The sequence below is a fragment of the Hetaerina americana genome, unplaced genomic scaffold (genome assembly GCF_022747635.1).
Source record: "Hetaerina americana unplaced genomic scaffold, ioHetAmer1.1.p SCAF_6, whole genome shotgun sequence".
Classification (NCBI taxonomy): domain Eukaryota; kingdom Metazoa; phylum Arthropoda; class Insecta; order Odonata; family Calopterygidae; genus Hetaerina; species Hetaerina americana.
In genome coordinates, this window is record NW_027287205.1 from 10,069,153 (window position 1) to 10,357,510 (window position 288,358).

Consider the following 288,358-nt stretch of genomic DNA (forward strand, 5'->3'; position numbering starts at 1 on the left):
TCGCAGGCGTTATTCAATTTTTTCGCCGGCATCGTATAACCTTCCAGCCCGACCCCTCGAGCGCGGCGTGTGTGTGCCCTCATCCCCTTCCGTTAAACGCCTCCCTTCCAGCGGACTCCCCGATTCGAGAGACTTCCCCCGACTGGACTGCCGCCCCTGTCCCTTCCACGCCATTCCCTCCCCCATCCCCCTCCTGCACCCGGCCGTGCCCCTGGCCCGTGTCCCACCACCTGCTGTTCCCATTGTTGCCGCTTCGGCCATTACATTTTCCCAACAGGGGAATGTTATTTAATTCTCCCTTCGCGTCGAAATGGATGTCGGCAGTGGCATTAGATGTTAACATCCGCCTTCTTCCTTCCATGAGACGAGTCTGAGAGTCCGTTTGACCGTAATATCCCGCACCATGCGATAGGTGCTATACTAACTTAATTCAATCGAAATTTCATGTCCCAATTGGCAGGAGTGTTGATGTAATTATCCTACATTTTTATGAGGCATAAGTGAATAATTCAAAAAGAAAGGTTCTTTTTCCACAAAAAATGTTCAATCTGAGTATATCATGGACTTCATTTACCTAAATATGGACGAAAAAAAAGAACACTCCCATTTTTCTCTCCGTTGAGGGGGCGCGAGTTTCTTTCCCACGTCATTACTCTGTTTACTTCACCACGTAATTACTCATTACCACCTCCTCCTCTCCTCATACTCCTCTATCTTCCTCTGTTAACCAATCCTGGAAACCATAGCCAGGTTGTCTGCACTCGTTGGCAAACCTTCAATGCTCTAGTAAGACGTTCATATTTGTTCCCTTCTTCATTACGTTTTCCTCAGGAAATGTCCGTAGTTATCGTCACACCGAAGTGTTTTACCGATTCTACGTTTGTTATGCTGGTTCCGTGTATGGTGTAATGGTTTAGGGTGACATATGCTTAAAAAGTATCGAAACACCTTTAATCAAATTTGATTCTAGCTTCCATGTCTAGCTCTACTTTTGGATTTCATGAAGGTCATTAGATAAAGTTATCAAATCTTCATGACTGGATATTTCCCTTTATATCCATAAATTGTCAGTTCAAATTTTACTGGAAGCCTGAAACCCGAAATTATTAACATAAAAAAGGAACAAAAGCGGGCCGTTAACCCTTCCTTATGAGACACCCAAGCATCTTATTCTCTTGTATAGCATGCATCAAAAATCTTAAATCAGACGATAGAAGCAGTAAAGAAAATAAGAAAAACATAACAGGCTTTGACTCACAAATTACAAAAATAACAGAACAAATAAACACTTGCCTTCAAATGACAGATAACCCACTTGCTGGACAAGTCAAATAAAAAATAGACGAAGTACATGTCGAGAAACGGATCAACATAATAATACTTAACTTTCGTAGCATTAATAACAAAAGAGCCGAAGTCGATCCTGTATTCCAAAATCTAGATCCGGACATAGTTTTGGGAACGGAGAGCTGGCTTACGGAGGATGTTAATGGCGGTCAAGTTTTCCCTTTAGGTTACAGTATTTAAAGACGAGACGGGATAACAGAACAGAAGGAGGAGTATTCATTGCCATTTAAAAAACTCTTTGAAAGCCGTGCGCAAAAATTTGATGACCAAATTGAGAGCGTTTGGTGAATAAGAGCGAGAAATAACCAGAATAAAATACAGGCCACCCAATTCTGCTTCAGTTGCGACAGAGGCTTTAAATAACCGAATAACTCATTTTATCCGCCAGAACACGAAAAGCGACAATATAGTTGGGGTGATTTCAATCTTCCTTCAATAGACTGGGACAAATACTGCATCATTATCGCTGCAAGAAACCGCGATTCATGCGAGGCTACCTTTCAAATGATCACCGCCAATACAATGAGCCAAATAATAAGAATAACAAACAGGGGCAACAATATTCTAGATCTTTGCTTGATAAACCTTCCCGAAATTGTCACACATTCATATGTAACGGAAGTTATTAGTGACCACAAGGCAAATGTAATAGAATTATGTTTCAGTAAACAAAATCGGTATACCAAGACGAAAGGTGTGCCTATTTGGGAAAAGTAACTTGAAAGATTTTGTCGCGTGTCTTAGAAAAAACCAACAATCACACATTACGAAAACGCTCAACGCTGGAACTGAGGCTTCGTGGAAGCATTTATTGAACTTAATTAGACATGGTATAGAGACATAGCATATAGCCACAAAAGAGAAAAACGGTAGTAATGATCCACGATGGAATAGCGAGGTGAGAAGAGTTTTGAGGCAACAAAAAAAAATGCACTTAAAATACAAAAAAAAACTTTGAAAAACGGCCAAGGGACGACTTCTAAAAAAAATGAAAACAATATTTAACACATCATAGAGAAACAAAGAAATCAATGCAAAGCGCCTTAATAAATTTTAAAAGAAAAATTCTGTGCGATTACTTGGAGGATGACCCTAAAGCAGTCTAGTCTTACCTTAGGGAAATGCAGGGAAAGTGGGAGTCCCTCGAAAGCATCCATGGTAATATACGTACAGACAGGACCCAAAAACTGAATATTTTAAAGAAGTTTTATCAAAGCGTGTACACTAATGATAGAGAGACACGCAGTGAAGGCCACGTCACACCTATCGCAAAGATAGATGGCATTAGAATTACGCGCGAAGGAATCACGAAATAACTCCTACACATAAAAGGTAACAAATTACTCGGACCAGAGGATATTCCCGCAATGGTACTGAAAGAGCTAGCGACCGAAATTGCGCCTTTTTTAATACAAATTTAAAAAGTGGATTTCAGAAGGTGTTGTTCCCCTGGACTGGAAGATAGCCAACATCTTATCTATTTTTAAAAGCATAAATAAATAAGACCCCTGTAATTACCAACCAATATCGTTAACCTCCCTCTCCTGTAATATCTTGGAACACATTATTGTCAGCTACGTCATGACATTCCTTGACACCCAAAACCTTTTATCAGACAACATGGATTCAAAAAGGAGAGATTATTTGAAACGCTGTCGGGACCTTTTGTACTCGACGTTCAGGGGAAAGAAAAAAACGAGTAGATGCGATATTCTTGGATTTCAAAATGGCCTTGGATAAAGTCCCAAACGCTAAATTGATTCACAATCTGAAACAGTAAGGGATAAACGACAAAGTAATAAATTGGATTAGGGACATACTTACTGACCACAAACAAAGGGTAATGATGGATAGCTCAAACTCTAATTATGCACAAGTAACATCCTGCGTCCCACAGGGTAGCGTCACAGGACCATTGCTATTTCTTATATGTATTATTGGTATCAACAGTAAAATAAAAATCAGCATAAGACTCTTGTCCGACAGTACTGTAAACTACAGGGGAAAACCAATGACGCAGATTGTGAATCACTACAAACAGCTATATTAAAAACTAAAACAGAGCCATATTAAACAACATTTAAAAATGGTGTGAAGAATGAGGGCTTGAAGTAAATACGAAAAAATAAGAAAAAATATGTACCATCATGGATTTCTTATGCATTAGAAAATACAACCAAACTTTACCAACTTTCACACTCAGAGGTGCTCGGATGAGCGTCTTGGATGAAGTAAAGGACTTAGAAATCACCATTGCGTCGGGTATTTCTTGGGGAAAATACACACGCACGACTCGTGGAGATTCCTAGAGGGAGGCCTAACATTGAGTATTCGGCGAACTCTGGAATCCATTCCAAACATTCATTACAGAATTGAATAGGGTATAGAGAAAAGCCATTGCGTTTGTGAATAACTCTTACCTAAGGACACAAAACGTCAAACATTTAATTCAGAATCTGGGGTAGGATCCTTTATATATGCGAAGACTCAGAGCTATATTAAACTTATTTCTAATTTATAAATCGTGTGGATTTGCATTCGACTTTGGATATATAAATAGGCCCCCTGAATACATTCGCAGGGCTGACAATTGCTACAAAATTAGAGAGTTGGATAGTCGAACCGATAGTATTTGTTTTTCCCGCGCATTATTCGCGACAACAATAAAAGGTGGAACAAATAAGAAAATAATAGGGACACGCCGTCTAAAATAAGGGTATACAAGCTTTAAATCCCAGAAAATACTTTCTAGCGTCCCTCGCCGTGTGCCCTTGTAATCGGTGAGATGTAGGTGAACGTATTTAAAGTCTATTTTATTTGTGAATTGTCCGTCCGGAATACCTAGAGTACTAACCGATAATTAGTGTCTAAATTGCATGCGTGCTTGCCCTCTTTTGACTTATATTCTGGTCCTCTTTGTAAAGGCATAGGAATGCCTGCTAATCATGTAATACCGGTGAGGGTAGAAAAAGAAACTTTGGACTTCCACATGAAAATACAATACTACTAAATAAATTAAAGTATTAAATCTTTATGTAGAATTGCAAAGTTTCTTTTTCTACCGTCACCATGAAGGAAATCTAGAAAGTTAGGCCTGGCACTGTAATATAATACTGGTAATATAGGTAGGCATGTTGCTTGATTGGTGTTGGGTCGCCTCCTTTCCACGCGGTTTTTGGTGGATCGCGGGGTGCCAGGTGCATGAGGAAATAGAGCGATTATATGTCAAATGGCTGGTGATTTACCGCCCCATGCCACACGTCCTTGGGACAGTTTGCTGGTTATTATGTAGACGTAGATAAGGAATGGGGCGATATAAAAACCGTTTGAAAATAAAATGAATTGAAATAGTGACAAGTTAAGTGTTTTATCAATGAGTTTGTTACGAGAGAAACTCATGTAAGATATTTGAAAAAAGAGGGAGTGACATGCCCTAAAACTGATGCATTCAAAACAATGGGTACCTTTAACCTTTAAACGATATTGAGGTTTTCCAGGATATGGTAACATTTTTCCACCTGTCGGGAGGAAATACCATGGTCATTGCCAATCATGCATATGGAAATCTGGTGTTCACCGTTCCATTGCTCGAACTTTTGGTGCTGGGAGAATGGTTCAGTTTTTCTCTCGTCTTGCGTAATGTGTATGTTTACTGAAGGGTTGATCGCTTGTTTGTTGAAGGAGCGTCGCCTCGCTGGGACGTCAATCGCACGGTCTCCCACGTCGCATTTGCGGGAGCTGGACTCATACGGGGCGGAAGGGAAAGAGAGGGCGAAGGCGGTTAACGCACCCAGTCCTAGAGCGTGGGCGAGGCGGGAGGCATGGACGGGGAGGGTTTCTGCGTGGCCACGGCCAGGCCGTGGGGCTACGCCTAAGCGACATGAGTCGCTCATTTGGAGCCTTTCCAATCGAGCGAACCTGAAAAAAACAAAACTAATATTTCGCCTCGGTTTATAGCTAAATGCGATGCCAAACACGTCCACACTTACCAGCATCTGGGATCCTTATTAGGTAGGTTTAATGAAAGAGTCCGAATTTTTGCAGGGCAAGGCAGCGAGATTTGTTAAAGGAGTTAATGATTAGGACAGTAGTGTGACAAAATTGTGGAAAAATGTCGGGTTGGATCCACTCCAGAATCGAAAATTATTTTTAGATCGAATATCTTGAGTAATTTTGAGACCAATTATTTTTCCTAAGACGTCCAACACATTTAATGAAGGGATTAGGATGGAACGGTGGCTAGCGAACTGACTTCTCACCTCGAGGGCCCAGGTTCGAATCCTGGAGACGGCAGATTCTCTTTAGTGGTATCGCGATCCCAATTAGTGGTGCTTTGCGGAGAGCTCTTTGAGTAAGCTTTGAGAGCACTTTTAAGAGTAGGCTTATGCAAATGCCGGTTTTCTCCACACCCTTCCTCCTTTCCCATCCATTTCTAATGGCGCAAATGAACTCAGCTATTGGTTGCCTCCCTTAAAACTACAACAACCAATAGCTGTATTTCAGGTTATGGCTAAGCTATCTAAGGGGTCTAAAGTTCCCGAGTCTGTCAATGGTGGACTTTAACACTTATGCAAAATGCATTAAACGAGTATAGAGTACATTTGATGGTTCAAATGACATAAAATCTTTCCTACCAGCATCGTCCATGTATTCCAGTGTACACCTCCGACCACCCCCAAAAGACACATGCATGACGAGGTGGTGATAACAATCAGACGAGGCAGAGACGAGTCTCGAGCATTGGAATTCTCCTGGAGGGGCGTCGGGTGTGGTGTTCGGCTGTGGTGTGCGGGGTGTGGGTCGGAGAAGAGAAAGGAAGCGGGCATGCCGCACGACGACCCAGGGTGGCGCGTGGCGGTGACGCGCCGTGGTGGGCCCGGGGTACAAATCAAGTTACCCGCCTCCCACAGACCATCCCGTCGACCTCCCCCCTCTCCCCCATACCCTAAGCCCTCCTCAACCCCACAGTCAGCAACGATATCCATCCGTCACGACCCCTTCGCCGTCATCTGCCCTCATAACCTTTCCGGCTGCACTAAATATGCCAGCACCGCGCTTGCCGTCTGCCTTTCCATTTGTTCTCCGACGTGGAACTTCCGACTTATGCCCGGAGATCGAAAGGGTACTGATGCACGGCGCGGCGGAGGGATCGGTCAAAGGGGGCATAGGTCAAATCGGTCAGGCCGGAGGGACCCTGCTCGTAAAAGATCTCCCTCAATCCTCCAGGGATTACTCTGCAAACAAACCCAGCTGAGGGACATATCTAAATATTTACCCCGCATGAATACTAGGCCGATTTCTAATTAGATTCACGGGTCATGCGACCCCTTTCCTGCCGTGTCGTTGGCTGTATCCCATGGATACTATCAGCACATTCATTTCTCACTCAGTTCTTGATCTGACCAAAAACTTTACTTTCTTCCAATTTCCCACTTTAAGAAAAGTTGTCAATTACACGAGGCATGATTCAAAAAAGATTGCAAAACAAGACAAAAGATCTAGATGATCGAAAAGAGTGGGTGAGCTTTTTTAAAAAAGAATGATAATATGACGTAGCTGTGGCAAGCCTAGTAGTAGTAGTTTTTATGGGAGGCGAAAGGCCATTTACGAAATTAGGGATGGATGGGAAAGGAGGAAGGGTGGAGAGAAACCCGGCGACGGCATTAGCCTACTCTTGTCGATAGGCGCCAAAGGGGTCCGCAGTTTAACGTCCAATCCGACGGACGGTGTACTCACTCAAAGTGCCCTCCACAAAGCACCTCAAGTAGTGCTCGGGATACCTCAGAAAAATATTTGTTGTCTCCAGGATTTGAACCCGGGCCATCTCGGTGGGAAGTGTTGTCTACTTTGGTCACTGCGCCATCCCGAGTCTCCGCAAGCTTAGTGGCATGTACACTTAGTGAGAGGATGGACAAAAAAAGATTCGATATTAAAAAACGAAGGCGTAGACAACATTCCCAGTACCCTAAATAAGGGTCAGGGAAATCATAGAAGAAAGATTTTATGTGCATTCATGCAGTGTGCGGCGCGGACAAACACGATTCCTCGAATGAGGTTTCCTCTCCGGGTTAGCGAAACCTTCCCCAGACTTCTCCGAAGCATTGCATTTAGCCAAAATATCGTAAACAGTTGATCTGGGATACCCGAAGAAGAATCGAACTATTTCATTGTGCGAACGCCCAGCGCGAACACTTGCGATAATAGCGGCTCTTCGATTGTACTTCGCACTTGTAGGTAACATCTCGGCCATTTTGATATTATGACTGTTTACTAGATGCCTTTAGCTTTCAAAAACGCCAATCGCACCCTCCAATGGAACTACGATATGGCGGGAAATTTAAATAAAAATTTGTCCGGATTTAAGCGCCGCACCCTGCAAATGTAGCATTTATGAGAGAGAAATTTTGCTGGAAGATTTTGTTCGACCAGCATTAGCTCCCTTCCCAAAAAAATGATAAACGACTATGTACAAGGATCAATAAGTTTGATTTCACACCCAATATAAGTGGTGCTTAGTATCATTAATGAGAGGATGGAGAGTAGGGCAAATGATAACTTAAGGAATGGTGGATTTGGGTTCAAAATGAAAGAGGCACGAGTGATGCCTTAGCAGTAATTAGGTCACTAAGGAAAGGTCGCTAACATAGGAAAAATGAGGATGTATTTTTTTGAATAATAAATTTCGATAAACGTACGTTAGGGTGAGTTGGGAATGATTCATTAATGTATTGCAGGTCAATGGAGGAGATTGAGGGACTGAAGACTTAATCGTAACCTGCACATTTGTCAGTTACGTGTGACCAATGGAGAGTCTAAATGGGCAGTGTTAAGAAGAGGAGTAAGATAGTTCTCTAATGCTCTTTATCTCATCTGTTGATGAACCAGTAAAATTGAATTAGGATAAAATGGAGAGGGGAATTTGGAGGGTAGTCCATAAAATCAGCCAGGATGCCTGCTCGAATGAGTGTGAAGGGAGTTTCGTTTCGACTTCCGGTGAATGACACGGGATATGCAAAGCCCGCAGTTCAATGCAACTCAAAAAAACGCAAAGAAGCAATAATACTTTTGTACTTTTGTTTGATGACTGATTTTGCCTTTGTGATTATTTGGGACTTTTGTGTCACCTGACACTGTCTATCAGCAACTGTGGATTTTAATAAATAAATAAAGTAAAAGAGAAACTAAATGAAACAGTTTCTGGCGTCACTTGGTGGAAATTCTTCATATTGAAATTAAATTTAAAATACTTCGCCTTTCCACATAAACCACTTTTATTACCACCTAGGTTTCGTTATGGTATAACATCGCGTTATGATATTAAAATTTTAGCAGGAATTTAGAAAAATTAGCAGGTTGGGAGAGGGAATTAATACATAGTTGAAACTATATTTCTGTTATTTTATAGTTTCAACAATGTATTAATTCCCTCTCCCAGCCTGCTAATTTTTCAATATTACCATTCCTCCTCCTCCTCCGCCCCCTCTTCCTACTTCAACCAATCCTTGCTTTCCTCCCTCCCTCCTCTTCCACTCCGTCCAGAACTATATATACTATGTTTGAATTGTATTTTTACCTGATGATGTTATACCATAACGAAACCTAGGTAGTAATAAAAGTGGTTTATGTGGAAAGGCGAAGTATTTTAAATTTAATTTCAATAAAAGAGAAACTGTTTTATATGCATTATTTGAGATATAGTAAAACATATCCATGCTGGCTAATGACCAAGGTTTACAGGATCTACACCAAAAAAAGTGGACTGAATCAGGGATTTAATGAATCGCAGATCAAAGTAAAAATCCTTCAAAAAAAGCATCCTTGTGCATTGACACATCGACACCAGTGCCTCAACCAGTCACTGTAGGCTACCTAGAAAGCGTCGACGGGTACCTTCTTCAGGCACCTCGTGAAAATATCTTTTAAATTTTCTAGCGTTCCAAAATGGTTGCGTTTCAAGCTGTTTTTTTTTTTTTCTTGGCAACAAATCGAAGTCCAGTGTTAGTTAATCAGGGCTGTTGGTCACATTCATTAAAATATCACGCACCATTGTAACACAAGCTGCCTTCTGATCATCCGATACCACTTAGCTACTATCTTCACATTCTTTGATTTTGTGATCTTCTAATTATTATTATTATTAAAATCCAATTGTGCAGATAGACAGTGTCAGGTGGCACACAATTCCCAAGTAATCACAAAAGATAATAGGTCAAATCAGTCAGTAAAATCAAAGTACACTTAAGGAAAACTCCAAAACACAAATATCCTTCAGAAAACAAGGAAATTCCCATCTTATTAGCATCAATCAATCAGCGAGAAAAAAAGATAAATTAATAAAAATTAAGCTGTTAAATATAATATTACCCTACACATCAATCAAATTATTACATACATTCCTTGCATCTTTTCTTCAAAATATTCACCCTATTAGGAAAGGGCTCGAATAGTTTTTCAGGTAAGGTGTTCCAATCAACAATTGTTTTATTTAGAGAAGAAATGTTTTAAAAATTTATTCTTTGTGCCCAGCATTTTACCTTGAATTTGTAGTCATTTCTCCCTATAAAATTTGCATCTCCCACCTCTTTCCTTAGATCTTCCCAACCTTTTTCCCCCTTCAGAAGGCGGAACATTCTACAAAGTCTGCTTATCCTAATCCTGTTAATTCCTCTGTAGCCATTGAATGTACTATGATTTTGCACTGAAATGAAACATTGCGCTCTTCCACTAAAAGGTGGATACTCTACTGTCGATCGGAATGGAGAATGTCTCAAATTTCAATGTGAATTTTCAAATTTCATTTTGAATTTGTTTCGCACTATCGTCTCACTGCGTCGTTGACAGACTACTAGGGCGTTCCTCGCCGTCCTCTTACCTTTCCGGAACATCTTTTGCCAGCAGAAAAGTATTTCATAGTGTATTGCGTACTTCATCACCTAATTTCGACGATCCGAACTTAGCACAAAATATAATACACATGCATCGTGGCTTCATGGCACGTGGTATCGTGAATTCGTGATGTGATCCTCAAACAGGGGCGTGTTCATTCTAGAAGCATTGCAACGGCCCGCGGACAACTGACGCGGGTCACGTTACTTTCCCAATATCTCCAACCACCTATCCCCCTACAAATTACTCCACTTATACCGCGGGAAAAAAGTACCTCTATTAATATTTGGGGTAGACCCTGCAATTATCCAGTCAACCAAGATGTTACAATCATTGCACGTCATGTGATGTTGTAGATTGAAAATTGATCGAAGAAGCAAAATCAAATAGAGTCAAAGAGAATGAAAAAAATAAAGTTTTTGAAATAGATAGCTAATTTTAACTCCAAAATAGTAAGACATAAACTATGGAAGATGGAATAGTTTACGCCTTTTGAAAGTGTCATGCACTAGAATGTTCATAGTATTATGGATATAAGAAGAATAATTTAATTTTTAAAAAAGCTTTCGAAATATGAAGTGAATTCATGACATGAACGATGAGTAAAATTTTAATTAAAATAAGTGAAACCTTTAACATGGCGCTAGGCACGTAGTATAAGGCGCGGAATAACGATAATTGAAGCAAGATGAAGTATGGGCGAGATGAAGGAAAGAAAAAGTAACATTGAAGGACAGAAATCAAATGAAAGAGTACTAGGATAGGAGAAAGCGAGACAAGGAGTTGGGAGACGTTCAAAGTAGGCAGGAAAAATTGATACAAAACGTATTGTTTTTCGATTAAATGCTGAAGGATCTGATAGAGGGAAGTCAGTGGGCGAGCCAGGCAGGTAGGGAAAAAGGATTGGGGTTTTGCGTGGAATGAACGGAGATGAATATTCTCAGAATAAAAGAATAGTTAATTGTACTGCGTGGTATCAAATTGATTTTCTAGGTTACACTAAAAAGAATTGGAGATTAAAGACTGTGTGTTATACACCATATGCTATAAATAGTACTCTATCATGACATTAATAGCGCATTCATTGAGTGTAGAGATTCAGCAATGTTTATGGAAAAATGTGGCGCTCTAAATATACCGAGCTCTGTCCTCATCCGTATTTTTTCGATGTAAAATAAACTTCAATGTTAAATTTATAAAAATATCAATTTTACCAAATATATTCAGCAGATTCAGGCGAGATGTAGTGGAAGTTCGTCATTTAAATCCAATTTACTATTCATTTTAGGTATTCTCTTTTCTCCTTTCGAGTCTATAAATGAAATTTCCTTTTCGGTTGTCGAATTAAACTAGGGCTAGTTCGAGTACGTAATACTTTGTGAATTTGAATTTACATGTAGTTAAAAAAAAGTTCAAACGACCATTTTATTTCATAAGTTAGAGAATTATAAAGTGTTTGTGCTTTGACTCTTTGAACGACACGTTTTGCCTATATTTTTTTATTATACGTTGTTACATGCATATAATAAATGATATTATTTTGATCCATTGCTTACATACAAGCATATTTTTGCCAAGTTTCATCATATTAATGCAAATTTTAAGCTTAATTTAAGAGTCATAGGCCACTTTCAAAACTTTAAGCCAGAGTGAAAATTTGCTTTTATTTAAGTTAAAGCAGTATTTAAGCTTAGTAAGAATTATAGTAATGTAAGATAGGGGCGATACTGCAAATGAGTTATACCGGATGAAAAAGAAAGAGAGGCACAGTCCACAAATTTACGAATTTTAAAACACTCACGATTAAAACTGCACTTAAACGTATAAAACAAAAAAAAATCTTTTCTATTTATTATTAACGTAGTCACCTCATACCATACCCTCTTGTAGTTTTCTCGAAGTACTTCCAAATGTCTGCTAGTGTCTATTCATTCACTTAAGTTAATCAAGCAGCAGGTAATTTAATATTGTGTCAACGGAACCTTAATCAACTTCGTAGTAGACAGCGACTCGTCGTCACTTTCGTTGGTTTCTAGTTTTCCACCCTTAAAATGGTCATCAGAAACCCCTTCGACGAAATGATTCCATTAAATTTTATGAAGGTAAGAAGTGGTTTATCTAGCTATTTATTGCATCTATCTTTTAATGCTATCTTTTTCATGAAGGATCCTCTTCTATATTTCCCTCTATCTTTCATTCTTTTCTTCTGCAAACAGCATCCGATCTTAGAAAAAATTATTGCCGAAATTTAAGACTAACACAGCTTAGTATCTCAGAATGTGAGATTACTAGATTAAAACATAGTCAAATCATCTTATCAGATAGCCACCTCTATAGTTTTATTTCTTTTACAAGTTTTGGAATGAAAAATAAATTCATGATAACCCAAAGAAACGATTGAATGTAAATTACGCATTTTTACTATTGAAACCTGTGTTTTGGTTCACTGTTCACTGTTAACACGTGTAAATGATCTTTGCAGCAGGTCGCATCTCTAAAAACACAACTTCTATCAATGCTATTGAAACTACTGCATTAATGAGATTTACCTGCGGGCGTTATATATAGGCATCTGCCGCAGTTTCTATGGAAAATGTCTAAGGTATAAACAGCCTCAGTGTTTAAAAGTTTGCTTTAAACTCGTGGACTGTGGCGCGTCGCGCACGGCTACGAATACCTGTGACATTTTATGTACGGTATTTCGTCACAGCACCCTGTTCCTTAAAGCCCCCAAAATTTCTTAGGTCAGGAGGACGCCTCGATAGCTTAACTGGATAAAGCACTTGACCGGACATTAAGGGATCCGGATTCCAATCCCGGTCAAGCTGAATGATTTAAACACTCTGAAATTGTAGCATTCCAATATCTCTTGTTTATTCAATTCTTTTACTAATGTTTTATACAGAGTTTTTTCTCATCGAGAATCTCATTTTGTATATATTTTGTGGCTAATCCTTATGCCGTGTCTCTTGTATTATTCCTGTAAAGTACTCGGTGTTAATCAAAATATCTTGACACACATAATTCAAACCCATTATCTTCAACAAACCCTCGACTAAAAATAAGAGGATTCATCCAGAAAATATTTATTTTATCGCTTAAGCTCCGCAACGCATCGATCAATCGCGATTTATTTTGTCGAACAGTGCTGCATCAAAATTTAAAAATCCCTCGCTAACGTATCAGTAATTTTCGTTGAATTATTGTATATTGCATCGTAAAGCTCACTTATGAAGACGGGCCCGCCCCGATATTTGTTCGCATAAAGAAGAATAAAAGCGAGGATTCGAGTGAACCCAATGTCGCGAATCCGTTTTAAAAAAAGAAAACGGCATCCCTGCATGAGGCACGGCAATAACACACTTCCAGGGTTCCGTTGGAATAGGATGGTGATTCTATAATTTATTTTCAGGACCTTGGAGACCCGGTCGGTCTCAGAGACTCTCTTTCAAACGAGTTACTGCCCCAGTAATGAGTGAGGGCGACAAATCCAAACTACTTCCCCGGCGACAGTTCCGAGTGTTGGATGAAGACGAAGTCTCTTCCGGATGACGATGAAATAAAAAATGAACCGGAGGGAGAGAGAAAAGGAATCTAGCCATCGATACACGCGACCTCTTGCTCGGAGGTTATTGATGACCGAGTTTTTGGCGCAGCTCCGCTATTTATATCGCCCGTGAGGGTTTTAAGGGAAGAGGGTTATGGACGTCGTAGACGGATATCCATGATTAACTGGAGATCCCGGAACTCATGCCAAAACAGCGCATCGGCCGGAGGCTAAGCTTTATATCAGCTGCATCCCGTCAGCATTTTGGTCCACACCCATTGTTTTCAATTACGCTTGTCCTAGTAAAGCACTCACCCACGGCGATTTCCGAAGCTAAAAGTTCCATAATGAAGCGTAAAAATGTCAAATGGCCTCTGGAGGAAGTAATTTTTCCCAATTTTCAGCGGTGGAATTGTTATTTTGAAAAAAATGGACGAAAACTGCCTTATTTATGTCCATAGCTTTGCGTAACGCAGCTCTGTGTTTTGTCAAGGTCCATTTGTAAGAACAAGATGAAAGTATTTTAGCGCCTGAGCTAAACTAACGGAGCTTAGATTCCTAGTAGAAGAGGCCAGCATAGGTTTCGAAGATTTACTTTTAACCTGGGAATATTACATATATTTATTTATATTATTATTTAAATATTGCGTATGAGTGACGCTGGATTTGGAATATTTACAGGTATATCTCATTAATACAGTAGTTTCAATAGCATTGAGAGTAGTTTTTTTTTTAGAGATGCGACCGGCTGCAAAGATCATTTACACGCATTAACAGTGAACAGTGAACCAAAATACAGGTTTCAATAGTAAAAATGCGTAATTTACATTCAATCGTTTCTTTGGGTTATTATGACTTAATTTTTCATTCCAAAACTTGTAAACGAAAGAAAACTATAGAGGGGCTATCAGATGAGACGATTTGACTATGTTTTAATCTAGTAATCCCTCATTCTGAGATACTAAGCTGTATTAGTCTTAAATTTCGGGAATAATTTTTTCTAAGATCGGATGCTATTTGCAGAAGAAAAGAATGAAAGATAGAGGGAAATATAGAAGAGGATCCTTCATGCAAAAGATAGCATTAAAAGATAGATGCAATAAATAGCTAGATAAACCACTATTGCATAAATGACAATGAGGATGAGGAAAAACAAGTCAGTGGGACCGGATAATATCTCAAATGACATTCTAAAACTGGGTGATACCGCAATAGCTTTGTACCTGAGTCATCTACTCAAAGTAATTTAAATAATGATACCTTGCCCAATGATTGGAAAAAAGCAAATATTACACCAATTTTCAAGAGAGGGGATGAAACAATTGCCAACAATTATAGAGCGGTAAGCATATCCTCAGTTGTTTGCAAAATAATGGAAAAAAGAATCGCTGACTACACTCGGGAATGGTGGACAAGAGATAGATGGCTATTCAAACACCAACATGGGTTTAGAACAGGATACTCGTGTGAACGCAGATATTGGGATTTATCCAATATAACGGCGACGCAATAGACGAAGGAAAGGATGTGGATGCAGTAATTGTTGATTTTTCGGCAGCTTTTGACCGAGTGCTCACGATAAATTATTGTTAAAGTTTTCAAATGAGGCGAGCGTTTTAGCAGGAGTTCCTCAAGGCAGTGTTCTTGGGCCATTACTCTTCCTAATTTACGCAAACGATCTATCAAACAATTTACATTCCCAAATAAGACTCTTTGCTGATGACTGCATTATAAACAGACGGATAGAGCATGTAAATGACCACGTAATACTACAAAATGACACCGATCGCCTTGGTGACTGGGTTACAAATAATAATATAAGTAAGAGCAAGCATATTTATTTTTCAAATAAAAAGAATGCAAAAAAGGAAATTTACACCCTCTTTGGAAAAAGAATCCCATGTACAAGTCAATGCAAATATTTAGGCTTTTACTTAACCAGAGATCTTGGGTAAGGGGTCCAAGTAGATAATTTGACACGGAAGGCATTTAAAGTATTGAATTGGATGATGAGAAATTTAAAAGGAAGTAGCGTAGCCACAAAAGAAAAAGCATATAAGGTACTGGTTATCCGTATCCTAGAATACTCCTCCATAGTATGGGATCCATATGAGGTGGGACATATTAAAAAGATAGAACACGTTCAAAGAAAGGCAGCAAAATATGTACTCGGAAGGAACAAAAGAACAGATGGTGTTGCAGAAATGTTTGACATATTGAAATCAAGAGAGTTTGAAAAATAGAAGGGAAAAAAGTAGGTTAGGCGCGATGTATAGAATTGTTAAAAAGGACGAAACGTGGGAAGATTTATGGCAAGGGATAGATCAGCCTAACTTTAAGGGATAAATCGACCATAGTTTCAAAATAAAAATTAGGACGCAAAAACCAAATAAGAAGAAACACTCTTTTTTAAATAGAACTATAATTGATTGGAACCAGCTGCCCGGAGGTTTGTTTGAGCCCTTTCCATCCAATTTTAGAAGTTTTAAGTATCAAAAGTATCTCACATTCTGAGATACTAAGCTGTGTTAGTCTTAAATTTCGGGAATAATATTTTCTAAGATCGGATGCTGTTTGCAGAAGAAAAGAATGAAAGATAGAGGGAAATATAGAAGAGGATTCTTCATGCCCAAGATAGCATTAAAAGATAGATGCAATAAATAGCTAGATAAACCACTTCTTACCTTCATAAAATTTAATGGAATCATTTCGTCGAAGGGGTTTCTGATGACCATTTTAAGGGTGGAAAACTAGAAACCAACGAAAGTGACGACGAGTCGCTGTCTACTACGAAGTTGATTAAGGTTCCGTTGACACAATGTTAAATTACCTGCTGCTTGATTAACTTAAATGAATGAATAGACACTAGCAGACATTTGGAAGTACTTTGAGAAAACTACAAGAGGGTATGGTATGAGGTGACTACATTAATAAAAAATAGAAAACATTTTTTTTGTTTTATACGTTTTAGTACAGTTTTAATCGTGAGTGTTTTAAAATTCTTAAATTTTTTGGACTGCGCCTCTCATTCTATTTCATCCGGTATAACTAATTTGCAGTCTCGCCCTTGTCTCACACTGGTACTCGTTACATTCTAAACCCTTAAAAAACGCCGTATTCAATATTGATATTTGTAATTAAATCATGCGAAATGTAAACTACAAATATGTATGCATCGTAGCAGTTCGATTGACAGAAATAGTTTCCTCTCAATGAGCTACAAGTACTGTTAAACTGCTCCTGCGAGATGAGATGGAAAGCATGCAAATAACCAGAATTTAACGTAAAAAGAGACCTGGAGTTAATGTCTTGGAAATATTAATATTTTATATAAATGACGCAAGCCTACATTCGTCTTTTTTATTAATAGCTTTTTAATTATCTCTCGTAATGTAATATTTAATAGTTGTGCAAGATAATTTAAAATTAATACTTTCTATTTCGGTTTATGGAATGAGATCAAATAAAAGATGAGTTTGTCCACACATCTTGCTAATTATATATCATTAGTGAGCAGTGTACACATTGTCAATTACAAAAAACAATAATGGTATCTCACCTCTGTTTACATACTTTCCCAGGCAAGGAAAAGAAATCTTATTAGATTTCAATATATTAAAAATGAATGAATTCACACCATATATTTTCAATTAATATGTACATGCCAGCTTTAAGACAAGTATATTTAATACTTAAAATTAAATACGCATAGTTAATTCATTATTAATATTTTCAATGCATATGCCATAATTCGAAGCGGTACATAATTTATGAAGTCGTATGTCATTGTTAGTGGTGTCCCAAATTATTATGGTACTAACCCTATTCTTTGATGACACAGAAAAAGGTGCTAGCCCCACTCCTCTCATGTGTAAATTTTTTAGTCGTCATTGGGTTTAATATTGGGTGAACTCGACCATCACCAATCAAACCTTACAGCATAGGCATTGAGAAATACGTACTCAAAGTCTACCCAAGAAAATATCGTACTAACGCCTGCACTGTTTTTGTTTCCTCGCAAACAAGCTATATTTTTAGCTCAATGATCGATTCTTACTCTAATTTTACCTCTAATATTTCTTTCAAATTATTTTATAAATGTTAATAGGTGGTGTTTTAAACTTTATATTAAACTTCGGCATAAATGTGCTAATTTGGTGCAGAATTTTTCATTTTTGCATGGAACGAATCAGAAGAGAACAGCAATTCCTATACACTTCGAAAATAAGAGGTTAAAGTGATAAATGGGATCTAACAATTAAATAGATACGTAGCCAATAGACGCAAAGCTTTGGAACGAAATCCGAGCACATGCCAGTAAGTAAAATTCATCAAAATACCCCTGATATAAAATATAATTGCAAATACATAACATCAATTATGAATTTGCAAATAACACTCGAAATGTGAAAAACAAAATTTTACAACATAGTATCAATGATATGTAGAGGTCAATAAATGGGTATAAATTTAATTTACTTATCAAATTACAGAGTAAAAATATAAAATATTAAAAATAAAAATGTATTAAAAATAATAGAAAATCTTTGGAGAAATGGAAGCAAGTAATTGAAAGTACTGAAAGTCCTTGGAAATAAGTGAATGAGAGCCCTATTATTTTCAGAGAGTGCTGGTGAAGCAAAACAAATTGCAATAGGCTTGAATCCCGTTGTATGTTCTACTTTACTGATCATAGACGAATACTTTTCTTAAATAACTCTTAAAACTTCGGCCATTAATTTTATGAAGGTCAATCCTTGCTTAAAAATATTATACATTTATTTATCATTTAGGTATTTCCCCAAATTTATTCTCATAGAATATGACTTTTGTGTCATAAAGGTTTTAGAGTCTATGAAACTATATGAACTGGTGTAAAAAGTAAACGAAATACGACCGACATAAAAATAATGAAGGTTTGGAGAGTTGGTTTTAAACACTTAAAATGGTGAGAAGCCTGTTATTAGTGGTTAAAACTGTCAAACAAGAATTCAGTGTAACAAAAACTGTGCCCTCGAAAACGTATTTGTAGGTAATTTAATTAGAGCAAATGAACCTAATAATAATCCTCAATTAAAATTTATGCGATAAATGCCAAGAAACTGCGGGTGATGATACAACATTAAATTTTGATGGAGTCATCACTCAAATTCTTTACAGTGCAAAACTTTCAAAGGGTAAAAATTATTCACCTTGACCGAGATTTGAAGCCGGATCCCACGATATTCGGCCGAAAGCCTAACGCCGATAAGCTATCGAATGTGTCCGCTTCCACAGCGAAATTTTGGGGCTTTTAAAGAAACAAGATGTTGTGACTTAACACCATGCATACAATATCACAGGAATGCGTAGTCTTGCGCGATTCAACGCAGACCTCGAGGTAAAAGCCAACTTTAAACACTCAGGTTGTTTTAGCTTTAATAAATTCCAACAAGCTGAGGGAGATGCCGTAGCTGGAGCTTTTGACGGAGTCATCCGCTAATAATCATTACAATGGAAGAATTTCATTTTTTGACACTGATTTACTAATTTGGTCTACTTATTCTGTGTTTTCTGTCCTACCCCCGTAGGTTTACCTTTGCAAAGAGTTTCGTGGGATGACGACCGCGGAAGCCTTGCCTCCCCCGCTGCTGGGCACGACACACGGCCGATTGGGCCGAGCCCCGTAGTTGCCAGGACTCAAAATCTCTGTATAGTCCATCATGTTAATCTTGGGAATGATAATTGAGGTGGTTTCCCGTTGCCTTCCTCAATAGTGTTTTTAACGTGACACCATTACTTACTGGCCGCCCCACTGGGGACAGACGCCATTGCAGCCGCCTCACTGAGGAACAGACTACCTTAGGTATGGCTCCTAACTGACAACCTAAGGTATTTTTATCTATTTATCTTGCACGGGTGACCCTACCAGGAGAAATGATCCTTGCTCCTGCCAGCACAGTTCTAGGGGTCATCGGAACACACAAGCCGTTCCACCATGTCAAGGTGTTAGTCCATGGTATAGGTATATTTTTATCGAAGTGAATATTTTGGAAATACGAGGTCCACTTACACATACGAGGTCCACTTAATCGTAGGTCCACTTAACTGCGCATATATATTAGACAGATTAAGAAATAAACAGGAATTGAACATTGCAGCTACAACTTGGGCATAAACTGGTACAGAGTTGGCTTTAATGTAATTGGATATTAAAAAAATATTAACAGTCTATTATATAAGTAGCTAAATGGGTCGTTTATTATAATCAAGAAATTACTGAATTAATATATTTTTATATGCAACAAATTTCATTAAATAGATATTATGTGACAGCAAAAAGGGAGTCTTAAAACGAAAATATGCACGTCACGTCTATGGTCAATTATAGTTTTGATTACAAAGTTGTGTTCTTTCGTTTCAATTCGAACAAAATTTTCTTTAAAATTGATATTCCATGAATATATCTTTTTTTAATCCCATTGTATAACTGTTTTAATTTATCCTTAATCGTTTCATCAGTCTTGCTCTGTAACAACATTAAATACGACGACCGGAGTTTATATTTTTTTAAATTTCTCAAAGCATTTTTTTTAAAAAGGATTATTTCTCATATCTGGCAACTTCATAACTCAAATAGAAACTCTACATCAAATGGAATTTCAAAATACATATTCTTTTACGCGCATAATAAATTCACAGTCTTATAATGCTTATTCAGACTGCCAAGTTAATGAACAAATATGACGACATACTTGTTAAGAAATACCTTAAAAAAAATGACACCCAAATAATTAAATTATGCCTGGAAAATAAATTTTTTATCTCATACTAAAACTTAGATAAAAATATATTCTGATACTCTCGAACATACATATACGTTAAAGCAAGTAGAAACAAGGCAATAATCGTTAAATTGCTAGCATAGGTTAACTTCATAGATTGTAATTTGAGTCCTTTTCAATCAGAGATAATGAACATTTAAAATAAAAGCAACAATGTATGCACGACAATCTTATTAAATATTAGCCAAATGTTATGGAAAACGAAGAGTAATATTATATATATATATATATATATATATATATATATATATATATATATATAATTGTAGCTTTTAATTTGTTAAAAATCTTATTTGTTTACCGTGACGAGAAAATTGCTACCTGATTACATGACAGGTTACGTTCTGTTAACTATTACGATTAGGTTTGATAAGAAGAAAATTATTTAACAGATTACAAGTACTTGAATATACCCTTTTAATTACAATAAGCTTGTAAAAGCAAGTGGTACTACGATTCACCTTCATAACATAGCGCGGGAACTCATGGATAATGTGTGAGTTTTTACCGCACGGGAAATGGAAAACATGGGAAAAGCATTTGTATCAAATTTAAAGGGATCGTATTTTAAATAAGCTTCTTTAATGAAGATTGTAACCGGTGTCGCTTTCGTGTTTGGCGAGAGGACATGGATTGTAGATATGGCAAAGTGGGCCGCCAAACTGATGGTACGGGCGCACGCTACTTGTTCTTCTTCCACCTTCTCCACAGATATTCACGCGCAAGTGTACCTTTTTTTTACTCCTAAGGGATGTCCACGTGCATTTTTATAAAATTTAAGTATTTTATTTCAGTTAGGTTACACGAAAAGCATTTGCTGAGAAAGTTTAGTTAATATTTTTAATTTGCTCCGAATGGAAACGAACATATGAAACTAATGAGCAAGGAATGTTTAAACTCGGCGAGACCAACTCCGAACTACTGAGCTTGCTCGTTTTCTCTGTTTCCAGAAAACATGGCGAAGAAGTTGTTTAGGGAACAGCTTGATTTTTCTGTGTTGTAAATTCCGACGGGACGCTTTTAACGTGGTGAAAAAAAGAGTTTTTAGACTTTGATATGTTTATTTATAAAAAAGCAACACTTTAAAATCCATATGGCTCAGTAACACTATATAATCCATATAATCCTTATGGTGTTGTTCATCGTATGGAAATAGGCCAAGGCCACAAGGCCAACTCAATCTCAAAAGCCACACTTCAATGTAACATACTGTACGCTGTACCACGTTAATACACAGACACTAGGTACAATTTTTGTTGCTGGGTGCTCGAAAAAAAACATGAAAAGTGTGTCTTCTTTAGGTCTAAGAAGAACTGTCCCAAAATTAGTAGGATTCTACATCTACATCTACATAATACCCCGCAAGCCACCGCAAGGGCGTGTGGCGGGGGGTGTTAGGTCACCAACCGTAAAACGGAAAAATACCACATGCAAAAAAAACAACACGGAAAATTACACCCACAGCAGCGCACACACTCATGCAAAAATCCCTTCATCCAATACTCATGGAAACACATATACCGCAAAACAACTAAAAAACTGCACCCCATGATGCAGCACGAAAGCCATCCTACAACACGGAAGCCAGGACAAAACAAGCAAGAAATTGAAACACCACATGAAAATGCACCACGAAACACTCTACCCCCCAAAGAGTCTGTAAAAGGCAGGGAATGCCACCCAACGTTGCAGGTAGCAGGAATTTCCCCCCGCGGAGAGGGACAAGGGATTGAAAGGGAAACTTAAAAACAGATGAACAGAACACGAATGAGGTCATTCGGAAAGAATGGGTATAATAACAAAACAAATAAGGTTAGTGGAAGAGCATGCATTTAAATACAACTAATTATTTTTTAGACGCTGAGGGTGGCAAGTGGAATTTTTGCTGTCTATAACCCTGCAGTTGCTATCCCGTATTGTCCGTGGGAAGAAGGAGTCATGTGAGGGCGGAAGGAATCCTGTGGATTTCGTCGATTAAAAAAATGTATTGCCGGAGTAAATATATTCACTCTTTGAAGTAGCACCTTTTTGCGTCCCCACACCGCTGCCAGCGGGTTTTCCACTCCTCGTGCGCCTTCTGGAAGGGGGCAACCGGAATTATATCAAGCAGCTAAGAAGAAGAAGCCTGGTGGAGCATTGTTTGAAAAATGCAGATCCTCAAACCAATGGACGAGAAACTCTTGGCAGATCCACGTGCGAGTTTCCTCTTGTTCGTTGAGACCACTAGCGGCACCAATTTCTCACACACCTCCTCATACCCATGTTTTCGGTCACAAGTTGATGTATATCACTTATTGGGTTTCATACGTATTCGAGAGAATGTTGTGGGTTATTTATCCAAATTAATTTAAATATTCGGCAGAGTATGCATGTTTACTTAAATACTTTTTACTAAATTATCGATGAGTTACGAATGTACAATGCGAATTAACTCACTTCGTTTCGTTACTGCCCGAATCAATTTTTCTCTGGATCTTTCGCTTTGTGGATTCTAGCTTAAATTAACTCGATCGGCTAACTGAATAATTAACGAGGTTATTAATTTGTTAAAGTTGATGTAGAGCTATTTGGAGAATAGTTTATACCTGATACTCTCCAAACAAATGATTTTTGGAAGAATACACCTAACTATTTGCTTCATTGATTCAATACCACTTACCCTAACAACGCCAATATTCATTTATATTATGACCCGATAATATTCCGAGGAATTAACACAAAATATCCATTATTTTGATTGTGTCAATTTTGCACTGGAGGAAACGCGTGGAGAGCCTGTTATTAAATTGCCTAGATTAAAATGTAGATGTAGTATTTTCTTATGTTAATACAATGCCGAGAAGTAGGTCGGGAATAAGATTTTCTCTTATTCTTTAATGGAACGACAATTCGTCACCAAAAATATGCAGAAAAAAAATTACAATTAGATACTTAGAAATTACAGCAATTCGATTCCAAAGCATCTCGCCACCGCATTCATGAAATGAATAAATCACTCAGTACCTTTATTCAATACAAAGTCAAATTAACAAAGAACTAGTTTATTTGTCCCTTTATTCATTTATTATTGTTAGCATCATGATATTTTCTTAAAAAGCAGACCCATAATCAAGATTTCCATTGTATTCGAGCTAACAGACCCGTTCAAAACGTAAAAAGGCACATTGTAATACTATTTTGTTTGCTAGGAAAAAAATTGAGGGTAACTTATATGTGTATTTCGCTTTTTATACCTCCAGTGAAATTACCGTGAATGGATGCCTCGACAATATAAAACACTTAAAGATGAAGAAGAGCTCCGTGGTTATAACCTTAAATAACTATTTCTTAGAAGTAAATTCATTAAAAAAATTTAAGAAGTTTACATATATATATTCCAAAAAGGTAAAGGCTACGTCATCTGAGGACTACATGACAATAAATTTGACATCCCACGCAGCTAAAAATGTTCTCAGGATCATTTACAAAAGGATAGAGAGTAGGGCAAATGATTACTTAGGGGATGATCAGTATGGGATTAGGAAGGGAAGAGGTACGCGTGATGCCATTGCAGTAATGAGATTATTACTCGAGAGGAATATAGAATACGACCAGGAGGTATTTGCCTGTTTCGTAGATTTCGAAAAAGACTTTGATAGAGTGAATTGGGAAAAACTAATGAGTATATTGCAGAAAATAGGAATAGATTGGAGGGAAAAGAGGCTAATCCGCAACCTGTACATGTCTCAGACTGCTCAGGTGCGAGTGGGAAGCGGGGAGTCCGGATGGGCAGTGTGAGGAAGAGGTGTAAGGCAGGATGGCCCATTACCCGTTGCTGTTCAACCTGTATGCAGAGGAAATGATAAAGAGGCATGGGAGGAACTGGAAGTAGGAATGCAAGTGGGCGGGGAATTCATAAAATCAGTTAGGTTTGCTGATGACCAAGCTTTAGTTTGTCAGTCAGCCAAGGGGCTGCAAGCATTACTGAGTGAATTGGAAATTCAGTGCGACAGGTAAGGGATGAAAATCAATATTAATAAAGCAAAGGTTATGCGATTTTCTAGAAAGAATAAGACTAAGCTAAACATTAATATAGGAGGGGAAAACATAGAGCAGGTAGAACAGTTTACGTATCTCGGTAGTGTTTTGGACCAACACGGTCAAAGTAGTAGGGACGTAAGGAGAAGAATCGCGCTAGGCAAAGAGGCTTTCACGAGGAGGAGGGAGTTGATGACGGGGACTTTGAGTAAGGATGTTAAGAAAAGACTCGTAAAAACTTTGATATGGAGCGTAGCTATGTACGGCGCGGAAACGTGGTCATTGAAGCAGGAGGATAGACGTGGACTGGAGGCTTTTGAAATGTGGGTGTGGAGAAGAATGGAGAAGGTGAAATGGACAGAGAAGAAAACAAGCGAGGAAGTACTTGATATGGTGGGCAAAGAGAGGGGTTTGTTGGGAGCAATCCTATGGAGGCAGGAAAAGTGGCTGAAGGGGGTATTGACCGGCAGCGGGATGTTGAAGACTGTGATTGAGGGGAGAATGTTAGGCAAACGAGGAAAGGGAAGGAACAGGATAGGGATGTTGGACGGGATGAACGGAGGAAGAAAGTACTCAGAGATGAAGAGGGAATGTAGAGTAGGATGCTGGATGTTGTGTTATTTCTTTTTAACAGAAAAATTTACATGTTTTTTACGTATTAAATACATATGAGTTGGATAAAACATTATAGTTTTTTCATTGATATTAAATAATGGCAATTGTTTTTTATACCTTTTTAATAGCCCATTCCGCCATTGACGGACTTGGTCCAGAGCTGCCGCAGTCCCCTCTAGGCCGTCTTGTCCGCTTCTGCTCCGCCGCCGCCTTTTTGCACCCTCTCCAGAATCGGCTGGTGCCTACCACTGGGTCGTCCGCAACACTGCTCTCACTGGTGCTGCCCCTAGCCTCTTCTCCTTCCTCTCCCTCAGTGCCGCTCCCGGGCAACACCTCTTTCTTCTTGCCACTTTCCTTTCCCCGCCGGCTCCGCCCTCGCGGTGAAGTCTCTGCTCGCTCCTGGGTCCGCCCCCTTCATTCCGTGGTCCGCTGCCATTCCCTCTTCTTTCTGCCTGGACCCGCTTGCCTCCGGGTCTTCCGCCTCGCCGTGCGATTCATCCCTGCTGGCCAGCCCTGGATCCATTTCCCCTCCCGGGGGTTCCACGGTCGCCCGGGGGTTCCCACTCTCATTCCCGCGGCCCGGCTCCGCTGCCCTGTGCTCCTCACTCCATTCCATTATTTTATCACTCGGTTTGTCTTTCAACATTTCCTCACTTCCTTCTCCCACCTCGTCCTCAATGTCCTTCTCCGTATTCCCGGCCTCGCTATTCCCCCTCTCCTCTCGATTCCCTTTGCCGGCTTCCCCTCCCTCGCCGCTGGCCGCCATTGGATTCATAAGGGTACCTGATGTCGTAATCCTTTTACCCCGCCCCCTGTTCTTTGACCCCTTCGTACGTTTCCATCCGATTCCGTTAGCCTCTGCCCGTTAGATTCCGTCACTGCATGAGTCATCTTCTTCGCTCTTCTGGGAGTGTCGCCGGGGACTCTCTCGTGGTTCTCGCCGCTTTTCCTCTTCTAAAGAATCCTCTACCCGTTATTCTCCATAATTGCATCAGTACCCATGTTTTCTTCCGGAATTGGCAACAGCGGAATATCCTCCTCCGTGTTTGACTTCTTCCCCCGCAATGCATCCGCATACGCTGTGCTCGTCTTCATCATTGTGCATTTGGCTCTTAGATTTTCCTCACTCCCACACCTGGAACATGTTTGCTTTTGCCCGTCGTAATGTATTACGGCTATAGGTATGTATGATGGGATAGGGCTCCTTATATATATCTTGATTGTTCTAGTGCCCGTACTAATTTTGTATAGACCTTGTCTGATCCATTGGTTGTCCGTGTAGGAGACCACCTTGCCGTATTTTCCCAGCGCCATTTCTACCACAAATCTGGGGACTTCGGGAGGGTGTGAAACCACCTTAACAAAGGTTGCGTTGCGAGAAGCCGACTCCAAGGTCGCCGTTCCACGCTTTTCGGATACTGATGGAAAGTCAATGGGCCCCCCTTTCGACCTCAAAATGTTTTACACTAAATCTTTCCTAACTCCTTCTCTCCTTGAACCCTGTCTTCGGAAGACGGGCATGTGATAGTCGTGATAACCCAAAGAATCTCTCTTTTCTTAGTATTACCTGAGAATGATCGGACGCCCGACAATACTCAGGTCGTGGAGTGAATTGGACAGTTTTGATGAGGGATTCACCGAACAAACTTCTTTCCCGCTGGAACTTTCAAATATATGACGAGTGGAGGAGAGTTTCAGCGAATGACCCTTCCATGAGGGATATACCTCTTGAGAATGATATGCCTAGAAATTAAATTTACACGCAGGAATTAGTAAAGGAATTAGTAAAATATTTGTTGAATTAAACGTTGTCTTAAACAGAATCAGTATAACCTTTGGAAAACGAGTTAACTGGCATCCATTGTAGTTAAATTTCTGCTTAAGCACATCTCTACGAGTCAAATAATTACATGGAATTTTGAAAATAGCCATCGTTTTACGATTAATGTGGTAATTAACTGTTGTCAATGTTCCTTATAAAAGCCACTCATTTAAATATGTAGATCAAATGTATTAATGATTGAATTTATGAGTTGCTGCCGGAAAAGTTTCAATGATATTTCAAAAAAATTCTTTAATCCGCAAAATACTAATGACCAGTTTAAAATATTTTCTACTCTTTTTATGAATTGTTTGAGGGTTTTGAAGTATATACATATTATTTTAAAATACACAGAAGAACCATAAGGCAAGTGTATTTGTGACTGCATCATGGAATCAGGCATTTTAAGGAAGATCTCATTATTCAGCGGCCAATTCAATAATGACTACTATTATTCTAAAATACTGCGTTTTTTTTAAGGATTCATAAGAGAAAATAAAACGTATTAAGTTTAAACCTATTCACCAATTACAGGGTATATATTTTCTGTCCCTCCCCGGACTACAACCTTGACGTGGTGGAAGGGCTTGTGCGTTCCGATGACCCCTAGAGCTGTGCTGGCGGGAGTAATACGAGGATCATCCGGAAAGTAGTACCCGTTCGTGCCGCATGAAGTGCTGACGATGCGAGTAGCCGCTGGACGAGGTCAGATAGCTTCAGTGGCTTGTCTGCCTTCTCTGAGCCAAGTTGCGTGACGCTAGCATTGCCTGTGTTGTTTCTGTGATTGTTTACAATGTTTAAAAAAATTGAGAACGCCGCCAGTTGTGAAGTGAGGGCAGTGATTAAATTCCTCAATGCAAGAAACGTTCGCCCATGTGATATTCATCGCCAATTAAAGGAGGTGTATGGAGACAATGTAATGGACGAGTCGTCTGTTCGGCGGTGGTGTCGCAACTTCAACATGGGGAGGGGGAACACACACGACGATGAGCGTTCGGAGAGACCGTCTGTCATTACAGACCAACTGGTGAGCTCAGTTGACGAATTCGTGAGGAACGATCGGCGCGTCACAATTGATGACATCTGTGAGCATTTTCCCAATGTTTCTCGAACAATTGTTCATGAAATTGTTAAACACCATCTGCATTATGCAAAAATTTGTGCAAGATGGGTCCCTCGCGTATCTCAATGAGCTGGCGGCGAAGGACTATGCAGCAGGAATACAGAAACTTGTCACACGTTATGACAAATGCCTTAATTTGCTTGGAGATTATGTTGAGAAGTAGTTTAAAGTATCCTCTTTCAAATAAATTTTTTTATGTTTGTTAATATTTACTTTTGTGTCTTTATTTCACGAACGGGTACTACTTTCCGGATGACCCTCGTAATTATTGCTCCTGGTAGGGTCACCCATGCCAGATAGGTCGAAGGTTAGGAGCCAGACGAAAGGTAGTCCACGCAGCGTCTGTTCCTCAGTGAGGCGGCTGCAATGGCGTCTGACCCCAGTGGGGCGGCCAGTAAGTGATGGTGTCACGTTAAAAACACTATTGAGGAAGGCAACGGGAAACCACCTCAATTATTTTTTGTTTGTTGTCTCAGGCGTAACTTTGTGGAATTTGCATAACATATTGAAATGTAATGAAATAATTGACTTTGTAATTCCACACACTTTATTTAAAAACACACGACCCAGGTTTCGACGTTGAACGTCATCATCAGGTGGTCCTCATAGAAGCACGCTGGCTATATATACCTTCTGATCATAGGAGGGGGGGGGTTGGTCAGAGAGGGAGGTCGGAGGGGTAAAAAAGGTTACAATGTAGCTGGGAAGAAAAGAGAATTACATTTTTGACTTAGAAGAGTGGTAGGTCTAGGAGTGGGGAGTGGGAGGGATACAAAATTTCGTTGGCAAGATCATCTTTCCAACGGACACATTTCAAAATTTCTAACTGCTCCAAAGCATCGAGCCTTTGACCTTTTTCTTCAAAATGAATAATTTTTGTCACAAAGTCACTTTTGTGATCACTTTCGATGAGGTGTTTTGCAAAGAGGGATGTTATGTTCTTATTTTTTACACATGTTTGGTGTTCTTTAATCCTTTCTTTAAATTTCCGTCCTGTTTGTCCAATATACTTTGTGCTACAATCCGAGCACTTTAACTCATACACTCCACTCCTCTCGTTTTCGGGGACTTTGTCTTTAGTGTGAGAGATCAGGTTCTTAAGGCATGAACGACTGTAAAAGGCACATTTAATTTTTTCTTTAGGTAAACTTTTAATTACTTTTTGAGAAATAGTCCCAAGATATAGTATTCTCCGCCATTTGGCAGTGGGATCTTTTACATGTTCGGGGTTGTAAATGTGGCTTAAGGCTATTTTTGTAAGTTTATTCCGGTAAAGTTTATTTATTAGATCTTCTGAATACCCATTGTTTACTGCTAACGTTTTAATTACATTAAGTTCCTTATTTACATTGAATTTTGACATAGGGATAGCGGTCAAACGGTGGATCATTGCATGAAATGCCGAAAGCTTTTGGGTGAAGCAATGCCTTGAAGAGGAATTAATTAATTGGTCTGTATACATTTCTTTCCTAAAAATGGAATACTGTAACCCATCTTTGTCTTTAGAAATGGATAGGTCGAGGAAATTCAGGGAACCTTTTTCCTCTTTTTCACACGTGAATTGTACATTAGAATTGATAGAATTTAGATGTGCTAGAAACTGATCTAGTTGCCTATCAGAACCTGTCCACACACAGAAGACATCGTCTACATATCTTAACCAACAAAATACATTATTAATGAGAGGGTAGGCTGAGGAGAACAAAACTTTTTCAAAATTGTCCATATACATATCGGCCAGGAGTGGGGACAAGGGCGAGCCCATGGCTAAACCATTGGGTTGTTGGAAATAGGTACCATTAAAAATGAAATAATTTTGGGAAACACACGTCTTAAGTAATGCACAAAGTTCACTTATAACTGGAACTGGGATGGATTTCCGGATGAGGATGTCTTCGGCAAGGTTCACCGCTTCCATGGGTGGCACGTTGGTGAAAAGGTTGCGTACATCAAAGGAAACAAGCATGCACTTTTTCGGGATGACCTTTTTCATAAGTTTGTTCACAAGGTCCAAGGAATTCACTACACCATATTCCGTGGAAAATTTGGAAACCTCCCTGAAGAGTACATTAAGCCTTTTCGCTAGTATGTGGTTGGGAGCTGACATATTTGATACTACAGGCCTGATCGGAATCCCATTTTTATGAACTTTAGGTAGCCCGAAAAACCGTGGTGCTGAGGGATTCATTTGCACTAGTTTCAACATTTCACAACTTTTGAATAACGTGTTACAAGATTTAATCACTTTCTTAATTTCTTGTTGAAACTTGGGGGTTGAGTCTGAACGAAGTACTTCAATGTTATTGTCCCTGATGAAGTCTTCGCATTTCGTGATGTAGGTATTTCGTTCTAATAAAACCACTGCGCTGCCTTTGTCTGCTTTCTGGATGATCAAATTTTTCTCTGTCACTGAATGTTTAATGGACTTTAAGGCCTCGTACTCGGTAGAATACTTCATCTTTTTTACTCCAAGTTTTTGTATCCCTCCCACACCCCACTCCTAGACCTACCACTCTTCTAAATCAAAAATGTAATTCTCTTTTCTTCCCAGCTACATTGTAACCTTTTTTACCCCTCCGACCTCCCTCTCTGACCAACCCCCCCCTCCTATGATCAGAAGGTATATATAGCCAGCGTGCTTCTATGAGGACCACCTGATGATGACGTTCAACGTCGAAACCTGGGTCGTGTGTTTTTAAATAAAGTGTGTGGAATTACAAAGTCAATTATTTCATTACATTTCAACACCTCAATTATCATTCCCTAGAAAAATATGATGGACAATAGAGATAATTTGAGTCCTGGCAACCACGGGGCTCGGCCCAATCGGCCGTGTGTCGTGCCCGGCAGCGGGGGAGGCAAGGCTTCCGCGGTCGTCATCCCACGAAACCCTTGCAAGGGAAAACCAGCAGCAGCAGGACAGAAGACGCAGGAGAAGAACACAAAATTAGTTAGAATAGGAACGTGGAATGTTAGGACAATGATGAGGACAGGGAAATTGGAGAATGTTAAGCGAGAGATGGAAAGGGGAAATATAGATATTTTAGGTCTATGCGAGGTGAGATGGAAAGATAGCGGGGATTACTGGAGTGATAAGTATAGAATAATATACAGCGGTGGGGACGAGAGCCAACGAGGGGTTGCCATAGTATTAAATGAAGAGGTAGGAAGAAGCGTAGTCAACATAGAGCAGGTAACGGATAGAATACTACTAGTGGAGATAAAAGCAGAACCGACGAACTTAGTCATTATTCAGGTATACATGCCACCGAGCAACCATAAGGAAGAAGAGGTCGATAAGATATACGATCAGTTAGAGGACATGATCGCGTGTGTTCCAGCAGGGAAACATTTGATAGTGATGGGGGATATGAATGCGACGGTAGGCGAAGGAAGAGATGGTGATGAGGTGGGCGACTACGGTTTAGGCACGAGGAATGACCGCGGGGAGAAAGCAGTTGAGTTCTGCAGGAGACAGGGGTTAGTCATCACCAACACTTGGTTTAGACACCACACAAGACGCAGGTATACATGGGAAATGCCAGGTGACACAGGAAGATATCAGCTAGATTATATCCTGGTTAGACACAGGTTTAGGAATAGTGTGATAAATTCCCACAGCTTTCCGGGAGCGGATGCGGACTCAGACAACAATTTAGTTGTTATGAAATGTAGCGTACGTTTCAAAAAGATAAGGCAGGGGCGGCGAGTTAGAAAATGGAATGTAGAAGCATTAAATGGGTTGAAAAGGAAGGAATACAAACAGGCGGTAGAGAAAATAATGGAGGATGGTAAAGGGCTTATTACTATCGAAGAAGAATGGGAAATGATCAAAAAAGGTTTGTCTAAAGCCGCAAAAGACACTATTGGAACCGTTAACGCTAAAAGGACTAGGAAACCATGGATCACGGATGAGATGATTACAAAGATGGATGAGCGGCGAAAATGGAAGAATATAAATACAGAATTAGGCAAAATGAAGTACAAAGAATTGAACAATAAATTGAGGCGGGCAACAAATAAGGCAAAAGACGCATGGTGGAAGACGCAGTGCGAGGATATGGAAAGTCTCCAGAGGAAGGGCGAAATCGGTGCGCTGTACAGCAAAGTTAAATCGTTATCGGGAAGTAAGAAAGGAAGAGCTATGCTAATAGTTAGAGATAAGGCGGGTAAGGTAATAGTTGACGCAGGAAAGATCCAAGAGAGATGGAAGGAGTATATAGAAGAACTGTATAGTAAAGAACTCAGACCAACACAGTTAGACATTGAAAAAGAAAATGACGTAGAGGAAGACAGCTTAGGTCCAGGCATACTAGACAATGAGATAAAAAGGGCATTAAGGGAGATGAAACTAAATAAGGCCGTGGGGGTAGATAACATTCCCGTGGAACTTTTAAAATGCTTAGGAAAATGTGGGAGGAAGAGGCTATATGGGCTGATCCGTAGCATTTATGAGGAGGGAATCTGGCCGGAAGACTTTGTGAGATCAGTTTTAGTTCCTATTCCGAAAAAGGTAAAGGCCACGTCATGTGAGGACTATAGGACAATTAGTTGGATATCCCACGCAGCTAAAGTTGTTCTCAGGATCATAAACAAAAGGATAGAGAGTAGGGCAAATGATTACTTAGGGGATGATCAGTTTGGGTTTAGGAAGGGGAGAGGTACGCGTGATGCCATTGCAGTAATGAGGTTATTAATCGAGAGGAATATAGAACACAACCAGGAGGTATTTGCCTGTTTCGTAGATTTCGAAAAAGCGTTTGATAGAGTGAATTGGGAAAAACTAATGAGTATATTGCAGAAAATAGGAATAGATTGGAGGGAAAGGAGGCTAATCCGCAAACTGTACATGTCTCAGACTGCTCAGGTGCGGGTGGGAAACGGGGAGTCAGGATGGGCAGTGTTAGGAAGGGGTGTAAGGCAGGGTTAGGGTTGCCCATTATCACCGTTGCTGTTCAACCTGTATGCAGAGGAAATGATCAAAGAGGCATGGGAGGAACTAGAGGTAGGAATGAAAGTGGGCGGGGAATTCGTAAAATAAGTTAGGTTTGCTGATGACCAAGCTTTAGTTTGTCAGTCAGCCAAGGGGCTGCAAGCATTGCTGAGTGAATTGGAAATTCAGTGCGACAGGTATGGGATGAGAATCAACATTAATAAAACAAAGGTTATGCGATTTTCTATAAAGAAAAAGGGCAAGCTTAACATTAAAATAGGAGGGCAAAAACTAGAGCAGGTAGAACAGTTTACGTATCTCGGTAGTGTTTTGGACCAACACGGTCAAAGTAGTAGGGACGTAAGGAGAAGAATTGCGCTAGGCAAAGAGGCTTTCACGAGGAGGAGGGAGTTGATGACGGGGACTTTGAGTAAGGATGTTAAGAAAAGACTCGTAAAAACTTTGATATGGAGCGTAGCTATGTACGGCGCGGAAACGTGGTCATTGAAGCCGGAGGATAGACGTAGACTGGAGGCTTTTGAAATGTGGGTCTGGAGAAGAATGGAGAAGGTGAAATGGACAGAGAAGAAAACAAATGAGGAAGTACTTGGTATGGTGGGCGAAGAGAGGGGTTTGTTGGGAGCAATCCTATGGAGGCAGGAAAAGTGGATGAAGGGGGTGTTGACCGGCAGTGGGATGTTGAAGACTGTGATAGAGGGTAGAATGTTGGGCAAAAGAGGAAAGGGAAGGAACAGGATGGGGATGTTTGACGGGATGAAGGGAGGAAGAAAGTACTCAGAGATGAAGAGGGACCTGGTGTAGAGTAGAATTTAGGGTTTTGTTTTGTTAGTAGTCACAAAATATTTGTTTGGTGGTTGTGTCCATCGAAAAACCTACCTTAACCGGTAGATAACCTTAAAAAAAAAAAAAAAAAAATATTTTCTGTAAAGTTTAATTTTGTACTCAACCATGCAAGGTAGTTATAGAATTGCATACAATATATCCTCGCACTTCGTCTTCCACAATGCTTATTTTGTTTTTTTTATCGATCTAAATTTATCATTTAACCATTTATTCATATACTAGTACATGTACTTTATTATCATTTGGGTGAAACAGGTATTTTCTATGTGTTTATATGTAAAAGGCTAAAACTTAATTGTTTTCGGATTATTCCTGATTACTGAAAATAAATAAAATATTCCTCGGGACTAAATTTTTCGTGTCAAACCTATAGAAAATACGGATACAAAGGTTTGTGAATGCGTTAGTGGAAGACATCGTATGCACGGGTAATCACTGGGTAGTTCAAAAGTGAAAATAAGAGCATAAAATAACGTTTACATTGGAAAATAAATCACATGATTCGTATTATGTTTGCGGCTTGATGTTAGAGGTCAGATGAAGGGTAAGAAAAAGTCCAGCTGGTTTACAAACGAGTAAATTACTGAATCGGAGCATATCGTCTCAATTGTTCTCCATTTCGAAAACATAATATAAATATATGAGAATGAAATATATAGATAAGCTTTCCTTATCACTTTTTACCATGCATAAAGTTAATATTGGATTGAAAATTAATATTCTAAAGTGAATCCACTATACGATTAGTTGGTTAGCTGAATACCATTTAAGTGTCATTTTTTACAAAATAATTTTTTATGAGATAGAATTTACTTGATTTACACTCTTTTGTTGAAATTCAAATGCATTGAACTACACTTTATTCAGGGATATCTATTTAAAAAAAATATAGTTGAATATATACTAATGCGTGTCGCCTACTAGTTCAACGGTCATGGTAGGCAAATATCCTTTTCTAAAGCATATGGTAGTATGTATAATGAACAAGCTTCCAACATCGAACCAGGCGTTTGAGTTTTGGGATTGGCATTGAGCTGCACTAGCTCAATTAGTGACTGAATGGTCATTTCCCAAGTCTCGGGTTTGCATTGCACAGTCTCTAAGAGATTTCACTAAGCCTCTCGTCTATTTATGTACCTCCATAAAATGCATTGCTTAAAAATAAACTAAGGAATACGGTAGTTTTTAAATTATTTCCTGATTTGCAATTTGTGAGTGAAACATCGTATGAATAAATTAATTTCAGTTCATCACTGTTTGCGGGAAATATTAATACGGGATAGCGGACAGGCAGTACGTTAACGAGAAGCAATACTTTTCCTATATATTCTGAAAATGATGCTAAAAATCTAATGCCTATATGTCCTCAGTAATTAATTATTTCGCATCGAGTTTCACAATTTGAAATAAGGATTTTTGTTTATCAGGGAGGTAAATAAAATGGAAATCAATTACTTTTTTAATTCAACTTGACATACACTCTTTTTTTTTCAAGTATACGAAGTCACTTCCCTGTACCATTTTTGAAACAATTAATATATGATAAATTCACTTTATTTGAATTTCAATATGGAACTTATGAGTTAAGATATTTAAATTTTTTAGCTTTAATTCATTTGACAAGCGTCAAGGCTCTTATAATTTCAAAAACTGCAGGATATGCCGCATTATTTATTTAGGCAGAGTTAGGCACCGATGTACACTGTGCAGTAATTAAAAAAAATATACACCTGTATCCCGTCGACCAGGATAATCATCCAGGCATTCAAAGGGAATGATTTTTACACGTTGAAATTCCTGAGTTTTTATTTACCTAGAGATAAGACATATTTGTGAAAAACTAAACACGTTAAAAATGAATTATTTCTATTGATTAATGCGGTTCGTCATTTTCCATCCCTTCCTCGTTGGCAAAGTTCTCATATCAATTAAAAGAACTGTAGAAGATGCCGCTACAGTACCATTATCGCAGCGATCCTATGATTTCGACCATAAACGTTTTCTTAAGTAAGTTGAGTTGATGGCACACAAAAATAATTTTGTTTTGTAATAAGGCTTTACAGCTTAGAACAGAATAATCGGTTTCGCGATATCAAATCAACTGGATTAGCTTCATTTCTAGATGGTTTGTCTTGAATATACGTACATTATGTATTACCAAAAGGTAGGCGTTATTCAATTTTACCTATGAGAATTAATTTTACTATGGAACGATTCCTTCCTATTTATACTTTGTTCGTTATGTGTAAAAACGTTAAAATGCACGTTGGTACAATGTAAAATAACAAAAAAAATAAAGAAAAAATCAGCATGCACATTAACCTCTATAGAATTTCAGTATCTATATCTCTCATAAATTAACGGTAAATTCCTTTGCGTGCCCACAACGTTATTTCCAAAAGGTCCACCTTTTCTTGGTCTCAGCTTTTGCTTTGTTCTTTAGATTAGGGAAATTGTCTTTCTCCACCTCTTTTGCGAGTGATTGAAACATCGAAAATATTCCAATGTATATATATATATATATATATATATATATATATATATATATATATATTCATTTTTTTGACATGGTGGCGTTTAAATCGACAAGGGAGATTTAAAACCTAATAAAATAAAAGAGATTGCTATCACATCTTAGACTCCTTACACGGAAAACGAGAAATAAAATATATTGCGTTTTGATATACTTATCGATTACTCGCCTCGCTTTCAAAGCACGCTCCGTTTGGGAGTTTTAACAAAAGCATGGGTCGGACATATTCTGGCGGATAAAGGCGACCCCGGTCAGGAAAATTCTATAACATAAATACATTAAATCAGACTCATTCTAATATAGTATTTAGCATTGTTAAGTTTTATTGCGGTAAGATACTATAGATTAATATTTGTAACTTGCGCGAAATCCCATCGGCCTAAACTGATGAGTTTGTTTCAACGTTTAATTGTTCATTGTGAATATAATTAATGTCAATTTTTAGAAAGTAATTTAAACAAACGAATTGTAATGTGATGAAGTTTGTTAGGATTCAGAAGCTTTTATTCAATTCAAAAAACGTTATTCTTTCAAAGTATCCAATCGCATAATAAACATACATCTTAATGTTACTTTCTTGTTCTCACAAGGGTGAGTGTAATTGGTAAAATACACTTAACTATTTTGGCAACTGAGAATAATTAACTGTCTTGGAACTTCTACTCAACGTCACTTCTACGTCAAATCTTGTAACACTAGTTTTTTCACAGGAGCGGAGAAATATATTTTTGTTGTGCCAAATGTAAACAGCTAAATCTCATTTGGCAAAGTAACTTTAATGAGATTATATCATATCTGTTAATATGACTCAAATGTGAGAGGAAGAGACCGAATACATAAACACTGCGTTTAATCTTAATAATCTTTAGTATCGTAAAAATCTGGATGATTATTCTGTATGCGGAAAACGATTATATTATTTGAATTCTGTATCGTAAGTGGGAGGCTTACTGTTTAGCGAATACGAAATTGCCGTAATATGACATCAAACCGCGATCCTTAAACTACAAAGGAACCAGGTGTCGGAAAAACCATTATCACTACGCACTGAAAGTTCCTCTGATTATCTAATTCCAATTTTTAATAACCTATTTATGAAATAAATTTTTTTAAGTTTATGGTGCTATTTTTACATATGAAGCAATATTAATTATATATGTCATTTGTTTCTGAAAAGAGGTGCTGGACAAGCTAACTTTAATAAGCCACACAGTCATGTGAGTAAAAACATTAGACTTAGTTTTCGTGTGGTTTGGTGTTACTTTGCGGAGTGAGGAGGAGCAGTGGAAAGATACCCGGCATCAGCATGCCAACTCATGTGTGATTTCACTCGGAGCTGCTCAGAGTGAATGATATGGGCTCTCATCACAACTTGCAATGCAGTAAGACAGTACCGACGGCAATATAGTTTAGCGACCGCCACTAAATGTCAACGCCACTGTACACAAGAGGGTAGTCAAGGCGCTGCGCTGGGCGGCTGTTAGTGTCAGTAGCTCCTCGTGGCGCCAAATGCATTGCATTATAGTGGAGAAATGACAACAGACCACTCGGGGGCGGCGAAGGAGATGTATTAAGCAAGAAATGATGTTGAGCTCTCACCGGAGTACTTGGGAGAAAACATTCTAGTTTTATGTTAGTGGATGTTAAACAATGTAGCTGTATAATATTATGTATGGCGACGTTTGATATGTTGGGAGGGTGGGTGAACGACTATTGAGACAATGTAAATAAGGGTAAGCGAAGCAATAGGAGTGAAGAGTAATAACCCTCAGCCAGTAGAGTAGAAGCATCAAAGGGTACCGTCCAAAGTTTTCATTAAGAGCATAGTGAGTCCACTCAGTCATGAGCAGTGCATGTGATGACCAGTAGAATCACAACTCCAACGCGCTTCCGGGTGCCCGAATGTTATTACCGAAATACATCGTCAAGAGAATGACTCAAGCATTCAGAAAGATTACTTGGGTGAATAACGAATATTCCCCAAAATTGCCTACCATCTCTTCATATAATTGGTATCTATATTATTTTCTTGATTCGCCTACTGCCAAAACTAAATCTTAATCGATAAATAAATGTTTTATGGACATGCATGAAGACATTAAAAAATTACCATCCCTCTCCATTACTCCTAGTATGTATTTCAAGACACGATTTCACGAGCTACTTCGGGATAAGGGAAACATTTTTTATCCACCCTGTGTTGGCATTATTCCAATGAATATGATTGGTTAGAGTGAATTACTAACTGTTGACCTAACATCCACCTGGAAATATTTGCACTAAGAAACGAAATGTCGTGTCTTAATGGGAACATACTCCAAGTCGTTTTCTGAATCTGTGCAGGCCATAGCGAAAATCTTGATTCGCATCCCTTCGCTGCCAATCGTCCAACTCCGACTTGGTGCACTCACCGAGATTGTGAGGTGAGAGACGGATGCAGGTTTCCAGTTCGTCGGCCGCATCACGAGGGTGAGGTCAGAGGGCACTTTCCTCCGCGGCAACTTCTCATCACGGTGCCGTCACACTGCGGCCTTGCCGCATTCCCTTTGCCGTCTTCATTTGTGAGATGGCAGAGATTTTCTGTGCTCCTGACATTTTTTACGCAAAGAACATGACAGGGCAAAGGCTGTAAAGAGATGGGCTGCTGTGCTGGAGCTCGGGTAGTGCATCATTTTCCAAAGGAAGTAATCGCCGTGATTGAGGAAGGGTTTCCGGAGATCCATCGACTAGGATCACAATTGGAGAGCCGTCGGAAAAAGGAGTGGCATATGCGGAATTGGAGATTGTAAGAGTGGTGATTGAAGATAGTAACCAGTATTGAGAACTTAAAGCAAATCAGTAACCTAGTTTTTTTGACTTATTCGGTTAATATCTTGCTTTAAGACCCCATTCTGGTAACGTTCCATTAAGAGACAGCGACCCGAAAGTTCAACTGATGCTTGGAGAAAGCTAGAACACCAAATCCTTAAGAAAATATTTGAAAATTGACCACATTAGTTACATTATTGCTGACCTCGGAATTATAAAATAAATTACTAATCAAACTTCTCAAGGTTTTGAACTGTTCAGTGTTAAGGTTTAGTTAGTAATTCGCAACCATGCATAAAGCCTTCCTGAGTACGAACAAAAACCTAATTTAACTTAAAAAATATTTGTTTTAAGGCTGAAGACATCACGTTATCGTAGTGGTTTAATGCCCTCAACTTTTAATCACCTTACTGACGTCCCTTCACATGTCATTATGTCATTGGTTTTCGCTTCCATTTGTGCTCTCCTAGAACTCAGTATTTGGACATTTAGATTTATGTTATCTTTTGAGGTTAATCCCTCTGATCGCGAAGTGAAACCAAGTATTACGGTGAAGTGTATAAAGGATGATATCAATTGTTAAATTAACTGAGGCAGGTGACAGGATATCGGCAACGCACCTTCATTTCCCATGCCGTCTTAGTGATCAGTTTTATTACATTTTACTCTTGTATTCCTACCTCTCTGCTTGAACTCGATTTAAATATCTAGCTGGTGATTTAAATTGAACTTTGTAGTTTTATTTAAATATTTGGCTATATCATAATTGTTTAAATCCGTTAATCCGCCAGTATTTAAGCTAGGTTTGAAATAAAACAAATTATTTCTCGCCCGTTTTCATTTTCTCAAAATTTCTCATAGCTGAATGAAATGTTACCTACAGTAAGAGATTGATAATTAACCCTTGGTTTAAAAAATAACATATATTTTAACCATTTTATGCGGTGCCTTGCACATCTTTATCTTTCCGCTGGTAAATTCAAGTCAAATTTTGTCAGCTCCAACTAGTAAATACTTCATAACTACCCAGCTCGATAATATTATTTGGTTGGGTGAATTCTTCTCGGGTCTTCCACCGGGTCAATGGCTCCATAGCTGCCGACGTTTCGCCGGGAAAGCACCAGATCTTTCATATTATTTGGTGTTTAATATTCTGGCTAGGTAAAATTCAATATTTTCAAGTGATGCAATGATAAATTTTCAACTCTCTGGCCGTCTATAAATTCTCATCGTAAAGTTAATTTTTCACTTAATTGAAACCTATTTGAACATGCATGTGCATAAACACCTTGGGTTCAAGGAACCTCATTCTGCGTTTGCCTGCGAAAATAATTAGCTTGTGCGCTATAAATGAACAAGTTATGTTTTATGCAACGGCCAATTTTAATTACTATCGATCGAGAAAAAAGGAAAACTAACAATGATTAGACACATTGAAAGGTTGAAGATGGTTTTCATGAGAAATAGATGTATTGGCTCTATCCGAGTGAAAGAAATTACTTGGGATGCAAACGAAGGGGGGGAGAGGGTTGTAGGGAGGTGACGAAGGGAACCCGGATGAATCCATTTGATTATGTGTCGTCGCCTGGGTCAAGCAAAGGCGGCCATTATGTCTTTCGGTCCGACAGAGCAGTGGAGGTGCTACAACATAGATCTCTGGCGCTCCCTCCCCATTCAACAGACATCCTGTTTGCTGACGCAAGAAGAGGCCGACGCAGGCTGCTCTTTTCACTTAGGAACGAGGCAATGGGAGACCTGGTCACTCCATTAGTTGCCTCATGGCAGATTCTAGGGCTTAAAAAACAAAGTTTCTTTCCGTCCAGGAAACAAAAGAATCCGTCTGAATAGGCGAGGATCCATCGATTGGTTAGATGCCCTAGCCCCGCCGTCTCCATCCCCCACTTCAGCCGGCGATTTCTATCCTCTCTTTTTCCTTACTTTTTTCCTACTCCTATTAACTCCACCCTTATCCCTACTATCAGTTCCCCGACGGCAAAGTATCCTTCCTTTCGATACCTACTCCTTCCTCCACCTGTTTTCAATTATTTCCCCGCACACCTCAAACGCCTCTCGCTTTTCTTTATTCATACAGTTTGCCCTCCGAACGTCCTCTTTCACCCTCTCTTACCTTTCTATTTCCTTCTCTTTTACTATCGTATATCAATAAATTATCAATTTTATTTTTTTAATACATACGAGTAAAAGGCTTTTTAAGTAGGATCCGAATTTTAAAAAATATATAAATTTTTATCTCTTAAGTTAGCAAAATAAAATATTTATTTTGATATCAAATCTCGATGATCCAGATATTTAATGAGTAGGTTATGGTAAAATAGGCGATTAAATGATTATTTGACAGAGAATCATATTAACCAATCGTTTTTCATGGTGCCCCCTTCTTTTAGCGTTTTCACTTGTTTCCCCTATCACGCTTCCCGTTATTGCGGCTTTATCAGTGCTTTTACGACGAAGGGAAATGCTGAAAAAGACTTTATAAATAGAATGTTACCTGTAAAGCATGTATTGTGATAATGTGGCACGCTTTTCAAGATGAATACATCATTGCTCAAAACCAAATAAAGGCAATGTACTTTTATCGTTTATTCGCTTTGTTGAATCATCAACAGCTACATGGATCCATGCCTTAGCCAGCGTGATGTGTATTGATTGTTTTTTATGTTTAATTTGCGTTTTATAAATAGTAATTAGGTCCTTGATTTAAGTTTTTTCAAGAAAATGAATCAGGAATAAGGAATAGAAAAAAATATTTTCACAATAGTCGACGAAAACCAATTCAATATGGAGCTATCGCGAGACTCTTTTAAGTCTTATCATGAGAGGAATCTCCGTTTCAAGATCAGACATTTAAAAAAGGTATTAATATAAATATAGCAATAAGTAAAAATTGTTAAGAATAGAAAGTCGAATGTGTGAATAAAATAACCGGGATGAAATATGTATATTAAAACTACATACATTTGATTTTGATGTTCAATTAACCTTGAAGCCAAGCGATGAAATTGCGTGCACCCCAAATAATTGCATCGAATGAATATAAACAGTGATTAAATGTAAAAGCAATTTTGCAAATACCCTAGCGTCCACTGAGAAAAACATTGGACTACGGGTTCGTATCTCATCTTATTTGATTTCGGACGAAAGTGGTGGATATTCAACAAAGACCACTGTAATTAGTGATATATTTTGACCTTAGACATATTGCTATAACTTTTCCTTAACCTGTATTTTTTAACGTTGAAAAGGTTTACACCATTACACTGAAATTCTTCTTAATTGAGACAATCTCACTTATAAGAAATAAAGCTCAGTTTTTTAGGGAGTTACTTCTTTTAATATCCTTCTAAAATATTTTTTCCTTAGGGAGTTACTTCTTTTAATATCCTTCTAAAATATTTTTTCCTTTTAGATGATTCGTCAGGGAACTGGGAGAGAACGTGAACTTGCGATATTTGATTCTTCAAAAAACTTACACTCCCCTTTCACATTTAATTTGCTAGTTTTGAATGCTTTCGTAATATTTTGTTTCTCTCCATCCGTGTCTTCAATACTACCTTTAGTTTTATGAGAGTGATGTTCAAATACACCCTACTATCTGTGCTAACGTACTTTGTATGGATGGATGTCTTCACTTGAAGACATACATATCTGCAATCACTCCTATATGAATAGTTGTGAATCGTTTATTTTCTTCAATATATATATATATATATATATATATATATATATATATATATATATTTATATACTACCTTGATCAAAAATTTCCCGGAATTTATTCAGAAAATTAAAAATACAAGTTTATTCATCTAAATCTATATTGTCCCCTTCAAAGTAATCCCCATCGACTGCAACACACTTATGCCAGCGCTTGATCCAATCCTCGAAACATTTTTTATATTCGGTTTTCGGTATGTCCATCAGTGCTTCCTGCGATTTTTCCATTACTTCCTCTCGGCTGCTAAAACGCGTTCCCCGTAATGGTTTTTTAACTCGATTGAACAGAAAGAAGTCACAGGGAGCCAAATCAGGTGAATTCGGTGGCTGTTGGATGGTATTTGTTGCATTTTTCGTCAAAAAATTACGAATAATGATAGCACTGTGCGACGGTGCGTTATCATGGTGCAAAATCCACGAGTTTTCTGCCCACATTTCTGGTCTCTTTCGGCGAATTGCTTCACGCAAACGTCTCATAACGCCCAAATAATACTCTTTGTTTACTGTCTGGCCTTCTGGCAAAAATTCATGATGCACTACACCGTTGTAATCCATGAAAACCGTCAGCATTGCCTTCTTTTTTGACTGAAAACGACGTGGTTTTTTTGGTCTCGGCTCATTTGGTGAACGCCATTCACTTGCCTGATGTCTGGATTGCGTGTCGTACTCATAAACCCACGTCTCGTCTCCAGTAATGATCCTTTTGATGAATGTGGGATCGGATTCAGCCTCGCAAATCATGTCTTTTGCGACGTCAACACGGTCTCTTTTTTGCATGAAATTGAGGTCTTTTGGCATGCTACACGACGGAAACCCAAATCATTAACCACAATGTCTTGGGCGGATCCATAGGCAATGTTCAAGTCCTCCGCTATTTCTCTGATGGTTAATTTGCGGTTATTGACCAACATTTCTTTTACTTTATCAATTTTTTCACCGACTTTCGATGTCGATGGTCTGCCACTGCGTTCATCATCTTCGATTGACTCACGACCACTTCTGAACCGCTCGTGCCACTGGTAAACGACCGTTTTTTTTAGAGAATCGTTGCCGAAACACTTTTCCAACATTTCCAACGTCCGTGCGCCACTAAATCAGTTTTTTACGCAAAATTTAATACAAGTTCGTTGTTGCAAATTTAATCCATTTCTGAAATTGTAAAAAATCGCTAACACACACAGAGATAGATGTACTCTTGGCTACGTAACTTTTGCAAATGTCAAGTTATGCCACTAAGATTTAAAGGGAATATCAACAACAGATGTACCAATTTAACAAAAAAAAACAGAACTCAAATCGGAACGATGGGAGCGCCACACGGTGGTTATTCCGGGAACCTGTTGATCAAGGTAGTATATGACGATAAACTAAGCTGTCTAATGAATCTATTTCTGCATTTGTCATGTTTTCTACTGGTTGAATGGAAAGAGTGGTATTGCAAGGTTATACAATTACAGTCTCTCGGATACTATGTACATCATCCATTCTGCCGTTTCATGATGCAGATTGTAATAATTTCTTAATCATCAACAGTATTTCAATCCTAAGATTGGTTTACTGCAGCCCTCCATTCTTCTCTAGTTACTTTTAATTCCCTCAGCCTCAATATTCAACAGATTCTGGCAAGATGTTGTGGAAGTCCGTCATTATGAGAAAAACAAAACTTGCACTTTTCCACGCCCTCACCCCCTGATAGGTTTCCTGTTTTACGTCCTTCTTAATTTGCCCAATGTACTTGTCTCTTGGTCTTCCTCGCGGGATTTTTCCTTAAATTTTTCCATCTATTATGTTTCCAACTAACCCATTGTGCCTCAAGGTATGTTTTATCCGTTAATTTTTTATACTTCTTAACATCATCAGAAAATAAACCTTCGAAATTTGCTGAGATCAGGTCAGTATGGCTTTTTATAAATTCCAAAGAAACTGCGGGAGATGCCGCAACAGTAACTTTTAACGGAGTCATCCGCTAATGTGCATTTCAATGCAACAATTTCAGAGTGTAAAAATCATTCGCCTTGACTGGGATTCGAACCCAGATCCCTCAATGCCTGTGACATTGCATGTACGGTATTTCGTCACAACATCTTGTTCCTTTAAAAAAGCCCCAAAATTTCAGAGTTTAACAGGACGCCTCGGTAGCTTAAGTGGCTAAAGCACTCGACCGGATATTGAGGGATCTGGGTTCGAATCCCAGTCAAGGCGAATGATTTTTACACTCTGAAATTGTTTCATTGAAATGGCTTTTTATCATCGGTCTGCTAAATATTCATATCTGAGTTCCTCTGAAAATACATTCGTGCCATTCATTGTATTCATCACACAACGAAGTTGCAGTTCGAGTGCCTATCGTTCCAAAAGTGGTCCACCCGTCGTCGTCCAGTCTTCAGTCCCTTCCCCTGTCTCATCACACCCCCTTACCCTCTCACACACCACTCTCCCTCCGAAACCTAATCTCTTCAGCTCATCCCTCTTGAGTCATTGACCCTCTTTTCCACTTTGTCGTCATTCCATTTGTCAACCTACAAATTATTTTCGATCTCAACGTAGACCTTATTTTTTTTATTCTCGCCTCCAAACCTTAAAACACAAACCATTTCCCATCCGCTCCACCCACATCACTTTCCCAAAACCCCTCCTCCGCTTCCCATTTTTTATTATCCTCATTCATATTTACTATCGTCAAATTCAATTCTCCCCGGGAGTTTCATGGCTGTGATACTCACCGCAGATCACCCACGAAACCCACCCCTTTGTTTTTCCGTTTTCTCTCGCCCTTACTCCCGCCAACGACTTGCCCGGCTACTCGTCGACTCGAATGACGCACTCCACTTTCCTTGGCCCAATTCCGCCACCCCTTCCTCCGTCTGGGAAAACATCTCCTGAATTCACTCCCCCAACCAAAACTTTCAGTCAATCAGCACCGCCGTGCTCCTCTGCCCCTCTTGCGAAAAAGGAAGGAATACTTGACGTTTGGTGCAGGGAGTCGTCCTCTGTCATTCCTCTTGAACCGCTGAATTTATTTACATTTTTTAGATAACCATTAATAGCTCTCAGATACTTCTGATCTAAAATTTCATTTCCTGTCAATCGGAAATGCCATCTTCTTTCGTGCCACTGCAAGGATGAATGTCTGTGTATTTTATGGTTCCCAATTATCATGGGAACACAGTATTTGGACATCGGATTGATAGTAATGTTCGATAATATTTCATTTCGAATAACATGAATCTGTTTCCCTGCTAATACTTATCATGTGACTTAAAGTTAGGAACACTTAATGAAAATAAATATAATTTAAATCCTTGAATTCAATATGATGACTTAATTGTAGTGATATCTAAAATTTGGAAAAAGATAGCCACGCGAATTACTTTCTGTGAATGTGTGTTAATTTAATGTTACTTGTAATTTAACATTAGGTCGTGCATTTGGCCTTCTTCTGTTTCTGCTTAACGGTAATTAACATTTCCAATATTTTTCAATGTTCGTTTAAGGTACAAAAGAACAGATAGTGTCACGGATATGTTAGATGTACTGAAATGGGAGAGTTTGAAAAATAGAAGAAAAAGGCGTAGGTTAGGCGCGATGTATAGAATTGTTAAAAAGGACGAAGCGTGGGAAGATTTATGGCAAGGGATAGAAAAGCCTAACTTTAAGGGAAAAAACGACCATAGCCACAAAATAAAAATAAGGACTCAAAAAACCAATAAGAAAAAATACTCTTTTTTTAAATAGAACTATTATTGATTGGAACCAGCTGCCTGGAGGTTTGTTTGAGCCATTTCCATCCAATTTTAGAAGTTTTAAGTTGAAATGTAAAGTAATAAACTTCACTGTAGTTTTGAAAATATTGTTTGTATGTGATGTGGACGGCATTTTGTATGTGATGTGGAAGTTTGTTTGTATGTGATGTGGAAGTATCATTATGTAAAAATATTTTGTCTCTTATCTGTTTTTATGTGTTCGTATATAATTTTCGTTGTTAGTTGTTATCTTTGACCAAACCTGACCGTTGCCACCAGGAAATTTGCCTAATTGCAACGCAATTGTGTAAATAATAAATAATACAGGTTTTAATCTAGAAATGAAAGTTATATGCCAATTTTCGGGGATACATGTATAATTGATATCTTAAATAGAATTAATGTGACAAAAATTCATTCTTTAATTTTTAGAATATTTCTCCAAATTCTTTGTACATCATATGTTCAGAAGAATGGTGTATACATCGAGAAAATCCGAAGTAGGAATATGTTTTTCTGTGTCAAGATATTGAGAAAAAGCAACTTGCCTTTCCACTCCCTGGTAGCTTTTTTTTAATTTCACTAATCATTTTCTCACCACGGACAAATGATACACGCACGCTCTTAGTTCACTCTTTTCTTTATTGTTCCTCCATTACTTTATTCCTTAAGAAAGCATTCCCTGCCTTTTAACATTAACTATTTTTTCCACGCCCACGACTCAGATGAATGAATAGCTGTGACCCCGTTACAGTCATTTTCTCCATTTTGTCAAGTTACTTTACTGACTTCATGATAAAACGGTCTCTAGCTAAAGCTTCAGATGTTTCCACCGAATACTCTTCTCTATGCATTTTATTTACATTCAGCATTCTTATAGTCAAAATTTTACCATTATATCGGTTGTCACTTTTATAGGAATAAATGTCATACCTTGTTTTTCCGATATCCAACAATATTTGTCTCATATTTTGTACCACATGTGATTTTGAACAGATACCCTTCCTCTAATATTATTAATAAGTTCTAATTCGATCTCTGTGATACTGTAGACTGTGCCCACGAACAGATCTTAACTCTAATATTGATTTTTTGTACATAACGGCGATTTTTATAAAAGAACCTCCCGTAGTTTATTTATCGAAATTCTTTTGTCTTCCAACCTGTTTGTAATTTGCTTTTTTTTCATTGTACAGCTCGTTTAAATATTTTTTCACAATTCCACCATTTGTATTTACTCTTCTTGTACGTGTAAAAAGAAATAAAAGAATTCCATTTTTCTTATTTAATATTTATTTAAGCATTTTGAAGCGTTGACATTTTAACTGTCGAATGATGCGAAATTAAGACAAGCCAATATTTATTTACATTTGCATTTAACAAAGTTGTAAATTAAGTGGGTGTCTGTAAAATAACCTGTTCTTATCTTAATAACCATCATCCAAACCTTGTTCATAAAAAACACAGGCACCTAAGGAACATAAAATTCCTCAACTAGGATAACTAATACCTTGTTGAAAATTCTTGTTAATTCCCTACTTAAATAATCGTTAATCATTGATGAATGATTTTTTATTAGATCTATTATGGAAGGGAAATATATGACACAAAAATTTAAATACACATTTACTTCACCATCAGGAAAGTTCCGCAGCAGTCTCAAAAAAGAAACCACTTTCCAATGAAGGCTATTGTTTACTCCTTGAAGGACAACTTCCTTAACCGATTAGCTTATTCCTTATGCCGAGAATGGTATGGTTTTACAATTTCTCAAATATTTTATCTATCAATAAATTTGAAATAGCTCTCGATCAAATTGAACCGTGGATTGAGAAAATTGTTCTCAAAAAACCGTCAAAACAACTGCAGTCAATGTTGAAATAGATTTTAAGGCAAATGTATTCTGATGTCGAAGACTGACGAGTTAAATGTTAAGGCACAGATGAGCGTTTTAAAAATATACGAGGGTCATCCGGAAAGTAGTACCCGTTCGTGAAATAAAGACACAAAAGTAAATATTAACAAACATAAAAATTTTTATTTGAAAGAGGAACTTTAAACTATTTCTCAACATAATCTCCAAGCAAATTAAGGCATTTGTCATAACGTGTGACAAGTTTCTGTATTCCTGCTGCATAGTCCTTCGCCGCCAGCTCATTGAGATACGCGAGGGACCCATCTTGCACAAATTTTTGCATAATGCAGATGGTGTTTAACAATTTCATGAACAATTGTTCGAGAAACATTGGGAAAATGCTCACAGATGTCATCAATTGTGACGCGCCGATCGTTCCTCACGAATTCGTCAACTGAGCTCACCAGTTGGTCTGTAATGACAGACGGTCTCCCCGAACGCTCATCGTCGTGTGTGTTCCCCCTCCCCATGTTGAAGTTGCGACACCACCGCCGAACAGACGACTCGTCCATTACATTGTCTCCATACACCTCCTTTAATTGGCGATGAATATCACATGGGCGAACGTTTCTTGCATTGAGGAATTTAATCACTGCCCTCACTTCACAACTGGCGGCGTTCTCAATTTTTTTAAACATTGTATACAATCACAGAAACAACACAGGCAATGCTAGCGTCACGCAACTTGGCTCAGAGAAGGCAGACAAGCCACTGAAGCTATCTGACCTCGTCCAGCGGCTACTCGCGTCGTCAGCACTTCATGCGGCACGAACGGGTACTACTTTCCGGATGACCCTCGTATCATCGAAAATGATTTTGGCAGACACATTAAAAGTATAAGTGCAAAATACTTCTACACTTATGGGTCCATCCAAATTACTCTAGATTTTATTCAACGTATTTATATTTAATGTTGTTTTTATGCGAAAACAAAAACAAAACATTGCAACTATTCTAATCAAATATTACCACTCCATCATGGAAAGGAACACACTATGCAAAATTTTACTTTTTACAAAAAATTACCTGAAGATGACATAAACTGTTGAAACCCGGGTCGTAAATAAATTTTTTTAAATAGTGAAATTTTGCATAGTTTGTCCCTTTCCATGATGGATCAATTTCACATAATTATCCCTGAAACCATTCGGTTTGTCATTACCACTCCATTTTCTTATAGATGAAATAGTAATTTACGACGCTTTGAAATTGAAATCACGACATCATTTCCCTCTACAAATGGGTATCTTTGAAAGTGGTACCCTCGTGTACTAAACGAGGTGTCCTTTGTCGACACGGTGTGGAGCATGAGTCGTTTGCGCTCTACATTACCGAGTGGGAGCTCATGGCGGGGGCGGCGCGCAGATAACTGGAGATATGAGGCGCCCTGAACTCTCTTACGTGTTGTACTTAGGATTTGCCGTGGTGCAGAATGGCGCGTTCGGTGTGCTCTCTCCATGGTTAACTAAGCCCTGTTTGACCCTTGTTGCATGTCGTAAGGGGAGACAAATAGTAGCGGCAGGCCAAGGCATCCCGGTCGCCGCCAGCTCGCCTTTGCTCTGAATACGACGTTTGCACGAGAGTGGCCAGTGGATTATGTGGCGGGGGACCCGGGTGCCATGATCCCGTGGCCGCCAACGCTTGTACCCTGCCCGGCTGGCCAAGGGACTAATCTACGAGCAACAGCGCAACGCTCTCTACGCTGCAGACGCTCTTCCTCTCGGGGAAGGAATTTAAATCCCCCGCGCCGCCTGAAAAATGGATCCCTGGCGTATTGTCCGAATGACGTCATTAATAAATTGACCAAATCCGAGGCGATTTCCACAAAATCAGGCCGTAGGCACTTGCGCATGCGCAGTTAGTGATGCATGTGGAATTTCATCGTTTGAGAATAATGCAAACTAAAAGGGTCTGAAGGATGTTGGTTAATTAAATAATAAACTACCAATCAACTAAGATGGCCTAGCTGCCAACAATGGTAACTACATGTTTCTGGTGATTTCTTACGAAGCTACCACGTAACTAATGTCAAAGAATCGCAGAATCTTTTAACCGTTACCACTCGTCTTATTGAGTGAACGTGTGCATGTTTTATTTTTGTACTCAGCCATCTACTGAAATCCCAAGAGACAGAGGGAGATTAACGAAAAAACATTTACGTAAAAAAGTAATGCGGATAATTTTTTACCAACGTCATGGTAACTTATTTAAACATGAATTGTAAAGTTAATATTTCACCTTCCAGCATTACTTTCATTATTTATTTTAGGTTTCCGTGCTAACGATTGAGGATTTTTTCAAACTTAGTTTTTCTTCATGATTACTGCTTATGTCACAATTAGTTAACCAGCAATTAAGTTTTCTCATTAGTTGTTCTTTTTTCTGTGGAGAAAGAGAAAATGATTATTCCTGCAAGAGCGGCTAATTAATTTATTCATATGATTATTAACCCTGTTTTGGAGACTAATTAAGAATAATCAAGGCAAGTTAATTGCCGTAGCCAAATTAATTATTTACATCAACAAACGAATATTGGCCTTATAAATTACAGCGTAATTTGAGCGATTCCTTCGAACTAAATTAAAACCAATTGGATATATTACATTTTTTTTACAATTTTTTGATTCCATACGCAACGTTTTCTCTAATCGTAAGGTTTTCCAGGAAAACGATGGAAATCCCTTCCGTGCATTTCCTTGAAATGGAAACTCATGGGAAACCTGATGCCCACACCTTTAAAATTAGAAATAATGTTTCTAATAAAGTAACTGCAGGAAACATAAAGGAGTTAAAGTAATTATATATTAGGGCATGTAATGATAGGAATATATGAATTAATATTGCCTTAAGATCCCATTAATAAATAAGCATATAGCAATAGTATCACATTTCTAGTCCTTTAATGGTATATTTTTAATATTCATTCGCATAATATGATTATACGTCGTAGTTCATGTTACTAAATATTATCCGAAGGAAAGTTTGGTTCGTCAATAAATTGAATTGCTTTCAATAAATATTTTTTAGTTTATTTTTGAAATGTGTCATTATTCAGCCTTCTTCCTTTCTATTTGCTTCCACCCTAGTTTATTATAAAACTATTTGTACTTCTTCGTACTCAACTCTGTGTTTTCAGGTAAAATATCCAATGTCATTCTCTCGGGTTTTTTCAACCATTTCAATTCGTAAGCAAAGGTAATCATCTGCTTTTGGCATTTACCTCTCCTGATTGCGGCCTGAGATATCTACTTTTGAACCATCAATCATATTCTCCATTTTCCTCACCATCTTCCTTGAATTATCAAAAAGTGCAGTGTTTTTTGGGAATATTTTGACAGAATTCAACGGATTTCGACTTTCCAAAAGCCTTCTACGCACATACTACTGTTTCGTTGATGAGTGCTAAACTATAGCCAAGTAATAATTAGATGTTTTCTAAACATGTTCTTTTATGGACATTTTATCTTTGCAACGTATTAACAAAGGGAATATGAATTTAATTTCCTATAAAATATCCAGATTTAAGTTTTTTTAAGGTTTTTTGATGTGCCTGTAAATCAATCATTTTCTTCTGAGTCAATAAAGTCCATAAAATCAGAGAGTTGATGCCTTAAGCTTCGCTGTTTTTTATATTTGTAGATTTTAGCCACAATCAGCAACGGTGCCGCTGTTAGTTTTTTAGGTATTTTTTATGTCATTCGTCCAAGAAAACGATTTTCTTCCCGTGTAACTTTTTTTTAGTTGTGTCACCAAGGCACGCAAGGAGCTACTTAGTGCTGGGTTACCATATACCTGGGACAATATTCGTCACCTTTTCTTTCTGGTTTATATATGTATATATTTTTTTTCGTGTGCAGCTATTTAGGCTGAAATTCCACTAGCGATGAAAGAAGAATGCTCCAGAAAGCGGGTTAGGAACTGCGCGAGGGAATATTTCAAAAGAAACGATTAATTATGTTTAGTTATACATGTAATTTGACTTTGTTTTAATGAATTTATTGAATTTATTCTATCAAGTTAACATACGAATAAGTTTTATTTGATCATTAAATGTTTAGCAGCAGCGGGCAAAAGAAAAATTCAAATGATTGAAATATGTTGCTACCGAAGAATAATGAATGCATATATGGTGGAATAACATTGCTGTAGATGAAGAATTTTGATGTGTTGGCGAATAAGGAAGAAAAGAGAAGGGAGAGGAAATCTAATTAGACAGAGATGTGAGATTAAAGAAGCACTGAAACTAAACGAGACATTCAGGGAACGAGTAACGATGGAAAGTTTTCGGACTCGCTCATATTAGAAAACATGGAATAGCTATCTAACAGATATGTTTAGGATGACAAAGAAAAGTTAGCGAGATGAAAAAGGAAGGATAGCGTTATGGAAAAGACGGAGGAGAGAAATGGCAATAGAAACGTAGAGTAGACAAGTTAAGAAAAGGCTCGTGAAACACTGAACTTTCCTTCGGTCAGGGTTTCTCGCTAACCATCCTAGGATCTCTCCCCCTTTCAGCCACCAATGTAGAGGTGAGAACTCGCGAATCCGCATTCCGATCGTTTGAATATCCCTGATTGAAGCAATACCCCTAGATCCTTATCGCTTTCCTTTCTCTTCTTCCCATTACACCCCGTCCAGCCACAACATTCTTGCATCAGAAGGCCTGAGGTAATTCTGGGTAATGGTTTAGAAAGCGTTTGGTGCTCAATCAAAAGTCCTCAATCCAGAAGAATCTATGTATTCACACTTCACAGACCGCCAGTCAACAGAGACAGTTTAATACTAGAATTATATCAGCAAATCAAAGGATTTATCCCAACACAATGTTACAATCACTGCGTTATAATCGGTGGAGATTTAAATGTCCCATCCAGTCAATACTGGAGCACATATAGTTTTAAAACGGGCGGTAAAGACAAAGATGAGCGCGAATCGCTGCAAAATCCTTTAAATTGACCTCATTGAATTAACTTTTCTCTTAACCAATTAAGGTGATAATGTTCTTGATTTTTAGCATATATTTGTCACAGAATATTCCCTATAAAGTCCTAAATTTTAAATGAAAAAAGGAAAAGTTGTGGCCTCAGGGCAGTAAGTGTTAAGGTTTCGCTCAATGGGGCCCGAAATTAGAAGCCTAAATGAAAAATTTATTTTTTTAAAGAATGGGACTACAATAGCCTAAAGAACGTGCTAAGGAATCAATTGGCTAGTTGTAAGGAAGATCGTAATCACCAAATTACTGAGAATACATGGATTCCCTTCCTTGGCATCACGCGCTCAGCAGTCAACAAGTTCATTCCCAGTATATTTATAAAAGAAAACACGGAACTTAGATGGTACTACGCGGATGTTAGGAGGGTCTTACGACGTTAAAGGCTATGTCATATCAAGATATAAAATATTTTGGATAATACCTGAAGTTATGAAAAATAATGAGATTACTTATGATGATAAGATATCTAGGGCGAATACCAAGAATAAATTTCGGAAAGCGTTAAGTAAATTCAAAAGGAAAAGGTTAGCGGAAAATTATAAGAGAATGCAAAAGCATTTTGGTCATTCGTGAGAGAAGTTCAGAGGAATAAGTCAACTGATAAGTAACTCAAATATTCTGAAGACGAAAGAGTAACCAGCAGTTTGGAAAAGGCTAACATATTAAATGACTTCTTTCAAAGCGTCTTCACCAATATCTCCCAGGATAACTCCGATAGCTTAACCAAATCGTTCCGGCTAGCCAAAGCCCAAAATGCAAATATCATATATTGGTACAGAACGTTCGCGGAAAAATATTAAGCCTAAAAATCCTCCGGACCCGTTGACATACTTATGATATTTAAGAAGTCACTGGTGCATCACTAGGTTTCCAGGGCTTGGAAAACGGCTAACTTGACACCAATATTTAGAAACGAAGAAGAGGAGGAAACTAGATACTACAGACCTATTTTCTTCACAGCTATTTCGTTGAAGGGATTGGATCATTTATTTCTTAGTTTTATTATGAGACACCTCAATAATCAGAATTTATAAATGAAAGTCATCACGGTTTCCGAAAAAGTTGATCCTGCAAGACACAACTTACTTTTATGTTCATGATATTATTATTTCGCGAGAGAGTAAAGTTTCAATGGACACACATTTTGTAGATAAGAAAGCTTTCGACAAATTACCTCGTTGTAAACTAATCGCAAAGCTAGAAGCATACGGTATAGGTAAAAATATACTGGGTTAGGGAAGTTTTGAATGGCCTGGTACAAAGTGTAGTCATAGATGGAGTTAGCTCAAATGAAGTAAAATTTACTTCACGTGTTCCTCAGGGGGGTGTTATCCGGCCTCTTTGATTCCTACTTTACGCTAATGATTTTGAATCCGTAGTCATTAGTAAGATATGTATTTTTGCCGATGTTGTAGTATTTTACGTGACATGCGTAACCCTGAGGATACAGCTGCTTTGTCAGATGACCTTAATGCTGCACAAAGCTGGTACGACCCTAGGAAATTAGAATTCAACTTAAAAAACTTCATAGTCCGAAATTTTTGGAATAAGTGTCATAGCCATTCGAACGTCTGCTGCATTGGGAACACCGAAATGGAATGTATTGACTCAATCAAATACCTAGGCGTTACCCTCACTCACGATCTCTAATGGGTGAAACGCATACTGGGAATATGTGGACAAACTAGGTTAAAATTAGTATAACTTATTAGAGTACTAGGTAGATGCAATGAAAAGTCAAAGATAAATGTTGTCTGAGAATGGGCCTGGATATTTGCCGAGGTAACGGTTGGGAATTTCAAAACACCTTCCACCGGAGATTCCGGAAAAAATACAATACGTCCGCGAGTATTGTCTCGTGGTTTATTCTGGGGTTAGGGGTGGGGGCCGTGGTTCGAAAGAGAAGTTAGCTTTGAGCTAAGGGGTTTAAACGAAAAGTTAATCAAGTGGCCTCCAGGGTCCTCTGTCTCCTCGTCTGGCTGAATGGAGGCTTTGGCTTAGGATTGGCGCTCAAGATTAACCCAGCGAGAAATTGGTGGAGGGAGGTTATAGATGGACGCGAGGTGTGGTATGTTGAGGTGTAGGGGTGAGGGATAGCCAGGCGAAGCGGGGAACGGCGACCTTTTCGGAAGTGAGACATATACAGAGAGGACAACTTTGTAAGTAATTTGGATGCTGGTGTTAAAGCGAGCGCGAAGACACCCTACGAGTCTCTTAAAAGGGACACTCACACGTTATTTCTTAATAATTTCGATGGAAATCAGCTCCGTCTTCCTCAGAAGAAAAAGTAGTACTGCCTGCTGGTATAGGTGAGGTGAGGCATGTGAGAGAAAGAGAAGGGGGTGGGGAAGGGGAGAACGGAAGGCAGAGGAGAGGTGAGAGAAAGGGTTTGGGGAGAGGAAAGGGATAGGAGAGGCTAGTGGGGAACGGAGATAGTGAAGGATTGAGAGGGAGGAAGTGGATTTAATGCACGATTGAAAAAGGAAACAATTCGCTCACCCACAAATACTACAACATACAAGACTCAGGTTTCAATTTACAAAGTCGTAATCAGGACCCTGTAAGTCGAAACACAGGCCACGTACAGCACAATACAAACGGAAGAACAAAGTGTTTTCCTTTCCGATATGAATCGCTTCCACAAACAAACAATTCAGATCATTCTAATTAGTGAACGACATTGAGACGCGGATGTTTATAAGGCATGCAAAGCCATATGAATGCCATTTCTAGAGTTTTTAGTTCTATAGGGTTATCGGATGGGGGAAGAGACTTCAGAACGGAAACATTGTAGCAAGGGGTGAAAGGTGTGTTATGATGGGAAGCATGTTTAGGGATAGGGAGATCCGCAGACGGGTAGGAGGGATTAAACGAGGCGCGGTGGTTGTTAATCCTAAGGTTCAGGGGTGTGGAACATTGGATAATGTAAAAGGCCAGGCAGCGTTAACAGGTCAGAAGATAGACCACATTCTTGGATGTGCAGGAGGAGTGGGGAAAGGGCGGAAGAGAGAGGGTTGGAGTGGTGAAAATAGGGCAAGTTTTTCATCTTCCTCGATGACATGGAGTGGGTGTGGCTCTGGGGGAAGGGGGGGATTTGAGAGCAGCTTGGTGGGTTTCAGGAGATCTGATAGGTTTGTGGGCCGTTTGAAGGTGACAGAGGGACATTTGGGAAGAAGGTTGGAGGAAGTATTGTGATTGTTGAGGATGGGGTATAGGTCTTTCAGGATTAAATTGAGAGACTGGATGCCAGGGAAGTAGGCAGAACACATTAAGAGAGGGTGGGAGTCTATGGTTAAGGGAGGTTTAGGGGTGTAGGAATGTTTGAGTATTTTTGTATTGAGGAGAGAATCTGGGTATCCTCGTTGAAGGAGGGAGTGAAGTTTGTTCAGATATTTGTTAAGGGATTCGGGATGGTTGCAAATACGGTGACCACGGACAGAGAGAGAGTAAGGGAGGGAGCGCTTGGTATGGAAGGGGTGACCACTTCTATAGTGGAGATATTGTTGTTTATTAGTAGGTTAATGTAGGCAGAGGATAGCAATTTGTTACTGCTAAGGGAAATATTGACATCGAGGAAGGTAATCTGCGAGGATGAAATGGTGGAGGTGAAAGACAGAGATGAGGAATCATTGAGTTGGGAGATGAAGGAATTGAGGGAATCTATATTATGTGACCAGAGTAGTAATATGTCATCAATGTATCGGAGCCACAGGACGGACTCCAGAGGATAATTGGGAAGGATATTCTCCTCCATAACACCGAGGTTGAGATATTCATATGATGGGCTGAATCTACTTCACATGGCACAGCCCTTAATTTGGATGTAAAAGTTATTTTTGAAAGAAAAGGAATTAGACAGATCAACGAGGAATTCGGTGTTGGGGATGTGAGGGGTAGGGCGTTTAGAGAGAAAGTGGCGTAGGAAAGAAAGGCCTTCTTGGTGAGGAATTGGTGTGTATAAGGATGTGACGTCAATTGGGGCCATAGTGATTTTGGTGTCAGGAGGGAGGGAAGTTGAGTGGACCAATCTAAGGAAGTGATAGGTATCTTTTACAAAGGAGGGTAGGGAGTACACTAAAGGTTGGAGGTAGTAGTCCTTGAAGGCGGAAATTCTTTCAGTTGGAGAGCTATGAGAGGAGACTATGGGGCGGCCTGGGTTGCTGGGTTTGTGGATCTTGGGAAGGATTTAGAAGTGAGGGGTGTGTGGTTGGAAAGGGGAAAGGAGGGAGATGTCCCTGGGGGATAGATTCTCCTTAGGGCCGTTATCTCGGAGAAAAGTGATTATTTCCTTTTGGAATGCGGGGTTAGGGTCGGCAGGAATATGTTGATAGGAAGAAGTGTCGGAGAGTAATCTGTTTAGATTCTTTTAGGTAGTTTGCTGTGTTTAGGACTACCACTGTCGAACCTTTGGGGAGTGGTCACTTGGTTGGAATTCCGATTGAGTTTTTAAAACTCAACAAGCAACGAGCAACTTATGCAGGGGAGAGATTAGGTTCGGGTTCAGATATTTAAGGAAATAAAGACTACATATTTTAGACAGGAGAAAATTGATAAATATTTCGACCGGGTGATTTGGAGGGAGCGGGTTTGCTTCTATATGTATAGTAATCAACCCGAATGTCGGTTTGGTAGGTGATGATAGAGTTCACCCAGTACTAAGCCCTATACGGCTTGTGAAATTCACACATCAGGGTAGAATGGCCAGTTCCTTTCCCTGTGCCGGTTATTGTGTTCCAGGAAGATCTGGTACCCGAAAAATCACATACCTTGGGTGGAACTGCAGGTGTCCTTGCCCGGGTATTGAACCCGGGCCCTCAGGATAGTAGCCCAACGCTCTACCCCCTGGACTAACACGGAAACCTGCCATGTTTTGAACAAATATTCATTCACATGGAAATAGGTATAAGGAAAAATGGATAGCAACTCAAATAAAGGAAGAACACAGGAGAGGTTGGGAAGGCGAAATCGAGCAGAATACAAGTGTAAAAATGTTTCCTCGATATGTGCGAAAAAAGGGGGCGACCGAGGCACAATTCCACTTCCCTCCCTGGGGGAGTGAATTGTGGGGGTGGACGAAACGCCCTAAATAACTGTCAGGAACGTTTCGAGGCCCGAACCCGGTCTTCCTCCGATTGAAAGCCATAATTCAATCTCACGGTTGTCCTCTCCCGTTCCCTTTAACCCCGCGCAAGCCCTCGCTGGCGTTTATTTTGTGCTCACGTGGGTTTTATCTCTGCCTTCACTCCATATATAAACCGCGAGAAGGGAGTCCGACTGACTCCCAGAAGCGGACCAACTTAATAAATCAGCCGACCAACGGGTCCCCCTGTCCTTACCTGCGACAGCCCCGAGCTGTGCCCTCGAAAATAAAATAAGAAATGGGGAAGTCTACGGGTGGGCGGCACACGAACGAACGCAAGGGCGAGTTTAGTGGGTGAGGGAAAGAGGAATACTGGGACGCTTGAGTAGGGAGCAGCTTTGACATTTAAATCTACACAGTTAAGCCTTGAAGTCAATGTTCCAGGAGTAGGCGAAAGGTTCATAACTCTCTTCTTCGCAATTACATTCAGTGCTCACATTATTCGGAACTGCTTTACGCAAACAACTGTGGGTTTGATGGATCTGGAATTGGTTCCCTGACAGGCACGAGGAAATATGCGATTTACGTTTGCTTCTTAGTTTTATCTATTCTTATTTTACATTGGATGCAACCTTGTAGTAATTCGGCTTCTCGTGTTCAATTTTCATGGTATTGCATCGCTCATGATGTTAAAGGATAAAATCATAGCATCTTAACGGCTGAAAATGATAAATCAGTTGTTACCAAAATATTTCATATGGCTTTCTGATAATTTAGCTTTTTTATTTATAAAAAAATAATTGCATTTTAGTGAAATTACAGCCAGCCAAATTGGAAAACATGCAGAAACGCTTCTTGCCTGAATATCGTTATTTGTTTTTTGTGTTAATTATAGTGTTTGCTAAGTAATTCCTTCCTATAGATGATAATTTTGAATTTCTTTTTAAATAGATAAATTAATTTTAGTTTGATTGAAAAACCATTTATCCATGATATTCCATTTTCTGTAACTGAAAAATAAGAGTTTTATGGGAAAACTGAAATTAAAAATATTGCTCCACTTCTGTGAGATTTAGTGCGGCTCTTCAGGTCATTGCTTTTCATCGTTTCAATAAATAATGCTGAAAATAAACCCAAAATATCTGACTTATAATTAGTTGGATGAAAAATAAATTTACTTTTTCCCATTCCGAAGATTTTTCCGGTGACCGAGGAAGATATTCCATGGAAGTTTTCATCGTAAAGTTGGTCTTGGAAAGCCACCAGCTCGCTAAAGTTCACGACTCAAGAAGCCAAGGTTCGAGACCAAACTCAGAAGTTTACTTCAATGGTTTATTATTTAAAGGCAGTTTTGTGTCTGCATTACAAAAGATAACAAGGTCCATCGTCAAATTAGTTTACTCGTTATGTTAATTAAGTATTTACCACAATATTTCAGTTAATCGCAAGGCTTAGTTAGTTTGGATTAACGTGATGGAAGCATTCTTTGAACGCCATTCAATTCCAGATCAGATGCAGATTAAGAGTAAGTTGGAAAATACCGTGTCTACATTCACTTAGAACAAAGAGGAAGGAAAAAGCTAGCTTCCTACCGATGAGTATTAATATGATTATCTCTTTTCACACGTGTTTACTTGGAAACTATAGACACTTGCCCTTTGAATCTCGGTAATATTTCTCACTTAATGCACATTATTTTGCTTAAAATATTTTCAATAATTCAGCCCAGTATAAAGAAAATGCAAATCCATGGAAAAAACTAACGCTAACTTACCTGACGTAATAACATTATAATAGATTTTTTCCCATGAAATAAACCTTTGAAATGTTGTCATAATTGGCATTTTAATAACTTTTTCCGAGATTCGCGTTCTGCATTAGTCAATAACACTATGCGATTGGTATTTTTCTACGATAAAACAAAATTACCCCCAGTTTTTGGAAAAATAACAAAATATTTCATATGAGGGTGAATCCTGTCTGTCTGTTTATTGCGTGAATAGTTATCTATTACTTAACGGATTTTGAACGTCAACATAACCTTGCCTACCGTACAATTATTTTGAAGTTGCCAATAAGTCTAAAATCACACTTTTATTAATTTAATCTTTCTTATTCATAAATATTATTATATTTACTATTGTTTCACTAAGTCTATAAGTAAGTAAACTTAATGCATCGCTCTTGTTGGTTGATACATATTAAAAATAGAGTTTAAGAACTTATAGGTGTCCATAAATTGTTTCTATTGTATGATAACATATCCAGTTGGTCTTTACTCGCATTTGAGCTTTATGGATGCCTTAATGATTTTTAAAAAGGATTATAGCTCATTAAACCAGATTAACATGATAAAGCTCTTAAAGTAGGTGATATGAGAAAGTACCTTCAATATTTGTTTCTTTTAAACAAATGGCGCTACTTTTTTAATAATAGACTGAGAGTGTGGATCAGTTTTTATTGAATATCTCTTAATTTTTTTCTGCTCGCAATATAAAACAAATAATGCGCTTTCATTACAATTAATCCTTTTTTTAATTACAAGATTATAATCAAAATAGCATTCGTAATTTATTTCTCTATATTGAACGAAGTGTGGAAACGCATGTTATGTTGATCATCAATGTGCACCCATTCAATACTCCCGATCGACAAGTATTTCAATGCTCTATAATACCGATAATGACCAGTACTTTTCACAGCCAATTCAACCATCGATCTTTCTCCTTGCTGTACCTTGACAAAATATTTGGATCATTTGCATTAAAAAATAGAGAAGAAGTTGAATATTTCTCCTTAATAACATCCCTTTTTCCCCAAAGTTATATTACTGCTTTGTTTCGAAGTATTACTTAATAAATTAATTGGTAAGCTCTTAGATTCAATACTCATGTCCATTTTAAAAATATACTTTTTTACGCTGTAGGAACGATCATGATTTTTTTGCATTATTTACATGAGAGTAAAAATATTGTTTTTACATAACGTAGGTGTTTGAGAGTTGTTATGAAAAACTTCATGCGGTAATTTTAGATTAAATATTTCTTTTACCTGTGGATTAATAAACTCTACGATATCTTAGTTTTTCAATAGATAATCACAGAAAGTAAGAGGTTTATATAATACTAACCCAAGCCACTTAAAATTAAAAAAGCGCAATATTTGAAAATTAAAGTTTAGATTTTGCACAAGAAGTGATTTCACAAAACTATTTTTTTGACAAATAATTTTTATTTTAGGTCGTGTTTGTAGTACATTAAGCGTAGTCTGAAATGATATTTCTGATTTAACAGGACTTAGACTTATAAGTAGCTCCCTGCTCATGAACGTGGGCAGTCTACTATTGCCGAGAAGACAGGAGAGAATTCAGAAGCTCGGTTTCGTATTTGTACGTTCTCAATAACTCCAGATTGCGGGAGATTACAACCAATGTGTACTTGGCAATTAAATTTGGATCATTGTCGTACATCCTTTGAAAAGTTAATGAATAGAACTTTCTTCGTAGACTTAAGCACGCGTATTTCATTGTGCATGGAAATGGTACACGGTTCTCATTTTGCCTAATTGATTTGGGGAGAGGACAGTAGGCATTGGCATCGGTTGGATTTAGTAATAATTTAAAAACTTCTCAGTTCCTTTTGACCACGAAATTTTATTGATTATTCTTCTTATATTTCTACCGAACAACATTTTTTTCATCTTTTCACGTACATATTAATATTTTTGGGGAATTTCCTCTAAGTAGTAGAGAATGGTAATTAATCTTTAAAATTTTGCAAATCACTTATGTATTTTGGACGATGAACACTGTAGGACCAGGAGTGGCAGAATCCATCTCAAAAATTAATTCGGACTACTGCTCACCATCAATTCTGAAATGCTTTTGAATAACTATGACAAAAAATCCATAATTACAATAGCAGCTTATCTCAAAGGTATGCACGTGAACAAAAAGATGCATGGAAGTTAAAAGGTTCTACGTGAAGACATTAAAACGAAAGTAAAAGTATTGTATAGTTAAAGAAGGATATTTCCTAGACACAACTCTTAAGTTTATAATGAAAGAGAAATGCGCTAATTTGGGAAAGGGAAAAGATAACTGAATAGGAGAATATAACTATGGAATTCTTTGCTATGCTTAAAATAGTAGCGCTGTCTACCCAATTGGCATAAAGACCTTTGAAGAATATACACCTTAGGGGAAATGTCAAGATGACACAAATATTTCACGCCAGTTAAAATTCGGTGATGCAAGTGATCAATAACTATATGGAAAATTACAAAAGTTACCTGGACGATTATTGTTGCAATGATAATCGTTTAGTGCTGATAAATTTCCATCTCAAATACAAGGAAATTTTTAATGAAAAAATTCAAGGAAATTCCATCGAGACTGAATTATCAAAGAGATTTAAAAAATATTTGTAAAATATCGTTCATATTGGCCATTATGAGAGAGATATCTTAAAAGTGGAAAAATAGAAACTGCAAGAAAGCTGACGGAATAAGAAAGTTACCTTGAAAAGGGCAGGGCTCATGGAAGGGATGGTAATGCAGTGGACTGTGAAGGGGAAACTTGCAAGTAACAACTCCATATGAACGCTAGTTTTATGTGTATTTATTAATGAAATTAGTCTGAGAAGAGGTTGAATATTTTAATGTAGATTTTATGAGGAGAGGTTTTGGAAAGATAGATACCTTGAGAAATGGATGGAAGGAATACTTATTACTTATTAAGAGCATAGATCTCGACAATGAAACAACCGGAAGTGAATAGCTTATCAGTGAGTACAAAAAATATATTTAGTCAAGGTTTTGATGACACATTTAAGCCATAGTCATTAATAATATTTTGAGAATAGATGAAGTTCTAATGAGAGTTCTATTAAAACATTTTGACGAGAAGAGTTAAATTTTATACATGTGCCGTATAGGGCCACGGTAGTCCAGGGATAGAGCGTTGGACTACTGGCCGGAGCAAGCCTCTCTAGGTACCTACAACTTAATCGAAGCTGTGTTTTTTTCTGACGCCAGGTCTACTTGGGAAGCCATAACCAGCACAAGAGGAGGAACTGGTCCCCCCGAATAAAGACGTTTATCTTTTTATCTATCTTATCTGCTAATTTTTGAATTTCTTGGGCCTAGTACTGGGTGAACTTTACCATCACGTACCAAACAAAACATAGGGTTAATTTAATTACTTTGTACATGATTTTTGTATGTGCCATATATGTGCTAAGTCATTGGCGATAATTACCTGACCAGTAAAGTCCAATTGGGCTTCCAAGAGAGAACAGTTGTATCTATGTCTACAATTGTGTGTGCAATGGTACAATGGTAGATGCATGTGAATCTATTAGAATCATGATATTGATGACAAATATCGTTCCAAATACATGAACTCGCGAATATTTTCAAACTAAACTTAATTTATTATTTTTTTACTTATAATTCATTGAACCCTAATGTATATTCAGTGTAACGATAGGTATCATACATATTCAGGACCACTTAACACATAATTAACCTACGCAATGTAATGAATTTGCGAAACCGGATAACTACTCGAGTGGATAGCTAAAGAATTCATTATTTTTCTGTACATCAAACAGTCATAATCAACTCTCTTCTCTTTCTTTCTCAACGCTCCCACTCTTTTCTTTGTGATTTCAAAAGAAGTGATATTTATTCTTTTCAGCAAGGTTTTTTTTAAAATTCATCCCCTGGGGTAGTTTCACTGATTTTCCACTGAAATACTCCAACCAGGAACTCCTATCATTATGAAAATCTATCTAAGCACTTCCCACAGAGGTCGTACATTTCACTTATTCATTTATTTTGGGAGAAATGTTACGAAAATAGAGTTATATGGCCTAAGTTTGAAGTAGTATGGATAACCTGCTGTTTAATGTTTTGGTAATTTCCCGTCCTTTTTAGCCCAAAGGTGGAGAGCAGGACGTAGCCGTGTACATAAAATTCGAAATTGGCTGAAGCTATCTGAGTTGAATATTTGCTCCCAGCCTCAAGTAAGCCATGTATTCAAGAAAGAGTTTGGAGCCCTTAAGGGGTCACACTGTATGAACGAGGAATAAAAATTATTATAATTCAATTTATTCTTCTTAAGTTCTATTTGGTATACTTTTTCATGAAAACACGAATACTTGAATACTTTCTACACGAATACTTGAGATTCACCCAAAATTATTCTCCCTCGAAAACAATTTTAATGGCAAAGATTTTTCATGCCCAGACGTTGACGTGCAAAGCATACATGTCTACATGCTTTATGCTCTACCAACCCACAATGTCTAATGGCCGTCGTTACCATATCTTAGCGCGTAAAAACCATCGCGATGACATTTTTTTTCCTCCACTGACGTGGCTTTGTATTCAAATACTAGAGGTTCCGCAAGTATTCAACGTTTTTGAATATATGTATGCATGTTTTTTTATTATTTTCGCAGCATAAAGGCTGACATGAAAGGTGAAGGGGGGCATAAGGAGTTGGATGCGGGAGCGTGGAGAGGGAGTTGAGGTCTGAAGGAGAGGGCGGAGCGTCGTGCAGGTGTGGGAGGGGTGCGTTTTCTTGGGAAGGGGTTGAATGCGAGTGGGAGGGTGGGGGCGGGAGACGCAGGGCGAGAGATGCCGGGGGAAGATGAGCGCGTCAGATTCTTATCGCGACTCGGATGCCGTTGAAAGAGAGACGGGAGCGGGAGGGATTGAGCGTGCCAAAGGATTTTGATGACTAGTAGGAGGCACGGGTTTATGTGGGGGAAAATATTCCCTGACACAAGTGATGAGCAGAAAAAACGAGAGGAGAGTCGGGGGAAGAGCTTCCCTTGTGGGCACCAGGGTTGAAGTTGAAGAGAAGAGAGTACCGACGCACGTGGTTGAGCCTTGCCACTCGCAGATGGGCTAACGCAGCGCGCCGCGTGTACAGCATCTAAAATAAGACTTATGGTACTCGTCACGGTAGCCATTGCCTGAGGGAAGTATTTGAAGTCTACGGGGGGGAGTAAAGTTCCCTTCCAGACAAGAAATTTACATTCTTATCCCATTTTTCTACCTTGATGGATCCGAAAATGATTGTGATTAGTGTATTGGTACTTATATTTTCTGATTTTGGTCTTACAATGCATAACAACGTATATAAAATTCTTACTACAGAAATTCTAGTTTGAACTTTTTATGACAGTAATTATTGCTCATTTTAACCGTGGAGTACAAAAAAAAAGGTTCTTTATCGATGAACTTCGCAATATGCCTTATGCCTTCTCATTTTATGCCATATATTTGGCAAAGAAAATCTGAAAAGATTTAAACTGTCACCATAATTCAACTTAGAATGGTTTAAAATGTTAAGGACAAAATTATTTACTGATATGGAATACCTGGAAGTTAAGAAAAAATATCCACCGAATTCATGTGAAAACTCTTAAATACGTAAAGTGTTCATATTTTTTCATCATAACTATATTGTTAAAAAGTTCTGTAACCTTATTCAATAGGAATATAAGAAGAAATCAACGAGGAGCATTAGGGTTTAACAAAACTAGTGGAAAAATGGCCAAGTCTTAGTTTTGAAATCCGAAATTGTGGTATTTGCGGATTCGTCATCGGCAGTGACTTAAGCGAAGTGACTAAAGAAGACTAAAGAAGCGACTAAATTAACAGCCGATAATTATGATATCATGCGAAATTATACTCCTTTTAAAGTGTATTTATTTTGATTTTATTTCATAGGCAATCAATATGATTGCCATACGTATTGTCCAGAATTTTGCTTACGACTGCGTCACAAATTTTTTAAATATAGTTAATATGAATTGCTTTTGAAATATTACAAATTTACTTATAAATTCCATGCGATTACTCGAATTGTTTACTTCTAAAGTTTTCTTGATTATATCACTCTGATATGTTATGATGACAAAAAGCATCTATTACAACTGATGAAAACGATGGCCTATTGTTCCATTTTACGGGTGGTGGCCTAACACCCCCCGCCACACGCCCCTACGGCGGCTTGCGGGGTATTATGTAGATGTAGATGCACTGATAAAAACTTAGAATAAAATATCCATAATTCGAGGATAGATTTGACTTCGTGATATTTCTGCTAGAAATACGAGAAAGCACACTGCCGAAAATCATAGCCAGGTATCAATGAAAATAGGTCAGTGTATTCATTATCTAATCGATTAAATGCTTCCATTCGTTGAATAATCTACCAGTCTTGTGGTTTCTGTTTTCGTTTATCATAAGAAACAAGTTAAAATTGTATACGTAAACATTAGAGGTTTGCTTCGTAAATGATTATGATTAATTCCATTTACTACTTGTTCCATTTTATAAGTTTCCCACATCAAGCTGCAATGTAAAGTGATAATACTAGTTGTTAAGGGCGTTTCAATGGTTTATTTAAGCCTTTATATTATGGCCATAGGACACCTTGACTTTTTCTTCCCGTACGGTAAATTTTATAATTGCGGGAAACACGAAGGGAATAAATTTTTTACCAGCCATGAATCGCCATAATGAAGTACGTCTACCTTACGAGACCTTCGTAGATATATTGCGAATAAAGTTGCACTTTCTTTGATTCCACCCTCATTTTCGTATACCATATCACATTCGATGATAACGCAAAAACATTGCCAGAAATTATATTCAGGGATGGTCGTAAGAAGATGCTTGCATTAAACGAAGTTTGACCAAAGTAAAAATTAGAACGGCACTTCAAAGTTGGATGGCGCATTCTCGTATGTCTTTGCTCCGTTTCTTGTCCTAGATTCGTCCGCCTCTCGTATAAATGCTCCATCAATGTTGGAAACGAGGAGTCCAGTCCGACGGCTATGCAAATTTCGGCCTGGGATAACCAATGAGTGCAGCAGCACAGAGTGTCTGCCGCCAATGCATCACGAGGTTACTCCAGCGTGATTTAGTCGTGAGATAATCTGCACTTTGCCCCAACCCCCATCCCCTAAGACTCCGCTTCAGTTATTAGCCGTCGTGTCATATTCGCTTCCATTTCTGTCTACAATAGTCATGTGCTGGCATTAATTAAGTAGAAGAGACAAAGCGGCATTATTCTTTAAGTGCAAAATTAAATAATTATAATAGCACAAAGTCGCGGTAGTCCAAGGGGTAGAGCGTTGGACTGCTGACCGGAGGGGCCAGGGTTCGATTGCCGGGCGAGGCACTCTGGGCACCTGTACCTCCACCCAAGCTTAAGAAGAATTTTTGGGTACTAGATCTTCTAAGGAAACCATAACCGACACAGGGAAAGGAACTGGCCCCCCTACCCTGATGTGTGAATATTCACACGCCGTATAGGGCTTAGTACTCTACCATCATCTACCAAACCGACCTTCGGGTTGATTACTGTGTTTATGGTTTTTGAATAGCACAAAAAATAAAGAGTAAAAAAAACCGATTTAAAGCGATTTTGAAGATAGGATGTGTTCATTGTAAGCTTTTTTTCCCCTAAAACATTAAAGTTCTTCATAATAATGTCGTAAAAGTGAAGTGCTCCGTTGAACATCTTTTAATTTTAGGGTTTTGTGAAATTGTATATATGGCGAAAAATTCTTACATAAAATTTAACAATATATTGAATTGCGTTAACGTTTTTATACAAGGTTTTTGTACAATATATTGGTAACGATTATTTCCTGACGTTTGCGTGAAATGATGAACTCAGACCGTTGGTTAAGTGTACGCATGGTCGCAGAACGTATTGGCACTGATAAGATGACAATGCACAACCATTATCAATGAAATTTGGCGAAAGATCTGACCTTGACTCGTCCTCCCCAAGGTCTTGACGGACGACCAAGAGCAGAGTTGATTGTATGCTTGCGAAGAACTTCTGAAACGTCATCGCGACGATTGCCCAACCCCCTTACAGTCCCGACTTGGCACCAGCAGACTACTTCCTATTCCCAAAGGAGAAATCCTCCCTCAAAGGATACCACCATGGGACCCTTGGTGTCGTCACAGAAGCTTACACGCGTACCCTTAAGGGATGTTTGGAATCTACCTATCAGGGAGCCTTCAAATCATTGAAAATCCGCTGGCAAAAGTGTTTCCACGCTTAAGGAATTAACTTTAAATAATTTTGAGTCCTTATAGCAATATCTTCAATAAATCTTTTTTCCGAAAATTCTCACGATACTTTCAATACAAACCATGGATAGCTTGGAAAGGTGCACTATTAGAAAATAATTAATCACATTTATTTCTAGTACATCTACATTTACATAAGACCAGCAAGCCGCCGCAAGGGCGTGTGGCGGGGGGTGTTAGCTCACCACATGTAACAGGGAACAATACCACTTGCAAAATCAACACATACAAGCAAACCTATACCCACAGTTTCATATACTTTAATGCAAAAATTCTTTGCACTCACACGCATGCAAATACGTATACTATCAACTAACATCTACATCTACATCTACATAATACCCCGCAAGCCGCCGCAAGGGCGTGTGGCGGGGGGTGTTAGGTCACCAACCGTAAAAGGAAAAATACCACATGCAAAAAAACAACACGGAAAATCACACCCACAGCAGCGCACACACTCATGCAAAAATCCCTTCATCCAATACTCATGCAAACACATATACCGCAAAACAACTAAAAAACTGCACCCCATGATGCAGCACGAAAGCCATCCTACAACACGGAAGCCAGGACACAACAAGCAAGAAACAAGCAATCACACCTTTTGATGTAGTAAAAAATGTATCCAATAACATGCAAGCTAGAATTTGGCAAGTAATAAGGCATAATTCTACTACCACATGGATAAACAACGGTCTTCTCCACCAAGGAAACCGGCAGGGGATGCGACCTAACGCTGCTGGTAGCGGTAGGGTCCCCCACAGAGAGAGACGAGGGATGGAAGGGGAATCTTAAAACCAGACAAAGAAGAGCAAGTAATACTGTTAAGAGTAGTAAATTATTTAATGGCTTTCTAATATGGTCATTCGGGAAGAAAGGGTCTTAACATCAAAACACACGAGTTTACTGAAAGTGCATACATTTGAGTAGAACCAATTTTTTCCCAGGCGCTGAGGGTGGCAAGTGGAATTTTTGATACCCTACGGTTGCAATCCCGTATTTTCTGCGGGAAGGAGTCCTTGAATCTGCTTGTTCTGACATATATTTCTCCAATTTAATATACATGATCCAAGCGACCGATTTATGTTGGAGTGCGAATAACTTACGGGACCTCGGTGCTGAAACATACGGATCTGAATTTATTTAGAATAACTACGTACATATAATACCCCGCAAGCCGCCGCAAGGGCGCGTGACGAGGGTTCATCTACATCTACATCAATACCCTGCAAGCCACCAAAAAGGTGTGTGGCAGGGGGTGCAGCACCAGGAGGAAAGGGTAAGGGATGAGGGGGTTAGGGTTTTTCAAATGGATGGGGAAAGGTAAGGGGAACCTGCAAAAAAAATATATATATAAATATAATCGTATAACCCTGCGCAGTCGCTACCTTGTAGGTTAATACTTATTATGTTGAGCCGGCTCCTGGGGGATTTCAAATAAAAGAATTCTGGTCTCTTATTGTTCTCGGAAAAAATGACCATTTAAATCTGTCTATCCTGCAGTCAATCTCTCTAATCTTACATTCGTGATCCCTCCGCCCGTAATACGTTGGGGTTCGTATTATGTTCTTGATGTCATCGGAAAAGGACCCATCTTTAAATGTTTTTAATAAGTTTAATCTATATTGTAAACGCCGCTGTGTAAGGGAATCCCAGCCTAAATTGTCTAGCAAAGTAGTTACGCTTCTGCGTTGGTCATAGCAATTTTTGACAAATCTAGCCCCCCTCCGCTGAACTCGATCCAATTCCGAAATTAAATTTAAGTATTGAGGATCCCATATACTGGCAGCATACTCCAGGTGGGGCCTGACTAGGGCAAGAAAACATCGTTCCTTCACTTTTTCGTCACATTTACCCAGCACTCTTTTTACAAATCCCAATTTTTTATTAGCGCGACCGCATATTTCCCATTTGTGCTTTCCCCAGGACATCTCGTGGGTGATTGTTACACCAATTAGGTTATTATTATTGGGTGGGTTATTAGGTCACACCCATAAAAGGGAACAAAACCATACTGAAAACCAACACATACCTGCAAACCCATACCCAGTGGCGCAAAAATCCATGCAAAAATCTCTTCATTTTACATGCATGCAAATACATATATTACCACTAGTATCAATAGTACGTTCCACTTAGCATTGAATCATCTTTTTCCTGATGATAATACAACGATAACTTCTGTTCTCATCGGCTAAATAAAACTTATCTAATTAACTTCGGTAGTTAGATCATCATGCATAAAATGTTGCTCCTCAGATTTTATCATTTATTTGGCGCTGATAAATCTGGCGCTGGGATAAAATAGAAGAGTGAAATGAATGATTACCTAGCAGGGCTAAGCGCGGGTCTTTATGACTTGTTTCTGCCCTTCTGATATCAATGCGACGCGTCAAGACACGAGGAAGCTCGTCAAACGGCACTGTCGATGGTTCGTGTCACATGCTTTTTTTATGTCATTGTTACCGCCGTTTTTCACTGCGTCACACTTTGTCAAATTGTTCCAAGAACGTTACGGATTTGCGATTCAAATGAATTCTCCTCGGCGAGCGAAATCCACGCCGGTTATTTCCCTCTTTTGGATCGCCTGAGGTTTCCTGCCGAAGTTTTGGTGCCGTGGAAATCAAACTTCTTCAAATGTAGGTGGTAGTATCGGAAGAGATCATTTGGATTAGACCTCAGGGGGACCATACAGCCATTGAGACAGGAGTCTTCCATCCCAGAACTTGAATGATAAAAGACATTCAGGAGAAAAGAAAAATCGGAAAGAATTCGAGTCTAACAAGGTTGGAAAACCGAACAATAGCTTGGCGCAGCCCAAGGATCTGGTACTAGGATTCAGAAGTAATTAATTATAAGGATAGGAGTAGCCGTACCAATGTTATGAAAAGCTCAGTAGAATCTTTTTATATAACTTCATAAAAAAAATGTGGAACGAAATGTATTCATGATTAAGAGAATGTAGAGCCGTATCGAAAATATCTAAGCAAAGATGCATGACTTAATTCCATAAGGGACTTGGATATTTTTTTACTAAGTGATCATTCTTAATTGGATGAATGGCGTTAAATCATATTGAAAAGACGTAAAGGGAACCTAACTGGCAAGTAATTTTATATTTTATTATCCCCGGAAAGATTCTCGGAGAATTCATAATTAGGACGAGAATTGAGGAGATGAAAATATCCCATTGAATACCTACCCAAATCGTTCAAAATAACAAATATGTAATGCGTACTTTTTTCACTATGATTTTTTATTTAATTCCATTGCCAAAACTATAACACAATATGCTATTTCCGCTCTTAAAGAAAGTGTATAAGAATATACATACTGCTACTACTTTTGTTACTTTGTGGAAGCGATTCATATCGGAAATGATGCTGGGCAAAATCTATGTGGTTTTTTCGTTTTTAGAATATCCTGGGAAACTGCAGACGATCGTGGGTTGAAACTAGTTTCTAATAATATGGATATGTGCATTTGAATCAACTTTTCACGACTGAATTCTTATGCATCAGTACAAGGTGGGCCTTCTACCTTCCTGTGAGAGAAATCTCGTTAAATGTTTTGCCAATTTTACGAATAATATTTTAAAACTATGGTTCTTAATATATAACCTTATGTTACAGCACGAATGGACCATAATCATATACCATCTTCAACAGCTAATTTCCAATCAATCTACCCTGCATACACCTTCCCGGCCTCCTATGGATTTCTATCTCGTCTCATCCCCCACCACACCAAGTACTACCTCGTTTGTTTTCCTTTCAGTCCATTTTACCTTCTTAATTATTCTCCACGAGCACATTTAAAAAGCCTCCAATTTACATCTATCTTCATGCTTCAGTTACGATGTTTCCGCGACGCACATAACTACGCTCCATATAAAAATTTTCACGAGCCTTTTCTTAATTCCCTTACTCAATGTCCCTGTCATCAACTCCCTCCTCCTTGTGAAAGCCTCTTTTCTCGATACAATTCTTCTCCTTACGTTCCTACCACTTTGACCGTTTTGATCAAAAACTAGTATTTACTCGGAGAGTAAAGTAAGAGTATTTATCGAAGTCTCGGAGTTAAAGTCTGTTAAAGAATGTTCCATCTGTTCTAAATTTTCCCTTCTATTTAAACATTCAGTTAAGCCTTCCTCTTTCTCATAAACCTTTGTTTTGTTTACATGTTCTCGTTTCATATCCATTGTACTGAACTTCCAATTCACTAAGCAATGCTTAGAAAAACTAAAGCTTCAAATCCGCCTACCTAATTGATTTTATGAATTTCCAAATGACTTTTATTTTTATCTTCAATTCTATTCATACCTGTATAGCCATTTCCTCCACATATAAGTTGAATGGCACCGGTGATAACGGACAAAATTGCTTACAGCTCTTTCCAACCCCCCCCCCCCCCCCAAAATGGAAATATTCATTCATCCCTCGTACGAGAACAGTCTGAGTAATATACAGGTTTTGGGTTTAGTCACCTTTTCCTCCAATTTAGTCCCAATTTCTAACTCTACCCAGCTCACTTTATCGGATTCTATCTCGAAATCTACAAAACAAACGGTACAACCTGATTTTCCATTGTTCATTTATGCCATTGGTTTCATTACTACCATAGCATGTCGTCTTCCATTCCATTTCAGGAAAACCAAACCAATCATCCGCACACATTTTCCCTCCTCTCCATCTATTTGTTGATTATCCTATATGCCTTTTTACTGCTTTTGAAATCAAACTGTTTCCTCCACAGTCATCACATACGGTAGCCTTTCCCTTTTTTGAAAACTTAGGAAACACTGATTCAATGAAATCTTCTAACCATATGACTCACCAATGGATGCTACGAAATATATATGAGAACTCGTATTTCCCCCGTTTTGTGAACTATTATTACTTGAGTCTTACTTGAAGAAGGCCTCGTAGAAGGCCAAAAACTAAAACAATTTACCGTGTGAGTGCCCCTTTAAATGTTACCATTTTATTTGTGTTCTATTTTGCCGTCCCAATATTATACTGCTCGTGTGAGTGTTTCCGTATAATCGATATATATATATATATATATATATATATATATATATATATATATATATATATATATATATATTCTAATTCCAAATCAACAACTTCCTAACATCCAAAGTTCCTATTTAAACTGGTTCCGTCTGTCTTTATGTTTATCTTCTGCGGTTCTGCTTTCGATTTCACTTTGCAAGAATTTGGTGTTATGACGACTGCGCAAGCTTTCTTTTGCTGCTGGACTCGGCATAGGGCCCTCTGACACATTTCCTGTAGTTTTCTGGATTTACAATCAAATCTATGTCTACCATATTTGCTTGTGACAACTGATTCAGGTGGTTCCCCTTGTCCCTACCAATAGTATTTATGAGACAACGTCTCCTTTCAAATTGCCACAACACTCAGTCAGACGCCTCTTGCACCTACCTTAATGAGGATCGGATGCTGTGCGTAGTACCTTTCATTTGGCTCCTACCGATCTGGCATTAGATGAATTGCTACCAGGAGCAATTACCATTGCTCCCGACGACACAGCTGCAGGGGTCATCAGAACAGTTAAGCCCTTTCGCCACTCTTGGTTGCAGTCTGTGAAGAGGGCGATCAGATTAAATGATAGCACTTCATTGCACAATTATCTACCGTATTTGGTTAATGGGCTGAAAATGCTTGACGCCGTTCATTTTTACGACTAAAATACCGTAAGGTTTTCGTTCTCTTCTCGATCTATTGAAAACAAACAGTATTTTAATGACAAATCTCTTCGTTCTTATAACAATAACATTTTAAGTCACAAAATGACCCTCCCATTAAACAGGTAATAAAACAATTACATAAAAAATATGTTATACTTTCGATAAACTGACGCATTTGAATATATTTTTATTAAAAAAAAATAATATAATCATCCATTTGTTTAATAGTATTTATTGATGCATGGATAAAGTATTCTCTGGTTTAAAAATACAATAAAAGCCGAACTACAATTTTAAATTACAAAATAAGTCAATCTTTGTATTTTAAAAGCACACCTTCTCATTATCATATACTATATTCCTTCAAATATCTCATGGTACGTTCTTTTTCATTAGAATTGCCAAATTCATGTTAAATCATTGACGCTTGCTCAAAAGACCATCGGAAAACGTTTGTAATCATTAAAGATGACATATATGGGACTTTGCATTTTAGCCAAATAAATCAAGCAAAAGCTCCGTTTTTAACAACAGTGTCGACTGGGAGCAATATTCAACGACGCGCATTGGAACGAATCTTCTTTCTGAGGCAAACATTTAAAAAAATAGTGGAGTGTGTTTATAAAACGAAACGATTCTCTTTTAGTTTCGTTTTGGATTTACATACGTTTGATCGACGATCTTGTTGCCCATTGCTGACTAATAGAACAACATTGGGTTTAACTGCGATTGAAGAAGTCACGGGGAGAGGGAGAGGCGTGACCAGAAGCATGGATGCTCTGATTAAGCTGTTTGAAGTGAGTTTGAACTGTAACGCAATCCCTCCTGCTAACGCAAGTTGTAAAAATTTAATCCTTTGCCTACATGGTAAATTGACAATTAGCTCTCTATTATTCTTTTCGAAGCTGACTTAAAGTTTCTGGATGATATCTAAATCACAAAAAAGGACATGCAGCCTTTCCTTGCTGAAATCAAAAGTCTGGACTTGACTCCGACTTAATATTAAAATAATCATTTTCACCTGATTTTTTCGGTAAGTCGAATGAAATGAAATTCAAGTCTCTCAAAGAGATGCTCCCAATGGATACGGAATAATTCCCGTCCTAAAAACACTGAGATTCTGCTTTCTGCGAAATAGCCTCGGCAGATGGATTAGAGAATCACTCAATGGTTGAAATTAAGAGTCCGTATTAGAATTTTCGTAAACCTGTGAGAGTGAAAAGGTATTATTATTCCCAAACCCCTGAGAAGTCAAGTCAAATAGTGTTTATTTTTCAAATAGTTGTAAAAATAGTAAGAGTAACAAAAATTTATAAAATAGCAATGTTGGAAAAATAACAATACAACTAACAAGAAAGCCATGTAATAGGCAACATGACTCTTCAAGGTATAGAGCGGCAGCTATGGAAGCGAACTGAGTAGTCAGCGCTGGCATAAAGAACTAAAAAACAACTTCCGGCAAACCACACTTGCACCTCAGAAGTTCGGAAATCACTAAGACGGCAAAGGGCGTGCCATGCCAGAATGAAAAACGCGGTTAAAGATTCCTCCCCTGATAAAATCAACGAAACCATACAGAATTACAAAGCATCTAGGTCCACTGCCAAGAAGGCATTCCGGCAGGCGCTAGCCGAATTCAAAAGGAAAAAATTAGGTGAACATTTAAACGATAACCCAAAGATGTTTTGGTCCTACGTCAGGGATGTGCAGGGAGAAAAGTCCACCGTAAACTCATTGAACAACGAAAAAGGGGATAAAGTAACAAGTAGTTTAGACAAAGCCAACATATTAAACTCATTCTTCCACAGTGTTTTCAACAAATGCTCCCCGAATACACCAGAGAACCTCCCGAAAGCATTTCTACAACCAATGCATGCAATCGACTTTTCCACCCGCGGAATAGAGTTACTCCTTAAAAATATCGACCCCAACAAATCTCCGGGACCTGATGAGATACCGGCTCGCGTGTATAAAGAACTATCGTCTGAAATTGCTCCTTATCTTAATATACGTAATATTTAAGAAATCATTAGCAGAAGAAAGCGTGCCAAGTGGCTGGAAGATAGCTTCTGTGACGCCCATTTTTAAAAATGGAGACCGGGAGGACCCCAGTAATTATAGGCCAATATCGCTCACCTCCATCTCCTGTAAGATTTTTGAGCACATCATTGTTAGTTCCATAATGAGGTACCTCGATAGCCAAGATTTATTGATAAATAACCAACACGGGTTCCGTAAAGGTAGATCCTGCGAAACTCAACTCGCACTATTTGTTCATGATATAATGCATTCCGGTGAAAGTAATATTCCAGTTGATGCAATATTTCTAGATTTTAAAAAAGCTTTTGATAAAGTCCCTCATTGCAAGTTACTCGCTAAGTTGGAAAGTTATGGAATACACGGGAGTGTTATATGCTGGATAAGACAATTTTTAAAAAATCGTGTTCAAACAGTCGTTCTGGACGGTGTATCATCCGATACTGTTAAGGTCACGTCGGGTGTACCACAGGGAAGTGTCATAGGCCCCCTCTTGTTTCTTATTTACATAAATGACCTCAGCACCGTGGTTAATAGCAGGCTCCGTCTTTTTGCTGACGATGCGGTGATTTATGGGGACATTCGAAGTCGCGATGACAGAGTCACGTTAGCTAACGACCTAAATGCAATCCAGACTTGGTGCGATACATGGCAATTGGAATTAAATTTGAAGAAATGCGTAGTAATACATTTTTGGGAAAAGAGTAACACCCCACCATTTAGTTACAAAGTGAAGCAAACAGAAATCGCGAGGGTAGATTCCTTTAAATGCTTGGGTGTAACAATTACTCACGATCTGTCCTGGGGAAAGCACAAACGGAAAATATGCGGTCGCGCTAATAAAAAAATTGGGATTTGTAAAAAGAGTGCTGGGTGAATGTGACGAAAAAGTGAAGGAACGATGTTTTATTGCCCTAGTCAGGCCCCACCTAGAGTATGCTGTCAGTATATGGGATCCGCAAGAGATAAATTTAATTTCGGAATTGGAACGAGTTCAGCGGAGGGGGGCTAGATTTGCCAAAAATTGCTATGACCAACGCAGTAGCGTAACTACTTTGCTAGAAAATTTAGGCTGGGATTCCCTTACACAGCGGCGTTTACAATATAGATTAAACTTATTAAAAACATTTAAAGATGGGTCCTTTTCCGATGACATCAAGAACATAATACGAACCCCAACGTATTACGGGCGGAGGGATCACGAATGTAAGATTAGAGAGATTGACTGCAGGACGGACAGATTTAAATGGTCATTTTTTCCGAGAACAATAAGAGACCAGAATTCTTTTAATCGAAATCCCCCAGGAGCCGACTCAACATAATAAGTATTAACCTACAAGGTAGCGACTGCGCAGGGTTATACGATTATATTTATATATATATTTTTTTGCAGGTTCCCCTTACCTTTCCCCATCCATTTGAAAAACCCCAACCTCCTCATCCCTTACCCTTTCCTCCTGGTGCTGCACCCCCTGCCACACACCTTTTTGGTGGCTTGCAGGGTATTGATGTAGATGTAGATGTAGATGTTTCCTGGACAGTCAATGAACATTTCGGCTGGAACTCTTTTCTTCGGGGTAGCTTTGGCCTGGCATTTGCCCGCGGCGGAGCCCAAAAAACCCTCTGCAGGCCGCCAGAAGTATAAAGTATAATAGAAGAACAAGTAATAAAGATATATTATAATAAAATATAATTAATTATAAACTTTGGCAATATTAATAACGTCTTAACGTCTTTTAGAGTTTATGCAATTATATTGCTATTATCACGCATTATATCACTGGCACACTGGATTATATTGTGTGTCTTTTTCTGGTTGAGGAAGAGAGTGGATGTTCTTTGCAGGGACGTAGAGTCTCCGGAACCTCCGGAAGGGGGCAACCAGTGTGGTGCGGTGAAATAGTTTTTCCTGGGTAGCACCGCTGAAGTTACTCATGGATGATTCGCGCCGGGGACAGGAGTTTGTGCTTCCGGCGTATCCATAGTATAGCGCTGGCGCTCTGCATGATGTCCTCTAGCAGGGAGTAGTTGTAGTTGGTGATTCTATTCGCAGCGCGTGCTCATAGCCGGCATTATCTGTGGAGAATATGTTCGGTGTTAGAGTGTGCGTGTATCTGTTTGAGCTGGGGAGTGAGGGTATCAAGAGATGCAGCCGTCTTAGAGTCCTCCTCTCTTAGGCGACCCATGTATCGATGATATTATTATTTCGGGGTAGGATCGCCAGCGCGGCGTAGTCCATAACCTGGCGCACAAAGACCTTGTATAGGAGAACGCCGCACTCAACGAAAACCCCCTTCCTCTCGCCCGAACTGCGCGTATTAGACCGCTTCGACGGCTGCATCTAGCCCACACATCCCTGACATGTAGCTTAAATATGAGATGGTTGCCGTATGTGACCCCCAGATATTTCATCGAATCAGACGTTGGAATCCGTTGCTAACAAAGCCCGATCGTGGGCTTCGGCCACCCCACCATCCTACGGTCCAGGTGGTTCTTAAATATCAGAAATGTGATCTAGTCTGGGTAAAATCCCTGAGAGACAATATCCTGTTTGAGTATCCTTTTAGCGAAAGAAATAAGAGGCCTCTATGAGTTTCTAAACACAGTTATCAGAAGCAAGAAATTATGGCATCCATTGTTAAGTACGGAGAAATAATGACACCTATAACGGGATGAACATATTACTTTATTTCTGCCTCTCAGATTGTTTTGAAATACCTCTACTGTGACTGGCACACGCATTCCGAAGTTGCATTAAAATAAGTTAATTGTTAAAAAATAAATTAAAGCTTCGTTCGCTCAATATTGAAACTTGATAGGATACCGCAAATATTTAAGCGAAGGCTTTTATACTCCGTGAGAAGAATGCTAAGGGTATTATACACTTTATAAATACCTCAGTCGGAATTCTTATTGTAAACATGACATAGGAATTTGAATGTTACCTTAAAAACGGGTGTGAAAGTGGTGATAGGCATTTCCTAGTAAAAATAACTTTCAGGTGCTCCCAAGCGATGGATATTTCGAGCAATGTCTCACATTAGAATAACGACCGAAATGGGCAATGCCTACGGCCTGGGTAGCGGACCCGCGGACTTCATGTTGTCGGCTGTCTCCTCTCCCTCGCGGCGAGGATGTGAAAATTGATCCGGGAATAATTCTCTTTAATAATAAAGCTCTTTGTCGGAAGTTAGTGCGTGAAGAATTTGGGCGTAATTGGAACCTTTTCTCCGAATTTTTTCTAAGTAAACCGTTAAAGCACATAGTTATCAATATTTCTTCCAGGAGAGATTCGTTCATAGACCTGTGGTAAGAAGCCTCTTTAATTCTATATTCATTTTTCTCTACTTAATTTCCATTCCATTACCTCTATAAGGAAATCAACTACAACTGCCATATATACATCATCCAATACCAGGTTATCCCTGAGTTAATCTCTGGCTCAATGTTACCAATCATATTATTTACCGCGGAATTTCAGATATACACCTAAAAAATTGAAAATCAGAGGATCGTGACTGAGGGCGAGTTGAATTAAATTAAGAACTTCTAACTATTAGAAATTACTTGAAAGAGATACTTGTATACTAGCATATACGTAGTCATACCTGTATAAACCTGACAAACTTATACGTGCATGTATTTTACACGCATCTTAAAATCTTCGATGAACTGCATAAAAATAATGTAAATTGTAGATTCAGGTTTGATATGGTGAAACTAATGGATAATAACAAAGACAAAAACTCTTGTAATTTACAAATCAATAAAGATCTAAAAATGACTCTAAAATAATGTAGTACATCGAAACTAGTCGAAAATAAAACTTTTTAAAGTAGAAAATCGTCTGTTATAATGGATGAACATAACTGACGATTGCTTCAGTAGCGCGAATCGTAACTCGACTGTTGAAGGCAAAAGGAAATTTGTTACATGCCATTCTCATTTCATTAAAAATTAATGTACACGCAAGTCCTGAATCTTCTTTAATCAGTGGGGTACAAGATTAAAAACGAGCTTCTCATCCCATGTTGCAGAAATATATATTTTATTTTCATGAAAGGGATATGTTTGGAGTCATTTCGGCTTAGAAGGCCTTTCAAAAATTATCAGAATTATCAAGATTGAAATGCGACCTTTATTCTTTTACTTTGCGATTGAGCCACGAACCCAAGACATTTGGATGATCAAGTTCGGGACGCAGGCGAGAGGGAACGCCTTGGATATTAAATTCCACCTTATCTCTTCTCATCGGTGAGACGAGAGTGAGGGGAACACTTGTGTCCGAAATAATATTTCCGGTTCGAAGAAAAACATCGAATGGCCCCGGGAAATAGATGTATTGTCTGAAAGCTCCCGAGGAGGCTTCGAGGCGAGTCGAGTTTGATTGAGGGATTCGATGGATGAGAAGGCAGCGGACGCAAGGAAGAAAGACGAAGAGGTTAATTAATTAATCGAATGAGTTGAAGTGGAGAGACTTGGAGAAAAGAAAATTTCTTTAAAATGCCGCAAATGAGGCGGCGACACAAGTCTTGGAGTCAAAGAAACGAGTTGCGAGTTGAGCCGCCCTCACGGGTGGCCGAGGGGGGGGGGGGGGGAGGAGGAAAGGGGTGGGGGAGAGCATTATGGGGAAGGGGTGATGGTTTTTAACTTTATTACTTTCCCCTCGTTCCTTGTCTCTGCTCTTTCCCACGATACCAATGTTTGAGAAGCTAAGGGAAAAGGACCTCGGGACTTTTTAATATCCTTTTTTTTCATATTTCGAGGGGTCTTAGGCATTTATTGCGTCCGGAATTTCTCTCTCATAATTTGATGAAAAATGTTTTATTTTTGGTCACCCGGGCCAAAATATACTAATTCCACTTCGAGGAGAGGAGTCGTGTGCTCTTTGGCAAAGCTAAAGGACGGGAGTCGTCATCATCAAAAAGCTTTGCAAACCATTTTCGAAAACCCTTATTCGCCGCGAGGAGTGTTTCAATACAGAAAGGAAATCCTCTTTAAGTTTCGCAAGTGCGAGGTGCCCGCACATCGTTGACAGAGATGACTATGTTTGCTTGGTCGCGATAAAGATCTAAGTCGCTTCTCTTCCGGCGGCGGAGCGAGATGACTCGTTGCGATAAAGTGCTCGCCCCGGCCAAGATTGGGGTCTTGTCTCCCTCCGTCATAAGACGCGTTGCTGCAAGTGGATTTCTCGACGGGATACTTTTGGACGCTCCTTTAGAATAACATTGCGCCCTTCGAGCGTTCTTAGCCAGCAGTGCTTTCAATCCCCTCCATCCTTGAGGAACATTTTAAAAGATTTGGGGCGCATCGCAAATATTTAATCTATCTTGTGTTGGCTCACCGAGGTCATTTTGGAAAAGATCACTAGAATGCTCGTAGGGCCTACCTCAGGCCGTCAAATTGGGATGTGTACCCGCCTAATGATTTAGACATGCCAGACAAATGGGATGCTATAGACATGCCACATTTGTTGCATTTTTGATCTCCTTATCTTCAAGTAAATTTATTAAGTATTTAAATAATTGCTGGGGATTTAACTTTGTGGAAATTAATATATTGTAACATATCAAAATATATCCTTAATTAACTTACGTATACCTTATTTTTTTATACGCTTCTGTGTTGTTGTCAAAGCGTCTTATGTACGTTTCTCATTTTAACCCCTTTAAATTGCGTGGTTCCTATTTGTTAAATGAGAGTGTATCAATGCCTCATATAACTCTTTTTTCAAATGCGATATGTCCAATTCCTTTCGCGAAAATTTAACAATTCGATGGCTTTGCTTGTACCTGATTCTGGTGTTACCTCAGTAAATCCGCCCTTTCCTTCCCAAATATCGCAATACCTCCCAATTTTTCTTTTTCCCCTATCTCCTACGATAAGCATACCCCTTCCTCTTCCTTTCAATATATTAATACGAGGTTCGCCTTGCATACGCGGTTTTGACGCTAGGCATTACCGCCAGCCATTAGCGCATGGACACGGTTACACCCCGATGACACTGACCCTAGTACTATGTACTAGGTGTAATTCATAACCTTTTCCTGGCCTCTGTCTACCTAGAGTACTTACTATCCCGCCTTTTTCCCCTGCACCGCATCGAATACGGGCGAACGGCGAAGCTGTTCTCTGGCACCCAGGGTTGGAGAAGCGTGACAGTCTGCGCGCTGCGACAGGGAGTGATATAGGCCATCCACCACAGAGAAATGGCACCAGGGTGTAGGGATCCCCTGATGAATCGACGGAGGATGGAAACCGGCACCACTACTGTCAAATGTAAATGTAAACTAGGTGATTGGTGAAATACCCGCTCCTACTGGTAGGAATATTATTAATAAGGGTAGGAATAGGATAGGATTGTTGGATTAAGTATAGCAGGTTGATGGAGTTATAAAGGGGCCTCTTGTTATATCGGATGCTGGGATGTTCGATTAGGAGAGTAGAGAAATGTATTCATTCGCCGTGGTAGAGGTTGGGTCATGTACACGGTGTACAGCATGCCAACCGTACATCGATACATATACACATTTAAACGCACACAGGGAATAGGCAATGGCTAAAATACTTAAAGGTAGTACGTATGTTTTTGCATTTCGTACAAATAGTTTCTAATTGCCACTTCTGAATCCTTACACTGATAGTGTGCGTATCCTAATTGATAAAATGGATTTTTGCGTTTTTTTCATTAAAAAAATGGAAATAAATTTTGATGACAAAAAGACTTTTTCCTTCCTGATATCTAGTTGATGAATAATCTGCTTTTAATTTTCCTACTTCTAAATTTTTCTTTTAGATAATTGCATATTCAACTAGGCAGGCTTGTTTCATAGATAAGGAGGGATCTCTATGTATTAATTGGGATAAGTGCCTTGATTTACGTATCCCTCTTATCACTCAGCGAATCTCCGATCCTCTGTGAGGCGAACAATCACCTGGGGCTCCCCAGAACTTAGAGAGTTCTTCAAAATGTGAGCATGCTCAGGTTTAACTCGCGGAAGTCTCCCTTCGTCAAGAAGTTAAACAAGAGTCTCACTGCTAAGGATGTACACATGTATTTTATCGAGTTGGATACTCCGCAGTTCAGAACAACTTTACTCATGCCCCTTTCAAATGGAGGTGTAAATACATAGATTCATGGAGGGCATTCACCATACCGTAGGTCGAAGGAAATATATGATTCTCAGGTTCCTTAACCTGTTAGAAAACTAAAAGATAATTTTGTAAGAAATTTATCATAAAACTCAATATTTTACCATGTTATCATTGAATTATATCTATAAATAAATTTATATTTATCCATAAATGCAGTGCGATAGATACAGATTGAGAATACATATAAAAAACAAAGGCAATTAGGTTTACCAGAAAGGGAAAAACTTAGTCGAACGTTAACATATGAGGGCATAAACTAGAGCAGTTAGAACAGTTTACGTATCACGGAAGTGTTTTGGACCAACACGGTCAAAGTAGTAGGGATGTAAGGAGAAGAATTGCGCTAGACAAAGGGGCTTTTGCAAAGAGGAGGGAGTTGATGGCAGGGACGTTGAGTAAGGATACAGGGTTCGTCCGGAAAATAAGTGTACTGATTTTTTCCCGCCGCTCCAGGCGCGTCCAGCACCGCTCTGACGGGCTGCGATTGGAGGGGGGTATGTTGGCAAGCGACGCTGAAAAAGTCAGTCGGCTCTGAGCTGTGGTGTAGTGAGGAGCTCTGTTAACGCGAACCTCCACGCTCGACCCACGTCACGGAATGCAATGCCGAAGTTTTTGGAGCAGCGTTATTCCATCAAATTTGCGGTAAAGCTTGGGAAATCGTCTACCGAAACTGTCGGTATGGTTAACCAGGCTTACGGGGAGTCAGCCATGTCCAGAAATATGATCTTTCGGTGGCACAAGATGTTCGTGGAGGGCAGAGAAGAGGTCGACGACGAACCACGGCCTGGACGCCCATCAACGACACTCACCGACGAAAATGTGCGAAAAATTCGCGATGTACTGAACTCTGATCGTCGTCTTAGTGTTCGAATGATAGCAGAGCACTGTAATGCTCGACAGGCTTCGAAAATGAGTCGCCCGCGTCCGGCCAGCGATCAAAAACATCTGGCGGCTGCATCACGACAATGCGCCGTCTTACACCGCGCTTGTCGCGTCGGACTTCTTGGCCAAGCACGGCGTGGAAACGCTGCCGCAACCGCCCTACAGCCCGGACTTGGCACCACCGGACTTCTTTCTGTTCCCGAAGATAAAGAGGAGTTTGAAAGGAACGCGATACGGGACTTTGGACGCCGTCAAAGAGGCCGTGACGACGTGTCTTCGAGAGATTCCCGATTATGCCTTCGCGGGAGCGTTCCAGTAATGGGAACGCCGCTGGAACAAGAGTATCGACTCACAAGGGTCCTATTTTGAGGAATATTAGCTTGAGATATGTAAAAGTGTAATACCATTTTTTTCCTGAGCTCAGTACACTTATTTTCCGGACGAAACCTGTATTAAGAAAATATTCGTAAAAACCTTTATGTGGAGCGTAGCTATGTACGGTGCGGAAACGTGGCCATTTAAGCAGGAGGATAGACGTAGACTGGAGGCCTTTGAAATGTGGGTTTGGAGAAGAATGGAGAAGGTCAAATGTGCAGAAAGGAAAAGAAATGAAGAAGTGATTGGTATGTGAGGGGAGGAGAGGGAATCATCGGGAGAAATCATAAGGAGGCAGGAGAGATGGATGCAGAGCGTTTTGATTGGTGAAGAGTTGTTGAAGACTGTGACAGAGGAATGTTAGGCAAACGAGGAAGGGGCAGGAATAGAATTGAGATGCTGGACGGGATAAATGGGGGAAGTACAGGTATATGGAGAGTTAAAAGGGAGACATTATTGTGTATTAGGAGGCTGGGTTGTGGTTTTATAGAAGGGAAAGAAGAATAATTTGGTTTTTGTGTCCATTCAAAACCGGCCTTAACTGGTAATTACCAATAATAATAATAATAATAAAAGTAATAATAATTGATCATGAAAAGGATGTTATTTTCACACCTTTGTTCGAAGAGATATCAGATTTCAAAAATTAATTTATATTAAAAGTGAAGCTTTAATATATATATATATATATATATATATATATATATATATATATATATATATATATATATATATATATATATATATATAATAAAATATTGAGAAATATTTAATATGTATTACTATTCTTTCGTAGTCGGAAATTTATTATCTTTACGTGAGCGCTTATTACAATAAAATGTGTGAGTATATTTATTTTACCATTGATGGTAATAATATTATTTAGTGAATTTTATTTTCTTCTTGAAAAGTAGTCATATAAAGGGAGATAAAAAATGGTAAATATTTGGCGTAAAATACAATAAATATAAAGTTATTATTAATACATGTGGTGAAGCATTCATTTAGATGCAAACTTAAAAGTGTTTTCACGAAATAAGGAAACCAATGGCTTATATTTTCAGCCACATGCAAACAAAAATTTCTTTCCAAAATATTAATTGGGTCAAATGAGAGTCGTCGACATCGTATAGAAACCCTAATATAATTCAAAGATCAATGGTACATAATCCTTTAGTGATTCAAGCATTGAAATGAAAGATAATATTGACTGATATTGAATATTTGCTCTCACCATGGACTACACCTTAACATGATGGAAGGGATACTGCATCCTGATGGACCATGAAGATGTGCTGGTGGAAGTAATTAAAATGTCTCCTGATAGGTCGAAAGGTTGGAGCCATACAAAAGATAGTCTGCCCAGCGTTTGCCCCTTTACCAATACAAGCGCTTGAAACCAGTCGAAAGGCCATTTGAGTTATGGTGTCACGTTAAAAGCACTGTAGAGGAAACGATCCACACCATGCTACTATGATGGACACAGATGAGTCCAGGTCTCCACAGAATTTGGCCCACTGGGTCATGTGTCGCTCTCGGCCGGGGGAGAGACAGGGCTTCCGTGGTCGTCATCCCACAAAATCTCCGACGGGCAAAACGACACCAGCAGCAGAGGGGACACATTTTAGGACTGATTTAGTTAGAATAGGGACTTGGGTATTTTAGGAGGACATTGAGTTTATATAAACTAGGGAATACGAGTACAAAGTGAGAGATGGAGAGAAGTAAAACAGATATATAAAGGCCGTGCAAAGGTATTTATGAGGAATGTCGGATTACTGGTGCGAGAGTCATAATGCTACACGAGAAGGAAGGATAATAGAGCCAGGAAGTAGAGGCAATGATATTAAAAATAGATAGAAATTAGCATAGTAAACACATACCAAGGTACATATTATCGGTTTAACTAGATAATATCATTAATAGAAGTAAAAACGGAACCAACGAAGTCATTGATGGTAGTGATGGGGAAATTCAAATTAAACGTGGGCCAAGGAAGTCGTAGTGAGGTGAGGACAATAGATTAGTAACAAGATACGACCAAGGGGAGAGGAGGATTGGTTTCTGCAGAAGATAGGGGTCAATCATCTACATCACTTGGTTTAGACAGCACAAAAGGCGTAAGTATGCTTGGAAAATGCCAGATGACTCAGCAAGGTGTAAGAGTACAATGTGGTTTGACAAAGATAAAGGATCAGTGTTATATATTCGCAGTGAGTAATGTCATATTTAAGGAGTTAAAAAAGGAATGACGGTTGAAGAAATGGAATTTGAAAAATACTGTATAGAAACGAGTATCGTTAGGCTGTAGAGAAAATAGTGAGTAAGAAAGGGAAATTGGGCACAATACAAGACAATTTGGAGCATACTGTGACGCATAACATTTAGAAACAAGATAACAAAACCTAGAAAAAATGAGTGTATTTGATTGGGTTGCTGGAGAAGGCAGTGAAAGAATGTTAACGTAGTTAGTAGTAAGTAGAGTTAGGGAGAAAAAGCATAAAGAGTTCGGTAATAAACTAAAGTACGAAACAAAAAGGGCTAAATAAGCGTGCTGGAAGGAGCAGTACGTACAGGGTTCGTCCGGAAAATAAGTGTACTGAGCTCAGGAAAAAAATGTATTACACTTTTACATATCTTAAGCTAATATTCCTCAAAATAGGACCCTTGTGAGTCGAAACACTTGTTCCAGCGGCGTTCCCATTCCTGGAACGCTCCCGCGAAGGCATCATCGGGAACCTCTCGAAGACTCGTCGTCGACCTCTTCTCTGCCTTCCACGAACATCTTGTGCCACCGAAAGATCATGTTTCTGGACATGGCTGACTCCCCGTAAGCCTGGTTAATCATACCGACAGTTTTGGTAGACGATTTCCCAAGCTTTACCGCAAATTTGATGGAATAACGCTGCTCCAAAAACTTCGGCATCGCGTTCCGTGACGTGGGTCGAGCGTGGAGGTTCGCGTTAACAGAGCTCCTCACTACACCACAGCTCAGAGCCGACTGACTTTTTCAGCGTCGCTTGCCAACATAACCCCCTCCAATCGCAGCCCGTCAGAGCGGTGCTGGGCGCGCCTGGAGCGGCGCGCCCAGCCCAGGAGTCAGTACACTTATTTTCCGGAGGAACCCTGTATGTATAGGAAGCTTACAAGGGAAGGTTGAAATTTACGCGTTGTACTGGAAGGTGAGTTCACGTTGAGAAGAAAGGAGGGAAAATTCATGCAACCAATCAAAGATAAGTCAGGATATTTATTAACTGAACCAGGAAACATTCAAGATAATTCGAAAAAATAAATAAAGGAACTATTTGATCAAGGAATTAAGCCAGCAAATATGGACAGAAAGAGTCCTGTTCTGTGTAAAAAAAGGCTGTTTTTGACAGTATATATGTAGGGGAAAGGATTTTGGAAGCAGCAAAAGAACTGAAGATTAAAATGAAAGTCGGTGGATAATTTTTAAATTCAGTTAGGTTTGCTGGTGATAGATAGTTGGTCAGCTAGCGATAGGGTCGTAAGCGACTATAGTACATTGGAAATTCAGTGCAATAAATCACAATTAATTTAAATAAAAAAAAGTTTAGCGATGTTCCAGAAAGAAAAATGCTAATTTAAACGTTAAAATAGGATGGCACAAACTAGAGCAGATGGAAGAGTTTATGTATCTCGAAATTATTTAAGAACAAAATGGCCAAAGTAGTAAGGACGAAAGGAGAATTGCGTAACTCAAAGAGGCTCTCACAAGGAGAAGAGAATTAATGATAGCTACGTCGAGTAAGGAAGTTAAGGAAAGACTCGTTAAAACTTTGATATGGAGCATATTTATGCACGGCGCCGAAACATGGTCATTGAATCAGGATCATAGAAAATGGAAAAGGAGAAATGGACATCAAGGAAAAGAAAGAAGAAGGACCTGAGTACGGTGGGGGAGAAGAGGGGATTATTAGGGGTAATCATAAGGTTGCATAAAAAATGCATGAAAAGAATTTTGATTGGCGACGGAACAGTAATAGTATGGAGAACATCAAGCAAACAAGGAAGGGGAAGTAATAGTACGCTGGACTGAATAAAAAGGAAGTTGAGGAGTGTGCAGAATTAAAAAGGGATTTAAAATAATACCGGATGTCCATTGTGTTTTTTAGGGAAGGCAAGGAAACATATCGATCCACGATTTTATAAGCTTGAAAAAGGTAACCTAGTTTGTCTCCTTAGGTACGTGAGGTGGACGAGAACTCGTCATAGGCAATCATAAAATTGGTAGTAACACACGAACGCATATAATTTTTTCCTGATTTGGAACGTATGTATGGAGAAAATAGCGAAATATCCATGGTAATAATTGAATATCGGGTTGAAAGCAAGTGATTAGTTTGTATGATCAGCTAAATTTGAAAAAGGTCAAGCTTTATTTAACCAGTTAGCCAATACGTTAATACCAATGCTAAGTGGGTAAAAAATCAATGCGAGCGTAGTTATGTACGGTAGAGTTATGCACGGTAAAAAATGAGTGCATTGAAATTTGCTTAAATGTATTTTTATACCATTTTATGGTATAAGAATAAATGTAAGCAAAGAGAGGTAAAGAGGTGTTTTAGCAAGAGGAAAGTTTGAATAATAGGGCAAAATTTAGAGCAGGTTGGACGCTTGGCCTATTTCGGAATTTTTTCGTACATAAACGGTCAAAGCAGTAGAAAAATTAGGAGAAGAATCATTTTCGCGAGTGAATCTTTCACAAGGAAGCAAGAATCAATGACTGGTAAGTTAAGTAAGGATTTTAAGAAAATACACGTTAAAACTTTGACACAGAACATATTTACGGCGCGGAAACCAGGTCGTTGATGTAACGTGAATGACATGGATTTTTAGGTTTTTGAGATGTGAGTACAGAGAAATATGGAACAGCTAAAATTTACGGAAATTGAATCAAACAATGAAGTACTAGCCATGGTGTGGGAAGAGAATTGTTTGGAAAGTGTCAATGCTCACAGGGTATGTTAATGTAGAGGGTTTAAATCGCTGCAGGAATATTGATAGCTCTGATAAAAGAGAGAATTAGATTGGATGGAAAGAGAGATTAGAGGCCAGATAGAGATGAGAAGAAAAGGATAGGTATGCTGGAGAATTTGTAGGGAGATAGAAATTATTTTGATTTAAAAAGAGTTTCCTTTATTTTGATAAAATAGCGGTTTTTTTAAAGTCTCCCTCGAGTGGTTTTGTTTCCCACACCCACCTCGATTATTTTCACTCATCTGGGCAGAAATATACAACAAAATTACAAAAGGAATTAAAATGGCATTAGTATATTAGTAAAGTTTTAGACGTCCATCTTGAAGCTTATTTAAGTAAATTTATTCAAATATTTAATTTAATTTTAAATAGCACATTCACCCAATTCGTAAATTACAAATTTTTCTTTTAATGTTTTGTTAAAAAAAAACCTGGAGCATAGTTCCCTTGGTGTTTCAAAGACACTTTGAACTCTACCTCGAAATTGGGTGAATAGAAAGGAAAGTAAGTATGATCTAGTAGATTTTTAGGTCGTGGAATTGGGAGTAACTTCTTTTATTTTTGACGAGGAATATGTTTTGTTTCAACTGCGACAGCACAACAAAAAACCTGCATTGAAGAAATACTTATATCGGTGATCCAGCAACATTTTCAATTTAATGTATTCAAACTCATTGAACTTTTAAATTGTTTTCGGACTTCGGTTTCCAATTTAACGGGATCTAAACAGTTCATCAGATGCATAGCAAAGTTTAATCTCTTCAAAATTAAAGTTCCCTGGAGAAATGTTCTGAAATAATAAATTCTCATAGCCATTTTATTCAGTCTATTTTTTTGTGTTCCAAAATTGTTATGCTTTTGGCAAAACCGCAATATACGATGTTAATAATCGTTTCGGTTGAGCAAAAACACCAAGAAGTTATTTTAACGATTAATATGTTACAAACAAAAAATAATTCCAAAACAAAAGAAATCAATCAACTGCGCCAACTTGCCATTTAAGTTCGTTTCTCTAAGTACCTAGGGCCTTTTAGATGATATGTGAATCTTTAATAACAACTGAAGGTAAAGAAAATTCTTCAGTATTACTATTCAGTTATATCATGGAAAAAACTTGAGAAATCATGCTTTCAAGGCAGCATGTAAGATTTTCGTTGGTCAATACATATATTTCACTCACATCCTAGGTTATATTTGAGAAATTTTTTTATTTTATGTGAAGGTTACGCCTTTTCAAGGACCGGGTACGCGTGTAACTATATTCACACAGGCGTGAAATGAAGTTTCGGTTGAACACCGATTTGAGCTTAAATCCACATCTACGTAATTTAGAGTTCAACAACGAATAGACCAGCGATCAAAATTTGCGGTGGGCTGGAAATTTCCGACTTGCCCTTCGCTGCGGGGATCCGTCAGGAGTCAATGTTTTCCCCACTTTCTAAATCCTGACTTCATGTAAATAACGTAAAGCTTACCTCTTCATGTAAAAAATCTGAGAGAGAGGAAAGTTTCCTGGCTCGAAAGACAGACTAAACAGGCCGGGGTATTGGAGAATGCTTCTCGTTCATGCAGTTTGAAAATGTTTCCTTTTCCTCTCTTTATTCGGTGAAGGAAGTAGGGAGCATTCCTTGCACCAAGGACATGGCTTCCTCTTAATCTGGGCCGTGGACCACAGCATCGGCGTACTCCAAGCGTGTGCGGCCGTGAGAGATGACGTTTTATTTATATTTAAGCATATGCGCTCCCAGAACAGGAATGAAACTTAGAGCGTGGTCCTCGGATTCTCTCCGGTAAAAGGACCTGACCCATATTCCAACGGTCTAGAAGAGTCTTGCTAGACCAAAAGCGCAAGCCTTGCACTCCTTTAAAAAAATGTGCACGATCTTCTGAAGGATCATTGCGGTGAGGTCAGCATGTGCCTCATTAAAATTGCAAAGGATGGGTAAAAACATTTTTTTCACATCGGTGGCCGGAAAACGTTTGAGTCAACAACTGACCGTGTGATCGAATTACTCGAAATATAGTCATTCCGTGTCATTTCTCCTGACCTTTAAATCGAAATCTAAATGTTCCCATCTCATTGAAGAAAACATACATTTCTGTGATGGAAAAATATCAACCTAAATCATTTCCGTCTTTAATTGATGCCTACGACTTCGATCCTTATTCCTTTATTTCTAATAGTACATTTCTTCAACCTTAAGGAGAAAAAAGGAATAAATGGAAATTAGGGTGAAATTATAATAATTCAAACTGTGCATTAGATAACCGATCCAAAATCGTTCCCTCATATTGGAAGTCATGGGTGACTCAGGCACTGTACTTTTGTGTTTAGTATGAAAATGTGCATGCATTTTGAAGACACAGCAGATGCCTTTGTTTGCATTACACTGCGTGAAGTAACCCACAAAGCATTTTCCCCTCTTTATATTTTAATATGAAGTAGTATTCGACCTTGTAGTTGGAGCCAATACGTTTATACTGGTCATCACCGAATGTTAATCAGTTATTATATTTCGATTATGAGAAAAACAAATTTGCACTTTTCTACAGATTTATATCTAACGTACATCGAGTTTCAGTTGATCGAACCATCTTCAGGTGCAATACAAGATTTAGATTGTTATACATTTTATACTTGCATCTATTACCTAATCATTCCACTCATGTAAATTTAATCCAGATGTTCGGCACTACAAAATTAAGGACAAAAGACTTAATATTTTAGAGCATATTGAAATCGTAAAATGAATAATTATGAGTATTAAATGAATGTTCTTTGAAATTACAATATTTTTATAAACCATCTTCTATCCTCATAATCCCTTTCCACATTGAACGGTGAAACTCCCTCTCTCCTATTGACTCCACCCTCGCGTATTTCCCATTAAACCACCACCCCATACCGTCCACTCTCAGTACGTGTCGAGCAAATTCCCTGATAATGCTCTTCTTAGGATCACTTATACCTCATCCCTCAACCTTCTTCTATCCCTTCCATGTCCCCTTCCCGCTTAACCCTTTATTTTTCCCACTTCCCTACCGCCAGGATACCGCTAGCTACCTGACTCCATCTTCTAAAATAATGACCACAAATGCTGATCTTCCCCCCCTCTTTTTACCTTTCCATTTCAATAGTTTCCCTGTTTCTTTGGGTTTTCCTTCTTTGTCCCCGACTACATTACTCTTCACCCCTGTCTTTCCCCCGTTCCTCAAAAGGATATTCATATGATGTATCATAATCTGAATCTTGTCTTTTACCTGAAGATGGTTCGTTGAACTGAAACATGTTGTACGTTACAAATAAATCTGCGGAAAAGTACAAATTTGGTTTTCTCATAATGACGAACTTCCACTACATCTCGCCTGAATTTGTTGGATATTTCGATTTCTTTTCGACTACAATAAATACCTTAGAACCATGTTAGTTATGTTGAAATTAAGATTTTTTCATAATAGTGGTCGTTGAATTTCAAACTTTAAATCGCAGTCTGATTTTGAAAACAATATGTTAAATTTCTTTATGAGTAATTATTATGGACCTCTCTTTTCCATAAATAGCAAATTGGAGGGGAAAAATAATCTGCAAGTCACACATACTTATGAAGATTGAGAACTAAATGGTGTTAAAAACAGATGCTTGAGGTTGACCTCTTGGGATTATTATCCAGTTTAAAATACTCCCAACGTTAACCTGCACCACCAACCGACAGGAAGACATATGGTTGAAGGACAAGTTTAAGGAGATTGTGACAAAATCAAAAACTTCAGGAATCATCGCTTATTCATTTAATGATGTAGCCATTCATTAAAATGCCTTTTTAAAGTAAAATATCATCATTTTTTATCCTTTTAATTAATGTCTCTTCTCCCTTACCAAACGTAAAGGAGTGTTGTCTGCGTACTTAATAAATGAGAGAGAATGATTTGTATCCAGGAGGTTATTGCTAGTAAAATATTTGGTAATATGTTGTACTCCAGTTCTTTTAATTTGCTAGAACCATGATATCGTATTAAGGAAGGAAAGTGGTTCAGATTCGGAGCCAGCTCTCGTATTAGTGACTTCAGTTATTTAAAAATGTTTTATATGTCTTTGAAAAATAAAATGTGTCTTTTCGAAGGAGCTGCATCGAAGTACGGAGTTTTTAATTTTCGGTGATGAACTATTTCAGGGTTTTGCATGCATTGGATTTCATTCAAAGAATGTTTTTCATCTAAGTGTTCAGATGGCGAGTCAGGGTATAAATTAAATGAAAAAAAAGGGTAAATTGAAAGTCAAAGCGTGATTTTAGTCAATTTATTGAAAGGAAAAGGAAGTAATGAATGAAGGATTAATTGGAAGTAATTTATTGATAGTTTTATTGGAAAGAAAAAGAAAGAGGCATTTGATACATTTTGTTGTATTGTTGGCGAAATTTGTTGATTGACATTATCAATAATATTTATCTTTGTAAATATGGACATTAAGTATGAAAAGATGTTTATCTTGAAACTTATTTATCATAATGCTGTTTTTTTCTATATCATTAATACATTAGAGCTACTGTTGCCCTAATTTTTTAAAATTCTTTTCATTCTCCTATATATATCCTTCTCGATCTTCTTATCCCATAATAATTCATACCTCTGGAGTTAACCATAGTATAAACTATATATTTTTGAGTCTTGAAACTGTTTCCATATTTTCAAGCAAAGTAAATGGTAGTTCTACGTACAATGTTTCAATGAAACCGTTCTTCACCGCTAAAATTATTTAGGCATAATGTTTGGGCAACCAGCCTTTACTCATCATTTTTGTGCTGAATGTACCGTAGTCTAAAACTTTCAGGATTATTCTGCGCCTAAACGAAAGTAATAGCGAGAATGTAAAATTATGAGTTAAGATAAGAGCTAGTTTTACATGAAATTTTGTTGCAGATTTCAAATAACGTTTCCTCGATAGCTTAAGAGACTCGTCCCGGCAAGCTGAAAGGTCCGCGGTACAAATCCCGGTCAAGGAAATATTTTTGCACTTGTCTTTTTCGTTCGTGCGCTCGTCTTTTTTATGTGTTCCTATCCCTTTTCCTTTTTTCTATTTCCATGTGAATGAGTATATGTTCGCCGTTTGGCAAGATTTCGTACCTGAATTTATTAATACATTCGTAATATAACACTTAGCACTAGTGGACACAGACAAAAACACAGAAACACACAAAAACGAGACTCACTAAATTTCGAATTTTCGGTGGTCGCAGCCACCTTCATCAATAAAGAGAGGGATTTAACTCTCTGGAGCTCTATCCCTCTCTTCCTTGATGAAGGTGGCTGCGACCACCGAAAATTCGAAAATTAGTGATTCTCTTCTTTGTGTGGGTCTGTGTTTTTGTCTGTGTCCGCTAGTGCTAAGTGTTATACATTTTTATTCACGTCCGTGAGACTTTCAAAAAGTGTTATATATATATATATAATTATATATATATATATATATATATATATATATATATATATATATATATATATATATATATATATATATATATATATATATATATCCCATTCCTTCCCTTTCAGCTCTCTCATCTCTAGGGGAAACCAAAAAAATGTCGCTCGGTTCCAAGTCGGGACTTTAAGGGTGCTCCGGGCCAGGAAGTTGGTAACGATGATGGACTCGTGGCTAGGGGCATTGTTATGGTGGAGCTTGACCTTGTCTTTGAGGTCTGCACTCACGCGTGCGATTCGGGGTTTTAACCTCTTCACAGCACTTCGGAGTGAAAAGGCTGAGTTGTCAGTTTCCTTCCGAGGTTAAATTTCAAAATGGGCAATTCCTCAGACGTCAAGGAAGAAAATGAGCATGGTTTCGATGCGAGACTTGCACATTCGCGCTGTTTCGGGGCTGGGGGATGGTTTGGATTGCCACTCGCTGCTCTGCCTTTTCGATTATGGGTCGTACTCGAACATCCAGGATTTTGTCTCCGGATACGACAGCGTTAAGAAAGTACGATTAATTTTGAATGAAATCCAACAATATTTGACGGCGCAAAACATGAAGTCCTTTTTGGCTATAGACTTGAACACGCGTATTTCTCTGAATTTACTACATTGGTTCATCTTTAGTATGCTCCGTACTTAAATACTATATGAATCCTCACCGCTTGTTCTAGAGCGGAGTTTGGTATTATCCCGAATATCCGAAGTTGTTTTTGACTTCACTAGACAGTAAGTCGTTCCCCACATATTCCTACATAAGATTAGTTAGATGGGTATGTATTCCGTACAATGTCGGCTTAAAATACTAGTCGTATAATATTTTCGCTGTGCTAACGTGGATCAACCACACATGCCTCGTTGGGAGATGGCGTGCGAATTTCACCACCGATACTGCCAACCTGCTCATCTTGAGATCTCATTAAAACCAGCATAGCTAAGAGATACCGCTGGTATACACCCACGTTGTTGTTGGCTTGAATGTAAGCTTGCATCGATGGGAATGATTGCTTTATTTACAGCTGCAATAGGAATGAAACATGAGGTCTTTGCGGAGTTTCTTTCCGAATCCAAATAATGAACTATTTGATCCATAAACGCATTGGGGATTTTTAAGAGTACTTATTTTGTTTCACCTGATGTGTTGAGGCGATCAACATATTTTCGATGGTTTTACTCTTTAGAAATATGATTACTAATGTCGTGAATCATCAGTTTCTTAAAATGCTTAAAAACAGGAGCTTGTTCGCCAATTTATTGTCAAAAATGGTGAAAATATAAGCAGCAGGGTCACAACAAAATTTTAAATAGAAAAGATAACCACTTTCAGTACTTACGTTTCGAAATATAATGCACGAATTAGCGATACAAGGCGGAACATGATTAAAGTGGTATTTAATGCATTCATTTGTCTTCATTTTATGATAAACCTCTCTTAAGGCGTAAGGGTGTTGAAGTGAGAAAAGGTAATTATTGACAAAAGAATATCATCACATCAAGGGATTCCCGCAAATGTTTTGGCGAAATATATTTAAGTTAACTCAAAAGTTAGAGGGAAACTATGTCTATTACGGCGAATGATTCTGATATTTTAAACGTAATCGAAGTAAAACAATATCACTCTAAGATTACACTCATCGAAAACCTTTCATCACATGATGATTCTCATAAAATAATATTCAATCAAGAAAAAAATTTGGTTGTGGCGTCGCTTGGTTGAAAACAGTCTTTACACGTAGAATTCTTTACAATTAATCACACATGGTGAACATCTACTAACAAACGTTGAATTTCCCCTCACACTGGCTGGTTCTTATTCTGATATATTTTTTTTGAAGTTTCAGTAATGAAACCAAGTTCTCTGGCTATCGACTTGTGAATGATATCTTTACCGTCCTAATTGCATTTATTTGGAAATTGAAGGAGAAAAATATATTCAGTTTGAAACACTAGGCGTTTTAGGCAGTTTTATTTGTCCATTAGGCATTTTGAAAAGTTAAGGAAATTGAATCTCTTTCATTCTGTTATTATTCGTCGATACTCACAGCACCATGGAGAAATGAACTAAGCGCCGCCGTCATCTTCACAATTTCGAAATGGGCACCTCGGGTTTTCACGCCCTTACGATAGGATGGCAGTCAAGTTTGGCCTTACTTAATAGACCAAGCGACTCCAGGTTACATTGATGGAACAATGGCCCGCAATGCGATCGGCAGTTGTGCACAGCGAAAGCTAGGAGCGTCCATTGTTGGCGCGGTGGGGAAAGAGCCCTCATGAAGGGGAAGGGGACGGGGTGGGAGAAGGACGAAAAGGGGGCTTAGGTAATGGGCGCGCCAGCGAGTTAGGCAATGCATAAAGTCCATAAGGGAAGGGGTTCCTTTGGATTACGGGGAAATATATTGAGGGAAGGGAGGTCTTTTATGAAACGCTTACGGGGACAAAAGGGTTGGAATGGTTTTCCTAGCAATGGAAGGGAGGATTAAGGGTACGGGAATTGAAGGGAGAGGATTCGGAAGACTACTATGCGGGGGGTAGGGGGGGGGCTGGTTGAGAGGGAAGCGTTATGGGGGTGTGGCGGGCAAGGGAGAGTCGAAGTGTGGAGGGGGGATGAGGGGTGGCCGAACCCAGTGGAGAGTCTTTAAGAGCGGTTTTGGAGTGGAGATCTGGCGGGGGCAGATAGGGAGATTGGTAATCTACGGTGAGGGCGTACTTGGTGTCTCGATATGGAGAGGCGATGGGTTCGGGGAAGGCCAGGGGTTAACCTTCATGTAGTGGCGGTCTGAGAGCCATTGGAAATGCGCTTTCCAGACCAAAATCCTCAGAATTACCTTTAATAAACGCAATTACTGGTGCTCGGTAAATACTTTACTCTAATGAAGACCGACCAAATGTAACGTATACTTAAATTGGACAAATGGGCAAATGGAGCATTCTATTACACTCATGACGTGACTTCGGCTTCGTGACGCGGCGGGAGAAAGGTACGACGCCGGTATTAAACAGCTGGTTACAAGGATGCAAAAAGTGATTGATTGTCAAGGCGATTCTGTGGGAAAATAACTAAATGCTTAGCCTTTCCTAAGATGTACCCAGGGTGAGGATAAATTTGATTTTTTATGCAAATAAATGGGAGACCTTATCTAAAATATATATAAGCATCAATGTATACATACATATACAATACAATTATAATGCACAAAGTAAAATACAGTGAAGAAATAAAACAATTCAATAGGGAAAGTAAAAGCATAGAATGGTGATTGCTACATAACTTATATAAATGAATCTTTTTCAGTAATAATTACATGAGAATATACTTAACCGCTGATAAAAATTTAATGACTTTTTTGAAAGAATTAGAGCTTTGAATGAATTTTTGTCGAAAAATAATATATTTTTCATCCTTAAAATCTTAACCGGGATCATATATTATTTCTGATCATCAGAACTTCTTCCTGGTGGAATGAGTAACCTCTAATGATTTAAATTAAAATAAAATATAACATTTCCTAGCATTACCTCAAATTTTTCTACATTTTTAGATTTTTACTTTTTCGCTTAAGTCGGTTATTCCAAACTTCGAAACAAAGAGAACATTGAAAAAGCACTTTTGATTATTGGAAGCACATATTGATATTTCTTGGAACTCATGGGAGGGGATGAGTTTTCCAAGAAGCAGGTGTTTGCCTTAATATAGATCCGAGGGCCGTGAGTCAGAAACTGAAAGTACTCTCCTCGGATGGTGTAATACACCCATAGCCCTATCACATCATTTTCATGAGACGAAAGCAAGGTGTAGTTGATCTTCTATTTGACTTTTGCTAGTATCCCATCTTAGCTTATGTCTAATAATCCTATTTGACTCTGAAATATTTTCATTACGTGTTGGGCAACAGTTTTTCGTGGACACGATACAATTGGTGTGAGAAGATTGGCACTTGAGAAGATAATAGGTTTGGAAATGAAGCAATCGTCACTGTTTCCTTTGTGAGATGAGCCTGATATACTAAGATTATTTCTTTGCTAAGCTGATAGTCCTCTACGAATCCGTACTCTGTGGATAGAAAGGCTCACTGATGAAAAACATAAAGTGCATCTCAACCTGCAGGGGAAATAAGGAGCACTTTCATACACGCACTCATACGAGAGCCGTACTCTTGGGTCCGGTAGTCTACTCTGTGTTTCTGGAAGTTAATCGCTGTTGTGTCAAATGTGGTTTCTGGAGCCATAAAATGTCCCCCTCCGGCCAAGTTTACGCAACATAATGATTCAACGAAAATGGCAGTGAAATCTTATGACTATACTCGGGACTAGGGAGTGACATATTTAAAATAAAAACGAAAGTTTAAATTATAAGCGTACTTTTCAAGAGTTATAAATATTTATAAATTGATTTCTTAGTAAATAATACAAAGGGAAAACTCAATACTTTGATGGTAATGAGAAAAGCTTTTCCACCGTATATCTCATTAAAATTTACGGAAATGTAGAATTAATAATTTCAGAAATGATTGGAAACAAATGACAATGAGGCTTAAATTGAAATGAATAAACTAAAAACATTCAAAGGAATTTTAAGGAATAAGAAAAAATAAAACATCCGAAATATTCAGGATTATATCCAATCATTCATTTTATATAGTACTACACTCATTGGTGAAAGAGAAATTCACTATTCAAAAGTGAAATACTCTGCATTTCGTTTAGAGATTCAAAATACGAACTACAATTGCTTATTTGACTATTTAATCTACATCAGCTTATATGATTTTGAACTATTAACAATTTTAGAGTAAAATTGTTACAATTTATTTTTTTCCATTATGCAACAAATACAGAAGATTACAAAAATCATGGATATTGACATTTTTATTTTTAATCGTCCCTTTTATCATTTTTGCTAACAATTTAACTATTTTTAGAGGATATGGCCAGAAGGGCTATAAAATTTACCACACTAGTTTCATAGGAGAAATATTTAAAATTGAAAAAAAAGCCTTTCATTCTAGCTAAGTGTAACTAGTTTGGATAGAACATCTAGTCATTTTGGTTGGAATAACATGCTGGCACTATTTCTGAGTTTATTAATTGATAAATGCCCCTACGTGTTTCAAATTCGGCACATACTCTGACCAAATACCGTCCTTGCAAAATTGATAACAATCAAAGATTTTCACATCTATTAAAAGCCTTCGTATCTCCTTCGGGAACTAGGGCTTCCTAGTATGATGGCCTCTTTTCTACCTACCAGTTAGTTACATTGCAGAGGTTAATAGTTAATTTTTAATTTTCTGCCACATTTCATATTCTATTTCCTACCACTTTGCCAACTTAATTTTCTAGTTCTGTTTGCGACGCTCGTCGGAAGACAGCACTCAATTATTTTTTTTTAAGAACCCATAACATTTTTTTCCCTCGTCTCATTTTTAAGCTCTCAAGTTCACAGGGGGATCATGAATAGAGATGATAAGGTTGCAAATATCTTGTGTCTTAGCTGATAGAACCTACCGAGTAATAACCTTGCACATTCAAAAGAAACCTTGCATTCATATACTAAGTGGCGCCGAAAAACTACTACCCCGAAGTGAGTAAATGAACTGACGGCGGGCTCGCAAGCATAACATCCACGAAACCCTTTGACCAGACAATAATTCTATGATCTATGATTTAAACATTACTGTTTTTAATTAAATTGCCCAATTTTTGGAGGATTAAATTTGTATGTAACAATTTTTGGTGGAGGATGTTTTTCCTCTGAAAAATCCTCTCAAAATGTAAGAGAATTATTGGGTAATTTTCAAATTTTACGAATTTGTTTAGTTTTGAAATTGAGATGAAATATTTTTCAAATTGTCGCACTCTAATAAATATTTTTAAAGATGATGTTTTCTGAATTAAAGTAATAACTTGAAATGTTTTCGCAGATTATTAGTTGTGTCTCGGTGAGTTTGACTTTGGAATTGACTGGGGATTGTGTTATTCAGAGTAGCAAGAAAATTAGAAGAGAATGGTGATAGAAATAAGTAAGCATTCCAAATGAAGAAGGACATGAAAAAGGAAAAGCCATCGTGATGTGAGAGGTTTACTGAGTTGGGAAAACCGAAAGACCACAAATACACAATTTTAGAGTTGTGAGAACACCTAAGTTTGGCTGCCGTCAACTGAGAGATCTCCCCTAGTTACCAATGTATATTCAAACATTTCAAACGCTAAGAAATCGGTGACGACTAATCGTTACCGATTAATATTGAATATATAATATTGGATTAAAAATGAATTTCCTTAAGACGCTATCAAATCATAAAATTTCATTAAATCTTTTATGCACGCTTAAATGAGACGCTTTAATCAGCCAATCAAGCATTCATGTTCCGGAAAGAAATTTCACATTGTAAACTAGTATTTTTTGCTCCCAAGGATAGCCAACGGTCAGCAAGATGTGACTTATTTGGATCCCTTGGGAATGTGGGCGGGGTAATAAATTACCGAGAAATATCTGAATAAAATATTGTTTCTTAGTCCATTTGACTCTAATGTTGTGATGGTATTGGTGGTGCTCAGGAAACAAGTACAAAGGACAGGACATTTAATAATATTATTTAATGAAATACTTCATATAGTATGTTTCGCAATCAGTAAAACGGATGGTGTTCAACCTAATTAAAATATTCCCTTTTGTCTCTTCCTTTTAACTCGTCACGAAAAGAAAATAATCTCCAAATCATTTTCGTGCCTTGAATTGACACATTCCAAAGCGAATGTGACAGAAACAAATTATGACTTTTGTAAAGCAACCGATGCATTTTGGAATTATTCTAAATACTTGTTTAAATGAACTGTTGATTGGTTTTAGTCATGAATGTTCGTTTCATAGCAATACATTTTAATGCCCACGAACTCGTGAGATATTTTTCGTGTCATAATTGAAATTCATATCCGTGTAGAGCGTGCACAAATTTTGGTTATTGGTATTTTTAAAAATATATAATACTAATATGCTTCGTTCTCTCTGTGTTTTCATTATTATCCATACTTCTTTAATTTTTAATTACGTTTATTATGCTCATATCTTCTCGTGCATTCCCGCAAAAATAATAATGATGATGCAGACAAACACTAAGTTTTCATCCCTCAGGTGAATATGATCCTTCAATTCGTACAAAGACTGGGGTGCTTACCCGTCAGTGGCCGTCCCATTTGCCGGCAGACTTCGATTCACGGCGCGCGTGACGCCGTTTCGCTAACGACCCAAAGGAAAGGCTCGCGGCGACTTTTCGTCAACCAACATCACTTCGCTCGATTTCTGAAAATCCAGAGTAGCTGCATACCAGGCAAACAAAGTCACGGATTCTTTTAGACATGCTTAGCTGAATTCCTTTGTTCCTGGAAAGGCAGAGAGGCTTATGTTTTACAAGAGGTCGCCACTCTACTAATGATATTAATATTCTTTCAAAAGAAACTTTGTAAGCAGCATTTGTAATGACAAAGAAATCGTTTTCCAGAATGTTGGATTCATATATATTATATATATATGAATCCAACTGAAATATATACATATATATATATATATATATATATATATATATATATATATATATATATATATATATATATTTAAATATATATATATAAATTATTATATATATATATAAAAATAAATATATTTATATATAAATATATATATATATATATATTAAATAAATAAATATATATATATATATATATATATATATATATATATTTAAATATATATATATATATATATATATATATATAATATATATATTATATGCATATTTATATCTTTATATATATATGTACAATTATAGATTAATACATGCATTAATTCGCACTCTTTGGCTAGTTTCTAAATTTACGAACACTGTCATGTTTACTGTGCTGCAACGCATCCACTTATTGAACTGACACTTGCAATTGTCCTCAAATAAATTACTTACTTAAGGTACCAATTAAAACGCCCTCTTGAAAAATTACTTAGAAATATAAAAGTACGTATACCATGACAATATGATACAATACATTTTTAAAAAGAGTGAAATTTGATTTATTCCTAATAAAGATCTCTTAGATACGTAGTAGCTGCCATAAAAAATTCCCAATTCCGTTTAAATATAGTGATATTATGTATTTTTGATTTATTAATATGTTTGAAAATGGTTGGTAAAATTATTATGCAGATTGATTAAGTAATGAAAAATGGTCATTAATATCATTTTTTTTAATTAAAACATAATTAATACTTTTTTATGGTGCAGGTATTTAATGAGTGTGAAAGCATTGAACTCTCTACTCTCTATAGCCACCCACATTAGCGTGCCGTCATTGAAGTACCCTTTTGTTAAATCTAAATATTACTAAGCTCTCCTGAATATTCAATTGCTAAGGCACACTGCTTTACACATATACGTAGTCCGTAAAATAAATGCGCGAACTGTGTAATCTGGTGGCAATGATGGGTATTACGAGTATAACCTCGCCAACTAGCGGCGCTAGTTGCCTGAGACCCGATGTGCCGCTTGTGCTTGGCGGATCGTCGAGCTGTGCGTATGGTGCCAGTTTTCTTAGTTTATGCTGTCCTTCTTTTTACTGTTTGTCGAAAATGGAAATTGACGAAATCACTGAGCAACGAATTAACATTAAGTATTTTAGTGAAGCGCCGTAAAAGTTATCAAGAAATTAATGAAATTTTTACAGCTGTTTACGGTGATAATGCTCTGAAGAAAACATCCCTTTTTTAAGTGGATTAAGCGTTTTAAAGATGGCCGAAGAGATGCATTGGATGATGCAAGGCCGGGACGACCTTCAACCACCTGTTTTGACGACAGCATTGATCGTGTGCGGTCTCTTGCCTTAACCGATTGTCGAAAAACCGTCCGAATGATAGCTGATGAACTGAATTAAAGAAAATCGACAGTGCACACACTATTTTAACCGAACATGATGGATGGATCCTTCACCATGACAATTCACCTGCACATTTAGCATTGATTGTTCGCCAGTTTCTGGCAAAAAATTCAATCACCTAGATACTTGATCATCCTCCTTAATCACCAGATCTCGTACCCTGCGACTTTTTCCTATTCCAAAAATGCGAAAGTGTGATTTGGGGACATTACTGGGAAGATGTGGACACAATAAAGCAAGAACGATTAGAAAACCAAAAAGCCTAACTGCCGAGGACTTCCAAGGGTGCTTTAAACAGTGTATAAGAAGATAAAATATAATGGTGCACTCGTAAGTGCATAGCAAATAATGGAGAGTACTTTGAAAGGGATAAAATCGATATAGATTAAATTTTGCAAAATAAAGTTTTTTAGCCTCAGTTCGCGTATTTATTGGACAGACCTAACATGTTAGTTTGTGATTTGATCATAACTTATATTTTCAAGTGCTACAACTATATATATATTTTTTAGAAATTTTAGAAATATTTACTATGGCTTATCTTGGTAAAATGTGTGCATTAGAAAAATGTGACAGCGTTAACCAGCGGTGGGTACTCATCGTACTGGCTTCATTTATGACTAATTAAAAAGGGATGAGCATCCGTTAACAATGAATATTAGTAACCCTCTCCTTCCATAGTTAATAGGTGAAGGGCAAAAAATTAAATTTTTCACTGTGGTTGTGTTACTCTTACAAACAATCTATAGAAGCATCAAAAGTATTAAACTTGGTTAAAAAATTTAATTGCCGATAAGTCAGCTAAAGTAATTCATGTGAGAGCTGGATTTCGTTACTCTAGACACATTTGAAGGTGATGCCTGATTATATCTATTTCACTTTTGAATATATTCGTTAAATAGGGCTGAATAAGACTTAGCATGCTAGTTTCTTAAAGGAGAAAGTGGCGCTTCCAAGGTGAGAGAAGACATTTTGAGTGCACCGATCTAATCCGTGGGGGCTGCTAACCGAGATATTACTCAATTGGCTCCGAGATGCCGCAATTATGATTATTAATTCTGCTGGTTAAATGACGTTTTACTGACAATTATAGTTAACTTCTTTGATAACTATCATGACGTCCCTTTTTATTCGGGTATTTAAAAAATAATATAATTTATAAAAAAAATTGACTCAGAAGAACGGATAATATGATCCAAATCATTTGCCGGCGGTCTTTACTTTGTGAAAAAAAGATCGTATCAGAAAAAAGCCCGAAACGATTACCAGGCTAAATCCTTTTCCAGGGAGTCCCTTATGCCTAATAATCTCCTATAAACCGCATTGCCCTGTTTTCAACCCTTAGGGCCTAGAACTATTCGTTTATGAATGGAAACCATTATAAAATAAATAATGTCGCAAAATGCATTCAAAAGTTTTCCTTGAATAATCTTAATGGGAGAAAATACTTGAAATAAACCAAAAGGTGTTTTAAACTACTTTGTGCATTTGTTTGAAGAACTTTGCTCATTTTTTCACACAACTGACCCACAAACAAACTTAAGACAGAATGAATTATGCCTATCTATCTAATTTAATTTGTTGCCACGCATTAGAAATTTACCGCTCAATTAAGTTTATTTTTTTAAATAAATCATTAGTACAGCCGTGGAAAAACTTACGCTGCACCCTGTTTATTATCATTTACTGTTTTTAGCCCTTTTTGACGACATGAAGTTAGAAAACATTCAGGCTCGAGTATCATGCTCCTAAAAATAAAATTTCGAGCAATGAATATATGATGTAAACACTTTATACCGACGTGGGTAGGAAATTTTGATACAAAGCATGTTAATTGGGAATGAAATGCTGATTACATTGATAGAGGGGATAATGCTAAGCATATAAGGTAAGAGGAGGAAAGAAAAGCCAGGTTACATGAAATGAAGGCTGGTTTAAATTAATCTGGAATTAATGGGTAGCGTGCTGTAGTTTAGGGTTTCAGATTGTCTTTTGTTGAATGATGCCGAGGAAAATAGCGATGCTTGTGTGTTTTCGAAATCTGCCTAAAACGGTAGGCAGCCTATAGTAGTTGTTAGCGGAGAGATTAACTCAATGATGTAGTAAGGGAATGATACTTATCAAAACTAAAGGTTAATAATGACTGCATCTTTAAGGTAAAACTAGATAAAGATGGGTCAAGATACGTTATGAAAAGGTAAGCATGCGGTTTTTTGCCGACGTTCCAACCGGGATTCCGGTCAAATCAAATGACATTACTCTTTAAAATTGTTGCTTTTTAATGGAAATTAGGGGATGACTAAGTTAAAGTAAATATTACGGCATCTCCCGCAGCTCCTATGAATCAATCATTTCAGCATTAGGTAAAACTCAATGAAAAGTATCGTGACTTTTGCCAGAGTAGTAGCAAAGAGATCAAAACTGGGAGCGATAGGAGAGCTCACTATGTAAATCTAGTGAAATGTTTGTGCATTTCAATTAATTTATGTTACCGATGAACGTGCTCGAGCAAAAAATGATCAATAAATATTCCGGAAGAGTAATTAAAGAGAATTTCCAAAGGCGAACAGTAACGAGAAGTTGGGAGAGCTAATTCTACATCAGCATCTACATATATACCCTTACGCAATGCGCAAATATCCGCCGGGTCGTGTGGCGGGGAGTGTTAGGTAACCCCCTGTAAACCAACAAATTCATAGAAACCTACACCCAATGAAGCGCATGTATTCAAGGGAAAATCTTCTCAACCCACACGCATTCGAATACAAATAATAATAATTGGTGACATTCTGATAAGAAAGGATTTACTGCAGTTCGCAGTGAAAAGATCCATGGGTAGGGATAAGTAAATCAAAGTTATAATAAGTTCCTAGAAGGTGGCAGTCAGGCAGAAAAATATTGAAAATTTTAAATTGTACATGTTTTCCGGCCGATGGACCCAACTGACCACACTGTAAAAGAAATACAGAGCTTTGGGTACAATTAAAAATCAGAACTTTCGTGGTTAAGAACGGTTTTTCCAATTTATCTATTTAGTTATTTACCCTTTTAAATGGAGTTCAGTGATACAAACCGAACACCGCTGCATATTTTAGTCTAAATTGACAAAATACAACCAGAGACTACCATGGACATTCGACACACATTTTAACTCTCTTTATTACGTCTAGCATTCTTATAATTTTCCTCATGCCATTTTGCCCGCATAAATTTTAAACTCTTTAAAGATCTCTCTACATGTAAATAATATCCAAACGAATTAAGTATATTTCATCTTATCATTGTTTTAAATCTTCATAATGCGTGAAATATTTGAAAATTTTTGTTAAACTTTCAGTTGGTGACAATCAGGTAAGAGGATCACTTATAGTGCAAACAATCTAAAATTGAAACCAAAATAATTACACAAGTTAATCATTCATATATTTTATGTGCGATAGTTTTTCTGCATCATTTTCAGAAATAATGGCAGTTTGCCTGGCAGTTTTTATTCATGGGGGAGCAATAATTCTCCTCCTGTATGAATGTAGTAGTCGTAGATTTAGGAGAGGCGACCGAAACCTGATGTTTTTTGTTAAACTTTCCACCATTTATGTTAAATGTCATTAGGAATGGATGGGAAAGGATGGGGGGTGGAGAGAAACCCGGTGTCGTAATTAGCCTACCCTTAAAGAAAGTTGCCAAGGTGTCCACAATTTAACGTCCCATCCGACGGACGGTAAATTCATTCCAACTGCTCTCCACAAATCACCCCAAGAAGAGATTGGGATGCCAGTGAAAAATATCCGCTGCCGCTGGGATTCGAACTCTAATCCTCTGGGTGTAAATCCAGCACTTAAGCTACCGTACCATCACAAAATATTTCATGAATATATTGAATATACTACGTAAGGCTATTAATCAAATGAAAGCAGCTAAATATCTAATTTAATAGAAATATTTAAGAAATATAAGAAGGCATAATAATTTAAGAGACATCATATTTGCGGTATTTTATATATCATTGCTTGATTTATTCTTCGGCTATAATAATTGCATTGTCTCTCCAATGTGGCCGCGTGTAAGTTTAGATGTCCCTTGAAAATAATTGACACGTTTTCCGATGCGTCCAATGTTTGTATACTTTTATGGATAAAATGTTGCTTATTTCATATAAACCTCTTCATATTTTCTTAAAAGTTAATGTCTTTCAGAAGGTTCATCTCTTAATCATGTATCTCATAAATGATATTAGAATAATTTCTTTCGATTTGGGACGCATGATATTCTAATAATAATATCGTTTACTTTTCACATCATCTTAACGTTTCCATTTTGTTAACGTCAAAGCAAACTGGTGGGTCAATTCCAGAATTAATTAAACATTCAAAAGAATGAGAAATAACTCTTTAAAATCCACGCTCCTAGGAATTTGTTTTCGCAAGCAGTCGCGAGTCCTGATTCTAGTTTTGAGTGGACTAGTTATCGCCCACAATGCCACACCGGGAAACACTGGTCTTGAATTATTGACAGGGAAGAAGACACGGATTTACTGGGCGCATTTTAATGCTTCAACAGCCGAACAATTATGACCATGGTGTCTGGAAGTTTAGCGAAAATATTTTATGCATGAGTGGCCACGACCTGCGTGCATGCATGAATATGAAGGTAGGGGGGGAGAAGATATGTATTCATGGAACTTCAGTATTGTGTCTTGGTCCAATTCCATTTCTCTTTTGGTTTTCACACTAAAAATTCAAATGCCCTTCGAAAGTGCTGTGGTTTAAAATGAAAATTCAAAATGGATAAATTTTGTGTGTTGGCAAGGAGCTACGTTAGCCATACGCTTCGGCTTTTTTGGCGTGAAAAGGCACCAACGAATTTGTATGCGCGCGCATGCTTCCATTTTACACAAAAATACTAAATTTTCTTCAGTTTTACGCTCATCCGCCTTGTCACCACGAGCAAGTGTTTGTAATGTTGAGGGAAGCCGCTGTGCATACATTGCGTGCCTTTGCATCTTGTTTAATTGTGGGACTTGAGTAGGTAAGTTTTCCATTTTTGGGTCTGTATTCAATTCATAATATTTATTATTTATGTCACCAACAAAAATTAAATAGTAGGATTCGGAGTCATTTTCGGTTGTGTAAAGCGTAAATATTACTTTTAATTTGATAAAATGCGGGGATCTAATTTTCATGATGCTCAAGGATCAAAGGGGATTTGTAGAAAACGTTTACAACAATGTATGTAACAATTTTTTCTTGACGTGTACGTAAAGTGCTTAATTCAGACAGTCGGTTAAGTGTTGGCGTGACCGTAGATCGCATTGCCATTGATAAGATGACCATATACACCCTTATTACTGAATATTTGGCAATACGAAAGATCTGCGTTAAACTAGTCCAAAGATCTTGACGGACGACCAAGAGAGGAGTCGCGTGTCTACTTGCGAAGACCTTCTATAAGGGAATCGCGACGATTCCCCAACCCCCGTGCAGTTCTGACTTTGCACCAGCAGGACATTTCTCATTTCCAAAGGTGAAATCCTCCTTCAAAGTACACCACCTCGGAACCCTAGTTGCCGCCAAAGAAACTTGCACGCGTCATCTTCAGCAACTTCCGGAATCCGCCTGCCAGGGAGCATTCGCGTCTAGGAAGAGACGCAGCCATAAGTGTTTTGATGCGTAAGGGAACAATTAGAAAACTTTTTGTGCATCGTAACAATATCTGAAATGTAACAATTTTTCTGAAACTTTTTTCTCGATACTTTTTAAATAATATGCATAATTAAAAGAGCATCGAATTACTGTGGACAATAATCACGAAAATCAGAACACGGTCCCTTGTATTATTTTTTCGATCACGTACGGTAAATTGAAATCTGATCGACGGTTAACAGCTTGCATTTTTTTTACTGTGGGTAACATTGTAAGCAAGTGAATTCCTGAGCACTTGCGCTGTGTCAATCGTCAATGGGTGAAGACGCGTGAATGTTAATCGATAGTGTATGTACACCGCGAGAATGTTCAGTTTAAAATGGCGAATACGAAGTGGCTGTGTGACGCGACAGCAGTGTCTGCGGAAGTCAGTTTGGGTGGATAAACCTCGGAACCGGATGATTCGGGAGGGGATGTGGGGCGCCAGTGACAGAAGCGGCGAATTCGGCGGAGGCGTTATTTCGAAAGGGAGAAATGCAAGGTCGCTGCTGATGTTATTCCACTGCCCGAGAGAGCGGCGGGCCGGGGATGAGTTACGACGAGGGAGGGAACCTCGCAGATGCGCGCGAGCGGCGGACGGGGACCACGGGGGTGTGCTCTCAAGGGGCGGGGTCGGTGCGCCCCCAACCCGGGCGGGGGCCGTGCGCTCTGCGCTCCTCACATCCTTTTCCACGGAACATCATAAGTTTCGAAATGAAATGCGAGGAGTGGGCGATAAAAATGTCCCCATATCCCTTCTTTGTTTTTTTTTCCTCAAATGTTTTTCTAACTGAACTTTTTGGGGTTAGATTTATCACTCTCTTTATCCCTCTCTCTCTCTCTTCTTTCTGCCTGCCCGATATCGGGCGTCTGCTTCAGGGCGTTCATGTTTTAGTGCCTCGTGGATGGTGTATCTGTGGTCTCCATTGCGGGTTTTCCTCGTGAGTTCTGGTTTTCTTCCTTTCCGTGAGAAAAATATACAAAGGGATGTAAATTACCGTGTTTAGTGCTATAATTTTAGTGCTAAAATTTTCCCAGAAAATCTCGTAATTCTTGAGAAATTTAAGTCTTTTTCATCCAACTATTCTACGTGATGTACTTTGATATCATTTAAACCAGCCTTTACGTGAAAAATCTGTTTGAAAAATATTTTAATTATATTTTTAATAAGCTTTGCGTCTCTTTGGCATTAATTTTCTCTGCAATTGAACCAGTGGCATCTCGAACAGCAGGTAAATATTAGCTGCTGTTCCCAGGTTTGCGGATTTGATTCCCTTCCCAGTTGAATTTCCCGTTCCGCGTATGACTTAATGCTGGTGATTTACCTGGTCACTTATATTTTTTTGAACTTGGTTAAGTGTAAATGAGTCCTATTTTCGCCATAAATACTAGTGACATATATTTCATACAGAGTAGAGGTAAACTTTTCCAGGGAGAGAGGAAGATTCAATTTGGGAAGTAAGACAAAAATTATTTTTTCCAATTTCATTTTCACTTGCACCCACATATTTTGTTTATATTGATATTCAATAAAAATGATAAAATGGAATTTAAAGCATGCATTTTTGTCCTCAAATGTAGTTCTTTAAAATGCAATCAGCCCGTTTTATGTTGTGGGCCAATCGAATATTTATTGCTGTTGATCTACGTATATTCTGACGTACTGTATATTCAGATGACTTGGCCATATTAAGTTTGCTTTGGCAGAATAGCCGGTACTTCCGGTAGTAACCGGTTGATCTATGAAGAGATTTGAGACATTCTCGTATTTGCATTGACGTAAATTGAATAGTTTCCTAAGTTAAGAATATAGCACCCACTAGCGCCTAAATGCGGGTGGTTTCTAGGGAGAATAAAAGATTCTTAATGATTTTGATTTCTCCCTCCGGTTTTCGAGTCTTCGCTGCGTAAATTGACATCGTTGACAGTTGTTTCACCAATATCCCAACCAGCGTCATCAGGTCGAAGGTGTTGTCAACAATTTAATTTTACGCGATGTGATTACCCGAGAAATGGAGGTCATTTTGACTGATAAACGCCGCGGAAATCTAAGAAACTTCGCTATGTGATATTTTTAATGTGAATGATATAATTTGTTAAAACAATTATAAAATAAATTGAACACTTTTACATGATACAATTTCTGGCGTCAATTTCTAATTTTTATTAACATAAATAGGTTCGCACACTGATGCACTGCATTTGTAAAATTAACTCTCCATCGTTTCAATAACTTGGCACAGAAATTTAATATCATTTAATTTACTTGACGTATTTTTAAAAATAAAAAAAATCCGAGACCTCCCCGAATCAGAAAAAATGTGTGGGCTTCAACGATTTTAAAAGAGTTTCAGTCTTAATCCAGCAAGGGATTCAAAGAATTGATAATACATGCGATGACCTTGTTTCATGATGTGGTTTGTCTATACTTAAAATTTATTAAATTATTTGAAATTTGATTTTTTTTTAATAAACTGTTGTTTGAAAATCGTAATTTTCAAGTTTAAGTATTTACATATCACAGGAAATATTGTATGGGCTTAGTTTAACTTATGTTATTTAATACCAAACTTAATTGGCGTGATTTATCAAAGCTATGCATAGGTTATTTGATGCTAAATGTCAAATGATACTTAAGGGTAAAAGTATAGAAATACCGGGAGTTTATGTACCGTTCAATTCCAAGTTTAATAATAAGGTGAATGGATGTGCGAATCATGTCACAATAAATATGAAAAATCATTTATTTAACGTGCTTTCATCACCGAAATGTGGGTTAGAATTCATGTTGTCCCTATTCCATCGTCAAATGGCTCCTTAAGGTAGAGGGAAGTGTGTGGCTATTGGTTTCTCCAATTGGTTCGCGTTATTTTCGCACGCATTGAGCTCTTAATTCCACTCACGGCACTATCTTAGGTTCGATGACGCATGTATAAGCAATGAAAAAAAGGTGTGAAATATTTTTCCAGATGTCTTCAAAGTTCTCAATCAGCCTTTTCCAAGAGCACGGGAGCGGAGACAATTTCCGATATAATTTGCCAAGAAGATAAGGGTGTCTTACAGGATTTGTAGATTTTATTCTTTAGACAGTCTAGTTATTCTTTAAATATACATTCTTACGAGTGTTTCGGGGTACCATGTAGATGAAGATGTGGATGTACCTTTCTTCAATTCATTTCCTATCCAGGTCAAATCTGTGCAATGGCAACAATTGTATAACCGTCATTGAATGCGAACATTCGTCTAATATATCAGTTTTCTTATCCTAATACATAAAGGTAAGTTCCATATATTACTTCACCAAGCCTCTTCTTCAATGAAGTGCCAACTACAGGAATTTTTACTCCATTTCAGAGGAGATCAAAAGTCGTTTAAAATACCCGCACGTGTTGACTCTCTTCACGAGCTGGGAGTTTGTTCGAAACTTGGAATAGCATGTTTCGTAAAGTGATAGGTATTTGGTTTTATCGCTCCAACTAGATTCGAAATGCAGGTCTCATCTTCTCGATCCCGGTCACGCCAGCTGATATGCATTTGTTTGCGAGGGTATCGTGGGAGGTTGTCCCTCGAACAATATCTCGGCCGGGAAAGGGGCGCGGGAGGGTCTAAAGGGGGGGGGGAGGGATCAAGGGCCAGGAGGCGATTATCCCTTTACATTAACACGCGACCTCTCGGACGGCCGAACCAACTTTTGGAAATCATTTTCAATCCCGCAGCGTGCTATGGGGGCGCTGGAGAATGAATGGCTCACGAGAACGGAGAGAAATATCCCGGTCGTTAATGTGAAAAGAGTTAAAGCGATCCCTCCTTCTCTGTATCCCTCGCACACACTCTTTTGTCCACGGCTATTTTCTCGGAATGCAATCTTATACGCTCCTTTGTTCTTTTCCCGAGCTCCAGAAGAGTACCCGGGAAACTGCTTTTTTCATCGTGTTTCGTAACTGCTGGGAAGAATCTACTTCCATATTCCTCGTCCGAACTGTCGGGAATTATAGGCATCGACTTCATTAGACTGTACTGATGGCTGTGTCAAAAGTGATGGTTATAATGGTAATACCAGGGCGCACATAATACTAGGTAAACTTTGGATATTGTTTGGGGGATATATTTTGGATGTGGTATCGTTTCTCGGTAATTTATCATGGAATATTTCCAGGATCTATGTCCCTCAACGCTGTGCTATATCTATACGATATTAATCTTGTTATCATTCTCAATTTCATCCTTTGAAATATTTTTATATTCGCAGGGAGGACGAAGAGATATTTTTAATATTATTACTGAATGAGAGGGCTTTCTAGAAAAAAATTTTATTTTTTGCATTTCTGAATATTTTGACAAAAACCTTCAAAAGGGTTTCATAATGCGAGGTTGCATAGGTTTCCAATTTTAATTTTCTTATTTCGAAAGAAAATTTAACATGTGTTTTGGTCAATATTCAGCAAAATTCCTTAAATTCTATTTTATTATAATGAAATTTTTCGTGACTTATTGTCATATAAATCTCAAGCTCAATATTTCTTGTATTTAATTGACAAAATATCTAAATATCTTTTCCTCACCTTCTAGGAAAAAAATTAAGTTTTCAATAGCTTTGGTGAAATAAAAATAAATTTTCTAATGGGAAACGTACAAAATGTCGTATTTATTCGTAGCTTAGAAAATTTCCTAGAAATTTATGAATGCCAAAGTTCTCAGTGAACATAAGTATTTAGATCTGTCAAAGCCTTTTTTTATTGATTCTAAGAATTGCCTATGAATATTTGCATGAAGTTCCATAACAATGCAGCAATTTCAGTGCTCAAAAATCATTCGCTTTGCTCGGAATCCCTCGATGTCCGGACGATTGCTTTAGCTAGTTAAACTACCAAGACGCCTTCTTGCTCTGGAAAACTGCGGGGGCATTTATTTAATTCCGCTAAAAGATATTAATTTTGAAACTCTGAAATTGTTGCATTGTAATGCACTTTTAGCAGAATACTCTGTTAAAAGTTACTCTGGAGGCATCCTCCACAGTTCTTGGAATTTATGAAGATTCTTGCCAGCCTGGTTATCAAGTTCTACAGTAGCTTTTGAGTCAATAATTTTTCATTAGAATAATTTTGAAACTATGCCCACACTCATTTTGATCAGATATTCTAAAAAGTCTAAATTTTTTGACTCACATAATAAACAATGCGTCAGCAGTCAAAACAGAAGTGTTATACATACTCTACTACTAACAACTACGAATCCATAGAAATTATCCTTAACCGCTTTCAACAGAGTCTGATTTAATTCCAAAAATACATTTGAGTCTTAGCACATATCCCATGCACCTAAGCTGTGGGGTGAGTAATATTCACAATTTCTGTGAATCCATGGAATAAAATGAATTTTGTTCGATCTCTAACGTGCATTCGTGCGTATGCTTATTTATGATGATTATTATGTATGAATAAATGTAATTCCTTCTTGCACAGCATAAACTCTTCTCCTCCTGCAATATTCCCTGTTCACCTCAGTGCATATCATATACTATATGCACCCCATCTGCGCCGTCTAACATGCATATTTATTTATTTCACCCTGCGAAATTGCACAACATGCTTTCTCAACCACTCCTCAATGCTTCGCCTACTCTTCCATTTCTTCTCCTGCCTACATAAATGCCACATTAATGTTTCCCATTCATCTGTCGGATAACCATATCGCTAACCTTACGTCACATTTCTTCATTTATCTTTAGAGAACTTATGTTCTTCTTTTCATTCACTTCATGCATCCGAACGGCTTCTAATGTGCATTCATTCCCTTCCTTATGTGTTCAATTTCAATAACTCCCAAGTCACCTAGAAATCCATAAGCTCGCCCATCTTCCATTTGATTTTTTGGCCTCTCGGTACACTTTCATTCATGCTATGTTCATTGCAGTTATCATGCGAATGGATCCTTTGCAAGGGGAACACAATTATTTGATGACGCGTCATTTTCGAATTCTTAACTATAGTTATTCCTCATACGTGTACCATTACAATGGTACTCTAAAAGATTATAGACATTTTTAAGGAAATATTTTTTTCCTTTAAATTTCATATGAATTCATATTCCCAGCTACACGTAGTCTTTCTTATTACAACATTCTTCTAGATAGACTAAATGTTTTCAAGTCATTCAGCAAATTTGACAAATTATGAAAAGATTAACATATCTCACGAGTTCTCAATGCCATTATGGGGAATTTTTTAAAATCATGTCATATTCAAATATTTAAAAAAACGCCACCTTTGCCTGATCACAATGATCAGTGTGAATGATGGTGATTCATTGGTTATAATCGATATTGGTGATCACTTGTGAGAAGAATACTCCGTAGTGTCATTAGACTCATTTTGTTTAACCGTAGTTAGTGTATTCGTAATCATCGAGTCCCTCATTTTACTTAATGATAGTGTCATAAAATTTTTGTTAGGAATATTTATTTATTGCAAGAAATTATATCAAGTATTACGCATACAAAAGGTGATAAACATATGAACCAGAAAATAAGATGTGAGACAGAATATTTGAAAAAATTCTGCCTGATAGTCAATATCATTAACTACTGCTTCCAGTAAATATGATGCCATTCTGGTCATAATTTTTGTAAGATGGGTTAAAAAGTTCTATTGAAAACAATTTTAACAGTATGTCCGTTTTTGGCAATATCTACGGCCCAATTCTGCGCAAAAGTACTTGACTTGAAGCACTACGGTACTGACGTCTTCTCGCTATCAAGCCCTTGCATTTCACCGTTGATGGTCACCGGCTGACCTAAAAAACGTTATTGGAGCCTTTTAAGTTTCTTATTATTGGCTATGAGAATTTATCTGACTTCCAAATAGCACTTATAAGTGCTATTTGGAAATTTTTTAAAGTGCCAATACACACATAAGATATTCCCACTTACGCCTCCGATTTAGTTTTATTTCATTGAAACCTGTTAGGGAAAGACGCATGTACCAAAAGTAAAATCTTGATAAAATCTATATCCTTGAAATTTACTTATAACAGGTGAACAGTAACAAAGGTCTTAATTAATCTTATTTTGGCCCCTCTTCTTCATCCCTAGCAAGTAAAAACAATGGATATTTTCTTAAATGTAAAACAAAGAAATATATCTCTCATCTGCACTTAAATAATACAAAATGGTCGACTGAGACGAAGGACCAGTCATATGAAGCTCTAGTAAACGCCTGTAAAATATTTGAAAGGAGCAGATAACGTTGTAATAAATAATTGTGCTAAAAAAATGAACCCTTTCTTTGATTGGTCCAGTAGTCATTCTTTATGATATTGTCACTGTGCGTCCGACCAGAATGTGGCGTCTGTCTTCTCAAGGTTCAAGTAAAATTGCACCATTGAAGTCTTTGAAATAAATTTATTCTTTGAGCCACTAGGGACTCTTGTTCCACGACTTCCATTAACTACGTTTTACTTTCTGCTTCACTTTGTTTCTGTTTCTTTTTCTCTCTTCTGTTCAAATTCAGAATCAAAGTTATCTGGAAAAATTCGGTGTATGTTCTGTCTAAAGAGTGATAGAATTTCCAATTTCTCTTTCCCCCTTTATAATTTTCAGCACAATATTTCACTAGTGCTAGCTTCTCCGGTGCTCAGCAAACTACATCATAATATTACTGCCTTTTTACTGAATGATTATCAATTTCTTCAATTTTTCCTTATTTTCCTTGTTTATCTATATAACTAATTCTAACCAAAATAGCTGTGCATCACCGATGAAAAAAATGATCCTCACGCTCAATCACAAATACTTAATTTTGCAGTACTCACGTCTTTTCTATCTAAGGCCTAAAGTACTCGAGACACATTTACGAAAATTTCCCCCTTATTTTTCAAGATTTGTTATTGCGATGATTTAATTGATTGAGTTTTTGGATTTTTTTTCAAGTAACATAATTGGTTTTTTTGTACTGTTATTCTAAATGCTACTGTTGTCAAAACCCTTCCCAAATGACCGCATGAGAATGCTATTAAAGAATGTAGTGCTCTTTACAGTATTGCTTGCTCTGCTTTCTTTAATTTTAAGTTTACCTATCCATCCCTCGTCTCTCTCTGTGGGGGGACCTTCCCGCTGCCTTGCAGCCTTGTGTCACATTCCCTACCTGCGTTTTTGGGGGCGGAGACCATTGAATATTACATGTCCATGTAATAGTGAAATTGCACCTTCTTACTTTTCATATTCTAGTTGGCACGTTTATGGACACATTTTTTCTACATTGTATAGAGTGAATGCGTTTGTTAGTTGATGGTAATTGTATTTGCATGCGTGTAAGCTAAAAAGGTTTTTGTGTTTATGAATACACCACTATGGGTGTGGATAAGAATAAATACGTTGAATATTAATGTGATTTTATTCTCTTTTACGGGTAGTGACCTAACACCCCCGGCCACTCACCCTTGCGGTTGCTAGAGGGGTATTATGTAGATGTAAATTACAGTTTGAACCGCGTTAGTAAACGCTCAAAGAAGGATATCAGAAAATGCCATGTAGGATATTAATGTTTCATACGAAGACGGCAATATTAATGAGTAATTATATGAATTTACTTAAATACGTTTTTTTTGTGTCAATGAAATTTTGAAAGTTATAAATTATGTTTCGGAAATTTCCATTAATTATAATTAGTTTTTTAAAATTTAACAACATATAATACCATAACCCTGTAAAAAAGAAACTAATACCTCTTTTTGAACAATATGGATGCGTAATTGTGTGTCTCAGTTATTTTTCTGATTGAACCTGGATCTGATATTATCAAAGGAAAGAAAACACCTCGTTTTCCCTTCCTTTAAATAAAACACAAACAAAGTTATGCACACACTTTCTTTCCCCATGATGAAACACCGGTACGGACGATTATAACGTTAAAACTTAACTTTAAGCGACGGAAATACGTTGAAATATCGTAAACGACATTTAAAACATAATGCACATTCAAAATTGGACTTATTAGCGGAAGGCACGGTCACGGAGCTTTGTAAATTTGGCAAAGGAAGTCGGTGAAATTCGTTTAATTTTACCACAGCACCAGTGAAGAACTTCCGAACTAATGGCATGGACGGCTGTAAAGAAGGCTTTGGAAGGCCGTTAGCTGCACTATCTAGGTCACATCCTTTGGTCAGCTAATTTTTCACTACTGTTTTCTCTTTCGAGTCATTATGATTGCATTGCAGTGCTTTAACTTTTAGTTGAGTCTAAAATATTAAACTCATTACGGAATTCCTAAATAGGTGGCCAAAGCTTGGTCTTCATTTACTAGATGAATAGAGAATATAATATAGTAGAGAATATATATATATATAATATAGTAGAGAATATATATAATAGAGAATAAAGGCAGCAAGATATGTACTCGGAAGGTACAAAAGAACAGATAGTGTCGCAGAAATGTTAGATATACTGAAATGGGAGAGTTTGAAAAATAGAAGAAAAAGGAGTAGGTTAGGCGCGATGTATAGAATTGTTAAAAAGGACGAAGCGTGGGAAGATTTATGGCAAGGGAGAGAAAAGCCTAACTTTAAGGGAAAAAACGACCATAGCCACAAAATAAAAATAAGGACTCAAAAAACCAATAAGAAAATATACTCTTTTTTAAATAGAACTGTTATTGATTGGAACCAGCTGCCTGGAGGTTTGTTTGAGCCCTTTCCATCCAATTTTAGAAGTTTTAAGTTGAAATGTAAAGTAGCCACTGGGTAATAAACTTCATTGTAGTTTTGAAAATATTGTTTGTATGTGATGTGGACGGCAATTTGTATGTGATGTGGAAGTGTCATTATGTAAAAATATTTTGTCTCTTATCTGTTTTTATGTGTTCGTATGTAATTTTCGTTGTTAGTAGTTATCTTTGACCTAACCTGACCGTTGCCACCAGGAAATTTGCCTAATTGCAACGTTATTGTGTAAATAAATAAAAATAAGAAGATTGTTGGTAAGAAACTTCGTCTTGACCCATGTCTGCGTGTGCAGTTTAATGTACATATCAGTGCCCTAAATCTAAATTATTTGTTCTAATATATATCATAGATTTGTTCTTGACACTACTGATTACTCATACGATGCATCAACCTCTTTATTAGCAATTATTTACCTGTATTCAATTACTCTGCATTGAAATACACTCCTTGCACTTTCAGGAAAAGTTTTAGAAATGAACGGCCGATATCATTTGCTTATTGCATTTCCTCGAGATATTTATCCGTTATTCGTAATAGGGTGACTTCCTCAAATGAAAAAAATAAAAAGCACATAATAATTCCTCTCCATGTCCTGCTAATTTCAACGTGAAAGCATAAAATAACGAAAAAACCAACTGATTGTATTTGATTACATTTTAAGTGATCACTTATGTTTGAACTTAGATTTTGCAAATAAATTTCGTAATAATTGTAATTCAAAAGCGCATGCAATACTGTTGTGTGTGTAGAATCTCTTCAGCGGAAGGTTTATGTATAACGTGTAACCTTGTTTGTATTTATGTTTTGATGCCTACAATATTGTATTTCGGGTGGTGTAAGTAGGGGAGCGCACAAATCAGATTGGAAAATTATGCTGCCGCAGTTCCTAGATGAAACTTCTTTCGTATCAAATGACCGAAGGGTCAATCAATCAATCGTGAAGATCTACGCTTCAAAGGAGTGTTGAAGAACTATCTTATTGAGAAAGTAATACTCGTACGCTTCACTTCCAATAAAACAGTCGCTAAATTTACGTTTGGATATCTTGTAGGATTCAAATGCCCAAATATATTGGAATTTGACGGGCCCTGAAGTTAATTCATAGCGTGTCGTTCGGTCCTGTCAACTCTGCGATCGATATAGTTGCATTTTGTGAATTTAAGACCAGCGTTTTTTATCATTCCACCGATTTAATTACGGGTAGGTTTTCATCACGCGCAAATGAGATGTAAAATCCAGAAAATAAATGGCATTATACCTCATAATACCTGTAATTTGAAGCTGGACAGACGAAACGCCGAACAAAAGAGAGAATAGGATAAGGGGAATATGTCGATAGTTTAGAGATCCGATCTGAACGAGATAAATGGATTTTCCTCCTTCCATCATCGCTTCGAAGAGAAAGAAAAATCGACTGGAGGGGTCAGAATAAGTGGAGAAGGGTTAAAAAGGAGAGCAATGCACCGTGAAACCACCGGCGGACCATCTTATCCAGTGCCCTCCACTCTCAAATACCTGTCACCTCTCGGTCACCAGCGATGTCGGAGATATACCTGAACTATTCTTCCTTCAACCATCCTCCGTCCATTGGAAGGAGAAGAAGTAAACAGAGAATGAGCGTTAGTGCTGTGTGTGCATGTGTACATTATATATATATATATATATATATATATATATATATATATATATATATATATATATATATATATTATATATATACATATATGTACAAACAAACACACACACACACACGCATACACACATATATATATATATATATATATATATATATATAATTTTTGTATATGTGTGTGTATATATATATATATATATATATATATATATATACATATATATATATATACACACACATATACAAAAATTATATATATATATATAATATGTGTGTGTATATATATATATATATATATATATATATATACACACACATATACAAAAATTTTTGGTTTGAGATTTGAGAGATCCCGCCTTTGGAAATAAATTTCGACTATTTTTTTCTTTCAAATATAAAATAAACCACAACAATACAAATATAAAAAGAACTATATACACAGTAATCCACCCGGAGGTCAGTTTGGTACGTGATGGTGTAGTTCACCCAGTACTAAACCCGACTGAGTGCCTTGCCCGAGAATTGAACCCGGGACCCTCCAGACAATAGTCCAACGCTCTACCCCCTGGACTACCACAACCCTCTACAAAAACATATTCACTGTGAAATTTCTTTTCTAATAATTATGCCAAATAAATACCAAAGAAGTATTTTGTGGCTAAAGTTGCCCGATAATTCTTTTTTACACTAGAAAGTTAGTAAAAAATAAAGTAACCCTAATTAATATGCTAAAAAAGCCATATTTTTTTAAATTTCCGGTGGTCTCATCTATTTTCATCATTGTGAAGCACGGACCTTTTATTTTTACTCATCTAATGACTATATTACAAAATAACGAATATGCATAGATATATTATCATTGGTGTTCTACCAGTTTAAGAATTCCACGCGCCGTCTGGCATAGTACTGGATGACGTGTAACATCACCTATCAAATGGTATGCCAAATCGGACAAAAGTGATTCTTGAACAAAGCGCATCGAAGCAAATGGTCGCCTGTTCCTTCGAAATAACTGGACACATGGCAAACGTACCGCTAGAGCAACGTAGAGCCGTTAATTCTGATTGGTACACAAGCATTTGTTTGCCAGAAGTGCTTGGTGAAATACGGGAAAAGAGGCGGTAGACAATTCAAGCTCTCACAGATCGCCCGAAACAACCACCTATTTGACTAGTCAAAACGTCGAATTGATGGGTCATCCTCCGTACCGCCCTGATTTAGCATCAAATGACTTCTTTTTTATCCCCGATTTTTAAGCAAAAACTGCTTGGCCAAAGGTTTTCGGCGCCTGAAGAAGCCGTTGATGCATTCAAAAACCATGTTTTGCAAGTACCTCAATCGGAGTGGAAAAAGCGGAGCGCATGCAAAAGTGTACTGATTATCACGGAGAAAACTTCAAAAAACAATAAGGCCATTTTCAACAAAAAATACTCTTTTCATGATTAGGCAGAAAAAATAGAAACCCTCGTGTATATAAATAAATAAATAATTATACAGGTATATATGTTATATATATATATATTTATTTATATATATATAAACCATAAACACAGTAATCAACCCGAAGGTCGGTTTAGTAGGTGATGGTAGAGTTCACCCAGTGCTGAGCCCGACGGCGTGTGAAATTCACACATCACGGTAGGGGGGCCAGTTCCTTTCCCTGTGCCGGTTATGGTTTCCCAGGAAGACCTGACACCCGAAAAATCACATAGCTCGTGTGGAGCTGCAGGTGCCTAGAGTGCCTTACCCGGGAATCGAACCCGGCAACCCTACAGTCAGTAGTCCAACGCTCTACCCCCTGAATTACCACGACTCACGTGTATATATATATATATATATATATATATATATATATATATATATATATATATATATATATATATACATACCTGGTACCCGAAAAACAAATAATAAATATATAAAAGTATATATATATATATATATACATATATATATATATGTATACGTATATTAATGAATGATATAGTAGCACTCACGAGAGCGATGTAACATTTGGACGACACAATATCACACGAAAACATAAATAGAGAACACGTAAAAGGGCACAAATTTCAGAAAGATTAAGTTTTCGGCCTTCTTTAGAACAGACATGAAGAAGGCTGAAGATAAAAAAGGGCCGAAACCATTAACTTTCTGAAATGTGAGCGTTGTTTTACATGATCTCTAATAATATTTTTGTGTTGCATTGCGCCGTCCAAATGATAGTTTATATATATATGTCATTTTATTATATATATATATATATATATATATATATATATATAAACATATACACATACATACATCATATACATATACACGATGAGGGGAGTGGAAGTTTATCTCTACATATTTCAAACACATGCAAAACATACGCAATCATGAAGATATACAAAAATAGTTGAAGGGAGAGAGGGCAAAAAATATCAGTGAAGGAGTTAAGGGAAAATAAAAGTAGGGTTTTGCGATTATAAGGGTCTCAGTAAGTGTGGTTATAAATGCTCACGGAGGGACCGGCAACGCCGCAGACGGCGGGCGAGAGAAGCACCGGTTTCGCGGCTCTTGGCGTTGCGATCATGCGTGCGCGCCATGGGTTGGGTGGGGAGGTGACCGCCCCTCCCCTCTTTCCCCCCTCCATGGCCTTCCCTCCCCTCTCCCGGGTGAATGCCGGCCGCTCCGACGAGACCGCCCCTCCATCGAACTCCGCAGTCGCTTGTCGGAGGGAGGCGGTATAACTTGGCTGTCGTTCCATATTCGAAAGGTGTCTTCGGTTGTGTTTTATGTTTCCCGAGTCTTCTCTCCGATATCGCCCAAAAGTCCTTCTTTGGCCTGCACGCTGCTGTCTTCGCGGGATATCAGTGAGCCGTAAAGGGGTGGAGGGCAAGGATTAACTCGGGTGACACCTCCGTCGCCCGGCCCCATTTGTCTTGTGGATATGTGAGAAAAACAGTGCTCTCCCCGGCCCTTCTCAACCCCCCCGTACCACCTACCGTCTCGGAGGATTCCTCGCTGGGTACGTCCACAACCGACAGTCTTTCTGTCTTTTTGTGTCCTTCGTAGCTGCTACAATCGTGGACATCTTGTCACTGTGGTGTGCTCATCTTTAAATAGGATATGTGTGTGCGTCCATTGACCGTTAACAAGTGTGTAAAGCGATGTGTTTCACTGTAAAACAGCAAATGATCACTAAAATTGGACCGCAGAGTCGCTCTTGATTTTTCCCGCCTTTGTCATTCCACGGTGGTGGAACTTCATATTCACCGTTGAGGTCGGCGAAAATTGTCTCAAGTATTTCAATACATTCCTTGACTTTGGAATTGATTCATTTGAGTCGGTAAGGTGAACCAATTTTCGTGCACTCGGCTATTCAAAAGAATAAAGAACAAAAAATTGGTCACATTTGCTTGTGGCATGAGATGAGGTGTTTTGTGAGAAGGCCGATTCCCTTATGTTCTTGTGGCCACCTTAGGTCTCCTTTTTGATTCTAATCGACTCATTGGTTTGTAGCTGCACCTTAACTTTAGAAAAAGTTCTCCTCTAAGTCCCCAGATAGTCTATAGTATATTGGTGCAAGTGATCCCATTTCGTTCAGAGAGCAAAGGATTTTGAAAAGAAGACAATTTATTTCTTCCCTGGTGTTATGTCAGACCTTACCGGCTAATATAAGAAATCCGAGCGGCGGCACGAATGTCATGACAATTTTGTGAAACCGTCTCAGCTTTCTCCTCGTGTTACGTCTCTCGTGATGGATATGAGGAAGTGATGTAGAAAGAGATGATATGGTAGAATAAAAATAATTACACCTTTTCACAGAATAGTGGTAATAGTGACAGGAAATATTAAATATCATACCCATGTTGTTAAGTGTTCCGTGTTCGTCTGTATCGATTCCTATTGTATCGTCAGCATTAGAAGAGACGTACTAAACGTACTTTAGTGTGTAATATATTAGTGAATTTCCCGCTATTTCTACACCACTTCTGAAATTACGTACAGCGGTGGTCGGAGGCATTATCTCTGAAAGTGATGCCCTTCTAAAGGCATTGATTGAGAAACACACCAAAGGCATATGTTAAAATTGGACTGTTGACCACATTTATGCATTGTTCTATTCATTGGTTAAAGGTTTTCTCAAGTTTCATCCATGAATATATAAATTCATTTTTATGGAGATGTAGGAACTCATCTCTCGTCTATTGCATAACCTTCCTGTGGATATTCGAAGTGCTTGTAATCAATGAGAATGTTATCTAGTTTTCTTGTTTCTTAAAAGAATATTCGAAATTCGAAAGGGGAGTCAATGTCTTGTACTGTCTTAGTCTTACGTGTGAACGACCGCAAACCATCGGCTTTACGTAATCCTAAACACAGTAGTTTGAATTGTAAAAATTAAACAATAAGCTCCTCCTAAAATAGCATATCATACAAATGTTAGTTTTTCCTTGATCCACTGGAGTTACTTCGAGTAAACGTAACTGGGAAAACGTCCAAAAGAAGAGTCTCTGAATTGTGGATAATCTTTGCTGTTCCTTCCCAGGATTCCTCCGAGACTTCGCTCCGGAGGGATATTGAGTGTCATTTCACCGGGATTCGGGCCTTCGGAAGGAAGGAAGTTACTGCAAGTCTTGTTTTTTTGAGTGGCGTGGTCCTTTGCCGAGTCCCGCATTCCCTCTCCCGGAATGCAAAGGAAGGGGGCATAAAAGCGTAGTTGTGTGTGTCAGTTCGTCGACTTTCCCCGAGGAAGAGTAGCGGTCCTTCCTCGCCGCTCAATCTGCGGCACGGCACCCTTGTCCCCGTGGTTCGCGTTCCCCCGCGTCGCCGGAGTCACGAGCCCGCTCCTGCGCCCACCGCCCCACGCAATCACCGCCAAGATGACGACCTGCCCGCGGAAATTCACCGCGGCCTCCTCCGCCCTGCTCTTCCTGCTCGCCGCGTCCGTCAATTGGATTTCTTCAGTATCAGGTAAGCCGCCTTTCTTTTCTCCGTCGACACCAATGTCATGGTATTTACCGTCCTCCGTAAAGTGTTCAGTATATTCATTATGACCGAGTGGTGCGTACGCTTGCCTGAAACCATACCCGTCTCATGAGGACCTTGTCGTCAATTCGAAATGTCTCCGGCAGCAACCAAACCCTGTTGACCGATTACTTCTGTTTTTTGACAGTAAAAGTACTGAGATTTTTTCATTCTTCAATTCTTAATTATGGTTAATCAGAGCTGCCATCAAATTTATTAAATGCGAATGAAATAGGAAGAGAAACAATATAACCTTTTCCCATTTATGTTCGTAAAGACCTAAAGTAATAGTATGCAATTATTCGCTAGATTTGATGCCTGCTGTCAAGGCATCAGGTAACTTAACCTGCTGGGATATTTTTCCAAAAAGCACCAGGAAAACACAAGCCGAGTGATTTTCAGTGTTTTAAAAATGTTCTCAATCGTCTCATATGTGACATATGGACCATCTGTGATGGCATCTGGATCCGCTATCCTAGATGAGTGATTTTCACTCCCCGCTGGGCTAAGAGCCAAGGATACTACGTCCCAACTTATCTAACGAACATTTCCATTGAAGACAGATTTTATCTTCATGATTTAAACGTAATATTCACATCTGTGAGAAGTGTCGAAGTGTTGGTAAGAATTCGGACGAAAGGGACAATTTTATTAAACATATAGTGTTAATCGTCGATGCCAAATGCATTTCGCTAGGAAAAGTGCGGTGAGAAGTTTAAGTTAAAAATTATCGCAAAAGATTTTGTTTCTAAAAGAACAAAAATGGCGAAGGAACGGTTGACTTTGCTTTCTTCCAGTAAAGACTAGAGTTCTGAATCTCATTACTGAAGTAACTTAATGGACGGCGTTTATTAACGATTAGCAAATGGCGATATTTTTAAGTTATTGAGGATTTCCCTTAATATTTTCAACTAATTAGAATACCCCATTTTAGATTATTACTTTCCTTTGTGCCTATACGACCAATGGCAAACATGTACATCTCGGAAGCCTTCTTAGTTTGAATGAGTTTGCTATCTTCCTTAATAATGATATCTGAAATCATTTTATATTTCACAAGTAAAATAGGAACTTAAAAGTTTCAAAGGTATTAATTAAAATGGATAAATTAAAGGGATTTGAGTGGACGCGTGTGAAATGACCTTTTTATGCGTCAAAGTCAAATTTGAACCCTCCTCCGATACCACCCAACACGCTGATCACGAGTCAAATAAGAATATATATATATATATATATATATATATATATATATATATATTGTATTCCCATTTAAAAGTTAAACTAACCATATATCTTGAAATCCTTCACGAAAAGGGCGATAAAACAATGGTAATAGTAATGATAAAATTACAATATTCCAATCCTGATTTATGCTTTCACTAAATTTAATCTGCTACACTTGGAATAAAAATTAATTATAATGATATATTGGCAAAAGCTTTGCAACATATGCCTTTGATAATAACTGGTTATTCAAACTTCCTCAATACTTACAGAATTAAAATATTTCACGTAAGCAAATAATGTAATTCATATTCTTGTGTACGTCTGTTCACGCCTTAGTGCAGTATATTTGAAAACATGGACGTCTCGTATATGTTTTCAAATCTTTATGAAAGAGATAAGAGAACTACTTTTGAGTGACACTCAGCAAGTTATCAATTTGAAAGTTAATTACCATCTCATATTCAACGTTTGTCGACACTAGTATCTTATTAGCTCCAATCTCGCTTATCGTTTACTCAATATTGGACAGAAGTCAGTCATTCCTTCGATACACTGTGCCCTGCATATTGTCGTTCTGTAAAATTCCATGTCAAACCCACTTCTAGTGTCACTATTGCCTAAAAAATCTTTGCTCTAGTGCGTTGGAACATTCGACGTCTTTGCCGCTTGGAGATATTCTGCGGGTGTGCATAGGACGTCCAGAGTCTATGGCAATAGATGAAGAATTGATATGGTGATCTCGAAATATTGGAATATTTCTGGTCGTTCTGTTCTACCATTCTACCCTGGATAAAATAGAGCAATACAACATATTTCTTACTTTACATGAAAGTATTATTTTGAAGGTGGTAAATTATTAGAGTGGAATCCGAGTCCAGATTATGCAATACTACGTAATGTACATCATGAAGTTTCCCACGCACATACGTACGCGTCGGTAAGGATTGCTTTGGTTTTTTAGACTACCGGTATCCATCGCGACATAGTCAGGTTCTGCTTGTGATCGTGGCTTGTTACATTTTTCTTTCGAAATTCCATTTGGGTATCGTATGGGCGTCACTTTGATCTCAGTACTGTGTCCGTTGTCACGTTTTGACTTATTTGACCCCCGACCTTTTGCGTCCTTCTGTTAAGACGAGGTTTTGCACATACGCGGGCTTACTCTCCACCTTAGCACGGCACGGTAAGATCCCCGTTTTTCATATAATTCAGCTATTCCTGGGGAAAAAATTAACTATATACCCTGAGCTTCTACTCTGTCTTGCAGTCAACAGTTCGTGGTTGCAGAGTTATTTTACAATGTGTGTGTGTGTGTGTGTGTAGAAAATTGGCCGAGCTTAAATATTTAAACCTTATTTATGTAAAAGTAAGCGTCATTTACAGCCTCAGATTCACTTAAAATACATTTTTGATGATTGTGAAGTTCGGTCGGTTCGATCGAATAGGGCAATGCACCCACGGTCACGATATAATGGAGTTAAACACGGTTTGAGTCCAACTTTGTATCAATCCTTTTTTATTGCTGTTTTTGTCGAGAAATATTTCTCTTCTTCTCCATTGACATTGAAATTCCGTCCTTTTCACAAAGTTAAATATTATTCATACGAAATATTTGGTAGCCTAGTTAAATAAAATTGATTACATGAATTTTAATTTTTCATTGTCATGTATTTAATCATTTTTATTGGCCTACGGTTGGAGTCATCGTCATCTTCCCACAAGGCATTTTATTCTCCAAATTGTTGGAAGAATCACTAGTGCTACGGAGGTGATTTTTAGATAGCTTGATTTAGCAATTTTTCAAATGAATATCTGCAATGATAAGTTCTACAGAAACTCGTAAGAAGTAATAAAGTACCTATGCTGCATGATAGCGTTTTATATGGCAAAATGTTGTGAAAATTATTTTCAAGGGTTGCAGTTCACACCAGAGTAATAGTGATGTCCAATTAATGACCAATTCTCAAATGTTGTTGGAAATATCCCCATACACTAATGTCTTGAATCTAAACAAATAGTCAATGGTCAACACTCTCAAAGAGTTCAACATTTCCAAGGCATCATGATCCCTGCAAGAATGCAGTCTGCTTGGATATTCAGTTTGTGGGTCTTTTATCTTAAAGGATTTGTTGTATCGCACATAGCATACTTTTTCTTTCAAGAACAGATATTGATGAAATAAAATATAATCGTCATAATTTGGCGAAGTTCGAATGGAAATTATGGCAGTGTTTTTTATACTAGAGAATATCCTTCAAATTCATGTACTCGTTAAAATCTCCATACTAGTACCATAACCTCCGTAAGTTCCGTGTGTGACACGGTATTTAAAATATGTTGCATTTTCGACTTCTTGTTTCTCCTCCCTTTGTAGATCTCAAAGTGCCACGACAGTTTAGTAAATGTGATAGTATTCACTTTTTAAATCGTGCTTCTTTATCGATTCAGTTGAATATTTCACTAAATTGTACCGTGATGGTTGTCACTGTACGTACGTTTGGAATTGTAAAGTGCTCGTTGTATAATGGAAAGAAAATGAGTTAAAGAATTTATTTTATTTCGGATACGTCACTTGACTGTTACTGCTAGACTTCTTCTCGTTCCAAATTCTGAGACATTGATTTCTTTAAGCAAAATATGAAGATGATTCGCATTCCAGTTTTGATCGCAGACGGTGTGGCTTGTCTCATTCCCTCCGATACCGGATCCGGTGGACACATCGGAAATTTTTGTGACGTGGTAATGAACACGTTGGTATAAAAATTTTTTTCTGCATCGTAGATACATAATCCTCTAAATAAGCAAATAGGTCTGGAGGGGAGAAAAGACCGGGACTTTAATTCGTGCGAATAGTGTTGCAAGAACAGAGTCTGTAAGAGAAACTACACAGTTGTTGGATTTTGTTTTTCTTTCTCTAAATTGTCTCTCTCCGAAAGTATATAGAAGAGAAAAAAAGGATCGGATCATATTGAGAACTCTACGGTAAAGAAGAAATAGATGCATTGGGCACACACTGAGGCACAATGGATCGATTAGGCTTATGATGGAAGGAAAAATAGAAGGGAAGATTCCACGAGGAAGACCAAGACACATGTACATAGGACAAATTAAGAAGGACGTAAAACAGAGAGGGTATCAAGGATTGAGGGTATTGACATAGAAATAGAGTAGAATGGAGGGCTGCAGTTAACCAATCCTAAGATTGAAATACCGATGATGATGATTTAAACAGTGATTACTTAGGGCATTGTAAGCTCCTTCGCTTACTCCTCTCTCTCTAATTACCTGCCGATAAGTTCGGATTAAGATATCTCAAAGGAATGTGGAATTCTAGGAACGGGGATCATCTTCTCTCACGGACTCTGAGAAGGGAAATTTTCCTCCATAGTACGATGAACGGAACACGCACTTACTCTAAATTCTGAATAAACACATGTTCACGGGCGACTAAGCCCCCCAAGAGTATTATTGCAGACGAGTTCCCGGAAATAATACACTGATACTGTTTAAACCCTCGCGTCAAGTTTCCTCAGGTGTCCGAGAAAAGCGTTGCGTAAGCATTGCGGTAGACGTAACGATGACATTTGGTGTCCTCCCTCCAATTGGGTAGGGGGAGCTTAGATGGAGTTTTTCTCCCAGCCTTGTGTACTCTGGGTAAGGGGACCATCATATCTTTCTGGATGTCTCTAGTGCTGCTGGTCTGCTATCCTAGCTAATTTTTATTGCGAACTTCTATCTTCAAATAATTCTCAGGCCTCCGTTAAGACGCCAAAAACGAATGCAATCACTCTCCCCTTGGCGGATTTAGTCAATACGGCCTCGAACTGCCGTGTTTGGGAGGCTTGTCGCTTCTCCGCAGCAGCGAGTCAAAATAAACAACTCAATGGGAAACCATGCCAAATGCAAAATTCGTTGAGTGATAATGTTTTTACTGGCGATAATCTTCAATGCTACCGATATTCATCGGGAAATTTTTGCTGTGAAATAACCAATTAAAAAGTGATAGTGTTGTACGTCAGTGGTGTTGTTAGTTTAAGAGTGAACGACCGAAGTTCATGATGTCCAAGAACTAACTGGCCATCCGTCGGTTCATCTGTCACAAGTCTAGGCCTCGGACGCTGCGGTTCTTGTCGTGTACACTGGTGCGGGCATTTTCAAACTGAATACACCGCTGTCTCCCTAAGCCTTCACTCATTATTCCGTCTTCGTACACTTCACAAAGTTGCCCGTCAATTTCAGTTGCCTTTTGGTTTTTTGCCAGTAAAAACCCAATATCACAGAACTCGCGAAATTTTCTCTAAGAGCGCCCATTTGACCAGTTCGCAGGGAGCAAAGTAGAAGAACCACAGGCTACACTTTACCACTGCAGAATGCGTAGTGAGTGTAGAGACGTTTGGGCACCAAGGGGATTGCTCTACCTCTACCCACCGCCACGCTAGGCCGTAACGTTAGTTACTTTCTAAACTACCAAAGTATAAAATATAATAATGTCACCTTCCTAGCAGAACCCCATCCTTGTCTCCCTATTCCCTTGCTCTAATTCCGTCTCCCCTTATTATAGTTCCCTATGTGTACTCGACTACCCGTACACACGTTTGGGTATACCTAAAGATGACATTTCAATGTTGAAGCGCGTTGTGTATTGCAAAATACGGATAATCGAAAAGTACCTACCTGAGCTGAATTGCTAATTATTATAATATGAACCCAATTGCAATTAGGCAATTGTCCTGGTGACAACGGTCAATTCTGGTCAATGGTCATTCTTACAAAACACATACACACACACACAGGAAGAACAGATATGAGACAAAATGCTCCTATATACAATTACTCTTCAAGATAACCAACCGCTCCTTTAACATCGAACAAGGACTAGGTTCACACTATACCTACAATGCTCAGACCATCGCCTCATTCCGTCTATAATCGCGCCCTCTTAAATTTCATGCATCGTTCAAAATCACGTAACGTCAACACATCATTCACCTTAGCAATACAGTTTCTAATGCCATCCACATTACATACAAACAACATTTTAATAAGTACAATAGTATAACAATCACTGATCAATGAAGTTGCCGCACAGTGGCTGCTTTACACTTATACTTAAAACTCCTAAAGTTGGATGGAAGGGGCTCAAACAAACCTTAAGGCAGCTGCGTTCTTATTTTCACTTTAAAACTGTGGTCGTTTTTTCCCTTAAAGTTTGATTTTTCTATCTCTTTTCATAAATCTTCCCACGCTCCGTCATTTCTTTTCGTCATTTCGATCTCTATTCACAATGAACTTCTTCGAATTAGAATTTTCCATGGTGTCCGAGATAGCAGCATAACATGTTCCATTCACAACGGCCTCAAAAGGAGGGATTCTATTGCTTCTCTACTTTTTCTTTCCCCTCTTCGGTGACAAGTGATTATCGTCGGCTCTCTTTGATGTTGCTACATTCTGATGTGTGAATTTATCGAATGTGTTCTCTTCGAGTTCAGCGTGAGCATTTAACCGAATTGTGTGTGAGCAACTCCGACTTGGGGCACAACTCCTGCCGCTGACCTTCGCCGATGGAATCAGGAGGTGTGGGAGTGTTCGCTGTTTGAATCTGTAGGCCCGCCATGAGTCATTCATCTTTGTTCTGCCGCCCAGGAAAAATTTATTGGTAAATCAATCCTGTTGAGTGGTTTTAGGCCTAGGAGTAGCCCTCATACAGCATTTATTTTTCATATTAATACATTCGCCCACTCTGCCATTAGACTGAATTTTGTCTCGATGTTACAGCTTTTAAGTATAAGTTTTGATTAGTCCGCAATGCTATCAGAGTGCGTCATTTATGTTGATTTTTGATACTTTTTTATTATTTTCTTACCTACGAATTGCCGATGAAAAAAGATTCAATCTTCGCGACCGACCAATTAAATGTTCGATGACCGTCCTGGAGAACCAAGGCTTTGTCATGTTACACGAGTGGTGTGAATAACGGAGTCGTCCACATTCAAGTAAATCTCTTTGTGAGAATAGAGTAGCCTTCGGCAGAGTTATTTTAAGTTGAATGTCGGATTAAAAGACAGAATAAGTGGTTGACATCGTGATTTAAAGTGGGATTGAAATCTAATTTGTGACCCAAAATACTGAACTCACGGTTTGCAGCAGAATTTTGACCGAGACCCTATGCGTGAGTCCCTTCATGAGATGGCCGAGCCGATAGGTCTTTCGTGATGTTCAATCATAAAGATGACCATCTCGGTCATTTGATTCAATGAGTTTACGTGCAGCTTATTGTAATCTTAAAAGATTCGTAATTCGTGTGGGGAAGGTCGGGATTGGAATTAATTTTTTTTGGAAAACGATGGAGGCCATGGGAAAGATTTCCACGTAATTAATTGTGGCGCTGAATTATGAGATGCATTGGCCGCGAAGAATGGAAAATATTAAACGGAAGGAAAGGAAATAAAGTATGAAATACTATGCATTGGGCGAGAGGAGAGGGTATTCCCGGGAGAAATACTAGGCAGGCGAGAATAATGGATGTAGCACATGTTGGAGTGGCGGTGGGATATCAATGGCGGCGATAGAGGGAAGAATTTTGAACACGCAGGAAGGAGTAGAATAAACATTGTGTGCAGAAAAACGCAGAGGAGAATAAGACGTTACACCTGGGTCGTACTCGAAACCCCATGTCTAGTCACAAGTAACCACTTATTCTAAAAACATCGGCTATCTTTCACCTTGGACTGAGAGGTCCAAGGTAAGATTATCACAAAAGCAGTCTTCTAACAGCATTTGGGGACCATCTTGGTACAACTATCTCATTGCTGAATCTTCTGTAAGAATACAATAAACTGTGGTTTTCTTAATATTGCACTCTCCTACTAACATCCCGGAACTCGAGGGTCAATCGGAATTGAGCTTGAGTCTCACCTTTTCCTCATTTTGTTGTGTTGAAGAATGTCCAGGGCTTTCATCATCGTCAAACGTCTCTCCACCCTCCCGGGACATCTCGTGCCAGCGGAAAACCATTCCTCGGGACATGGCTGTATCTCCCGAAACCGATTTTCCCAGCTTAACACAAAATTTTATGGCGTATAGTTTCTCCATGGAACGTGGAATCGTGAATTCGTAACTCAACCCTCGAACAGGGGTCCAGTTTTGAAGTGATCGGCACACTGTAACGGCCCACAGGCAACTGACGGCGGTCGCGTTGTTTTTCCGAGACCTGCCACTACCTATCCCGCCACAAATCGCCCCGCCCCGCTCGAGGCGTCAATGTCGCCGGAAAAAAAAAACATTTCACTATTTTTTGGACAAATCACGTGCCTGATAATTTTTACACTGGAGGCCCAGGTTCGTAACCAAGTGAGGCATATATCTATTCACTATCAAGCTCTCTAGATATCCAGCGAACGGAAATAAATCTGTGCAGAGAAATAGTGAAATTTTTGCAAGACAACTACGCCAGGTAGGATGCCATGGATGGATCCCTTTTGCTAATTCGCTCGGCTGTTCATTTCGACCCTGATGGTGGATATCTCTCCTCACTTCTTCTCGCAGACATTATCACGCCGGGATAATTACTCTTCGAAACAAATTCAGTGTTCAGATTCTAAGCCAATACATCTCGAGTTATGTGCAGTCGCCAGATTTTGTGAAATATTACGAAGACGTAATGGGTGTTTCTATTTCGCCACGTAGCAGGTGTCATTCGGTGATATAGTTTACTGTGAGTTCTACAGTTCTACGGAAACCAACCTCAACCCAGATTTATGACTATGGGAACTTCCTTAGATAGTTACAGTTGGTATTAGGAGTGGGAGGTAATGAAAATGGATTGTTGTAAATGTTTTCATTTGGTGTTGTCTACTAGTAAATATTAATCCCTTAGCATATGACCAAAAGACGAAATAATATTTTTCAAATATACTTTAGTGTCCACAATTAATAAAAAAATAAGGCGAAAATAGCGATATTTCAATTCCATGCTAAACATTTTAAGCATACTGATTTTGTGGTTTGTGAAAACATTGTGGAAGTTCTCGCGCTTCGTTAAATCAATAGGCTGACTAGACAAAGGTGTATTACCTCAAGAGTAATTTTTAACCGATGTTATCACTGAGTAAATCTATTGGGCTCTTATTTGAAAGTGTTTCCTTCCGACCGGAGTACAAATTTTATGCTCGAAGTACATTGAATTTTTTTTTACGAATTAAGGAGAGACGTTATTAAAGGGCTGAGAACATTTTCCTTATGAAGGAATTCCTAGAGAAGGAATGCTTAGCATTATGTGATTAAATTATTCAATATAGTTTTAATCATAAAAAACTTAAGAGTAAATGAAATTACTCTGCATCAGTATTTCTTCAAATAAATTGCACACTTTCAGAGACTGAGTATTTTACTTCACCCCTAGTTCTTCGAGTAATTTTGTTTTCCTCACCAAAAGAGGCTGTAAAGCATATTCTATCATTTTTTAAAGAATGATTAAAGTTTGAATAGATTTGAAAGCTGAAAAAAACTATTCAGCGGTTAATGACAGGTATGTTTTTAATTATAAAAGTATTTTTCATATTATCCTGTCTGACTTTCAGCCGTTCTTCTCAGACACGATGGAAAATGTATGACTTATCCAATAAAATCATATGGGATATTGAATTTGGAAAAAAAAGTTCAATGTTGTGGCTATTACATGTACTAATAAGGCGTTGAAAGCAGAAATTTGCAATCAACAAACTATGAATATCTTTTATAGCATATAATATATCTTCCAGCAATAGTTGAATAGAGTAATCACCGGAATATTGTTTTTACTGAGTTAGTTGGTACAAATTACGGGATGCATTATTTATTATTTGCAATTTGTTGACCTTAAATTTTATATTCATTTGACCTTTGATGACCTTGTATCGACATACCTCTTCCATAAGAGTAGAATTCACGGTGGGAATAAATGTCCACAGGATATAATTCCGAATGTGTATTTTTTCTCCATTTGTAGATTCCTAATCCCCTACGGTAATCATACCTCATTTTCTGGATCGTGTGAATTATTTAGTGTGAGGGGATATATTTTAATTACATGATATTGTTTTAGTCAAACTTGTCGCATAAAAATAGGCGTTATCTGATTCAAAATATCGTATCATGGAAATCAGATGATAACTAGAGAGAATAACATTTTTTAAATATTTAGAATTCAATGGATTATAACTTGCGAAAAAATATAAAGCCATTACAAGAATCTGGTAATTTAATGGTATGGAGTCTGCGGAATTTGAAATATCATTCAGTTAACCAAGTAATTTATACCATTTTGGATGACTAAGTTATGATGTTAGGTACGAATGAATATTATTGACCTTTAAAACCTTCCCATGAGATTCGTAAAATTTCTTTCAAAAGATCCTATTTATGACCGTATCCGGATCTTATTGAAGAATAAACACTGCCGTATTTGTCGACCTGTGTTAAGTACGTTCTTTGGTTTACAAACAAAGCATATTATCCTGAAATTATGTTTCCGGGAACTGACTTCGGCATTAGTGGTCGCTTCTCTGAATCATATTTGAGTTGAATTTGAATAAAGCAAATTGAAATTGGTAGATGAAAATTTTGATGGGTACATTCGTGTTTGAGTGATTCGGTGTCTTTGATAATGTGATTCCTCTTAGTGAAATGGCGTCGATCGAACGGATGCAGTTTCGCATCATTCAAGTGAAGATACCGGGATCGTTGATGGATGAAGTAAGGGCGCGTATTATTCACGATGAATATTTCTTTTATGCAGTTTCACTAAATTTTCTGCGGACTATCTTATAATATTTCATATTGCAATGAGATAATATCAGATGATTAATATTTAACTTTAGTTTTCTGTCGTTGGTACCTATCTCTTTCCTTACTCCTTTCGCATCTGTGAGAGGAGGGCTTCAATTAACAGATCCATTCATGCTTCGTTACCCCGGTAAATGAAATATCTTTAGCGTGTGTCATAATTTCGTTTTCAATGGCAAATAATGTGCGTTGGGCAACACCACCCGGCAAATATTTAAAGGCCTATGAGCTCGCAGGCGATCATGCTTAATTTTCGCCTCAACAAGAGGTTTATTACAATGCATCTCCATTTAATGGTTTTACCTTCCTTTGATGTTGAGCAGTTTGTCAGATCCAGGCTTAGGAGGTATTTCCGAGTTAATTGTTTCCTTTTTCCCTTTCAAAGACATACGCTATGTCTGTTTTAATCAAAATGTTACATGCATGAGTGCAGTCACAGTTTTTGTGACTGAATTCAAATGCGTTTACATACTTGGCCTGTTTGTCAATTTAACCGTCGAAAATGAAAGTTATATGTAAGGAATTCATTTTGAGGGTTGAATATTTTAAATTTTAATGAAAATTATATGTATATATATATATATATATATATATATATCTATATATATATATATATATATATATCTATATATATATATATATATATATCTATATATATATATATACATATATATATATACATATATATATATATATATATATATATATATATATATATATATATATATATATATATATATATATATATTGATTGGTGAAAAAGACTCGTAGGAAAATATTTCACGTGTTTGGAGAATGTTCTTACTGAAGTTATTATTAACGTTAAATTATGTCCTTAAGCATAAAAATGATTGACCTTCATGGACCCTTGCCAATAGCCGAAAACACATTTATTTTATTTCTTCCATCACTTCCATACTATTGATTTAAATATTGAAATTATTACCCTGGGTTATTTTAATGGCCCTTTGCCTTTTTCTAGTTTAGCGTTTCACGGCTAAAGAGTTGTGCTGTGCATTTTAGGTGAAGAAAACTTGTTATAAGCTATGTATTTCCCAAAGTTTTTTTTTGGAAAATGTCGTACCTAGTGGAGATTCCTAAATTCGTCCTTACCAGTCGTAAAGGTCTCCCTTTTTGCAAGATGGGTAATTCATTTGCTGGCTAACACCAAAATCTCTGGTCAAAATGTTTTCAAAATCTCCCTTTCCATAGAATAGAATTTTTTGAGTGTAGATTGCCGTGCTGTCGAAATACTTTAATCAGCCAATTAATATTGCTACTATGCATTATTTGTCCCTACATTTAGCAGTACTCTTTATATTATTCATTCAATCGCTGAATATTGGTGGCCATTGAAATCTTATACACCTAAGCTCGAAATCCAATGCATTTGGACTCAGTATTCATGGTATTTGGTCGCGGCCAGTATTCTTTATCGTTTAATTTAATCTCTAATCTAATAGCAGATTGTAAATCGGATCGAATTCGCGGTCGAAATAAAAAAAAATGAATCTTCGTCGTTATGCCTATATGCCGCACAGCGAATTTGAAATCAGGTCATGGAAACCAAGCGAAATCCAGTAATTGTACTTTTATTCAGACGGAGGGGTCCGCGGACTCGTGTGGTGTTTTCACCCGAACGAGATAGTATTTCAGACACCTATGTGGTTTTATTTTTATTTTTTTGGGCTTTGATATTTCATGCCAAATCCTATGGCTTTTAAAAAAATAATACTTTTCCTCGCCGGCGTTGTCGCGGCCGGGCAATATAGCGACCATTTTTATTCGTTGGCCCACCATTTTTATCCCGGAGTCCGTTCTCGCATGCAGCAGGAGACGGCGACTCTGCTGGGATGGGGCGGGGGGGGGGGGGGTGGCAGCGGTGCGGGGACCCCTCCGGCACCGGGTGACTCACATGCCGCCGTAGCTCGCCCTTTCGGCCACCCCGGGTGTCCCTAACGGCTGCCCGCCAACCCAAATGACACCCAATAACATATGACCTCTTCCTCCCTCCCTCGTAAAAAAAAGTGTGCATATATATATGTATACATACACACACACACAAGTGCCCGTGCGAATAAAAGCCACTCTTATTTTTTTAAGCACATCGCGGCGAAGTATGACTGTGGAGGGCGATGCTCATATTTTTGTGTGGAACGCGGAATAAAAAAATATCCGGCGGCAAGGAAATTTGTCTGCGCGGCAGTAGTCATTAGATTACCTGTTTTAACATCGCAGGTGGTCCTTTCCCAATTTCATTCTGACCATGTTGCCGTGTTGTTTTATGTTTTCGTTGCGATTAACTTCGTGCGTGTGAGGTAGTCAGGACAAGTTTTCCTGTCCCCAGAACTACATATCATAAACTTTTATTGTATCGTGACCACGTTTCATATTCCCTTGTGTTATTAAAAAGAAGAATATCGCAGTAATTCTAGTGCTGTTATTTCTGAATCAACAGTGAAATCTACATTGTGGGGAGGCAATGCACTCTTAAAACTGTTGGAGAAAGATCGATTTTAATGCTCGCGCCTCTGATTTGAAGCAATTGGTCTGTGTCCCGAACAGGAGAGCAAAAAGAGTCATGCTCATGTTTTGGGGAAAAGAATATTTGTGGCTCCACAGCACCTATTCCACTGCACTTTATCGGCGGTATCATTTTTTTTATTCACTGTTCCCTTTTTATTTTCATTATTAATGGCTGACATTTATGAGATACTCGCATGACATTGCAAAAGCTTGGTTTTTTTCGAATTGTACGTACTTTGTATCAATGCCATTTTTTTCAACAATCTCTGATCCAATCTCATTTTTTTGTAAATTACACTAACTACGCTCAGAAGAGAGAATTAAACAAAAAGATATTTCGGGAGTGACATGATTCTATTTTCTAGATTTAAGTGGCGGCATGGTTGGAATTGCAAAACTGCCTGTCAGTTACCAGCCTGTGAAGGATGCTTTCCATCTGCCACACCGATTGTAATGTCTTTTTATAGTACTGGAATTGAATGGGGCTATGGTATCCACTGACTCTAACGGCTAAAGGCTAAAAAGGGAAAGGGTGAAACGGCGATGCGTTGAAGGCGAACAGCCTAGTTGGTGGTTGGAGAAAACATGCAAAAAAAGAAATGGTTAAAAGAAGATGTAATGGTGTCTAGCATGTGCGGAGAAACGACTCCGGAAGACGCTCGCTCGACGCGAGACAAACATTGAACCATTAGAATGCGAAGCCAGCTCTAAGGCCACGTCAGCGAGCGCACGTTTCTTCCGCGAGGGTTTTGCCAAAAGGAAATGGATGGCTTGCAGCTCTTTAGAAAGCCAAGCATAGCATGCAGTGGGGGAGGCACTCCAATGGCACCTTCCGCGGGAGTGTGGCCGTAATCAGCGGTTTTCGGCGCCATTGTGTAGAAGTGCCGAAAGGGAGGAGAGGCTTGGGGCCCTCCTTGCTCGCCAGCTCGAGTGGCTCACGCGTTCAATGCAATGGCGGTTGGCAGATGTTGAATCGGCCATCCGATTCGCTCAATTTGTTTGTTCGACTGTGTTTCTCTCTTGGGTGTTACAGTGAGCAGTGTACAGTGAGCATTTAGTGATTTGCCTTCGCCTATTTGCGAGGGTAATGCGTATTGAAAAATATTTTGCACAATTATTATGATTTTCTATTATTTAGTAGCAATGTAGTACGTTTATATTCTGAAAATGCCCGTGGTATGCTTAATAGACTTGAATAAACCAAAAAAATATAGTGTTTTTCACGTTCATTATAATATATAATAATTCACGTTTTCAATATATAATAATACACTTTAAACATTATGCATAAATTCAATTTTAAACTCCGTAATCATGATTTGTGAAGAAAAAATAAGTTTTATATTTATATGTCTTCCGATTGATTGATCAATTGTTATATTAAGGAGAATCATTATTATACAAAAACAAAAATCAATCAACGTAGTCTTGGCTCTCCTTCAAGATTAAGAAAGCTCGGACACTGGATAAACACGTACAGGTATATTTTGTATGTGTTTTATGTGTATTTTTTTGCCGTGTTTCACTAATATTCTTTGTAGCCTCTTGCTGATCCTTCCCTCTGAATCTAAATCTAAAGGAAATATCGCAATGCACTGGAGTTATTTCATATTCTTCCCACCCCTTTCACAAAGTAACTGAGGACGTCCAATCTTTCCCGCATTGGATATCCAGCAGGATTAATTGAAGCCATACCAGTTATTTTCGTCTATTAATCACTTCAAGTCGAAATGATTTCCTCCCATGCAGCTCAAGGAAAACTCGGAATGAATGTCCGTCGTGACGTGGTAGGTTTAGCAGCTTCGGTGGACAATAGCAAGCTTAATGACGAGAATGTTTCACGGGGTGCCTTAACGTCTTGTCTAGTACCCCACCACCCCTGAGAGAATTGCGGTAAACCTGCGTGGTGGCCATCCCTTTGACAATTATAAATTAGCGATTAATTGGATCGCCTAGCTCGATTAAGCGTTTTGTGCCGGTCTGCGAGCGTTGGCGATGAGAGAGGGCGGCAGAGTAATCCGTTCCCGGTCCCTTGCTCCGCTCTGCCTATCAAAGCTTTACGAAGTGGAAACAACTCATGCCTCAGAGTCCGGCGCCTAACCACCCAGAGGGTGGGTGGGTGCAGTCGATGGATGGGGGAGGGGGTTGGTTTCGGAAGGGGCCCTTTGCCGCTCCATTGGAAGTGTGGGAGATGCAGCGGCATTGACCCAAATCAACCTTCATTAAAGGAACCAATTGCGTGTGAAAGCTTTAAGGAATCGAATCCGGAGACTTGAATGGTCGCCCCCACAGTCTTTGTGTTTTTTTTTGTCGGTAAATAAATGACCAGTCAATGTCTTCAAGTCAATTCAGTTGAGCACAGCAGCTTAGCCGATTTGATTTCAGTGTGGCGAGATCTGTTCGTTGAGTCAGATGGTTTTTTTGTATTAGCCTGATTACTGAAATTGGATCTTTGGAAATAATAATTTCGTGTGCATAGCTTAACAACAGACCCCCGAATAAGAAAGACATCTGAAATTTTTAAGACGGTTCATCCCGTCGTAACAAATTTTTTCATTGGTATTATTTTCAAATCGATAAAGATAGAAAGAATTAACTCAATTTCTATCTACAACGGAGTAATTATAGAGCATTTATTTGTATGGTAGATACGTATTATTTTACAACAAAAAATTTCCATAAAAAGGATATCTATTTAACTCAGACGAGATACATATATCCAAGTTAGAATGGGTGTATTTGATTGGGCATCCCATGGGGAAAGCTTAGTTGCATGTAAGAATATTAAGTTCTGATTCCAATTTTTGCTCGCGGTATAGATTTTGAAAATGTTTTTCATAACCTAGGGTAAAATTGTAAAATATATTTGCAGCAATACAATTAGTTGTATTGAAAAATTAAAAAAGAAATATTTTCTTGAAAATGTTGGAGGGTGTTTTTTTACGGTCTAAACATTCTATCCAAAGAGATAATTTGCATGCTTAAAAGGCATATAGCATCAGTTGCCACTCGGAGGAATGTTAAATAAGCAAAACTCCCACTTTTTAAATATAAATTTCGATTTTGTTGAAGAAGTGTTTAATATTTCAGCCGTATAATCTGACAGCTTAAGGTCTCGCTTGTCATTTATGTGGCCATAGCAAGAATACAGGGCATCTGCTGTTTGCATAGTTTGAATTATATCTGACAATTTAGAAGCATACGACATAATTGATAAATGTATTATTCGTCGAAGTCTTAGCTTTGAATACATTATTTTTTTGCCCTCCCAATGATGATAACGTTTTCTTAGTTACATCAAGAACGCCGCTAGATTTATATATTAACGATAATTACGCGATAAATATATGGCGTGTTCTTCCATTCAGTAGCCAATAGTAATAGACTTAATGGCTTCAAATAAAGATGAGTATGAAGCTCTTTTTTTGGTTGCGCAAGTGTCCATATCAGTACATTTTTCGTCAGCGGAGGCATAATATTATTCCAGTAGTACATATCATTTATTTAAACGATTTATTTTCGATTACTTTATCTCAACATCTGCTTACACTGTATCACCGTTGGATCAGAAATAACTCTCATACGTTCCTTTTAGTAATTCCTTTCAAAAGCTCAAAAAACTTAGAGATCTGTCTGAAATTTTTGAATGATATTCAGTTGCTTTATTTTATAATTAAGTCATTGCATGTTTTTGTCGAAATTAGTTTTTAAAATCATTTTTAACTTGAAATAAATATGTAATAAAATATATAAATATATTTGAGCGGCATATTAGAGCATACAAATATAAATATAAAACAAGTATACAGACTCTCATATTTCAGAGAGTTTAGTCCGACGTGAAGAAGTCCTCCGAGGAGGCAGGAAGCTTATCCTTTCTTTAATGTGTGTCCTTTTACGTGTTCTCTGTTTATAATTTTGTGATGTTTTGTGCCGTCCCAATGTTACTCTCGTGAGTGTTTCTAAATTATATATATATATATATATATATATATATATATGTACATATATATATATGTATATGTGTGTGTATATATATATATATATATATATATATATATATATATATATATATATATATATATATATATATATATATATACAGGGTTCGTCCGGAAAATAAGTGTACTGAGCTCAGGAAAAATAACAATAAAGAGTAATTTTCAAAATTTATTATAAAACCTTCATAATTATATATATATATATATATATATATGTAAATTATATATATATAATTATGAAGGTTATATATATATATATATATATATAATTATGAAGGTTTTATAATAAATTTTGAAAATTACTCTTTATAGTTCCTTGCCTGAAAGTAGCATGCTGAAACCTTAGTATAAGTGTTCTGTATGATGTATTTAACTAAAAAAATAATTCACGCCAGCCAGATGATCCCGCCTTCCTTCCCATTGTAGAAATTGAGCATATGCCCCTAAAAATATTTAAAATACACGATACATTCTCCAAAATATGATGCAATTACGGATGGAACATTTGAAACTAAATTAATGTTGTCTAGTATTGTTTGGAGCTATTACTTTGAATGCAATTATCAATTTATTTGAGGAATCTAGAATTTTTTTGGAAGTTCTACATCAGAGACCAGATTAATTTGTTGGAATTTCATGAGTTTAAATGTGATAAAATGGGAAAGGGGAGAAGTTAAACTTTGCTGTTAAAACGTAATGGGAAATCCGTCGCTCAAAAATATTTACTGATTGTGTCTATTGAACGGTGTACATAGCAATATATGTACACTTTGCGTTGATACTGCGTGAGTCTTCACAGAGTTCAAAGTGAATTGCTAATTTATCGATGTGTGATCCTTTTGCTGTTAACTCACTTACCGCCTTTAATTGATACGCGCGCCGGTGAGAACGGAAAATGCTAATTGCTTTCCACCATGCTTGGCATTGGCGCTCACATGCGTTTGGAACATTTGACAAAAGTTCTTTTCGTAAGACTCCCCCCGTTTTTCCCAAAATAAAGTTTTCCACCGCTGCAGCGTGTTTTGAATCCGTACCAAAGTGTTATAGGCCTTTCATTAAACTTCAAATTTGGGAAAATTGCCCGAGTAAAGGGACGAATTTGAGAGCTGTCCGCTTGACCTCTAATCCCAGCCACTCGCAGACTCGGGCGTGTAGGGAAGAATGGAAAAAGTAACTACTGGAAACGAGTCTAACGATCTCACGCGAATTTCAAATGCGTCCTGGAAATCGCTCGTGACGAGCGACGGCCCGGGACTTCGAAAATGCTTCGAATAACATAAAATTGCCGTTTCAAGGCTTATAAACTGAATTAATTCGGTGGGACTCTATCGAAATCGTTCCCTCTTCATGGTTGGGAGTTGTACGGAAGAGATGGAACTAGCGCTGAGCTGGGATTCCCCGGGATTTTATGCAAAATTTCGCGTTGCCCCCGTGCGGAGTCAGGTTTAGCTGATCACCCAGGCACGATGTTTTCGCTAGCCTTAGTTCTTGTCCGCGACGGAATTTGTGACGAATGGTGGAATACGTCAGGGGGAGTATTTTATGACTTCATTTTCCCGATCAGAGTGTTTACTTTACCCTTCAAAAGGGGTTCTTTCATCTGGCCATAAAATGTGCTAGTGCTATCAGCCGGAACGTGAGGGTGGGAAAGGGTTAGGACGAGCGCCGTACGTCTGTGGCGCGGAAAAACGGACATTCTAAGGATTCCCTATTATTGTTAAAGAATCTGATTTTAAACTGCGTGTCAAAAAATAATTTTTTATTATAATTAACGTAAACGGCATCCTGTCACGTTGGTTTGAGGTTATTTAGACCACCTTTTCCGTATAAAACGAACGCTCCGTAGCTTAGATGATCGGTGATGTTGTATTTTGGGATTAACTTCGGATTGTGCATCCCTTAATGTGGAATTTTCTTAAATCGATAACTATTTTCCCTTTGAATCGGTGAACACTATCATATATTTTTCATTTCACTTATAACAGTGGCATATTTGAATTTGGTCTAATTTAGTTGCAACGTAAGTCATTATTGGTAAGTGGTTAAGGTTTCTGCTCATTTTATTTTAGGAAATTAATTGCATTGAGAAGATAAATATTAATCTATTTCTATATACATACTGTATTTAGAATAAAGAACTGTGGGAAATTCTGCGACATATTTGTGTAAACGCGGCATAATTATGCAGTTTTGTGATGTTTTTCTAGTACAGGTCGCCGAAAATGCAAATATAACAAGTAATTGACGTAGTTGCACAAGTAATAGACGGCTGCATTTATGTGGCGCCAGAATGACGTTTCACGACGTTTGAGTGTGTACAACTTTGCTGAACTGGTTGCGATTTCTGCTGTCGTAAGTTACCATCGTAAATTTATCAGGGTTTATGTTCTCGATTTTATTTTATTTCCTCAGCTTTCCATCATTTAATTCGGCTAGTTGGGACGACATTTTATTCATATCTGACTTATTACTTGCTTATACTTCGTGATATAAAATCCTGAATATTTGAAACAAGATTGAAATTTTTTTCGATACCCGTTTTCAAACACAAAAAAAAGTAAATTTTAATTCTTGATAGATGAGGGAGCAAAATGGGTTGATAAAAATTACTATATTTAGATGAATTCCAAGAAACTGCGGAAGATGCTGCTATAGAAACTTTCAATGGCATCATTCGCTAAATGTGCGTAATAATTCAACGTATAAAAATCATTTGAACGCGCATCCCTCGAAGTCTGGCCGAGTGCTTTAGCAAGTTAAGCTATTGAGGTGTCCTCTTATACTCTGAGATTTTGGGGTATTTAAAGGAACAAAATTTTGTGACGAAATACCGTACACATTGAAAGGATTTGGTAGCCATTGAGTAGAAGCCTGTTTCTTATAGGAGGGTTTGCTTCCCGGAGACGCCCTTAGCTATACCCAAGTTGTGTCAATTTTCGGCTAACAGATTTTTCTTGGAAACGATAGAGGGTACTGGGGAAGAATCTCCTGCCCTGTTCTGTGAAATTCACCTGCCATTCATCTTAGTGCTAGGTGAACCCTTTCCTCATCTATCCACAGAATCCTAGGGTTGATAACTATGGTTCATTTTTGGGTTGGATTTTTGTTTTCATTTAGCAAAGTGATTTAGAACGATGGAAATAATTAAAAATGTGGATTGGTAATACATCCCCCTATTATTAAAAGTGAACGTAAAAAAAATTGACCGACAGAGGATTTCGTAGAAGTGTTTGGAGAAAGAAGAAATGGTTGAGAGAGTGCAAGCCTTATATTAACGAGATTAAGGTTCAACTCATAGTTCTTGTCTGCAGCTGGAAAGAAATTCTTGAAATAAAACTAGAGTGGAAATATGACTAGAATAAGTGGAAGCGTTTTCAAATGTGGGCCTCAAGACCTGAGTGGTTGGAATTTGGGAGAGGGATATGTTGAGCTGAAAAAGACTTTCCTCAACAACAAACAACTACCAACTGCAAAATGTACTGATATATGCATGATAAAGCAGTTAATCAAAACTTAGACATGAAGTATTTTTTTATTCGGGTCAGAGTCAGGAAATAAATATGAGGTGACTGAGATGTAGTGCTACATGGTATTAATAAAATAAAATGTACGAATGAAGTAAATGTAAAGAAGTGCTTTAGGCGAGCGAATGATGATGTAAGATTAGGGTTAAGTGCATGTGCTAGGTTGCGAGAAAAATAATCATTGAGCGTAATAGTTTTCATAGAGCAAAATATAGAATTGCAGAATAACAGAGGAAGACGAAGATGAACGAGAGGTATGAAATGGATTTAGCGTAAACCAAAGAAGTGGTCGGCGCAAGAAATATAAGAGGAAAATTGGCACCTAAAAGAATATCCTAAGGACCTGCTAAGGGCATTACGCACATTGATAACCCATGATGATGAAAGTGAATTTCAATTGCACTCAGTCATTCATACATTAAATTCTTAAAATTCCTACGTAACTAAAGGTAATTACTGAAATTCAATTACTATGATGTCTCGTACATTGAATGGTTATTGATTCCTTAATAATCGAAATTAGATAATAATGTTGCGGCCTATCTCATGTTCCAGTTCGTGTTTTCACTGGAATACAATCAGCTTACCTAAATGAAAAATTTGGAGAGCGGCAAGACCTTTGTATACATTTCCTGTTAATTTTTTCAGCTGATATGCTATTACACCGTGCCATGGCTGACAGTTACAAAGCAAGTTTCATACGCTCCTTATTTTATTCTTTATCCATACGTCATTTGTGGATAAGGTTTCGCATTCCTTAAATACTAACTTTACTTACTGATGAAGACTGGATTTATTGTTATTAAGTGGCATGCAAATGCACACGATACTGTGACCTGGTTAACTCGACCACAGAAACTGAATGAATTCTGGTTTGAAAACCATCTTATATATTTAGAACCCGTTTTTCAAGACAAAATTTTATATATTCGCTGAAGAAAGCATTCAATTCTGTCTCAGAACTTTTTAAGGTTTCATTTTGCAAAGAAGGTGCTTTTGTTAGTCCTCGAAAAGATTATTTTACGAAAATGTGTCTCCTCTAAAATTATAGAGTCAAAGATATTTTCTGTTACCTCATTGCTACAGGAATGCTTGTCTTCATGTACAAGAGCTAATCCTTAATGAGTGTTACGGTTTTGGTAGATTTTTAATTATAACAATAATTAGTCATGCAGTATTTATTTTTAGTATTTGCTAATCTATATGTTAATAATGCCTTGCGCGAAGAACAAGTTGTGTTACGAAATAATTTAGGGTTTGGTTTTGTTGAATAACCAATTTGCTGTTAGACGTCTCGTAACAACCTTACTATCAAAACTATGGTTATGTATGGATTAAATTGGTAAAAATTGCTATTAAATGCCACTGTCTATTCATTTCCCTCGTGCAAATATTAATATTGCATTTTTTTGAAACGCTTTAGCTTGCAGGCACTCGGAAAGTTTCGCTATTCCTTCCAGTGGCTTTTATTTTTAACTGTGTCAATTAAGCAGAAATATCCGGCATTAAATAAACGTTTTTTTTTGTTAACATTATTCAACAGACAGTATTTTTTTTCGTTTATCTATATCTTAAAGTTTTCTCACTGCTCTTTCCTATCTCCCTGGATGTAGCGTTCTCTCTCTCACCATCCAAATCCCCCTCACTCTTTCTCTCTCTGCGATAAGCTTAAGTTTCCAGGTTCACTCGAGCTTCCTATTATACACTCTTTACGTAAACGGGATCGCGTGGGATTAAGGACATGACGGTAGAAGTTGCTAATCGCTCTGCAAATGATTAAGTTTCTGATCACCCTCAAGGGAAGCTTGGTATCAATTTCTTCTGTAAATCCAACTAATAAGGCAATGAAAAGAACGTAATTTATTGAATGAATTTTATTTTAACTTAACATATGCAAATTTTCTCATTTTATAATAATTATCCTGAAATGAATTATTACAATAGAAACAGACGTTTTGTTGTTTTTGTGCATTTTGATGGGTTATTATTTTAGTAAAAGAATACAGTAATGCGATAACTCTCTCTGTCTCTCTCTCTCTCTCGAGGGATATTTTTATTGATTGTGTAGAATTTGAATGTTTTGTATGCCTATCCATTTCATCTCACCAAAGCGCACCTTTCCTTTTTATATTTAATGATTTACCCACTTTTTAGTTCACAGTCAAGAATAATTCTGTCCATTGTGAAACTTTTAATGAAGTTTCTTTTATTTTAAAAAGTAGAGATGAAATGGTATACGTTCCAAAATTGAAGGATCTTATGTAGCGCGAGAGTAATAAAAATCAAGTTTTTGAATTTTTTACTCCTTTAAACCTCGTTTGATCAAGGTATCATAGGAAAAATTGCTATTTTTTGAGAAATATTCCTGAAGAAACAGATTTAATATTTGTTTAATTAGTCATAATTCATGTTATATTTTAACTTGCATAAATTACGGTAATCATTCAAAAGTATGTTTCAATATGTGAAGGCAAAGCTTGCCTTAAGTTCACAATTGAAATTGGCATAATATTTCCTTCCCCGGTACCACGTATGGTTTTACAGAATAGGTTGTTACCCTATGTATCACACAGCACGGGTAGGCTGAGGGTGCTCAGAGGCGTCACCAGGGATCGAAATTGGGCTTTGGGTCATAAGTGCAGCGCTCTACCCACTACACTCCCACGTCCTTGTATCAAACATTGTATAGTGTTATTTTTAATCGATACCAATGAGGACACAATTTATGCTGTTGGTCCAATTGCATTTTTCATCGCACATGTACATTGGGTTTCATAGACATCTAGTGCATCCTCAAATATTTTATGAGGGTAGGAGCACCAACGCGGTGGCGAAAAATATTTATTTATTTATTTAGCCGTCGTCCGAAAATGGCCTTTACATCAGACTATTAACAGTGAAAGCAATGGAGACAATTACAAACACCCAAGCCCTAGGAAAATCCACCCAGGTGGGAATCAAACCCGTGACCCTTGGATTGGCAGACTAAGGCGTTACTCCACTGCCACCGAGACTGGATCCTCTGTTAATAAATAAGTAAATATGGTATAGAGTAATAGAACATTTCATAACTATAATATTTTTATCATTTGTTAGTATGATTTCACATCACATGAATTTTTTCAGATGTGTTTAGATTAGCAATAACTACCTCAAAGATTATGATCGTAATTAAAAAGTAATTAAGCCAATGGATTTCTCGCTAAATCCTCATCGAGAAGCTCAAATGCAAACGAATTAAAGGGGATTATTTTTTAAGCTCTCTCGCCACCCGCGACAGTTTGATGGAGTTTATTTTTCCGACTCTCTCGTGGAACTGCCGACGGGAGTGGCGACGCACAGCTGCCAAGTGGCCCCTCGTAGCACCGCGGTAATATCCCGACCCCCCCCCCCCTACTCCGGGGCCGCCATTGTCCGGATCAGTTTTCTCCATAAGCCTCCGTGGAATCTCTTCCGGGGAGAATAGCGAAAAAACGAGGGCAATACAAGACGGCAATTAACGACGGGCAGGGCGCGTACAGCGTGCGGCGGAATTCCGTCCGAAGCCCACTCACTCACCCTTGGCCGAATTCGCGAGTTCGCTCTTTGGGATATGGCGGAGAGGGGGGGGGGGGTTAGTACCCGAAAGCGGCGGGCAAACAAAACACTCGCGGCGGCCGCGGCGGTGGAACAATGGCGGCTCCCACTTCCCGATCGTCGAGCCTTCGAAAATTACCGTTGATGCTGGAGGCGCCTTCACTTCCCTTCAGGCTCTCTCGCGATGAAAGCTGAAGCGCCGTTCTTCTGTTCCCCTCCCCTGACCCCCTCTACCCTGTCAAGGGATAAACAGTTTTTTATCCTTACGCGCCCTTGCCTGTCATTCTCGTCGTGACCTCTCATGCCACCCACTTCCTATTACAATGCCATACCATTCCGCCTTCCCCAAACGTCTTCTCAAAGCCTCCGCCGCCATTGGCTTACCTTATCTTTGCGAGACCACTCGATAGAAATTTCACCGCAATTAATTGTATTATGAAGTGTATTTGACCTTAGTGAACCTATTATAGTCTTCTGTTTTTTTTATTTTGAGCAATAAATAGATTTTCGCCACAGAAAGTTCATGTAAAGCCTGGGGTGAGATCGTTTACGTGCACCAATGTTGGGTAATTAAACTGTGAGCTATGCTTTTGGATAGTTGGGACATTTCTTGAGTTTGCCTTTTGATAAAAGAGAAGTTAAAGGTTTCAATGCAACAATTTCAGAGCGTAAAAATCATTCGCCTTGACTGGGACTCGAACCCAGATCCCTCAATATCCGGTCGAGTGCTTTAGCCACTTAAGCTACCGAGGCGTCCTCTTAAACTCTGAAATTTTAAGAGGACGCCTCGGTAGCTTAAGTGGCTAAAGCACTCGACCGGATATTGAGGGATCTGGGTTCGAGTCCCAGTCAAGGCGAATGATTTTTACGCTCTGAAATTGTTGCATTGAAATGCACATTAGCGGATGACTCCGTTAAAAGTTACTGTTGCGGCATCTCCCGCAGTTTCTTTGGAAGTTAAAGGTTTATTATTGCTTTCATGGTTTGATCCGTAAGCTGTTAGTGTCATAAATATAGTTCATTTTTTAGAAGTTATGCCTTGATTACTGTTAATTTTGGTCCATATTTTCGATGTTAACAAGTCTATAAATAGTATACTGGATCAAAGAATTCATTTGATTCACGTTAAACATTATCTACTTACATTTCGGTACAATTTATTGATTTATGTATTGCCATGGAAGCGGTTATGAGTCATGGTTTCTGACCTTAGGAAAACATTCGATAGTTTTTCATTATTTATTAACTATGAAATATTTTATGACAAACCAATTTTCAATCATGATGTCATTGGTATTAATAGCACAGGTTCGAAGAGCTATCGTCCTTACGTCGTTGATTGTCTCTAAATTGCTTAGTTTGTATTAGTACAATGTTAACGATGTTTAATGTGTACAAGAGCCGGATTTTTTTTATCGCAGTTTGAGGTTTAAACATTTCGTGGCGGCCAAGAGCTGAGACATTATGCGAAATTTATCTCTTTTTGGACAACTCTTTAATTTCCCCATGTTTACGTTGATTCTACCCTCGAGTACTTGGTTTTATTTTTTATGTGCGTGACCAGTCCAGTTTCGGGGTTCTGGGGAATGCATGTTCCTGTAGGAAATTGAAGACTAAGGTGTAGGTGGTATTTGTTTTAATTGGGTACATTAAAAATATAGTTTTAATTGATCTCCCCTTCGTTACAATCACGCTTTTAATTTCAAATTGTAAGAATATTTTCAGTGTCAGAACATTCTTAAGCATAAAAAAGTATAGATATAGTTAATTATATTATCACATTATTAAAAAAAAATAAATTATCAAAGCCTTTTTTTCGTACCCCATCGTATTTCATTCATATTAAATGAAACCTTTATAAAAATTCCAAGGTTGGTCAAGTTTTATTAAAATAATTTTTTTTCTTTTTGTGAAATAAATGGAAAAAGAGCTTAGTTATTGCATTTATAAGATTATATTTTGCGAGAGTAATTACAGAATCAAGATATGCCTGTGATTACTTTCGGTAATTATTGTTCTGCATCAATTGCCTATATCAAATTCGTATTTATTTTATTTATTTACTCTAGTTAATTATAATATATATAAAATATCTATATGGTGGTTAGAACCTGAGGAGTTCCTCGTACATTTTTAAAAATCTTAATTGATTTCTACGAAAGAGATGCATTATTTGAGATGACATTCTGTTTTAATATAATGAGAACTGCCTAATTTATTTCACACTTAATACCAAATCTATATTCCATGTTGTGTATTAATTTGTATATTGCATCAAACACAAAAGATGATGTGAAGTGCAGCACAAAGTGGGGTTGATATGCCGTCCTTTAAAGAGATTTAACTCAAAGTTTTCAGAATTGACACTTATAATTTTAGTCGTGTATCCATATTAATGTACTATTACATAATTTGGTAAAGTGTTAGCATAATAATGTACTTATCAATATAGTTATAATGTAATGATTCTTACTCAAAATATCCTCAAATATGCTAAAAAATAATTTTCTCTTATACGCCAACGAAAAATACCCCTTTCACTTTCCTCGTACAACATATTTGCACTCATCATTGTATTTCGTAACAATGCTCGCATTACCCCACTTGCTCACTTTTTACGCCATCTCCGATTGTCATCTGTGAATATTCTTACTCTTCTACTCTTCTGGACTCCAATTATCTTCATTGGCTTTTCTCTCCCCTTCTCCAGCCTCCCTAGAACCCATTTCGCAAGTAATATTTACGTTCACTCGCCTCGATGACTGATCTTCCGAGATACACAATGAATTCTATGGGCGGCGAAATATCTTTTCTGATTCCTCTTTTCAAAGGCGCAGATCGCATGAAAGACGACTAGCATGTTTTAAACACATTTTTCCGGAATCATTCTCTCCTTTACCGATGGAAGTCAAGTTTATTCTTCCTCGATTTTATAATGGCGAGTCAGTGCAAATTTGTTGTAGGTTTTGAATATGGACAAGAGTAGTTGTTTGTTCTGTTCGTGTACTCTTGAAATTACATTGGTGAATTGATACGTTGAATGCCTAATATCAAGTTCTATGATATTATTTCGACATATATATTTATCAAAAAAAAATAATATGGTGTTGAAATAGATTGAACGTGGTGACCGCGTTCCAGCTTTTTAGAGAAAGATGATACCATTGCCACCAGATCCCCTGGGAAGTGTCTGACGCATGTAATTTATTCCAAAAATCTGTACTTCATGGCTCAAAGTACATGATTATAGTGCAAAAATTTCAGAGTTTAAAAAAAATCGCCTTAATCGGGATTGCATTGAAATGCATATCAGCGGATGATTCCGCCAAAATGTTATTGTTGCGGCATCTCTCGCAGTTTCTGGGAACATTATTGTAGAAGATAATACATTTTTAAAGCACGTGAACACGATTTTTAAAATTGTGATAACTAATTATTTACTTATTTAATTCTATGATCTCGGCTTATTAATTTTATAAACAAGTATTAATTTAGAGTGAAGTGTATTCTCTGAGCGGTCTTCTTTATTGGTCGACTGTTCTCTTTCCCAATAGAGGTGTACTGCCCTAATTATGTTCGATGCTATAATATGAGGTGTTCCTATGTTGCTCTTTCTTTCCTTTTTCCATTATATTATTGCCTCTGGGAGACTTGCGTCACTTGGTTTCATGGATTGCGTTTCTCCTTCCCCTTGTCTGCCGAATGCCTCGATCTTCTCACACTTCTTAAAGAACCAATTATTCACTCTTTGCCCTTTCTACATTTGATCTTGATTCTCCCTGTCTTATGATTATAATTTTTGGGTAAAATATGTTTCAATACGATATAATGTACTGAATTTAAAGATGTATTCCAATTTATTTTATCAACGGGATCTTTGAAGTCTATCGTGTGGTAGAATGTATTGGTCAGTTTGTTTTGGAACAAACATTATGGAAACATTTGCTTTTAAATCGTAACGATTACATCATTCTTAATTTTATATTCAGTATCAACTGCAATTTATTTAATTTTTAATGATTTCAACCGTAATATTGGGTATTGATTTGTCATTTAAATGTACCAGTGGAACTAAACTTTCTTGTTTTAGATTGTATGTAAACGTTTTCAACGCAAACTAGCCAACGTATTCCCATTGTGAAGACCGTGAACTCCACTTTAATTTTAATAATTCACATTGAGAAGAGTTTCAGTTTATTTTTTATCTAAATTAACTTATTAAAAAGTGTTTTAAGCAAAAATAATAATGTTTAATATAGTTGTCGATACTCAAATATTTGACATCCTATTATACACATAAAGTTAATTAGGATAAATTATTTCAAATAAGTTCAAGTACTTTCATGCGTTACTTCTCTATCATTTGGGGTGTAATATATCATAATTCTGTTACCATTGCGTTAGCAATTTATTTTCTTTTTTCACATAAATATGAGCGCACACAGTAGGCTCACCTTGATGTCCCGGGTTATTTATGCGCCGATTGATTTCATTGAATAACATTTCGAGCAATATACGTACATTCACTATAGCATGTCGTTAGTTGTTGACTGTACAAACCAGTAAACCCAAGCGAAAAGGTATGGAAAAGATAAATATTGCAGTCAACCTAAAAGCGACAGATTGAAATGATAGAAATGTACTTGGGTTTTCATAGATGTAATACTTATATGGTTTGATATGCACTTCAGCAACGAAAGAAGGAGATCAGGATACTGCGGTGGCAAACGTACTGGCTTCCTACCCGGAGGGCCCGGGTTCGAATCCCGGAGGTGGCAGATATTTTTCAGTGGTATCCCTATCCCTACTTAGGTGCTTTGTGGGGAGTGACTACGCCGACACCGGGTTTCTATCCACCCTTCCTCCTTTCCCATCCATTCCTAATGGTGCAAATGACCACAGCTGTCGGTCGTCTTCCATAAAACTCCTAATATTGAAAGAACAAAAATCGGGGTTGCCGATGGCCGTCCATTTTATGTAAAAAAGCATTTGAGAGACAAGATTTTGTGATAAAAGGATGCATAAACTCATGTGCAGATACACTTATCACACTGCCGATACATCAATCGACTGATAGTGGGTAATACATCAGAGATAAATTATCTCTCCTCTTGAGTCAGAAGCGAAACGCTGACAATGATGACTTATATGTTGACTGCCCAAGTGACCTATGAGGCTAATTTTAGATTTCTGTATTAACTTATTTATGTTATTTTTCTTAAAAATTTGTTCTATTTCGTGAGACATAATAACGGTAAGTTTCACAAAAGTGAAATAACGAAGGATTGTGTCGCGTTTCACGCTCATGTTTGTTAATTAAAAATGGTCATGTATTTTCGCCTCTCCTGACATCAATGAAGATATCGTTGGCTTTGTACACATTGCTTGTATTTCGGTACCGGCTGTTGAATATCCACTTGTTACAATTTGTACTGAGCTAGCTAGCGCTGATGGTATCCTCTAGGCCAATATCACAATCGAGACAGTGTGTTCAGGCGAGTGTACTCGTACGAGCTTTGGGTCTAAGACGTTTTGCCTCGCAACCGCTTGTTCCTCAGAAGTTTGCTTCGTCTTATTTCATTTTCTAATATTCAATTAGAGAAAAAATAATTACTCAAAATTTGATGGATTTAAAGATCTCTTAATTAGATGTGTATTATGTCTTCCATATTTTGGGGAAAATTATATGGAATTAATGATAAATTAAATTGGTTCCAGAGTTCTAATTTTGTAAATCCTCGGCATCCATAATGAAATTAAAAAAAAATTAGAAAGTCGTTCTTAACGTGAAAAGCCAATTTAAATTTCATAAATAGGGAGCCACTCAATTTAATTAAAATTTATCTTTTTTAAAAACTGAAAATGACCTTTTAGAAGCCTTAGAATGTATTTAATCACCCTCAAGAAAATATCATTTTTGCTGGTGTTATAACTAAATTAAAATAATTGAATCATATATATGAATACACACACACACATATATATATATATATATATATATATATATATATATATATATATGTATATATATATATGTATATATATGTATATGTATATATATATGTATATGTATATATATATATGTATATATATATGTATATGTATATATATATATGTATATATATATGTATATGTATATATATATGTATATGTATATATATAAGTATATGTATATATATATGTATATGTATATATATATGTATATGTATATATATATGTATATGTATATATATGTATATGTATATATATGTATATATATATATTTATATATATATACATATATATATACATATATACATATACATATATATATATATATATATATATACACACACACATTATATATATATATATATATATACACACACATATATAACACGTTTTGAAAGCCTCACGGACGTGAATAATAATGTATAACACTTAGCACTAGTGGAAACCGACAAAAACACACAAAAAAGAGACTCACTATTTTTCGAATTTTTGGTGGTCGTGACCACCTTTATCAAGGAAAAGAGGGACAGAAGGGTTCTGTCCCTCTCTTCCTTGATATAGGTGGTCACGACCACCGAAAATTCGAAAGATAATGAGTCTTTTTTGTGTGTTTTTGTCTGTGTCCACTAGTGCTAAGTGTTATACATTATATATATATATATATATATATATATATATATATATATATATATATATATATATATATATATATATATATATATGCATATGCATATATATATATATGCATATGTATATATATATATATATATATATATATGTATATGCATATGTATATACATGTGTGCACACACACACAAAATAATGGGGTAGTTTCTACAAACTCAACGACCCATCAGATTAACGAGACATATTATCTTCAAATTCATTTTAATTAATCAACATTTTCTCCTTTTAGGACGATACATTTTTACAGCGATGCTCTAACTTTTTAAACCCATCCAAATTGTAATTTACCTATATCTCTGCAAAAAAGGTATCGACAAAACCTCCTCGTCAGATGAAAATTTCCATCCTTTAAGTGAAATGTAACGGTTAGGAAGCATAAAAATCTGTCCGGTGGGTCACATCTGGTGACGAAGGTGATTTGTCTGCTAATTTGAAATGCAAATCATGAATTTTAGACATATCGACCGTCGAATTGTGAGCATGGTGAGAGTAGAAAAAGAAACTTGGCACTTCCATATTAATATTTAATACTTCACTCGACCATGCTTTCAATGCTCGGCAACTTCGAAGCCATGGTCGTGTGGAGTATTAAATCTTCATGTGGAATTGCAAAGTTTTTTTTATACCAACGTCATGAAGGAATTCCACAAAGTTAAGCCTGAAACTGTTATATTTATGAAGTGTGAGCAGCTAAATTGTTCAAATGGAAAGTCACTTATTCAATTGTAGTCGTCTTCTTTTGCAATTTACGCCTTCAGTATTTCATTTCTTGATGTGCAATATTGTCTGGTTATTATTTTACCATTTCTAAGATTGTCAAAGAATGTAAAATCTAAACTACCCCAACGAACAGTTGAAATCGTCTTCTCGTTACACAGGTTTTCACCTTTTTCGAAATAGGTTCACATTTTGCAGTCCGCCATTTTGGCTGTCATTTCGTCTCAAAAGAGTAAAGGTTGAATTTACGTTTCATCTACAGTCATTAATGGGTGCAAAAAATCTGATTCGTTTGCTTTAAACCGTTCCAATAGTACCTTGGAAATGTTCATTCGAACGCGTTTTTCGTTCAAAGTGAGTAAACGCGACACCCAACGCGCAGATAACTTAATGGTAGCTCCAATTCTTCATTTGATATAAAACAAAAGTTTTCTTTTGGTTTTCCCATAGCTTTAATTATCTCTCTAAGTTTATCGCAATGGTCGTCCAGGACCGTTTTTTTTATGTTAAAATTGGTGAGCTTTCTCAATGTTATCGGCGATTGCCACATTATCTGGCCTTCGCGAATGCCCATCATCAGCCAATATGGTACGGTCACGGTTAAATTCAGCTTACCAAAATTTAAAGGTCGTAAAGATACGAGTCCCCGTGCACTTGGTCAAACTCGTCCAGTTGGACCCAGTGCACGATGTGCGTAGGCGTATTCCTTTTTTTTTAATACAAATATTTAATGTCAGCACAATACTCCAATTTCACAAAAACCCTCAAAAAGGCTCACTCAAACAGTGTCAAGCAACAACTGTGAGTCCGACTTGGTTGAATCATTGGTATGCTTATATCAAAACAGACCGAAACACATTCTCTAGCTATTGTTGAAGCGTTGGTGCCATGTGTTCATGTATGTTGAGGTTGGAAACTTTTCAGACAACCCCTGTGTTTATTATCTATTACTATGGGTTATCTACCGTTTAATATGGGTTTTGGATGGATACGGGCTACCAATCATTTCTCTCGTCTCTTCCGACAAAACAAAACCCAACATCCTTCTCTACAATACGTCACTCTTCAACTATTTAATATAATTCCTCCTTCCCTTCATTCCATCCAATGCTATTACTGCCCTTTCCACCTGTGCCTAACATTCTCCCCTATATCACAGTCTTCAACATTCCACTGCCGATTAATATTCCCCTCATCCATTTATTCTGTCTCCTTACGATCTCTCCCAACAAGCCACTCTCCTCGCCCACCATACCTAGCATTTCCTTATTTGTTTTCCTTTCGGTCCGTTGTACCTTCTCCATCCTTCTCCGCACTCATATTTCAAAAGCATCTAGTCTATCACCTGATGTTAATGATCATGTTTTTGCCCCGTATATAACTACGCTCCAAGTCAAAGTTTTGATTAGCCTTTCCTAAACATCTTTGCTCATGGATTTGGGGTGGGAATCATTGGCTGAGAGACGATTCAATGCAAGATTGAAATTATTAAATAAATTTAGATCCGCATGTTTCAGCACCGAGGTCTCGCAAATTATTCGTACTCCTACATACATTGGTCGCTTGGATCATGCATATAAAATTCGGGAAATAGATTTAAATGCATGCTATTCCACTAACCTTGTGTGTTTTGTTATAATAACCCATTCTTTCCGAATGACCTCATTCGTGTTCTGTTCATCTGTTTTCAAGTTTCCCTTTCAATCCCTCGTCCCTCTCCGCGGGGGGAAATTCCTGCTACCTGCAACGTTAGGTCGCATTCCATTCCTTTTACAGACTCTTTGGGGGTAGAGTGTTTCGTGGTGCATTTTCATGTGGTAGTGATGTTTCAATTTCTTGCTTGTTGTGTCCTGGCTTCCGTGTTGTAGGATGGCTTTCGTGCTGCATCATGGGGTGCAGTTTTTTAGTTGTTTTGCGGTATATGTGTTTGCATGAGTATTGGATGAAGGGATTTTTGCATGAGTGTGTGCGCTGCTGTGGGTGTGATTTTCCGTGTTGTTTTTTTTTGCATGTGGTATTTTTCCTTTTACGGTTGGTGACCAAACACCCCCCGCCACACGCCCTTGCGGCGGCTTGCGGGGTATTATGTAGATGTAGATGTACTCAACGTCCCTGTCATCAACTTCCTCCTTCTTGTGAAAGCCTATTTTCCTAGTGCCATTCTTCTCCTTACGTCCCTACTACTTTTACCGTGTTGGTCCAAAACACTTCCGAGATACGTAAACTGTTCCACCTGCCCTAGTTTTTGCCCTAAAATTTTAATGTTTAACTTAGCCTTTTTCTTTCTAGAAAATCGCATAACCTTTGTTTTATTAATATTGATTCTCATCCCATATTTATCGTACTGAATATCCAGCTCATTCAATGATGGCGAGTAGTAACCTTTTGTGGATGAAAGGCCAAATACAAAATACTAAAACTACATTTAGATACGACCGAGTTTCGTTGCACAGCTGATGTCATAATGCTTTTATTATAATAAATTAGAATAAACCAATTCGATAATGACCCTTTCGGCCTAGTTTTCGAACGTATTTAATTAATACGATTTTGCAATCACGTATTTATCGTATGCAAATGCGTTTTTGCTGAAGAATGCCCTTACTATTCGAATATGTCAAAGTTTAATACGTATTTGGCAGAAAAAAAGTATCTGAATCAGGGGGGAAATGGACAGAAATGCCCTTATTTTTATTAAATATTAAATTTTTTCATGTAAAACAATCATGAATGATTTCATTTTGGAGGTAAAAAAATGGAGTTTATTATGGTTTAGGTGCAACAATCATCGTATAAAGTGGATGAGATGTATGGTCTCTGTTTAAGCGCTTCATAATTAATAATAAAAGAGAAAGTAAGTGTTGATACTTTTCATATTATTTTTAACGTAGATTAACCACATGACTATTCTTTATTCTCTAGCACACTTTCTGTCTTCTTTCGATCTTATCATGAAACATTCAAGTAGCGAAAAAATATTGGATGAGCGTGCGAAAGTTGTTTCAATATGTATAAACTGGCAGGGGTCTGTTCGGAATAGGGGACTTATGTAAATACTACCGTCCATATTCAAGGGAATTTCACTCCTCCTCTACCTCGTCGTCAGTGCCAGTCTCTTTTGGAGATGCGGGCACATGACTTTGGGTTTCCGACGAAGGGAACGTTGAAACACGGAATTAAATGAAACACTAATAACGCCCGTCGGCAACTACTAATTGCCAAAATCTATTTCTGCACCCTTTATCGAAGATTCGTCTGCTTTTTCCGTGATATTAAGGGTTGTTTTTTAAGATTAAAGTTCTCCTAATCAATCTTATTAGAACAATCAATCAATCGGAACAAGTTGTGGAAGTTTTACCAAAATAAATTCGCTTGAATAATTTTTGAAATCTAAACTCCTTAAAACCAAACCAAACAACTCCACTTAAACATTTTTTTACATCCCTTATCACACATTCTCTAACAAAAATATTGCAACCAACCACCTTCTCTTCTATCTCATTCCTCTCTATACCCCTCCTCCGTGGATAAATAAGTATGAATTGAAAATTGAAATTAAATTTAAAATACTTCGCCTTTCCACGTAAACCAGGGATTATGTGGAAAGGCGAAGTATTTTAAATTTAAATTCAATATGAAGAATGTCCACCAAGTGACGCCAGAAACTGTTTCATTTATGAATTGAAAATTTCGATTTTCAGCCTTCGTTTGCCATAAGGAAACAAACAGGAAGAGAAAAGAAAGTGTACTGGTATTATACTTCCGTTCCTTGTCCTGTTTCAAATTGTATAGGTATTTTACATAAATTTGTGTAAAATGTATTTGCGTATATGAGTAAATCAGGTCATGTTAGTCAATAAATAGGAAAAATAGTGCTGATTAGTTCCGTGACATGATCGTATAAAAACCTACATCACACGAGCATTCTTCGATTTCCACTTATCCTTTTGGAAGTTGTAGCACTGAAGGTCCTTTATTAATGCGTTAATGGTTAACAGTAAAGCAAAACTCTATTCCTGTTATTTTGATAATTGAACAAAACGGAACAGCAAAACGGGCCAAATTCTTCGTTTTTTGTTCGTCTTCATATTTGATGCAATGGTAGATTCCGTCGAGACTGGCCAGATATGGGAGAATCGAAGTGAATCATTGGAGTCTTACTTAACATGGAAATCGGAAACCTATTTCAATCTACTCCTTAGAACGGTCGTTATGCCTAGACGTAGCTATTTCCCATAAAATGTCTTCGAAAATCCTTTTGAGAACTCCTAAATTTCCCCAGGCACTGAATTTTATGAGTCACTGAACTCGATTTTACTTCGAAGTTTCCCTTCATAGACGGACTGTAACTTAGTTACGAGAACACCGGTGAGCAAACCCTATTTGGAAAACTACATTCTTCTGTCGGTTATCCTATTGTTACCCATTATAAAAATGGCAAAACCAGAAATTGGAAATTAAACAAAAAGTCGTGAAACTAAAAAAAAGACAATGAAAAAAAGCATTAACTCTAATAGAGAATTTCTCTTATCGTTAAACAATTTAGAGCAGCTGGCTATTGCGGAAAATTTAGCTTAAAAGAAAATATGATGGTGATTACACTTCGCAATAACGATTAACACAACTTTCGTCGCATTAAGCGCAATTGATAACATCATTTATAAATAAAATTTTAAATTGTTCTTAATATGTGTTCATAATTTGAAGAAACAGACATTTCCTCTGTTCTCGTAATTTGTTTCTCTTTTTGCTGCAATACCTACGTGCTTTGCTTCACTTTCATCTCTGTAAGGTTTTTTCCTTTAGGCTAATGATTTGGCCAGAGGGAGTAGTAGGAATTTAAAAGTTAGCGTCATTTTATACATATCCTTATCAATGTCGTAGGATGATGAGTGAATTGATTCTAAGTACGTTTGTATTAAATGATTCCAATAGGAAATAGCGCACTGCATATTGTTGCAGATATATTTTGGAGTACACTTTCACTAGTGGCGCTCTCTTGGCCGAATTGGACATAACATCCCAAGCGATTTCGAGATATCTCTCTTTTTTCGACCCCCTAGGTATCCCAGTCTTAGCTCAAGGGTCCCCACCGAGATTCTTTTGTCCGCTTTGCTCCGAAGCACTACGTACGTGCATTGTTGCCGTTGGCGTCTTCCAAACTAAAGGAGCACAGTATGCCCTCCGAGGAGAAAATAATCACCCTCCACTTTCATTTCGTTTTCTTTTAATCTTTCTCCGATATTAAGAGCGATCATGATACTTTCATCTCGCTCATCGTCCTGAGCCTTTTGTTCCTCTCCCCCCCCACCCCCCCAACCATTCGATGCGATGATTGCGCCATCGAGTGATTGTTACGGCCGCCCGTCGCATTGGTTGCCTGGAGTGGTCGAATAAAAAAGCAGCGTTAAATGCCTCCACATCCGACAAGTGGAGGAATGGGAGGAAGCGGTCGGGAATAGTTTAAACGCTTTTCTCTTGCCCGTATTGGACATGGAAGCTTATTCCGTCTCCTAGCGACTGCAGCGCCACGTGCACGTTGTGAAAAATTACCGGCATATGTATACGCGCGCGTGAAGGTTACGGACGGTGAAGGGTTGAAATTTGGAATGAAAAGTCTAGCACAGATTCGTTAATTAATGTATTATTCTCTCTCGCTGTGAACTATATTTCACGGTGCTAGTAGGGCAATAACTTACCATGTCTTGTCGTTTTCCATTTCCGCAGGATTTATCTCGGCATCATCTCACCAAGAAAACAGCGAAAAAAAATTAGAATTGACGTGGAGGGGGCCATGTGAGGTTTGGAGTGGCTGATCGTATTCAAATTCTTTCAAGTTTGATTCATGGACAACATAAATATCCCTGGAGTTTCTGCTGTGTTGTGAAATCTATCATTCTTCGACTTGTGCACAAGATATTATGAGAGCATTTTATTAAAAAAACTTCTTGTAATACATATTTCTCATACACTAATGATGAAAATAATCTTTACAATCTGGCAGCAAATTGCGGATGCAGCGTTAGCCTACAGTGTGTTATAATCTGCCAATTAAATATGCACTGGGTGTTAGACTTTCATCTTTCACCCACATTCATTTAATGGATGTATTTTTAGTGATATAATTAGCTGCAGTTACGTGAATACATAAAACCAAAATCTGTGGGAAATTCATTAGAAAGAGCAGGAATGAATAACAATTGTCTTGCAATGACATTTATTATTTCTGAGAATACTACAGCCACTAGGGTCATTCACTTACGACGTTAAAATCATCAAATCACTGACATTCAACGTCATCAGGATGAGTTCTATCTGCAAATGCAGCGCTCTTTCAATCTTCAAGTGACCCGTAAAACTATTTGAATATATCAACAAATCCGTGACCGTGAAGTTGCAAGTTAACGCAACCTGATTTTTTGTCACATAAATTGATCAATTCCATTTGTTATTGACTGAGATTAATTGTAATTTTTCTCTTATTAATTTTGCCAACCATTTGTGTTGTGATTTGTGTGTCAAAATTGACCATCACATTTTTGTGCCAATACAGTACAGCCACAATTGCTAACCGAACAAGTAAGTTCTCGAAATAACGGTTGACGAAAATTGATAATCACTGATGACTCTTTTGAATCATAAGTTATTTTTAATGCTAATGTTCAAGCGTGTTTTCATTGAAATCACTGAAAATGAAAGAGCGATCCTTTCAAAAATAGGTTTTAAGATATTAATTCAAATGTAATGAGTTGAGTACTCGAGTCTGCATCGAAGTTATATTTCCTGTGGTTTCAGTGAGTTTCAATGATACCGCTCCTAATGCAGTTGATTTCTTTAAACTGGCTTAAGATTCTGAAAATCTTATTTCCACCAAGCTACGATCTACAAACGCAGTTCACCCTGTAGAGTTCATTTATATAGTCCTCCTTTCTCCAAAAAGGGTAGTTGGTCCACAGGGTAAAAAGGGTCGGTACTTTTCGCCTATTGTGCTCAAGATGCGCAGTTGCCCCTAGGCGCCATGGACGATATTAAGGTTTGTATTTGGAGTCATGTGAGACTTGGGCGTGGAGGCTATGAAGACGGCAAGTTCAGGTGGGAGATGGGTGGGAGAACTTCAACGAGTAAGGAATATCTCACCCCTCATTCGTGACCTGCTACCTCGTAACGAACAGTTCATTGAAATAGCGCTGCGACAGGGCTTTGAGGTCACCCAGAGAATGACAATGAGGGCTTTTAAAAATGCTACTCAGAGCCAATCTTGCTCTGTACTTGGAGATTGAACGCTATCGTATTTCTTCACCTGAGCTCCGATTTTGTTCATGTATTTTAGTCTTATCATCCTTTTATGCCGGCCATAGTTCGTAGAAAACCCTTTCCAAGCTAACGGTCCAGGAAACGGGATTGAGGAAGGCCACCTCCCCCCTTCCCCTCGCGAAGGAGCATCTTGCCTCCAACCGCTATCGTCGCGGTTCCCTTAGCCGTCTCTACCCGCACCTCCGAAGTTTCGTAATTATTCCGGACGGCGAACATTAGAACAGGGCGGGAATGGAGAATGACTAACTCTGTAATGCGCCGTCGCGCGGTTTTAAAGTTAACCTAAATCTGAATTGGAGGAGAACATGCAGGGCGGGTGAAAAGGACAAAATGGAAGGAAATTGGAGCACCGAGCCGAGTTGATAGAATTTCATGAAATATATTAGTGAACTCAGACCCCAGACTGCATTTAGTTGGTTCAAACCTTTCCGCAAGATTTTCAATTGCATTCGAGAGATTTGCATTACTTATTTTTCATTGAAAATAAATAAAAATGTCTATGTGAATAGGTAATTATGTTACTATGTCAATACATGTGCATATATATATATATATATATATATATATATATATATATATATATATATATATATATATATATATATATATATATTTTCGTGTTTGAATGTATATATATATATATATATATATATATATATATATATATATATATAAATATATATATATATATTTGTGCGTCGTATTTTTGCGTCGTGCACAAATACATAAAAACACGGATGTAGATTTGTAGAATATAGAGACACATAGAAAAGACACTCACAATATGTTATTTGACGTTTCGACAGCACGGCTGTCGTCTTCAGAATATATATGTATATATATAATGGGCTGACACAATAGAACACAAATAAAAAAGAATAGACAAATTTAAAAGAACACTCACACGGTAAATTGTTCGAGCTTTCGGCCCTCTTCAAGGCCTTCTTCAAGTGAGACTGAAAATATTCTGTTGCTCTGGAGAGGGAAAAGGGGTATGGGCGGGGAGGGGAGGTGTGGAGGGAATGCTGGGAGGGAAATTAAATATGGCGGTTAAGAGTGGGAATTTTGAAAGAACGGAAAGCTAGTATGTAGGCGGATTCACGAGTTCTCACCTCTATGTTGGTGGCTGAATCAGGTAGGGATTCTAGGATGCTAAGAGCAAAACACTGGTCGAATGAAAGGTTGTGGGAATTGGCGTGTGAAGGGATAGGAAGAGAAGAGAGTGAGGCAGAATTGCAGGAGTACTGGTGATTATTCATTCGAATAGATAAAGGGTAATGTATTCGCCTATATAAAAGGAAGTGCAATGTTTGCATGACAAAAGGTAAATGATGTTTTTTGAGAGGCAATTAGCGTGGGAACGAGGTGAGGGGGCAATGAGGGGATGTAGGGAGAGGGGAGTAGAATTAATAAGAAGACAGGTTTTACATCGGGGGCGGTTGCAAGTAGGGGAAATATTAGGAAACTTGTCACGGGGTGCGCCAGAGGGTTGGTGGTTCTCAGAAGGTTTTTGAGATTGGCGGGTCGTCGGTATGAGATAAATGGGCATCGGGGCAGTAAGGATGAGGTCGCGTCATTGTCATGTAAAATTGGAAACAGTTCTTTAGGGAAGGTTTTCAGTCTGTTTGATCCGGGGAAATAGGTGGTGCAAAGGTTGAGTCCTGCATCAGATGTGGGCTTGTTTTTATGTGGTGTGTGTGATCGGGTGGAGCGGTGGATTTTATTTTGTAGTAGCTTTTCTGGGTAACCGCGTTTGAGGAATGCAAGATGTAGATTGTCTTGGTATTTGTGGAGAGTGGCTGTGGTGTTGCAAATTCGGTGTCCGCGGATAGAGAGAGAGTTAAGAATCGAGCGTTTCGTGTGTTGAGGGTGACAGCTTGTGTGGTGTAGGTATTGCTGATGGTTAGTGGCTTTGATGTGTACTGAAGTAGTGAATTTGTTGTTTTGAAGTGAGATGTCTGTGTCAAGAAAGGTGATGGTGGAGTCTGAAATGGATATGGAGTATGAAATGGATGAATTTAAAGCGGATAAGAAATTGTTGAGAGAATCAGAGCCATGTGTCCAGAGAATAAAAATGTCGTCTATGTGTATATATATATATGTATATATATATATATATATATATATATATATATATATATATATATATGTCTACATATATATATATATATGTATATATATATATATATATATATATATATATTTTTTTTTTAAGGTAATCTACCGGTTAAGGTAGGTTTTTGGATGGACACAACTACCAAACAAATATTTTATTACTCCTAACAAAACACAAAATCCATCATCCTACTCTATATCAGGTCCCTCTTCATCTCTGAGTACTTTCTTCCTCCCTTCATCCCGTCCAACATCCCTATCCTGTTCCTTCCCTTTCCTCTTTTGCCCAACATTCTACCCTCTATCACAGTCTTCAACATCTCACTGCCGGTCAATACCCCATTCATCCACTTTTCCTGCCTCCACAGGATTTCTCCCAACAAACCCCTCTCTTCTCCCACCATACCAAGTACTTCCTCATTTGTTTTCTTCTCTGTCCATTTCACCTTCTCCATTCTTCTCCACACCCACATTTCAAAAGCCTCCAATCTACGTCTATCCTCCTGCTTCCATGACCACGTTTCCGCACCGTACATAGCTACGCTCCATATCAAAGTTTTTACGAGTCTTTTCTTAACATCCTTACTCAAAGTCCCCGTCATCAACTCCCTCCTTCTTGTGAAAGCCTCTTTGCCTAGCGCAATTCTTCTCCTTACGTCCCTACTACTTTGACCGTGTTGGTCCAAAACACTACCGAGATACGTAAACTGTTCTACCTGCTCTAGTTTTTGCCCTCCTATTTTAATGTTAAGCTTGGCCTATTTCTTTCTAGAAAATCGCAACCTTTGTTTTATTAATATTGATTCTCATCCCATACCTGTCGCACTGAATTTCCAATTCACTCAGTAATGCTTGCAGCCCCTTGGCTGACTGACAAACTAAAGCTTGGTCATCAGCAAACCTAACTGATTTTACGAATTCCCCGCCCACTTTCATTCCTACCTCGAGTTCTTCCCATGCCTCTTTGATCATTTCCTCTGCATACAGGTTGAACAGCAACGGTGATAATGGGCAACCCTGCCTTACACCCCTTCCTAACATTGCCCATCCTGACTCCCCGTTTCCCACCCGCACCCGAGCAGTCTGAGACATGTACAGGTTGCGGATTAGCCTCCTTTCCCTCCAATCTATTCCTATTTTCTGCAATATACTCATTAGTTTTTCCCAATTCACCCTATCAAACGCTTTTTCGAAATCTACGAAACAGGCAAATACCTCCTGGTTGTGTTCTATATTCCTTTCGATTAATAATCTCATTACTGCAATGGCATCACGCGTACCTCTCCCCTTCCTAAACCCAAACTGATCATCCCCTAAGTAATCATTTGCCCTACTCTCTATCCTTTTGTTTATGATCCTGAGAACAACTTTAGCTGCGTGGGATATCAAACTAATTGTCCTATAGTCCTCACATGACGTGGCCTTTACCTTTTTCGGAATAGGAACTAAAACTGATCTCACAAAGTCTTCCGGCCAGATTCCCTCCTCATAAATACTACGGATCAGCCCATATAGCCTCTTCATCCCACATTTTCCTAAGCATTTTAAAAGTTCCACGGGAATGTTATCTACCCCCACGGCCTTATTTAGTTTCATCTTCCTTAATGCCCTTTCTATCTCATGGTCTAGTATGCCTGGACCTAAGCTGTCCTCCTCTACGTCATTTTCTTTTTCAATGTCTAACTTTGTTGGTCTGAGTTCTTTACCATACAGTTCTTCTATATACTCCTTCCATCTCTCTTGGATCTTTCCTGCGTCAACTATTACCTTACCCGCCTTATCTCTAACTGTTAGCATAGCTCTTCCTTTCTTACTTCCCGATAACGATTTAACTTTGCTGTACAGCGCACCTATTTTACCCTTCCTCTGCAGACTTTCCATATCCTCGCACTGCGTCTTCCACCAGGCTTCTTTTGCTTTATTTGTTGCCCGCCTCAATTTATTGTTCAATTCTTTGTACTTCAATTTGCCTAATTCTGTATTTAAATTCTTCCATTTTCGCCGCTCATTCATCTTTGTAATCATCTCATCCGTGATCCATGGTTTTCTAGTCCTTTAAGCGTTAACGGTTCCAAAAGTGTCTTTTGCGGCTTTAGACAACCCTTTCTTGATCATTTCCCATTTTTCTTCGATAGTACTAAGCCCTCTACCATCCGCCATGATTTTCTCTACCGCCTGTTTGTATTCCTTCCCTTTCAACCCATTTAATGCTTCTACATTCCATTTTCTAACTCGCCGCCCCTGCCTTATCTTTTTGAAACGTACGCTACATTTCATAACAACATAAAATTGTGGTCTGAGTCCGCATCCGCTCCCGGGAAGCTGTGGGAATTTATCACACTGTTCCTAAACCTGTGTTTAACCAGGATACAATCTAGCTGATATCTTCCGGAGTCACCTGGCATTTTCCATGTATACCTGCGTCTTTTGTGGTGTCCAAACCAAGTGTTGGTGATGACTAACCCCTGTCTCCTGCAGAACTCAACTACTTTCTCCCCGGGGTTATTCCTCGTGCCTAAACCGTAGTCCCCCACCTCATCACCATCTCTTCCTTCGCCTACCGTCGCATTCCAATCCCTCATCACAATCAAATGTTTCCCTGCAGGAACACACGCGATCATGTCCTCTAACTGATCGTATATCCTATCGACCTCTTCTTCCTTATGGTTGCTCGGTGGCATGTATACCTGGATAAAAACTAAGTTCGTCGGTTCTGCTTTTATCTCCACTAATAGTATTCTATCCGTTACCTGCTCTATGTTGACTACGCTTCTCCCTACCTCTTCATTTAATACAATGGCAACCCCTCGTTGGCTCTCGTCCCCGCCGCTGTATATTATTCTATACTTATCACTCCAGTAATCCCCGCTATCTTTCCATCTCACCTCGCACAGACCTAACATATCTATATTTCCCCTTTCCATCTCTCGCTTAACATTCTCCAATTTCCCTGTCCTCATCATTGTCCTAACATTCCACGTTCCTATTCTAACTAATTTCGTCTTCTTCTCCTGCGTCTTCTGTCCTGCTGCTGCTGGTTTTCCCTTGCAAGGGTTTCGTGGGATGACGACCGCGGAAGCCTTGCCTCCCCCGCTGCCGGGCACGACACACGGCCGATTGGGCCGAGCCCCGTGTTTGCCAGGACTCAAAATATCTCTATTGCCCATCATATTTTTCTTGGGAATGATAATTGAGGTGGTTTCCCGTTGCCTTCCTCAATAGTGTTTTTAACGTGACACCATCACTTACTGGCCGCCCCACTGGGGTCAGACGCCATTGCAGCCGCCTCACTGAGGAACAGACGCTGCGTGGACTACCTTTCGTCTGGCTCCTAACCTTCGACCTATCTGGCACGGGTGACCCTACCAGGAGCAATAATTATTACTCCCGCCAGCACAGCTCTAGGGGTCATCGGAACGCACAAGCCCTTCCGCCACGTCAAGGTTGTAGTCCGGGGAGGGATATATATATATATATATATATATATATATATATATATATATGTATATATATATATATATATATATATATATATATATATATATGTATATATATATATACTTGTCTTACCTTCTGTTCTCCCTACTTCATATGTTTATTGTAATAAACAAAACATCGTCGTACAAACGTGGTGTACGCATTCTCTTACGACAGCTCATTTAGAAAGATATTTCGTGGCTTCATAAATGGGCATAGTAGAATTTTCCTCGTACATATTCCCTATTGTATTTTTATATTACATTTTTACATGTTTGTTCTCTTTTCTTTTACTGGATTTTTTTTAAATTACAAAATATACCTACACTTATACTAATAGTGGCGTTATTGTAGAAAGCATAAGTTGGTTAATACGAGTATTCTAAATGACCTTCAGATTTTACAATTAATATAAACCCCGGAAAAATATAAATTGATTAATGTATTCATTATATAAATTAAATTCAGTTTACTCCTGATCGAATTGTAGCAGATTGATATGAAATATTTCAATATAAGTAGCAATTGAGATTCCCTTTTGTTATGCTGTGACTGATGCATTTTTCAATTTAATTCGTGCACAAAAGTTGAATTATCCCCTGCCAGGAATTTCATTCTGAAATGGATGTGAACAAAAGTCAATCAGTACTATCAAAGCCATCTTGCATTTAAGAAAGCAATGAGACATTCGCCTCATCAATTATCATAAACCTTTTCTTCACTAAATAATAATATTTACTGATACAGTAGTTGATTAGAATTGGAAAGAGGACATAATTGATAATAATTGTCTAAAAATACAGAATTAAGTCGAACAGGGTTAATGATATGCATTTTTAATCCTTGGAACAGGGAGGAATATGAATAGGGAATGAAATCATGCGTGAAATTTAACTAAATGATAATATTTCGAATATAGAATTGATTTCTGATTCCGATACCAAAGCTCCATTATAATGAGATTTTGACACTCAGTTAACGTGTACGCATCATCTCGGTTGTACCGGATTGTATCAGGAAACGGGATTTCTTGAATTTCCTTTCCCTTCTCTGGGGATGAAAAGATTAGTCATGGTTGAAGTTTGACTCCAAAAATAAAAGTAGCTGCCAGAACCACCGACGCTATCGAGAGGTTTAGGACGCAGAGCTTCGTGAAAGACGAGGGAAGGATATGCAGGGAGAGATGTATGAAGAGAGAAACGAAGGAGGAGTGAGAAGATGGAGGGAGGAAGGAAGGAAGAGGGACTGTGAGCACGCGTCCGATGAGGGCGTGGAAGTAAACGTTTCCTCGTACTTTTTACTCCGCGGGCACATGCCTATTGAGCATGCGGAAGATATTCTTCTAAATGAAGAAATTAAGGGTTCTGGAAAGAGATCGTAAGAATTTTGAAGACACGGTTAAGTCACGTACAATGGTAATGAGAAAACTGCTTATTCTTATGCAACAATTTCGTGGTGTAAAAATCATTTGCCGTGACCGGGATGCGAACCCGGACACCTCGATGTCCAGAGTTTGAGGACGCCGCGATGTCCAGAGTTTGAGAGGACGCATCGATGGCTAGATTGTCGAATGATTTTTACACTCTAAAATTGTTGAATTGAAATGCATACTAGCGGATGACTCTGTTAAAAGTTACCGTTGCACATCTCCCGCAGTTTTTTGGAATTAGCTTAGTCTTAGTTGCGATTGCTTCTTGCTGTCGTTAGCCTTTCTTATTTCTTTGATTGACCACCAGATTCATGGTAATGGAGATTCATCGAACATTTCGAATCACTTTTAATCGGTTAGATCAGATTCCTTATCTGACCACCCATTTGTACATACTATATATCAACCAACTATTTGTAATAATATCCCTCTCCCAACTTTGTTGGTTTAAAGTAAATATGCCAAGTTCTGAAAAATTATTTATTCCAGTAAATCGCAAATTTTTTTTGCAAAATATTTAGTTTATATAACTGCCTAAGCCTTATCTTCTCTTTTTTACGTCCTTTAGCAAAAATATGATCTTAATTCAAGAAAGTACGCTTGGACATAGCATAGACCGACACACAGATTTAAATTACGGATTAGTCTTTCAAATGCTGCCTATTTAAGTGGTGTCAAAGTAGGAAGATGAGCCAAATACGTTAAGACCCAAATTCTTAGTATTCTCTCAATCGAGGTGCAATTACTGATGAGACTAAATAAACAATTTAACTTTCATTCTTATTTTAATTACATCTATTGTTACTAAAATTAAGAATAACCTTAAATTTAGCTAATTAAAATTAAATATTAAAATCGTGATGGACAAGTGACTGTGGGAAATTCGCTAAACTTTCCCATATATCTTGCATGGTATGGAAATTCTCTGCGTAAATTTTTCAGGGTCACCGACAATTCTAATGCTGATTTCTCCATCACATGAGTAATTTTTATTTGACGAGTTCCGTTAAGCGTGAAACATGCTAGGATTTTTTTCTATTAATACCTTTGATTTTGCCGGTTTATGCATGAGTTGTAGATTCAATGAGGAGCATGTTGCTCCCAGAGAAACGACAATAGCAAGTAGAACAAGTGACCTGTGATTAACTACATGACCAGGCACCACGCAACAAAGGCGCCCGTCTCGCCGTCCGCACCACGACTGAATGCACATGATGACTCGGTGTAGGTACGTCATTTGCGGAGCTCAGAACTAACGTCAAGGGCAGGGACGTTAGACTTTGGCTGGAATGAAATCGAAATCCGCGGAGATAGCGATAGGTTACGGCGTGGTCCACCGGGGGTGGAGGTGAGAGTCGAGGAGGGTGCGCGGGCGGAGATGAGGGACGAACGGATGAGCTGAGTTGGGACGACGGAAGCCAGGGGTGGTGCGGGAGACCCATTCGTCCATCTTGATGCCGAATGGAGCGTGAGAAGGGTGGAAGTGCACTTGAATCATATCCCCATGATCAACTTTCGAGGTGTTTTGCTTCATTTTGTGAGATTGGAACTCATTATTGAATGAACGGTTTTAAATTACCGCCAGTGAGCGAAATAATTTTTCGATAAGGCTTCCATGTACGTTACCTCATTATTCGCTGCGTAATTCTGGTGTATTCAAAAGTGATCGGAAGACATTTTAAAACCTACGGAAAAATGAAATTAAATTTACATGGATAGAACAATAGCCATCAAACTTTTAGTGGAAAAAAATCGACTCTTTCCATCAAATATCACCTGATTTTGAAAAAAGGATGGAATGCCTATTATACAGGGTCTGTTCCAAAAACAAGTAGAATGTTTTTTTCCACCAATCCAGATGGCTAGAGTAGGGTGGTTTGTGGAGGGAAAGGTAAGAGGCAACGCGACCTACGTTGGTTGACTGTGGGCATTTACGATGTGATAGTTCATTTAGCTTGAAAAATTGAGCTCATAGGCCATAAAAATGGTTGAGGATAGTAATGGAGATAGAGTAATGTCCCAAGTGATGGTTTTAAGCTTGCACAGGATGGTGTGAGAGATAGGTAGATAGGAGGTTGTAGATGAGGAATGCCCTCGACACACTCATCGACAACACAGTGTGATGAAAATATGCAAAAAGTAGGACATATGTTCCATTTTGATTGACCCCCAAACGTCAGGGTGTTAGCAGAGGAGTGAAATGTTTGGAAAACCACAGTGCATTGCATTCTTAAAGAAGATTTATCCATGAGAAAGGTGTGCCAAAATGGTTCCCAAGGTGCTGTCAGAAGATTGCTTGTGTGAGAATCTTACAATTATAATGTTTCAATAATCCTGAAAATTAAGTTTAAAATAACGGTTTATGAATATGACACTTTTTTTTAAGAAAACAAACAATTCAAAGAACCCGAGGGAGATTCCGTGGCAGTGTCTTTTAACGGAGTCATCTGCTAATCCTCTTTATAATGCAACAGTATCAATTATATGTCAGGTTTTAAAATAATTTTTGGAGATTTTTTATCCACACATTAATGAAAGAATGAAAAACATCTCTTATTCCACACGAGGTAACCCCTGCGGAACGTGAGGTAACTTCCGACGAGATTTTCCTCTACCGTTGGGTTTAGAAAACTAATTACAACAGGAGCCTTGGCTCAAAATCTAAAAGCCTTGCTACGGCTCTAAAGTTCATGATAAATGCGTTATAAAAATGAGAACCAGCGGCATTAATTGATTAAACAGACAAAACCAGAATATTTTAATACTAATGACTGCATAAATAAATATATATATATATTTATATATATATATATATTACGAAGTGAAAAAGTTAACTCCGTCTTTACAAATGAGATGCCGCTCCCGACCAATGGGCAGCCGACACTGAATTTGACTCAACTGAGACTTAAAGAATACATTCAACGGCCATCGTGCGATTTAAGCATTCCGCAAAAGTAAAATTAATTTTTTAGGCTTCTTCGTTTTCCTACCACACTTGATGCCTCTAAGGACATATATGATATGTACGCTACCTCAGGTAGTTGGTATCTGCAAGTTATATTGCATCAATTTGTGCTCTTATTGGGAGGAAAGTAAAATGTAGAAAATGCGCTTGGATATAGAGGATCAGGATGTGAAGTGCACACTTGCGGGAAAAGTTTTTCTGAGGGAATCGTGCTGTGCTTGTCTCGCGTCCTCGTTGCGAGAGAGCCATTAAACCGAGGAAGAGTTTGACATTCGTTTTGAGTTCGATGGATTGGAAAGGATTGGATGATTTTTCCTCAGGAAATCCACCGAGCGCAAGGGCTGGTCAAGTGGCTTGATTAAAGCCGCACGCAAATCAAGGTCGAGTTCATTTTGTGGTTTGAGTGACGTGTACTCAACTTACACGAATCCACAAGCATGATTGATTGCAATTCCGGTGTATAATGAAGGGTCCCACCGAGTTCCGGTGTTTTTTTCTGTCTCGGTGCAGACAGTAATCATGCCTCAAAATGTGAAATGTCTTTGGAGTGCCTATTGAAATGCAGAGTGAGTAGAATGCTCTTGATTTATGCAGTTAGTGCTCAGGGGGGAAACGATACGAGGGAGTCTGCGGGCACAGGTTTCCGCACTTTCTTGAATTCCTGCGATCCCGTTCGGAGTAGGCACTTGTACTTTGAGGTAAAGGGTGGGTCCGGAAAATAAGTGTACTGACTCCTGGGCTGGGCGCCGCCGCTCCAGGCACGCCTAGCACCGCTCTGACGGGCTGCGATTGGAGGGGGGTATGTTGGCAAGCGACGCTGAAAAAGGCAGTCGGCTCTGAGCTGTGGTGTAGTGAGGAGCTCTGTTAACGCGAACCTCCACGCTCGACCCACGTCACGGAACGCGATGCCGAAGTTTTTGGAGCAGTGTTATTCCATCAAATTTGCGGTAAAGCTTGGGAAATCGTCTACCGAAACTGTCGGTATGATTAACCAGGCTTACGGGGAGTCAGCCATGTCCAGAAACATGATCTTTCGGTGGCACAAGATGTTCGTGGATGGCAGAGAAGAGGTCGACGACGAGTCTTCGAGAGGTTCCCGATGATGCCTTCGCGGGAGCGTTCCAGGAATGGGAACGCCGCTGGAACAAGTGTATCGACTCACAAGGGTCCTATTTTGAGGAATATTAGCTTAAGATATGTAAAAGTGTAATCATTATTTTTTCCTGAGCTCAGTACACTTATTTTCCGGACGAACCCTGTAGACTAAGCTCATGTCCGACTAATTTTTGGTTGTTGTAAAATCAGTCAGCAGAAAGAGGAAAGTTTTTTTGAAAACTACAGTAAAAGAAAACAAAGTGAGCGTTTTAATGCAGAACGCGCCAGCATAGAGCTTGCCTTTCTATTAGCAAATTGTATTTAAAAAAACATCATCTCGTTTTGTGCTTCCGGAGCAATCATAAGCGTAATTTGTCCGATGGGACAGACGGACTACTGCCAAAGACTATTCTGGAAATATGTACCTGGTACATATTTTTAATAGGATTCAAAATGTTATTCAATAAATGAAACGCATATTTAATTATCTTGTTCATTATTTTAGAAGAATTATTACCTGATCCTTTATAGGAAAATTTTATCAATGTTATAACAACCAACTAATTTATTACAAACCTTTAACCCTCCAACTAATTACAGGCATGATATATTCTTCAATAAATGGAAAACAACCTAAAATTCAATTCCATTCTACGAGACGGAAAGTGTGAAAAATATTTCCTTTCATGTGAAATGAAACCACGACTGTCTAGTGATCAAATTTTGCAAAATGCGTTGAGCTAAGAGATAAAAATAATTCATAAGCATTAACCGCTCTCTGCAATACCTTAAGTGCTACAAAATTAATTTACAATCGTCTATTCCCGGGACTGAAAACATATATACATTTACGAGGTAACTCTGATGCAAAAAGGGGGATCGGAATATGGCAAGGGAAACAGGTTCCTGAAGAGTCGACGAAATAGCAAGAATAAATTTATCAATTGACTTGAAATGAGCACTCCCTGATTCGACACGCCAATGATTATACTGCTCCTATATTATCTGTAGTGTACCTATGCCCCACATAATCTGCTGTTCTACCCGTAAAGCTGAAATTTAGCTAATCTACATCTCGCGCGAATTAAGTTCCCTCAAATTGAAGTTACATATCTTAAGCTAATATTCCTCAAAATAGGACCCTTGTGAGTCGATACACTTGTTCCAGCGGCGTTCCCATTCCTGGAACGCTCCCGCGAAGGCATCATCGGGAACCTCTCGAAGACTCGTCGTCGACCTCTTCTCTGCCATCCACGAACATCTTGTGCCACCGAAAGATCATGTTTCTGGACATGGCTGACTCCCCGTAAGCCTGGTTAATCATACCGACAGTTTCGGTAGACGATTTCCCAAGCTTTACCGCAAATTTGATGGAATAACACTGCTCCAAAAACTTCGGCATCGCGTTCCGTGACGTGGGTCGAGCGTGGAGGTTCGCGTTAACAGAGCTCCTCACTACACCACAGCTCAGAGCCGACTGCCTTTTTCAGCGTCGCTTGCCAACATACCCCCCTCCAATCGCAGCCCGTCAGAGCGGTGCTGGGCGCGCCTGGAGCGGCGCGCCCAGCCCAGGAGTCAGTACACTTATTTTCCGGACGAACCCTGTAATATTTCAAATTTCGCCGCTTTCATGCATCTTACACGCAACGAAAACTGAAAATGATCTCCATCTCCCATCAAATCTATTAAGCCTTCCAGAAAATATTTCCGTTATAGATGTGGAAAATTAAAATCAGCACATTTCAAGCCAAATGTTAGTTTGTGGCACTTCTAATGTCTAAACTATTATCAGTTGACCTCCCTTTATTCATAACTCCCTTCATTCATGCATCTCATAATCTGTTGCGAGTTGATCAATCATGGCCTCTCTCAAGCCAGTTCCAATTAAAGCAGCCTTTCACCATCATGATCAAAAGAATGCTTTTCCTGGGAAAACGCTGTTCTTTTATTCTTTGTAAAAATTACGTTAACGTGTTTTAGCGAATTATATTCCCATTCTCCTCATTGTTAATCTAGAGATATAATTAAGTTGTGAATCATTATTAGCTTAATTATTTTTTTACTTGAGGGTTTCGACAGAAAATTTACTTTCGGAGAAAAGTCTTTTCGCGGAGTAGGCTTAAGAAAATTTTATTACAACCTGTGTACATCCCATATAAACTACAGTTCATATAATTCTTAACCCTTAAGCGACATTTATTAAATTTTAAAATGAATAATAATAATAATAATATAAAAGCTAGAATTTTTTTCGTGACAATTATCGGAAAGCCATTACGGGGACTTTTGTTTAAAGTATGACTTCCTTTAAAAGAATATCCCTCGCGGCCGTCCTTGAAATTAATGACGTTACGGCATCCTATTCATACCGTGGGGAACGGGAGTTTTTTCTAGGGTCACGGAGGAAGGGTCAAAGGGAATGTGAGAAACAAAGAGAGTGTGACAAGCATAGAGAGCCGGTCGGAGTTGGGAGTGCCGTTGACGGGGCCGCAGAGTAACTGTAGGTAATGATGTGACTACTCGGGCCCTTCCTCCCCCTCTGCTGGCCCCACCTTCTCAATCCTCCTCAAGATATATGAGGACGCCAGAAAGATCAAGGGCAGGTGAGCTGTCGTGAAATGGCTCTTGAGACGAGAAATTTAGCGGAGAATGGAAATGCTCTCCGTTCCTCTACCGACCCCCCCCCCACCCCTCCCTGCCTCTTTCCCTCGCCGCAGACACCCACCCTAAGGCGGCTACGCGGTGTGCTGGTCTGTGGAAACCTCCTCCTTAATGTGCTATTTTTTTGCTTCCTCTTGTCTTTCGTCCCTTTCCAAAGGGGATCTCCCAGCATTTTCTCATCGGAGTACGACGTGCTGACGAGTCTTTTTATTCATAAGGCGAGAAGGTGCCCTCGCGGGAAGGGAAGGGGTCGTCGCTGAGGCCAAGGGAACGGGAAATAGGGAGCGAGGCAATGTATCGAGCGGATCCCTCTCCTCTCGAGAAAGCCTCATCCTCTCTTTCCTCCCTCAATCCCCCTCCCCCACCCACCCCCGCCATCTCCTGGGAGGGGGCGGGGGTTTCGGTTCTCTACTTTTTGCATTTTTTTGCGAGACAAAAGTGAGAACTTTTTAAATGAACCTGAGTGCACATTAGCGGGTCTCTCCTCGGGCAAAGGTACTCATTTATTGATGCATTATTGTGTCGTTTCCTCATTTTAATGCCGGTTGGGGTATATTCGTGATCGAAGGGCTTCCTCTCTCTGCACAATGGGTTTCGAAGCACTCACTCAATGGAAATTCTCTGGATATTCTTTTATTTTCCATTTTTTATGCTCAGGTTTCAGTGACTCCCTTGAGTACCGCCGGTAGTTTCATTTTATTGGAATTCTCGCATCCCGTCCCCACTGGGAGAATAAACTTTCGTGCAATACGCCCTGTTTCATGAAAGTTTTCTAATTCGCCAGTGTAAAATGTTTTAGCCGATTCATCCCAAGAAATACTCTCTCATTTGAAAGTCCAAGATGTTTCTTTTCGTTTATTATCATCCATTTGCTTTTATCTTTGCTGTTTGAGGGCTTAAATCATGTGTGCCTTTAAATATTTGTAATAACTTTCAGCAAGCATTTTTTGTATTAACTCTTGCATTTTTTTATTTTAAGCACCTTATTTTTATTATAAATTCACATTTTTTCCTTCCACACATAAAGAGTTTTCTATTATTTGTTATTTTAAAAGTATCAGCTTTGTCTTTCTCCAACCCCTATGAATGGAGAAGCAAGCGTCTCGCTCTTTTTTAAGTCCATTTCCATCTTTAAAAGTGTTGTTTTGCAAGTCCAGCTCGTGAAGGGGCGTGTTATTGACGGGGGAACTTCGTCCATCTACGATCCCCTCTCCTTCCGTTTTTCATACCGAGAGAAGCGGTCCGCCCGAAGATGACCATCTTCTCCTTTCCCTCGAAACTCCACGTGCCCTCTGAATCCCATATTCCGCCTCTAAATTTCCCACCATCCCCCGAATCCCCCCTACTTTTTCTCTTTAAGTCCCCGTTTCCAACCCCTAAATCCTCCTCCCACCGAAGGGGAAGTAAGGGAGCGGGCACTTGCTCCTTTGCCCTTTAAACTTTTGCGGACGCTAAACCCTGGCCCTTTTCCTCGCCCACTAAATTCACGGCCCGATGGCTGGAGAGCGGGTTCGCCGCTCGAGTAGGAGTGAGGAAGAAAAGACGCGTGCGCTTCCAGTCCTTCCAGAGCCCTTCACACCCTCCCTTCGTTCTCACTAACCGTCTCCCTCTTCCCTTCCGCCTCACCCCCATGCCTTCATGCTGGAAATTATCGCGGTCTAGTTGGCACGCGTGGATGGCCAAGGAGATGATCCCCACACCTCTCCCCCTCGTCCTCCTCTCCTCTTGCGTCCTTCCCCAGCACATCTTGCCCTTCCTTCCGTCGCCCTAACCCCTTGTGCCCGTCCTGCCTCGGTCCTACACACATGTGAGTCTAATGTGGGTTGAGAGTGACGTCGTGGATTTTTCTTATGGCGTCGTCCTTTTCTGCCAGTGGGACAGAGTTCGGGAAGAGCTTTGAATTTGAAGTTACCCTAGGGTTGAAAGCGCCTAGGGTAGGTCGAAGGAAAGTGAAGGAGAAGTGTCCTTGAATTTTTGATCCTGCTGGGAAAAGTCTGGCGAGACTGAACTATAACTTAAAGGGAACACTTAAATATCCACACGTCCGAAGTGGATTGCGATTTTCATGATACATTATCACATCGTAGTTTTCCGGATTAATATATGGCTTGAAAGAACCTCTATTGTAATCATTTCCATTATATTTCATCTTCAGTGTGCGTGAAGCTGTGTTTCATTGGAAAGAAATGTTTCATCGTTGGCAATTTATAATAAATTGCTAAAAAAATGCATGAAGGTACTTGTTTGTAGGTAAGAAAATGTAGAGTTTTATTAAAGGGTTCTCCTATCGAAATTTTTCTTTTATTTGGCAGAGTATGTATCAATTGAAAAGACGCCCGTTTTTCTCTCTCTAATGTTAATATGTACTTCTCGTGCCTTAAAACCATGGGAGACACATTTGATAGTAATCAATGCATAAATACGGAAAAATACATTTCTGTCTCCGAGAGAATACATATCTATGATTCAGAATGAAAAATTTTAAAAAATTACAATTAGGACTTAAGACGGTGGCTATCGCACTGGCTTCCCACCCAGAGGGTGCGGGTTCAAATCCCGGCACTGTTGAATATTTTTCGGTGGTATCTCGATCCCTGCTTGAGGTGCTTTTTGGAGGACACTTTGAGTGAGTACGCCCTCCGTCGGATGGGACGTTAAGCTGCGGACCCCTTGGCCTCTTTTGTAAAGAGTAGGCTAATGCCGACGCCTGGTTGCTCTCCACCCTTAATCCTTTCCTGTCCATCCCTAATGAACTCACCCGTCGGTCGCCTCCCCTAAATACTACTACTACTTAAGGCGGTGTTGGTTTCGGGAAGTGAGTGGCATAGTATGACCCTTGGATCACAGAGCTTTCAGCCCCCTCCTTCATCCCATTGACTTACTGACAGGTACTGATTTTAGATCAATTCCATCCCAATCATTAGTAATTAAGTTGCATTTTTACCAGAAAGCATATATGCGTGAGAGTAAGAGGAGGTCGCAGATATTAGTAAAAATGATTGAGATAAGGGTTAATCTAGGCGGGAATAAAATATACTCTAACCAGCCGATATGCTGTTTTTTTGGAGATATAGGGTTGCGTGTGGGACTCGGTTATTTTTTTATATCGATCGTTAATAATACGGTTTACGAAGATCAATAAATGGGTTCCACAAGTTCAATACACAGCAAAAATATATCTAGGAAGCACGCTAAGTGTGTATTTTGAAGGTAAAATGAAAAGCTCTCGGCCTGACAATGAAAGACTTTGGTTTTCAGTAAAAAAATGATTTGATTTTTCTACGTAATCTCCCTTAATTTCAACAAAATTCGTCCAGCCTATATTCCACACCAGTATTTCTTCCTGTAGATGTGAAAATATCCATTTACGGCTATTTCAACTGCTTCATTGAATGCGAAGCGCCTCCCAAAAACAAATTGCTCCAAGTTTGGAAACTGATGGAAGGTTGAGTGTTGCTAAATTATGGCAAAATGGGGAATGGCCGGCAAATCGCACCCCAAATTTTTTAGTATTCCCATCGTTAATGCACATTTGTGAGCAGGTGCGTCATCCAGGTGAAATATGACATTTTCATCTTCAAGGAAGGCCTCTTCCCGCGAATTTTGGCATCCAGCTGGTCAAAAAGTTCTGCCTTTGTCAAGATAATCAACTACAAGGATCCATTTCGCATCCCAAAACACACTGTCCATGACCTTTCCGGCAGATGCGATCGACTTCGCTTTCTTTGGCGCTGAACCACCGGCTTCCACCCACTGCTTTGATTGTTCTTTGGTTTCTGGCGCGTAATGGTGGACCCGTGTCCCACCCATGGTGGCCAATCGACGCACTAAATCGGTCGGTTCCCTCTTGAATCGGTCCTAACATTGCTGTGAAAATCATATGCTCAGTTGCTTTTGATCGGCATGCAGCAAATGCGGCGCTCGCCTCTGTCAGAGCTTTCGCATCTCTAAACCTTTATGCAAGGTGTGTCACGCCCTATCTTCCGATATCCCCCCACGGTCTCAACTATCTCACTCACCTTCAATCGTCCAACACGATATCGTGCACCTTTTTGATGGTTTCCGGTGGAATGGCAGTTCTTGGCCGTTCCTCACGTGGTTCATATTCTAAGGATGTTCGCCAACATTAAGTTAAACTGCCCACTTTCTAGCTGTTGGCATTGAAGAAGCAGAGTCCCTTTACACATTTTCAACTTCAGCTGAATTTCCCTAGGGGGTTGTTCCATCCAAAACGAAGATTTTTATGACTGCACGAAATTAAAGGTTTTCCATTTTAACGAAATACACGAAAGAGGTTTACTTCAACAATGCGTGTAAACAAATCAATTTGAAGAACTAGTTGAAACTAATCTAACGAACTAATGACCCATGCATCTAGGCAGAAATCATAATTTTTTGATGATTGAAACGCCATCACTTTGTCAGGCCGAGAGCATTTCACCTCATCCTCGTAAGGAGATATGCCTGAGAAAAGGAAAGAGATGTCATGGGTTTGGACGCTGGCCAAATGTTGGTATCTCGGCGGCGTTTTGTGGAAGATTGATGCATTGGAATCAGTGCATAATGCATGCTTGCCTTAAATATATACGTTAAGAGATGAATTTTCACGAAACACCTTCCGTATCAAGAATCGATTTAAATTATAATTTCAATTAATCCTAAGGCTCAGCGCTGGGGAAAAACGGATACCCTGAACAATAGGTCCTAAAAAGGAACGCCAAAAAAAGAAATAGAGTAGACGCAAGACGTAATTCTTCCCGAGAAACAGAGCAAGGAGAAGCCTGAAAAAGATATCCAACGACATATGCTACCATTCCGTATGTCGCCGGAACGGCTGAAAAGATACGTAAGCCACTACGAAAGCATTACATAACAACTAGGTTCTCCATGGGAAAAAAAATCAGTGACTCGATACCTAAGCCGAAGGACCGCATCCCCCATCTCATGCACGAAGGTGTATATGAGATAAAGGGCACGTGTGGGAAGTCCGATGGACCGTCCTGTCCAGCCGATATAGGCCGGACAGGACGGTCCATCAGATGCAGGACCAAAGAGCACCAAAGGGCCACAGATAAAAAACAGTTCCGACTCTCGGCAATTGCCGAACATGCATGGTCGGAACCCGGTCACACGATCAAGTTCGATAAAACAAGAGGGCTGGCAAAAGAAGGGCATTATTTCCCGAGACTGATAAAAGAAGCGGTTGAAATATTGAAGAATCCGAACAACTTCAACCGTGAAGATGGCTACATCCTGGCTCCCCCAATGGAAAAGGTTGATTCCCATTGGTTGCCAAGAGAGAACCATTTAGAGAGCTCTCAGCCAGCCAGCGTCTCTTATATATAAGGCGGCAAAATTGCAACGCAAATCACTTCGACCTGAAGACGCCTCCTGGACTGGGGGCTAGACAGTTGTACATCAACTCGCCTACGCGACGGTAATTCCCGAAAGAAGAATGAATTCATTTAATTTCAATCCTAATATAAATTGCGAGCATCACTCTTATCCCTCCAATCTATGCTAATTTAATTATAAACTGATGACTTGTCCATATTTTCTTGGACTACATACTGTCCAACTAATTGGGAGTTTCTTCAAGTTAGCTTTCGATTTTATTCCTAAATAATACATTTCGTTGCTAGGTTCATCGCTCTTCGAATTTGTTTGATTTCGGGTGAACGAAATTCTCCACGATTCCTCTTCAAATGAATTTACGTGCATTATGATATAAATAGTGTTTACCTCGTTATCCCAAAGTTTGATGCCATTTTTTCAATGGCAACTATATTTGATAGGAAAATTGACCTCGTTAAGCGTTACTTGGTGAAACCCCAGCATTGTTGAATGACTGTAGGCAGAAGACTATGTTGAGATTTATAAAACCCATCGGCTTTCAGCGTTTTCTGGTGGAATTTTACAAATTCTGCTACTTATTTGTCTTCTGCAATACTTGTGCATTCTTATTCCTTCTTGTAAAAGATGAGTCTGTTATGCCGCTAAAATATTCATTTTTCTCCTTATTCAAGAGATGAATTTTCAGAATTTCCATTTTTTAAATGTTTTAATGGGATATAAAAGGACAAAGCGTAATAGTTTTAGCTCTACAAATTTCCCGATGGTATACATTTTTTTTCCATTTTTTGATTGAAACGTCCACTCGTTAGGATAGGCGGGGGAGTTTGGGACGTGCGGTCGAATGCTCTTAAAGATTTGAGTCGATCGTCTTAAATTTCAAATTCAATGTTCAAATGTGGCACTCTCGGCGGTGACTCCAGAGGATATGGCACGATTAAGACGCGTGCCCAACAACCTATTATTGTGAAATGGGTTGGTCGGTCCCTCAGAAGGACTTGAGTTTAATTGCCGACGTTCAGAGGGCCAAAGCATGCGAACGGCGAGTGGGCATAGTTTCTAGCCGTCTCGGAAACTCGGGCTCCAAGGATGTGCGGTGTCTGCCCGGTTGTTGAGATAACCATGTGCTCCACTCTCGAACGACCGTAAGCGTTGAATTCCGGAGCTACAATGTTTACTGCACCATTAGCAACCGTCGGTATGTGCCTCCGCAATCACCTAATTATCAATCTCAGCGTCCATTGAGTGGTATGAAATCCAAAAATATATGATCGAAATTCATCGTGCTATTCCATTAGTTCCTAAACTGGTGCTATTGAATAAATAAAATTTAAGACTTATTTGAATTTTTTGGATGGCTTTGGTGAAATATACTGCAGAATGTGGTGTCATAGGAATATTATGTATCCAAAATATCTAGATTGGTTTATTGATTTTTGATTGCACCTTTTTTGGAATCAGAGTATTTACTATCGTTGATGTAGCTATCTCTTTCTGCATTTAATGATTCAAAGAAAAGTCTAAAAACTACAGGGAGAGTTATTTCCGTTGTCAGCATCAAAGGCTGTCACAAGAAAGATTTACATTATAAAACTAAAACACGTTGCTGGAAACATCCGTGTTGAAGCATTTGAATGGATAGAATAGCTACGAATACCTACACAAAATATTTTAAACAAATAAAGAAAATAAAATCATATAAACATAGCTAAAATCAGTCTTTCCCTCCCTGAAAAACATGCCGTGTTTGTTTCGTTCCGTTTGCACTTCTTCATAGAGCTGTTAAATAGGAAGCACTGCCAAAAACAATATCTCCAAGCCGTGAAGACATTGTTTTTGGCAGACGCAGGCATGTAGTGCCACTAATTCTGAGATAAATATAGGTGTACCATTTATACTGAGCACTCCTTTAATTTCAAGGAGTTTATTGCGTAGTTACATTTAATTGGAGAGATGTAAGTTGTTGAAGCAATTGAAGAGATCCATATTTGTGCAATATAATGGCAAAACAAATCGGCGATTTCTTAAACATCGCCGAGCTGCGTTTTGTATTTATAGATTTCCACCTGGATACCATCTGGAATGATAGTATCCAGAGCAGAAACGATTCAGTATTCAGTCCTTCCGTGACATTTTCTCTTCCCATTCTAACTTTACACTTACTGATGTAATTGCAATATGCTGCATGAAGGAGGCGTCTCTTAAAGCGTACGTATACGTGCATGTAGCGTCGATGTACACATTTTATATGTCGTTATGATTTCTTCTTTGTGTGTGTGACTATAAAAATATTCTAAATTCCAGCAGGTTAGTCTCCACATAAGCAAAACTTCTGGGGTAGGTGTCCCCAAAATTAAGTTGCAAACTTTCCTCTCTATAGTTATGAACATCATTTTATGAGTGACACTCGCAAAGCTCTCATCCGGGGTCATTTGGGTCAGCATTCAAGGCCCTCAATTTTCATTTCAAGTCCCTTCTCCTTTCTCGTTCCTGCAGCAGTTTACTAGGCGAAAGCCTGATGGGATGACAGTAACGTGTTTAATATGGTTTAAGCTTTTAACCATACACTTACCTTTTGACTGATCTGATTTTGGTGGTGAATTAGCTGGAGAGGCACGAGGGACGTGAGCAGCAATGAGTTGCTACTTGTGTCTTCTCCGGAAAACCTCTGCTCTCTCGTGATTTCCTATTGCTCCCATCACAATCTCATTTAGCTAGAAGCCCTTGTTTAATGTTCGAGGTTCACTTCCAAACTTTTATCACTGGAATCCGTAGATCAATAAGGTACTTCGCAGCATCGTTTCGAAGTACTTGAACATGCGCTTCCACGAATAGCTCCGACGTAGTTACTAATTTGTTTCATAGGTATCATCTTAAGTTTACATCAACCATTCTGAGATAATAGTGCACTTTGCTGAAGAGCACCCATATTCACAAGAAGATTTGCCTGTTTGGATCTATTACCCTTTGTAATTTATTATAATTTTATTAGTGCTGAATAAATAAAATGTTCCTTCGCAAAAAAATATTTTTGCGTTCGCGAAGAAGTACTTAGTTTATTTAGTCAGTGAGCAAGAATTTTTACAAAAAAACTTTCGCTTCAATTCATCGAGTTCATAATTTGCCCTAGAGCTAGAGGGTCATCGGGTCTGCACCTATGGATGCCAGACGCCATGTGAGACTCCTTCCATGATCTCTCTCTGCATCTAAACTGCGCGGGTGGGGATTGTATCATAGCTTATTTTAAAAGTTCCGCAGTGGCCCCATTTTTTTTAGATCGAAGGCTCATTGGACGGCAGAACTCATCTTTAAGACCATCACTGACTGAAGCAGGCCCGCTGTTTTCTTCATTTAACTTGATCGCTACTATTTGAAAAATAAACCCCTTTATTGATTGAATCTTTAAAATATATGCTAACAGTTACATAAGGATGAATTCAGGAAGTTATCGTAATACTCTTTCCGTATTTATTATGCAGATTCCTGCATTGAAGGCAAAGGATAATATATAGCACTTGCTTCCGTCCTTGAGCAATATGATAAAATGTATAATTCTAACTCTCACACAGTTGGTGTTTACAACCGTGAAATCGCAAAATCCCTTACCCAAGGGATGTTGTTTTCTCATAAATAAATCCATTGGCAAATTTAAGATGCTGATAATTGCATCTTGAAATGAATGAAGTGAGTGTGGAATTACGAAATTACTTCTTTAATTTCAATTAATTGTGTCAATTCTAATAAGTTACGTCTTAGACAATAAATTATATGATTGTATTTTTAGAACATATTCTCATCAACTAAAAATAAATTCTGAGCGAGTTTTGATTAATTGTTAACGCTTTTATCCCAATCCGACTCTCAGGTACTGTAAGGGTTTTAAGTTTTGATTGAAAATAGCACTCTTAATTTAAAAAGGTTTTCATCTGTCAATGCAGTTTTTTGTTGCGAGTCACAACGATCTGTTGAGTATTAACTTTCAAGGAAACATTGTTTATTTTTATATATAACCCGAGAAAATTATACATTTTTTAAATAAATTATAATTTAGCGGGTAAAATGTAAGTCATTATGCTAATGAATGTGATTATCTTTCCAATACACAAAGCTTCGTTGGTAAAGGTGGGCTAATATTCTGGAGACGCTATCAATTAGGTAATATTTAACAAATTGTCTTTCAGAAATAAAGTTCATTTCTTTTATCATTTAAATGACAAGTTTTTTTAAGGATATTCTAGTTTTGAACTACAAAGACTAATTAAAATTTATTTATATCCTTTGAGCCGCAGACATCTCAAAACTAAACCATTATAAACAAACTGACTACCTGGCTTTTCTGTGCAGTTCATCTTATCCATAATAGTATTTAAAAATGATTTATATCGCAGCAGCTGAGCGATTAGTTTTACACTATTTTTTGTAATGTTTTACATAAAATGTTAATATAAAGCGCTCTATCAAATATCTCTTCTTGGTATATTCGGCCCATTTGTTTTAATTTTATCAGTGTTCCGAAGAACCACATTTTCCGAGTTTTTGCGGATATTTCGTTCTTCTGCCTGTTGTTGTGTCCATATAAGAATGTCTCCGTTCTACCTTAGTTTTCAACCATTTTTTGATTATTTGCCATAAAAAACTAAATCTCTGCCATTCAGTACTTATCTACTTTCCATTCGTAAATTCCATCGCTGGTCTTACTCTTTCGCAAGTAGCAGATTTGATTATGAAAATGTAAATCAGTCCGTTCTATACATTCAGGGCATTCAAGGGAAAGTAATTGAAGATTTGGAAAAAGAGAATAAAAAAATCCAGAATGGGATTTATCGGGATGGCTGGTGGCTCTAATTAAATTGAGCGAGGGAAAGCGGGAGGGAAGGAGGTAAACCGTAGCAACTGAACTGCGAACACATTCATTCGTTCAGTATGGCGCACATAAACTGTACGTATCTCTCATGGCTTGGTAACCTCAAAACTCAACATCGCATTGTATGAATGCACCATTGGAAGCGGATATCGATTGAGAAAGGGGTCTCTCGATCGCATTCAGGAGCAAGGTGCTTGAAAATTGCAGTATCACCTATTGTTCCTCGCGGAGATGTGAACAGTGTTGGTTGGATTTTGGACTTGCTCAATCAAATAATATTTGTACCATTGATTTGAGGGTGCTAATGGTCTCAAACGGCTTGAAAACTTTTCGTATCGGAATTTTTTGTCAGATATTGTGTATTTTAGTATTATTCCCATGACGTGATTTAGTGACGTGGATTATACTATTGTTTTAAAAATTAAAGTTAGTTAAACCAAAAATCTTTTCAATTGGGAATGTATAAATTTGGTTCTCTGCATATGCAACAAAACGCTTGTGTTCCAAAATTATGTTAAGAGTATTACGATTCAAATAAACTTAATTTTACCGCCGTTATGATCATCAGGAAATATTACACCGAAGGAAAGCTTCGCTCAAGTTTACACTGCCATATTTGACCGGATTCCAAGTTTTGCACGCGGAACGCCAGATATCGATATCAAATGCAGTGATGCTCTATGTTACTACATAGATTTATTGAACGCTAAAACAATGGGCCCAAAGTTGTTTAGAATGTAAAATAGGTAATTAAGCCGTGTGAGAACTTGGAGATTTCACCAGGCAAGGCTTAAATATATTCAACTGTACCAAAACGTGAAAAATCTATCCAGAAGTAAAAATGGAAAATCTGTGCTCACTATTAAAGATTCGGTTGAAATTTACAAGATGAACCAGGGAAAATCGAAAGAAAATATCCAGACCAAGAGGACCAAAAATACACAATTCCCAAAAGAAAAAGCAATTAAAGTAATTAAAAACAAGCAAAACAGTGGACAAAGATAATGTTCATACGGAAGAAATAAAAGGTTTAGGAAAACGTGGAAGAGTGAGTGTTCTTATGTTTTAATTGTAACGTTCATGTGGAAGGAATAAGACAGGAAGCTTTCGTTAGTTCCCATCCCTATGAAGGAAAGTAAGTGAAGACTTGAAAACGATAACTTTGATTGGACACACAGGTGATCATGAATAGGAGGATGAAGAGGGAGGATAATGATTGCTTGAGGATTGATCAATTTGGCCTGAGGAAGGCAGGAGGTAAACGTGATGTCAAAACCGTTATTAGATCAATAAAAGGATTGAAATATTGCAATAATGATGTATATATGTCTCATATTTTAGAGATTGATTATGATAAGAGTGAAATGGCTAAAAATAATTAGTGCATAAAAACACATAAGAATAGATTGAAGGGATAGACGATTTATCTCTAACGTTTTATTCATCCGTCGAAATATTCAGATGCGTTTTTGGAAAACAGAGATGTCCGTTGTCATCTGTACTTTTCAACTCATTGGTAATGGTGAAAAGGACTTGGAGGAACTGTGGGTGTAATTTTCCGTGTTGTTTTTTTGCAAGTGGTATTTTTCCTTTTTACGGTTGGTGACCTAACACCCCCCGCCACACGCCCTTGCGGCGGCTTGCGGGGTATTATGTAGATGTAGATGTAGAACTGTGGATAGGATTGAAAGCCCGTGGAGTACTGATAGAATCAAATTTGTTATCTCTCTCATATCTCAAAGGAATTTACAGAACATATTAAAATGGAAAGCATTGACTTTTTAATTCCACACACTTCATTTAGATTACAAACCTGGATTCGATGTCAACGTCAACACCTGATTAGGACGTTCAACGTGGAAACACGTCGTGTTTTTAATACTATGGAATTGCTAAGTCAATAATTTAATTTCAATTTTCATAAAATAAGTCATGGTTTCTCAAAATTGAGCTAGAGTTTACCAGTCAAGAAAGGATATTCATTTATTGGTGAGAATGTAGAAATATCAGTGGTATAGGTGAAAGGAATGGTAATTATTGTAAGCAAAACAAATTTTATGAAGTACAATTTTTAATGAGGTAATCAAAGTTTAAAATTAAAACCGTGGGGCAAAACACTAGAGCAGATGGAAGATAGAATACACATTAAAAGTGTTAGGGCCAAGATAGTTACGGTAATATGATACGATGAGATATAAGAAGAAGAATTACTTAAAAAAAAACAAGCTTTGACGAAGACGAGGGAATTCATTCTAGTGGTGATTCACTCTTGAGAGGTTAAGAAGTGATTACCGAAAACTTTGCAATTGAACGTTATTCTTTACGGCTCCAAGCATGGGTTATTCAAGCAAGGTGATTGATATAGATTGGAGGCTAATGGAATTACACATTAGGAATATAGAAACGGTTGAAAAATTTGAAATTGACGAAAAAATCACTCGAAATACTAGGAAGGAGAGGGAGCGAAAAGGGAAAGTAAGATAATTACAGGACATTTTGACTTGTGATGAAGTGCTAAAGATTCTGATGTAGGGGAGGAAGTTAGGCAGGCAAGATAGGGGTGCCAAAGATTGAGATATAAGAGGGAATAAGCAAAATAGAGTGAATCCGTCAACAAAATATACCTTATTGTATTGTGTGGTGTCAGGTTTTTACTTGTTAGGAGATACCAACAAACATAGGTGTGAGTCGTGTGTACTCATGTGAAATGTATCTTAAACGGTAGATTATCAAAGAATAAATGAAGATGAATAATAAATAAAAATAATTAATTAATCGAAAATACCTTTCTCGTGTTTGGCCGCGTACATATCTGCCACACGCGACCACCTGGAATTTCATGCTTGTAGGTAAGGTACTGATTTCATATATCTGTGCTTGGTGCACAAGAAATCCCACGAAAAGCAGAAATTGTGTAAGATTTTATATCGTTCTTTTATAATCATTTTAAGATCAAAGTGAATCTCATAGGCATTAAAATATACGTAATTGATAAAGGTTTCTGATTTCCTTTGTATCTATGGTTGATGAGGATATTAAAATAAGCTAAGAGCAATGTAAGGATGATTTTGTTTTTTTTGGAAACGATCGTTTGTACTACAATATTTCTTCAATTAATTCGGAATATTGATTCCATGGCCAAGCTTTACCTCAATAGGCATTTTATCCAAATTGACCAATTTATTCGGTACAACATTCCAGTTCTCATTTCATTGATCTGCTTGAAAATATTTCCGCAATATTTTCTCGTATTGGAAATTGTATTTAATCCCTCGTAAACTAGCAAGCGGTTGGTTAATAAACTTCTGGAGTATGTCATTATTTACTAATCTATGTTCTATGAAAAAAGTATTGCTTTATATTTTCATGTGTATGGAAAAGCTTAGGCTTTTTTTTTATAAGGATAAACAGACGGTAAATGGTAGTTTGCAACAGAGCCGATTCGGAAGGGGTAATTGATGCAGAATGATGTTTATTGAAAGTATTATAAGGGTATTTATCAAATGCAGTACAAAAATCAATGATTTCGGATGAATTGATGCTTGAATACACGTATTCAAACAAATATCAAACATGCGCATCCGTGAATGACATAGGAAATAGTGGATATATGCAATTTCAGATATATTTTTCCTTTTGTAAATAACTGCTTGATTTTTTCTCGTAGGGCTTTCATTCGCATAATGTTCCAATTATCATTTCGGTGACTTATCCATGCAAATATCGAAAGTCCACATTCAGATACCAAATGTATTTACCGTATTTAAGAAAAATATTGAAATCCAACCAACTAGCAAGTAATTGTACTAAAAAACTTCAAAATTCTCTTAATTGTATTTTAATATTGGAGCATAATTTTATGAAATAAAAAAAAAGCTTTTTATTTGCAGCTCATCGTGATTAAATTATCTATGATACTTTTGTAAATAATTTTGGGAAATTAAAACCCATGCTCGTACCTAAGGGTAAGAAATAGTTTTAGTTTAGAAGAACCTTTAAAGTGCATTGGAATTTTGAATTAATTTAATTGTTTTGGTCAGAAAGTTGGACTCCTAAAATATAAAAACGGTTTCCATAATTTTGATGTAGTCCGGGCGATATGTAGTTCTTTTTATAAGTGGAAAATGTTATTTCGGGAATGGTGGAAATTAAATAATTTTTTTTCGCAGACTACATTTGGAGTGAAAGTGAGCTCCGCTTCCTTCGAGTTCCATTTTTCCCTCGCATGTGTCGATAAAACCACTCCCTATCTTTTGAATGGAATCCTCACGACACCGAAGAAAATTGCTTACATTTCCATCCCCTCACTTTGCCATCTTCCAGATATTTCGAGTTTCTAATTTTTCCCTCGAAGCTTTCTGCCTGCCTTGCTCCCCTCCCCATTCTCAGATTCTCGAGCTCTCGCTTTTCCCTCTCGCCCCTTCCGCCCCTGGTCATCCACCGTTCCCTCTCACCAATCTCCCCAGCAGCCTTGGACTCGAGTCCTAGACCTTCTCATCTCACCCAGCAGTTTTTTCTCTCCGCCCTTTGGGAGTCATTAAGTCGATGAGGATTAATCATGCCCCCAATGATTCCGTCTGCACAGAAACGACTCCGTGCACCCGTTCCCGAATCTAGTTCCTTTTTCCACTCCTTATCCTCTTTTGACTTAATTTACCAATTTATATTAAGTAAACTCTCTCTCCTCTCTGAACTTCTCTTGTACTCATATTTTCCCTGATTTTGAGAGCTGTAAACTTCTTCTCTTATTCTTCTCAAGAAACTCTTTATTTGATTTCCTTTAACGCATTCATAACTTTCTCGTTTTTGTAGCGCAAACATTTAAGTTGTTATATTGTGTTTGCAAGAAATTGTACGGCGTATTATTATATTGTATTATTTTTCGATATTCATTCTGAAGTTTCCTCTTTTATGAGCAAAGTGCCTTCAGCCGGTGCTAGCATTATATTTGCTATCACAATACACATTTTCGGAATTTCAAATTCTCGTCACTTTTTGAGAGTTTATTCTACACTCGTTGGAGGTTCCTTTTACCACTTGGTGAATTTAAAATTATATATATATATATATATATATATATATATATATATATATATATATATATTTCTTCTTCCATTGAATTGCTATCTTCATGGTGCTTAAGCACGGATTTGAAAAGTCACCTTAAGTTTTGAATTGTTAATTCATCAAAACTATTGACTTGTTAAAAATTGTTGCAGAAACAACCACCTATTTTTCATTAATATTTTCCTATGATTTTGTCTTCCTTAAAAAAATATTGGTAAACATTACAAAATCCCGAACTATTTTATGAAAGTGTTTCCGAGAATAACAATCATCAGACTATGTTTGGAATTTTTTCAAATTATCCTGTTCATTTAGGAATTATATATGAAATTCCAGTAATATATTTCCCTACTTTTTGTGGAAAGTTACCTATACCGGTTACTCCAAGTATCTCCTTTGACATAATATTATTCAGGCTTACTATTTTCTCCCTTTACACTCTCTTTCTGTCATATTAAATGCAACTATCCAACATCAAATTCGTATTATAAGATAGAAATACTTTTAGAGAATGCAATTAGAAAGAAAGATCTTCTTTGATGAAGACCCGATTTACTTTTTTTGTCTTTGAATACTGGGGACACCGTTAATAGGGACGAGCTTTGAAATTACCAGTGGTTTCGCAGGATTTTGGGCAATGACAAGGTAATATAAACGAAACTCAAAAGAAAATAATTACAATAGGAAGCCGGTGGACTAGACTAAAGAAATAGAAATTGAAAATCTTGGTATGGAAAGGAGAAATAAAGGAATTAAGGCATTGATCAAAAGTGTTTGGAAGGCTTCTACCAACGTACGAGTTTTCAAAACACGGATCAATATATCGCGATGGAGATGGTAAGATGATAAGACAACCCGTTATCGCAGTTGATTATTAATGGCATATTTCAATTCCATAATTCTAATTGTTATTGTTTTCTGGTGTATTTGGCAACATCTTAGTTCTCTTCCCCTCAGCCTAATCCAATGAGCATTTTGTCGGAGTTTCATCTTCATTCACTGCTTTCCATTTCTCCCCTTTTGTGATTTCTTTATTCCCCATCCTCATCCCCCCTCACCGCCGCTTCCTCCGTTACTTGCGCTGCATCCTTTATTTATGTCATTTATGCTGTCGCTTTTCTCTTAAGTAATACTATGTTGAATCACTACTTTTATACTATTTAACGGTTCCCTTTGATTGTTAACCATACATGAAGAGAATTAACTGTAACTATTTATTAATACATTCATACGCACGCAATAATCTAATATATATTGCATATGTGACATTTTATATGAATGAATTATTCTTCTATTAAAATTTTAATATTGACTTAAAAGAGTGTTGACTGTTGGCAAGTGAATTTACGAGGGTCATCCGGAAAGTAGTACCCGTTCGTGCCGCATGAAGTGCTGACGACGCGAGTAGCCGCTGGACGAGGTCAGATAGCTTCAGTGGCTTGTCTGCCTTCTCTGAGCCAAGTTGCGTGACGCTAGCATTGCCTGTGTTGTTTCTGTGATTGTTTACAATGTTTAAAAAAATTGAGAACGCCGCCAGTTGTGAAGTGAGGGCAGTGATTAAATTCCTCAATGCAAGAAACGTTCGCCCATGTGATATTCATCGCCAATTAAAGGAGGTGTATGGAGACAATGTAATGGACGAGTCGTCTGTTCGGCGGTGGTGTCGCAACTTCAACATGGGGAGGGGGGACACACACGACGATGAGCGTTCGGGGAGACCGTCTGTCATTACAGACCAACTGGTGAGCTCAGTTGACGAATTCGTGAGGAACGATCGGCGCGTCACAATTGATGACATCTGTGAGCATTTTCCCAATGTTTCTCGAACAATTGTTCATGAAATTGTTAAACACCATCTGCATTATGCAAAAATTTGTGCAAGATGGGTCCCTCGCGTATCTCAATGAGCTGGCGGCGAAGGACTATGCAGCAGGAATACAGAAACTTGTCACACGTTATGACAAATGCCTTAATTTGCTTGGAGATTATGTTGAGAAGTAGTTTAAAGTATCCTCTTTCAAATAAAATTTTTTATGTTTGTTAATATTTACTTTTGTGTCTTTATTTCACGAACGGGTACTACTTTCCGGATGACCCTCGTAGATATAATAATAAGAGAGTATACGTATATACATCAAAGCTTAATATGCAAAGTTTTTTATATCGGAAGAGAAATTCTTCGTTATTCCACGCATATTTTATTAAACACGACCTAGGTTTCGACTTATAAAGTCATCAACAGGATCATTGATGATTGCTTTGGAAGTCAAAACCTAGGTCGTGGTTTGATAATATATATGTCGAATAACTAAGTATTTCATTTCCGATTTGAATCACTTCACAAAGTGACGCCTTAAATCATTCTATTCATCGAGTTTTCAGTAGCTAAAACTTTCAGATTATTACCATTTTGATTTAAGTATCGGTTCCTCTTTTTCATTTGATGAAGCTTTTGTTATTATTTTGGTTTCCGTTGCGCGATACGCCATTTTTTCCTGTTCAATTTCAGGAAACAAGCCAATTTTTCCCATCATTTTTATTTTAAATGAGGTTTTATGCTGCAGTATCATCGTTGAGTTATTCAACCGGCTGCTATACTTATCTTTTCCTAGTCGGTCCGAATAGAAATAGTGTGAACTATTCTGTTGTTCAGGGGGTCATCGACCCCAGAGCGGCGTTGCTCCGCTTATTTCACTCCATTGTTTTTTGGATCCCCCTACTAACCTCGTTCTTTCCGTATTCATTTCAACGTCGTCATCCAAATTTTTCCTAATTTTCTTCTGACCTCACATGATAATCTTTTGCGCGGAATTATCTTGCATTCTATTCATATGATTGCATCAAGAGTTAAGAAAATGATAAATTCTAATTTGATGATTGGAGCGGTGACAAAAAAAATAATTTAGTTTCAATCGCCTTGATCAGTGAGACTACGAGAAAGGTTTTGCTAGGGATTTGCAGCCAATTACTATAGGGCGATTGGCTGCCAATCGGGATGACAAGACCCAATTTTTCCTCGTCTAGTTCGTACCTACCATGGCATAGATTATCGAGTACGTACTACGTTTTGAACATCTCAAAGTTGATGAAATGTCGAATGCCAACAAATACCAATGGCATATTTTATCAATTACCCATTTCTTGCTACACGACCAGGTTAAAGGATGAAATACTGATTTGACGTAGATGAGCAATCTTGGATTCATATCAATATATTTCATGATCACATAATTCTTCATAAGCATCCCACTTCATTGATTAATCTTTGCCGCTGTAAATACCTTTCTTGACATACGGTCGAACCTTGAACTTTCCTCGAAAATTGATTCGTCTTTCATGAGGAGAAGTCAAATGAAAACCATACGGATGAACACACTAGAACAGTCTGCGCACCGACAAGGACATGAGGTAATGAATACTTGCGCTTATGAGTTGTCACTATGCTGTTCTCCTAACACATCGATGGCAGTATTTATACGTAACAAAAATCCCTTGGTATTTCCCATCTCTACCGCCGTCGATTGCTATGTGATATGTAATTATTACATGGCATCTTCAACGGAACTCTCCATACCATCGCTCTTCTTCCTCTCTTCTTAATTCGTGTTCCCCTTCGACCGACACGTAGCTTGAGTCTAATGCAGATCCCGAATTTCCGTCTTTCGATCTCTCTACGTTCCACCGACTCCCCACAGCATTCAATATTCTAACCATTCAGCATCCTTCCCTGGACCTCTCTTCCTCACTCACCGCTTTCACCTCTTTACTTAAACGCCAGGTAAGCCAATTAGCCCTCTCTGCTTGCATGTGTGCTCTTCTTCTACCCTTCAGTTGTTCTTGACATTAATTTTGTTAATTTTTCATCATTGTTTATTGCTGCTACCCTCTTTTTTTCTTATTGTATAGTACATGTATTTCCTGTCAGGCAATATTAAAGCCTTTATGCGGTTTTTTGCTGCTTTGTTAAATAAATAAATGAAAATAAAATTTTGCCACCTTTCGCACCGACTGTTTTATGTATTCGGTTTTCGTAAGATTGCCATTGAAAAATTTATCTTAGACTAGGGGCAGTGTGATAAATAATTTTTTCTCTCCCGATGTCATGATTAAAACCCTCCTGGTCCAAACTTTTGGTTCATTTGAAAACATATTGAATCGGGATGAAGTGTACCATTTCTACGAGGAAGACAGGGATTCGGTGCCGGGAACAAGATGGTGCGGAGAACGTGAATGGGGTAAATATTAAAAGTCAGTAGGGAGTTAAAGTATTGTGTGGTAGAAGGGAGATATTTAGTGGAGCAAGGAAGTGGATGGGAATTGGGAAATAGGAAACACGTGGGACTGGCGAATAAAATAACAAAGGGAGTGAGTCCAATAAGACGAGAAGTGTTTTGGTTGGTAACAGAAATTCGTGTCCGTTTTCTTGCAGTGGCCTAAATGTAGCGGTAATCGATAAGTAGTCTATAAAAATTATTTTTCAACTTGCGTGATCCACGGAGGTTGTGGGCATGGAGCAAGACAATCATATTAATTACTTAATGACAAGGGTTCATCCCTGTCACTCATTTTTATTCAACCTTCGCGTTGAGTCCGACATCTCTCCTGGTTGCCTTTTCCATTGACATCATGTAAGGAGTGACCACACGGTAAACGCCGTAAAATCAATAAGCACATATTTGCTTTAAAAACAATAGCGTCAATTAAAATTTGTTTGTACTTAACGTAAACACATTCCAGATAGATTTGTGCAGCGGTTGAGAGATTTGAGGAATAAAGCATGCAGTTTATCACAGCATAATGAATGCTCAAAGTTTTTTCTTAATTTTTAAATGTCAAAAGGATAAATAGCGTGGTAGAGGTACTTAAGAACCCTTTGCCATTCATAGCTTAAGCAAAGTTGAGGAACGAAAAGGCTAGAATAGATTATTGATAGTATTACAAAATAAAAGAGAGAAATATCGATGTTTTATTTATCACTAATTTTGACACAGTTTTAGTTATAATTAAATAAAACACTCATGCTAGCTCCGCAATGCGTGCTAACATGCTGCTGTGTCTAGAGTTGATGTGATTAGGTTTTGTTGCAACCGATTCATCGCCAAATGTTATTCTGAAATATCAGAAAACGTACAGAATTATAAATCGATATTTAAAGGTGGGATCTAATTCCGTTACTAGAGACATCCACATATTCATGCAAGTTGTGTTCTTTCGGGTTTCATGTCTTTCGGAGAAACGGATTGGCAGGAAGTTATGTTAGGAAGTGTAATTGTCTCATGTATTTTATTTGTGAATTCCACACTCCACAGCGCCATAGGGTCTAATGTCTTTCAAGCCATCCCGCCCTATATGGACAGGTTGACTGACGTGATTTGTTTAATTCTGCTCCTCTCGTGGTTGCAATGAATGAGGTTATATAACGAGACTGGAAATTCGACTCGGCGGGAGCAATATCGTATTTTGATCCCTGTTGTTGAAGCAGAGACTCGGGGGCTAGCTATAAAATCACCCAAAAATATCTATTATGAGTGCGTGATAGTTCCTGAATCCGACTCTCTGGATTGATCGCCTTGCTCGATGCTCAATTTCATAAAATTTATTTCTAATTTCTATTTGATGGGGTATTTTCTTCTTAGCTATTATGTCCTTCCTGAACCCATTGGGTCGGGATCGTTCGGAGGCAAACGTACTGGCTTCCCGTACAGAGAGCCCGGGTTCCAATCCTGGAGGTGAGAGATATTTTTCAGTGGTATCCCGATCCCTAATTGAGATGATTCGTGGCGAGTACTTTGAGTGAGTACGCCGTTCGTCGGATGGGACGTTAAGCTGCGGACCCCTTGGCGCCTTTCGTTAAGAGCGGGCTAATGCCGACGCTGGGTTCCCCTCCACCCTTCCTCCTTTGTCATACATCCGTAATGGCGCAAATGATCTAAGCTGTCGGTCGCCTCCCTTAAATACTATTACTACTGCGAACACCGATATCCCATTTCCGTCACTGAGGTGCACCCATATTTAATACTCGTCTTTTATTGAGGTGAATATTCGTTGTTAATGCCAACATCAAGGGGCTAAGGGAATATTTGTGGGCTCCCACCCTAAATGTTGGCTAATCTCTGCTGTTCCGTACGAAAATTGTTTAAAATTTTTAAAAGTTGAATGTCTCCATTTGATTGTTATAATTGTAAATCTTTCTGATTTTTAGTATTTATCTTATTCGTAGTATTTTTGGACGATAAGGAAGAGGGTGTTGAGTCATCTCCCTTCCTCATTCTCTAACGTTACTCATCTGGTAAAAAGTACTGTGTCAATTTCTGTGCAGCATCCAATGGTTCTCCTTGTCAACTCATTAGGATCCCAAAAACGTACCCTGAGATGGTTTACGTGCATGAAAATTCGATACATTTTACGTTTTTAAATACTGAGTGGAGTAATGACCCGCAAGGTAGTTAAAAAAGGTGAATGCGAAGTGTATGGAAATTTCGATTCAAAAAATGGTGTTTGGGAGAGCTCTCGGCAATTAGGTGGGCATTCGCATATAATGCGTATCCATGGAATGTAAATGAGTTTGGAATGGTTGGGAAAGAGGTTGCCGCTGGTTAAGTTTGAGTCCATAAGGAATAAAATGGTACAATTGTTCAATGATTTATATCAAATGTCCTTTTATACACGTGTGTTTACACATAGTCAAGGTGGCTAATACGTATATCCTCTCTTTGATATATGCGAAGTAAATAGACATTAGTATTTGGGAATCCATAAAAATACCACAGAAACGGGCGTGCATGCATCTACTACATGAATCACTTCGAACAACTTAGAAGGTTGGGCAAACTGCCAAGCAAACATTCCTGTGACACCTTTAAATGTGGTTAAATAGGATGAATGATCAAGAGCTAATCACCGTCATCTTTTTACTAGCACTATACTTGTCTCTTAAAACTTTAATTTGTTAATTACACTCTTATTACTTCAAATAATTTCAATTGCAGTTTTTCGGTGTGAATATCATGGTGACTGAGATATATTAAATTATTATAGCTAACTGCTGACCCAAGACTCGGTAAAAATGCCAGAATACGGAAAAAACAGTATCTTTATACCCATTTTTGAATCGGAATTGTAGTGCATGTGAACAATTTTTACTTTACAGTAGTGCAGGTAAATTGAATTTAAATTTACTGAAAATAATGATCCTTTTATATTTGTTCGCTAAGGTTGTTGTATCCAATGTAATTTGGAACAGATGTAGCAATGACAGATTGATTGCTGAACTACTCGTATAATATTTCCCATGGCATGAGTTCAAGAAAAAATCGTAATTTATATCAAGACGACGCATCGAATTAGATTTTCCACCCGCCAGGCACATATCATGGACGTTTGGGAGTTACGGACCTCAGGTTCATACGCTGAAGAGGTTGACATTGTGACGTTTATTAGAATCAATTGTACTACACCAAGTGCGAATCACTGTCAGAATGAGAAATATGGGTAGCACTGCATTGCAACTGGAATCACTATGTACTCTCCTTGTGAGTACCGTGATATTTCAGGTTTGAAGGTGGACGTGGAATGATTCATTGTGGCTCAGGATTTGTGGGACGTAATACGTCAGTGGTAATTATTCCCAATTCATATTGCCATCAGGTGGGTGTTCCAAACATGAATGCCTAAACGACAGCACGTAAGGATAATTTGAACCAGAGTAAAAATCTCAAGGGGAATATGTAAGCACCCCTTATATACACTTAGTTAAATTATATGATTTGGTTGGATTCGTCAGCGACTTAGATAAATGAATTTAAAATTTGTGTATAATTTATATTGAAATATAAAAATGAATGTGAAATGAGTGTGTTTGATTGAATGAGTGAGTGAACTCGTGAGTGAACTAGGAAGTGAGTTTGCGGGTGAATGAGTGAGTTAGTGATATAGTTCGTGAGTGAGCTAGTCAGTTGGTGAGTGTATGTTATTGGGTCAGCGATTTAGCTGGTTAGTGCGTGAGTCCGGAATTGAGTTAGTGTGTATTTTTGTGAGTTTAGTTGGGATTTAGTCAACATTCATTATTATCCTGACTATTATGTTTCACTTTCTCGTAGCCTTGTTGGCATTAGCACAATTTTTTGAATAGTCATTATTATCTTTGTCTAATGAAAACATTTTTCTATACGGTTAAATTAATACCAAATACCGTTCCGACAGACTTTGATTGCTTTCTCTTCTTATTCTTCTATATTTTGCGAACGCTAACTTACCGCTGCAAACATGTTCGTTTCCATTTATTTTTCCTTGACTCTTAAACCTATCTCTTTACTGAAGCTCTGCCTAGATTTTTTTACTTCTTTTTATAATCCTGTATAGCTATTGCCGTATTTGAGATGCACTGAAATTGATCCGAACATCTAGTTGTGTCGTAAGAATTTAATTTATAATACATGATCCTTTCCGAGAATAACTCTAACATAGCCATGTTTCACATAATAATTACTGCATTTATTCTTGTGAGAAATGTTCCAATTTCCCACCAATGCTTAACGTACATTAATCCAGAAGGATTGTATCGAAGGTCAAATTTACTCTGTTTTCTAAAGGAATGAAACTATGCCATTTTTAGCCCTCCGAACTAATAAATAATATTAACACAATATTTTTGGCTCTTTGTCTTATTTATTTCGCATGCTCTGCGAAATATGACTTATATTTTAGATGCACTAGTTCTCTAGCCTATTTTTTATATGTCCAATACTATCGATAAGTATTCAAGGTATGTTGGTTTATGTGTAGGGGGTTGGGCTACCTATCGTAAAGGGTTTTTTAAAATTATTTATAATTAAAAGGGCCGATGTGAGCCAGTGATAGATGTTTTTGTTAGCTCAAGATTAGCATGTAATAGTGCATAAGTTCCTTTGATTACCTGCTGGAATCGCTCCCGCTTTTCTATTCAGCTCGAAGCTTTAAAGCTGGCCTGAGACGCGACCATTTCGCCCCCTATCGCTCCCTCTCGCCATTTTTGAACCCTCTCACCTTTGCTGCCCTTTGTACACCCTTTCAACCACTCGGCGACGCCCACTGTGACGCGACATCCGGTCGTCTTCCGACTCCGCACCGTGGCACAATCGCAGTGGAGCTTGGGACGCAAAATTTCGTGCATTTACCGCATTAAAAGAATGGACATTGATATATAATTCTCCAATTTTTATTATATCGTCTGGTAATGAGAATCATAAATATGACATACATTGAAATTAAAATGTTTTATCATAATGAATAATGATGACCGTGATTATCAAATATTATTACTCTTCAATTTTATAAAATTCACTTTCGTACAAATTCCCTAAAATTGCAGAAAAAACATAGAACAGATTGAAATGTAAATGATGGTTCAGCTGATTGTTTTGGAACGAGATATTTTTAAATCGTGGAAATGTGGTTCGTGCTAGTTTGTAAACTGAATTACTCTTCCCGAGGGAATAATTGGAAAATACATTTCCCTCTGCAATCAAGAAGCCTTCCCTGTATCTGCCAGTTGCAATCACTTTATAAATTATCAGTAGGGGGAATAAAACGTCTCCCATTCACCGCGTACGTCTTTGGTCAAAATTTCACATTATCTCTCCTCTTTCAATTATTTTTTTATCTTATCAATCATTTATTTGGTGCTCTTATTGTAAAATATTATCATTTTTCATATTATTGGTGCTCTACTGATTAAGAAACACCATAAACACAGTATTCAACCCGAAGGTCGGTTTGATAGATGATGACAGAGTTCACCCAGTACTAAGCCCTATACGGCGTGTGGAATTCACACCTCAGGGTAGGGGGGCCAGTTCATTTCCCTGTGCCGGTTACGGTTTCCCAGGAAGACCTGGTACCCGAAAAATCACTTTAACTTGGGTGGAGCCGCAGGTGCCCAGAGACTTGCTCGGGAATTTAACTCGGGACCCTCCGGTCTGCAGTCCAACGCTCAACACCCTGGACTACGGCGATCCACTCTACTGATTTGGGTTGTTTTATTTATTTTTTATTCATTTGGCCTTAGTTTGAATACAACGCATTTTCGTCTTGACATCGGACTAATTACAATGATAAAAATGGGCAAAATCACAAACACCCATGCCCTAGGTGAAGAAACACCCACCCGGGAGGGATTCGAACACGCCACCTTTGGGTTGGCAGACTAGGACGTTACAGGCCTTACCCGCCAGCCAGCCCGCGTTACCATGGCTGGCTAATTTTGGCCTCCAAATTTAAAATTGGCTAATTTTGGATGGTCATAACCTAAACAATGGTGAAAATAGATGTATGCACTTCCCTCTCCTAACAAAAAGCACAACCTGAAATCGGGCACTACAGTAAGGTTTATATCTATTTATACTTAGGTATGCGTAAGCATATATTTGTGTGCATGTGTGTGTATATATATATATATATATATATATATATATATAGTACAATACACAGTAACACATAATATAGAAACACAAAAAAAGAGAACACTCACACGTATTTTCTTGATATTTCGACGGAAACAATCCGTCTTCCTCTGAAGATATAGAAGTAATGAGTTAAGTCATTACTTCTATATCTTCAGAGGAAGACGGATTGTTTCCGTCGAAATATCAAGAAAATACGTGTGAGTGTTCTCTTTTTTTGTGTTTCTATATTATGTGTTACTGTGTATTGTACTATTCGGCACTTCCGTGTTACGTCTATGAAAGCATATATATATATATATATATATATATATATATATATATATATATATATATATATATATATATATATATATATATATATATATATAGATTATAATGTATTTTCCCTATATTGGATAGACTTTAACATTACCATGTGTGCCACAAGACAATGGCTTTGTAAAATACTCTTAGTTAGAAAACTCGCAAAAAATACTTCTATGAATATGTTTGCTAAAGTAAGCAATGGTATTTTCTCTTAATACTTTATAGTATGCGAAGACGGATTAGTGTAAACTTCAGAAGTAAAAGAGGGTCCATATTGGTTAATATTTTAGTTCGGGGCAAATTTGAATGCGACATATTTTACCGTTTTACATATCCTATCCCAAGTCCGTGTGCATCCTGTGGGAAGCTGTGTTATTAATTTTAGTCCCTAGAATAAAAGAGTGAAAACGGCCAACCGAGCCAACGCCGTAAATGGGAGAGAAACACTCCTTTTTCATACGGACTCAGAAACTTCCTCCACACGTCCGTGAATGCGCGGGGCCTCCTAGCTACCCAGCCAGATCCCGCGTTGCCGAGAGGAATAATTATCACCTGCTGACAGCGAGCCAGGTTATACGCCCCGCAAATGGGCCGTTCGCCATGGAATTTACGCTCCGCAGCGACAAAGAGCCCCCACGCACGCTATTTCTTTCATCCTCTCTTCCCTCCTTTTTGCCCCCCACCCCCTCCCCCCCACTGGAACCCTGAAACCCCGCAGAAATGAACTCGCTAACAATGGGCAGGCGGGCCACCGGATATATATCCCAGGCCGGACTACGCAACCTCTCACATCTAGATCTAAATCCCGTCCGCAGGGTTCAGGACCACCCGCGTCGCATTCCCAAAAGGTCCTGGCCGGGTGCTTACATCGGCGCCCCCGAATGAAAATTCCCAAACGCATGTTTCCATTATCTCCGGCTGCGAGTTCCGGCTGTGCTCCGTGCAACGCCGTCAAGCGTTGGGCTGTCAAGACTTTTGGGCGAGGTTCCTAGCCTGTCGAGGCGCGAAGCAGTGGCGTGAATTCTCGGCTGTTTACGGCCTAGTGCAGTGCAAAGAAGCCACAGGATTGTGATGCTGGCGAGAAACTCTTGATATGAACAATGGCCTCCTCGTGTGTACGCTAGGGAAGTAAGTACAGATGACATATTATCAAGTTAATTGAGTGATGGTTACTTTCATCGTTGTAAGAGAAAAGAAAATCCACTCTTAATAATCCCCGTGTACACGTAGGTTGAGATGATCGACTCAATTTCATTAAAAACATCACGCTATCTGGAATTATAACTGACGGTCGTGTATAATGTCGAGAGCCAATGTGTAGAAATAATTTTGACACAGAAATTATTTTCGTTAGCGAAGAAAGAAATATTCGTACTCGGCATTAATTTTTAATCTATGCGGAAACACATCACAGGAAATTTGGTTGGTGACATTACTGCTTCTCCTCATGAACGATGATATTTGTATATATATATATATATATATATATATATATATATATATATATATATATATATATATATATATATAGTCTCTCTTGAAGAAGGCCTCTGAGAGGGCCGAAAGCTCGCACAATTTACCGTGTGAGTGCCCTTTTAAATGTTGCTATCTTATTCAATTTGTGTTATATTGTGTCAGCCCATATTATATATATATATATATATATATATATATATATATATATATATATATATACACACACACACACATACACACACGGGAAAAACATTGTGAAGGCGCTAGTAAAATAACTGAGATGGAAATTTTATTGATAGAGAGAACATCCCAGTCAATATTATCATTCAGAGTAGTATCCGTTTTTTATTACATTTTTAACTACTGCAAAGAGGGTATTATGATAAGATTTTATTTATACATTATATGAAATGGGTAGTATTATAATGGTAATGGACTTCAGCGCGCAGTGACACGCAATATATTTCTCAACTCTCCCAATGTGTAACCACATGTACAGGTTTTCAATGAAAAAAATCATATGAAAATCTTAATTTCATATCGTGAGCGAATCTCATTGCTCCTAATTTACATGATGAAACCTGGTCCCCGAACATAACGAACTATGTCCTCGTGTCCGCTTGTGGGGTATGACGTAGACGGTGTGGCGTGAGGGATGATCCACATCTCAGTGTAATAATTGATTGGCCTTGAACCTTTTCCTCGATTCGTCACAAATGCATATGTGCTGCATATTTGTCTGTTATCAATACAAGTTAGTTGGTAGTTACGCCAGTTTGCGTGTGTACATAGATGATACAACTGTTTCCTTAAAATGCAGCTGTAATGAAAATAAACGGATGCTTTTACAAAGGTGCTTAATCCTCGACTATGATTCTAACGTATGGCAATGTCCCGTTGCTAATGGTGGCAGCCGTGACCAGGGCACGCCGCTGTTTGAATGGGGTCGCCAAGTTGCCACCGTGGAGCCGAAGCCTCAGCGCTTTCGATGGAGCCATTTCGATGTGACTGGATAGTGATCCTGGGAAGATAGAGTCAGTGGATTTTTTTCTAAATTTCGACACACGGAAAGAATGCTAAAGAAAAGAAGTCAGAAGAAGGGCGCCCTTGTAATAGCCCTACCGTGGCTCGCGTTTGGGCGGGCCGGACTCTCATTGGCTTTATTTCCTCAAGAATATTCCTTTGCCGCTCCATACAACTGCTTCTATTAAGAGATCTTCCCACCGAGTCCTACATGAACACAGCGTAATGTATCTATTTCTTCTGTGGAAATAACTAGAATTTCTATTGTGCAAGGGTTGAGGCTGTTTCCTTATTTTTAAAACATTATTCCGTGGTTGCGTCTGTTTCGTTTCTTTGCAAAATAATTTAATTTTAATGTGTGGGGAAAATTTTAATTAGAACGTAGTCTTTATGAACCAAGGTGCATATTTTATTCGTGTTTTAACACTAAAGATTATCTGAACGAAAAAGGGAAGTCACTTTTTCACAATATTAATTCACAGAGACCCATACCTGCAGTAAAATAGTAATATATTAGGTGAAACCGAATCAAACGATGAAACTTTCAACTGAAAACTTTCGAGGACTTTAACTATACATTCGTAGAAGAAGCTTTTTTCTCAATGCAGTAATGTATCTATACCCTTGCTTGAAAAGCGCTATGGGCAGAATAGGGTTACTTTGTTATCCCTAGTTTTTGCTTTTATGCATAAAATATGTATATAGCCATAATTTTGAAAGAAATAGTTAGAGAAATTTTCGAAAATCATTACAAAAATTAATAAAATGTTGTTTATTACAAATTAAATTAATTTGATTTCGTTGCCATGCAGGTATATTTTCACTCTACTTTTGAATTGACCTCGTTTAGGGTGGTGGCATTTTACGTCACCGAATCATGCTCTCTCCCTTCAAAAACCTATGGTATGACCTGTTTTGAATCTCTTAAAGAAAATATATTGGTGTGTTTCTTTGATGCGAACTGGGAATATATGGTATATCCTTTTCATAGATAACCAGGTAAATCAATTACTTTTTGAAGAAAACTTTACATTTTTAATTTTCACCATGCAAATCCATTTTTGGATAACGTTTGACAAATAAGTAACTGTTGGTAATTTTTAAGAGACTACGCTATTATATTTACATGGATATCTATGAACCGATTGCAAAATAATCAATTTGCATTCTCATAACAAAGAACAAAGGTGACCAACTAAACGAAAAATTTTGCTATTCATGTCAGTGCTGGGTTTCCTGCTTGTTGTAGCGAGAGGTTGAGCCCACTCGTTATATAATTGATTAATGGAATCATTTACACTTGAGAGGAGATAATATTTTATTCTCCAGTGGGGTTAAAGATTTAATGCTTGCAACGTCGTCCAAAAATTAGTTGGATCGAGTCGATTAAAAAAATACGTTGCCAGAATTGATATTTCACTAAAAAGTCTTCGAAGTAGCATCTTTGTGTGTCCACGTACCCTGCAAGCGGGTTTTCCACGCCTCGAACACCATCTAGAAAGCGGCGCCTGGATTGCTGCAAACCTACCTCAGCACAGCCTGTTGCAACGCTTCCCTTGAGTCGTGATGATCTTCCAGCACGAATTTGAGGTGGGGGAAAAGAAGAAGTCCGTTGGAGCATTGCTGAAAAAACTTAGGATCCTCTCTCACGTGGTCCAGAAGCTCTTGGCAGATCCCCGTGCGAGTTTCCTTTTGATCGCCCAAGAGGACTTGTGGTACGAATTTCGCACACACTTTTCTTATGCTCAAGTCTTCGGTCACAAATCAATGCACATCAATTTAAGGGATTGTAATTTCATCATAAATCATGCAAACACTTAATCTGCGATCCCTGTTCATCAGAGCCTTCACTCTCGCGAGAGTTTCGTTAATTTTGCAGGTCGAAGGGCGTCCAGAACGTTCGGCGTCTTCAACATTCTTCCTATTCTCCCGGAACAACTCGTGCCTCTCAAAAACCCCCGATCTTCCATTGGCGTTATCGCCATGAGCTGCCTTGAATATGTCATGAGTCTCTTTTCGGTGTTGCCTAGTTTCAAGCAAAATTGGACGGCGTAGCGCTGTTCCAGTTACCAGTTCATGACGCTGCGTAAAAAGGTCATCTTACAGGGGTTTCGCACATAAACGATCCGCACTCCACACAGTCTATGAGGCATCAGCTACTTTCCTCCAGCCTATCATACACCTTGCCCTTACACCCAGCCTGAGAAACCACAGCCCGCCCGCTCGCCTATCTTGAAAAAATAAGTCGTACAACTTTGGGTACAGACTTTGTACATTATTTTATGGATTTTTAAAGCATCAAAAGGAGATTTAGCCAATTCAGTGGCATGCTAGCTTTACTGTATTTATAAATATCATAAAAACCATAACCACAGAATTCAACCCGAAGGTCAATTTGGTAGGTGATGGTAGAGTTCACCCAGTACTAAGCCCGACGGCGTGTGAAATTCATACGTTAGAGTAGGGGGGTCAGTTTCTTTCCCTGTGCCTGTTATGGTTTCCCTGGAAGATCTGGTAGCCGCTTTAGGTGCCCAGAGAGGCTTACCCGGGGATCAAATTCGGGGCCTCTCATCAGCAGTCCAACGCTGTACCCTGGACTACCGGGGCTAACATTTAAACATATACATTTGTTATAAAACGCGCACACACACAAATAAATAAAGATAAGGTATGTGTGTGTATGTATGTATATTATATATATATATATATATATATATATATATATATATATATATATATATATATATACTACCTACATATATATATATACTATATATTTAAATATATATATATATATATATATGTATTATGTGAGTGTGTATTAGGAAATTTTGTTGCCTTGCGTAATACTTTTTAAGGATTCGGAAACACATCTTATATGAGAAATATACTCATTACAATATTGTTGACGGCATTCCATTGCGGAGAGTCCCTTTGAAAATTTCAGCACTATCGTTAGCGGAGATGTAATCCCTTTTTGCTCAATTCTGTCGAGTGCCTCTCTGTTGTGCGTACTTTCGTTCCCGGTGTGCAGTTATCTATTTATCTTCAAACGAAGTTGTGGTGTTTTTCGCCAGGTGCAAAAACCGTCGCCAGCTTTTAAAGAGGTTGCGGGAAGAGACTCAAGAAAGACGTCCATAGGGAAGGAAAGCAATGATAGAGGCAGAAGGGCCATTTTGCAGTAAACATTTTTTATTCCTTGTCACGTATATTATAAAGACTATCATAAGCTTCATTCTGGTTCCAAACCTAATTAAAATAAATAATGCGAACGCTTAAAGAAAAACACTCGGGTTCTCAACGATATTTCTTTTATTCCTATCATTTCACCAGGTTATGTTTTTAACGCTGAGACTTTGAAATCGTTTTAAAAAAAATTCAAGCTCAAAGTATTCATTTCTCCTCTCATAGTTCTATGCCTTGGTACACATTGCATGAATTTTGAGGAAAGGTTTGAGGGATTTTATTAAACCAAGGATATTTTACTATCCTATATTTGAAGCAAACTTTGTATATTATCCCTTTCCATCCTTGCTAAAATATTCTAATTAATGCATAGAACCTCACATTTTGCGTATCCTCTCATCTCTCATTCGTCAATTTTAAATGAATAGTTTGCAATAGCGGCATGCTTGGAATGCAGTTGAAGATTTAGAGCGATAGTTGACGAAATATAAAAAGATTTCCTAATTTTAAATACTTTTGTAGTTTATATCTGCAGTTGAATGTATTTATGAGATCTTGAATTAAACGCAAGAGAACGATAACATTAGAAGACTGTATATGTTAAAACAGAAAAATAAATATTTAAATTATTTTGATGACGTCTCCTTGGAAGGAGGAATTGAGGATTTTTAAATAAATGTTTGAATTTATATGGGACGTTTTTGAACTTATTCTTATTAAGTTCATTAAATTTCTCGCTAAGTTCAATTCAATTTCAACTAGCGGGATTTTAACGTGTTATTTTAAAATGGTATAACACCCTTGAAAAATGTAGGTTAAAAGGTTTCCCAGGTATTAAGGGAAGATGGATACAAACCTATATGCTGGTTTTGATAATGTAAAAGCCTGGGTCATTTATTCTCTGGCGCCAGTAAACGTACAGTTTTTCTAAGAGAATTATTGCCAGGGATCTTGACCGTTTGTCCAGAAGTAGCATCAGTTTTTGATAATTCTGCATTGAAATCGTTCTTTTTATGTAAATAGTTGCAGTCAGATCTATAATTGCCTTTACTCTAGTTAAAAAAAAACATTTGATTCTATTCAGCTTTAGGGAATCGCACATGATACTTATACGTTTTATAGTCTTAAAAATGTCAAGAACTACGTATAAATGGCATCGTGATCCTTTGGAATTAACCCAGCAGTCAATGTGTTTAAGTGACATCACAGTGAAGTTTAAGATGTCTTAAGTGGCATCACTACCCGCCTTTGCCAGCCGCTTCGTCGAGCAGTTGTGGTAAGACCCCGATGCTTCCCATGTTCATTTTTTCCTCTCTTCCTCGTCTTCTGTTCCCTCGAAGGTCGGGGCAACTTCGTTTTACCGAGATGTGACTGGGGGTGGAAGTGTGGGGAGGAAGAAGTGGGGTTATTCGGAGAGAGAGGAGTGGGTGGATCAGAGGGGAGAGAAGAAAGGTGAGACCACCTCTTAGGGGCATTTTTGAGCCCGGCGCCGGAATACGCTCTTGTTTTGTTCGGCCTGGAAGTTTTCCCACCTCCCCTTTTCCCGCGAAACCGGAAGGAAGCGACCGTGTATGGGGCGAGAATGGGGTCGGGCGGGACTTGGTCCGTAACGACTGTCACCTTGCGCTTCCCATTCCGTAGCGGTCGTTTGTGTGGCGACGAGTATTAAGGGAAACGGCGGACGCCAGGGGAAGGGGTGGGGGAGGAGGTTGGCTCCTGCGTAATTTCTTCGCCTCCCTCGCAAACCGCCCTCCAAAATACCCTCCATTCCCAACGCGTCTGTTGATGCCGTTTTTTATACCAGCCGTCTCACTCTCCGCTCTCCCTCCCGACTTGTGCCCTCGTGTCCCCTGCTCCTCAGGGTCGTCACGGTCACCCCCTCTAAATAATGACTCGTCTAACCCCAGGAGGAGGCAACCTTCCTTCCCCCTCCGGCCGGGAGACTCACTCTTTTAACCTCCTTTCTCTTGCTTCTTCCCCTCCCGGAACTCACCCCCTTCCTCGCCGCCCCCTCTTTTTCTCGCCCCTTCCCCCTTTAGAGCATCGCTTTTGGGGGCAGCCAACGGTCAACTTGCCAACTGAACCCTCTTCCTGTTTCCCACGGAACGACTCTCAGTGGGGCCAACTCCTTTGAATATATGGTGGTTAATGGAACTGAAATTAATAAAATGGCGAGTTTCCATTTTTTTTTCAAATTCTTATAGCTTTGATTCCGAGGGAGAAAATTAAACGAGACGGAGAGGGATTATTTTTTAAATTTAATGCGACAATTATAAACGAGCGTGATGAATGGGGTGTTGGTTTGATAATGAAAGGGCACCTCGGGATTCTTCAAATTTCCAACAAATTAATGAGTTTAGAGCTAGATGAGATTGTTTTGGTTGCAAAAATAATCATCAGGGGCAAAATGTAATTGGTTTTCCTTAACTTATAAATGTATTTACGTAGTGTTTACTGTATAACCTGAAGGATTATTTCTGTCATTAACTACCCACCTTGTTGTCCCACAAATATGTCTTATAATTTATTTCGACCTCACTTTCTCGCTGAAGAGCACTAGTTTTCGTTAGAGTCAAGGTATGCTATCTGGGTATGGGTATGGGATACACTTGGGGTATGCTATAATCATCTCGGATTCCTAGAGGTAAAATGTTTCTTGAAAAAATTATGCCAAACAAGATGTTTATAGCCAGATGGATCACACTGTTACAAATTTTAAGGATTTATAACTCTACATTAATCAAAATGGTTTCTAGAAATAGGTCTTTTAGTGAATCATCATGAACAGTTTAGAGAATAATGGTAAACGCCTGAAACAATTAGCACTTTTGTGGGTTGAAGATATACTTAATTATATTTTTTCCTCCAACACTATTACATATTTTTGTGTGTTCCTTCAAATTTATCAGTTTGAAATTGATTAAGGCTCATTGTTCGGTCTTTTAGTAAATTTAGTGTATTTTAGCCTCCACAAATATTTTTTTTACTTTTCAGAGGACATGAAACCTAACGATTTTGCAGTTTGAGAAAAAGATACAGCTGTATTTCATCGAGTAATATCTTAACTTAATTTTAATTGTTTATTTGTAATATTTTTGATAATGATTTTTCTTGATATTAATTAAATGGAATGATAATAATACTTGGTAGCAACTAGGTATATTTAAAACTCCAATCTTTTTCCGAATTATACACAACATTTATTTTATTTTTCTAATTATTTGTATTAGTTAAAACATATTTGGCAAAATAAAGTTCCTTACCTGGCATTTATTAATGAAATGATTTTTTTTTAAAGATTTGAGAATGAAATGTTCAATGTATTTTGGTGATTACGTTATATGTCATGAAAAGACCTTTTGCATATTAAAATTTATTATTTGAACTTTAGTCTGCCAATAGTAATACGACCAACGAGTGATATTTTTTTCTAAATGATATCTAAGTGGTGTGTACTTTGACCTCAAAATGAAATGGAAATAATAAAATTCAAAACAAAAGTGTTAGCTTGACATGGTTATCAATTGCGTGGACGTATGTTGCCAAAGTTTCGCAACAATATGATACAGAAATTTCAAAGTGTTAAAATCATTTGCCTTGACCGGAATAACTCCGGTCAAGGCTTGATGATGATTGATGCTTGCAAATGATTGTTGCACTTCGACATTGTAATACTTCGTCGCGGATGTCTCCGTTTAAAGTAACTGCCACGGCATCTTCCGCAGTTATTTGATATTTTCACTGGACAAATAAATCTACATAGCATTTTTGCGACTAGTCAAGATGCTCTTACGTACCTTTTTGCTTGATAACCTTATGAATTAGTAAAATTAATGGTTTTTCTATTTTATTACTACCAATAAGAGTGTCACATCGTTATTTAAATACTGGAATTTTTATTTCATTTATTAACATTGTCGAACATATGGGCCAACAAAAGTTAAATAGGTTAAAACCCTGTGTTTACAGCTATTTGGACATTATCACAATTTATCCAATCGATTGAATATAAGCAAAATTATATCTCGTCTCTCGTTCAATCATTGGTAAAACGGTATTCCTCATTTGGTGTGGTCACTTGTCGCGTCTTGAATAAAATAATAATTTGAAATGATAACTACATTACTACAAATCAACCAAATTTGATTTTCGAAAAATTTTCATATTATTTTTCCTTTCTATTATATTTCTATATTCGTGCTTTAGTCCAGGGTTTGACTAATTGAGTTCTCATTATAATAAACAATTTTTTTATTTACACATACTACATAGTTTTCGGTTGGGTAAAATTATGAAAATATAAAAATGATTAGAAAACAAGCTTTGACGAATATATTACCACGTTTGCATGAGTAAGTCATTCCTATAAACGAAATCCACAGCCATTCTGACCCAATTACCGTAAACTAAGCAAGAGACATGTTCGGGATAAGTAAGCAAAAGGAAACTTAATTTAATCATGTATTTCTTTGCCATTAAATGTATCCCACCACTTTTCTTTTATTTTAAACTACTGTTAAGGACAAAATGCCAGTTATTTCAATTCTATGATCAAGCGGCGGAGGGAAGAATCAAGCGGATCATGAAGCTAGCACAAGATATTGGCGCCTTAAATGCAGACAATTTGCAATGCCAAAATGAATGACGTCTTGCATTCCTAGAAATTGAAGGCGCTCCTCTTCTCTCACCTGACACGAGAATATGTGTGCAATAAAAGAATTTGAGTTGAATCTTACTACTCATGCGTTTTTGAAGTATTTTAAATATTAGTAAAAATTGGCGAAATACTTGAACTCAATTTTATTAGCTAAAGTTGTCTGCGATAATTATCACAATCATTTGATTCTTTTGAGCGAGAGAAAAGTTCTTTAATTTGAAAAACCTTTGACGAAAAACCTTTGACGTAAAAATTGCAGTGATTGATGAAACCGTATTGTAGGCAGGGAAAGACGAACTCATTTGGAGTAGCTGGCGTGAAAAAATACCAAAATATACTATACGCTGAAGAATATCGACGGAAATGGAGAGAAGTAGTTTCACCTTTATAAAAGAGCTGTAGATAAACACAAGAATACAGTAATATCCAAGGATCCCCCAAGGAATAATAGTTAATACGTAATCAAATAACTAAAATATACCAAGAGTTTCTTGCCTCATTGTCAAGGTAGTTATATGTCTTGAATCCTAATTGTGTAGATGTACATTTTTACTAAGCCCAATCAGCTAACCTATGAATGTTAAAATTTCCCATCTGTCTTCTTCAGACCACCTAGTTTCAAAATACTTTCGCTTTGAAAGTTTTCATTGAAATTTTTCTTAATATATTGTATTTTCTCCTTCAGTCAGTTATTCATGACATTTTAATTTCATTATTTCCCTATATAACAACAAAATTGAATGCTTTAAATGTATTTTTTTCCTCAATCGATATAATAGAGGACTCCCTATCATATAGACGGATTAAAAATTTACATGCATATTTTATTACTGCATTCCTCCATGCATGATTGTATTTCTGTCTTTTGGCGTTTCTTCAGGCGAAAGGTTATTCCCACATACACTTTCATACGAAATATTGTCTTGGGTGCATCCTCTTTTATTTAAATTGTGCTTTCCAATTAGCAAATTTTTATACTAGCCTTTATTCTCTTGGTTGAATTTATTTGCTTACAATGGCTTTTCTGTCGACTCCCTATAATATTTTTTTGGTATTAGATGATAAATCTGTGGCTAATGTTTTAAGATTCAACAGTTTTAATTCAAAGGAAAAAACCAGTTATTTTCTGTTAATTCCGCGGATATGGATGCGTGAGCAATTTCTTGAATTTTGGAATTGTGGCCATTGAGGAAATAAGAGATTCCATTTGTTCACATCTTCGCAGTTGCATTCCAGTAAGAATACAGAGTTTGAAAACCATTGCTCGTCACCTATACCCTAATACCTTGCAGCTTTGCATATGGCTCGCCATGCATTATTTCATTTTTGATAGGTAATATTTAGTGTTATTTAAAGTTAATTAAGCTATATTAATCGATAGTTTTATATTTCACTTTTAAATGTAAGTATATTAATTTCTATATATAATTTTGTGGACATACATTCAGTTTGTTAATTGAACTAACGTTTCCATGTACAAGTGTTAAAGCAAGTAGTTGGTACTTGTAAAAATGCAGTATATATTCTTCAATCTTAGTTATGAAATTTTGCAAAATATTCGGGAACCGTTTTGACACCTTAATTTAGTCTAAAAATATTGGTTTTCCAACATTGAATTCTTATTATTATTATTGGTTATCTTCCCGGTTGAGGTAGAACTTTAATGAGACTTAGCTACCAAATAATTTTCTCCTGAGAAAATGTGACCCAAAACCTACTCTATAACAAGCCCCTCTTTATCTACGTATACTAAATTCCTCCTTTCATCCTGCCCAACATCCATATTCTATTCCCTTTTTTGCTTGCCCAACAATCTCCCCTATCATAGTCTTCACCAGTCCACTGTGCTATTACATTGCTTGCCAAAATTCTGTAGAATGTTTTCAAAAAGAACATTTTTTTCCGCATCATTTATTTTTTGATTGCCTTCCATGGGAATTAACATACGTAAATTTATTTTATAGAGTAAAAATATGCACGGGATAGGTCCTATAAAAAATCCTTTGCATGCAAAATATTTGGCACATGAAATAATTATGTGTGATGATAATCATGTTATTGTCAAGTTATGGAGTGTTTATCATTGGGAGCCCGAAAATATAATGGGTTTTTGAGAAACGACATTTTTGGACTTATGATCTTCCCTGTATTAAAGTGTGCGTAATTGAAACCATAACTTTATAGTGACTGGAATTTGTAGCCACATCTCCATATTCTAATTGGTTAAAGAGCATTATTTTGGTGTTGGAATCCAATGAGACTTTATCCATATCGAAATTACTCCCGACGACTCGAGTAACTCCGCGGTATTTTATTCGCCAGATTAAATCTCCGTTCACTGTGTATCTGTACGAATGTGATTCAAGTTGGAATAATTGGCGCAAGTTCCGTGGGATAATGACGAAGGTAGGAAGCTAACGAGATGAAAACATCGCGATGCTGTCATGTTTCCTTGGCGAGCACCGCGTGCTCCGCGGGGAACGGCGTTTTGAATCGAGAGCGTGCTGCTTACTCCATCGTGGTGCGCGGGGGAGAGGGCGAGGGGTTGCGGGAGGGAGGGGGATGTGGGGTCGGTGGATGCGGGCGCTCGCGAGTTGCATTCTGGCCCGACGATGCACGCCCGCTCCCAATTAATAGGAACAAGTGAAACACGAAGAGCGGAAGGAATGAAGGGCGAAAGAATGAGCAAAAAAAAAAGATATGAATTGCAGCGCCTCCAATTAATTCATTAGGGAAACAGGGCCTCGCGAATGTGTGTCGTGTTCGAGGGACGAGGTGACGGGGGCGGGGGAGTGAGGCACCCGCTCCGCTGCGAAGAATAATGGGTGCTGGGCTCTGTTTTTGGACTGAGGTAAGGTAAAATATGAAAGAAAGGAATTGGTATTGCACAAAAGATGGGAAAATATGTATGTATTCTAGTCCAGAAACTCCGACTTATGCTCTGATGAATCAAGCCTAGCAAAAATGTAATAACTCATTCTTTGGCGTGCTCGATTTCTTCTGTCTCATCATAAGGAAGAAATTACAGCATATGCGTATGTGTTTTTGTCCATTTATATCACTATAGTTTTACAGTACACAGTAATCATAATGTTTTGTGCGCCATGGTGACTTTACAAGTCAAAAACTCACCGAGCTGTTGGGTGAAGTAACCGTGTGTCGAAAAAGTCTTCCACAATTACAAAAATTAAAACCAAAATTTCAATAGGAAAGGGTGAATTACCATCTCTATTGGCGAATGAGTCGTTCAGGATTAAAAAAAAAACCCAGAGGGTGATAATCGAATCGGCAACTCTTTGGAATCTTTGGCTAAAAAAATGGCTCAAGAAAAATATGGATTAGAATAAACTCCAAAAATCTCGGATATTACAAACTGAATTCATTTAATTTTTTTCATGTCCAATTTTTGCATTCTTAGCATGTAATCGTGAGTGGTACCCAATGTCTCCTGTAAAGTTCAATTTTATCTGTGAAAAGCATCTACAATTTAGTATAGAGGGGTTCATGAAAAACAGGTAATATTAAATCCTCACTATTTACACAAAACTTAGTTTGAATTTAAAACACAAATGGATGTGATATATATTACTACATTTGAAATTTCCTTCGTTCTAGACCTTCTGAAGAAGACGGATGTAATTGCCGTTTTATAGAAAAAATAATTTAATTACAATTATATTCTTCATCTCGGTGAGAAACTACTGATCCGCTAAAATTTTATTATTTTAAATTAGAGGTCATTCATCTATTCCGCTCTGCAATGAAGTGTACTTACCCTCTTTTACTTTCTTGTTTACATTACTGAACTTCTCATATACGAGGGTCATCCGGAAAGTAGTACCCGTTCGTGAAATAAAGACACAAAAGTAAATATTAACAAACATAAAAAATTTTATTTGAAAGAGGATACTTTAAACTGCTTCTCAACATAATCTCCAAGCAAATTAAGGCATTTGTCATAACGTGTGACAAGTTTCTGTATTCCTGCTGCATAGTCCTTCGCCGCCAGCTCATTGAGATACGCGAGGGACCCATCTTGCACAAATTTTTGCATAATGCAGATGGTGTTTAACAATTTCATGAACAATTGTTCGAGAAACATTGGGAAAATGCTCACAGATGTCATCAATTGTGACGCGCCGATCGTTCCTCACGAATTCGTCAACTGAGCTCACCAGTTGGTCTGTAATGACAGACGGTCTCCCCGAACGCTCATCGTCGTGTGTGTTCCCCCTCCCCATGTTGAAGTTGCGACACCACCGCCGAACAGACGACTCGTCCATTACATTGTCTCCATACACCTCCTTTAATTGGCGATGAATATCACATGGGCGAACGTTTCTTGCATTGAGGAATTTAATCACTGCCCTCACTTCACAACTGGCGGCGTTCTCAATTTTTTTAAACATTGTAAACAATCACAGAAACAACACAGGCAATGCTAGCGTCACGCAACTTGGCTCAGAGAAGGCAGACAAGCCACTGAAGCTATCTGACCTCGTCCAACGGCTACTCGCGTCGTCAGCACTTCATGCGGCACGAACGGGTACTACTTTCCGGATGACCCTCGTACATTACTCCATATAACCTATAAAATTATATTTTTGGCTGCTAATGAATTCATCTAGTCATACGTTATCAAATCCTGCTATGAAATTCTTTTCACAGTTATATATTCAGTCTACAAGTGTGGTCCTCCCTAGAATATAAAGAAATATTTACTAAATAATTTTTGAGAAAAGACCTTGCAGCACATATTCACTATTCTTAAGCACAATTTAAGGAGAATGAGGAAAAGAGGTTGATATCGACATAGCAAACAAGGTAAAAATCTTGGGTTAGTCACATCGGGATCAAGAAAAAAAGGCTTTGGAAAACCTGAACTCTATGAAAAATGGGATCTTTATGTATGCAGCTTAAAGTAAGGTAAAAAGAATACTGGGTAGCTATTCAAATGAAAAAATGAGCCATTTTGCAGAACTCTTTGTTCTAGATCAACAAGCATTTACACCCTTGTAACATTTCTAGTTCTATATGAAATAATAAAAGCCTCTTATTAAAACAATAATTTGATACATGAAGGTAGCTAGAGACAAAGGAAACTTCAATATTTAAGATCATAGAATAGCTGCAGCCATTTAAGCAATGGTTCCATTCAAATTAGACCCCCTGGTTAGTTAAAAAGAGTATGGCTTTAAAATTTAACACTAGAAAATTAGTATAGACTCCGATTATATTGGTAGAGTTTATCAAAGTGATAAATGCAGGAAATGGTCTCTTGCAAAAAAATGACATAAGTTATCTTTTATTTCTGGCACATTGTAATATTTTCGTATAAGAAAACATCAAGCTCCATTATCAGAAGTTCTCAAATTACCAGAATAACACTGCTTGGTATTGCTGCCAATTACGTATTTAAATAGAATTGTGCCATAAAATCTTGTAACCTAGCACTCTCTACCACAAACAAACGGTCACTGCCATTATTCTGGTTTTAGAAATTTTTATTTGAAGATATTACTTGAAGATCAAGAAAATACTCTGAAAAATTGTGGTCTAAGGTTACATTTAAAGATAAGTCTTTATTCATCAAATTAAGACTTTTTATTGAACAACACCTTTTGAAAATATATCGCCAGAGGGAATGTGTTTTTTTATTTAATTCACTCGTTTAGTTGATGGAGATGATTGTGAAGGGATGACGAGAATTAGTTTTGGTTGACAGGATCTTTGGGTAATGGATTCATCGGACACACATTAAAATCGAATAAATATGTATTTGACCAACATATCGGTATTAGCGAGTGTTGCGTGAATTTTTTTCGACATTTTGAATCATCCGATTAAAGTAAGCAATGTGGATGGTTAGCATGCTGAATATGTCCGTTTTCTATTTTGGCTGGTCGCATTCCATTGTAAGGAAATACTTAAATGCATGTGGTGAACGTTTTTACTAATGGGTCTTCATTCCGCTTTCATCTCTCTGGTTAGGGTGAATTCTTTAAAATTTGCCATGTCTCTTTTCCGTGTATTCAGTTGTTGCGGGTGTTTCTTCAGTCTTTTTTTAAGTGCACATAACGGCTGAAACTAGTTTCCTGGATTCAGGCCGAAAGTTAATTGCTGACTTTTAACCTTAGCTAGAGCATGGGCGTAGAAGAATGAGGTGTCTTTACCCGTTCTAGTTTTTCATTATTCATGCAACATAGATGCACTCGTCATAGGGTTTATGGGTTTCATTCTGGTCGTTAATATCATACATGCAATTGAAAGAGTGCAAATTTACTAAAAAATTCGAATATGGTATTTCGAAAATTATTATCATGAATTTCAAACACGCATCTGTATATTTTTATGAAAATCGTAATATAATGCATGATCACATTCTTACAGCGACCTTTATGAGTGGGAAACTTCCTTTCATTTTGTTTTTATTTGAATTCTTGGATATTATGCATACACATGTATATTAGATGCAAAGGATGAAAAATAGAACGAAAAGAAAAATAAAAATATAATAATTGTCAAACAGAGTTGAACCGCTCTATTGGTTGGTAATGTGGTCGTTGGAGTCTTTAGGATGTTTAAAGGAGGCCTTTAATCTGCGTTTTATAGGTAAATAATACAGTTGTTTGAACCAAACACCATATTCCGCAAACATGGTGTAGGGTTCTATATATTTGCACTTGCATGTCCCACTTATGTGAATATGCAACCAAGCGATTATGAATGTTTAATTCAGAGAGAGATTTGCTGAGGGCGTAAATGATAACATTTAAATGGAATGTGTCGCAACGACTCTTGATGCTTTTCTTGAAAAAATCAAATGAATTACCTGACCTATTTAAATAGAATTGGGTCTATTTGGATTCAAGAATTTCGTTGCAGAGGAAATAAGGCTGGGACAATTTATATGGCACATTCTAATTCGCGCGTGGAGGCATTTTATAGGAACGGCATTGTATTGAGTTTTGCACATTGTACCTTACTTCAGGCTGCGAAAAAAAACAGTTACTCCTTTCCGCTTCCTAATTCATTTCCTCAGGCTACCCCAGTGCCTCTTTTTTTGTGCAGAACCTTTCAATTTTTAATGACAAAGCCCTATGCATACATTTCCCCGCCCCCTTCTCCTCATGGCCCCGACTTCACGTTGCAGACGCCGGAACGGATTCCTCGATTGGAGGAGAAGTGACGGGAGGCGTGCCAGCGAACGGAAAGCCACAAGATTAGATTCCGTCTCTGTTGGCCATTCCCCTCTCCCTTCCCACGCCTCTCTCTCTCTCAGTTTCCTCCTCCTCTCTCCCCTCCTCGTTATCCTCCAACCCTCTCCCAGAGGCGACCGGGAGACGCACATACATAATAGAGGACTCCCCTTTCGTGGGCCCGTGTGGATTGCGGCGGTGCGATGCTTGCGAACGAACCAACTAATGCGTTGCCACCACCGCGGAGTCGACCCGCGACCGCTTCCCGGATGGAAGTCGCGGGAAGAGTGTTTATTGACCCGGATACGGATTCTTTGGATCAGGCCGAGGGAAGTCGCTTCTTTTTTTCGGCCTCCTGTTTGTTTTAATCATTTCTCTCGGCCAACTTTAATCTTTATTAAGGAACGTTAGCCTGGTGAGTTTGTGAGCAAGTGGGAAGGAATATTTTCCCAGGCTCTCTTCTGGTGCTCATTACGTGGTGGCATGGTAGTCAACACAAGAAACCGGAAAAGGGATCTCATACATGTATATACAGTTTTATACGTACCTGTATATATATACAAAGATAGTGCACATGCGTGTATCCGAACGCTTGCTACCCACTACACATTCCACGTTTGTGGAATTTTTCCATTATTGGTATCAGTTTTAGGGGAATATTTTCGATGTGTCCCGGAAAGTTTTAATAAGCATAAGTATTCAAGAAATCTTTTAGATGAATTTTTAATGAATGATAGTTTTGCAACTCTTATTGCTTCATTTGATGAGATGGAATTTGCAGTGGCACTTAAATTGAATTTAATAGTTGTCTCAACACCATTTGTTTCATTTCAAAATAACCTAAACACAAAACTTGTACTCTTAATATGAGTAATCATGGTCTGTGTTTGTTTTTTAAATTAGTGCTCACCATTGTCTAAATACTGATTTTTTAAATTTTTTCTCATTCTATTAATTGTTATCATCATATTACGCTTTAATACATAGCGAATTATCTGGGAATTTTACTTTGATAAATTAATCTTTTTTTGGCATGCTGAAAACAGTTAATATAAGTTGCATGATATCTCGTCCGAAACTGGCATCTAAAACTGCTACAATATGAATTTATACTGTAATCAGCCCTTCTTTACCATCATTTGTCTGTTTACCGACAGCTTTATTTATCACTTTTAATTGTAAAAATTCTTTTCTGAGGTACTGGCTTAATACGTAGATTGTGTACAATTTTATGTAAGTTTTTGTTATCCTTATGTTTTATAATGAAGAAAAGTTATTAATATTTAAATTTAATAACTTTTGAAGAGAAGCAGGATTGAGGAAAATATAATCGATATTTATTCTCTATGAATTTCCACAATGAAGCCTAAATAAATTATTCATCATTCGAAACGTTTTCCGTTTTGTTTACATACAAATAAAAAATAAAAAACCTTGGATGTCATTCATAACTGATTCAGCGAAATGATGACTTTGTTAAAAATTTCGCATGGTGTCTGTATAATGCGTTACTTTTTTGTTCATATGAATAATTTATAAAACATTGTAGAATGCATTTTTTTAATGTTGGCTAAAAGTTATAAATGCATGCAATTTTGAAGCATTCTCTGCTATTTTTGGTTTGGGATTGCTAAACCGGTCTTACTATGCAAGACAGTATGCTAGTAAAATGAAAGAGCCATTGAAGATAAGATACTAATTTTACCCATAAGTTAATCATTAATGAATGAAGCTAAGTATTATGTTTTTTTTATTAATGACTCCAGAAATCGATTTTAGGCAGCATAATGTACGTTCAAAGGATAAGATTTGAAATTATTTCACTTTTTATCAGACTCCACGAATACTTCTACAAAATTTGCGGAAAAAGAATAACAGACGAAGACTTTCCTTTTAGATAGTCTTTAGTGGAATTTGTATGATAGAGTGTAGATTCAGTATCGAATGAATACAAGGAAAAGGAAATGAAGGAAAGAATCGGGAGGTTGGGGGGGGGGGAGGGAGTATAAAATTTTCAAAAGAAATTTTCCGATTTAATGGTGCCATTTCGAGAGCTTTTCACGTAATATTTATCCCATCTGAAGAAACTGGCGAGGGGCTCACCCGTCGGAATGAACCTGAATTCCTCACCCCTTCCTTCTCTTCCCTTCGCTGCCCGCGACGCCATTTTCCCGTGACCTCTCCCACTCTCGGTTCCCGCACCTCCCTTTTTCCTTCCTTTCCCCTCTCCACCTCCCAACCCCCCCAACCTCCTCGCTTAAACCCTATCCTCCCTCCCCCTTACCCTTCCCCAGCACGGGAACGAATTATCATTCGAGTCTCGCCGTGGTCCTCCTCATTTGTAGGCTGAATGTCTGAGGGCGAACGACCTTCCCCGAGTCCTCCAAAGTCTTTCTACCCCTCCCCACAACCCTTCACCCCCAACCACCACTGCCCTCCCCTCCCGACTCCTGTTCTGCATGGTGCTTCGCACATTCTCGGCGTTTCCAATCTCTTTTATTCATTTATTTTCGGTGTGGCGTGCTCTCCAGCGCCTTTCTCTTCCATTCCCCAGCGGGGAGAATATCGGGGCGTCAGCTGGTTGAATTTCCCTTCTTTCGCTCCTCGTAGTTTCCTGTGTGTCGTCTAATACCAATCGATACCGTCGAGATGGGCCTTAAATGTTATCAAGCTGGCGTAATCTTGTTAATATATTCTCAATCTTAGGATTAGTTTTTAGTCACATTTATCCCTTTTTCATAATTATCCGCTTTGGCCTAGATCTCATTGCGTTGTACATATTATGCAAAGAACACTCCTTTGCGGATTCCCACTTTGACCTCTCAGATATCATGTTCTTCTAAATCTTCTTAATTAAATGTGCTTAGTTTTATTTTATTTTGTCATCCATTGCAATTAGTTTTATCTGTTAACTTTGATATTTTTTTAGTTTTCAGTAATTTTCCTCAATCAAATGACGCAGTTCACATTTAGTCACTGTTTTTTCAATCTGTATAGGTTGAGTAAGATGGTTTCTAAGCTTTTATCAAATTTTCCATCCCTTGCAGTGTATATTTTTCATTCCTTACTGTGTGTATTTTCCATAGTGTGATATGATTCGCGCAGTTTGACAAACACGGCCGGTCGACATTTCGTAGCCGTTGGCTCATTGGGTCGAGCGCGTGGCTATCGAACGCACGGTTAAGGGTTCATTTCCGACCGGTGTTTTCCAAAAACCAAAAACGAAAATCCAAGCGGGGCAATATTTTGGGCTCTGCAACATTTTTCTGGGAAATAATGGAGAGCGCCCAGAGAAACTGGAGGTGTACGAAATTGCCACATTCGCCAGGCCGCTTATCCCTCCTCCATCTTTTGGCATTCGTTTGCCCGCGGCCACCACCAAAAATCCCCCGGCGAGCGACTCACATCCCCTCCCCCACGTCCCGTCCCGTCCTCGCCGGCGCCCTTCCCCGGGCGACCATTACGGACCTTGCGAGTTCGATGGGAATCGGGTGAAATGGCTCCCATTGCTGTCACATATCTCCAGTAATCACTGATCTGATACTCCAGCCAAAGGCCACGAGGAATGGTGGGTACAGAAATTTGACAACAATGGACGCCTTCCCACTCGTATAGCGTATCCCGAAATATTGCGTAGTACGCGTTCGAGAGGGATGCTTGTTTTCGGAGCGACGCTCGTTTGTAGTCCGTGTCGCCCGTTGCCCCTCAACCGGGGATGGAAGGGCTGAATTGGATGCGCCTGCAATATCATGCTGCTATGGATACTATGACACCGCTGTGTGGCTTCCACCACTCTATTTTTGTGTTCACTCATTTACTTGGTCAAACTTTTCCCTTTCCTGATTTTACGCGGACATTTTCCTGGCATATTCGACATGAACGAAGTCATTGTTAGTTATAAGGATAATTTTATGACTTTCGATGTCTGCTTAACTTTATGAAATTTTTTATGTTGATTTTGATCAAGTTACAGCATCGTTTCTCTTGAAGGTTATTGTTTTCTTCGTTTTTAACTGCACAAGGGCATTATTATCTTGATAATATCACGTCATCCATTGATTGAAACGAAAATCATCTTGTTGCAAGAATCTTTTTTATGAATATTTTCATGAAATTCAACGTAATTTAGCAGAATGATTACTTTTCTAAATAACTAAAATTTCCAATTTTTATTAGCCGCATCACCTTTATTTTTATGCTCATCAAAAAAATTATAATCATTATTGTTGTAAAAAATTGGCTTAAGCGATTTTTTCATCGTTCATTTTGTTAAATTAAGTAATATTTTAGAAATATCGGGGTCGTCGAAAAGCACGTTTTTTATGGGCTGGCTTAAATTCCACACGATAAACCCTTTGTTCCAAACCGTGATATTTTTATAGAGTTTCCCTCGAACAAAACAGAATTGATGAATTACCTCTTTTTCACCCAAAATGCGACTGGTGTTGGAAAAGTTTTGGACACGAAACTATCCCTGAAAAAATTTCATCGGCAATATTTAATCATTAAAACGGACGTAAATTAAACTAAACAGTTTCTAGTTGCTTAGTTTAAGTTTTAAAAACGGAAAAAGACAGAGGTTTTACTTTGGCATACATTAAGTGATGAATCTAAAAGCAAATTTCGTAATAATTTGTTAAAATGTCAACAGTATACGCAAAAATTTTAATTTTCTCGTTAAAAATTTACTCAATTAGTTCAAATTGTAGCTAAAAGGAGAGGAAATTTCAAATTTAAGTGTCCTTATAATCATTTTTAAAACTCATATTGAAAAACCGATATGGTTTTTTCTGCCGATTGTTGGCTGTCGCGGGCGTGTTTATTTTCTTGTGAGTCCTGATATTGGCAAGGGGACAAATAATAAGACTATCACATCTAAAAATTTTAAATTTTTTGATTTTTTTTCATATTTAAATGTTTTTATTCAAAAAATGTCATGCTTAATATATCGTCACAGGTAACAATAGGAAAACTAAATTTTAATCCTCCCACTGCAATTTGTTTATAGTCCACCTATGCATTATTATGAAATAACTCATTGCATTACCACATTAATTATTTTTACCATGTGGACTCGCTTCATCAGTTCTTTGGCTTTATTCAACTGTCACAAACATATCTATTGTTTCAAGGACTTGTATCACGGCAAGTGGAAAATCGTAATGGATTTTATGCATAAGGGATTTCATTAAATCTCGGACAAATGACATTTATTTTGAAACTTAACTACTGAATTAAATTTAAGATAAAAATTAATCGGTATCATTTGAATGTTATGACATTGAAACAATAAATAGATATTTCCTATCTTAAGGTACATCCTGAAACTGTGTAACAACTAATTTATAACAATTCAAAGGATTTACATCGGGAAAAATTGCCCTATTAAGCAATATAAACGTAATAAGTTAAGCTAGGGCCCATTTTCTACATCTGTTCTAAGCATACATTCAATGTTATGTAATTTTATCATGGAGATATCGTCAATAAATTGGTAAATGGATGATAATTTTGCATTACTCAATGGGGCGTGATAACACAGTTAGTAGTGCATTGAACTACTGTACTGAGCACCTGGTTTTGGGTCACCACTGGGTACCTTCATCTTCACCCAATCTGTGTGCTTTTTCAGGTGAAAAATCTTCCTGAAAAACATTAGACGGCACAGGGAAAGGAACTGGCCCCCCTACCCTGATCAGTCTATTCCACGCAGAGATTTGGGCTTAGTATTGGGTGACATACTATATATCCTTGATTATTAAACCAACTTTCGTGTTGATGAATCGTATTAATCGTATCGTATCAATGCAAAAATATGCCAACGTAATAGAGGAAGATAAGTAATACATTGAAGTGGGAGAAAATAAACGGGAGTAGGAGGGGAAGTTCGTATATTTGTGCCGCACTTTAGAGAAGGGCCATAATAGTGGGAAGGGATATAAGAAAACTAATTGTAGGTGCGAAAGAGAATGTTTCCAGTAAAAGGGTACACTTAGTAAACACTGGGTATTGATGCAAAATAAAGAGTAATAAAGTTTTTAATACTTCTTTCAAATTTATTGATATAAATGATGTATAACTAACACTCATCTGATGAAATATTCTGGCTAATTTCCTCCCACATCAATGCTACGTAGCACTCCTTAAAAACTCTTCCTCCCACATTCTAAACCGTTTTGTAGTTCCACGGGAATTTCGTCTATCCCCACGGCCTTATTTGATTTCACTTCCTTGAATACGCTTTTCGATCTCACCGTCGAGTATGCCTAGATCTTAGCTATCTCTTCATCTACGTCATATGTCCAACGTTGCTGGCCTGAGATATTTACCATGCAGTTCTTCTGTATATCCTTCCAACTTTCTTGGATTTTTCCGTGCTCAATTAATAAATATTTTTTCCGTCTTATCTCTGATTGTTTACATAGATTTCCCCTTCTTACATCTTGATTGTGTTTAACCTTCTTGTATAACACACCAATTTTTATCTTCTACTGTAAACTTTCCATACCCGCACACTACCATCTTCCTCCACGCTTTTTTTTGCTGTTTCCCGCTTCTAATTGTTATATAAGTTTTTACACTTTCCTCTGCCTAACTCTGTGTTAACATTCTTCTTTATAATTCTCTAATCACTCATCCTTATCATTTCCTCCGTTTTATTATCCTCTTCCTATTTACAATTTTTAAATTTTTTTATGGCCTTCGCCATACCTTTTTTTTTAAATATGAACCCATTTTTCCTCATTTGTGCCGGGCACCATTTCTTAATTCGTTATTTTCTCCAAGGCCTCATCATAATCCTTTCTTGTCGTGCCTGTTTAAGCGCCTTAATTCCATTTTCAAAACCGCCCTCCCTACTTTATCCACACAAATCAACAATTTACGCTACACTTTATTAGTACCATGTAATAATCTGATTCCAAATCAGCTCTCGGTAAACTGCGTGAAGTAATGACGCGTAATCCCTGATATAGAATGTAATCATTTTATAGTTTTGACTAATATTTTCCTGACTCTTCGAAAATTGTTAATGCATAACTACGTATTTTGTGGTGTCCAAACCAAGTGTTGATAATGATTAACCGCTGTGTTCTGCAGATCTGATTCGCTTTATCCCAGCGGCCATTCCTCGTAATTTAACAGTAATCCGCCACCTCATCGCCATCTATTCCTTCGACTACCGTCATGATCCAATCCTTCATCACGATCAAATGTTTCACAGCAGGAATATCCACTTATATGTTCCCTAACTGATAGCGCCCCTGTCAACTCCTCCTCTTGCTTCGTGATATGTATACCTGTGTAAATGAGGTCGTAGGTTCAGCTTTTACTTCGACTGTTAATATTCTCTTAGTCGCTTGCATTATATTTACCACCTTTCTTCCTAACTATTTGTTTAATATTATTGCCACCACTGGTCATATGGCTCTCTTACCCTCTGCTGTATATTACTCTATTAACTACATATCAGCAATCCCTGCAATCCTTCGAACTCTCCTCACACAAACCTAAAATATGTTGAGGATCAGTTTTCAGTCAGAAAAACTTCGAACATCATTGCTATCCGAAAACCCGTAATCTGCTCCTATTAAAAGGCATCACATGAGGTGGCACATGCAATTATGTGGATGATTCGAGCTTTTTGCAAGGATGGACAGCTGAAGGTTAAATGCTCCAAATGATCTAAGGCAGGCTTAAGTCGTCTCCAGCAGACCTGAGTCGCAGGATCGCCATTGGCAGAGTTGGAGCTGGGGAATGAGAGGAGCGGGTGTTGGTGATGAGGGATGTGCTTTGCGAGTGGCACTCGCGCCCTCTTGCGGCCCTTAAGTGCGCCGCCATCCTCAAAAGAATCCCCTGCTTTCAAAATAATCCTCCGTCACTTCCTCTCTACCCCTGCCCGCTCTTCGCCCATCCCCTGGTTACCTGGGGATTAGAGGGGGGGGGGAGAAGAACAACTCGCCTCGGTGGCGTCGCGAAAACAAGTGAAAGTGCGAAAGTGGTCCACCGAAGGGAGGGGGGGAGTCCTTGGGGCGATGAAGGCTCCGCACTCGGCGAAGATGGCGTGCTTTTGGAGGGAGGGATAAGGGAAAGGCTCTACTCTTCGACGCGCGGCAAGACCCTTGAGGAAAAAGCTCTTATCTCCGCAAAGGAGGGACGGGTTGAGCGGTGGGATAGCTACTTTTCAAATCTCCCCCGCGGATGTTATTTAAAGGTAAACAGCACTAATTCTTGATGGAAATGTTTAAAATTCGGCAGAGTGTTAGCGGATTCATGCAATGAAGAAGTTTAAACAGGTTATTTTAAGCGATATTCATATTTAACTAAGTTTTCAATGGGATGAATATGTATTATTTTAGACCATCTATATATATATATATATATATATATATATATATATATTTATATATATACTATATATATACATACACACACACACTCACACCAAATACAACTGTCAAAATATCTACGACATTTACTGCAGTTTATCTGCTCTTTTTGTTCTTAGTCTATTCCTTTGCTCCGCTTTCCTTCACGTCATAAAAACTCCTTCATCTCTTCTCTTTCACGCTTACTAAGTGCCGTACATTCGCATCTGTTCCATCCACTTTTCCTACTTGTATTTCTATGAAATTCTCCCTTACATTGCCACATTTAACTTTAATAACTTTGGCGGCGTCATGATTCGACCTTTTTATTCCCCTTTCCACCCACTCGTGGGATATGGCTCCTGTCTGGAGGGTTCTTGGATCCCTCTGGAAATTCTGGAAATTCTTTTGCACTATACAAACAAAACATTAAATGGTGTAATACTCGGAGCGAACGAATTCTCAGGAAACGACATGGTGTCCCAAGGACTGTAATTGCCAATACCGTTACTCGAGATTTTGATTTTCATCAACATTTACCTTTAGTTCTCAGTGAGGTGTCTCGTCAATTATCATAAAAGTTATCGAGTTAATGACTGATGACGGATGGAAGTCCGCTTGTGTACAAAATAATGCTAAAAATATATATCAACCGCTATTATTTATCTCTAATAAACGTTTGAGCTTTCGAACACATTTAAGATCTATAATCCACTTATTTTTATTCAGACATGATTCAGCTTCTTTCCGTACGTTTTGCACAGCATTCGTATGCTTTTATAATGCGCTTTAAAGCATGTAATTCAGTACTTGATTATTTTATGCCCTGTGATGCATAAGGCTAGTGTTTGAGTAGAATTTTATGTGGAGGAGGGTTTCATCCGGTTCACATTCAGCTCATATTATGGCGCCATTTCAAAGTATTCGTCTCAGGTTAAATTACATTCGTCAAATTGGAAGGCTTAGTATAAATAAGACTTGTGATAACTTCCGTTATTAAGATATTTCCCCCACTTGGTAAGCCAAACATTCTTAGAATCATCATTATTTCGTTCCAATTATAATAAAATGATATTGTTGCCTTTCACCTCGTTGCCATGTGTCTTTTACCCTTTTCTATCTATCGAACATCATTTCTTTCCACTCTTGTTCTTTACTGGCTTGTAGAGGTTAAAATAATTTTAACGGAAAATCAGTCTTTGGAAATCTACAAGTATAATGAAAAAATATCCCATTCTATTTAATCTTCATGTACACAATCTTGATATTTGTCAAGGAATCCACCATCATGTGCAGTTGAATCTCTCAAATGCCATATGTTTTTATACAGTCATCATTTGTCCTAATTCCATCGCAATAACTTTATTTTTTGAATGTTTCTTTTCCTTTTTAATGTAGTCTTGCATAACATTAACCCTATACCGTTACGCTCGCAGGGTTTTTGGGAAAAACATATCTTACGTTAAACTATTCCGATAATTGATATTGTGTGATTGATTAGCAAACAATGGCAAAATTCAACTTAAAGCTTTTTTACGCCCATATTGCTATTTATGTTAATCATTCTTTACTTTTTTAAATCTGTTCTTTTAATCATTCTTATATTGAATATATCAGTATAAAATAAAATGAAGCTATATTTTTACTAGGTTCATTTTACCTTCAAAAACCTGGTTAATAATATCAGCTTTCAGTGCAGAGATATATTACTTGATAGACACCTTTAAAAGTTATGAAATAGAATATTTCCAAGCACTTAATTTTCCAATAATTCCTTTTGATAAATGTTTAAAAAGAGGTGATAAAAACATGCATATAATTTCTGGGAAATTCGGAATTCATTGCGTAAATGTGAAAATAAATTCCCATGATTAACTTTTAAAAGTTTAATGCGGGGCTTCGCCCATTTCTATGAAACGTAGACGAACATATCAATATTGAATTCCTTTATCGCTGATGTCTTTTGAAAATTCCAAGAAAATCCTGGGGAGAGATATGAAAATCTTGAAATTTTGTTAAACAGGAAATGGCATTGCGCAGTTTTGGGGGAGTCATGATATTTTGAAAGCTTTTAGAGGACAAATGGAAATAAAAATGTCAGATGGAATTAAATAAGTGCTTTTAGTGGCTTTCATTCTGCTAATTTTCGTTTCAGATATACTGTATTCAATCCTCTGAGCATCTTTCAGATTGCTTTTATTATAAATTATTTCCTTACCTAGCTCTTACTCAAACAATAATAAAATGTCAACTTCATCTTACAAATATAATATTTTCATTAAGAAAACTAATTTATGTTGTGCACTCACAAATTAAATAGCGATAGCGCTGAGATTAGGGCGAATATCAAATACTTCATTTTCTGGTCGCAATCAACTCAGCATAATTAATCGATTTGTGAAACGCCAGCATTTTTAAAGACTTCGGTTCACTGTTAAGAAAAAAAAATGTTAGTACGAAAACATTTTACTAGTAAGGTAGAAATATAATCTATGAACTTGTTTTCTCGAACTGTTTGTAGCAATGATCGTCATCGTCTAGAGTTCATGTTTCGGTCTCCTAATTTATTTTAAGACAATTTTTTTCTTTCGAAACTTGAATCTTTTTTAGGTCCTTCTGATATGTCTACCTGTTTTATACACTTTTTATTTTACTTAGATGAATCTCAGCATAAATATACTTATTATATTAAATTTCCATATCTGAAGGAAATTCCATTTTTTATCTTTAGACATTCATGAAGATAAATCAATTCCTTATTATTTCTTTATCAAAAAAAATGGAATTAAATTTGAACTTCTCCATTTTTTTATGCATAGACATATAGCCTACTATTGCTGTATCTAAGTGTTCTTGCAAGTGGGCGTTTTTTATTGCAAGGCGGCAGAAATAACGACGAAGACGGAAAGAAATAACGGCAGAAGTCTTTTTTATGTTAATACATTGTTAACACATGAAACAAGTGTGCCCCTTTATTTTGGCCTTTTATTTCAGGGAATGCAAGGGTTACATAGCCCTTGATATCGCCGATCACTAGACATACTGGGTCACGCTACTCTTTCGGAGCAGTCAGGCGATGTCATTACGCAGGTCAGCACACTAGCATGCTATTTGATGGAATTGTATCGTTCGCGTGAACTGCTGCCCCCCCTCTAGCGATCGTACTCTCTGCTATAATCGCTTGGTTTTGCTGTTATGCACCAATTTTATCGTAAATTGTTATGAGGGCAATTCTCAGACATTGAGGTGTCCTTATTTTATTAGCTGGGATTAGAAATGCTATTCGAGTACCATTCTAGAAGCGTCCTATTTCTATTTTGTCGCCATAGAATTTGCAGTCAATATCGTTAATATTAGCATTTTGATAACTCTTAAAACGAAAAGTGTGCGATTAAGTTTTTTACCGTACATTTTAGAAAATGTGGTAGATATTTTTGAATATCAATGATTCCTCCCAGGATATTCAATTTAGCCGATTGCGGTGCTGCATTTTTTAGGGATACTGCGAATACTCGAAACGATTGAAATATTAGCTATCGATGAAATTAATTTAAATATCTATACTTCAGTGCTAATCAGTTCATATAGGAGGCGGGGCAGGTTGCAACGGTGTGTGCTTTTTGATTCGTGTATTTTTTTTACTTTTTATTAAATTTTTGTGAAGACACTCTCAGATTCATTCTGATTTACCGCAGGTTAATCATTCGCCGAAGGTAAATCCAAATTATTCAATTTAATATTATCTTTGATATAAAGATGTCAATATTGCAACTCTATGAGGGATTTCATAAACGTAACTTCGAATAATGGGTCGATGTTTGGAGCCAAATGTTTCATCGCCCTAGCCGGTAAATCTTTGAGACCCGGGGATTTGTTGGGTTTAATCTCTTTGAACAATTTGATAATTCTTTGCTGGTCCACTTTAGTGTTTGAAATGCATGTATGTATTTTTTTCTGGGAGATTTACGATAGCCATGTCGTTCGTAAGAAAGCTTTGGAAGAGTTTATTGAGAATTTTAGCTCTTCCTTCACTGCCAGTGTGGAAGATAGTATCACAATTTCTTAATATCTGTAGGTTTTTCTGAGTCTGTACTAGTCGTTACTAAAAAAACGTAATGCTGACGAGATATCCTATGAAAGAACTGAAAAAAGTGTTCTAAAATTTTGCAACATATAGAAATGAGTACTTGGTATGGTGGGCGAAGAAAGGGGTTTGTTGGGAGAAATCCCAGTGTTCTCCTCATTACACTATCTACCATAATTGCGCAAACATCTTGCTAGACCTATTTTTACTCCATCCACCTATTTTACCCCTAAATATGCATATTAGAAGAATCAACAGAATTCTAATACTACCTTGATCAAAAAGTTCCCGGAATAACCACCGTGTGGCGCTCCCATCGTTCCGATTTGAGTTCTGTTTTTTTTGTTAAATTGGTACATCTGTTGTTGATATTCCCTTTAAATCTTAGTGTCATAACTTGACATTTGCAAAAGTTACGTAGCCAAGAGTACATCTATCTCTGTGTGTGTTGGCGATTTTTTACAATTTCAGAAATGGATTTAAATTTGCAACAACGAACTTGTATTAAATTTTGCGTAAAAAACGGATTTAGTGGCGCACGGACGTTGGAAATGTTGGAAAAGTGTTTCGGCAACGATTCTCTAAAAAAACGGTCGTTACCAGTGGCACGAGCGGTTCAGAAGTGGTCGTGAGTCAATCGAAGATGATGAACGCAGCGGCAGACCATCGACATCGAAAGTCGGTGAAAAAATTGATAAAGTAAAAGAAATGTTGGTCAATAACCGCAAATTAACCATCAGAGAAATAGCGGAGGACTTGAACATTGCCTATGGATCCGCCCAAGACATTGTGGTTAATGATTTGGGTTTCCGTCGTGTAGCAGCAAAGTTGGTGCCGAAAGACCTCAATTTCATGCAAAAAAGAGACCGTGTTGACGTCGCAAAAGACATGATTTGCGAGGCTGAATCCGATCCCACATTCATCAAAAGGATCATTACTGGAGACGAGACGTGGGTTTATGAGTACGACACGCAATCCAGACATCAGGCAAGTGAATGGCGTTCACCAAATGAGCCGAGACCAAAAAAAACCACGTCGTTTTCAGTCAAAAAAGAAGGCAATGCTGACGGTTTTCATGGATTACAACGGTGTAGTGCATCATGAATTTTTGCCAGAAGGCCAGACAGTAAACAAAGAGTATTATTTGGGCGTTATGAGACGTTTGCGTGAAGCAATTCGCCGAAAGAGACCAGAAATGTGGGCAGAAAACTCGTGGATTTTGCACCATGATAACGCACCGTCGCACAGTGCTATCATTATTCGTAATTTTTTGACGAAAAATGCAACAAATACCATCCAACAGCCACCGAATTCACCTGATTTGGCTCCCTGTGACTTCTTTCTGTTCAATCGAGTTAAAAAACCATTACGGGGAACGCGTTTTAGCAGCCGAGAGGAAGTAATGGAAAAATCGCAGGAAGCACTGATGGACATACCGAAAACCGAATATAAAAAATGTTTCGAGGATTGGATCAAGCGCTGGCATAAGTGTGTTGCAGTCGATGGGGATTACTTTGAAGGGGACAATATAGATTTAGATGAATAAACTTGTATTTTTAATTTTCTGAATAAATTCCGGGAAATTTTTGATCAAGGTAGTATACGGCCATTAGCGAAATTTAGCGCTCTTCCACTTTCGTTTGACGAGGGTAATTCTAAATATATAATACAAGCCGGTAAGGTGGGCGAAGAGAGGGGTTTGTTGGGAGAAATCCTATGGAGGCAGGAAAAGTGGATGAAGGGGGTATTGACCGGCAGTGGGATGTTGAATACTGTAATAGAGGGGAGAAGTTTAGGCAAACGAGGAAAGGGAAGGAACAGGATAGGGATGTTGGACGCAATGAAGGTAGGAAGAAAGTAATCAGAGATGAAGAGGGACCTAATATAGAGTAGGATGATGGATTTTTTGTTTTGTTAGGAGTAATAAAATGTTTGTTTGGTAGTTGTGTCCATCCAAAAACCTACCTTAACCGGTAGATTACCTAATAATAATAGAAGTTAGGGAAATGGGTTTGATATTGCTGGTGTCTTCCCTATTACCACTTTAAAAAATATAAGTTCTCTGCGAGGGTTTTGATCATATATGATCTAGGAACTGCTGCCGCAAAACATTAACATTTTATGTTTATAATGGTACATTTAACATTCTTATTCATCATCCTAATGTAAACTCCGGTTCAAATTGCCAAATGTGGGGTATCACTTCCTTTACGCTTTATTTTAGACCTTTGGATCGCGTTTGTCCTTTCAATCATTTTATCAATTGTTTAACTTCCACCTTTACCTTGCAAATGCTTTTTAAATGGAGTATGGATAAAATGAACGGTGTTTTCGATGTCATTATTACTGGTAGATAAAAATGTAAAAACGCAGCGTAACTAAAATACTATATACCACGCTGACAGTTGAGGAAATCAATATTGAGGCGTTGCGCATTTTTTCGATTGACATGCAGTCTTGCGAAAACCGAAAACATGGACATGGAACATGCAGTCTTCATCATACACAGCAGACATGCTAAAATGAACTTCGCGCATTCCGACACCCTCAGCCACCAGAAAGCGAACCACGCCTCTATGCTCTTCTTTGCTTGTACATTTCTACAGTTGGATGAGCACATTAGACCAGTCCGCGCACCAACAAGGATATAACCCAGCACAACGTGCGCCTGTCAGTTGCCCCTATGGAAGCCTCCTAACAAGGCGATGGCAATATCGACACTTAACAAATGTGTCGCCACCTTTCGCACCGACTTTGTGCTATGGCGGGAGTTCTGTTTTAATTTGACTATCCCTAATATTTTATAATACAATGCATTCTGGTACGGCCCAATAATTTCCGAAGACGACACCCATGTAAACGATTCAACAGTAGGAGTAAAGTAAGATGCTGGGCTTGTTGGAACGCACGAGTAGGAACTTTTCTAACAATTTGATGAAATGACAATTAAAGTTGCTTATGACTTAATGACTCGTGATCTGGAGATGCTATATTTACCGCTGCGTAGATCCTCCTTAAGGTTTCTTTCTGTAATATTGGCTTATTAGCAGTCAAATTTGTAAATATGATCGCAAAATAGATGCGTATCAGGATCTCAGGAAACCGATGTTATCTTTTGCGGGGTGATCGTCTAGGAGAAACGGTTCCTTCACCAGCTGATAGAGGTGGTGGATACCAGTAGATGTTTTGGTTCTCTGTGAACCCATATGGGATATCGCTCTATTTTGTGCGACGAGCAGGACTGGAATTATAGTGGAGCACTATGGAATTTCTTTTCTATTTATTGGTAAGAATAACGGTCTTTCTGGTGTCTCATAATATTTTGTCCAAGGAACAAGTACTGTGAGGTTGAGGGGCCATTGAAAGCAAATTAATGGGAATTAGAGAGAAATAAAAAAACCGCTTTCGCCGCTCATGACCCGCGGCTGTAAACAAAGATCTTCTCTTTTACCCCTTTTAATGATGTAATTTTTCTAATTCTAAAAATGAAACTGAAATATTAGTACATAATGTTCCAATGATTTCAATCACTACCCGGAAATAAATTTGTGCCATGTAGACTGAATTATCCTAAAACTCATATGAATAGCGAATGATTGAAAATTTCCCACATCACATTATAACCTGGCGTTTCACAATACCAAACCCTTTCAAAAATAACGGTTTTAGTGACTTTTTCGCGAAATAAAACTTAACTATTTTAAAACAAAAGTAATAGTTATGTTTTTCAAGTATTTAATATTAAAATTAATTCACTCTCTTCATTTACGAATTGATCCTATCTGTATAAGTCAATAGGCTTTCGCAAATGTCTTGAAAAAGGGAAGTTGATTAAGAAAAGGGAACTAAGGTCACTAGATTTTAATTGCATATTTCTTTGTAGATTAATCAGATTTTATAGAATAAATTACATTTTTTGTCAAAAATTCACCCATATTCCTATTTATTGCGTTGGCTATTTATCTCAAACCCATCAAACACTTTCCTTGTTCTCATACATTATACATTTTCATAATTTCTCTATAGCATAATTGGACACATATTTAAAAGCTTTTACATATCCCGGATAGTCCACTAGACCGTTGGAATATGCAGATTCACTCCCGTGAAAACTCACCTCACTCCCGTCATTAATGTTCATGTTATAGTTACTATTAGTAGTCATCATCTCCATGCGTACGCGTGTTACCGGAACTGACGCTGGACATTGCTGGCACTTGGGTCGTGCGCGGCGAGACCACTAATGCTAGGCCTGAATGCATTTTCTCCTTGGCGGGTTTGCTAATCGCGCCACCTCTGAGCAAGACTAATGCACTCCGAGGCTTCCCATGCTCTAATTTACCCCGTCACCCTTGACTCGTGCCCTGCGCCTCGTCCATGGGCGTTGGCGGCGACGGCGGGCCGTCGGAGGGCATGTGCGCATTCCAGGGCGGCGGTGAGACCGGGGAGCCGGAGGAGGGAGGCGGGGGTGCGGGATGGATTCCTCCAGTGAGATCACATCGAGGCACGCGCGTGCCTCGGGAATCAAAGGGAGTCGCTCTATTTCTCAGTCTCTTCTCCATCCTGAAAACCAAGTCCGGAGATAAGGACGTCTCAAAATCGCGCTCTAATGAATAGTTTGGACGCACAAAGATGGCAGCCAGACATTTTGCTCGCGATCATTAGGGCTAAGTCGCCGTAAGAAGCTTAACCGTTGCTCAAAGGAGCCTTCACCACGGGGAGTGATACAAACTCTTAAGCATCGATTTTCTCGGTGAGATGGAGCGAACCCGAGTGTGTGAGTAAAGGTTTGTTTTGACGGAACGAGTGGATGTTAATGGGCCAAAGCGGTCTCGAAACCGGGATTTCTTTTCGAGATTGAAATCATCGCCAGTGATAGTCCCCATCCCTCGCACACGACCTGCAGGCGTCGCTCCTAATGTTAATTTAGGAGCTCGTTGCTTATTCAGAGATCCAAGACCTGGTACTCGACCTGTCTATTGGTGCATTTTTAGTCAGAAGAACGACCCACAGTAACAACTGGATAAGTGTTTTCCCACCAATTTGGCTTGGGAGTAATAATGGATTACCGCCGCTAGAAAAGTGTTTTTAAGCTTTAGTTACGAGTTAAAAGTAAGATAAATCTAGGTAGCTAGGTTAGCTCAATGAGACGTGGCTCATTGAGTCAACTGATTAACATTCATGAAATTTTGGACATTACTCCAGTTAACGCCAGCTGTTTTAACTATCAGATAGTGTGTTTTATATTCCTCCGCCGTTACGTTTTTGCACGACATTTAAATAAAACTATTTAAGCATACCACCTCTCCAACATTCGTCCGCATGCTTCGAAAGTTGTTCAATTTGTACATCCCTTCGTCATTTCAGTGATTTTAGTTTTCCGTTTTTTCGTCCGCACTTTAAAATGTTTTTTCAGCTGATTCATTCATTTGATTTTCCTGATCCCTCTGTTTATTCTTACATATTCTGAAAATTGGATAAGTTTATTCACCATTCCGTTCATCCCTTTTGAATGATAATTCTCTCCTCTACCTCCTGAAGCTCTCCATTCCGGTATTCTCCTTTACTCAGCTCAAGGCTCGGTCCATTCTCTTCAAGGGACTATCCCTTATGTTTTGCCTTCTATTGTGCTCCGGATAAATCCCTCTTATTTAAAGGTGTATCCTAACCGTTTCTTTTAACAATTGATATTCATACTTCGTATTCTCATTTCCCCTTGTACTTTTTTGAGTACTTCCTCCATTTCTCTTCCACAAATTCCTCTTCATCTTTTGCCTTAGGCAACAGAAACTCGTAAACAATATTCCTCATCAGTCCAATTTTCCAGTGGAACTTTTCTCTAATATCTGGAGTACCTTGTCGTGCTTCATATTAAATAAAACCAAACCAAAATATTTAAAAATATACTTGCAGTTGTAAAATTTCATATGAAGCTGAATTCATGTAACCGATAATTAAAAATTGTTTCTCCCAAATTATAGTCAGCTGTTGTTCCGGCTAATATAACGGATTCTCTATTTTAAAAATTCGGTTGAGTGACTGTTGTTCAGCACACCGACAATGGACTTCATTGGTTAAGACCACTCCCATTTTTACGCATGGCTCCACGTATCGCGATAAAACAACTTCAGTTAGGGAAGGCGCTATGAATATGGCTAAGAGAATGAAACTACGTAAAATTCCGAACATGTTTATTGTGGAATTTTATAAACTTTAAAAATTTTTAAAATGTTCCCTCAAATGCAGGATTTCACCAAGTAATGCCTAATTTAATTTAATCAATGTTAAAATTATTGAGGGATTTACACGAATGAACGAGTTTATAAACGCGGAGGTAGATCTCAAGGTGACCATCATTTAGGGTATTTTGAAGGCCAACTTCCTGTGCAGTTGTTAAGCGACTGTCTTACACAGAGAGGTGGTAATTGATGTTTTCTTTTGTTCTTTCTCGTTCTTGATCATTTGATTTCGCATTCACTATTCCTAAATGTTTAATAGCGTTTCCGATTGTACTTTTCTCTTAAACAGTTGGATAAATTGTAATTTGGGGAAAAATAATGATCGGAATAGCCAAAGAAGGGTAACGAACGATCAGAAAAACGGTATTTACCCCCTGGCAAAATATCTTCATATGCAGCTTTGCACGTAAAACTGTTATTTCCAATGCAAGGGAAACGTTTAGAAGCACATCCCTAAAGTGAAATCAAATTGTCTACAGGACATCGTTTCTGTCAAAGGTCAATGTGTTTTAAATTATCGTTAATTAACTCATGGGGAAATGCAAGTGGGACTTAAGGATCCCCAATAGACAAGATAAGAGCGAGTTTTGTTGATTTGTAGTGACTGTTTACATCGAGACGAGAGCGGGTCACGTGATAAACGGCGCCCTTTGGGTAATTGAATGTGGTAAGATACAAGGTAGAGAGATAGTCGTCCGTTTTTTGGGGGAGATTAATACTATGGGAGTTTCACCTACCATATGACCCCTCGTTGCACATTTACAATATTATGCTTATAGATAAATTTCACAGGTGTACGTAAATAGCAATAAAATTAATACACCTGATATCTTTAGACTAACATATAGCAACACAATAAATTTGTTGACTAGTTTAAATAATAACTTTAACACAATAATAGTGGGTCGTGGTATTCCAAGGGTAGAGCGTAGGACTTCTGACCAGAGGGCACGGGATCGATTCCCGGGCAAGCCACTCTGAGCACCATCAGCCCCACCCAAGCTATGTGGAATTTCAGGTACCAATTTTTCCTGGGAAACCATAACCGGCACAGGGAAAGGAAGTGGCCCACCTAATCTGATGTGTGCATTTCAAAAGCCGAATAGGGCTTTGTACTGAGTGAGCTCTACCATCACCTACTACACCGACCATCGGGTTGATTACTGTGTTTATGGTTTTTTTAACACAATATGTACAAATTTTTATGTAAGACATACGACTACTTTGCATACACATGCAAATACATGCAAACAATACTTTTGAAACAATATTCTTGGTTATATTTACAAACGCCAATATGCATCTACATTTACAGAATACTCTGAAGCCACCGAAAGGTGTATGGCGGGGGGTTTTAGATCACCAACCATTGATGCACGATCACATTTAGGAGCAAATCACTTCAACTAAAGCAATCATGGCGGTAATATCGCGTCGCAAATTGTCCCTTCGACAAATAGACATGATTTCTCTGAGCATCAGTGCTCACGACTCAAGTATCCATGTTTTAAAAGAGTAAACAGGAATCAGAATGGACAATTTTCTCTAAAGATAATATTTTTAGCGTTAAATAACAGTGCGTACATTGTTTTTTTAAGACATTTTATAAGACGAATTCAATTCACCGCAATTTATGCCTACGGTGAATGTAATTCAATTCGCACGATTCCCCTTACTAAGTTCCAAGAACTGTTTTTACTTGCTAGAGGAGATGTAACTTTGAGAAAATTTTTCAAAATTATAATAATACATTCATATAAGTATACCAATGCCGGTAAGTATTAAATAGAAAAATCTGATGAATTACCTACCAAGTAAGCATAGAATACCGCAATTCCGTTGGATTTTAAATCTTAAATTCATTGATTCACTTTCCATTTAATTTTTTGAGAAGGTTAAAAGGTGTCAGAAGTAGAGAAAGAAGTCAGTCAGTCAGTTCTCATTTCACGGAATAATCGACAGAAAAGATGCAGGAAACGATAGTACACCGTATGAAAGTAATTCAATAAGAGGAGAGTATTGATATTTATTTCACTTACTCCACTTCCCCTACATCTCCATATATTTTACATTACAAAGTATGATGCTCCTGCGAAGGAAACAGGATCTGGAAGTCTGTTTACAACTCTATTTTCACTTGTCGGTTTGCTTTTAAATTGGTGATTCATGTGCGCTATATATAATGAGAGAGTGATGACGGGAGATAGCTCATTCCACTGACGATATGATATGATGGCAAATAACTGGTTGCATTTAGTTGTTCTGTGATGAGGAATAACGAGTTAATAATTACCTCGTATGTTTAGTTCATGTAATCTATCAAGGCTATTGAAGTTATTGACAACATGCTAAGGGGTTACATTGTTTATTTTTCGATAGAGGAAGGATAGCACGTGGGGTTTCCTGCGAGATTCCAGAAATAACAACTTTAATTTGTTAAAATATTCAGTAATTTTATCGACAATTTTCAAATCGTAAAATGGAACGTACGCATGAGTTTATTAAAACTATCTGCTATTTTTAATGTGATGGGAATACCACACTATTATTTCGTAAGGAGTGGAGGAATTAATTGTCAATTCTGCATGTATACAACATTAGTGAAAGCCATGATAAATTGTAATCTATTAGTAGACCACAATATGTCACAGCATTTCTAAATGGAATGAGTGTGCCTTAAATATGCAAGATGAATGGTTTAAATAAAGCGATATATTTAATCAGTTTGCAATATCCAATCACTATAGCCTGCGTTTCATGTGAATTAAGGCTAACGAAGTTTTGCGTGCTCCATCTTTTTATGCTATTGAGGTCAGCGTAAATTTGTTGCATAGCGAGAGGCAGGTTTTTGATTGTGATACTTAGATAAATCTGGAAAGGGGGGAGGGAGCTAGGCAGAAAGAGAAACACGCCTCTACCTTGTCTCGGATAGTGTATTCAGAATGACAGCGTTCTTACATTAACAGGCAGAATTGCCTTTCACGCCAGACGCTGAGTCGCCATTGACAATTCATCGTTAGTATGCCAGGCCTCTTTATTTTGCTTGACTTTCAAACACGCACACCCGCAAATGTCCTTTTTAAAAAACTTGCGTACCGCGATTTAAAGACCAGCCAAGCTATTCGAAGAATGAATGCTCATGAAGTTTCACATTGAGCTGGAGATGTGGCCTTACTTCTTTGCACAAGCTAGGACTCGGGGAACTTTTAGATGCTGGAATCAAATTTAAATGGTAAATATCCTAACAAGCTTTTAGGTCTTGAATCGCAATATAGCACCAATTTTCTTCTGATAATTTCCTTGTTCGTATTCATTAAAAATATTTCTAATTCCAAAGAAACTGCGGGAGATGCCGCAACAGTAACTTTTAACGGAGTCATCCGCTAATGTGCATTTCAATGCAACAATTTCAGAGCGTAAAAATCATTCGCCTTGACTGGGACTCGAACCCAGATCCCTCAATATCCGGTCGAAATATTTCGACCGGATATTGAGGGATCTGGGTTCGAGTCCCAGTCAAGGCGAATGATTTTTACGCTCTGAAATTGTTGCATTGAAAAATATTTCTATTCTGGTATGTGCTACAAGAAGCGTCTTTCAGATTTTGGTATCCTTTTCTTGGTTCTAAGTAGTTTTTATTTGGATTACTCTAACAAATACAGACACACAGACAAACCTACATCACCCTCATAAGTGTATTGTATGTATTGTACCCTCATATACGCGTAGTTAGTTGGCATTTTTATGAAGTGCATCACCTTTATTCCACCCATTGAAATACTTCGTGTATGTCTGGGGAAGAAGACAGGCCAATGACAATATATTAGTGCCTCAATATTTGATATTCCAGGATAGATATTTTGAAAATTATCAAATCATACAAACTTGGAAAATTAAGTTAACTCGTTTAGGTTAACTTTATGAATAAGTAACATTTAACTTAATAAGGTAACGTGATGAATATTTTTAATCGGCAATTGACAGTTCTACTTCCCAGGTCTTTCCTATGTACATGTATATCCACTGTGCAGACAAAAACGACACGTTTCCCAAGCTAAAAAAAACAATAGGCATGCATCCAAAGTCAATGGTGCTTTTCCGGAATAGTGAGAAAAATGAAAAGCTTTCCCGGTGAAAACGTCATGAAATCTTCGCTCATCAATATTTTAGTGTGCAAGGCAGCAAAATATTCACATGGAGGGAAATACGTGATCGCTATTCGCCTGTGCCCTAGCTACGCCTCTGATTGAGTGGATTCGATTCTAGCCTACTAATGCCTTTTGACTGCGCCAAATTCCCTCCTGCCGTGACCCCATGCCTTCAGAAAAAAGTAGTATCTCAGCAAAGGTAGACACTTACTATATAAATGCCTATGCGACAGCATGGATTTTTTCTTTCCCTCCATCGGAAATTTAGTAAAGCGGGCACGAAGTGGCAATTTCGCAGAGCAACTTATATTTTCAGGGTTCCCCCCCAAGCTCCGCGGCAAAGATCACGTGTCCAAGGAATAGGGTGATGGAGAAAGAGTATGAAGGAGAGAGGGTACATGGAAAAGGAGTCCAATTTAAAGGGAACTTCCACCTTATTTATGGCAGGTAATATTGGTGTTGAAGGGGAAATTTGGAAGGAGGGGGCGTAACGCCTCCTTACCTTCTATACGTTCAAAAGGAGTGTCGATTTCCGAAGTAGCTTCCCTGGTGATATTCGAAATTTTAAAGTAATAATGTCTGGTTGTTGTGTGAGGTGCTTATTATTCATGATATCCAGCATTGGAATCGACGATAAAAGCAACCACGTAAAAATAAAAAAAACTTGCAATGCACTAAAATGAAAGGAAACGAGTAGTTTAAATGATCACAACTACGCTGATATTTAATACCGAAAGCAGACGTCATGGAAATTATATTCATGTTTTTCTTAGTAATTAAATTTAAGTTAATAAATTAAGGAAGGGTTTGAGCCATTTAAATCTTATTGATAATAATATAATACAAATACTATCGATGGAAAATAGTTAATATTGCAATTTTTCTTGCGATTTATGCATACTAATATAGATATTTATTTACTATGAATAAGAAGTGCTTTTATGAACGTTGAAATCACAACTTTGTAAATTCAAATTATTTTTATGCATTGTTATAAAAAAGGCAGGGACATTGAGTAAGGACGTTAAGAAGATTAACGGCAAAACTTTGATATGAAGCAAAACTTTGAACGGTGCAGCAACATGGACATCGAAGCAGAATTATGGGCGTTTATTGGTGACGTTTGAATTTTCGGTGTGGAGAATGATGGAGGTAAAATGAAAGAAAAAGTATCAAACGAGGAAGTGGTAGTTATGGCAGGGTAGAAGAGGGGATTGGTAGGAGACAGGAAAAAAATGGTTCAAAGCATATTGATTGGCAAATGAGATGTTGAAGACTGTGATAAAGAGGAGAATGTTAAGCAAACGAGGAAGGGCGGGTATACAATAGGGATGTTGGATGGAATGAACGGAGGAAGTATGCTGAATTGGAGAGGGGCTTGATGCAGTGTTGGATGCTAGGGGTTCTTTTATTAGGTAAGGGCAACCTTTGTAACAATAAATTGAGTAGCTTCAGGCGTGATGTGGTGGAAGTCGAACATAATGAATAACTGATCGTAGCATTTATCCACTTGATAAAAATATTTTTATTTACGACCGGATTTCGATGTATTACATCATCATCAGGTCCTGGAAACCCGGTCGTAAATAAAAATATTTTTATCAAGTGGATAAGTGCTACGATCAGTTATTCATAACCTTTGTAACGTTGTGCAGTCTGAGTTCATCCAAAACCCACCTTAACCGGTAGAATGCCAATCAATAATAATATATTGTTGGATTTACACTAATTTTTCAAAATTTTGTTTCATGTATTAAGCAATCGAATGTTGACGGATATTTACATATTGCAAGGAAAAAGGGATGAGCCGTCTAATCTAACGGAGAAAAATGAATAAATGAGTGTTTCAATTGATTGGACTCATGGCGATATTAAAATGGCCCTGCAGCTAACTAGCGGAAAACCAGCAAGACTCTTCCCACCAGTGATTGCATTGTTTTACCTGCAGTGGTATCACCTGTCCTATCCACTGTGGCTTACGTTGGAGGAGCATGAATCACAATTATGCCATGAATTAAAACTCGAGGCATATTCCAAAAATAAGGACCGTGTTTGAATAGAAAAATATTAATTGGCCATTACAAAGCTGCATGCGTGAAGCGTCATCTGGAATGCTTCCGAAGTCCCTAAAGTTAAATTTTTGATCCAGTTGTCGTTTACGTCGGTGAATTAAGATTACAACGCCCGCGAAAATCATCTCTCCCGCCAATGTGAAGTTCATGCTGTGATTCAATTTTGCCGTACGTAAGGATCATCAGCTGGCCAAATTCATCGGGAGTTATGAATTTTTTATGCACTTGCAGTAATCCTTAGTAATCCAACTTATCCTAGAATACTCCTCCATAGTATGGGATCCATATGAGGTGGGACATATTAAAAAGATAGAAAAAGTTCAAAGAAAGGCAGCAAGATATGTACTCGGAAGGTACAAAAGAACAGATAGTGTCACGGATATGTTAGATGTACTGAAATGGGAGAGTTTGAAAAATAGAAGAAAAAGGAGTAGGTTAGGCGCGATGTATAGAATTGTTAAAAAGGACGAAGCGTGGGAAGATTTATGGCAAGGGATAGAAAAGCCTAACTTTAAGGGAAAAAACGACCATAGCCACAAACTAAAAATAAGGACTCAAAAAACCAATAAGAACAAAATACTCTTTTTTAAATAGAACTATTATTGATTGGAACCAGCTGCCTGGAGGTTTGTTTGAGCCCTTTCCATCCAGTTTTAGAAGTTTTAAGTTGAAATGTAGAGCTGCCACTGGGTAATAAACTTCATTGTAGTTATGAAAATATTGTTTGCATGTGATGTGGACGGCATTTCGTATGTGATGTGGAAGTTTGTTTGTATGTGATGTGGAAGTGTCATTATGCAAAAATATTTTGTCTCTTATCTGTTTTTATGTGTTCGTATGTAATTTTCGTCGTAAGAGTTATCTTTGACCTAACTTGACCGTTGCCACCAGGAAATTTGCCTAATTGCAACGTAATTGTGTAAATAAATAATGAGTAACAAAAAGTAGAGGTAGTGGGGTCGAGACAACAAGAAACGCCTCCCCAGTGTGCATGATTAAGAGCGGATTAGAATGCTCGGAATCATCATCACCAGAATTTCAATCGTAAGATTGGTTTACTGTAGCCCTCCATTCTTCCCTGTTTAGTGTTAATTCCCTCACACTCTGATAGGTTCCTTGCTTTACGTTCTTCTTAATTTGCCCTATGTACATGTCTCTTGGCCTTCCTCGCGGGATCTTCCCTTCTATTTTTCCTTCTATTGTATTCGTAAACAATCCATTGTGTCTCAATGTGTGTCCAATCCATCTGGTTCTTCTTTACTGTTAAGCTCTCCATATGGTCCTTTCCTCTTCTGCTCTTCTATATACTTCATCCTCTGTCACTTTGTCTGTCCATTTAATCTTCAGTTTTCTCCTCCAGCACCATATTTCAAATTCTTCTATTCTTCGTCGGTTCATTTTTCCAATATTTCATGCCTCCGATCCGATGAGCGCCATGCTCCACACGAACATTTTAACGAACACGCTCAGTATCCTGAGCGATTAAATCGTCTAAGAATCTTTGTGGACCAAGAAATACGGCCTAATTGACCAATGACGATTAGTGCTCTAGTTGATACATTTCCTTTTTTTTTGGACGCTGCACTATTCACAAGATAGTTCCGGCAAAACTAGGATATCACAAATTTTGTGCAAGGTTGGTTCCGAAAATGCTTAGTAGCCAACACAAGGAGCAGAATATGTTGAGTAGACGAGCGTTTATGAATCGCTATCGACATGATAACGATGACTGGACCATCCACCTAGCAATATTTTCCTCTTCTTGCACTAGAAACAGTGGCTTGGTGGACGACGGCTTGTAGACGACAAGGAACTCAAGAACGCCGTTCTCAACTGGCTTAATTTATCTGCGGTGAACTTCTACGCTGAGGGATTAAAAAAGCTGGTGCAGGGATCAAAACATTTCTTAGAAGTCAACGGTGATTATGTAGAAAAGTGAAGTAGGTATCTAGGAAACAAAAACCGTTGATAAAAACTTTTTTCTGACAATATATATATATATATATATATATATATATATATATATATATATATATGCATATATATATATATATATATATATATATGCATATATATATATATGCATATATATATATATATATGCATATATATATATATGCATATATATATATATATATGCATATATATATATATATATATATATATATATATATATATATATATATATATATATATATATATATATGCATATATATATATATATATATATATATATATGCATATATATATATATGCATATATATATATATATATGCATATATATATATATGCATATATATATATATATGCATATATATATATATATATATATATATATATATATATATATATATATATATATATATATATATATATATATATATATATATATATATATATATGCATATATATATATATATATATATATGTATATATATATATATATTTATGACCAAACGGACCTAACTAAAAAAAATCCTCGAATCTTGAGAAGTTTATACATCTGCTTCACTGCAATTGAGCTCCATTTTACTCTCGCCTGTGGCCACCTCATATTTTCTAGCTGTAGAATGGAATGGAAGAACAGTCGTGAGTATCGTGGGTATGGGGAGCGATGTTCAAGACTTAGACGGAGGACGGAACATCAATTTCATGGTCCGGTGTTTGGGAACTTCAATCCGTTGGCCTTCCTTCGCTTCATCTCGCCGACTCTCTCTCTCTCTCTTTCTCTCTGCCCCTCTCCGCATCCCTCCCTCCCTCCTCTTCAACATGCCTCTCTTTTCTCATCGCCCCTGTATCGCTCGAGTATTAGCACGCCGTCCAGGGTCAGCGGCTCTGAAATCTAGGCCGGTACGCTCGGAGGGAGCCGGATGCATTAATCAGATGGGACCGCAGGCTTGACCCTCCCAAGGGATTTGGTGAAGCAAGGCAAATATATCGAACGCCTTAGTCCAGACGCCTACTCCCGGAAGAATTCTTCAAAAACACCCCTGTCTCCCCCCCCTCCCCCACCATATCCTTCCCTTGCGTCACTTAGCCTCTCTCTTCCTTTTGCCCACCCCAACCTTTGTTGCAATGCCACCGTGCATCGGCCGACCGGTCTTTGTAACCCTTAGAAATCCCCTACTTCCGCCGCACCGTGTCACCCAAGGTCGACCATCGTTACACGAAACGGTTCCCGATAGATCGGCCGTTTGAACAAGGCGCCGGAGTCGTTGCGAAGGAATTTCACAAGTAATTGCGGCTCTTAATGTGGCCATTAATTCTTCCACGATCCGTTTCTCTCTCTCTGCGCCATTTTCCTTAGTTAGGGTACCACTTCGCGTCTTTTCCTGTGTACACGAGTGATTATTTCACCATTCATAGCATACAATTTATAACATAACATGAAATTGTATTCATAGTAGATTTAATTATTAGTTCTATTATATTCAAAGAAACACCCAAGAGCATTTACAATGTTTGTGTAAAAAGTATCGGTAGCATTTTTTTCCTAACTTGTGCGTGGGGTTGAGAATTCAGAACGTCGATTCAGGGCATGGCATCATCACAGATCGCATTGGCATTGGTAAGATAACATTTTGCGCCATTATCGCTGAAAATTTGTCGGTGCGAGAGGTCTGCGCTGAACTCGTCCCGAAGGCCTTGACGGACGACCAAAAGTCGATAGCCAAACCTGCTCCAGGGTGACCGAGTGCCTAACGAAAATTGGCATCGCGTCGATTCCCCAACCCCCTAACAGTCTCGATTCGGCATCAGCAGACTACTTCCTGTTCCCAAAAGTGAAATCCTCCTTCAGAAGACACCACAATCGGACCCTCGTGAATACAACTACACGACGATCCCATGTACTGGCAGCAAATTCTGCACGAGGCCTAATCAGCGAAGTATTACATCTTTATTTGATCTCTTCATCACATTTATCGTGCACTATTCCAATTAATCCAATTTTTTTAGCTTGTCCTTATATTTCCCGCATGAATTTTACCCAGGAGAGGTCGTGAGTGAGGTTTACGCCTGAGTATTTAATTGAGTCAACACATTCCATTGCGGTGTTCCCAATGAAGTAGGCGTTCGGAAGGGAATAGCTCTTTATCCAAAAAATCATAAGAGCACACTTTTTTGAAGTTTAATTCCGATGGCCAAATGGTATAGGTATAATATACTCACACTTTGGTAATTAAAAAATGGTGCTTTGTAAGGCTCTTCATAGAAAGTATTTGACAGCAACAAGGCTTTCTTTTACAGCTCTTGTGTCGGGGAACAATTTCTGAAATATTTTAAGACATTTAAGAAAATTTCTTCGAGATTACGAAAGGTTCCCTCTCCCTCAAATTGATCCCATATTCTATTTAAAGTCGGAAAACAGGGGTTATAAAGGAAAACGTATTTTCCGTGAGAAAAGGAATCTTTAATCCAATCCCACAACGGTGTAAGGGTGAATCGTTATGTTTCTCAAACACGCGAGTGAACCAGTCTTATATTTTGGCAGTTTTCACTGATTATTTATAATTTAGTTGTAGCTGAAAATATAAATCCGGCAAATGTTTTCGTTAAAAAAGAAAGAATATAAAATATTGTGATATCCTTCTTTATTTTCAAAATACTTCTAATGGAGTTGAAAGTGATAAAATCTTAATGTTTTTGACTGTGGTGAAAGTAGATCTTCGTACTAATTGACTGAATACTACAATAGCCATGAATATATGTCTCTATACTTTCCTTAACCTTCTTGTTGACGATAATTAGGTTTGTTCGGTTGCAGATTTAATTTAAAAATGTGAATTTCAAAGATTGTTTTTTTCTTCTGACTGGTTTATACAGTTCTCAGAGGAGGGAGGCAACATACTAATTAATAAAACAAGTCTAAGAAACTATGATTGAAAATATATCAGATGCACATATTTGTATAAATTATTTTTGTATAGTGATTTTAATAATAGAACATTAACCTTTAATCTATGGTATTTCATTAGAATTATCAAAGGTTAAAGTACATGGTTGGAATTTTTATCCAAATGGAAAATATAAACATTAAATTTCTCCTGATATTGCGCAAAACTGTTGGAATATTTTAATAAAGCCATTAGTATTATAACAAAAATTATTTCTCAGTTTGGAATCAATGTGACTTCTTGTAAGCTAGCTTTTTCCTGCTGTCCTAGCGACTCATTTCACGGCATCGTACATGTAAACAGTCGTTGCTCGCAATCCAAGGCGATTGCTCAAGAAAGGCAATCCGCACTTCAGACAAGCTAATAAATTTTCTGGCTCCGGTGCTGTATATAAATATATCTCTTTCTCTGCGAGATAAAGCATTTAATGGAAATGGCGATTTATCATCAACCCCCCAGGAAAAGCAAAAAACAGGCCATATGAAGCCAGCTAGGGATAAAGGAAAGGCGTAGGGTTCCTTACATATTGAACCACTTCTTCCGGAGGCCCGACCCTCCATCTTCTTAAAGACGTAGCACATTTCGATTACCTATATAAAGGTCGACCCCTTTCGGTGCCTCCCCTTGCTCTCCTCCCCTTCGCGTAACGCCGACTCCCTCTCTCCCCCCACCTTTCTCCCTCGCCACGCGTCCTTGAAGAAGCACCCCCCCCCCCCCCACGGGGAGTCTCCACCCTCACGCACACACATCTCATCTCAGCGCGCCGTTTTTTTGCTCCGCGAGACAACCGAGTTCTCCTCCTCGACCCCTTCCCCTCCAACAACTCTCTGCCCTCCTCACCCCTCTCTGACTCCTCCCGACCGGCACTCCAAAAGTTCGAGGGTCAATACTCTTGAGGCTGGCGAAAGACGTTCTCCGGAAATGACAACATACCTGTCGCGGCGAGAAAGTGGGGGAATCACACCGCACCGAGGGCGGAAGGGAAGGAAGTCGGTACCTTCCTTAGCCACGGGTGATGTAAATAATAGACATGATATTTGGTTGCTCTGCTCTTCAATGGTCACCCCAATCGGCGGTGAAAGATCTTGACGGACGCCAACGAGCAGATCGATGTGTTTTCAGAGATGACGGAATTTAATTTAATGTCTTCAACTGCAAATAATTTACTTGGTATGCCTTCGTATCTTCTACAAGCTGGAGATAGCCTTGCTGGAAAGAGCTGGAGTGATTATTTTACTGTATTACCAAACGCTGAAGTGTGATAGACGGAGGTAAACTTGGTAAAATTTGACTTCATGCGTGTATTGCGGTGAGGGGGGGTCAGAGGTAAGATGGGGTTAGGTTGGACGGAATGAGGAAGCTATGCAGATTCACGCTAATCCAAAAAAAAACATTTCTCCTTTACAATGGACTTTTAACAATAATAAAACATTAGAAAAAATTAAAAATACCTACGCTCTACATGGAGACAAACCTACTTAGGCGGGAATCGAAACCGCGACCTCTGGATTGGCAGGCGAGGTTATTATCCCGCCGCTACCACATCAGCGGAGCCGGCTTTTTGTAGAGCAGGATGTTGGGTTGTGTGTTCTGAGGAGGGACTCAGTATTTATTTGCTGCTTATGCCCATTCAAGACCTATCTTAACCAGTAGAATACCTTTAACAATAACTGCGTCTCTGTTGGTGGAAATTGGCATGAATTAGCTAGTTTTTGCCTGTCATTTTATTTCTCTACGGGTGGTGACGTAATAACCCCCGCCACACGTCCTTGAAGGGGCTTGGGGGTTATTATGTGGATGCAGATGCATTATGTGTAACGGAGCATAGCACAAGACTTAGAAGAGCGTCCCGTCAGGTATTGGTTTGCAAAGGAGAAGAAATCTTTACTTTTAGTACTCCATCCTTTGAATTTATTATTGATCACAAAACATCGCGTGAATAACTCTATGCCGTCATACATTTTTATTCTTTTTCTAACCCTACCCACCGCTCTTCCCTTGCGTTCTTCCTTCTTTCACAAGAAATATGATCGTCAGCAAAAGTTCCCCGTGATGGCCGGCTTTTCAGTGGGATCCCGATCCCAATTTTGGGTGTTATGTGGAGAACACTTAAAAGGGTGAGTGAGACGACGTCCGTCGGACGGGAAGATAAGCAGTGAATCCCTTGGTGCCTTTCTTTCAGAGTAGGGTAATATTGGGCTTTTCTCCACCCTTACTCCATTCCCTGAATATCCTACCCCCAACAGATAAGTTATCCATCCGTACTGGCGCAAATGGCCTCTGATATTAGTAACTGGCCCTAATAACTACTGAATATTTTTCCCTTTTCCCTTCCTCTCCCACGTCCTCCCCTAACACTCACCCTTCCCTCGTTGTGCTTGCACGCCATGCCACCAACCTCTTTGTTGGATCGCGTGGTTTTTGTGTCGATGTAGATAACTACTAGTTACTATTAAACAAAAGTTCTGCAATAAAAAAATGTGATCTTAGAAGAACATAATTCTGGAAAGCAATATAAAAAGTAGCCGAGTCTCCCTAAATAAGTATTAACATATGATCAAGATTAAAAATTAAGATAAGATAACACTGCGCTCAGTAGAAACGTTCAAACAAATAAAATGGGTAAGTGTCCTATCAAAGTTACCTTGAAACTATGGTTATTTCAGGAAATTTTGCAACATTTTTTATCTTTGTTAGTAAGTTTTATGATGATGCAGTCATAATATCCTGAAATTGTATTTATTTTGATTATTTATGTAAAAAATTATTATAAAAATCACTTTCTTCAACCATTCTTTTCAGACCAAAGTTTTAGATATTTAATGAAAATCACAGTTTGTTCTCATTCTTTCTCATAAGTTGTCAAAAGAGCATGAACGTCACTGCGATGGGGAAGGAAGAACAGAGGAGACTAAATAAATTACAGCAAAGCTCGCAGTTAAGGAATTCCGATCAAAATAATGGGAGCACCCGTTAAGGGGGACCCGATTTCTCCACGAGGGTAGGTCAGAAGAGGGCGCTGGATATATATCCCTCCCCCATTCAGCGGATTGCAATGTCCCCTCGGTTCACGAGGGTCCTCCCGTCTGCTCGCACACCTTTCTCGTGATCATGACCCTTCAAACACTCCCCGGCCATGGTTACGCGGAATATAACCATTTGTGTGTTCTGTGGAGTCTTTTTGCGTCGTATGTAAATTTACCTCTGGTGTCTGCCATATTGTCTTAAGTTCCAAAAAAAAGCTCGTCGAGATTTTTGGGAAGTGTAGACAAGCTATGATAGTATTGTAAATATTTAAAGGACTAGTGAAGATTGCCCTAGCAATAGAACATGTATCCATCTTTCATTCCCATCATTTAAATCCATCTCGTCTTGAAGAATACCTGATTCAAGTTAAGATGATTTTTGTACACTGTGAAACTTAACTCTTTAACTTTTCCTCCATCATAGTTTCCTGTTCATAATTTAGTCGGCCTAGAAATTGAATATATGTAGTGATAACCATGCCCAGCATTAATTCCGTTGCTATCGAATGCTTATTAAATTGAAGTTTTGCTGATGAATGAAATAATTAATTTAGTCTGAAGGATTTGGACTCTATGATTTGTGGGGGAAAGGAGTGGAGTTAAATTAGGGCAAAATATTTTTTGGATAGAGATCTCCATTAGTTGTAAATCAGACTAGTGAGCACCTCTGTTCCAATCTCGCGGTTAAATCACTGTCGTTTCGGTCATATTATTTATTTATCTTTATCAAAGTTGTACATTTGAATCCGATATTTTCATCAAATAAACGCGCCATGACGATAAGTTTGATCCTGTGGTTCAAGTGCTCCCGATTTGAGTGACGGATGGGTATCGGTGATGCCATACTGCATTTCCATGCCTAATATCTGGGTTCGGTTCCAAATGGTAAGTAAAATTACATTCTGGTTCATCGAATAAAATATGTGCAGTATTTGGCTTAACTGGATGCCGTAATCCATCTGCTGAATGTGACATTGCGGTCACCCCAAGGCCACTCGTTAAGGATAGGAGCTACAGCCGTCGCTGAACTGCCTACCGTAATTCTCATCCCGTCCTAATTACTCTGCTATTCTTAACGCTGAAGATACACTCACCAACGGCGCGCTTCCCACTGTAATTGCTCTTCATGTCGTTATGCCTTCAGTGAATATATCCACTTGGAATTCTTTAAATTCCATAAAAACATCTCTATAGAAAGTTGTATCCTTTGTAAATCTTGACAACAGCGTTCTTTTGCCTAGATCTTTCAATTTTATAATTTAACACGATATATTTTTATAAGAATTTAATAAATACAGTTAATATATCAGTATACAAATGTAATTATTTAGGTTAAAATTTACAATGCAAATTCTGGCGATTTATTGCGGCCATAAGATAATAATACCATTACGGGCATGGAAACTACAAGAATTAAAAAAAAAGCCAATTTCAATTTATTAATCCAGCCATTCTTGAATAACTAGTTATAGTTAAGAGTTGGTTTGCTTCTATCGTCTACGATACTACTCTTTATCTCTCAAGTTTATTATCATAATAAGGTAATAATCATTTAATGGAATAAAATTACTCTAATTACTATCAATTTTCAGCCCAATGTATTTAAAAATGTATACTCTTATTTCTTGTCGTGTAATCTTTATACTGAATGTTTTTGGTGAGCATATCACCTTGCAGGCTTACGAACTGCTCCTTGTGCTTTAATTACATGTTAAATATTATATTTGTGGCCATGCATCTCTCAAAGCAACGCCAACAAAGACTTCTCCGCATCTCGCCTCCTAACTTCGTCCTTCCTCCTTCTGTACGGCAAAGATGAACTCTCCCACGGGGTGAAAACTGTTATGCCTTCACTCGTCCTACGTCAACGTAGATATCGCTAGATTTCACAGGGACCCCGGATGCCGCTTTGAGATGCTTAGCCATCTGGAAAATAGCTCTTTTAGGCTTCCTCGTATGCACTCCGTCTTAGGTGTAGCTTTTTGCCTTTAATTTTCCACTTGATGGAAGAGGTTGAATCCCGAGTGCAATTATATGGCAGTTGTATGTTTGCTGACTCAGAAAAACGCTCGGGTGAATTTCGAAAAAATTAAGGACTTCAAAATGCTAACTCAAAATTCTTTGTCTTAAAATACATGTTGCGAGCTACTAAGTATTTCAACCACTAATGCGAAATTCTTTCTACTCTTCTGCTGCGAAAGCAAACAGGAGGCCATATCGGTATTTTTTTTGCTTCCCTAAGGCATAGTAAATAGAAAACTGCCATGTTACCATTTTTCATTCTGAGACTCTTCGTTTGTCAAGGAAGTTGCACCCAAGCATTGAGATATTTAACAAACGAAATTTCCGTTTCGTTAGATTAAATATAATGAAAAAATTAGTATGCAGTTTATTCCTAGAAGTAAGTATGAGTTCAAGCAACCGCAGTAGACTTCAACGGTTTCTTCCTCTTTTAGCATTGTTATTCCGCGCACCTTTCGTCTATTGCCCTCAATAAAATTTTCTTAACGTAAGCCATTTATTAGACAGTAATCACATATAAGACTTATTTAATTAATTTTAGTGCATTGATCCACAGACACAACTAAATTTGAATGAAATTTTATCATAAAAAACTGTTCATTTATAAAATAGTGGGCACATGCATTCGAAATGTGTATTAAAATTTAAGCAAAAGGAGGAAACGTTTAACGGAAAATATTCCTGTTTACGTGAAAATGATGTAGTAAGTATGAGATTTGAAAGTATAATTGTTCATGAATTTTAATATTAACAATGTTAATCTAATATCGTACACACTCATTTTTCCTTTAATAGATGTTGATCTTACTTTAGAATGAAATTGAATTTTTAAAATTTGAATTAAATTTTAAATTTTAAAAATTGAATTATTTGAATTTCTGTCCCGCATATAACTTCACCTTGATTTAGATTTCCATTCTAGGCAATTTTTCTGATTTTTTTTAATAATTTAGTTTTTTTTTCAAAAAAGGATGTTTTGGAAGTAAATCTATCTCTTTCGAATAATTTTTCACAGTTTATTCCTGCACTTTTAAAGAAGCAATTTATTTAAATATCCCATTTTACAATAGCGTCGCATAACCGGTCTCAAAGGGCTTGCTGTGAGACATATTCGACTCAGAAGACAAATCCAAAAAGGGATGTTAATAGGAAAAATATTTTGGGGTCATTTTGGAAGAAACACGCATTCCAGCCTCCCATCGTTCCCTCCCGGCATTCCGTAGGCTTTATCCCCCCACCCCCCGTTGCGCCTCACCTCCCCCACCACTTTCCCGTTTCCTCGCTACATTTCAATTATTTCCCAGCCGTCACATTCCCCCGGCCCCCTCACAGCCTCCTCGCCGGGCTATCTCCGCCCGCAATCCACCCACGCTCCCCTTCCCAGCCTCGCGCCTCGAACAATGTCCTCCTCCCAATCCCCCCTCCCATTTCAAACAGCAGTGGCCCTATTCTGGCTATGGGAAGATTGCCTAGGGGCCTCGTTTCTCCCATGCACCTCCATCCCGTCACGTCCGCCGCTCCTATTCTTGGCACCCATTACTTATTTCATTTCTGACTCTACGCTACTTGGGACTAAACTGTTAGAATCGGTTCTGTCCAAAAAGGCCGGCGTAATAAAAATGGTGGAAATGGTCTTCAGACATTTTTACTCTTTGTCACGTCATAAAAAAGTGTGAAATGGAAAGTTATATATGGTGTTTACGCATCATAATTTGAAAGCATTCCTTGATTAATTTGAATGAATAATCAATAATAATTTGAATGATTTTTATATGGAACTGTATAGTCCTCGTTTCATTTGAATGACATTAAAGAATATTGTAATTATTTCTTCTATGTAGTGTCTATATATGTATATATATATATATATATATATATATATATATATATATATATATATGTGTATGTGTGTATATGTATATGTATACGTATACATACATACATATGGAAACGTATATGCGTGTATATATGTAAAAATATTTTTAATTATATTTTCATTAAAACCATTAATAATACAACATACGCTATCCCTACTGAATCACAGATTTTATTTGGGCATAAATTGAAAAGTATTTGAATCACCATGCAAAATATTCTGTGAATAATTTAATAATTGAAAAATTTTTTTTTAAAGGATCACATCTTCCCTATGAAATGAGTGATCCTACTCGTATTCACATTTTTTACGCATTTTTAACATCCTATTTCCCTCATAATATTTCAATAGATTTTATTCATAGAATAATTATCAATGCTGTTAATCCTCAAGTGGAATTTTACGTAAATATTTATGGGTAGAATTAGTGCGCAGTGAATTGGCATAATTCGCAAGGAGAGTTTTCGCATATCATCCTTTCAAAAGGGGACGTTGAGTGTGTGCGTGACGTCTGTTTCGTCGGGAAAATGTCGTATTTGTGTTCTCGTTAATGCACATTCCAAGTTGCGAATGGAGTGCACGCGATTTTTTCCTCTTACAATTAAAATTCCTCAGTTGTCCCGTACTTTGCCCGACTGGGATTCATGGGGATGTGCTTGAAAGGGTTTAAACGAGTAGGGTTTTGTGATCTGCGGCGGTAGCGGGAAGGGGTGGGGAGAAACATAATCGGGTCAACACGAACGAAAATAAAAGAAAAAAAGGTATCAGCGGGGGCTTGATAGGAGGAGAGGCATTTGCACCGTCCATTTCCTCTTTTCATCGACCGATTACTCCTCATTTCCTCTCTCAAACCTCGTATTCGCACGCGGCCCGCCCGCAGCATCCCTACGTGGTCCGGCGAATATCCCATCCTTTGAGCGCTCCCCCGTCACGCTTCGTTTGGTCCTGGTGGCTGATATCGCTGATTTCCATCGATGGTGCTCATTTCTCCAATCGCTCTCACGCGGAAAACTGATTCCGGACCCAATAAATGCTCTAATCCTCTAATTCCCGCCGAATAACGAGTAATTATGAATATATATAAATATTTATATAATTCTTATTGATTGCTTTTCGATATAAGTACAAGGCCTGTCCCGAAGGTAGTAGTGCTTAGTCGATTGAAAAAGTGTTATGCAAAAATTGATACTTTCACTCAAAGATCTTCAAAGTGGCACCCTTGTGCGTCCAAACACCGCTGCCAACAGGTTTTCCACACCTCGTACGTCTTCTGGAAGGTGACCCTCAGAATGCTGTCCGGGTCCCTCGTCACCGTGTATTGTAACGCTTTCACTGAGCCGTGATTAAGTCCTTTCAGAACGGATTTGAGGCGGGGAAGGAGGAGGAAGCCTGCAGGGTTATTGTTCAAAATATTTGTATCCTTAATCTCATGATCGAGAATTGCTTTGAGGTATGGTGTGCGAGTTTCCTTTTGTTCGTCCTTGAGCAGTCGAGGCGCCAACTTCACTCACATCTTCCTCGTGCTCATGTTTTCGGCTAAAAATTTATGCACATCAATTCAAGGGATACTAAGTTCATCAAAAACGATGCAAACACTAAATTCACGATCCTTTTCCAACAGAGCCTTCACCCCTGCAAGATTTTCGTCACTTTTGAAGGTAAAAGAGCGTCCTGAACATGCGGCCCTTTCAACCTCTTCTCTGACATCCCGAAATATTATGTGACACTCAAAAACACCTTCCCTACCCATACCGTTATCACCATAAGCTGCAATGACCATGTCATGAGTCTTTTACCCGATTTATTCCAAGTTTCATGCAATATTTGATGGCGTAGCGCTGTTCCGTTGACCGGTTCATGTCACTGCATAACGATGTAACCCTACAGACATTTTGCAAACGAACGATCTGCTCTCTGAGAAGGCTTGGAGGCAACTACAACCGGCTTCCAGCCTTTTCCGAGACTCATCTTTTTCGATCCCAGCCAGAGAAACTGGCACCTGTCCGTCCGTCTATCCGGAAAAAAATAATTCGTTCTACTACTGAGAAAAACCTCCAACGGGAATGCCTCCAATTGATATCTACGAGGGTCATCCGGAAAGTAGTACCCGTTCGTGCCGCATGAAGTGCTGACGACGCGAGTAGCCGCTGGACGAGGTCAGATAGCTTCAGTGGCTTGTCTGCCTTCTCTGAGCCAAGTTGCGTGACGCTAGCATTGCCTGTGTTGTTTCTGTGATTGTTTACAATGTTTAAAAAAATTGAGAACGCCGCCAGTTGTGAAGTGAGGGCAGTGATTAAATTCCTCAATGCAAGAAACGTTCGCCCATGTGATATTCATCGCCAATTAAAGGAGGTGTATGGAGACAATGTAATGGACGAGTCGTCTGTTCGGCGGTGGTGTCGCAACTTCAACATGGGGAGGGGGAACACACACGACGATGAGCGTTCGGGGAGACCGTCTGTCATTATTACAGACCAACTGGTGAGCTCAGTTGACGAATTCGTGAGGAACGATCGGCGCGTCACAATTGATGACATCTGTGAGCATTTTCCCAATGTTTCTCGAACAATTGTTCATGAAATTGTTAAACACCATCTGCATTATGCAAAAATTTGTGCAAGATGGGTCCCTCGCGTATCTCAATGAGCTGGCGGCGAAGGACTATGCAGCAGGAATACAGAAACTTGTCACACGTTATGACAAATGCCTTAATTTGCTTGGAGATTATGTTGAGAAGTAGTTTAAAGTATCCTCTTTCAAATAAAATTTTTTATGTTTGTTAATATTTACTTTTGTGTCTTTATTTCACGAACGGGTACTACTTTCCGGATGACCCTCGTATTTATTAATGTGGTGGTAAAATGGATGGCCAATGCAATAGACAGTTTCATATACGATATATTCATGAAAATAGAGTAATTAAGATAAAGCGGGCCTTTGTTTTATGTGAATTACGAAACTTTTTGATAACCTACCCTCAGGTCCAAACTATGGTCAAGTCGTGCGATACTGCTAGCTATTAGTTTGATTGTATTAAAACGAATATTCGTGTTGTATGTATTTAGTTTCATTGTGATATCTGAAAAAAACTTTCCAGCTGTAGATATATTTTCGGAATGTATGTATATATATATATATATATATATATATATATATATATATATATAAAACCATAAACACAGTAATCAACCCGAAGGCTGGTTTGGTAGGTGATGGTAGAGTTCACCCAGTACTAAGCCCTATACGGCGTGTGAAATTCACACACCAGGGTAGGGGGGGCAATTCCTTTCCCTGTGCCGGTTATGGTTTCCCAGGAAGATCTAGTACCCGAAAAATCGCATAGCTTCGGTGGAGCTGCAGGTCCTCAGAGTGCCTTGCCCGGGAATCGAATCTGGAACCCCTCCAGTCAGTAGTCCAACGCCCTACTCCCTGGATTACCACGACCCACGTGTATATGTGTATATATATATATATATATATATATATATTTTAAAATAAATAAATGCCTATATATATATATATATATATATATCCTACATATATACATAGGCATTTATTTATTTTAAAATCTTGTAAAAAATGAATCTTCTTCTCTAAGTGATGATACCTCTCAGAGTAGCAATTCAGCCCTGTTCTTTCCGATTTACCGCGGCTACGCACCGTCGCCCTCTCGTAAACAGCCCGGAGCGTCGCCTCGATTCTGATCGGGACCATCGCTTCGATGCTTCATCCTCCGATCTCTCTCTTCTATCACCGTCGTCGCCCCCCGACCCGCTCAAAGGGGCGTGGTCGTGCGGGGTGTAGGGCTGGGCGTGAAAGAGATCAAAGTAGTCAAACGAAGCGTTTGCGAGACAGATAAAAACTCACCGCAAAAAATTTCCCGGGGAGCTCACAGTATCTCTAACGAGGAGTTTGGATCTCCGAGGGAATCCGAGCGGAATGGGTTGCATGCAATCAGGTCCCAGTTGAATGGATGGCGAATGCTTGGAACTCTTTAACGAGAATTGGAACCGATAAAAACAGCGATCAATTGGCTTCTGTTCACAAAACCTATCATTTGTGCTATTTGCTCTCGTTCTTTCACATATTTTTCTCTTATACTATCTAATTCATAGTGTTCACTATCTAGTCTGCTACTTCTACAATCTTGTCCATGTTATCCAGAACATAGTGTTGGGAATTTTGCATTTACTGCTCAACTGAGAAGAGATTTTGACGAATGTATCAGTATAATAGCATCTATAAATTTTCTGTGTATCCAAAATGGCAATATTCGGTTAAAATTAGGTAGAATATTGTATGTGCGTAAATGCCATCTATCTGCAAATGATTAGTTGCTGAAAGAAAAGCCCTAAGTAGGGTTGTTAGTAATTATTTATAAGGTAAATATTAAGGTCAAAGAAATGAAGTAAAATGATGGGTTTATTTTGAAATATAATGAAAGGAATAAACATGGCGTAAATTTTTAAAGCAATAAAATACTTTCATTAGTGAAACATAAAACAGCATTTACATTTTTAAATAATTATTAACATTTTTGACATTGTAAATATTCCGGAATAATATTTTACCTGTTAAATACAATCTTAATCTAAGAATTTAGCCTGAAAGCTTAATTGAAGAGATATCTGTAAGTATGAATGAGTTACTTTATTCAGTCAAAGAGCAGGTACCTTTCTGTAATCAGTACTTCTGAGACACCTAGTTATACTGAGAAACGGCGCAAATACTTGGGCTCAATCGAAGCCTTTTCGCAGATTGGATTTTTTGATATCGAACATTTTGACTGTCGTGAACTTGTTGGGCGTTGAGGTTCGGGGGATTTGGGGGGGGGGGGAAGAGTCGTTCCCCGGCTTCGAGAGAATCCCCTTTAATGGGGAATACCCCAGGGAGAAGAAGAGCGCATGTGAGCGAAGGGACGAGTGCGAAGGGCAAGGAGGAAGGGGAGGGAAAGGGTTTCCCTGGGAGAGAGAAAGAGGTGGGTTCAGGAATCGTTCCGAGGAGGTGATGGGCTATTGCGGGGGAAGAGCCTCTACTCCCCACTGAGATTCTTTTGTCCCCGACCCCGCAATGCATTGGCGAAGACGTGTGCTTCCACTTGTGTCGACGCTCGATCGTGTGCGAGTCGCTGCTGTGGATGTGATTGTTCTCTGTGCGATCCAAGAATAGTGGCTATGCCTTCCGCGCCGCTTTTGCCCCACTATGTTTTGCCCCGATTTATGACAAGAGGGGCGAAGGGGGTCGGAGTTTGGCCTTTGTGCCACAAGGGTGCAGGATGGGGTCCGTGAAAGGATCCGGAATATTGTTATTTTGAGGCATTTGGACCAGGATTAAACTTGGATTACCTTTTGCTCCCGTGGTGGTGGCGTTCCGGGATCCAATCGTTTTCCTTCGGGTCGTGTGGGACGGAGTTGGGTAGGGGTGCGGCGCGGCCGGTTCCCATGGGCGGGAGTCAGGCCGTAGATCACTCGGAATGGGTGGAAAATATGTCCCCCTTGGGTAATGGATAGGATGTTCTCTCGAGCGTTCAATTTGCTTATTATTGGAGGAAAAAAGTCTTACAGTGCCCGTTTGATTGGTAAGGATTCTTATCTTATGAGTTATTTGGCTTTAGTTATACGAATGGACCCAGGAAGGACAAAACACAAAGCGGAATTATCAATATTTGTTTTTGCTGAATCATTCTGGAGATGAATATTCAGCGCACACTCAGAGAAATCGTAAACTAGGGCGTTATTGATTTCCAAACCTTGTCCATTCTAAGACCTGTGTGTATGTTGAATTTGCTATGCCCGCAACTTTATGTGTTAACACGTTAATGGTAGTAAATGTGCTTTCAAATTTTTCGATCCAACTATATTAAATTAACTTTTGACGCGCTCCTATTTTTAGACATTGTCTCTTTGAATGTCATCGTCGCAAAAAAAATTATTTATCAAGTAAAAAGTATTTTCTAAGCATTATTTTCCATATTCTTGAGTGATAAAATGTAAATAAAACTTATATGTTGACTCATTCATTCATTCCTTTCATTATTATGTGGTTCTTTTGTCTTTTTTCGGTCAAATTATGATTGAAAACATAAAATAAATTGGACTTCGTTTAAAATTGATTCTCATAATATTCCGTCGGATGTGTTCTTATTTTTACGAAAAATGCCTTGGGTTTAGGTAGGTTATAACTTAAAAAAACATATCGTTTCAATGGTTAAATTTTAAAATTTGATTTTATGTGAAAATAGTAAATAATATGTGCAAGTTTTCCTTAAGAGCATTTCCAAATATAACTTCTGAGTAAAATTTATCAAGAGCATTTAATAAAGCAGTACTGATATATAACGGTGATTAGAGTGATAATATTCAGACCAATTGAATGGTTGTTGAGGTTAAGATTAAATTAAAACGTTTAGAGATTGTCGATGCGAATGATAAATATTTTAGTCCCGCCAAAAGGTGTTTCTTTATTCGCGAATTATACTGCACGAATGTCGCTATCCGGTATCAATTAATAGCATATAGTTAAAATTGATAAATTTACACCTCATATTCTTAACAAGTTAGCAGTATTAAGCCAGATCTCAAATGATTCCAAGATGTTTCGAACATATTTATCACTTTTTGGAACGATTTAGCACTTAACTTAAAGTTTCGCTGATTCTAGGCTGTTCGATACAGCACCAAGTACTCTACACATGGTGATATTCAAGTTAGTTTCAGTGTGGTGATGGTGACAAAGCATTTAAGGTGTTTATATAGTGCGAGGATCTCCAAGATTTGTCCTCCTTTTTTTAGAATTGTACGACCATATTTCTAAATGAAAAACTCGCGCCTTCATTCAATGCATCATTTGTGAACGCTGCATAAAACCATTTGGAAATATTTCGTGGTCGTATTAGCTCGTTATTTCTCGATGGTTGACGGAGTCTTTGGTGAAAAGTCCAGTGATTTTTTTTTCTCGTTTTGCATATAATATAATTTCTATATAGAAACATGAGAGCTCAATTTTGCTGCTCTGAAGGACGCCAGATACGTATCACTCTTTGCTAATTGGAAACGAAGCCTTAAATTGCCACACTTTATTTTCCCTTGCAATGAAATTTTTTTATCCATTTTATTTACATATTAATTTTTTGCCTCAAAATTTGGGCTGATTTGGCGTAGGCAGGGGCATTCGATATTGGTAGAGAATAGCCATTGCCCAAAGCATTCCTGGAAATTTGACTAATTATTACTGAAACCGATAGCGATTAAATTCATAAATGTATGAGCCCAAAATTAAAAAAAAATTGATCCCCATATCAAAGTAAATGACCGGAGATTGAGTAACTTTCGATTCGGTTGGGGCAGAAATTGAAGAGAATAGGTTAATGAGAGGGGAGGGCCGGGGATTATAAAAGGAGTGGGCGGAGAGAATATGTTGCTGGGGTAAATTAAAAATAAGGTAGAAAAAGAGATTGAAGGAAACCTAGGGGAATGTCAAAGGTCGTTGGGAAATCGTACTATACGACGACATCAGCGAGTTTTATAAACAGAATGAAAGCAGATATAAGTCACAGACAAATGAAGAAAAAAATACTAAGAAATTTACGCGAAATTTGCATATGTATAGTTGCTAAGAACCGCCAAAAGCCTATCTTAAAAATAGGTATAATATCCCGATTGATTAAACGAGTAGTAGACCATAAAATATCATAAGAATCTACGTACTACCTTAAGACCTTCAGTGATCAACGATGTCGTTATGTGATAAACATCTTCACGAGAAATATCTAAACCGTGTTGTGAAATATTCTTGTGCGATAGAATTTAAGATTCATTGATGTCATGCGACCGGGATCTTTTGGATATGATAAGCCCTCACCCCCGAAGGAGCATAGAAACACGGTCGCCTGTCATCTTGGTATTCAATATCACCCCCTAATCAGTATGCAGGCCCAATGCCCCACCACACCGGAGGCCTACCCCTCCCTGCCCCGCAAGGTGTGGGATTATACGGAGGTAACTGTCAGCGAAATGTTTGTGTGTGCACATCGACGGGTCGTTACTTATAACTTCGCACAGAAATGTTCCTTCGCACACAAGGTGGAAGGAAGGGAAATCGACGCGATGTCGCCTATAAAACTCTCGGCGACACCTACCGTTGAATATACCCTTCGGTTTCGCCCTACAGAGTACGTCTTGGGGAAGCTCCGGAGACGTGAGGGGCGGGGAAGACTTGACGCGGGACGCGATGCGAGATTACCCGTGTTTTAACGACGCGTCCCGCGGTAACAATGTCTTCATCCCTCTTTCCGTTCCACTGGGACCCGGATGAAACGTCCTCGAAGAGGATTGATTATCCCTTTGAGCGGCCGTGGTTGTGGGGTAGGAGAGGTAATGCCCTATCTTTAACGACGCTGCGGTATCTCTGCGGGGACAAACGTTGGCCTCACGCCATTCGTCGCCACCCCCCCTAACCCCGCACCTCTTCCCCCCTCGCGTACGAACTCCTTGACCTTACCCCCTTAACTAACCGAAGCCGTCACGTTTCCCTTCCCTCCTGCCCCCTTCTCATTCACGCCCCCGCGTTTCCTGTTCTTTTAATCCTTTTCGCCATTCAGTGGGCAAGAGTTTCCCATTTCCGCAAACGCTCTTTGACTCCAGTTACTGGCGATTCTCGAGTTTTACATTGGAGGAGAATATCAAGGATCGAATATGCTGTTTTATTTCCCGTAACCTTTTCATGTTGCAAGTTTCAGTGGGGTGAATGTATTGCTGGTAAATATACCAAATGAAAACTCGGGAATGATTTTACGCGTATATGAATGCTGACCCAGTTTCAAGAGTAGCTAAACATTTTTAAACGCAAGGTGTCATTTGATGCTGAATTGTACAATTCGTATACATAAGTCGTGTAATTTATCGTTAAGAAGACTCTCTTGTACATGTGGATGCATTTCCAATCACATTGAAAACGAAGTCCAAGACTTCACTTGCTAAGCTTTTCAGCGAAAAGTTATCATAAATAAATTCAAAATTTGATCTACTTTGGTACTTAGAAAATACGAAGACATTCATTTGCTTCTTACTCGAAGTTTTGATAATCGTCTGTGCAAAATTAACTTATTATCTTATATATTATCTAATGTATCTGTGAGAATGCATAGAACGTGTGATTATTGTTTTTTTCTACCGTTAAGCAACAACACAACTGCACTGAAGGTGTTGACCAGGTCCAAGGGAGTTCTATCCTCTCAAAGTAACAAAGAGATGATTCAATCATTAACTCTAAAGAACATATTGATCCACTAATACTCTCCTTTGTGTTAACACTTGATAAATTCATCATCTTTATTTTCAGAATTTCAACATTAACTGCTATTTTTTTACTCCTAAGTTAAAAATTAAAGCCTTTTACAAAATATTTGCGATTGAAAATTCAAAATTAGTACTTTTAAAAGTACGAATATCATTGAAATATATGAATATAATTTGTAAAGTCAAAGCTTACATCATTATTAAGGAACTAACCTCAAGCAACTAATTATTACAGTGACGTATATTTAATAAAGCATTATGAATATCAATAATGTATGTAGAAACCGTTTCATTTATTTTTATACATGAGGTCTTTGAAAATCATTGAAAATGATTTGTGGTTAGATTCAAATCAACGGAAAGCATTTTTGCATATGGAGTGAGTCTTCCGACCAGCATTACATTTGATGAAGTAACTAATTTATACACGCGCTATTTATAGTAACAAACTAATCTCCTGTGGTAACAAAAACCATAACCATATACACAGTAACCAACCCGAAGGTCGGTTGGTAGGTAATGGTAGAGTTTATCCAGTACTAAGCCCTATACGGCGTGTTAAATTCACACATCAGGGTAGGGGGGCCAGTTCCTTTCCCTGTGCCGGTTATAGTTTCCTTAGAAGATCTAGAACCCAAAAAATCTTAAGCTTGGGTGGAGCTGAAGGTGCCCAGAGTGCCTTGCCCGGGAATCGAACCCGGGCCTTTGTTTAAGTTGTCCAACGCTCTACCCGTGGCCTACCGCGACTCTCCTATAATAATTTATAGCTAATTTTATATAATTTTTCCTCCTATGATTGCAGCTCACTTTTTGGTGAACTCAAATGAGTTTCTTTGGGTTCGGACTCTGATACGTGATTTAATGCAATTATCTCAGAATTACTTTCAATGTTCCGTGCTTATGAGCACCAGTCATTGAAACGTCCCCTTTCATTGCCGTTGTTCTCTCTGCGTTTCTTGCTGGAATCGGGTTCCTCTTGATGCACTTAAGATAAGAAGGAAATGACTCTTAGTCACCCTCATCTGATATTACAATGAGAATCTTTGGCGTGACTGCCTCTCAGCAAACGCCATTCAAGTGAACACAACTCCGGTGGACGAGAGATGTTGGCAGTTCTAATTCTTGCAATCTCACATGCCAGGGAGCTCCTTGCGGATTGTGGAGGAAAACTTTCCGTTCCTATTCGTCTCTTCCTGCTGCCGTTTGTCCCTTAGCACTGCCTGTAAATCATGGAGTGTTTTCTGTTGGAATTGTTCTGGAAAGGAATTCAATGTACTAAAAGTGATATTTCTGCCGACGTAACAAATACTGTCACTCTTCTGGCGATTCAAATTTGCTATTATGCATGGCACCAAATTCTATTACACCCCCCCCCCCACATAGCCTTCAGACGCCTAATTAAAAAAATCAGAACAGCATTGGTGTTTCTCTAGTTATGACATACTATGGATTGCCTCCCCGGGACAAGATCAAGGTAATTTGTCCCAACAACAGGTAGTCCTTGGATATCTATTCAATTTTAAGTCAGAGCGGAAATTTTATTTCGGAATTTATAATGACTTTAAAGTAAATTGCAAATTGACAAAGCAATTTTTTAAATCACGGGTATGAAAACTTACTGGTATTATTTAACAGCAAATTGTGGCACTATTTTTGTGTTTAGTTAGCATTTAAGAGAGAAAACTTGGTTAATAATTGTTAGGGAATTGTACTTTTTTAAAGACGTATTTTTATTGTAGGGCGTATTAATGAACCCAATCCGTTTATTTTAAAATAGCTTGTTGATACTACAGAATGCTTTGAAGTTGAGCATTGCAGCATGTTTTTCCAAAAGTTGAAATTCATTGCAAAAGGATAGCCGTGCAATTGCCTGGCATTTTCTTGGAATTAATTCTGGAATTTTATATTTTCTCCAAAACCCGACCTTTGAAACTGGATCGTGATAGGAGTGGAAGGGCTTTAAATATGCGGGTGAGGAAAGGAATAGGGATAAAAATAATTAGTGAAAATATGAGAAAGAAAGAAATTTTGCGTATTGATTGTGGAGGAGGATAGTTTATGTAGGGAGATTTTTAAGGAGGAAAAGGAGATAGAAAGGATAATGAAACGTATGAAGATGTCTTGCTCGTTGTCATGGTGGTAAGTGTTGATAAATACGCATCAAGTCATAAATATGTGTTGTTTCAGAGAGGAAAGGACAATATTGGAATTTTAAGTTTGCACGAATACGAAAGAGGGCCGCAACAAAGGGAATAAGGTAGGACAGATACTTGTGAATCATTGACTTACTTTATGAATCAGGTATCGCGACCCCTTAAAACCCTACCTTTAATCGGTGATATTAACGTACTATATGGACTGGTAATTTTAAATTTCATCGTGACTCTCGACTCTGTGCGTATCCCAAATTTTGAGTGTTTATCCGCCAGATGACGCACGCTTGGCCCTCGTTTGATTTCGCTCTAGTGTTCGCGAGGAAGGGCACTTCAAATCAGTGATTTACTGTGTCCCCTCAAGGCTGATGAATGACGCATCATACCTCGTTGCTTACCACTCTCGGGTACTTTTTTGCCACTCACCGCAAACCCTCGTCAATTACCCAATTCTAATTCAGATTCCTCTCTGTCTCTCTCTCTCTCTCTCTCTCCTTCACTTTTTGCCTTCGCCTTCATTTCACTGCCTTTCCAACCACCCTATCCCCCCCTATCTCCCTTCTTCCCTCCCTCCCATTTCCCATCTATTCTCCCGCCCGATTCCAGAAACATGTTCTCCGGAGCGAGAGGGGTTGTTTCGTAGCTTTCAAATCAAATTCTTTAGAAGGTTTCGTGGGAATACAATGGCGAAGACCGCTTTTTTCTCGTTTAGTGGGGATGGGCAGGGTAGAACATAAATATTCACACAATGTTATTATTATTATTTTTTTCATTTATATCGGGAGAGCAAAGGAAATGAGTTACGAAGACGTAAAGATATGGCATTATTCTTTAGAGTTCGGTTCCCTCTCTTTTGAGGTGTGGCTAAAATTTTAGATTTCCCTCACATGTTCCAGCGGAAACGAGTGCGAACCTTTTTGTGAGTACTCTCCGAAGGTTTTTTGGAATAACGGAATCCTGAATTTTTTCTTCAGTACCCGTTGAGTTCAGACACGCTGCAAAAACGATTTGCTTACATTCCGTCAAGAGGAGAGTGTAAGACAAAGTGAAAGATGTTTCATCGAGGGCAGGGAAAGAGACCTGAAGGCACTCGTGTTGAAACATAATTCTCCAATTCGCTTACATTTATGAACTATAATGGTATTCAAATTTTATACGGATGGGAAATTTACTTTGCGCTATATTGGTGTTTCATTCGTATGGATGAAATAAATCCCCTCTGCCATCAACTGCCATTGAGTAGTGCTGCTTTCTCCTGTACTCCGCGGAGTATTTTTTTTAACCTTCCTTGTGTTGTACTTAAGTGTATTCTAACTAAGATATGTACAATCAAACAATCACTCTGAAGTGTTTGATAAAATATTGCAAACTATTGCGACGTTTTTACGCTAGTACTAGAGCAAAACTCAGTTTCCCCAAGGAACGGTAATGGACCCATAATCTGAAAAAAGGTCACATCGCAGGACTTATTTTTATTACCATGTGCATTTTTTTGTTAAAATAATCTTTCAATGGATTATAAAAAAAACCATAAACACAGTAATCAACCCGAAGGTTGGTTTAGTAGGTGATGGTAGAGTTCACCCAGTACTAAGCCCTATACGGCGTGTGAAAGTCACACACCAGGGTAGGGGGGCAGTTCCTTTCCCTGTGCTGGTTATGGTTACCCAGGAAGATCTGGTACTCGAAAAATCACATAGCTCGGGTGGAGCTGCAGATTACAAGAGTGCCTTGCCTGCCCCTCCGGTCAGCAGTCCAACGCTCTACCACCTGGACTACCGCGACCCGCGATGGATTATAGTGAAATAAAAAAATTAATTACTCTACAGTATATAATTTGAAAGGTAACCTGCCTTGTACTCCTGATTCACACCTCGAAAACCCACCCAATTCCTTTTTTGAGGTACATTGTTCATGCCGAGGTATAACTCCCATATTTTACTTGTTGCTCATTTCTGTAGAAGATAAAGTTTATGCGTTGTGGAAATGAACTTTTTCTACAAAATATATTCCTTTGACGGTGCAAAGATTGTGCAAATATTAGATTTGGTGTGTATGCCTATCTGATTTTTTTATTCACAAGCTAAATATTTTGTATTGCATTCATGGTCTGTATCTATCTGATTTCACGTACTATTTTAGGTCCGCAGAATGTACTATACTATACTACCTTGATCAAAAAGTTCCCGGAATAACCACCGTGTGGCGCTCCCTACGTTCCGATTTGAGTTCTGTTTTTTTTGTTAAATTGGTACATCTGTTGTTGATATTCCCTTTAAATCTTAGTGTCATAACTTGACATTTGCAAAAGTTACGTAGCAAAGAGTACATCTATCTCTGTGTGTGTTGGCGATTTTTTACAATTTCAGAAATGGATTTAAATTTGCAACAACGAACTTGTATTAAATTTTGCGTAAAAAACGGATTTAGTGGCGCACGGACGTTGGAAATGTTGGAAAAGTGTTTCGGCAACGATTCTCTAAAAAAAACGGTCGTTTACCAGTGGCACGAGCGGTTCAGAAGTGGTCGTGAGTCAATCGAAGATGATGAACGCAGTGGCAGACCATCGACATCGAAAGTCGGTGAAAAAATTGATAAAGTAAAAGAAATGTTGGTCAATAACCGCAAATTAACCATCAGAGAAATAGCGGAGGACTTGAACATTGCCTATGGATCCGCCCAAGACATTGTGGTTCATGATTTGGGTTTCCGTCGTGTAGCAGCAAAGTTGGTTCCAAAAGACCTCAATTTCATGCAAAAAAGAGACCGTGTTGACGTCGCAAAAGACATGATTTGCGAGGCTGAATCCGATCCCACATTCATCAAAAGGATCATTACTGGAGACGAGACGTGGGTTTATGAGTACGACACGCAATCCAGACATCAGGCAAGTGAATGGCGTTCACCAAATGAGCCGAGACCAAAAAAACCACGTCGTTTTCAGTCAAAAAAGAAGGCAATGCTGACGGTTTTCATGGATTACAACGGTGTAGTGCATCATGAATTTTTGCCAGAAGGCCAGACAGTAAACAAAGAGTATTATTTGGGCGTTATGAGACGTTTGCGTGAAGCAATTCGCCGAAAGAGACCAGAAATGTGGGCAGAAAACTCGTGGATTTTGCACCATGATAACGCACCGTCGCACAGTGCTATCATTATTCGTAATTTTTTGACGAAAAATGCAACAAATACCATCCAACAGCCACCGAATTCACCTGATTTGGCTCCCTGTGACTTCTTTCTGTTCAATCGAGTTAAAAAACCATTACGGGGAACGCGTTTTAGCAGCCGAGAGGAAGTAATGGAAAAATCGCAGGAAGCACTGATGGACATACCGAAAACCGAATATAAAAAATGTTTCGAGGATTGGATCAAGCGCTGGCATAAGTGTGTTGCAGTCGATGGGGATTACTTTGAAGGGGACAATATAGATTTAGATGAATAAACTTGTATTTTTAATTTTCTGAATAAATTCCGGGAAATTTTTGATCAAGGTAGTATGTACATGTATTATTTAAATGTGCGAGGGTAGGCCGAAAACTAATGCACACATCATTGTAGGTCACAAACGAAATGACCTTTAGAAGCACTTTTGGTGGAATGTAGAAGTAACATTTCCCATGAACTCGCATGCGCATTTTTGAGGTCGTTAAATTCATCCACTGTATTTTGAGAAGCGGAAGTATTGAGACGTGTTCTAATTCTATGTCTAACGCAAGTTATACAGCGCGGATTGTAAAGTGACTCCTACTGAGATCCATCGTCGTTTAAACGCCGTTTATGGTGACGATGCTGTCATAAGATCTACCCGTAAATCGATAGGTGGTATATTTTCGTGGTTGCGAGACTGGAACAAAAAATAATTGTTGATGAAACGCTCAGTGGACGATCGATCACTGGATTTAATTCAAAATGACCGGCGAATCACTCAAAAGCGTATCGCAAACCATATTGGAATATCCAAGGAACCCGGTATCTAATTGTTCAATAATGAAGCCGGCTTCATTATTGAACAATTAGATACCGTAAAATCTGTGCACGATGGGTACCACGCCGTCTCACAGACGTGAACAAACAGCGTCGATTGGAATGCTACGAGCAAATGCGAACAACGCCTTCCTCATTCCTCTGATCTTGCGCCTTGCGATTGCTATTTGTTTCCTCAACTCCAACGAGACCTCAAAGGTATTCATTGCACCTCTGACGATGAGGTGAAGGAAAAAATTCGATAACAACGCGATAATTAACTCGCGTTGACATGGCACTAGAACACGTCTACATACTTCCGCTTCTCAAAATGCACTGGATGAATATAACGATGTCAAACCTGCGCATGCGTGTTGAGGGGAAATGTTACTTTCGCATACCACCAAGAGTGCTTCTGAGGGTCATTTTGTTTGTGGTCTCAAAGCACATGAGAATTAGTTTTCAGTTTACTCTCGTATTTCTATATGTTCCATGAATTATTAGTGTTTCGTTACTCTCAGAATTGAAACCTTAACTGGATTTTATTCATGGCTACACTGTCCTGTGCGTCGTTAATCCATTTTTCCTTTCTCGCGTGTCTCAGTTTTGCCATGTGGATAGCTCCATTGACGATCGCTTCAGCTTGCCCGACTCCGCCTCACTACGTAGGAGTAAACCTTTTGACTTCCGCTCACTGGAGCGAGGGGGAAAGCGTTATGCGACACCTTGCCTTGGCGACCCGAGCCCTCGCGTCCACCCCCAAGGCCAACCGGACCCTCTCCCCCCCCCCCCCAACCCTCATCTTCCCCGTAATGCGATTTTTCCTCCAGGACATCGGAAGTTCCATCTGCCGGCTCCTTTTGAGTCTCCTAATTTCGTTAAGCTCTCCGTACCATGACTGATTGGATTACGGAAGTTCTCTCCGTCGTTAGGGTGATGAGAGAAGAGTGTTCGGGGCATGACTTGGTATCCCTGTCGGTTCTAGCCTCGGAGGAAGGGCGGTCCTCCGGAAAGGATTTCTCGCCCATTGAGCCTAGGATTAAACGGGTGTCACTATTTATCGCATGCCACTAAGGTCCCGTAACTGTCTGATGAGTTTGCGTAATTAATGAGCCCTGGTAGATTTTTACCGAGTGTAATACATGCCGGGAAATTTTTGCTTAGGAGTTTCTTGCCGATTCGTTGCGTATGGAATTTCAAAAGTGGCAAAAATGATGACTGGAGATGAGACAAAACTTGAAGAGGGTAGTGAAATTCTCTTACATATCTACATGTTGTGGAGAAGGCGTTATTATAAAATATAAATTCTTATGGAATTCATTACTCAGTTGCATGATAAAAAATGATATTAATATATCTCTATTGAAGCGACATTTGGCACTCGTAAAATGATATATTCTCAGGGTGTTGTGTGTAAAAGGAGTGGGTGACCAATTGCTTGTTTAAAGACACACGCCCCTTTCAAAAGCGATGTATAGGTTAATAGACACTAAACAGTTATAATGACCAGAAAAGTAAACATAGGAACTGCAGCAAAAAATATCAGCATTGGACTTTATTTCATAATTTTGACGAGTCAATTCCACACTTGATGATTAACCATGCATTTAAATATGATATAATGCCTCAGTGTAAATCATTTATTGATTATACGTTAAAAATAAATTTTTATTCGTGAAATTGCCCTCAGTAATCAGTTAACATTCCGTAGCCTGTCTTCTATCGTTGAAAGGTCACCTGGTTTAAAACAAGCAACAGGAAATTTTTCTAGGGATCCATTATCCTAGAAGGATAATAGATCTTTCTAAAATCCCGCTGAAGACGTTTTCCAATTTAATTGAAAATTCAACAGGATAGCGTTTGCATCAGTATCGTGTAAATCTTTCTTTTGACAGTTATTAAGTGATGTGACGTCCATCTCGTTAAGAAATTTCTCTGTTTCGATGTCATTGAAGTCAAAGATAGATTCATGCAGAGTCTATGTATTTACTGTGCAAAATTTTGACTATGGCCATAGCATCTTATTTATTCAAACTTGCTAGAATTCACGGAGAATGGTACAATTGCTACCTCTTCATTGCGAGTTAGAAGAAAGGGCGAGCACAGTATATATGCGCCTCTTTTATTAAGGTTCAGAGCGAACGAGTTTAACGATGACACTAAAGGAATTATAATGGCCCCACACTACTTTAGTAGATCAAACCACAAAGATAATATAAGGGAGTTAGATTTCAGTACAGATAGATACAAATACTCATTCTTACCCCGAACAATCAGAAATCACGATAGTAAAACACTGAAGTCACTTAAGAAATATTACAGACATTTATTTTACAAGTCGGTACAAAATTAAGCATGGCAAATACATTAGGTATATTTTTAGGTGCATAAGTGTGTTATTAGGTAGTTTTAGCGTTTTTATGTGCGTTTATGAAAACGGTTTTTGCATGAATACGAACCATGTTTTCTTTGTAGATTGCATAAATTTGTGGTTTTACGTGCGGTTGTTTTCTTAATGACGGGTGGTGGCCTAACACCCCCCGCCACGAGCCCTTGCGGCAACTTGTGGGGTAATGGGTAGATGTAGAAGTGCTTTCCTCTTGGAAATTATCTGTTCCTTCTATCTTCTGCTTGCTCGCGTTGGGCACCGAACGTGGAACAAAATATCGTTTTACATGAAATAGCTGCTCTGATAAGTATGTGATATGCCCTCAATTTCCGTCTTATTTGGCTTCCCGTTAACTCTGCGTAAAATCACACCAACGGGTTTCGGAAATGGCCAAAGTTATTTCAGCGTTCTCCGGAGACACGGAAATTTCAATCTACAAATGACTTAAGAGAAAAGAGGTAATGAGACGAATGGCAAACCTTAGTTTATTATTCTTAGGATATGCTGAACTTACAATGCTGGCGTATCTCCCGTGCCCATGCGTATTTAAATCAATTACTTTTCCGCAAATTTTAATTCTGGAAAAGAGTACCTTGGTCGACGAGCACGGTTCCGAATATATTCAACAGATTCAGGCGATATGAAGTGGAAGTTCGTCATTAAGAGAATAGCAAAATTTTCTCTTTTCCACAGATTTATTTGGAACGTGTAACGCGTTTCAGTTCATCGCCTCTTCTTCAGGTACAAAACCCTTGGGTCTTGTGCCTGAAGGTCCTGGAGCCAAGTTCTTGTACCCGAAGATAGTTTGATGAACTGAAACGTGTTGTAAAATACACATAAATCTGTGGAAAAGTGCAAATTTTGTTATTCTCATAACAAACAAAGTTCCTTTATCTCAATATAAAACCCCGTCGAACGTCGTTAAATGTTTTGATAAATTTGAAGAAAAAAATTTCCATCGCGCTGTTATTTCTTTTCTCACGCGGAGAAGTAGGTCGTCGATCATTCTCTCGGGAATAAAAACCACCGTTTTCTGTTCAGGGGTCACGACGGTTGCCCTCGGCCGGTGACCTCCTTTTCCGACACCATTCGTTGTAGGGCCCACGGCGGCGAGCATTAAGTATTCGCGACGGGCGTCACCGTCGTCTCGAGAGGACTCGGACCGAAGTTCACCCCTGAGGGTGGTAGAGTGGGGGAGAATGTTCCTCAACCACCGCATCTCCTCCGCCCCCTCACCCCACGGGGGTGGATGGGTGCGGTCGCCCCCCCCCCCAAACTCGCCCTCTCATCACCCACACTTGATCCTTGGGAGAATCCGCTCTCATCACCTTCGCCCGAGTACTCCTCCCATTTTCCATGAGTCCCTGGACAATAAAGTGTAGTCTTCGTGAGGCTTCCTGTTTTTCAAACCCCTAAATCGATCGAAGAAGAGGCGGCAAAGTGGTTGTCAACTGCCCGTGAAGTCCTCCTTTCCTGATTTATCTGTAGTGTGTTGCATTGAGTTAAATCTTTCGGTCTGTTATTAGACACAGGATGTTGCCCATATGAATCGAAAAGAAAATGTTGTAATCCAGGTCTTGTAATCCCGGATTTCCGGTCAAGGCGAACGATTTTGAATCTCTGACATTTTGCATTGAAATGCAAATTAGCGGATGACTCAGTTATAAGTTACTGTTGCGGCATCTCCCGCAGTTTCTTTGGAATTTAAAATGTTTAAATGTTATTGTTTATCAAGATGCTTCAGCTACATCACTTTCTTCAGAGCATCAACTGTTTACACCTATTGTCGTGGAATTCTACCATTTCCAGATTAACTTATGGTATATTAGACCATTGGATGAGACAAATAGTAAGAGAGTAATAATGAATACGAAATCACAGGGTGTTTATAGGCTGATTTGTCATACATTAAGGAATAAGAGAATTAAGCATAAATTTCCAGGCATATGTTTTTGAAGTTATGGATATAAACAGGACTACAATGATGCTTTTAAATCACTATTTACTCTTCCCAAAATAAGGGCAATATAACCCCATTAGATACTCTGTGGGTCTGAAAAATTGTGAGAACTTGCCTTTTTAAGTTTAATTCCGTCCCATTTAGCGCTAACTTTTTGGAAAAATTATTGTTTTTCTTTCTGCAAGGCTATATTGTGCAAAAGACCAAATGGAGTTGACCTCAACAAATTTTTATTCCAATGAATGAATTGCTGTAGATGGAAGCGGGATGAATCATTGGAAATTACCCTCGTAATTTGTACGAAGGCCAATATTGGCCTCAAGCATCAATTACCGGTGATGGAATGATATTGCAAGGCCCATCCATATTCAATGTATTTGCAATCTGCATTCAGAATACATGTGACCCCGAAAATCTATTATTCGATCTCGGTCGATTGATTGCCTCAAAATATGGGGCAATATACGTGTACATATGTATGTCTCTTTATGAAATTCGGTGATTGTTTTCGGCTCTACTCGTATTTCATTTTCATATATGTTTATTTTAAATCTCCACTAATTTTAAAATATGATCAGGATAAATAAAGATGAGTTAACATTAAACTCAGTACACCAATGTTTAAGCACAAAGAAATAACTCCTTAATTTAAAAGAAAGGACGTATACGTGTGTATTGTAAGAAAAATTAATCACATATCCCATGTGAATTTTACTATATTCAAGGAGTAATTTCTCTTCCTATTTACGTAAAAATCAATTCTTAGAAGCATTAGTATTGCCTGGTTCCCATATTGAGATACAGCGCGAATTTATCTTAAATTTTTACATGCAATTGTAAATACACATATAAATATGATAAAAATAAAATAACAACTTAATAGACACCAAACCGGATTACTTCAACCGGCTAAAATGGGGTAATTTTTCTGTAATCTGCATTGATCGGCAGCTAAAAATTATACACTCATTCTAATTTCAAGGCCATATCCCATTTAAAGCGTTTGCACATGAACTGGACCAATTATGCCGCTATCAAACTATGGCATTAGCTTTAAACTAGCTTCCGCAGTCAATAACTAAAGCAAGTTGGCTGTAAATCGTATATCATTCCGTTCCAAAATATAGGTTTGAACATATCTATCACGTTTCCGTCCCACTATTCTTTTTTTGCTAATTTTCTTCAGCATGAACAATTTGTTATATCTCTTTGCCTACATAATGTTCACAACACCGCCCATCATAAAAAATCATGGGATGAATAATTGAGGTGGTTTCCCGTTGCCTTCCTCGATAGTGTTTTTAGCGTGACACCATCACTTACTGGCCGCCCCACTGGGGTCAGACGCCATTGCAGCCGCCTCACTGAGGAACAGACGCTGCGTGGCCTACCTTTCGTCTGGCTCCTATCCTTAGACCTATGGGTGACCCTCCCAGGAGCAATTATTATTACTCCCGCCAGCACAGCTCTAGGGGTCATCGGAACGCACAAGCCCTTCCAACACGTTAAGATTAGGCTTTCGTCACCTCCATTACAGTCAGCGAAGGGGATGCAAGCATTGCTGGGTATATTGGAAATTCAGTGTGATAGATAAAGGATGACAATAATTGTAACTTAAACAAAGGTCATTTGGCTTTCAAAAAAGAGAAAGACTAAGTTAAACCTTAAAATAGGAGAGCAAAAACTAGAGCAGGTAGAACAGTTTGCGTATCTTAGAAGGGTCTCGGACCAAAATAATCAAAGTAGGAGAAAGGACATGAGGAGAAGAATTGCGTTCGACAAAGAAGTTTTCACTAGCAGGAGAAAATTAATGCCTGGTGTGTTGCGTAAGGATGTTATGAAAAGGCTCGTTGAAACTTTGATTTGGATTGTAGTTATATACAGAAATTGGTCAATAAAGTAGGATGATAGGATTAGATAAGATGCTTTTGAAATGTTTGTGAGGAGAAGGATGGAGAAGGTGAAATGCAGAGAAAGAAAAAAAATGAGGAGGTGCTGGGAACGGGGGAAGAGGGGGCAGCATTGTCAGGAGAAATCAAATGGAGACAGTAAAAATGAATGAAAAGCATATTGATTGTCAGTGGGATGTTGAGGACTGTGATAGAGGGGAGAATGTTAGGTAAATGAGGAAAGGGCAGGAATAGGATGGGGAACGGGAGTGTATGTAGTTGAAGAGGGGCTTGTTGTAGAGTATGGTTGTGGATTGTGTTTTTTAGGAAGGAGAAGAGAATTATTCGATAGTTTTTGTCCATCTAAAAGTGGTAGATTACCTTTAATAATAATAACCTATTTAATATAAATGCTACTTTAGATTTTAGTGTAGAATTTACAACGAAAATATAGCGAATGATTTCACTTTTCTGTTTGATATCGAATCCATTTTTTGCTAAAATAACTGTTCATATGCAATAAATACATATTAGCTTCCTCAAGTTTATAACAGCCGTGTATGCAAGAATAAAAATAATATTATTCGTGAATATCTCCATAGTTTAAATGCCGCTTTCCGCAATATTTAAGAGGGAAAACTTTAAGTGGCATAATTTCTCATTAGTCGGTTCTCATTTTGAATTATCCTATTAGTTTTCATTAAGTGTCAGAAGAAATAATGTTTTAATGCAATTACAGCCGGAGCGTAATTGATTTATTATTTCAATAATAGGTGATCTCTGCTTGAGCTTGCCGAAGACCAATATCGATGCATGTGCACAATCCAATCTGTCACCTGAATCATATACATGTATTCATATGCTTTCTGTGAAATGCTTTGCAGTATCCAAGATCAATGCCATTTTAATGAAATAAGGACAATTTGCACTTTTCCACAGTTTATTTAACGTACGACGCGTTTCAACTCACAGAGTCATCATCAGGTACAAGACAAACTAAATAGTAAGGAGACCTTATTTATATGTACAGAAGATATGGTTGGGGAGGGAGAGTCGTGTAGGGGAGAGGAGGAGGGGGGGGAGGAGAGGCGGAGAGGTTATAAAGAGCGGAAAATGGGGGGTTAATGACAGGAAAAACCGCAAAGTGGGGGACAAGGGGCTGGAGTATCGGGAGCGGGTTGTTGTATAGCAGGGGGTTAAAGGCTTAAGGACATAGGGAAGGAATTATCAGTAGGAGATAGTGGGGGGGGGGGAAGATGGGTTAAACAGGTAACTTTCTGGGAAGCAGAGCCCACTGCTGGTTTTAGTGGAAGGGATGAGCCACGTGCTGCGAGGGGGGGGAAGGGGGGGGGAAGTGCACTAGTTAATTCTTGGAAAATATGATGACCGGTGGTAGTGGGCAGTGAGAGACCCTGACAGGGAGGGGGGGAGAGGAGAAGGTAGGAGGGTGAAGTCATGAAAGAGGAGGGGCAGTAGGATTTTGATTCTTGAGTTTATTAATCGTGAAAGGGATCTTGAGGAGGGGTGAATGGTTCACAAAAATTTGTTCATTTAGGAGAACATTGTGGTCCTCCTGCAGTATTTCCAATTGTTCCAATGTGTCCAGTTTCATCCCCTTATTCTCCAGGTGGAGGATTTCCGGAACAAACTTGCACTCATGTGATGTCCTTATTAGATGTTTGGCTAGGAGAGACGTTTCATCCCCTGATGTCCAGCATCTCTTATGTTCTTTCACTCTCGTGATGAAACCTCTCCCAGTCTGGCCTATGTAGCACTTTTCACAGGAATCACATTTCACTTTGTACACACCGGATTGAAGGAGGGGGTCCAACTTGTCTTTATTTCTGCATAATATCCTCCCTAGTGTGGAGGGGTTGTAAAGGGAAATGTTATATGTATCTTTGGGGAAACGTCTGGCTAATTTGTCCGTGAGGGGACCAACAAATAATAATTTACACCACTTTTTTGTATTGTCTTTAGCGGGCCTAAGAGGGCAAATTTTGGAAATGGCAATTCTCTGGAGTTTTTTCTTTAGCATTTTCAATATTAAATTTGGATCATAGCCATTAGATGATGCTATGGATTTTATAATGTTGAGTTCCTTATTGAAGTTGGTTTTTGTGAGGGGTAAATTTACTAGTCTATGTAACATCGCATGGAATGCGGATAGTTTATGAGCATTAGGGTGACAAGAATCAGATGGAATGATAATGTTGCTATAGCATGGTTTCCTGAATACTGAAAAGTTGTGTTTGTTATTTTTAATGGTTATCGTGAGATCCAGAAAGTTTAGACCTATTTCGGACTCTACCATACCATGGAAATAGATCCCCCCCCTCCTCCTCTCCCCTACACGACTCTCCCTCCCCAACCATATCTTCTGTACATATAAATAAGGTCTCCTTACTATTTAGTTTGTCTTGTACCTGATGATGACTCTGTGAGTTGAAACGCGTCGTACGTTAAATAAACTGTGGAAAAGTGCAAATTGTCCTTATTTCATTATGATGAACTTCCACGACCTCAAGCCTGAATCTGTTGAACTCAATGCCATTTGTTCTTCTAATAACAGTATGCTCCATTTTTTTGAGATATTAATTGCATACTTGCCATTTTAATTTTATATAAATCTGCCTCTTGTTTTGTAATTTTTACGTTTAATTTGAATGAATTGGGAGTGTTGAAATATAAAAGACCGCGCAGAGCTGACCGAAATTACGACTTCTTTCTGCGTAGGAGCACATTTTGTGTGGTCTATGTCTTAAGCATTTCATCGAAGTTTAAATATCTTTTGCCGAACTTCATTTCCTTCTTCTCCGACTACTCAAAAAGTTTCTTTCTCGCAATGCCGTCCAGAATGCCATTGTTCCCTCTCTTTCCTTTCACTCTCTTCCCAACATTCTTCCTTCTGTCAAAGCCTTCAGCGTCCGCCTTCCACTCAACTATCCCCTCCATCCTTTTTTCCGCCTTCTCCGATTTTCTCGACAACTTCCTCTCTTCCCAAAGCCCAACTAAATCTTTGTCTGTTTTTCCTTCTCCTTATACAGCTTATTTTCTCCAGACATCTCCACGTTTCAAAACCCTCTTATCTACGCTCGACCTCTTTACTCAACGGTCAGTTTCTCGACATTTGCAAACTCTTACCTTTAATTCCCATTAAATTTTTGCCAGCTTTTATAAGTGCCCACATAAGTGCGCATTTATGTGTACTTCAGCGTTCTTCTTTATTGAGACATTATTTTCTTTCTTTTTCTAGTCTTTCTTTCTTTTTCCTGTCCAGTTTCTTCTCTACCTACAGACGTGTTCATGTCGCTCTTACGATTTCCGTTCAGACTGGCTGTTTAATGCATACTATCTTATTTTTAACACTGAAATTTAACGCCAGATTTCCATTGGAATGCCTCGCATTGGTTGTTTTGATGGCGTCCAACTCCGCAGCGACTCTTTTGGAATCGCAGTCCATGTCGATTCCTAGGATTGGCCTTGTCGTCTCTCCACACCCTTTTCCCCAAACCCCCTCCCCCTTCACCTACCCCCTCAACCTCCGAACCCCCTTCAACCCCTCCCCCCTCTTCATCCCCTGCCCCTCTTCATCTCACCCTTTCGGAATTCCATTCCATTCGCTCCCGTCGCCACACTCGGCTGCAGCCAAGCGTTACCCTCCCCATTATTCTCGGACCTTTTTCTAATGCCATTCCTTTTTTCTTCTTCTTCCTTTCCACTTTGCCCTCCGCGCTGAATATTTCTCTTTGATTTACTCTGTTTCATTTCGACTTGTCTTTTATCCGTTCTTTTCCTTTTCTTCTCGAATTATAGCGTATTTTACGTTGCCTTTAGTTCTGTGCTGATTCATTGTCATTGAAATTCGTCTCCCTTGTAATGTTATTTCCTTCCTCCTGTCACACTCATAGGATTAGTATACTCGCATACCGTTTTGAATATTTTACCTTGAAGTGGCAAGGAATATGAATAAATTGATCATTTAATTATCCATTAGTAATATTTAATTTTCAAATCAATTTCGATCTGCGGCATCTAAAAATTTTTAATTTATGAGATATTTGTATCGAAACGAATTCAATTGCCTTGTAATTTAATCTTGCAGTATTCCATTTCATTCAAGTTTTCTCATTCAAATATTAAAAATCAGCCAGCTCGTATGAGCAAGATTGGAAAAATGGTTTCGGCTCTCATTTTTGCTGGACGCATCCCATTAATGGAGCTTTAACTTTTCCAGCACCATTTCCATTAAAAGTTCATTTTTTTAATCATTTTTTTTCTTTATCATTCCATTGCCACACGTATTGTCTTTGACTGAGATAATATAAATCAAGACATTAATTAAATATTCTTTATTCCATATTTAATTCCAATTAATAAGCTATTCTCTATGTAATAATATTTTTAATTAAGTAGTGTACCTAATAATGCCTTTCCAAAAATATTCCTCATCGCACACACATAAATAATGGTTATTATTGCAGGATGAATTAATATTTTATACTGGCAGTACCTTTTTGGAAAATTATGGGAGGCAGCTGCGTAGAACTAGTTTTAGCTATGTGGATCTCCTTGGTCCATCCATTTGTATATACGTAGTATGCTCTCTTACTCAGCGTAGAATATTCATTCTTCGTTTTAATTTAAAATAAACATTAATAGACAGGAATAGTGAAATATTTGCAAGGAAAGGATTAGGTTAATCGCTTAAGGTAGCATTGATTCAGAAAAAATGGCGATATTAATGTTCTAACAATAATTAAATTTTAGAGGTAATTAAGACCGATAATTTATGTAAATCCATTTGTAAAGCACGGAAAGAGTAAAATGAAGAAAGAATCAAAGACTGCGTTTTCACAGGAAAGTTTATCGCTGTCAACTAGTTTCACTGCTATACAGTTGTATCAACTGGACTTCAAAATGCTCATGGCTGAAGTTCAGATATTCTATATATATATATATATATATATATATATATATATATATATATATATATATATATATATATATATATATATAATTATTATTATTATTATTACGCACACAAATCCATACGTATAATAATAAATACTATTAATAGGAATAATAATATATACTAGGATTGAAAACAAATTTCGTTGCCAATTTTTTTACTGATGTGCGCGTGAAGTACTGAATTCAGACCGTCTATTAATTGTGCACATGACTGCAGCTCGTATAGGCATTGATAAGATAGCAGTTCACAAAATTATTTCTGAAAATTAGGTGATGCGGAAGATCTGCACTGAATTCGTCCTGAAGGTCTTAACTGACGACCAACAGCAGGCAGCCAAGGCAACGACCGAGTGCCTTGGAGAGAAAAATGGCATCGCGACGATTCCTCAACCACCTTACAGTCCCGAATTTTTACCAGGTAGTTTGGAGAATTTAGAGGCATCGTAGCACTTTCTGATATTAATTTATTTTTCCAAAGCTGCTCCCGATACTTTTGTACAAACCATGAAAACACAAATTCACGCACAGGTTTGTGTATATATTAACGCATATAAATCCATATAAAACTTCCGTCTTCCTCGAAAGAAACGACACTACTTTCTTCCGAGGAAGACGGAGCTAAGTTCCGTCGAAATTATCAAGAAATAACGTGTGAGGTTTTTTGGGTTTGGTGTGTACCTTTATTGTTTGTTGTTGTCCTAGTTTTTTATTCAACTTTTCCGTGTTATTTCGTCGAGGTCCTATAAAAGTAAATAAATATATATATATATAATATTTATATATATATCATATGTATAATATATATGTATATATATATATATATATATATATACACCCACACACACATACATATGTGTACTCACTCACATGCCGTGAATTTTTTCCCTCTCCTCCCTGCCTCTCCTCCACAACTTTTTTATTGTCTTGCTTGGTTTATCATGACGTCACGTTGGCGCGCAAGAATAGCGAGCCCGGAGGGTAGGCGATGTGGAGATGATGTGGGGTGGGGAGGAAAAGGGTGGGATGTGAGATAAAAGAACTCACCTAGGAATGGGTGGTGAGGGGAGATGCTGGGGACGATGGGAAGAGGGGCGAGGGTCCGGAATAAAATAAACCAGCGACGGAACGCCAACGGAGCCAGTTATTATTAAATGCTGGGTAACCCTCTTCCCACGAAACTCATTCTTCCACATATTCATTTATATTTTTAATTCTTTTATTAATTAATTTTTCTTTTTTTTTAAATTGGACCAAAAGTGAGCGGGCAGGAACGAGACTTCCCTTATTTATAAAAAAAAGAGTAATTGGAGCTTGAAAGTGGAGTCGCGATGATGAATCGGAACCGATTATTTCCGTTCCTCGTTTGTCTTATTCCAGTCGCAGTTGAAGGGGGAACTGATTTATTAATTTAGTCGGAGGAATGGGAAGTTTGATGATTTTTTTTGTTTTAATTTATTTGTTGCCCTCGTCAGCCGTTTTATGAACCTGGTGAGCTCTATGGACTCAGCATGGAAGGAAGAGGGTTTGGTGTGGGGTGGATACTTATTTCGGCTGAGAACCTGCGAATGTGTGGTAATTAATTGTGTTTTGACACAGTAGGTAGGAACAGCAAGATGCGGATTAAGAGGAAATCGAATTGAATTTATGATTATTGGAGGAGGGAATGGTGTCAGACAAACTAGACTAGAAGATAGATCAAGGGTCATGTAAAGACCGGCCAAAACCAAGTATTGATGGGAAGATTGCCTCATCATGGTTTTAATGATCTTGGAGCGATTGGTTTAGTCATATTATGT